At 48.9% G+C, this 288,358-nt stretch overlaps 2 protein-coding genes across 10 annotated transcripts; one reads left to right on the forward strand and one right to left on the reverse strand.

Moving 5' to 3' along the window:
- Positions 1 to 9,335: 9,335 nt before the first annotated feature.
- On the forward strand, positions 9,336 to 68,589 carry ZRANB1 (zinc finger RANBP2-type containing 1). Of its 4 annotated transcripts, XM_055345855.1 has the most exons (11): positions 9,381 to 9,454; positions 28,585 to 28,761; positions 30,067 to 30,917; positions 49,278 to 49,465; positions 54,471 to 54,624; positions 57,397 to 57,468; positions 58,020 to 58,218; positions 62,349 to 62,469; positions 63,677 to 63,806; positions 63,910 to 64,139; positions 65,328 to 68,589. In XM_055345855.1, exons 2-11 carry the CDS (start codon positions 28,721 to 28,723, stop codon positions 65,544 to 65,546), a joined length of 2,205 nt encoding a protein of 734 aa, XP_055201830.1. In that variant the 5' UTR covers positions 9,381 to 9,454; positions 28,585 to 28,720; the 3' UTR covers positions 65,547 to 68,589. The 4 variants fall into 4 exon arrangements, with proteins under 4 accessions (XP_055201833.1, XP_055201831.1, XP_055201830.1 ...); XM_055345856.1 differs by lacking the exon at positions 28,585 to 28,761 and having other exon boundaries at positions 9,363 to 9,454; XM_055345857.1 differs by lacking the exons at positions 9,381 to 9,454; positions 28,585 to 28,761 and adding an exon at positions 45,089 to 45,210 and having other exon boundaries at positions 30,800 to 30,917.
- A 273-nt stretch (positions 68,590 to 68,862) lies between these two features.
- On the reverse strand, positions 68,863 to 225,294 carry CTBP2 (C-terminal binding protein 2). 6 transcript variants are annotated; one of them, XM_055345859.1, is made up of 12 exons: positions 225,093 to 225,293; positions 224,482 to 224,737; positions 176,571 to 176,672; positions 116,525 to 116,684; positions 80,967 to 81,121; positions 80,560 to 80,704; positions 76,613 to 76,819; positions 73,847 to 74,061; positions 73,399 to 73,529; positions 72,831 to 72,958; positions 72,034 to 72,151; positions 68,863 to 70,286 (listed from the first exon to the last, which is right to left on the reverse strand). In XM_055345859.1, the coding sequence occupies exons 4-12, from the start codon at positions 116,580 to 116,582 to the stop codon at positions 70,106 to 70,108; spliced, it is 1,338 nt and encodes a 445-aa protein (XP_055201834.1). In that variant the 5' UTR covers positions 116,583 to 116,684; positions 176,571 to 176,672; positions 224,482 to 224,737; positions 225,093 to 225,293; the 3' UTR covers positions 68,863 to 70,105. The 6 variants fall into 6 exon arrangements, with proteins under 6 accessions (XP_055201834.1, XP_055201839.1, XP_055201837.1 ...); XM_055345864.1 differs by lacking the exon at positions 116,525 to 116,684 and having other exon boundaries at positions 225,093 to 225,294; XM_055345862.1 differs by lacking the exon at positions 224,482 to 224,737.
- Between the last annotated feature and the right edge of the window lie 63,064 nt (positions 225,295 to 288,358).

Below are 288,358 nucleotides of genomic sequence, written 5' to 3' on the forward strand. Positions count from 1 at the left end.
TGCCCCTGGGGCAGACTGGCCTGTGAGGGCTGTGTCAGTGGCTCTCTGGCCTTATGGTCACTGGTTTGGTTGGGCCAGTAGGAGGCCCTGTCCAGAGACTGGAGGGAGGAGAGAGACACCAAAATGTTTACTCTGGCTTGTTCTCACTGGGCCCCCAGGTGACAAAGACTGTGTTACTCCAGGAAGGCTCTTGCCAGGTGGCCCTCCCTACAATTGCTCCCTCCCTAGGATTTGGTAGTGGTTCCCTCTTACTGCCAGCTCAGGGCTGTTTCATCGTCTTTGTTAGTTTTCTTCAACCTCACCCATGCATTTGTAAAGAATTTCAATTTTCCCATTGGAGCATGCTGTTTCTGCCTGGGACGTTGATATGTGAATCTTCTAACGACAACCACTAAGAATGGGGACAATGGTTATTTTGCCTACGACTTGTTTTGAGAAAATGTTTTCAACGTGAGTAGGATTTAAAGCCAGGCCCCGGACAACTTAAGTTTTTCCTGCTGTTTGTTTTTTACTATGAGAGTGGCGAATTGTTTGCATTTTCACAAGAATGTAAAGAGGAAGGATGTAGTTCTGCAAGGTGGTTGTACAATTTCAATGAGTTCTCAAGGCAGGTTGCTGACATCTTGCTTGAGCTCCCAGATGCTTGGAAGTGGTGGTCGTACCGCTGCGGTCCGGGGCAGACGCATGTAGTCTTCTTTCCCAGACCCACTGACCCTGCAAGGCACGTGGACTCCAGCTAACTTGCTTTCTTATCCGGTTACTGGCCTGCCTGCTGGCTCCTGAAACAAAGTGCTCTGAAGCTGATGCTAATTACCCGTCCAAAAACATTGGGTGAGATATTCACCCAGTTGGAGCACATTCCTTTTTTTCAAGTTCATCACCGAATGAGTTGGGTTTCAGGTTGAGTGCTTCTGCTATTTCTCATTTTCCCCGCAATTGAGAAGTCTCTTATTTCACAAATGCAATGAGGCCAGTAATCTGCGATCCTTCTGGTAAATTCTATTTGCAAGGACTGCTTCTTGAAAACAGTAATCTCAAAATTAGAGAAGGCACTGATATTTAGTTTTAATCCACACATTTTATGAAAACCTTGGTAAGCTATGTGTTTTCTGGGGCCCACCTAGGTCGATGAAAAAGTGTGGGCCCGGGTCACTGGGTTATAACTTCTGGGGCCCGTATTCTAATTCTAAAACGAGAGTCTCCTAACCTCTCTGTCCCTTGACTTTCCATTCAATCACTGGAGTTAACACCTACCTGACAAAACTGATGAGGATAGTATGGGGTAATGGATGGTAAAGTGCTTTGAAAAAAAAATTTAAATATCCTAGGGGTCCTTGGGTGGCTCAGTTGGTTGAGCATCTCATTCTTGATTTCGGCTCAGGTCATGATCTCAGGGTTGTGAGATGGAGTCCAGTGTCAGGCTCTGCGCTCAGTGGGGAGTCTGCTGGAGACTCTTTTTCTCTCTCCCTCTGCCCCTCCTCTTGCTTGCATGTGCTCTCTCTCTCTCTCTCTCTAAAATAAATAAATATTTAAAATAAAGAAAATTTAAATATCCTAAAGATACAAATTATTGTTGTTGTCTAAAAAATGATAAAATATAGCCTAAATCAATGATTTTTAGCCTTTTTTGGGTCATGAATGCCTTTGGAGAATTGACAAAAGCTATAGACCCTCCCTCCAGAACTGCATAAACCATCCAGCAGATTTTCTTATACAATTTTAAGGCATCCATGGATCTTCTGAAGCTCACTACACCCTTGACAAATTTCATAAAATACATCTTGGTTTTTTTTTTAAGATTGCTAAATGTAAAAGTGAATGTGTTAGATATAATTTTCATCTGCATTCACTTATAAGGCTTGACATTTAAATTTTTGCACAAGATACTGCATAAGATATATAAATTACAAACCAAAAAAAAAAAATCAAAAGGAAATACCAAACTATTCTGAGTTCTTGAACAAATTTTCAATGCATTGGGTTTTGGAACTAGAATAATGATTGTTGAAAATATCCTGAAGTATAAAAGCAAGAAAGCCAATTTAATTCATTCAGTAAATATTTCTTGAGCACCTATATGTGCTAAGCATCATTCTCAGTACTCAGGATTTAACAGTGAATCAGTCAAAATACCTCTACATATTTATTAAGTAAGCTCTATACCCAATGTGGGGCTCAAACTCACGACCCTGAGATCAAGGGTCTCATGCTCCAGCCAGGTGCCTCCCACAGTCAAAATATCTAGTGTACAGAGATGATACTTTCTATTCATCATGAAAGCCATTAAAGCTCCAGGTAGTGTACTAACACTAGCCTGTGATTCTCTTAGAGATTCATGTTTTACAACTTATGTGAACAACTGAGTAATTTCTGTATTAGTCCAAGAAACTTCATTTCTGTCTGACTGACCCCTTTTTAGCTTGTAATTTGTATATTGTAAATGTATAGCTACTATGAATCTTCTACATTGAAGATAACCAAATATTATGAACTCCATGGTTTCTTCCTAGCCATGAAGCTGCAATACAAATTTTTCTCTTTGGTCCACAGTTTGAATTTACATATTGTTTTTGAAGCCAACAAGACCATTTGCTTGAATCATTCCTATTCATTTAAGAAATACTTGAATGACATCATGAATGCTTTCAAATGTTTTGAAATATTTTTAGACTGTGGTCTCTGAGATGATTGGAAGGAGAGGAATGAAAAATATTGTGCCATTCCTAACTTTTTAGATAATTTATCACTTTAGTGTTTGGCAAAGTGGCAAAATATTTTCAATTCCATGAGCATTATATAATAAGATATGTAAGAAAGTATTAGATCCTAGATCAGTATGTTTATTTCCACTGTGCGTGTGTGTGTCAGGGGTGGTGGTGGAGGTGTCAACTTGTCAGCACTGGAATGGGAAGAAGTTTGCTTATAAAAACTACAAACTGGATAAAAATACTTCAGGAGGGATGAGAATTAAAGCACATTTGAGATTGACCAGATATCAGTTCTTCTTTTCACTTTTTCTTTTTTTAATTTTTAAATATTTTTTAGAGATTTTATTTATTTATTCATGAGAGACACATACACGCACAGAGAGGCAGAGACACAGGCAGAGAGAGAAGCAGGCTCCATGCAGGGAGCCCGATGTGGGACTGGATCCCGGATCCCCAGATCACGCCCTGAGCCAAAGGCAGACGCTTAACCGCTGAGCCACCCAAGTATCCCTTCACTTTTTCTTAGTTTCCTTAATGGGACCCATTACGTTACTCATCTTCCCCACTGTGTCCTGCCTCCTCTTCCCTCCTTGCCGAGCTAATCATATTTAAGCGCAAAACACAGCCTTTCCTATGCATTTGTACTTTCCAATTAAATGCAGGTCTCAACCTTTTTCTTTTTTTTTTTTACTGTCATGTCCATTTCAGAATAATTTCTTAAATGCATAAATGAGGAACTCTATTGCAATTTAATAGGTTTTCTTGTTATCAAGTGTCAAAAAAAATCCCTGTAATATTAAGCGCTTTTAAAATAACACTTTAAATAAGAAGCTAGTGGCGGGCCTAATGGTTACCACGGTTTCACAGTTGTGATAGAAATAAACCATATTTTGAAATATCTGCAACTGTAATGTGTCCTAAGAAATCCGTGACTTCTGCTGGTGCCAATGCCACAGGTTTGTTAATATTACTGTGGTTTATTGATTTATATTGATGATTTGTTTAGCTTCTTCATTTCCGTTAAACATTAGTGGAAATGAAGATGTCTTTTCTTCCCACCTGCAGTCACAGACCCCTATAGGGTATGGGGATCCCAGGTGAAGAACTACTCCCCACCACCCCTGACTGTTAGTCCCTTGGTCCAGAGACCAGCACACAGCACAGTGCCTGATATGGCATGATTCCTTGATAAATGTTATGTGAATTAAGTGAAACACCAAGCGGGGAAATCGACATTTGTCCAATACTTATGATTATTGCTAGGACTTTTTGCCTCTAATCTCATTGACTCTCTGATTAACTTCCGGAGCAGCCCTGGATTCCTCAGATGAGGAAATGGGGACTCAGGGTTGCTATGCAGCCAAGCAGAATTTAACTCTGGTCTGTTTGACTCCAAAGTTCACATTCTTTCCACCCTCACATTGTTGCCTCTTACAAAACTTTTCTAGGTCCAGAAAATAACACAAGGGAAGTCCTTTCAGATACTTGATGCCTCCAGACTTCTTAAGAAGACTCAGTAAAACATCAATTCTCTCGTAACTCAGTAAGTCCAACTTACAAGGATGCCTAGTTGAAGGTTTTTGAAAATTTCTTTATGTAGATGTAGGGTGAAGTTGTTTCTATGAGCATAAATTCTTACCCATGGAGATGAGACTACTTCCAGCAGGGTCAGGATTTGCTTAAATCAAATGAGCAGTAATCTGTTCGATGCCTTACACACATACTTAGCCCTTTCATGAGAGATTTCTCAGGCAGGTTTGTGGCTGGTGTCCAAGACGGTCACAGGATAATCCTATAATCCTGTATTCCACAAAACAGTGTCATTTATTGCATAAGAATGTATCAGGCAGCACTATTATATTGCATTTTCTACTGTAAAGAGATTTTTTTTTTCTTTAACTGAGGAATCATGTTGATCCTATACAGTAAGGGGAAGATACTTTGCAGTTTATGCAACTGTCATTTTCTGCAGCGTGGCTGAGAACTCATTCTGGTAACAATCAAACTCTCTAGCATTTCTTTTGAGGGAAGCTCACCAATTTTATAAATCTTGGTTCATAGAAGCATACATCCCCAACGGACACTAAGCGGGCTGCACCTGTTTTCCTTTCCTTCAGCAAAGCGCCTTTCATTTTCCCTATTTGGAAATGTCATCTCTCCTAAGTAGCCTCGGTAGTCTGACCTCCCTGTTCTGGGCCTGACTCTGGGCTTCTCAACCTTGCTGGAGTAACTGGTTCCTTGTCTCTCTCCTTTCTCCATTCTTGTCGGTCCACTTCCTCCCAACTTTTGTCCCGACATCCCCTGTTCTCTTCCAGCTTCCCAGCCCAGTCCTGAGCAGGTGACCGCATGCCTGCTGCCCACGAGGGGACAAAGTGTGTGGAGTCTGCTCTATCACCGCTCTCCGATCAGAATCCCCCAGCACCTCTATTTTTCCACATCTTCCTTTCCTTTTGTTTCTGAGAAAGAAGAGGCCCTTCTGTCTTCCAAGACAAAGCGCTGTGATCTGGGTTACCTCCCTGTGAGATGTGAATCACTTTTTTCCTTCTTCACCTTCTCTCCTGTTTGGAAAAGTGCACAGAGGCGCTCATTTTTTTTTTTTTTTTTTAGAGGCGCTCGTTCTTGAAAAAAATATGCAAAAGAAAACAAAATCTTTCCCTTATTCCCGTTACTCCCTGTGTATTATTATACCACCTGCCTTCTTTTCATTGGCAAACATTTTGGACTGGTTGGTAGTCTACTATAATCGCCGCTTCAATGCCCACATATGCCTTCAGCTTTTGAAATCTGGCTTCTTTCTCCATCATCCCACTGCGAATGGTTCTCTAGAAGGTCACTAAGCCTCTTGTTTGCCAAGCCCAGTGACTTTTCCTCTGTTCTAATTCTGAAGTCTCTAGAACCAGACATTGTTTATTACCATGTTCTCAAGCCTTACTGCTGCTCTGGCTTTCAGAGCACTTCTTTTATTTATTTATTTTTTTATGTCTTTCCAACCAGTCTTTTCTTTTCCTTCAGAGTTCTTGTTTCCTACTCCCCTGACTTTAGTGGTAACTTCTACATAGATAAGTCCCCGATGCTTATCTCCAGCTCCAGCCTATCACATTTCAGACCAGCATTTCCCCTGCTTGCTGCATATTTCCTCCTGAGCCCAGGATCTGGACAAACCTGATCACCTCTTACCTAGTTCCTCTCCCGTGTTTCACACTGTTAATCACCTCACTATCAGAGTTCTCAGACTTTTGATTCTTCTACTTCAGATTCAGACACTGGCAAACCCTGACCCCTGACCCTTCTCCTGCCACCTTACTTCATATCTGTCCCTCCTTTCCATTCCAACAGCTACTCTGGTTTGGGGTTCTCGTCTCTTAATTGGTTTCTCTGTCCCTGTTTCTACCCTTGTTTGTCCCACAGACATTCCAGGTTATATAGCTCCAGTACCGGCACTTTTCTGCTCAAAACCTTTCCATGGCTTTGAACTAGTAAAGGAATTAAGCTCAGATGCGTAATTTGGCGTTCAAGACCTTCACAAGAAGTAAAATGGAAATTTTATTTTCTATGGGTTATTTGGGAAACACCCAAGATAAAAGCCAAAACAACAAAATTACACTGTCCCTACACTTTAATACAAGAGTTCTAAGAAAAAGAACTTAATTTTTTAAACAGTGCATACTTCCCCCCCCCCAGCTTTAACATAGAATCATTTTTGGATTTGCTCTTCCTCTCAATTACAAGGTAATTTTCATTTGAATGTACTTAGCACATTCCACCTCCTATTATAATTATGGTTATTTTTATCTCACTCCCTTTCCTATGCTGTAGTCCCTCAAACACAGAATATGTCTCACTCATCTTTGTGTACTTCTCGTTCCTTGGCACAGGATGCTTGCTTTACGTTTGCTAACTCGAGTGAAGACTTCATAAGCCTTAGCCCGACAATACCCCCTTCTCTTAACAAAATCAACTACAACTCAAACTAAACAAAAACACCGAGTTCTGCGTTCTTGTTGACTCGTAGGTGAGGTGGTTTGCCAACTGAGGTGCAGGAAGGGGAAGCTGGAGGAACTCAGAAGCTCTTAAAACATTTTCAAAGTGAAATATTGGTTGGACCATTTGTTCTTATTTACTAATATGGTGTTTAAGCTACAGCCGTGTTAATTACATGTTAAGTTTTGTAGGCAAATGACTGTTGCCGATTAAACTCAATTTATTGACAAGTCTTTGACCAAGTAATATTCTGGGAAGATGGGGATTGTTGAAAATCTCTGTCACTGTGAGGACAAAATGTCCCAACATCATGAAAGGTCTTTGGTGAGAGGTAGCTCTACAAGGTTCTTCTTCTTAAGTGGCCATAGTAAGGCTACACACACATACCCTTAGCTTTTTTTTTTTTTTTTTTTACGATTTTATTTATTTATTCATGATAGACAGAGAGACAGAGGCAGAGACACAGGCAGAGGGAGAAGCAGGCTCCATGCCGGGAGCCAGACACGGGACTCGATTCCGGGACTCCAGGATCGCGCCCTGGGCCAAAGGCAGGCACCAAACTGCTGAGCCACCCAGGGATCCCCTACCCTTAGCTTTTTATGAGAATAATATCATGGACAGTTTTACTAAAAGAAGTCTCCCAGTTTCAAAAATCCAATTAAACCCTCAGTAATTCTTCCTATTGACGCTGAGGTGTCCAATACAACTGCTGACGCCCTTTGACAGTGATATATGGTTCTTCAACAGGTAACAAAGAGGTCTACACCTTTTAACGAGTTGCTGCTGCACTTTAAGGTCTTTCAAATTCTTGAAATGCAGTCTCGAAGTAGGAAGAACTCGAAGCGAAGTTCCACTAAGAAAAACAAAGCTCCCCAGCTGGAAAAATGTGAAAATTCGTGGGCTTTTTAGCAAAAGGCTAAAACGGCTTAGCTCTTTGGCTGTATGTATGTGTTTTTGAAAGATATTATTTATTTATTCATGAGAGACACACAGAGAGAGGCAGAGACACAGGCCGAGGGAGCAGCAGGCCCCATGCAGGGAGCCCGATGCGGGACTCGATCCTGGGTCTCTAGGATCAGGCCCCGGGCTGAAGGCAGGTGCTCAACCGCTGAGCCACTCCGGGATCCCTCTTTGGCTTTCTTTTCTTTTTTCTTCTTTCTTTCTTTCTTTCTTTCTTTCTTTCTTTCTTTCTTTCTTTCTTTCTTTCTTTCTTTCTTTTCTTTCTTTCTTTCTTTCTTTCTTTTCTTTCTTTCTTTTTCTTCTTTCTTTCTTTCTTTCTTTCTTTCTTTCTTTCTTTCTTTCTTTCTTTCTTTCTTTCTTTCTTTCTTTCTTTCTTTCTTTCTTTCTTCTGAAACTGGGAGACTTCTTTTAGTAAAACCCATGATATCATTCTCATTTTTCCCTCTTTGGCTTTATCTATCTATCTATCTATCTATCTATCTACCTATGTATTCATTCATTCATTCATTCCTCTTTGGATTCATTCATTCATTCCTCTTTGGATTCATTCATTCATTCATTCCTCTTTGGATTCATTCATTCATTCATTCATTCATTCATTCATTCATTCATTCCTCTTTGGCTATATTTAAAGTCAAATAAGAAACATCCAAAACGCATCGCCCCATCACGTATCCCGTGTAAGCCTTGGGCTCTGGGGATTCTCCCGGCAGGGCTTCTCCCAAGGGCTGTGGCGTATCCTCTGCCGTTACATTTCCGATTTACAGAGCAGGTGATCCTCTCCGTGCTGCGGAGCAGGCGGCCCTGGGGGAGCCAGCAGGGGGTAGGGGGGAGCGGGGAGCAGTCTCCCGGGCTGAGGCTTCTTGTGAGATGGCAGAGGCTCCGCGGCTTCACCTCGCCGATGTGCGCGCGAGCACTGTACGCACCAACACCCGCGTCCACACGTAGCTAGGGGCAGGCGCCTCGCGGGCAGCGCTTATGCAAACAACAGACGTTGTAAAAAAAAAAAAAAAAAAAGAGTCCAATAAAAACTCTTAATATTGGGTCTTGGAGCGAGAGTCGGGAGACCCGGCCCCCAGGGGTGGCTCGGGAGTCGGGCGAACAGGTGGCACCGTCGGGGCATCGCGACTGGGTCAGCGGAGGGGCCGCCCCGGGCACGTCGCCTGCGTCCCCGCCCCCCCACCCCCCCGCGCCGCGCGTTACGTCACGCCGCCCCGCCGCCTCCCAGCGTGCCCCGCACGCCGCCCAGGGCCCGCCGCAGCCTCACAATCGGGGCCGGGCGCCGGCATGACGTCACCCCCCCGCGGCCCGCCTCCTGCGCCCGGAAAGAGGCGGCCGCCCATTGGCTGCGCCGCTGGCGGCCTCCGGGCCAATGACGGGGCGGCGAGCGGCGGGGTCCGGCCTTGACGTTGTGCTGCTCGCCGCGGGGTTTATTTGGCTCCGGGGCCCCTCGCCGACGCCATTAGGAGCCGCAGCGCCCGAGGCCGCCCCCCGCCGCTCGCCCGCCGCGTCCCCCCGGAGCGCCCCGCGCCTCCGCGCCTGCTCTCCACCCTCCTGCCCCCGGGAGCCGGGAGCCGGGAGCCGCGCGCGGGCCCGCGGAGACCATGTCCTGACTGAGGGGAGAGGGCGGAGGCGGCGCGGAGGGAGGCGGAGAGGGGCCGGGCTCGGGGAGTCGCCGCGGGCTGCTCGGGGAGTCGCCGCCGCCGCCGCCGCCGCCGCCGCCGCCGCCGCCGCCGCCGCCGCCGGGCGCTGAGCACCGGACGGGGAGCAGGAGCCGGAGCCGGAGCCGGAGCCGCGGCCGCCAGGTAACCGGGCCCCGGGAGGCGCCCCCCTGCAGGCCCCTCGCGGCCCCCTTGCTCCCCCGGGCGGCGTCGCGGGCGGGGGGAGGGAGGCCGCTCGGCCGCCGCCGCGCTCCCATCTTGGGCTTCCCGGGTGCGGGGACGGCCCGGGCAGGGGCAGGGGCAGAGGCAGGGGGAGGGGGAGGGGGGAGGCGGCCGCCGCCGCCGCGCTTGTTTACCGGCCATCGATCCGCCGCGGCTACCTCTCTTCCGCCAGATTCCCCCTCCCCGCCCTCCGCGCCCTCCCCGCCGCCCCCCTCCGCCCCCCGACTTGGTTCCCTGCCACCCACGGGCAGGGGAGCGGGGAGCGGGGAGCGGGGCTTCCCCCCTTCGCTCCTGCTCTGCAGTAGGCCCCAATACTTGTTCCATCCCCGCGAGTTGCTGCTGGCCTCCAAACTTGTATTGCGGCCCTTCGGCCGCTTCCCGCCCCCCCCCCCCCCCCGAGGTGCCGAGTCTCCGAAAACAGAGGTGCGGGGCGACGGGGCCGGGCCGCGGAGGAGGAGCTGCAGCCCGGCCGAGGGACGTCGGCCCGCGGGGCTCGCGGTAACCGGGGCCCAGGGCGAGGATCTCGGCCGCCGCCGCCGCCGCCGCTTGCCGAGGCTCGTTTGAACAGACAAAAGGACTGTAAGGAACCCTGCGTCAGGCTCTAGGGACCGGCAGCCTGGGTGTTCAGCCTGGGAACTTCGAAGCGGCCCATTATCTCAGCCACAAAACTGGTGTTTTGAGACTCTCTGGCTGCAGATTTTTTGAGTTTCCGCGGATCGAGGCTCTTCCCCCCCCCCCCCCGCCAATTCCCCCAGACCAGGCAGGTGAAGCGCCGTCCTCTGGGCCCGGTGTTGGTGCGATCCGTGGTGCTGTCAGGAAACCGAACCTGCAGGAGCAGCGCTTTGGGGATACGCTTGAGAAACCCTAAAGTCTCGGAGAGCTTCCGTAAGGAGCCGCGCTGCTCTCTCCGTGGTCTCTCTCTTTTTTTTTTTTTTTTAAGTTGGACTTTATTATCACTTGTGCTGCCTCAAGGGTACTCCCCCCCCCCCCCCGTCTTGATCAAACGTGGATGACTCAGTGTACAAACCCTACGCCAGGGGAAACCGTGAAGAATTTTGATCTTGGTTTGTGCCAAGGGCCTTGGAAAAGCCACAGAAACTACATCCGTGCAAAACAAAGCTGAATCCATTCTGGGGGTTATTATTAATTGAATGAGGGAATGCTAAAGAAATTTAGAACCCTGCTGTCTCTTGATTTTTTTTTTTTTTTTTTTAAGATGATGCATTCACTTATGCGGAGATTTCATAGCATTGGTCTTACTGGGCTATCAGGGAAACTGAGAGGACAGTACCGACTCATTTTAATCTCTGGGGAGGATAGTTGAATGTCACGAGGGATTTTTATTTCTGTTGATGTTTCAGCACCTTTTATTAATGCTTGAGAGCATTAAGACGCTCTTTTGTTTACTTTTGAAACGTGCTTGGGTTAGTGTGATGAACTCGGTAGTGTGTTTTCAACTTATGGCCTCAACCTGCCTTTACGCAGATAAGGGTTATGGCTTATCACATTTTTAAGGGCTGAGGGCTAACACAGTTCTGGAGCCCACCATCCAGTTGTACAATATTTGAGGCAAATGGCCTTCTGTGTGTCACTGATATAGTGAGGGTTGTTCGATGTGCTTTCCACTTATATTGCTTTTATAATAAGTGGGAACTTTAAATAAATGGGAGTTGGAAAAGTACAGCACTTAAGTTTTTATTTAACTTGGTTTAAATTTTATTATTTGAGCATCGCTGCTGCCTCCCTCCTCTTCTAGTAATAAACTTATGCCCGGGCTTTGAACATACTTTCTCTGTGATGACCTGTTTCATTTGGAATATTTATGCTTGCTGATACTGTGGGTAAATAATATCTTGAACATTTTAACACTCTGCTCTCGTCACATCACAACCTAAAAACTTCCAGAGCACTTACATGCAAAGTAAGGTTTAAGCTTCTTGGTGTGGTGTTCAGGTTTCTTTGTAACCTGGACCTGATCCACTTCACGCTTAACTCTTATTTCTCCTCTTTTGTGGATTCTTCCCTCTAGCCAAACTAACTTGTTTGTTGCTGCTGTGAAGTCCCTCCTTTGGCCTTTCTTTCTGTTTGAAACCCTCTTCCGCTGTATTCATGGATACTCTCTTTGCGGCCAGGTTGAGTCCTGTCTCTTGAAAAGCCTTTCTGGCTATTTCAACCTCAAGGGATCTATTCACTCCTTTTTGTGTGTGTGCATGTGGAACTCTCCTTTTTTTTTTTTTTCTTAGCATATGCTATCCTGGATTTCAATATATCTTTTTATGTTTTTATTCTGGTTCCGAATTAGATTTTAAGACCTCTGAGAAATAGGTATGAATTCTTTTTCCGTGAAGACTGTATATTCAGCACTGAAATCTGAATGGATGCATACTCTGACAAAGTATTTTTGGTCATAGAAGTGTTCTAGGATATGCTCTTTGTAGTCTTTTAAGTAGTGGGGTTTCTGGAATTTTGAGGACATATGAGATAAAATACGTGAAGTTATGTCTGTCCCTTAAAAAAATTTTTTTTTTCTTGGTTGGTATGTTTATTTCTATTATTAGTGTGGTTTTCTTCCTGTAGAGTGTGCTCAACAATTTGGTAATGATCATGTATTCAAATAAACAGAAGTACTGTAGTTGTGTGGTTTACTTCAGATTTGAGTCTCGTGCAGTTCGGTTTGAGTTTGGCACCAGTGACACTAACGGAGGTCATTCCATATTTGTATACAGGTAACATTTAGCATCATGAGAAGGAGAAAATAATCTGTAGTCTCAGTTTGCATCCTTAACCTCAGATGTTGGCAGCATGTGTCATTGATCATGAGGCAGATGAGACACAGGACAATGTGTGATTCACTGCTACCTGTCAACGCTGTTGGAAGAAAACACAAGCCAGTCCATAGTATTTTTGTATACCAAAGATAATATGTGTAATTATATAGTACATAGGTGGGTGCTGATGTAGCAGGAAAATAGGTGTATATGTTTCTGTTGTGTGTGTGAGTAGGAGGCTTGGTATTTTATGGATACATAGTCTCTTAGCAGTAAACAATCTTGATTTATCCATTGCACATATGTGGAAACTTGACCTCTTTTCAGTTCATCAGAATATTTTTCCTTGTAATTGACTTTTTTTAGAAAGTAGTTTACATAAAAACTCTTTTAAGCAGCAGAAACCTTTTTAGCATAATCAAAGACAAAATTAGTTTATTACTGAACTTTCTAAATATTATTAGGCATTTTTACTTAGGCTGTTGGCATCCGTAAAAGGCACTTCCATGGAGTTGATACCGGGATTATTACTATTTAAGAAATCTGGATTAGTAAGCATTCTTTGCTTTCTGGAAGGGTGTTATTTTGGTTAAGATGACATTTTTGACAAGAACCATCAATTTGAGTTTTTAAATGGATGTTAGTCAGGTAAATTGAATATAAAGTTGATAATTTTTCAGCTGCCTAGTGAATTTAACTTTTCAGTAGTGAAAAAACGAATTTCCTTATTTTTATAATTCCTATATTTAGAGCAGGCTGTCCCACTCTCTCCCTAACCAACACAGTGTAATTTTGGTTTTTCACCATTTGGTAAGTCAGAATTTTATGTGGCTTGAATTCACATAAATAAGAAAATATTTGAATGCATAAAGCTTGTTGTGTATCTTTTCATTTTTTTTTAAATTTTAAAGTAATGGCTTCATTGAAGTTTATTTCATATACTATGAAGTTCACCCCCCCCCCTTTAAAAAGATTTTATTATTTGAAAGAGGGTGCAGGAGCAGGGGGGTGGGCAGAGGGAGAAGAAGAAGCAGGTTCTCAGCTGAGCAGGGAGCCCCACGTGGGGGGCAGACGCTTAACTGACAGCCACCCAGGTGCTCCAAAATTCACCCTTTTGAAGAAGTATATAATTCATTGGTTCTTAGTGTATTCACAAAGTTGTGTAGCCATCACCACTATGCAGAACATGTCATCACCCCAAAAACTGTACCGCTTAGCCCCAGTTCCTGGGAACCACTAATCTGTCTCTATGGTTTTGCTTATTCTGTACCTTTTTTTAAAAAAATATTTTATTTATCTATTTGAAAAAGATTTTATTTATTTCTTCAAGAGACACACACAGAGAGGCAGAGACACAGGCAGAAGGAGAAGCAGGCTCCATACAGGGAGCCTGATGTGGGACTCGATCCCGGGACCCCAGGATCACATCCTGGGCTGAAGGCAGGCGCTAAACCGCTGAGCCACCCAGGGATCCCCTAAAGATTTTATCCACGAGAGATACAGAGAGTGAGAGGCAGAGACATAGGCAGAGCGAGAAACAGGCTCCCTGCAAGGAGCCCAATGCGGGACCTGATCCCGGACCCTGGGATCATGCCCCGAGCAGAAGGCAGATGCTCAACTGCTGAGCCACCCAGGTGTCCCTATTCTGTACATTTCTTATAAGTGGAATCCTATAATATGACACCTTTTGTGTCTGACTCCGTTCACTTAGCATAATGTTTTGAAGGCTTATTCATGTTGTAACATGTATCAGTGCTTTTTTTTTAAATGGCTGAATAATTAATAGTGTATGGATATAGCCCATTTTGTTTATGTTTATCCATTCATTGATTGATGGACATTTAGGTTTCTACTTTTGGGCTGTTATGAAGTATGCTGCTATGAATACCTGTACAAGTATTCGGGTGGACAAAGGTTTTCATTTCTCTTGAGTATATACCTGGCAGTGGAAGTGCTGGGTTATATGGTAACTCTGTTATCACTTTGATTGGAATTCTGAAGGGAGGACATCATTTCTGTGATTTTTATTTATTTATTTATTTTATTTTTTATTTTTGTGATTTTTAACAAAAAGTTTTAAATCCCTAGCTTTTTTTAGTTGGGGTAATAAGTTATTACAAATTTTTATTATAAAAATTCATTTTTTGGTATTTAGTGAAGCTAAAGTTTGTTTTCAAACGGGAGCTATATTAATTTGCAGAACTAATTTTGACTAATATTTTTTTTGAAATTCTACCCTTTGAATACCAGTGGAATATTTCATTGCTTTTTATTGCCTAAATGATGAGTAAGTGACTGTTGGAGAGCAGACATTGTTTATAGACACATAAAGGTGAATTTTTCACAGGCAATCATTGGAAACCATAATTCACAAAACTATGAAACGTTAGCATAAGGTTAGGTTTGTGTCAGGAAGGGCTTTAGAGAGATGGGGACATTTAAGCTGGTCCTCACAGAAGTAAGTAGGTTTCTGAAAGCGGGTAAAAATGGAGGGTGGAAATGGGCAAGCATCCTGTGCAGAAGCAAACCTGTGTGTGAAGGCATGGAGATGTGAAAATGACATGTCCTGTTTCGGTACCAGCAGCTTTAGGATAACTAAAGCATGTGGATGAGATTGGAAAGGCACTCCTATAGAGTCCCCCCTGCCTCACTTATCCCAGAGCTAGTATTGTGGCTGGGAATTAGAAAGGTAGAGTGGTCCTCTTTAGAATGGACCATCTTCACAGATAGGAAGACAGAAGAATTTTGTCTTCTTACTCTGTCTCTGTGTGTGTGTGTGCTGGAATATGTGTGTGTGTGTGGGATATTTATTAAGTTGAGAATTTGAAGGCATTTTTTTTTATAGAAATTCATCTAGCAGGTTAATTATTGGGCACCTACTGTGTGCTCTGAAGTTTAGGATTTTCAAAAAGTAGATAATATAAAACACTGTTACAGAGGCTACTGAAATTAAAACATTTAGTGACAACCTGAAAATCACTCTTCCAAAAGCAATTCTACTGGATATTGTGGTATCCAGGTGGACAAGGCAAATTACTTGTATTTGCATTCCTTTTTTTTTTTAATTTATTTATTTATTTATTTATTTATTTATTTATTTATTTATTTATTTATTTATTTATTTATTTATTTATTTATTTATGATAGTCACAGAGAGAGAGAGAGAGGCGGAGACACAGGCAGAGAGAGAAGCAGGCTCCATGCACCGGGAGCCCGACGTGGGATTCGATCCCGGGTCTCCAGGATCGCGCCCCGGGCCAAAGGCAGGCGCCAAACCGCTGCGCCACCCAGGGATCCCTGTATTTGCATTCCTATATGGAGAGGCAATCTAGGAGCAAACAAACAAACAAAAAACCAGATAGTGGTAAGAGCCATGCAGATAAAGCAAGCAGGGTGATGTGGTGGATGTGACTGAGTGGTCAGGGAAAATCTTTCTGTGGAGGTGGTATTTAAACCTAGATCTATCTCAGTGATGAGAGCTGGCCATATGAAAATCTGGGGATAGAGGATTCTAGGCAGAAGAGATTTCAAATCCAAAGCTAATGTGAGAGCTTGCTGGTAAAAGGGAACAGAATGAACTCCATTTTCTATGTTGAGATTTTCAAGAAAGGCTGGCAAATTTTAATTTTATTCTGAATGGATTGGGAAGCCATTAGAGGGTTTTAAATCTTTGTGTTGTGATTTGGTTTACGTTTCTAAAGGATCCATCTGGCTTCTGTGTGAGGATGGTGGGTAGAGTAGAAAGCTGTAAGCCTAGTGGGGAGGCTTTGTCCTAATCCGCAAGAGAGTTGATGGTGGCTGGACCTGGGGGTGTGGTAGGGGATTCTGGAGGAAAATAAAGATTTTGGGGCTTGTTTTGGAGTAATGTCAGTGCCTTGTGGTAGCTAGAGACAGTGACTATAACTAGTCAGCCTGTCTTGTCACTTAATATTCGTGTTTTATTCTAAGGAAATGCTTTTGTGATCCTGGAAGGCTGTGGTACACGAATGCGAAAAAAACAGGAGTCAGAATCTGGGGTTTACTTCGTAAGGCTTTGTGACACTAGGCAAATCATTTTACCTTTCCTGGAGCCCTGGATTCCGTGTCATTAAAATGAATGTATTTGTACCTCAGGGAGATTCAAGGTACCTTAGGGGGAGAGTACCTGAGGGTTCTTAGGATTAAGTGAAGTAATATAAGTGTTCCGTGACCTAAAGCTCCATACGTAATTTAAGGTGGTATTGTTTGAAGTTGGCAATTGTTTTGGTAATATTAATTATTGGATATGGATCTTGAAGTTACTGGCTTTAGTACCTACTTAAAGACAGATGTGGCATTGTTATTGTAATTTCTTTTCAATGAAGACCCTTGAGTCTTAAGCATTTGGCCAATACCCTGTGAGTCAGTAATGGATGGCGAGGGACTTGAACTTGTGTCTATGAAGTGCAATACATCTTCCTGTATATGAGAGAAACGAATATAAATATCAAGAGATGGAACTCATCTTCCCGTAGTAGATTAAAGTAGATTTCAAATTAGTACTTTGGTGAGAGGCCCTAGTAAAATCACTAAAGGATAATATTGTAGTATATTCTTGAAGTGTGTGTATCTTTGTGTTTGGAAGAGTTTGGAGATACTTCAAGATCTGTCATGGGGCACCTGGGTGGCTCAGTTGGTTAAACATCTGTCTTTTGCTCAGGTCATGATCCTAGGGTCCTGGGATGGAGCCCCACATCGCGTTCCCTGCTCAGTGGGGAGCCTGCTTCTCTCTTTCCCCCTGCTCCTGATCTCTCGCTCTCTCTCTTAAATAAATGGGTCTTTATTCTCCTCCTCTTCCGTCCTCTTTTTGAAAGATTTTATCAGGAATGATCTTTGATGCCCTGTTTAGGATTTTAACTTCAGTAGGATGCTCTTGAAAATTTCAGAGCAGCAGAATAGCAACATCAGATTTTTTTTTTCTTTCTTTTTTGACCACCCTGGTAGAGATGTGGAGTACGAGGGTAGGAAGACCAGTTAGAAAAGTAGTTGAGGAAAGAAATGATGAACTAGGGCTTAATGATAGGGATGGAAAGAAGGGCTAATTCTTGAGAAAGGTTTAGGGTATAGGAGGCATATTTATTCTCTGATAAAAAGGACTTTTCTATACCTAATCCATGATTTTTGTCAGGATAAAAATAATATATGTGAAAGTATTTTGTAAGTGGTAAGATTTACTGTGTGATGTGTGTATATATATAAATAACAAATATATATTTTCCCCAGAACTGTTTGAAAATGAGTTGCAGACTTGATATTCCATTATCCTTAAATATTTCAGTATATATTTCCTAAAAAGCAAGGACTTTATGCTACATAACCACAATATAATGATCAAAATCAGGAAATTAACATTGTATGATTATTATTATGTAATTTTTAGTAAGATTCTACAAATCTTTTTTTTTAAGATGGAGGTTTCGCTATTTATTTAGATCTTTTTAAGTAATATCTACATCCAGTATGGGGCTGGAACTTCCATCTCCAAGATTGAGTCACATGCTCTACGAACTGAGCCAGCCAGGTGCCCCAAGATTCTACAAATCTTGCTCAACTTTTGTTACTCCATCAATGTTTTTTATGAAGGCAAAAGAAAATCTCAGATTATGTGTTGCAGTCTTTTGCCAGTTTTATATAAGGTCCTTTAATTGGAACAGTAAAGCCTTTATATCTCATGATATTGATGCTTTTGAAGAACATAGGATTACTTATTTTGTAGAAGGTTTCTTAATATGCTATGTCTGATATTTGGAGTCAGATTATGCACTTTTTGACAAGAATTCCACAGAAGTGATGCTATGTTCTTCATATAGCATGTCGGGAAGCAAATGATGTCATTAACTGTATGGTTAACTTCTGATTATTTGGTCATGGTGATGTCTATCAGAATTTGAAATATACCAGTTATTATTGTGGGGACATACTGGAAACTATTTAAATATCTGGTTAGGGACGCCTGGGTGGCTCAGCAGTTGTGCCTCTGCCTTCGGCTCGGGGCGGGGTCCTGGAATCGAGTCCCTCTGCATGGAGCCTGCTTCTCCCTATGCCTGAGCCTGTGCCTCTCTCTCTGTGCCTCTCATGAATAAATACATAAAATCTTAATAAATAAATGAATGAATGAATAAATACCTGGTTAATCTCAGATTTTCACCCGCTAGTTTTAACATCCACTGATGATTTTCTTTTTCCCACTGATGATTTTTTTAACATCATAACTAGCTATTGTTAACTAGTTTAACATCCTTTGGTGATTGCCAAATGGTGATTTTTTTCTAATCCAGTTACTCTTTTTGCATTTATTAGTTGGATTTTTACTGTAAGGAAGACCTTTCTCTTCTTATTTGCTTTTTTGTGTGTTTGTCAATGTCTATGAAGACTTACAGATTTTTATTTTAGTCAGTGTTTTAAAAGCTTTATTGTTGGGGCGCTGAGTGGCTCAGTCTGTTGAGCGCCTGACTCTTGGTTTCAGCTCAGGTACATGATCTGAAGGTCCTGGATCAAGCCCTGCATCTGGCTCTGCCCAGCATAGACTGTGTTTGAGGTTCTTTCCTCCTCCATCCCCCTGTGCTCTCCCCGTCCCCTTGTTCTCTTTCTCTCCTCTAAAATAAATAAGTAAAAAATATATATATATTTTTAATTTTTATTTACTTAGGATAGTCACAGAGAGAGAGATAGAGAGAGAGGCAGAGACACAGGCAGAGGGAGAAGCAGGCTCCATGCACCGGGAGCCCGATGTGGGATTCGAATCCGGGTCTCCAGGATCGCGCCCTGGGCCAAAGGCAGGCGCCAAACCGCTGCGCCACCCAGGGATCCCCTAAAATATATTTTTTTAAATAAAATCTTTATTGTCATTGTTTATGTTGATGCTCAGGTTAATCCAAATTTGGCCAGTGGGAGCTCTTCCTACTAATATTTGTGTCCTTTTTTTTTTTTTTTTTTAATTTTTTTTTTTAACTTTTTTATTTATTTATGATAGTCACAGAGAGAGAGAGAGAGAGGCAGAGACACAGGCAGAGGGAGAAGCAGGCTCCATGCACCGGGGGCCCGACGTGGGACTCGATCCCGGGCCTCCAGGATCGCGCCCTGGGCCAAAGGCAGGCGCCAAACCGCTGCGCCACCCAGGGATCCCTCTTTTTTTTTTTTTTAATGTAACATTTTAGGTGTTGCTATATTTCAGATTTGGTTTTATTTTTTAGAGCAGCTTTAGGTTCAAACCAAAATTCCTGTGGCCTTTTAAAAACTCATCATTCTTTGAGAGCTGATTGTTTTTTTAAAAGAAGAAAATGTTTCCTGTGTATTAGTGACTAGAAAAGTTAAGCAAATTTTTAAAAATAAACTATTTTTAGAGTGATTTAGGTTTATAGTAAAATTGATCAGAAAGTATAGAGTTCTATATCCCTTTGCCCCAACACATGCATAGCTTTCCCCAAAATCAACCATAACAGAGTGGTACATATGTTATAATTGATGAATCTACCCTGAGAAATCATTATCAGCCACACTCCATAATAGGTGATAGCACTATCATTCTGTATGTGTCAAGATCTATAGAATGTACAAGTATCCACCATTATAGTGTTGTACAGCGTTATTTTCACAACCCTAAAAATCCTCTCTGCCCTGCCTGTACATCCTTCCCTCCCCAGAACCCCTGGCAACCACTAGTCTTTTTACTGTCTCCTTAGTGTTGCTTTTTCTGGAATATCGTGTAGTTGGAGTCACTAAGTATATAGCCATTTCCCATATTGGCCTCCTTCACTTAGCAATAGGCATTTAAGTTTCCTCTGTCTTTTTATGGCTTGATCCCTCACTTTTTAGTACTGAATAGTATTTCATTATACCACAGTTTATCCATTCACCTCAGATCATGTGTCACACCTACTGAAGGACATCTTGGTTGCTTGCAAGTTTTGGAATTACGAATAAAGCTGTTACAAACATCTGTATGTAGACTTTTGTGTGGATGTAAGCTTTCAACTACTTTGGGTAAATACCAAGGCACACACTTCCTGGATTGTATGGTAAGAGCATGTGTAGTTTTGTTTTTGTTTTAATATTTTATTTATTTATTCATGAGAGACACAGAGAGGCGAGACACAGGCAGAGGGAGAAGCAGGCTCCATGCAGGGAGCCTGACGCGGGACTCGATCCCGGGACTCCAGGATCATGCCCTAGGCGGAAGGCGGTGCTAAACTGCTGAGCCACCTGGGCTGCCCGCATGTGTAGTTTTGTAAGAAACTGTCAAACACTCTTCCTAAGTGGCTATACTATTTTGCATTTGCATCAGTAATGAACGAGAAGTATTATTGCTCTGTGTCCTCCCTAGCGTTTGGTGTTGTCAGTGTTCTGGATTTTTGCCATTCTAATAGGTGTGTAGTGGTATCTCATTGTTTTAATTTGCGATTTCCTGTTGACACAAGATGTTGAGCATTTTTTCATGTGCTTATTGGCCATCTGTGGATCTTCCTTGGTGTGAGGTATGTCTATTTAGGTCTTTTGCCCATGTTTTAATTGGATTGTTATTGTTAAGTTTCAAGAGTTCTTTGTAAATTTTGGATAACAGTCCTGTAGCAGATACGTCTTACAAGTATTTTCTGGCTTGTCATTCCCTTGACAGTGTGTTTTGCGAGTGGAAGTTTTTAATTTCAATAAGAAATACTAAGGTATTTCTTTTATGGTATTTTATCCAAAGTTATCCATAGTTAAGGTCATCTAGATTTCCTTTTATTTTGTCTTCTAGGAATTTTATAGTTCTTCATTTTACGTTTTAGGTCTGTGATCCATTTTGTGTTTTTGTGAAGAATGTGAGGTTTGTATTTAGAGTAAATTCTTTGCATGTGGATGTCTAGTTCTAGTGCCATTTTTTTTGGAAAGATATCTATTCTTCATTGTGTTGCTTTTACTCCTTTGTCAAAGATCAATTATCTATATATTTGTAGTTCTATTTCTGGGCTCAGTTCTATCCCATTGACTTATTTGTCTCTTCTTTTGCCAATAACACACTGTCTTGATTACGGTAGTTTTATATAAGTTTTGAAGTTAGGGTAGTCAATTCTCAGACTCTTAAGTACTTTTTGGCTTTTCTGGAAATTATGCTTCTCTGTATAAACCTGGAATTGCGTTTCTATTGATACCCACAGAATAACTTGCTGGCATTTTGGTTGGGATTATTATGAATCTCTTGATGATGTCCTTCAGTAGGTGTGACACATGATATGAGGTGAATGGACAAGTTCCATGTGTACATTGCTGGTATATAGGAAAGCAATTGACTTTTGTGTATTAACCTTGTATCCTGCAGCCTTGTTATAATCATTTATTAGCTCTAGGTTGATTTGTTTTGTTTTGTTTTGTTTTCTACATAGACCGTCATATCATCTGCCAATAAAGACCATCTTACTTCTTTCTTCCCAATATGTTGGGAATATGTACTTTTAATTTTCTCTTACAACATTAGCTAGAATTTCTAATTTGATGTTGGAAGGAATGGTTAGAGGGAACATCTTGCCTTATTACTGATCTTGGTAGGGAAGTTTCTAGTTTTTCATTGTTAAATATGTTGGCTGTCGGTTTTTTGTACGTGTTCTTTATCATGTTGAGGAAGGTGCCCTGTATTTCTAGTTTGCTGAGAATTCCTGCCCCACACCTTCATGAATGAGTGTTGGATATTGTCAAATGCCTTTTCTGCATATATTCATGTGATCTTGTGTTTGTTTTTTTTTTTTAAGTCTCTTGAAATGAAGGATTGCATTACTTGATTTTTTGAACATTGAACTAGCCTTGCAATCTGGGATAAACCCCACTTGCTTGTAGTGTATAATTCTTTTTATACATTGTTGGATTTGATTTGCTAATGTTTTATTACTTTTTTAAATGATTTTATTCATTTCATGAAAAACAGAGAGAGAGGCAGAGAGAGAAGCAGAGACATAGACAGAGGGAGAAGCAGGGTCTTCTGGGATCAAGCACGGCATCGGCTCCCTGCTCTGTGGGGAGTCTGCTTCTCCTTCTGCCTGCCGCTCTCCTGCTTCTATTCTCTATTTCTCTCTCTGTCAAATAAAATCCTAAAAAAAAACCACAAAAGTTTGCTCATTTAACCATAGTATGTCATAGTCATCTAGGAAGGGACTGCTTAGTGAGAAATTCAGTGCAGTTTATGAATAGTTCAGATTCTAGATAATGGGAATAAGTGACTGGGCCGCAGTATAAAGTATTGTGTATAATACTAACTTTGGAGCCAGAATCTCTGGTTGTGCCACTCTGTAGCTTTGTGACTTTGGGCAAGTTATTCAGCCTCTCTGTTACTGTTTCCAATCTTAAAACTGGAGACAGTAATAATAGGTACCTGTTTCATAAGGTTCTGAGGATTAAGTAGTTATGTACAGTGCTTAGAACATGTGTGGCATGCAGTAAATGCTTACGTTTTAGCTATTTTCTTAGTTGGACAAGGCTGATCCTGGCAAAATTGTAAAGTAGACAGAGTTGGCCTAGACATTCATCCATCTCTAATGCTTGGATGAGTAGTGCTGTCAGCCTGATGCTATCTTTGGCATTCCATCCCACGTTTCCTTTTGCTAAGCCTTTGCCTACTTGTTCTCCTTATCCCTGCAACGTAAACCCACATTACAAAATGCCCATCCTGTTTTCCTCTTATTCATTGTATCTGGAACCATGAGGAAAATAATCCAACTGAATGGCTTTACATTATTAATAACATTTGTAAATAACCTGAATTTATAAAATGTTTTTTTTTTTTTTTTTAAGATGTCATTTTTAAGTAATCTCTACACCCACTGTAGGGCTTGAACTTACAACCCTGAAGTTGAGAGTCACATGCTCTCCCGATTGAGTCAGCCAGGAACCCCATATAAAATAAGTGTTTTAATGAAAATAACTTTAGTGGATTGGAAGAAACAAATTTGAGCAGAGTTGTTGAAGTATTGGGAAAAAGATATTTTTGGACAAGACGGTAGCTCTGAGTTGGTTTTTGCCTTGGAATATTTCATCCATTTGGTTCCCTCTGCTTCCTTCCTCCATCTATCCCTCCTTCCCTTCCTTGCTTTTTATATATCTCTCTATCTCTCTATCTATCTATCTATCTATCTATCTATCTATCTATCTATCTATCTATCATCTATTTATATCTATGGGAAAGGGAGAAGCATACTCCCTGCTAAGCAGGGAGCTAGATGTGGGGCTCTATCCCAGGACCCGAGCCGAAGGCAGACGTCCAGGTGTCCTTATCTTTTTCTTTGTTTTACATCAGAACTCACTGATTATTTAAAAGTTCCAAGTTTGTACCTCTCCTTCCTGTGTCACACAAGTAATGTTAATACAGTTTGGCAAAAAAATAGCCTTTAGTTTGGCCTAGGTATACTGGATACTTTATTAATTGGGATTCATCTGTTTAGTATGAACACAGAAATAGGACAGTGAAAAAAAACAGATTCTGAATGTGAAGTAGCGTCTTTGTAATTCTTGCATATGTTATATATATATTTTTTAAATGCTGGGTTGATAATGCACTCTTGGAGCTAATCCACTGCCATACATATTTGAGAAAATCGTAGTCATGTTTCATCTAATTAGATTGCAGATGTCCTGTGTACTGTAGACCTTTGGTAACTTTTGTAGGTTGTTAGGTTACATTTGTTTTGTTTGGGATTATAATAGGGGGTACATGATAGACTTGTGAAGTCTCTGAAACTGTACACATGAACCATACTGAAATGGGTTCTATGGTAGTTGAATGTGTGTGTGTGTGTATAGATGTATGTATGTGTGTATATATATATATATATATATAGTGTGTGTGTGTATGTATATATAGATATGTGTTACTCTTGTTACTGTCTAGGAACTGAAGAGTATAGAGGAAGTTGGCAAGATCTCAGATAAAGTTCTAGTACATACTTAAAGAAGTAGAATTCCTCTTGAAAAGAATGCATTGCCTGGCTGCCTCAGTTGGATAAGCAGTAGCCTTCAGCTTTGTTCATGATCTGATGGTCCTCGGTTGGAGCCCAGCTCAGGCTCCCTGCTCATTGGAGAGTCTGCTTCTCCCTCTGCTCCTCCCCCTGTTTGCTCTCTCTCTCAAGTAAATAAATAAAACCTTAAAAAAGAAAAAAAGAATAGAGAGTAGATTAAAAGAGGATTACTATTTTGTGCAAGATTTTTGACATAGTATATATTAATTTAGTATTTATAGATCTTCCATTCTAATCAATAGATTGCCAAGTGGTTTGAAAGAAAAACTATTAGAATTGTAGTTTTTATTATAGTTTTTTGTGATTCTGCAATGTTCACATATTAAAATGTAAGCTTTATAATTCTTGTTATATTTCAGGGACTTACGTTTAGTTGGAATAAAGTTAGATGTATTAGTTGTATGGGTAATTGGCTCAGCTAATCAGGCACAGTGCTAGTAAGACCAAGGACACCATGGCATGTTATTTAACTTTGTTATTTTAACTGAATTTACTTTGTCCAGCTTGTTCACAGAGTTTTGGAAAGGGACCTTAGCAAGTATGTTTAATTTAAATCTTAGATACAGATGACACAGGGAACCATGATCTCTGTAGAGAAGGAAGGGCAACACATTTTTGAGATCTGATTCTGGACTATTTTTTTTACAAAATTTTACATAGATTTAGTACTCTCAGAAGGTATTTAATGATTGCCAAAGGTTTTGTGACCTTTAGAGGACATAAAGGACACAAAATCCTTTGTGTCCTTTACATTAAAGAACTTGAATAGTTAAAAAGCTCAGGAGTGCCTATGGTTTTGTACCTAGTTGTTAGTGGCTACTGAGGTCTTGCCACAGAAGTGGATCCCATCCTCTGAAATGTCTCCTTTTTGCCTGAAATTGCTCTGTGCTCCACTCTTGTTTTTTTTTTTTTTTTTTTTTTTTTTTTTTTTTAATAGGACACTCATTGTGGTCTGTTCTGTGGATTTTTATTAAACATAGGACTGGTCCACATTCCATGCCATTTGATGCCCTGAGCCACAGTTCTTTTTTTTAAAGATTTATTTGTTTATTTGAGAGAGAGTTTGCGAGTGTGAGCAAGTGCAGGGGTGGGGCGGGGGGGGTAGGGTGTGGATGGGGGAAGGGCAGAGGGAGGGGGAGAGAGAGAGAGTCAGGCAGGCTCCATGCTGTTCACCGAGCTGACTTGGGGCTTGATTCCACGACTTTCAGATCACAACCTAAGCCGAAACTTTTGAAAAACCTCCTGAGAGAGATGAGACTTGAACTGAGCTTTAAAGAAGGGATGGGGTTTGCCGCAAGTTGAGCGTGGGTATCTGCTGTGCTTGTGTTTGTAAGGTAGTGCCTTCGTGTATCTTGGACAGGGCAGGGGTTGGTCTGCGCATGTGGCTGGTGGGTGGTATGTGTGATGTTTGGGAGGGAGTCTGTGAGGTGGGTTGTGTGTGCAAAGGGAAGGACTTTGGAGTTTATACTACTGCAGAATTGCTTCAGAAAAAGGGCCTTGCTATTAGGAGGATTTTTCTGGTAATAGTAAGCTGGGTGGATTTAGAAGGGGAAGGTGCTTAGGAGGCTATTATAGTAGTTCTGACCTGAACTGAGAAGAGTGGATGGCAGTGGGGGTGGGAAGGAACTGATTGGACAGAAACCACTACAGACAGAGACTCTGGGGGTGGGGGAGCAGGATTCAAGAGGATTCTGCTTTTCTGTGCTGGGTGCAGAGGTCCTCATGGTGTGGGAGAAGTCAGGGTTAGGAGTTTGCTGTGGGTGGAAGAGAAGAGGTTTAATGGAGGATGCGGTAAGGTGATTGGAGCCCTGAAATGAGGTCAGATTTATGGAGAGAGGGTCCTCTGTATCATCAGTCTTCAGGATCTTGCTCCAGGCCAGTTGTTTTTTCTGTTAACTGTTGTGAGGATGGACAATTATGTAGAAAGATGTGGGAGAAAAGAGGGGAATGACTGTGGGATTTTTGGCTTAAGAGTTGAGTAGTACTTTTTATGTATCAATATTACAGTTCAGGAGTGCCAGGTGATATTTTAATAGAACCTGAAAATTCAGCATGCTTGGAATAACCTGCTAGTTATAACTTTCATTTTTAGTCCCCTAAGATGCTTTCTGAGCATTTGTAAATTTCTACAGATTTATGCTAATTAATATTTATATCAATAATTTATGTTAATGAGTTTATATTACTGAATACAGACTCATACCTAATAAAGCTAATACAGACCTTAAAGACTGCTATTAGTCCTTTGGATGATTTACCATTTGAAACTAACTGGCAATTGAGCTGCTCTGTTTCTTAAGAAGTTTGTACTTGATGAGGATTATTTCACTTCTCTAGTTTCCTTTGATAGGGTTTTAGTAGGTGGTTGGGAGAAGTTGTAGGGTAGCTACAATTTTGAGGAATATCTGTAATATAGATCTATTTCTTCTGCAGTGTTTAGTAACACTTCACACATACGGTTTAACTAATTCATTATTAAGCATGACAGTATTAAAAATGAGTTAGTAGCCTTTTTCCCTGATCCTTAATCTGTATGCCCATAATACTTGTGCTTTTATTAGTATTTGAAGTGGGAAGTATAAAATCAAAACTGATTGATATACTTGGGGACATTATTCAATCTGTCTACAGGGAGAGCGGGATACAGAAATGGATTCATGGACTCTTTGGTCCACAGAATGGAAACTGCTGGTATTGCATTCGAATCAAGGAATATTTGTTTGAAAAGTAGAAGTTGTATCTGTTTCTCCTTAAAGAGAGTCCAGATTTTGCAGATTTTATTTTTGCTTCTTATTGTACCAATTAATTGAAGTATGATTCATTGGATAGAATTTGGAAATCTGTGTTACATGTAAAATTAGACTTGTAAATTAGATTTACTTGGGTATATGATTATACGTTAAAAGATATTTAGCAACAGTTTTATTTCACTGTACAATATTAACTCTCAGAGCTGATTGCTATTAAAAATAATTTTATTTTGGGGGGGATTTTTGACATCTGGAAGAAAAAGTAAGTGTACTTAGTGTTCATTTCATCTCAGTAATGCAAAATCATGTAGTTGAGGCCAAAGTAATCTTTACTCTTCCATTTCATTTACTGATTACAACATGTACAAATGACTCTCTCAGGTAATCCTCTCCAAAGAGTTTGTTTTCATTTACTAAAAAGTGGTATTTCTACAAAGTCTCAATTTCCTGTAGAGTTGATACTGTATATACATCATTATTTAATATCATGTACTTACTTAAAACTCTTGGAGGATGGTTTTGGTATTGTTTAGTTACCTGGATTTTTGAAGAGAGAGGCTATTTACCAGGCATATATGACAATGACTATTTTATGGCAGTTTTTTGTTTTATTTATTTTTTTTGTCAGATGCGGACATTTAAATATGTTGTGCTGGCACATTAGTTCCATGAAGATTAGCTAATGTAATGTAAGGTTACAAGCTGTTTAGTTGAGCCTATGAGCATATCAAAGTAAGACTTACTAAAGCAAGCCTGAAATTTTGAATGTGAATATTTTAAATGAAATATGGAAATTACTTCTGGTAGCCTTGGATATATATTCATTATGTCATTTGTTCTTGTCATGATAAGTTTCTACTTGATCATGTTATTTTCCAGTAGCATGAACAACTTATTTATATTTCATTCTTGAGAAGCTAAAGGAAGAAACTGCCTGGTGAATATGAAAATTGCCTTTAAATTCGATTGTCCCATTTTATGGATGCTTATGATTATAGTTCCTTGCTCTTCACACTTTTGGATGGTGTTAGAGTGTGTGTATAACTGTGTACAAGCTAAATTTCAAAATCTAAGCAATATGAATATAAATAACCTGGGATAAGGAAAAAATAGAGTTGCTGAAGGAGAAAAAGAATTCAGGCTAAATAAAAGCAATATTTATTTTTTGCTTTTTCTGCTTACTTGGTTTACATCATCTTTCTTCAATAGTAAGTAATACGGGCAGGAACTGACTTAGCACTACTAAGTTAATATTAACCATGCCATTAGTGCACATACATGCACGTTTAAGGCTTTAGAGAAAAATGTCTTTCCCATGTCTAATTTGACTAGCTCAATGAGTTAGCTGATTTTTTTGCTAAATTAATTTGATTTATTAAAGTGCTTAATACATAAAAAAATAAAATGCTTAATACAATAATCCATTATTAAAAGAAATAAGTAAAATAAAATAAAGGCTTTTTTTTTTTAATAATAAATACTTCTGGATAAAGTAGCAGGCTTCAAGTGAAACTCAGTTTTGGTTTCCTTTACAGGACTAGCTATTCACAGTCAGACAGAACCACTTAGCACGCTTTGCCAGTGTCTCCTGAGGAAGTCAGAATCTGAGCCAGCATGAAGACTGAATCTTGTCTTTGGTCTGATTTATAAAACCTTACTTTTATTCTAACCATGTGCAAGGTGGAGGTTATAGCATGGAAACTAAAACCTTAGTAAGTGTGATTTTTATTTTAGCTATTAAATTATAGCCTTTCTTTTAGTGAATTTGTCCTCTTAATGGAGTTCACACTGTAAATGGGTGAGGACTTGGCAAACAGAGACACAATAATGCACTTAACAAAATGAAAGCTTGAGCTTTTCAGGTCAGGAAAAATCCCTGAGAAAGAGAGGCAAAAGCTTCTGTTACTCTGCCTAGGATTTTTCACTTTTCTGGCTAAAAATAGGTGGCAGGATGATATTTAGTTGAGGGATTTAAGAAAATGAAGGGTCTGGCTTTAGTGTCAGCCATTAAAAGAAAAATCATTATTAAGTTTGCTGTGGAAGTTACTTCATAGATTAAGTTGGTATTAAATCATGAAGTCTTCATTTTAGTGTAGTGTTAGTAGTAAGCCCAGTCTAGGAAGCTTTTAAATAGTTGAATATATTTTCAGTATGAAAATTTTCATAAAATTTCATAAAAATTCAGTTGAATTTTTAGTATATTTTAAATATTGAATATTTTGAGTATGAATATTCAAAATTCTACTGGACTGAGTATATGCTAGTAATTATCTTAGGGACGTTCCGTCGATTTTATTGTCCTAATAGGTGATACACAGTTTTTATCTTTTTGTGCTCCAGACAGAACTAGATTTTGAGGGTGCAGTATTTCATAGTGTTACTTTTATGATTGTAAGGATTACTCTTCAACATTTTTCTTTTCTGCCTGTGCTTTTAAGAGCAGTGGATAAGTAGCATTTTTAAGCTGCTTTTTTTCTTTCTTAGCAAAATGTTAGAATTGACTTTGTTTGATCTTCTGAATTTTTCAGTGAATCAAACATAATGATACTGTACCTAGATAGCATAAGAATCTGTGCTATCATAGATAGTGTTATGTTCATAATTTGAGAATTGTTATGTGTTTATTTGGTTTTTGTGTTCTTTCCCTTCTCTTTGAATCTTAACTATTGATTACTTTTCTAAATTGATGATGATGACCTGGCTTAAATTAAGCATTTCTATTAGTAGCTTCTTTTTTAACTTGCTTCCCTTTTAGAACAAATCTTTTATCTTCTGCTTATCTCTTTTGCATTCTAAAGTACAATATCATTAAATCCCAAGGTCTAAGATTTTTCCTTGGGACTTATCTCTGGTGTCTCTAATGGAAATTGGAAAAACAAGGATACTTCATTGTTAAATTTTTCAGGCTTCTTTTGAGAGATTTCTATTTTATAAGTTGAAGGGTAGTTTTGGGGCACATTTTCAGAGATGAAATTATGTAGTTATTGTTTTAATAACCATGTCCTAATTATTTATAGCTCCCTGCCTGACATAACTCACTTCAAGAAGAGCACAATGTCAGAACGTGGAATTAAGTGGGCTTGTGAATATTGTACGTATGAAAACTGGCCATCTGCGATCAAGTGTACTATGTGTCGTGCCCAAAGACCAAGTGGAACAATTATCACAGAAGATCCATTTAAAAGCGGTTCAAGTGATGTTGGTAGAGATTGGGATCCTTCTAGCACCGAAGGAGGAAGTAGTCCTTTGATATGTCCAGACTCTAGTGCAAGACCCAGGGTTAAGTCTTCTTACAGCATGGAAAATGCAAATAAATGGTCATGCCACATGTGCACCTATTTGAACTGGCCAAGAGCAATCAGATGTACCCAGTGCTTATCCCAGCGTAGGACCAGGAGTCCCACAGAATCTCCTCAATCCTCAGGATCTGGTTCCAGACCAGTTGCTTTTTCTGTTGATCCTTGCGAGGAATACAATGATAGAAATAAACCGAACACAAGGACCCAGCATTGGACTTGTTCTATTTGCACGTATGAAAACTGGGCCAAGGCTAAAAAATGTGTTGTTTGTGATCATCCCAGACCTAATAATATTGAAGCAATAGAGTTGGCAGAGACTGAAGAGGCTTCTTCAATAATAAATGAGCAAGACCGAGCTCGGTGGAGGGGAAGCTGCAGCAGTGGGAATAGCCAAAGAAGATCACCTCCTACTACGAAACGGGACTCTGAAATGAAAATGGATTTTCAGAGGATTGAATTGGCTGGTGCTGTTGGCAGCAAGGAGGAACTTGAAGTGGACTTTAAAAAGCTAAAGCAAATTAAAAACAGGATGAAAAAGACTGATTGGCTATTCCTCAATGCTTGTGTGGGTAAGTTTCTGCATTTTTTTTTGAATGGGATGGGAAAAGATATTAAAAATGATATGAAAGATACTATTAGGATTTATATTACTTAGCATTTAGGTCATTCAGCATGATAGCTGTACTCCCACTATGCGTGCATAAGAATCTCTGTATTTGTGATCTTGTTATAATAACTTTGTCCTAAATTGCCTCTGTTTCATTGTGTGTCTTCCCATCATTAGGGAGAAAAGCTTTTTAAGTTAAAGCAAAGTTTTTTACACATCAGTGGAAGAAATACATACCTGGAGTTTAAAACTGCTACTCTATTTATTGTAACAAGATGTGACTGAGGAACACCAGCTGCTGCTTCAAAGTGTTTGTAAACAGTGTGAGCATCTTGTGATGATAGAAGCTTTAGTCAGATGTTAAAAATATCACAAAAATGTGACTCCAAGAAGTTGAACAACCATAATATTGACCTTGAAAATACTGATGTTAATTCAACATGAATGTCATTTAGTAAATATTTGCAAATTTTATGAAACTAATTTCACGTACCCCGCTGAATTCCACAGTTCAAATTATGATTTGTGTATTTTGTGATTTTAGCGCTTCCTAAGGAAATTCTGAATATTGGTCCCAGTTACTGCCTCAGACCTGTCGAAGGACCAGGACTTGTGCGAGCAGGGTTTTCTCTAGTTACTGACCTTGTGAGTTAAATATTGGTGATGTAATTCACAAAAGCAGTTATTGGATGCTCTGTGCTTTTTCTTTTCTTTTTGAGTAGATTAGCTTTTTGAATTTTATGATTTAAATTTGGGTGGGGTGCGTACTTTGATAGTCTGTTTTGTAAAGAAAATTTTTGTAGAGGATTATTTGGAATGACTATTCAAGTTAAATATTGTGTGGAACAATAGCTAAGCTTTAGATAGAGCTTAGCTTTATGTGATTTTTTTCCCATTTAAAATTTCTTTTGTTTAACCTCCTGAATATAGCTCCAAGAACATAGAAGACAAAACTGTTTGAGCCTGTAGGTCCTAAGTGTAGATTTCAAGAAATCTGACTTTTTAATTTCAGTTTTGTCCCAGAAGGTAAATCCTTCTGAACACCAAAACACAGTAGGCACTTAGTAACTCCGAGCTCCAATTTTCTTCTATCCTGAGGACTAGGGATGAGAGTGCACTGAGCCATTTTAGGCTGTCCTAAGTGTTGTCCAGTGTTGTCCCATTTCATCCCATTGATTTTTTTTTTTCTTCTTCAAATTGGGGTACCCTTTATAATATAATTTTCCTTTTTTTTTTTTTTTAAGGAGATACAAAAGGTCATACTGTCTCTGACCATCACGGCTGCTTTCTGACTTAGCTATTCTGGATAGTCCATATAAATGGATTCATACGTGACCCTTTGTATCTAGGTGTGATTGTCTTTTAGTTACCTGGATGCCTTTTGGAAACTCTTAAAGAATCACTTTTGCAGGTGGTAATGCATTATGCATACATTTAGTACAAGGTCATATTATATAGTACAGGTAAGTTTATAGATGAAATACATTGAGACAACTATTAACCTCTGTTGGGATCATAGAATCCTTTAGAAATCGGAGGTTCATAGTTTCTTCAAGATTGTGGATCTCAGGATAAGAACTTCTGCTTTGAAATAGTTTTTCTTGAAACACACAAATTAGAAGATCAATAGAACTCTGTCTTTGTGGCTATTATTTCTTGCTTTCCCGACTACTCATTTTGTTGCTGCTTTTTCTTTCCACATGACCTTACTTCTTTTGGGATAACCATCCTTGTACCTCTTTGCATTTTGCTGGCTGTGAGTTCATTTTAAGGGTGAAACAAAACTCCTGCCAGCAGAACCACTGTTGTATTTGATCTTGTTTCATTTAACAGTTTCTTTGTTATTAAGTCCCTATTCCCACCCATTCCAGGGTTTTTAGGTTCTTAGGGCCACGTATTAATTGTATTTAGTTCTTGGTAATGTGCATTCTGTTTTTCCTATCAACAAATATTTTTTACTTCACCATACAGTATGGTTCTGAACTGTTGTACCAAAAATTATGGCCATGTTTTTATTGGGTAGTCCTATCCTAACTTGTAAACATCACTGAAATATGTGTGAAACTTTTTTTTTTTTTGTTTACCTTGTATTGGGTTAATAAACAGAAGCCCACATGTACTGAAAATTAATCTTTACTTCCCTATTTCTGCTTGCTTTATGTTCTCCAAATTTCATCAGATATGACATTATGGTTTGTCCATGTTAGGCATTTAAGAAAATCATCTCTGTGGTCCCTTTGGTAGCATATATACTAAAAAAAAAAAATCATCCCTCCCTTTGAAATTGGAAAAAGTCTCAAAGTCTAGCCAGTTTTGTAGCTTGTTAAAATAGGAATGAGGAAGATTCAGTTGTTAAGGCAAAAGTAAATTGAAGGGCCAAGAGTATTGAGCAAGTTTCTTTTTTACATGACCGTTGGGTATAAGTTTCACCTAAGTCATTATTATTATCTTATGTGGTGAGTGGACATTGGGGGCAGCAGTGCCGAAGCCTGACATCAGTGAAAGTGGAATTTGGGGGTGGGAACTGGGATGGTAAAGGCAGAGGTGTGAATTTAAATGTGCAGTTGTCTCTGGAATGTCTGCAGTTTGGTGCCGGGTATTTTCTGGGAGGTCATGTTGGTGCTAATCATAGACTGCCTTTCCTGCTGGATAGATAATGTCCCTAGAGAATAGGCACCTACCTAACATACCATTTTAGTTCTGCTATTGTATTGAATTGGTTGCCCTTTAGAAAACGTTTAAATTTGTGACCCATGTTTATCCACTGAAAAAAAAAAATTCAGGGTCACATAAGAATCCCATATTAAATCTGTAGTGATAACTTTTTGTATTCCCGAACTCTGGACTTTGTATATCTAGTTGTGTACGCCACATCTTCCCTTGAATAGCTAATATTTACAACTTCTTTACAACTTAGTGATGCTGAAACTGTACTGATCTCTCTCTCAAACCTATTCTTTCACAGTCCCCCTCTCCCTTGATGGCAGGTTTATCCTTCCACTGGCCGTGCCCAAAGCCTTGGTCATCGTTGATTCTCCTTTTTTCTCTTACTCCTTTCCTACTTGTTGGCAAATCTTCCTGGCTTACCTTCGAAATATATGCAGAATCTGACCACTTCTCACTACACTGGTCCAAACCATGATCCTCTCTGTCCTTGTCGTCTTTTACAAACTGTTCTCCAAGTAGGAGGTACTCTTGTGAAACTGCTCAGAACTCTTCAGTGATTGCCTTTGTTGCTTAGAGTAAAAGCTAGAGTCCCTCAGAGACTCTCTAGGCCTCCCACAGTTGTGTCCTATACTTTTCTGTCTTCCTCCCCACCTTACAAATTCCCCCCTCCCCACCTATCTGTTGCTCTCAACTTCATTCATTCACTGTAGCTACTCTGGCCACCTTTCTTCTCTACACGTAAGCCTCAAACCTTTGAATGTGCCTGGATTACTCATTCTCTAGATTGCAGGATTAGCTCATTTAGTTGCTTAAATTCTTTTTCTCAATTGTTACCTTCTCTGTGAGGCCTCCCTGACTGTTATTATCTATAATTTCAGCCCTGTTCTTACTACGCCATCCCCCAGTTTTAATTTTCTTCACGACCGTTGTCACTTTCCACTTTGTCTCCTTTTTTCTTAAAATTTAAGCTTCATGAAAGTCAGGAGTTTTGTCTCCATCAGAGCTATATCCTAGTACCTAAAACAGTGCCTGATACATAGCAGGCATCCAGGCATTTGTTAAATTATTCAACAAATAAGCCCTTGTGGAAACTGGGATCTGGACAAATTGGTCTTTATGCTCCTTTTCTGAATTTCTGGATTTTTTACTTTCTTCCTAGCTTCCGTTTTTTTTTTTTTTTTTATTTTACAAACTACCCAGGGCTTGAGCTAATGGGAGCCAAGTTGATTTCTCCTTGTAAGGAAAAGATAGGAAGTTGGTACAATATAGTCTTGGAAGAGGCACACCTCAGTTTATCACTAGGCAGTCTATGGATATGAAAAGTCTGAAGTCAGATTTCTTTACCTTATATTTCTCTTCTTGCCTTCAATGATGAATATTTGACAGTTTGGTGAATGTATGATATAAAGAAAAAAATCCTGTGTTTGCTATTCCTGAAGTCCTAAAGCAAATAAAATTTTTACTTGAATATTTTATATTGTTATTGAATCTGTTGCAGTTTGGCATTTTGTCTCATGTCTTCAACAACAGCTGCATCTTTCTTATGTTTAGCTTGTCCAGTGACCCTGCTAATGAAGATGGGAAAGATTTGAGATCGGGGGTCCAGAGTAGTGTTGAAAGTATAGGGGAAGAAGAATGAAGCTTGTATAACGAGTACATGTTGAAACTAGATTTTTAGGCTGAAAGTATTCAGTTGCCTCATGGCGGTGGCATAGAGAAATGTGTGCATCAGTAATGTCTTCTGTTGCTCCCAGGCTTTGGGGTGACCTGAAGCATGTGCTGGTGTCCCTTATTGAGAATCACTGACTTATGGACTAAATCAGAATCTCCTCATCAGTGAGCATGCTGAAATGGCAGCATGAGGATTGTAGTCTGGGGTATTCCTGAGCAAAATTTTGATGTGTTAAAAATCTTACATGATTCTTAAAATACAGAAAACACGTTAGCATTGACTTTTTCTTTCAAGTTGTCTGCAAAGGTAGTTCTTCTGTTTGCTCGAATATTTCCCCTTTTCTCATAACATGTTGAAAATCAGTATTTGTGGCTGTTATTTTCTGCACTTATGCCAACTGCATTTTGGCTCCTTGCCTGTGTACTGTGTCCTGCATAGCTACTCTGGAGCACCAGACGCAGCTGCAAAATACCTATGACTTGTATGGAGGTAAACATGTCAATGTGTTTGTTTGCTTTCACTAATACTTTTTTCATTTTGACAAAAGTTAGTGAGGTATAGTCTTTTACCTTTTAAAATACTCCGTTTATTTTGGTATCATTATTAAGAATTATAGATATGGATGGTTCTTCTCAAGGAAGTTAACTATTAAGGTTGTGTTAGTGTTTTTCTTTTTCTGGAAAAATCAATGTGTTCCAAAATGTAATGTTCTATGGTGACTTTTTTTTTTAATGGTGATTTTTAAAATTATTTAGTTTTGAGATATAGTGTGTCTGGTCAAGTGAGTGTTGAACAATAATCCAAACGAAATTACATTAACTTCACCGGAAAAAAAGTCCTGTATTATTAGTTTTTGAGAGATGATAGTACTCTGAACTAGAATGATGATAAAGTGGTGTATACCAAGAAAAGTATCACATCAGAACAAAACAGAAAAGGAAATCCTTGACAGAAGACACAATGGCAATTTTACCCATTTATTATGATCTTTGTGGCTGACCTTTTAACTTTAGAGGAAACTTGGCATATAAATTATTTTGTAAGGAAAGAAATGGAAGAGGTTTCTCTTTTCTAGTTTGGTGTTCTTTAGCTTTAAAAATTAATTTGCTGCACGGAGATACCTTACTGATGACTTACCTGAAGACACAAAACATGAAATACCTTGCAAAACACACTGTTAGTGAGAGGAGCTAGTGTCTAAAGTTGTATTTTTTGGTTGCCTGTTAATGCTTGCTTTTGCTACAACCTCCACCAACCCAACCCTCACCCCCACCGCCCCAGGCTTTTCTGATTTACATGACTGATTGAAATAGTGTAGCCGGCAGAATAATACCTTCTGGCCCCCAAAGATGTTTAAATTCTAATCCCCAGAGTATATAAATATGCTACTTTCCATGGTAAAAAGGGTCTTGCAGATGCAGTTAAGGGACCTTCAGATGGAGAGATGCCCTCCTGTTATCCAGGTGGGTCTAACAATCATAAGGGTCCTTATAAACAAGAGAGAGACAGGAGAATGTGTGTCACAAATGGAGACATGACAGTGGAGCAGCAGAGGTCTTAGTGATGCGGGGCCATGAGCTGAAAATGCTGGCAGCCTCTATACGCTGGAAAAGGCAAGGCTCTCCCAGGCCCTCCCCAAGGAGCACACCTTGGTGAGTATAAAAAATTTGAATTATTTTAAGCCATGATGTTTGTAGTGAGTTGTTAGAGCAGCAATAGGAAATTAATACAAACAGCTTGTTTGTTTGTTACAGATAGCAAGTCCAGGTGTCACCTGTGCTTCTGATCAACTGGTTACATATGAGTTTCCATGACCCTGGCTTGGGTTCAGTTAATTTGGTACAATTGCTCACAGAACTCAGGAAAACCTTTTATTTACTAGATGGTTATTAAAAAAGGCTTCAAACCTTTTTGAAGCCTAGAGGAACTTTTTTGGAACTAGATGGAAGCGATGCAAAGGGTAAAGGAAGGGGCATTCCATGTCTTTCTGTCCTCTACCACTCTCCCAGCACCCTGATCTGTTCACCAGCCTGGAAGCTCTCCACCCCCTGTAGTTCAGGGATTTTTTTTTTTTTTTTTAACAGAGGCTTAATTCCACAGGTAAGATCGATCAAATCATTGGCCACAGGTGATTAACTCATCCTCCGGCTCCTCCTCTCTCCCAGGAGGTGGGAGTAGGATGGGGCTGAAAATGCCAACCCTCTAATCCCAAGGTTGGTTCCCTTGGCAACCAGCCCCCATCCTTAGGGGTTTTCCTGAAGTCACCTCATTAACATAAACTCAGAAGTGGAGAAAGGGACTTGTTTTATGAATAACAAAAGATTCGTTTTCCCCTTTATCTCTCTAGAGCTATTTCAGGAACTGGGAACAAAACTAAATATTATAACAAAAGATGCCCCTAGGGATCTTACTTAGGAAATTACAAGGGTTTTAGCAATTATGTGCCAGGAACAGTAGATGAAGATCAAATATAGATTTCTTATTCACAGCGGGGGTTTTTGGTTTTTGCTCTCTGAAAGGAGTGACTGTTACAGGAACTTTTGAATAATGTTTGATGCCTATGAATATTAATGTTTTTAGTCCTGCCTTTTTTCCAAATAAATATGCCTAGATGAAACTGATTGCTGAGCTGGGCATTCCATGGTTAGGTTAAATTGTTTGTACTCGTATGATTTTTATTTTTATTTTTTATTTTTTTTTAAATTTTTATTTTATTTATTTATGATGGTCACACACACAGAGAGAGAGAGAGAGGCAGAGACACAGGCAGAGGGGAGAAGCAGGCTCCATGCACCGGGAGCCCGACGTGGGATTCGATCCCGGGTCTCCAGGATCGCGCCCTGGGCCAAAGGCAGGTGCTAAACCGCTGCGCCACCCAGGGATCCCTCGTATGATTTTTAGTGTGACATTTCTGTAGTGTATTCTCTTTGCTTTTCATGTGTTTGCCTATTTTCGGTTTGAATACCACAGCTGTTTGGACAATCTATTTTCCATCTTTAGTAATTTTTTTTTTTTTTTTGCCCTGTGGAAAAAATGTGGCCATCTTCACTTCTGATTTGTTAGCCCAGTAGCAGATCTTTGTTTTAATATTTAATTTTTAGAGATCATCTTCTGGGAGTTAGGGAGCTAATGAAATTGTTCATTGTTCTGATTTAGGTTATTTTTAAGGGCTGGATTTATTCCTGGATGCTAATGAACCATTTTGTTTGAGTCTGAACTTAATTTTGTATTGGTATCAGACTGTTAAACTGAAAGATACTCTTCTGATTTAGTGTCCTTTTTCCCTTAATACTTTGCTCCCTCCCCCGCCCCCCCCATAATACAGGTAGAACTTGAGAAAAGGTCTTGGGTCTTAATAGTCTTTGACATATAAAACCATCACATTTTTAAAAAACAGAAAAAAATAAAAATGGTTTGTTAAAATATTCTATTAAAAGCTTTTAATAGAATCCAAAATACATGCAGACTCCTGCAGCACTGCATCCATAAAAGGAAAGTAAGCTGCTAGAGTGCAGACAATGCCTTGTATGTCCTTGGTTAACTCTCTGTGTTACTCTTATGTGGGCGTGTGTGTAGCTATCAAAACTGAGGTGTCTTTTCACTCCATACTCCTTCTGGCTTGTGGATCTCTTTCCTATCCAAGGTAGTTGATATTATAGGTAATAGAATTATTTTTAGCACTGCGAATGGAGTATTCTCTTTAGATAGCTTTTGTTTTGTTTTTCTTGTTTCTAAGGATTTTCTCTTGTGTTTGGCACTCTGGATATAAAATAAAATTTTGTTATGATTTTTAAGAAAATTGTGATAATTCTCAGCAGTGTCAAAGATTATAATCAGTAGGGAACGTGCACATACTTTTTTCCCCTTGGCCAGTTCATTCTGGCTTTTGAAAGTGCTTCCTGATACCCGGAATGAGAAAGAAGCCTCCAGGAATGAGTCTGTCCATTAAGGCAAGTGGGTGGGAACAGCAGAAATAGAGCCCCTGTGGCATACTTCTAGTTGCCTTTGGTCTGAGATGCAATTCCTGCCTTTTAGACATGATTGATTACACTGACCTGCCAACTAATAATGTGCCTCCTTATGCTAAGAAAGGGAGTACATCAGGTGATTTTTGATTCTATGGTACTGGCATTTGAATACGCATCACTGATTTAGTAAAGGCTTTCATTTTTAAAAAGACTTATATTAAATGTACCTATTGAGTTAGTAAATCCAAATGTATTGTTTAAATATTAAATATTTTATATTAAATATTAAATATAAAAAGTTTACACTCCAATGAACTTTACTGTTTATCATAAAACAACTTTAAAGCATTTATTAAACTGTGCACATGATAAAAAAAAAATCAGGCAGTAGAGAGGGAAGAGTTTGTAACGAAAAACAGTAGTTTTTCTTCTTTTCATTCCCAGTCCTGCTGTGCAGACACAGCTTTCCCCCCCATCAGCCTTTTATTCTGAGAAATTTCAAAACCTGCAGAAAAGTTACAAGTATATTATATGCCTTTAACCTAGATTTTCCAGTTGTTAATACTTGACCACATTTGCTCTCTCCCTATTTGTCTTTCTGTTTTTCCTGAACCATTTGAGAGGTAATTGCAGATGTCATGACATTTTGCTTCTAAGTAGTTCAGCATGTATGTTCTAAAAACAAGAAGACATTTTCCCTGTGTAACTACATAATATGCTTATCCAGAAAATTTAATATTCTATTCAAATTTAATATCCAGAAAATCCATATTCAGTTTCACTAATAGCAGTTGCTCCAACTCCATTCAATCACAGATTGTGCATTTTATTTATTACTGTTCTCTCTTTAGGCCCCTCTTATCTAAACAGTGCCTCAGATGGTTTTTGATTTTGGTTTTTTATTTATTCTTTCATGAGATAAACATTTTCAGAGTCCTGACAATTTTTTCACAGAATGATACTCAATTTGGAAATCATTAGATTAAATTAAAACATTTATCTGGGGGGAGGTAGAAATACTATGTAGGTGATATTGTTTGAAGCAGCACCTCTGATATATCTGAATGTGTCTTTGTATCATTGTTTTTTTTAAAGTTTAATTGTGGTAAAATACATGTGACAAAACCTGCCATCTGAGCCATTTAAAAAAAAAGATTTATTATTTATTTATTTAGAGAGTGCACAAGTGGGAGGGGTAGGGAGAAGGAGAGAGAATCTCAAGTTGACTCCCCACTAAGCATGGAGCCCTACATGGGGCTCAGTCTTGGGACCCTGAGATGACAACCTGAGCCAAAATCAAGAGTTGGACACTTAACTGACTTGACTGCACCATCCAGACGCCCGTAGCCATTTTAACAATTTTTTTTTTTTAAGATTTTATTTACTCATGAGACACATGAGAGAGGGAGGCAGAGACATAGGCAGAGGGAGAAGCAGAACTCGATCCCAGGACCCTGGGATCACGACCTGAATTAAAGGCTGATGCCCAACCATTGAGCCACCCAGGTACCCTCATCATAACAATTTTTAAGCATTTAGTTCAGTGGCATTAAGTACATTCGTATTGTTGTGGAGCCATCACGCAACTACCCGTCTCTACAGCTTTTTTTGTGTTACAGGACTGAACTCTGTATCCCTAAACAAGAGATCTCACCTCCTCCCCCCCAACCACCATTCTGGTTTCTGTCCCTGCATTTAACTCCTCGAGGTGCCTCACCGAAGTGGGATCATACAGTGTTTATCCTTTTGTGACTGGCTTGTTTAATTTACTGTAATGTCTTTAGAGTTCATTCATGTTGCAGCACATGTCAGAATTTGCTTCCCTTTTAAGACTGAATACTATTGTATGTATATCCCACATTTTGTTCAACTATGGATGAACACAGCATTCTTGTTTCATCATTAGATAATATGTACTGGCTTCTTGTAACTGTACGTGAGGGTTTGGTGTATTTTTAAATAATAAAAGCAGAGCATGCTCATTGTGGAGTATTTCAGAGAAAAAACTATGAAAATAATGTATAGCATCAGCAGCTAGAGGAAATCTGTCATGTTATTGTGTATTTTCAGTTTTTTTACATTTACTTATTTTTATGTAATTGAAATTGTACTTTTTTTGTTGAACTCTGTTTTGAAGTAATTAAAATGTTTTCATCTTTATTTTTAAAAGATTTTATGTATTCATGAGAGACAGAGAGAGAGAAGCAGATACACAGGCAGAGGAGAAGCAGGCTTCCTGTGGGAAGTCTGATGTGGGACTTGATCCAAGGACCCCAGGATCATGACCTGAGCCACCCAGGTGTCCCTGTTTTCATCTTTTAAAAAATGAATGTGTAATAGGACATTAATTTGCTGTATTTTAACATGCCCCTTAGCCTTTTGAGTTATTTGAATAGTTTTTATTCTGATAGCATTGACAGAAATTGTCAGCATTTCTATTTTCTTAGATTCCCTGACATGGGATCACATGGAAACAATATGAACATATTAAAGGTAAATAGTTTCTTGGAAGAACTTCCCAGATTGTATCCCATCAGCTAGGTGAGAGCACCAGGGCAGCTGGGCCTTTGCTGGGGTGTGTTAGTAAGGCAGGAGTACCGTCTTGTTTAGTTATTTGTAGTTTTCTCTGTGAATTGTTGATTTATATCTTCTATTTTCTATTTTATTCTTAGTTATATTTCTAAAAATATGTACCGGTCATATCTGCTGCAAATTTTCTCCCCCCTCTTTTTTGTATGAGGAGAGTTATACTAAAGACACTTTGTTTTCTTTACAGTGTTTTAGATTGTACTAAGGATTAAAATACTTTTCCAAATTCTATTAATATGATTTATTAAATTATTTCCCCATGGATTTGAGTGGTTCTATTATACAGAAAATGATTCTGCATGATTTGTTTTGAGGCTCTTTGTGTTGATGTTTGTTTTTACATCAGTATCACACTTCTGTTTAAGTAATTATGGCTTTATTATGTATTTAAAAATATGGTAAAGCGAATATTCATCCTGTTCCACCTTCCAGTTGCTTTCCAGAATTGACTTGGTTTTTGCCTTTTCTTTGTCGGTCCATTTATTTTCACACTTAGATATTCATGGAGTGTTTTCCCAAGCACTATGAAAGAAGTCATGGCTCTTAGTGAGCTTGTGCTCTGGTAGAGGAAGATTAAATTCAATAAATCAGTATAGGGTGATGAGTTTAGTAGAAGAAGGATAAGATGCTAGAAGAATATATATATATATATCTATCTCCTAATTTCATTTGAAGATCTGGAAAGGCCTTTCAGGAGGAAGTGACATCTAAGCCAAAACCTTAAAGAGAAGAGGGAAGAATGTTTTCATCAGAGGGAATTGCATGTGTGAAGACCTCAGAGTCAGGAGAGGAAACTGATGAAGTTAGCAGGGTTGATGTTTAGAGTGGGAGCTGTGGGGCTGTTGTTGAGGGGGTACTGCTTTGGGATAATGCTGAACCTTTCAAGGCCTCTTGACGTGGTTAGGGAGTTTAGGTTTTAACATAAGGGCAGTGGTAAACATGTGGAAGGAGAGTGTCTTAATCAGATTTGTGGTTTAGGAAGATAACTCTGGTCCTAGACTAGATTGGAAGACATGCTGACCACTTAAAAACATTACAGTAATCTAGGTGAGGGAGAGTGCAGTCCTGACTGAGGATAGAGGCACTGGAGATGGGGTTGGGCGGGGGTGGTATTTGAGAGAGACTTAAAAGTCAGGATTGACAAAACTTGGCAAAATCAGTATGGGGGTGAAGGGGAGAGTAGTTAAGAAATATATCCTGGGTTTTGGTTTGGACACTTGTATTGGATCAGTTTTCCTAAACATGGGAGACAGGAAGTTCAGTTTTATTTTTTATTTTTTTTAATTTTTATTTACTTAGGATAGTCACAGAGAGAGAGAGAGAGAGAGAGGCAGAGACACAGGCAGAGGGAGAAGCAGGCTCCATGCACCGGGAGCCCGATGTGGGATTCGATCCCAGGTCTCCAGGATCGCGCCCTGGGCCAAAGGCAGGTGCCAAACCGCTGGGCCACCCAGGGATCCCGGAAGTTCAGTTTTATTTATTTATTTATTTTTTATTTTTATTTATTTATGATAGTCACACACACACACAGAGAGAGAGAGAGAGGCAGAGACATAGGCAGAGGGAGAAGCAGGCTCCATGCACCGAGAGCCCGATGTGGGATTCGATCCCGGGTCTCCAGGATCGCGCCCTGGGCCAAAGGCAGGCGCTAAACCGCTGCGCCACCCAGGGATCCCGGAAGTTCAGTTTTAGACAGGATGTAGCGAATCTGTCTAATGAGTTGTTGGATATATGGGGCTGACGGTTTTGAGGAAAATCTGCCACTCCACTTAACATGGATACTTAAGTGACCATAGGCGTTTCCTGAAGCTGTAGAACTTTCTGCAGTGGCAAATCATGGGGACGTTCTTGTTTTGTGCTTCAACCTGGGGACCTTATCAAGATGGACTAAGCAACTTTAACATCTCTTCCATTTTGATGATTCTGTATTCTATCAGTATTTTTGGCTAGAAGAAGAGTTACATGGACATATTACGTACAGTGTGTAATGTTATATGTCATTAAGAGTTTTTTCCTTTTATAAACTCTACCATGACTTGTAAAAGAGAGTGCCTAGACGATTCAGTAGCCCCTCCAGGACTACCTAAAATAGTATAATTCTAAAAATCTTAAAATTTGGTTTCAGATTCAGCCAGGATAATGTGGCCTTGTGGCAGGTGAAATTTTTATTTGCAGTCAGAAAACTTTTGGGGACTTCAGTGGTGAATGTGGTTTTGATATATACTACTTTATATAACTGGAACCATAGGTTTTTAAGAAACAGTATCCCCTCAGTTAACTCTTTCGGCAATATTTTCAGTGACCTTTGTAATTGGAACTCGTTCATTTTCTTTAACTGTTAACACTGGCCCTCATCCCTAATTCCCTTCCCAAAGATAACTTTGTGACCTGTTCCTTTAAGTCCTTCTGTGGCGCTTTCAGCAATCATTCTTCCTGCATGGCGAAATCTTTCTTCTGAAGGTGTCTGTCGTTTCAGGTATTTTTTCATGATTTGGGGGATTTATATATTCATAGCAGTTGGGTTGTTCACAGTCTAATCAGAGATGTAAAGACATCGGAGCTCCAGAGTATAAATTATATTTGGCATAGTTTGTCATTAATAATAGAATATTTGAAGGCCTTAATTAGAGATTATTTTGACTTTTCTGTCATTGAGTCTTTTATTCTAAAGAGGATGTTTTCATAATGGAGTTTATTGACTGAATTGAACAGGAGCTTATCTTGATATAGTATAAAGAATTTATCTCCAATTTGTGATTTTCATCTCAGTTTTTGAAAAGGTTATTGTTCTGTAGCACTATTCTAGGAATAGAAGTGGTAAATTCACTTGCTGCCATTGGTTATCATGCGAATAATACCTCTAAGAGGTGGTCTGGACTGCTCACACTATTCCTGGGATTGCCACTGAGCTTGTGCCAACTTGAAGATGCACTTTAAAAATATTGGTCATTTTATTTAAAAAGCATCTCATATTTGAGTATTGAAGGAGTTAGCTGTGAATATGGATATCTAAGCCAAGTTCGTCATTGAACTATAGCCAAATGGTTAGGAATATAAAGAAAAAGTATTACTGGGTGGCATAATTTTTTTTTTAATATGCAAAACCACCTAAGTGAATTAAACTCTGGGTAGAAGACAGCTCTCCAGACATTGTAGACAGCACATCTGCATCTTTCTGCTGACCATGGTAAAGCACATTGTGAACATTACCACTTAAAACTAACTTTTCTCTTTAAGGGCTCCTGAAATTGTGCCAGCTGACTCCAAGTCCACCCTGACCCCACAGCATAAACCATGCTGTGATGTCACAGCTACCATAGAACTCCAGGGTAGTGTTGAGCTGGCCCATGTGGGCTCAGGTAAGTCCTGGCTTTTTTTTTACCATTTGGCATTCTTTTCAAAGTTAGTTACCATTATGATTTTATGTCATAAAAAAAATAAGGCAAAACTTTGAAAACTGTGCCATATATGGGGGAAAAAAATAAGTCTGTTTTCTAAACATCTATGAGCCAGCTCCATATTCTAACCATCGGAGTTCCATAGTAGCTGTGAAGTCCCATGAGTTGTGTCCTGTGGCTTCAAAATATGTTAAATTCCACTCCTGGCCCAGCTTATAGAACAATACAAACTTTTTTTTTTTTAACTTTATAGTTTGTAAGATGTAGTAACTTTTGTTTACTCTTAGGTCTTAATGTTTTAAAAGTATGTTAACTTTGCATTATCTGTAATTATGCACCATTGCTTAGTTGGTTATTCAGTCAGTTTTGAATGTGTGATGATACTGTAGGTTAGTTTTATAAAGTTAACCTTCTCAGAGTGCCTTCAGCTGTCCTTTTAATTTGCAGTCATAGCACAGAAGAAAAAGGGACAGAACATGTATGTAATAATACATTTGTTAAAATTTTCAAAAAACATGTTAAAGATGCTTTAGTTCACGCTTGGAAGCGTGAGAGGTCAGTAACTAGGAAGCATGTATACACCATCATCTCTCTTCCATTGGAATTGTTCTGGTTTTTCTTGGTTATTGTTACATGAAGTGAGATTATACCTCTTGCATTTATTTTGCTGTCTTTTTCTACCAACCAGCCTTCTCCCTTTTCCTCCTTTCCTTTATCCCCTGATATTAGAGGTGGTAAAAAATGTTACATGAAGAACTCAAAAGACATTTTAAGTTGTTTTGCATATGATCTGATACTTTGTCCACCTAAGTAGAAAACTTTGGTAGGTAAAACTTTACCTTATCTGAGTATGGGCCATATCCTTTTTAATACCCTGCTTGCAGTAAAAACCCATCTGTCAAGAAGCTGTCGAAACTTTAGTCAGTAGCTGTCATTGAACAATGTGTCATAAAGATAGACTAAAAAACATTTGGACTGTTTGGTGACAGTCTCATGACATTTGTAATAAATGTACTTGTCTTTGTAGCTGAAAACTCACTGGTAACTGAAACTAAGTTCTTAACTATAGTTAAAAGAATGGAATCCTATATTCCCAAAACATTAGATGATATTTTCTTTGGGATACTACCTTGTACCTGTACTTACATTGTGTTTTTCATGTTCTAGAAGATTTGGAGGATTTAGTGCTCTATTCTTCAATAGAGCACAAACTCTATTCTCTTCATCCTCATTTTCTGACCCCCTGGGTTTACTTCATGCTGGGGAGCAACAGCATACTGTGTCTGCAGTTCACTGCAGAGCTGGGGGATGAGGGAAGTAATTGTTTTGGTATTTTGGATTAGGACAAATAGAAATCCTGTTTTTGTGTGTATGTATCTTCTTTATTGAGATAGAATTCATATACTGTACAAGTTCATCTTTTGAAGTTCTGTTTATATTTTAAAAAAATGCTTAATTTGAAGCCAGGCTGGGTGACATCGTAAATCATAATTTCAAAGCACAGTGTGTCACCTTTCTTGTGCTCTCTGGTCTGTACCCCCTGTCTTTGATTATGTTAGTTTCTAATTACAGAAATCTCTCACAACCATGACTGAGGAAATGAATTTTTCTTTTTCTTTTCTTCTTCTTCTTCTTCTCTCTTTTTTTTTTTTTTAAGATTTTATTTATTCAGGAGAGAGAGAGAGAGAGGCAGAGACATAGGCAGAGGGAGAAGCAGGCTCCATGCAGGGAGCCCCATGTGGGGCTCTATCCTGGGACCCCAGGATCATGACCTGAGCCAAAGGCAGGCGCTCAACCACTGAGCCACCCAGGAGTCCCAGGAAATGAATTCTTAAGAATTTCTAAGAGAAGATTCTTCAGACATGAGCTATATGGTGAGCTAGCTAAAAATAGTGAAGACAGTGATTTAGAAGTTGGTTGGCAATCATCTTTGTCTTTGGGAAGCAAAAAAGGTATGTGCATGCAGGCACATGCACATGCCTGAATAGGTACACATACGTATACATGTTCTGTGCACGTCTTCCTCCTCTGTAGCTTTTCAGGTCAGTTGATCAGTCTTTTTGGTCCTTGAGTGGCTTTTCTCATGTCATAGAAGTTTTATAAATATATATTTTTAGGCTAAAGCTTATAAAAGGTGCAGTGATACTGCAGGCACCCAGAAATAATGACAGCTTTGATAAATCATACATGAAAAGTAGTTGCTTTCATACGGAAATACCCATAGAAGGAAACAGAGTAGTAGAGCATATTTAGTTCTAAAAAGATGAACCTCATTAAATCCTAAAGTTACGAGCTCTCTTTGATTACTTTCATCTGTTCATTAAAACAAGCAGAAATTTCAGAGTTCTTTGTGTACTTGACTATTTAACCATAGATTTCTTTCTTTCTTTCTTTTTTTTTTTAATTTGAAGTAGGACTTTCTATATCTATTTATAAGGCCTGCCCTTTGAGGAAGATTCCTGCCAGCCGTATCACATTTTAGCGTACCACGATTTAGCCCAGATGATTTTGCCAGGGCACTGGGCCTAAAGGCTCTTTCCGTTTTGGGGGCGGGGGTGACAGCTGTACTGAGGTGTTTATATTGAAGAATGTATTAACCTACGTGAACCATGAAAATAAAAGTTCCTGTAAGAAGGTGTTCTGGTTTCATATCATGGATTCTTCACCTGAAAAATGTGTCAGAGGCAGGGTGTTCTTTTTTTTGTGGAGTGGGTCTGGATTTGCAGAAAGGATCCTTGACCAACAGAGTCTGAAAACATTTGAAGCTGGCCTTTTGTGGCTTAAAACGTGGTGAGAAAGGACTGTTTTGAGTATAGGAATCATGTTTTTACTATCTGTGTTTTTCATATTGCCTAGTATAGTCCTTTGCATGTACGTCATGGGGATTCAATGAACATGGGAATTATCATTTTAAAGTTTTTCTATTTTAAGCAACTGGGAGAAATTATTGCATTGGATGAATCTGTTATGCTCACAGAAGTAGCTCTTATTTCTCTAATTCCTAATTCAGGATGGCCATTAAAAATGATTTTTAAAAAGATACACTAAGAATATTTTTAGCTAGTATTAGTGTTTTACCCAACAAACAGATTTTTCCTGATATAACTTAGAAAACACTAAAAACTCTTTGGTCCTACAGTCTTGAGAGTGTGTGTGTGTGTGTGTGTGTAACACTGTGAGTAGATTTGAAGCTTACCTTTATTTTTTGCCAAGGCTATTTATTCATAGATATGTACTGTACAGCTTTAGTAAGCAGGAATACTGTCTTCACCTAACATTAATTTGTGTTAAGATTAGTAACACGATTTAGTGGGAACAGAAAGTTCTTTATGGATTATAAAAAAGTGATACTTGTTTTATCTCTCTATCCCCAACTGGTTTGTAATGTTTTATTTTGGCCTATTTTTGTTCTAACTCATCTGGTTCAAGTTTTACTGTATTAATACTTAATGAATGTAAGGAACACATGGCTTTGAGAGGTTCTGAAATCAAAATGTTGCTAATTTTAACTATACTGAAAATGGTTTAATTGCTCTGAATTGTTTCTAGCTAAACAACAATATGGAAGGTCCAACATTTGTTTTGATTCAGCTTAAAGAATGCAGTGCAAAGGGCGAGAGAGCCCAAAGCCAATAGGAAGCAGCATATCCCCTTCTCCTTGGTTTCTGTAGAGTCAGGACCAGAATAGGTAGTTTAGTGTCTTCTGTAAAGTCTACTTCCTCACACTAGGATTACTGATCTTTGATCCAATCAGTATATTCTAATGATACCTCTAAACCTCAACTAGAGCATGGAGCCAGCACTGATGTGAAGGTAAGTACCTAAATAGGTAGTTCTAGTTCTGGCAAGAAATTAAAGGGAGAGGAGTACACTAACTTTTCTTAATATTCTTTAGGACATTTAAATGTTGTCTGAGGGTCCAGGAATCCTAGAGAGACACTTAAGAGGGTTTAGAGTGAATGCAACAGGTTTATGGTTTTTGAAGAAAAATAGAATTAAATTCTTTTCTATCTTGTTGCTTGTTCTAGGGGTTGTAGAAGGTGATTTAGCTGCTATAGAAGCATACAAGTCATCAGGAGGGGACATTGCACGTCAGCTCACTGCAGATGAAGTGCGCTTGCTGAACCGTCCTTCTGCTTTTGATGTTGGCTATACTCTCGTACATCTGGCTATACGTTTTCAGAGGCAGGATATGCTAGCAATACTGCTTACGGAAGTGAGTATGACATTTTGGTTAAATGTTGTTTTACATGAAGGAATGTGTTCATTAGTTTTTATTTTTGCTTTTCTAAACTGTAATGCTTTTTAAAACTGTTCTTAAATGTTTTAGATTCATCTACTCCCTTTATAAATTCACACTAAACCTGAGACTTCAACAGTCTATAATTCTTAAGGGTATATGCTCTTAAAACAGGACATTTTGCCACAAGATTTTAATCATCTGTTTGATTAGAAAAACACTAGGACATAGCTTTCATTCATTCACTCAGCTAATATTTATTGAGTACCCACTGTGTGTGCAAGATACTGTGCTAAAGAGGCATGTGATTGGTGTTGGCTCTTCCTTTAGTGAGTATTCAGAGGGGCAGAGAAATAGGTAATTCTGTACAGAGTGTGTTCTCATAGATGTAAATGCCAGGTGCTGTGGGAGTACTAGAGAAAGCGTTTTGGGGTATCTTACCTTCTCACTTAGAGCAGGTTACATTGTAGTGGAGGTCTGAAGGAGAAGTAGGAGTTTGTGTCATAGGTGGGTGGAAGAGAGAGGGAGTTGAGGAAACTTTATTCAGAGGCCCTGGTGGTAGTGTTTGTGGTGATTTCAGGAACTTGCAGGTGCTCAGCATGACTGTGATGGTGATTGGGATCTGGAGAAGGAAGCACTGTGGAGGGTCTTCTAGGCCAGGGGATTCGAAGATTGTTCCTAGGGCCATGAACAGGTCTGCAGAGTTAGGGAGAGGAGCAGGGGAGTGGCCAGATCACAGTGTATTTTGGCTGCTGTGGATTAGAGAGGGGGAAGCCTTGGTAGGGTGGGCATTACATGACGCTGACAAGGGCTCTGCTGGTACCAGAGTCACAGTGGCAGTGGAAGGAAGTTAGGCCGGTTTGACAGAACTGGTGGGGACAGAGTCAAGATTAAGTGGATCAACTGGATGTGGGGAGTAATGGAGAGGGGGGGATCAAGCCTTTGGGCTTAGATAACTACACAGATGTCACAAATGATTGCAGATGAACAAATGGTTCAGGATATGACCGTACTATCCAGTTAATTCTTTTAACAATAAGATAAATAGAGTGCAGGGGGTCAGGTCAGTTGAAGATTGAAATTTTCAGGCAGCCCCAGTGGCGCAGCAGTTTAGTGCCACCTGCGGCCCCGGGGTGTGATCCTGGAGACCTGGGATGGAGTCCCACGTCGGGTTCCCTCCCTGCATGGAGCCTGCTTCTCCCTCTGCCTGTCTCTCTCTCTCTCTCTCTCTCTCTCTCTGTCTCTCTGTGTCTCTCATGAATAAATAAATAAAAATTAAAAAAAAAACCTTCCAGAAAAATAGTTGAAAATGGCTCTTAAAAAAAAAAAGAAGATTGAAATTTTCTCAGTATGCGTCTTCTGTGGCATGCATATTTGCATATCCAAATTTGCCCATATTGAACAAAATTGGTTGTGGAATGTCCTCCCAGTGGAATGGATGCTCCAGAGGATGGAACTGAAGGGGCCAGTATGGAGATTACGTTAAGGGATGTGCCTGCAGAGAAAGCACAGAGCCAAGTACTTTTTGAGATCAGAACAGGAGAACATTATATTTTTGAGATACGTATCTGGGGTTAGGGTTTTTAAATTGGATTATAGGATCCCTGGGTGGCGCAGCAGTTTGGCGCCTGCCTTTGGCCCAGGGCACGATCCTGGAGACCCAGGATCGAATCCCACGTCGGGCTCCCGGTGCATGGAGCCTGCTTCTCCCTCTGCCTGTGTCTCTGCCTCTCTCTCTCTCTGTGACTATCATAAATAAATAAATTAATTAAAAAAAAAAGCTTAAAAAAATAAATTGGATTATAGGGTCTGCAGTATTCACGATACAGACCCAAGTGGTGTGAACCACTATGTACACAGCACTGGGAGGGTTTAAGGAATATGATTGAAATGGCTAGCTGTAGTTCAGCGTGGTAAGCACCCAGTGACACCAGAGGCACCTATAAGAGGAAGGGCAGGGCTTGAGTGAGAGCTGTAGTGAAAAACAAGGGGCAGGTGTGCTGTGGCTAGAGAAAGGGACTGCTGGAAAAGCAGTGTGATTAGAAGGACTAGAGTTCTGGAACAGTTAGAGGTAGTTCCTATCATATTTGAGGTCTGGCTACATTTGCGTTGTGTATTGGCAGGGCCAATGTGTGGAGCTATAGTTGCTGGTGGTGGCAGGAGACAGGATAGAGGGGGCAGCTGTGAATCAAGGCTCAAGTCGTTGGTGGGCTCCTAGGCTGCCCTCCGGCTGGTAGAGGGCTGTGAGAAGGTTGGAGTGACAGTCCTAAGTCACTGCCCTGAGAGCGTCTGGGGACTGACGGTGGGAAGGCAGTAGAACCTCAGGGTACTTTCTATTTACTGTCTAACAGATCACTTCCACTTAGCAGCAGTTGTTATCTCCATGCAGTTTCTGAGGGTAGGGAATCCAGGAGCAGCTTGATTGAATAGTTTTTGGCTCAAGGTCTTATGAGCTTATAGTCAAATTTTCAGAGCTGCAGTTGTCAGAAGGCTTGACTCGGGTGAGAGGATCTGGTTCCAAGCATACTCACATAACTGGTGGCGGGGGGCTTCAAATCCTGGTACGTGGGCTCCTTCAGAGGGCAGGTTTCACAAGAACAAGTGATCCGTGGGACAGCACAAGAGAGTGCATGGAAGCTGCAGGGTCTTCTAGATGGAACCTAATTTAGGAAGCAACTTATCAATTTTGCCATATTCTCTGGAACACATAGACTAACTGGTGCACTGTGGGAGAGGGGGAGCGGGGTGGATTTCCAGGGAAAGAACAAAATTGGTTGTGAAATGTCATCTCAGTGGAATGAATGCTCCAGAGGATGGAGTTGAAGGGGCCAGTAGGGAGATTATGCTAAGGGATGTGCCTGCAGTGAGAGCACAGAGCCAAGTACTTTTGGGATCAGAACAGGAGAACATTATATTTTGGAGATAGTATCTGGGGTCAGTGTTTTTTTTTTTTTTTTTTTTAGTTTTTATTTATTTATGATAGTCACACACACAGAGAGAGAGAGAGGCAGAGACACAGGCAGAGGGAGAAGCAGGCTCCATGCACCGGGAGCCCGACGTGGGATTCGATCCCGGGTCTCCAGGATCACGCCCTGGGCCAAAGGCAGGCGCTAAACCGCTGCGCCACCCAGGGATCCCTGGGGTCAGGGTTTTTAATTGGATTTTAGGTCATGGACTCTGTTGGTAGTTTGGTGGAGCCTATGGACTCCTTTTCAATATACTGTTTCTTTAAATGTGTAGAATAAAAATAAGATGGCAAGAGAAATCAGTTATATTCTGACAGTTTTTTCAGAATAGTAGATTTGTGATATATAAGAGAATGCATTTTAAATATAGACAGGAGGTTAGTGAAAATGAAGGATTTAAATTTAATGAAAATTCTCATTCAGGTTCACAGGCCCTTGCAAGTTCATGTGCCATAAGTTAAGAATTACTGGCCTAAGGAGATAGTTGAGAGTTGTAAGGTTGAAAGAGGCTAGAAGATGAAGGATAGGCTTTCAGGGACCTGAGCTGAAGGATGGCAGTGGGGGGTGAGGGGGCATGCTTGGAGACTCTTTACCAGCTGTAAGGTTTCTCTTGGAATGTTTGCAGTATTCATGATACAGACCCAAGTTTTTGAAGAAACAGTCTCAGGTTTCTGGAAGGAGGCAGAGGGTTAGCTGATGAGAATAAGCTTTGGGAACTTCGAACTTACTTTGGGATCCGTTTAACACCGTTTCTTGAGAAATAGTTATATTCTGAAAACATTGGCATCTCATTTTCCATAATTTGACTGTCACGTGATGATTGGGTTCATGGAGTTAAGAGGTAGTGAGAATTTCATTGTTACTGGTAATCCTGGCCAATAGAATTTATCAAAGCTGAGTTTTCATATAGGATTTTTCACGATATGATGTCTGATGCTTGTGTTGGTTATGCAGAGGTTTTGAAATGCTGTTTACTTACTTACCTTAATAAAAATTATAGTTAATTGTTCCCATATATCATATAGATGACATTAATAGTAAAGCTGACTCTTTGAGTGGCTTATTGGCACATATGCTCTAAACTCCACTTGTGACTGGAAACTTGCCTTTGGGAAGGTTGTCCAGGTTTGTGGCTGTTGTCTGTAGTGACAGAGACAGGTTCACACCAGACTTATTTCCTCTCTAGCAGATACTTACCTTTGATTTCAGAATTCTTTGTATGCATATTTCTTGAGCTCCATAAAAGGAATACACCTTAAAAGTCAAATAATATCTTTGCATCATTCATTGCAAATCCATCATTAAAAAGAAAAGAAAAGAAAAGTTCTAGCCATGCCCTTTCTAGAAGTTCTCCATCATAGCGCTCACTATATCACTGCTCACGTTTCATTCCTGTCAGGCTGGCTGTACTTCAAAGGTTTGTTGTCTGTTCTACAATTGGAGAAGCCCAACTGCTTTTTTAAATATTCAGAGTTATAACAAATGGGGAGGGATTTGAGGTCAGTGGAAACTAACCCTTTAAAAATATCATGCTTTCTTTATTCCACATTGGGGTACTTGAAGTATTCTTAACCCAGCAGGAGAAGAGTGTGTGTACTTTCTCCTCTTTCTCCATGAGCTGGAATTTCCTGTTTTTTAAGAATACTTTTATGGCAGGCATGATGCTAAGTCTTACTTAGGTGGTTTTCTGTCCTCCCTCCCTCTCTTAGGATGAACCTTTGTGAACAACACCATTTTATGTAAATTTTTACATAAATCTTTATATATGTCCTTGGGATAAATTCCTAAAGAAGTGAATTTCCTGAGTTAGAAGGTAAAGTGTTTTTCTGGCTATTTTCCTGGAAAGGTGTACTGAAACATACTTCCACTGGTGAGGAAATAATCCCTAATCTGTTTAAAAATTAAACAACATCCTGGGTTACTGGGAAGGTTTGGTAATTTCTCTTAAATACTGTTATTTTCTGCTTTCTTTAATGATAAATGAGATGCAGAGGAAAGTTTCTTTTGTATTTAAGGTGTCTCAACAAGCAGCAAAGTGTATTCCAGCAATGGTGTGTCCTGAACTGACAGAGCAGATCCGGCGAGAGATAGCTGCCTCTCTTCATCAGAGAAAGGGGGATTTTGCTTGCTATTTTCTAACTGACCTTGTAACATTTACGTTGCCAGCAGGTAACTCCAAATTTCAATGTGAAAAGAAATTTTCACTTTATTGGAATTCTTTTTTTTTTTTTTAAATGTGTGAGTGAAATTGTCTCTCTTAGAAAGCAGATAACTTAGCCTATTATGTACATTTTAAATTACTTAATTACCCTATTTATCATGCAGGTGACCAGTACAAGGGTTCCTCGGGAACTTATCCTTCAGATCTGGTAGGAAGGTGACAGCTGATAATAACTGACTTTCATGTGGGCCTTAGATGTTTTTAAAAATCTGTTTTACCCATTTATTTTTCTCTTCAGTTTTAGTTTAGGACATTATCAGTGTACTTTTTTTCCTTTTTCATGCTTGTTTTAAAATTACGGAGTTATTGGTTATTAGTATTAGTAGATAGGATTAGAACCCCAGCTTTTGATGGGTGGAGATTATTTGAATCAGATACTGGCATTCTTTTGAAGTGTCATTATGTTCTTCACTCATTATATTAATTTCTACTATGTCTGTGAGGCAGCTTTTCATTTTTCAGTTCAGACTATCGGAAGTGTCTTCCAGGATGCTTTTTGTCTTTGGACACTGAATAAATGCACCAAACACCAGAAGTTTCTAAAACAAAGCTTTCCTCTTGCTTCTGAGTGTCTTGAGCTTTTATATTGACACGAACAGGGGCATTTACAAATGGTAGGAAGATAATAACTTAGCCTTAAAAAAAAAAAAGACTATTTATTTGAGAGATAAAGAGAAGCATGAGCACAAGCGGGGTGGGGGTGGGGGACCAGAGGGAGAGGGACAAGCAGACTCCATGCTAAGCCCAACATGGGCCTTGATCTCACGACCCTGAGATTATGACCTGAGCTGAAATCAAGAGATGGACCTTTAACCGACCGAGCCACCCAGGCACCCCGATAACTAAGCCTTTTAAAATCAGACAAAGTTCAGGCACCTAGGTGGCTCTGCCTTTGGCTCGGGTTGTGATCCTGGAGTCCTGGGATTGAGTACTGCACCGGACTCCCCACAGGAAGCCTGCTTCTCCCTCTGCCTAGGTCTGCCTTTCTTGAGTAAAAATAAAATCAGACAAAATTCATTTGAAATGCCATCTCTGTACACTTAAACTTATTCTGGTGATGTTTGGATTTTTATTTTGACTTGAAAATAGCCTAAATTTAAAAAAAAAATTGTTTTTTAGGGTAATGCTTTTTTACTCTAGATACTCCATTAGTAACAGAACACAGCATGGAGAATTTGAGGAAGATGACAAAAACAGAGATCTGTGTGTACCAATAATTAATGGTTCGTTAACTTTTATAAGAAGATTCTAAAGTCTGAAAACAGTAGGCCTAAGTAGAAGTTGAGAGTGCAGCGAGTCAAGGGCAGATAAATATTTGTATGTTGTTACTGTTTCATCAATCTGAATATCAGATAGCCCTGTTCTTTTTTTTTCTTTTATTTCTGTTTTACCGAGGGATAATTATCCTATAAGATTGTCAAATATTTCAAGTTATTCATTGTGATTTCGTATATGCATACATTGTGAAAGAGTTTCCCCCATCTAGTTAATTAACACACCTATCGTCTCACATGTTTGACTCATTTATCTGTTTTGGTGAGAACATGTAAGTTCTACTCTCCTGGCAAATTTCAGTTATATAACATCTTGTTATAAAATTCAGTTACCATGGTTTTGACATTAGGTGTTCAGCCTTACTCATTTTATAGCTTGAAAGTTTCTGTACCCCTTTACCAATCTCTCTTTTTCCTCACTTCCCCCAACCCCTGGCAATCTTTCTTCCCTGTTTCTAGGAGTCTAACTTTTTTTTTTTTAAAGAGTTCACATGGATATGGTACCGTGCAGTATTTGATTTGTCTTTCTCTGGCTAATTCCACTTAGCCTAATGCCATCAGGGTCCATCCATATTGTTGCAAATGGCAGGATTTCTTTCTTTTACCTGCCTGAATAACATTCCATTTTTATACTTCCCCTCTCCCTCAATCTTTATTTATTCATCCATTGATGGACACTTAGATTGTTTCTATATCTTGGCTATTGTGAGTCATGCTGCAGCACACATGGGAGTTCAGAACCTCTTCATTATCCAATTTTCATTTCCTTTGGATATATACCCAGATGTGGGATTGCTGGATCATGATTCTTCTAACATTTTGAGGAATCTCCCCACTTTTCTATGGTGGCTATACCAATTTACATTTCACTAACTGTTCACAAGAGTTCCCTTCTCCATATCCTCACCAACATTATTATCTCTTCTTTGTATGACAATAGTTGTATGCAATTATTGGTCTAAATATTATTCTTTTTATTATTTTTTAGATAACAGCTTTGATAATGACATACAGAAAGGAAGTCTTTTACATTATATTTACACACACATACATGCATGTTTTTTTACAGGAAGGCACTTGACTGTCTTCACTGGCTAGGGCTTTTTTTTTTTTTTTTTTTTTTTTAAGATTTTATTTATTTTAGAGAGTGAGAGTGAGTGAGCAAGCCTGAGTAGAGGGAGGAGGAGGGGGAGAGAATCTCAAGCTGACTCTGGGCTGAGCCCCTGATTGATATGGGGCTTGATCTCACAACCCTGAGATCAAGCCAGGAGCTGAAGCCAAGAGTTGGATACTTAACTGACTGAGCCACCCAGGCACCCTGGCAAGGGAATTCTTTTAGAGGAAGTCACTGTTAGATGCTCGTATCAAATTTATTAAGTTATGAGACGTAAGAAGATCTTTTTTTTTTTGTAAGAAGATCTTTTAAGTCTCTTTTTTGCTTTGTAGATATTGAAGACTTGCCTCCAACAGTCCAAGAAAAACTATTTGATGAGGTGCTTGATAGAGATGTTCAGAAAGGTAAGTGTGGAATTAATGAGTGTGATTTAGTTCAATTTCTATTAATTCTTTGCTTTGTAAGGCTTGGAACAGTTCAGTGTATGGTTGACTTGTTTTATTTTTACTTTAATTGAAAATGTAAAGTCCTTAAGATCATTGTCACATTGTGCTGTTAAACGTGTTCATTCTGTTAATTATCTTTTGATAAAACTGGGGAAAAAAAAGTTAAGAATGCTCATTCATGGCTCTTTAATGGTGATGGAGTAAATAAAGGTATAAAAGTTTTTAAGCCTTGGTTTTCTCCTTCTATTCTAGAATGAGTATATTTCCCTGTTAAACATTCTTAGCAAATAAGTTGTAAAGAATATAGAAGTTGAGGAAAAAAACTTAATCTAGAGCCATAGATGTTTCAGCTACTCAGAAGGTTTGTATTTGAATTGATCAGATTTATTTATGTGTTTAATGGTAAATGATACATAAGCATATCAACATCCAGAGAATGGATTCTTTGCTCCAATGAGTAGTTCTAAATTGCATGAACATCAACATGTTACTTCCAATTCCTTGTGTAGAGTTAGAAGAAGAATCTCCAATTATAAACTGGTCTTTGGAATTGGCTACGCGTTTGGACAGTCGACTGTATGCACTTTGGAACCGAACTGCAGGAGACTGCTTACTTGATTCAGTGCTACAAGCTACCTGGGGCATTTATGACAAGGACTCGGTGCTTCGGAAAGCCCTGCATGACAGCCTGCATGACTGTTCACATTGGTGAGCTGGTGTTCTTCCCTGTGTAAAGCCAGGCATGCTCTTGCTGAATCATTTCCTTATACTGTTGGGATACTTTTCACCTGTTACCTTTACTTTGGAAGCTATGGGGAAAACTTTGGTTTTGCACATTGAGACACATGAAACATTTTGTTGGCTTTTATACCTTTATGCTGAGCTTTTAAATAGATACTTTTGAAGTTAAATATTGATAAGATCTTTGCTCATGTTTTTTTTTTTTTAATTTTTATTTATTTATTTATTTATGATAGTCACACAGAGAGAGAGAGAGAGAAGCAGAGACATAGCCAGAGGGATAAGCAGGCTCCATGCACCAGGAGCCTGACGTGGGATTCGATCCCGGGTCTCCAGGATCGCGCCCTGGGCCAAAGGCAGGCGCCAAACCACTGCGCCACCCAGGGATCCCTTTGCTCATGTTTTTAAGTGTTATTTCATATTTTTGTTTAAATTTAAAAGATTATGTTGGCATTGTATTACAAGATTTTTTTTCTTCCCGAGGCACATAGTCTTCAGACTACATTTTATTTTGCAAATTTTGAAATCCACAGAAAATTAAAAATATATATATATCAATGCAACAAATCTCAGGGTTTCCTTCATTGGCTTGACCACTTAACACTTACCCAGGGACGCCTGGGTGGCCCAGCAGTTGAGCATCTGCCTTTGGCTCGGAGCGTGATCCTGGGGTCCCAGGATTGAGTTCCATATCGGGCTCACTGCATGGAGCCTGCTTCTCCTCTGCCTATGTCTCTGCCTCTTTTTCCCTGTCTCTCATGAGTACATAAATAAAATCTTAAAAACAAACAAAACAAAACAAAACAAAAAAACAAAAAACAACAACAACACTTAACCTATATGGGCTTTGCTTCTACATATGTAAGCAACTCTCTTTGCCAGTTAAAGTCACCATGATGCTTTTTTCCCCATCAGTAACTCAGTGTGCATCTTTGAAGAACCAAGATAGTCTCTTACCCAGCTGAGTCCACAGGACCACATCTAAGAAAATCAGCAAGGACTCTGTTATCCATTTTATAGTCCATATCATATCTTCTAGTTATCTCAGAAATGTCCTTTATGTAGACAGGTTTCCTGCTATCTGAAAGTAGAGCATTCCTGGGAAACCTTTTGTCAGCTGAAATGGCATAAAGCAAAGATGTAATTACCATCTCGTGGAAGTGAAAATCCTCTTCAGGTTTCTTTTCAGCTAGCAAGAACAGGTACTAATGTAGGTCTTTCATAAAAGCAAAGGGGCATGAAGCAAACTTTCAGATAGTAGGGGAAACCTGTGTCTTATTTTTTACCCAGCATCCAACCAGGTATATGACTGGTCTTGACTTAATGGTATTTTCTTGGTTCTGTATATACATTGTCTCAGTTTTCATAAGTGAGAAAAATTGAGGGTGAAAGAAGCTAAATTAATTAAAATATGCTCCCCCCCCATACCTAACTGAACACGGTAATGATAATGGCTTTAATCCAAAAGATGTTACTACCCTAGTGCCTCTTATGTAATTTCTGAGCATTTACTAGGTAAATTTTGTTGTGAGTACTTAGGGATTATGTGAAGTCCATTAGAACATAAACTCCATGAGAACAGAGGTTTTGTTGGGTTTCGTTGTGGAAGATCTAGTGCCTCCAGTAGCCTGACCTAGTAAGTACACCGTAAACAGTACTGAATGAAAGTACTCTCTAGAATTTGAAAATGAGAGCAATTTGATCACTTTTTTGATAGCTAAATTATAAATCAAAGCATAATACAAAAGAGGAAAAATTTGGGGTCACCTGAAAAAAATTAAAACGCTTCCTAGCTGGCAAGCCTAGATGGTAACCTGATTGGATGTATAATATATACAGGCATACCTTGGAGATAGGTGGATTTAGTTCTAGACTGCTGCAATAAAGTGAATATTGTAATCAAGTAAAGGAATATTTTGGTTTCCCAGTGCATATAAAAGTTAATGTTTCCAGTATATTATAGTCTGTAGTCAAGTGTGCAGTAGCCATTAGGTCTTAAAAAAACTATACGTACCTTAATTTTAAGGTCTCTGTTGAGAGACCCCAGCCATCATCTGAGCTTTCATTGAGTCCCGATCTTTTTGCTGGCGAAGGGTCTTGCTTCAAGGTTGATGGCTCCTGGCCAATCCGGATGCTGGTGGCTGAAGGTAGAGGTGGCTGTGGCAGTTTCTTAAAGTGAGATTACAGCGAAGATTGCTCCATTGATAGACTCCTCATGAATGATTTCCCTGTAGTGCGTGATGCTGTTTGATGGCATTTTATCCACAGTATTCCTTTCAGCATTGGAGTTGGTCCTTTCAAACCCTGCTGCTGCTTTATCAGCTCAGTTATGTGATATTCTCAATCCTTTGTTGTGATTTCAACAGTCTTCATAGCATTTTTGCCAGGATTAGATTCCTTTGCAAAATAAATAAATACATAAATAAATAAATAACAAACCACTGTCGTTGCTCATCCATCACAAGCAAGTTCTCATCTGTTCAAGTTGTCTTTGGAGATTGCAGCAGTTCAGTCCCATCTCTAGGTTCTACTTCTCATTCTAGTTCTCTTGTTATTCCCACCACATCTGCAGTTACTTCCTCCTTTCAGGTCTTGAACCCCTCAAAGTCATCCAGAGGGTTGTAAACTGCTTCTTCCAAATGCCTGTAAATGTTAATATTTTGACCTCTTTCCTTAGACCAGGAACATTCTTAGTTACATCCAGAATGGTGAATCCTTTCCAGAAGTTTTTCAGTTTCTTTTGTCCAGATCCATCTGAGGAATGGCAGCTAGAGGCTTACTTGGAATAATGAAAGTCGAAATTACTCCTTGATCATGGGCTGCAGAATGGATGTTGTTTTAGCAGCAGGCATGAAAACAATCTGATTGTCCATCTCCATCAAAGCTCTTGGGTGACCAGGTGCATTGTCGGTGAGCAGTAATAATTTGAAAGGAGTTTTTTTTTTTTTTAATCTGGGGGGGGTAGGTGTCAACAGTGGGTTTAAAATATTCAGTAAATTATACTGTAAATGTATGTACTGTCATTCAGGCTTTTTTTAAAATAGAGTATATTTAGCATAATTCTTAAGGGCCCAGGGATGGCCAGGAGCATTGGCTTCAACTTAAAGTCACTAGCTGCATGAGCCCCTTAACAAGAGAGCGTGTCCTTTGTTGTTGTTGTTGTTTTTTAATTTTTATTTATTTATGATAGTCACACAGAATGAGAGAGAGAGGCAGAGACATAGGCAGAGGGAGAAGCAGGCTCCATGCACCGGGAGCCTGACGTGGGATTCGATCCCGGGTCTCCAGGATCGCGCCCTGGGCCAAAGGCAGGCGCTAAACCGCTGCGCCACCCAGGGATCCCGAGAGCGTGTCCTTTGAAAGCAGGTACTGACTTCTCTCTAGCTATGTCAGTCCTAGAAGGCATCTTCTTCCTGTAGAAGGCTGTTTCATCTACATTGAAAATTTGTTTAGTGTAGCTACCTACATTCATTATTTTAGATAGATCTTCTGGAGAATTTTGCTGTAGCTTCTACATCACTTGTCAGTTCATCTTACACTTTGATGTCTGGAGATGGCTTCTTCCTTTAAACCTCATGAACCAACTCTGCTACCTTCAGATTTCTCTTTGATGGTTTCCTCATATTTCTGAGCCTTCATAGAGTCAGAAAGATTTAGGGCCTTGCCCTGGAAGTGATTTTGATACTGTTGTGAATACATGGGCTATTTCTAGTTTATTATTTACACAGTGATCAAGTAGTGAATACTAAATAGTAATGTAGAAATGTAGCATCTCTATATCCAGCATCTCAGATGATTCTGAGTGTTTGCTTTTTGCTTTTTAACCTTTAAACCAGTAGTAGACAGTTGAAATTGACTGTTCTTATCACTAATATTTAAAGTTTTGGTGAAAACATGTTGGGTGGTGAATTAAATTGTGTGTGAGAATGTGTTAAATGATGTCTGCTAGGCATTTTTAGTTTGAAAGTATATTGCAAACTGGGTAAGATTAATAAAATTGCTGTTCTCTTTACAGGAATTGCTTAAAGACAGACTCCATTAAATACATGATTAGAACATTTATAGAAGGCTTATCTTTTGCAATCTTGCTTTTTTAGGTTTTATACACGTTGGAAAGATTGGGAATCATGGTATTCTCAGAGCTTTGGTTTACATTTTTCCTTGAGAGAAGAACAGTGGCAAGAAGACTGGGCATTTATACTCTCTCTCGCTAGTCAGGTAAGAATGCTTCAAGGCATGTTGCTTCTGTGAAAAGAGTAGGCTACATGTATGTGTAAACTGTTGGAAACATTGTGGTAGACATGAAACTGTGCTTGATTTGGCTTGATTTGGGTTCTGGCCGTGACTGCTGTCAACACTATGACCATAGGCAAGTCCTCATATGAAGTGATTAGAAACTTTGAAAATGAAAGTCATTATGATGATTTAAGCATTCACCTACCTTTTCAGATTGCTCTTCATTCATATTGTCCTCTTAGGAATGTGGCTTTATGCCTGTTTTATCTACCTCCTGGTTAGCTCCTGTTCTGTCTGAGGGGCACTTAACCAAGACCATTGAGCTGATGGTAGGTAGGCACTCTTGTGTTGGTGCTCTGTCTGCCGTCAGGCCTGGAGGGTGAAGCTCGGGATCTTCATGAGGCTTCCAGTGTGGTGAGGCTCTCCTTCCATGTGACATATGCCAAGAAGGAGGTGCCATGGCTGACAGAAAGAGGGATTTCTTTAAAATTAACCTGGGAATAGACTTTTTATAAAAACGAATTATGTAGGGTTGTTCCTCTTAGACTCTAGCTTTCATACTAGTTTTATTCTGTGAAGCACATTCAGTATGCTGAATTGTAATGTTCAGATATACACACAGATATACACACAACAACATGCTATCTTTGCAGAAAGCACCATGATTAATTTGAACCCTGGCACAGTGGCTGTTTTACATCAGCAACATGTACTTCCTGAAAATGTGTTGTCAGAATTGTTATAGAGGGATGGTAGTAGACCTGTTTAGTATTCTTGCCATTTATGTTTGTGTGAAATAACAACAGCTCATCTTTTTACTTGGAGAGGACCTTGTCGTAGGTGCGGTACTCTGACAGGTGACAGCAAGGATGGAATGACGCCACCACTGCCTTACTATCTGAATCTCTTGTTCCTGGGATCAGTATTTAACCAAATCCATTGGGTTTTGGGTTTGGATTGTGAAAGATAGTTGTATACGTAGACTTCACAGATTTCTTTTATTATTTCATTGGATTTTGCTATTTGAAGAAGTTAATGCCTCTTTAGCTTGACAGTATTATCAATTAAAAAAAAAAAGCATTGATCTCGTGTACTGAAGGGGAGCAGCATTGTGTTTTGCACATTAGTTTTCCAGGGCAGCAATAAATGTTTTAAAGAGAAATTGCTTTCTTTATTTTATTCTGTACAGCCTGGAGCAAGTTTGGAACAGACACACATTTTTGTACTTGCACATATTCTTAGACGACCAATTATAGTTTATGGAGTAAAATATTATAAAAGTTTCCGGGGAGAAACTTTAGGATATACTCGGTTTCAAGGTAAGCCATTATTCAAGAGTATTTTAGAAGTCTCCTGTTACTTACCATGCAGCTTGCAGCTGTAAGTTGATAATCCCATGGCAACTTTCTTTCCTCCCTCCAGGTGTTTATTTGCCTTTGTTGTGGGAACAGAGTTTTTGTTGGAAAAGTCCGATTGCTCTGGGCTATACAAGGGGCCACTTCTCTGCTTTGGTTGCCATGGAGAACGACGGCTACGGCAACCGAGGTGCTGGTGCTAACCTGAACACAGATGATGACGTCACCATCACGTTCCTGCCTCTGGTTGACAGCGAGAGGAAGTTACTTCACGTGCACTTTCTCTCCGCTCAGGAGGTAAGAGGCACGACTTCCCCATGAACCTACTTGAAGCCCTGACGCTGCCCCGGAACCCAACTGGGAACATCTTTCAGGAGTGGCGTTCTCTGCACCGCCGGCTACACCACTGAATCTGGGCCTGGCTGTCGTCGTTTTCTGGAAGTATTGGTCAGCCAGGCCATGACTTTTACCTTCCCTGAGCTGCTTTGTAGGTTGTTGGGTGGAGATGCAGCAGTGACGTGAAGACAAGAGCCCCAGCCCTGATGCAGTGACGGGTGCTGAGTAGAAAACTAGAAAGATGGGATGGGGGGCGGGGCTCCTGGGGCTTATGATTGATAACCTGGCGGTAACAGGAGGCATCTGAGGAGGTGGTGCTGCTGAAATAAGACCCGCAAGAGAAGACAGTCTTACAGTGTGGAGGGAGAGAGGCATAGGGAGAGGGTGTTGCAGCGCCCTGGTGTGATTTGTGGGGAAAGGGGGTTTAGGGGCTAGGGATGGCAAGGGGCTTGCCAGTAGCCTTTTAAAACCTTGGCTTTGGGAAGCTGGGAAGCCTGAGACCATCTGTCTGGTAGAGGAACACTGGCTGCTTGGTGTGGAGACTAGGTACTTGGACCAGTGGCAGAAGCAGGCACACCGCCTCAGAGATGGGTGCAGCTGCAGGGGAGAGGGAGGTGGGCAGGCAGGGCTGGCGGCAAGGATGCGCAGAAAGAACACTCTCAGGAAACCCATATTCTTACAAAACTATTGTTTTTTTATTTGATATACTAATAATGTAAAACTTTTATAATCATGACATTAAGAAAAGTAGACCGTAATTTTTATACTTTCATTCTGTAGATACTTTACTGAATAAACTTACCTTGTCACTTGTTTGAAGCGGAGACTTTGTTTTTCTAGCCTTTTCTTTGCCAAGATCAGTTTATTAGGTAACATTGGGTTTTTCCTCTTCTAGCAAACAAATGAACTCATTATTAATAGGTGGTCCCCCCCATGAGGTTTTTCTGTACATTTTCCCATTGATGATTTTCTGTTTAACCATAGGAAACTGAGTTTTAATCATAAAATTGAGAGGTTGAAACCACGTGAGAAATTTGTTGCTTTGACCTTTTCGTTAGTGATCCTACCAGCTATGTTCTCATTAAATTTTTCCTAACAGGTCTCTGATCTGTGATCTTATTTTCTCTTTTCTTCACATTCCTCTAAAAGCTAGGTAATGAGGAACAGCAAGAGAAACTGCTCAGGGAGTGGCTGGACTGCTGTGTGACCGAAGGGGGGGTGCTGGTGGCCATGCAGAAGAGTTCCCGGCGGCGGAACCACCCCCTGGTCACGCAGATGGTAGAGAAGTGGCTTGACCGCTACCGACAGATCCGGCCTTGTACATCCCTGTCAGATGGAGAGGAAGATGAAGATGAAGAAGATGAATGAAAAAAAAATGAAAGAGCAGAAGACTAGGGTATGGGCTCTGCGGTGACCCCAAAGCTAGTGTGCTGCATGCTCCAAGCAGAGCGCAAGGCATGGAAGGAACCAGATCTGGCAGGAACTGCCCAGAAGGCTTTTCTCATCCACACCCAATGGAGAGGACGTATCTGCTCTGTGAGGAGATGGAGAACTTTGTTTGGACTACAGTTTGTAAAAAAAAACAAAAAGAAAAAGAAAAAAAAACTAATTTTATTAAGACAGAACTTTTTTCCTTTCAAATTGTAAATCTGTCTATAAATGTAACGCATGTGGTTGTGTAAGAAGTTGTGTAATAGGACAAGTTGTACCAGCATCTTCATATTATTGAGAAGTTTTTTCCAGCACGGGCACCTCCAAAAGCACATGGCAGATGACTCTTTGTTCCTTTGAGATACTCTTTTAAAGTAGAACCTGGCATTCTACTTTCCTTTTAAAAGATCCACTTTACGTTGAGTCTCACTAGAGCTCATTAGCTATTTGGAAACTTTTTGTACAAATTATCCACAGCAAAACATAAAAATAAAAACAAGCTTTTATTTTATTTAGTCCCCGTCGTGCCCAATAAAACGAAATCAAATCTTTAAGGAACAAACTGCAAGGAAGTAAGAATTGTGTGAGCGAACTTCATACAGACGTCATTCCCTTGTTTTGGAAAGGGTTTTGGTTTCTATTTCGTCTTTTTTAAGCTTCTGATATGCTCCCTTTCAGTATTTAGGTATTTATTTGTTTGGAAGAGTGCCCTTAAAATGAGGGTTCTTCTACCAGAGTCCGGGTGGGTGTCTCTTTGTGAGTCGTCATTCCCTGGATGGAAGTTAGGGAAGTGCCTGGAGAGCAGGCCCACTTGTAACTAAATGAATTGTGTGAAATTTGCGCACTTGGTTCAATTGACAATATCACACTCCCAAATTGCCATGCAGAGGGTCTTTGGATTCTTCCTTCTATCATCAACTCTGCTTTAAGCAAATCATGTTAGAAAGGCATGCCTTTGCTTGGGCTAATTGGGAATCAGTTGAGTATAGAATAAAGATTTAAAAATGCAGTAAGGTGGAAATGCATTGCATAATGAATTTCTCAGAGTAGTCTGAGAATTTTTGCATGTTGGTTAATTGTGGCCATTCTTATTTAAAAGTTAAAACTATAATCTTAGATAGAAATCTTTTTATAAAAAGTATTATTTGACCACTTCAGGTATATGTTCAATACTGGGTAAAAATTTCAGACCTATCTCAGGAACACGAAAAAGACTTAGTGTCCTGATAAGCACTTTGTAGACTATTAATGTGGCAAGGAATTTGGAAAGCAGCCCCAGAGACATCGACAGGCACATGCACGCACGCAGGCATCCATACACACACACACACAACACGCACACACACTTTTCTTTCCCTTTGATGAAAAGGCTGTGAAAAAACCTTTATATATTTGTTTTCTAAGTTCTGTTTAGATGGTGTTTGAAATGTATACACAAGCTCTAATTTGATGCTGGAATTACTAAAAATAGAAAAACACCCATGAGATGTCATGTCTCCCCTCTTGGAGCAGCACATGGAGATATTCTCAGGATGAGAGGGTCAGTTCTACTGTATGCGAAAACTTGCAGGAAACTTGTTGCAATTTCGACTCCATATAAACGAGTTTTGGTGTAACAATGGTAAATGTTACTGTTCTATGTGGCTAGGTTTCCCTACAAATTGACTCTCTGGTCGACTCTCATTTTGGTCAGTAATGAAGTTTTTAGAAGGCTGTTATTCTGACTACTTAGCATAGCATCGCTATAAACTTTTCTCCATACATAGGAAGAATTCTTTAGTGGGCACAGATCCTATTCTAGTTGCTGTTAAGCAAAACTACCCTCCTGGTTGAAGAAGCCAAAGAGAAATGTTTGAGAGAAGCATCTAGTCAGTCACTCTGGTCTACACTGCAGTCGATGCTGTCCAGGAATCTCATAGGCTCAGTAGTTAGCCTGGGTGTGGTGGTCTGCTGAGTGTTGTTTCCCCCAAGGTGCCTCTTTATTTATTTATTTATCATCAGTGATCCTGACCACACCTAGTTGAACAGGTACAGCATTCTTCCCTGTGGGAAAGGTAGGACATTGCATTTCCTAGGCTCCAGACAGGGATGGGGCTTTAAATGGTTTTTATAGCAGACTGGCTGGTAAGGCCAAAATGTTGGTGAATCAATGCTATGTTAAGCTCTTGAACTATTAAACAGCCATAATTGTCCCGAGATAGAGTACGCAGTCCTTTCTCAAAGATGAGGTCTTGGTTGACTCTGGACAGTAATACCTTAACTGTATGGACTTTGAACCTTATGGGTTTTTTTTTCCTTTTTTAGAGACAATACAGTATGGTGTTTTCTGTTCTAATTAAACAAAACCTAGGTGCAGCACGGATTTGAACTGGCCTTTTTGTTGTTTGACTCCTCATGCCCCAGACTTCCATCTGTGTTAAGGGGACACTGCTTTCTTTAGGCAGTTGGGGATCTCCTTTATGTGCATGTGTCATGCCCTCCTTGACAATATCCTGGCTCTGAAGAGGATGTTAGGCTCCCATTCCGTTTCCTGGAGTAACCATGTGCTCCAATCTCTATCCATAGGTGGTTGTATTTATGTAATTTTTTTTCTGGGGGGTAAGGGGGGGTTGGGATAGGACCATCACCTTCAAATGAGTGAGGAGGTTGATGTTCAGAAACCCCATCCTACCCCTCCCGCACCTTTTCTTCCTAGGAAGGGGAGGGGAAAGGAGTGACGGGGAGTTGGGTACCTGGAATTGGACTTGACGGATACTTGCGGATACCACTAGTACAAAGGGGTTTAATGCTATTTAAGAAGGAAAATCCTTTAAATCAACAGAGTTCTTAACATATGGAAATGGCTGATGTTAAGTATTTTGCAACATTTCTTTGTAAATATCATCTAAAAGAATTTTGAGATTCACTTCCCTTCCTGCATTAATGCTTGAGCCAGGTAATTTTGCTTTTGGGTAAATTAAAATCAAAACTCTTAACTTGACCAATTTGTTTCTTGAATCGCTTAGTTCCATTCCAACCCACTATATTTCATCTTAAGGATGGCATGATTTGATAACGATGGACTTAACGGGCAGTTTTCTGGTGTCACAGGTAATCACCCGCATTCCTGAGTCTGGTTATGGAAGGGGCAGATGGAGGAGTGTGCATCTTTCAACACGAGTTGAAAACTGGCTGAGAATGTAGTTGCCTTTAAAACATCTCAAGTAGAGAACTTTTACCTTGGGTGAGATGTACTTGAATTTCAGAACTTAACAAATTTTTATTACTTTTTATTGAAAACTGCACTGAACGCTAAATGTCCACCTTTACAATAAACAGACACAGTAGCGGTAACTCACACTAAAACAAAACACTTCCGATAGCCATTATTTTTCTGTTTGGGACAGTTTTAAAGGTTTTTTTTTTTTGCTGTTTTTTTTTTGCTTTTTTTTTGTCACAAAAACAGGAATGTACCTATACAAAGGCTCAAAATAGGCCATCTTTTAAACAAAAAGGCGATGATTCACAAAAGACTATGAATATAACATGTAACTAGTTGATACAAATCTAATAGGATTTGTTAAAATCAGTCACATCTAATAACACACCTGAAGTGTTCTTGTATAAAATATCACGTGAAGAAAAGAAGATTTATCAATGTCTAAAAAAGTGGGTTTGTTCATAGACAATCTGACAAGTTACCATAAAAAGTGTTTCCTGAGACATAAGGAAATGCAACATTATTTTTCTTGAACTCTTTTAGCTCAAGACTTTCCACTCAATAAAATAGCTGAGGATCTGAAACTGAGAAAATATATTTGAGTACAAACAGCTTGTGAAACTTAATACTTTTTTTCTTTCTTTTTTTTCTTTTTTTCTTTTTTTCCTTTTTTTGCATCATCAAGAGGGTTTTACTGAATTCAGAACCAACTCGCCCGCTCAGTATGCAGTTCAGATGGGAGAGACTTCTGTACAGGAGCCTGTACGGTCTTCGATCCTACGCAGTTGTCTAACACGGGCAAACAGTTTTCTCCCCATTTGGTAGTAATTTAAATCTTCCTATCAGCAAAAGAGGTCACCAGCCCCCATGGACCAAAGGGACTAGAGTCATAGGAGGGGGATATCCTCTTAGTATTTTTTTTTTTATTTGACGTTTGGAATTCCTGATGCAACATTCTAGAGCAAGGTGTTCAGGACCTGCTGTGCCCAAGGGGCTGATAAAGGAAAAGGATCTATTTATTCTTTGTGATTTGATGCACAGATGAAGAACGTAACACACAAGAACAGAAGTTGGTCGTTAATAAATCACGTCCTAGTCTTTCCGCACTTCCGTGACCAGACGACAGCTTCAGCCTCCCCACGCCTCGGCTTCGAGCTCTCTCAGCACTGCAACGTCAATGATGCATATGTCCGGAATCGGTTCAAAAGACGGTCCAAGTCCTTTTCTCAGTTCATCTATTTTTTCACTGTCTCTTGGTCCCAGGTTTATCTGAATGATGACCGTTCGTCATTCTCTGCTATTGCTCATTGGGGTGCTCTCTATTGTCCCCGTGTTTTGTAGGCTGGTTGGGAGAGGGAGCTTGGGAAGGGTGTGCCACTGTGGGGAGGTTGTGAGTCACGGGGATGCCTCCGGGGATGATCCCTTCCATGGCTGCAGGAAGTCCTCCCGGAGCCACACCCACGATGCCTGGCGGGTATCTGAGGAGCAGAGAGAGAGGGCCGGTGAGTCCAGGGCCAGGCAGGGCCAAGCTCTCAGCTCTGCCTACTAAAGGTCATTTTTTTAGTGGGTTAGTTTGTCACTTTACCCCCAAAGCAAGAAGAAATCTACTTGGAAAATCTAATAAAACGTGGATATTTTAATCCATAAAGAACAAAAAAAATCTAGCACAAACTTTGTAGCTTTCAGACAATAGGAAGAGCCCCGGTTATATCCATGGACACTACTGCATTTGGGAAACCTTTTGTACAAAAAGAGACACACTCCCAAGTTTTCCAGTTGCCCTAAAAGTACTCATTAGTTCTATCGATGCTTTTAATGATTTCCCAACAGAGAGTATGAAGTCCCGATACTAAATGTGGCTCCCTAGGTGAGCTAAGTCATGTGCTCTCGTGGCCTGAGATGTGAAACGGGACACAGCAGCAGGGGGAGAGGTGAGCCGGCGATGGGCTCGTCTTACGATGTAGGGACACGAGCTGCTGTGTGTGCAAGGACACGTGGCATTAAACCGCCCACAGAACACGTGGCTCCTATGCAAATGTGAGTCCGTGTGTTTAAACATTCTAGGATAAAACAGACTTCATTCTAAAGCACCTGCCTTAGAAAAGACTCCTCCTCCTCCATTCAAGTTGGACCCTTCACCCCTGGCTCCCCAACCTGCAGCCTGTCACAACTATTCACTGGTTGGTCAGAAATCAAGGACTCTCCAGGACGCGGGTGAACCGGGATCCTGTGAGCTACAGTCCCAAGACCAAGGGCCACAGAGTCTTTGTCAATGGAAAGACTTAAGAGGTGGCCTTTAAAGGACAGGCTGCCAACGATAAGGAACTGGGAACCTGGGGCGGAGGCAGGTTCAAGTTAATGACACGGAAGTACTATTCGAAGGGTCAAAATGGGTGGGACTTTACTAGAACCCGCCAAACCGCAATGTAAGCAAAGCCAGCAGACCCAGGAAGAAAACCCCATGACTTCCTCAGAGTCCGAGCTTTCACCGATGGGTCCTGTCACGCTAACTCCATTTACACCTCCCCGGCCCCGGGCTGGTCCGAGCCGTGATTCCCAACAGGGCAGGTTAGGCAGCAGCTGGAGCCCTTTCTGGTTATTACAGCTGGGAGTGCGAGGTGTTGGTGGAGGTCGCACGTCCCACTGTGCAAAGGCTGGGCCCCCAGGGGAGAACCATCTGGCCCGGGACGTGCACCCTGCCAGCAATGGGGCAACCGTGGGCCACAGCAGGACAAAAATGTCCTTCTGGAATTCAAGGCTGCAGCTCCTCTAGAAAGCGGGAACACTGACCTCCCCGTAAGCCCAGCAGTGGTGGGGGGAGAGAAACGATCACCCCTGAAACCCTGCTCCCTTCTAGGGGCTCTGCGGGCTCCGGGCCAGGAGAGTCAGACTAGAGAACACATTCGCCAACAGGCCCCTTCCCCCGGAAATCTTGGGAACTTCTCACCCAGAAGCCCTCTGGTTTGGGGGTGGCTTGGCATGCCGGGGGATTCCTCGCAGTGTTCGCACCCTTTGGGGAATGCACTCCCATTCCCACCTTTATAAATAGGAACCCCGATTCCAGGCTGTACCCCAAGAGCTGTGTTTGCTCCACAGAAATCGGGCATCAGAAGAGGGGAGGACTGCACTGCCGGGGCCCGGAGCACGCCCGCGGGCTGCGCCTCTCTGGGCTCCCCTCCCCGGGGCAGAGGCTCGGGCCCAGGCCGCTGCCGTCCCGCTCCTCACCTGTACGTGGCGCCGTTGAGCTCCGGATGGATGGCTTGCTGGTCTATTACTGACCAGGGAGCTGTTGTGACAAAGAATTCCTTGTTCACGCAGTTTCTTAAGCTTTCGGGGATGCGACCTGGAATAGGGCGATTAAAATTAATCATGTATGTTTTTAAGGTCACAGTGTGTGATGTATTACACTCAGCAGCTGCTGCTGGGGAGCCCCCGTCAGTGTCTGAGCCGAGAGTCCCGGCTCTTCCCCCGCAGTGAGCGGCCTGGCCCTTTCATTTGCAGGGAAGGGGCAACGTGGCGGGGCCCACGCACTGCGCTCTGCACTGCGCTCTTCACACCGGCCCCCAGGGGGAGCAGAAAGGAGCCTCGCTCCGGCTCCCACAGTGGGGGCGCTTGCGCTTGGCTGCCTGAAAAGGGAATCCGGGGGCGCCTGGGGGGCTCAGCGGTTGAGCCTCTGCCTTTGGCTCAGGGCGTGATCCCGGATTTCTGGGATCCAGTCCCGCATCAGGCTCCCCGCACAGGGCCTGCTTCTCCCTCTGCTTATGTCTCTGCCTCTCTCTGTGTCTCTCTTGAATACAGAAGTAAAGTCTTTAAAAAACAAAAACAAAAAAAGGGGGAATCCGTCTCCTCCGAAATCAAGGTCAGGGCTTGGATTAACAGTCCAGCTCCTTCAAAATGTCATCAGCAGGATCCCTAAAAACTCCACCTGCCCGCAGTGGGCAGCAAGCCTCTGTCGCCCCCGGGGGGTGTGTGTGACCGGCCCCAGGGCCGCCCTTCACCCCCGGCGCGGCTGGAGGGCTCACCTGTGATTGCCCGGCGGATCTCGGTGGCGGCTGCCTCCCTCATCTCTAGCGAGGCTTGCTCACTGTACCACGCTGTGTGCGGCGTACAAATGAGATTCGGCGCATCTTTCAAGGGACCCTGAGCAAAGCTAGAGAAGTGCAGAAAAACAAGCGAATGAGAAGAGTGGAGGAGGCCTCCCCACCCTGCTCATCAAAAGGGAGCTCGTGGCCATGCAGACAGCGGCCAGGGTCTTGGCGTAGAGGGACGGCGGGCAGCAGGACACTTCCGCGGGCTGGGAGCTGAAGAGCCTACCTACCCGTCAGAACGTTTATAGTCCGTGTCAGGAGGGATCGGGGGCTCGGACGGGAGGCCCCCTCCGCTCCAGACCCCCCCACGGCTGCCCTTCCTTTCAGACGCTTCCTGACGCCCCTGGTGGCCCCCTGGCGGCCCCCTGGCCCCTCCCCGTGGGCTCCAGGCACAGCACGGAGGCCACCACACGGGGTCCCTAGCTTTCTCTGCAGGAGCCGCGCTCAGGGGTGGCCGCCGCGAGCTCGGGTCGCACGCCCGGCGACAGCCCAGCACACCCACCTGAAAGGCTCCGATTCGTGCACGTCGAGGGCGGCCCCTCGTATCCTGCCTTCCTTGAGGGCCTGGGCCAAGGCTTTCTCATCCACCAGCCCGCCGCGGGCCGCGTTCACCAGGAAGGCTCCTTGCCTCATCTGTGGGAGCAAGGGAAGGCCGTCAGAGGCCGCCACGGAGGGAGGCCTGCGGTCTGGCTCCTTCGTGGGCGGCCGGGCCTGGCCGTTCCCGCAGCTCGTCCCCGAGGGCCTGGAGGCCCTACGGCGGGCGGCAGGCTGGAGCGGTGACCGGTCACCGGCCCGTTGCTTCTTGGAGGCCAGACCCCATCGAGACGGGTCCCCGCTGGCTCCTCACCGACGTCCTTCCCTTCTCACCAGAGCGTTTGCAGGCCACCTCCCATCCCCCCCTTTTGTTTTGATGAAGTTTCCAGGGGCTGAGGGCGTCTCTGTCCAGTTACCTGCTTTATAGTAAAGTCATTGATGAGGTGGTGGTTATGTTCGTTGAGATTACAGTGCAAGGAGACGCAGTCGCTCTGATACAGTAAGTCCTGCAGGGTGTAGACCCTCTGCACGCCCAGGGACCGCTCTATCCCATCCTGCAAGTAGGGGTCATAAAATATGACGCTGAATCCAAAGGCCTTGGCTCGAACAGCAACCGCCTGCCCCGTGCGACCTGTGCAGAGAGAGAGCGTCCAGGTGAGCGAGTCCGCAGTCCCGCCCGCCACGGCCTGCAGCTTCCGGGCCCGGGGCCTGCACCTGCCGGAGGAAGCCGTGCCCGGGGCGCGGAGGTGCAGGCGGCCGCGCGTCTCCTTAGCTTCCTGGGCGAGGAGGCCGGGCTTGTTGTTTGCACTGGGCGTGTGAGCGCGCGGACGTTCCTATGACGTACGTGTGCCAACGTCAACACAGCTAGACGCTGTTCCAGTGAAGCCACGTGCCCTTCCTGCCCCAGTCCCGGCCATCAGCATGCCGTCCCCATCCTGTTCCTCTCCGCGGCTTCCCCACCTGAGCTTCCTTTCCTGAGACGCCGAGGGCAGTAGCAGAGAACGTTCTCTTGCCAATCAGCACTGGGTTTGCTCACGGAAGGGGCGAAGTGCTCACAACTGACCGCAACTGAGCACCGCAGAGCGGCGTGAGCACCCACCGGCACAGGGGCGGGGCGGGGTGGGGGGTGACGGCGGGCCCGGGGTGGCGCTCTGCGGGGAGGGAGAGCCAGGCGACCCTCAGGCCTGCAGGCTGGCCCCGACCTGCCAGGGGAGGAGCCCCGTGCCCCCTCCGTAGGTCAGCAGCCCACGCCACCCGACAGGACACCAAGCCCCCGGGCTCCCAAGTGGCTGTCACCTGCACAAACCCACTGAACCCCATGGCCAGCGCCCCCTACTTCCCAGCGCTGTTTTCGGCTTGAAAACCAAGCAGTCTGCGTGATGCTGGGACGGCCCGTCTGGGAAGTGTGTGGAATCCACCTTTATCTGAAACCAGTGCTCAATGGTGCGGGGGAGGGAGAGGGAAACAGGAGGTGTCCCTTCCCAAACCAGCAGCCCACACGAGGGCACCAAGGTGGTGGATTGTCTCCCGCTCCTGCTGCGCTTCAATCTAGGAGGGCAGCACGGAGGCAACGGCCTGGGCGGGAGGCCGAGGTTTAACGAGCTCGTTGTGCTGGAGGGGGCCAGCTGCAGGGCAATCCGCGGGTGCTTCTGCCCCCTGCCCGCCCCCTTCAGGGTCACCCTTGGATGCAGGGAACCAGGGACCGTAGCCACACAAGCCACACACCCCGGTGGGGAGGGAGGCCTGACAACGGTGACAGGTGGGGGGAAGAGCGCCATCGGCTGCATCAGCCCCGTGACGGACCTCGAGGATGGGACTCACGACCCCATCACGGGGCCGCAGGGAGCTCTCGGCCAGCGCACGCGCACCCCTGCCCCATTTCACGGGCCCTCAGCCGCCCTCTCCACCTCCACGCCCGGACGCACGTGGCTTCCAGATGGGGCCTCCCAGCTGCGGCTCCAGGGGCCTGAGGGCAGGATGGCTGCCTTGGCCTGGCTTTTCCACGGTCTTTGCCCTTCGTAGAGCCCCCACCCCTCATCCTTTCACTGGCGTCTACGTCGGCCACAAGGTTCTCCTACGTTTCTACGGGACCTAGCGCCTCCCTGAATGGTTACTGACGTCGCGGACACCGGGCCTCGCGGAAGCCGACCCTCCTGGCCTGAAAACACGAAGTACCGAGGCCACTGGCTGGCTTTCCCTTCCAGTTCTAGTACGTTCCCAACTTGGTGGCTGCCCTCGGGCACCAGCCCGGCCTGGGCCACGGCGGGGGCGCCTCCTCCTGTCCGTCTACACTTCTGGAAGGCTGCAGGCCGACCTCACACCCGAGGGCACACCTGCCCAGTCCGAGTGCACGGGGCCGGGCGTGCGGCAGCGCTGGCTCACAGGCTCGGCCGACGGGGCGCAAACCCTGGGACTGGCCTCAGGACACCGGAGGGGCTGCCCAGGGCTCGGGGCGCACGGGAGCTACAGGAGGCCCCGCGGCGCCAGCAGAGGGCGCTGCGTCCACTCGAGAGCGAGTAGGAGGGCGGGAGCCTTTGTACGTCCTTCTAGAAGGGATGCCCCTAACGCCTGGGTTCTTACACTCATCCGGGGAGGAAGAGGAGGTCCTCCTGGAACAAACCCCGCTCCTCTGCCTCGACCAAGCCGGTCCTGACCCTTGGTTTTCTGGAAACGAGCTCTGAGCTGAGGGCCGAGGGACCGCTGGGGGAGCCCTGGGGAAGCCAGGCCCAGCACCCACTTCCCGCCTGTTCTCCGGCCTTCCTTGGGTCCTAGGAGGCATCACTCCCCTCCCGGTGCACAGAGGGCACAGAGGTCAGGAGTCCTCGAGGTCACAGAAGGGTGAGGGGCGGGGCTGGGACGCAGCAGGAGGGCAAGGTCCTGCGTGCACCAGGCTGCTTCCCGCGCGCCTCCCACGCCTCCCGCCCGCGGCTCTGGGGCCAACCGCCCACTCCAGGGGACCCTTCCTGCCTGCCCCCCCAGGGCAACCTTCTAGGCCAAGGCCCCGACCTGCCACCTTCTGGCTCAAAATCTCCCAGTGGCGCCCTGCTGTCCCCTGGCCTGGCCACTGCCCGGGGCAGCGAGCGGGCACAGCCGTCCTGCAGCCCAGCCGTGCGGGCTGCCCCCCCCGCAGCCCCCTCGAGAAGGGGGACCCCCGCACCCCGGGGCCCGGCCGCTGCACCTACCGAAGCCAATGAGGCCCAGCGTCTCCCCACGGATGCGGGCGGCTCCCGAGGCGACCTCCCGGATCTGCTCGACGCTCTGCACCCGCGTGCCCTCCCGCAGCGCCTGGTACAGCCACGTGTTCCGCCGGTACAGGTTGAGGATGTGGCAGATGGTGGAGTCGGCCGTCTCCTCCACCGCGGCCGACGGGATGTTGCACACGGCGATCCCTGGAGGGGACGGGCGGCCCGCGAGGTCAGGCTCCCTGGGGGCGGCCTCTCACCCGGACACCCCGGCCCCGCTGACCCCCCCCCCGCCTTCCCCCGTCCCGCGGCGGGCAGGAGGCTGGAAACCCGCCCCGGGGCCCGCACAGGAACAGCAGGAACCCGGTGTGCAGCCCCCCCCCCCCCCCCCCCGCTCGGTCGTGGGCTCCAGAAGACCAGACTCCTGACGGCAGGGCACCCTCCTCCCGGGGCCAGCTTTTCCTCGGTGTTTTCTTGTTTACAGATTTTATTTTTTCATGATAGAGAGAGAGAGAGAGAGAGGGAGAGGGAGAGAGAGAGGCAGAGACACAGGCAGAGGGAGAAGCAGGCTCCATGCAGGGAGCCTGACGTGGGACTCGATCCCGGGTCTCTAGGATCGCGCCCTGGGCCAAAGGCGGCGCTAAACCGCTGCGCCACCTGAGCTGCCCTCGTCTACGGTATTTGAAGTCTACTGCGATGACCACATTAATACTCGTTTTGAGAAAGAGCAAAGATGGAAGAATCAGGAACTAGCACCTCCCCCACCCCCCCAGCACAGGCCCCATGTGGGGCCAGAGGAAGGGGACACCTGAAGTCAGCCCCTGCCCGGTCAGAGGCCCCCGCCCACAATCCCACTGGGGCAAAGAAGAGGGGTGGGGTGGGGTGTTCCCTGCTCCTTGGAAGAGCTTTGAGGGCTGGGGTCACTGGTGAGGGGCCCTCAGGTTCTGTGGCCAGAGAAGCTGCTAGAACTACCCCAAGTCTCAGGCAGGAAGAGTCAGGAGAGGCTTTCCTTGGGGGGAGGAAGGCAAATGTTTCCCAGGCATGGGAGGGGCAGGGAGCAGAGAGGGCCAGGCTGGGAGGTGGGGAGAGCGCCGGCCTCGGTAGGGATGAGGCCTGCGGAGGAGGCCGGGAAGCGGGGTGAGCAGCTCTGAGGGACACAGGGATCCAGGCAGCCTGTCAGGGCAGCTCAGCCACCTTTTAATCCCAGGCTTGGGACCCAAGGAACACAGGGGCAGGGCCACCAAGAAGGCAGCCCTGCCTTCCCCTAGCTTCCTCAAGCCTGGCAGCAAGGACAAGTGCTCGTCCCCTTTGGGGCTCTGTGGGATGGGACGCGGGACCACAGGCCTGCCCCCTTTCTAGCAGCTGCGTCAGCACCCCACGAGGGCTGCCCCGAGGTCCAGGAGACCCGAGGGGTCGCGCTGGGGGAGAGAGGCCCACCCGTGGTCCAGGTGATGCAAAGCACCGCGTCACCCACCCACCAGGGGGCGCAGGGGATGCTGCTCAGCCTGCACCCCTGGACCTGAAATGGAGGCTCCTTGGCTCCAGAGCCTGGGGGTGCGGAGACCGGACCCTGGAGGGGGTGCTGCTGGCACCACAACCACTGGGGACCGTCCTGCCCCGAGGGCAAGGGCACCGCCCTGCAGAGACCCCAAAGCCCCGACTACGCTCGAGGGGCTCGTTCTTGCCGTCAGTGGGCGCGGGTCTGCAGCAGGGCGACCCTCCACAGGCTTCCAGCAGCCGCCTCGCCCCAAGGCCTGAGCGCGGTCGCTGAGCTGCTGGTCCTGCCAATGGTCTCCCTCTGCGGTCACCCCTCCTGAACTGGAAACCAGTCAGGAGCTTGCTAGACAGGGACACGGGGAGAGGCCACCAGCAACCCCCACCCACTGTCCCCCGGCTGCCCCCTGGTTCCCGGGGACACGCTGTAGACAGGCCAGGTCCCTCTGACAGCTCCAGGCAGGTGACACAGGTGACAGTGTTCCTGACCTCGGCTCAGAGCATCCACTCGGGCCCGCCTGCGTGGAGCCCTGGGTCCCTGGCGGCTCCCACCGACGCCCGCCGTGGGCCCCGACCCCAGCAGGACCCACAGCCGCTGTCTGGTCTGTCCGACTCGCCCAAGGCCGGGGGACAGAGGGATCTGCGTGCGGAGAGCAATTTGGGGAGAGGAGAGGCCAGTGTCCCAGGCGGCTCCCGCTCGGGTTGCACCAGGATCAATGAGAACGCCACGGGCGGACATCCGTTTCCTTGTTCAAAACTGCAGGTGCCCGGGAACGCCACCCCCAACCCCTCCTGGACCCAGGCCCCCGGCCGAGGGCAGACGTGCGGTGGGGTGAGCGGGGCACCGGTGGTCTTAGGGACATGAGGTCCCCCGGGCCCAGGCCGGCTGTGTGGGGAGCACCTGCAGGTGGAGGGATGGCCAAGTCTCGCTCGGGAGAACTTCCCATCTCCCTGGAAAGCAGTGGCCGGTCACGAGCCCCCTCCCCCTGAAGCCGGGCTGCGGGGCTGCGTGGGGCGGACACCCAGGGGGACAGGGAGCACCTCGGAGGACACCCCTGCCTCCCCCACCCCCCTGTGTGTGTTAAACTACATTCCCCGTCAGTATTTGAACTTGGGGTCTCAGCTCTACTACGCACACAAAGAACACTTGTTTTCAAACAAAAATATTCTTGCTGGTGCCGGAGAGAGATGGAAAGTCTGAGGTAATGCTAGACGCGGTTCCCGAGACTCCCAACCAGCCGAGTTTCTCTGCTGCGACCAAGGCAGGCTCCGAGGGACCCCACGGCCCCACTCGGGGCGGACACAGGAAGCCATCACTTCCCCCAGGCCCTGGTCGGGTCTGGAATCTGATGCCTCCCCCTCCTTTTCCTCCTCAGCCACAGCCAAATGACCCTCCACCCAAGGGAGGTGTGAGATGACGGGGACCCAGAAAAATCAGGGTCAACCCTCCAGGCCACCTGCCACTTCTAGGATGGGGGGATGGGTGGGGTGGGGAGAAGGTGACTGTTGGGGAATGACCACCGCCTGCCTCTTCCTTTGGGGCCCACCTGTGGGGCACCCCCCGAGGAAGCACGCAGACTGGGCGCCAGACAGGCCCCACGTGGCCGGGCTCCCTCTACCCTGCGGCTCAGTACCTGGGTGCCGCCCCAAGTTCAAGTGAGGGAACTAACCCACTCGGAGGAACCTGGACCTTCCTGTAAAACTCCAGGCTAGGAACCTGGAGGAGGACGCTGGAGCCCACCGGGGTCCCCCTGGCTGAAAAGGCAGCAGGTGGGTGCCTGAGAGCTAACGCCCCAACTGCCCGATGCCGGCGCTGCTCGCGTAGACGGCAGCTCACGGTGCGAGGCTCAGCACAGGGTCCTCCGAGGGGGCGAGAGGCTGACTTGGGGTGTGGGGGTGGGGAGGGAGATGGCCCACCAGGGCCTCAGCTCAGCCCAGGGGTGGGGGTCCAGAGAGGCCTGCGTTCCTCGACACCCGCCAGCAGCCCGGTGGCTTCGGGGCACGGGCCCTCGCACCCGGACCTGGCATGCTGCAGACACAGGCCAAGGCCGGCGAGCAGGCCAGCCCGGGACGCTGCCGTCGAGGCTCTGCACACGCTCCTCACGAGGGCGTCCGTGCGGGGGCCAGGACAGGGACCCGACCTCAGGGAAGCCGCCTGCTGCCCTGCTTTCCGTGGAAACCCTTCCCGCCCTGACGGGGGCTGTGCAGGAGGGGCCGGGCTTTGGTCCACCCACGTCAGTGCTGCCCTGCGCAGGTTTCTGGGTGGACAGAGCCCCGGGGAGGACGGCTCCACGCCAGGACCGTCCGGTGGCCGCCCGGCCGCCCACAGGGTCCCCTCTGCAGGGACGGGCCCCCACTCGCCAGGCTCCAGCAGGCACTCCCGCCTGTGTACCTGGACGTGAGCCCGCGAGGCTCCCCCCGAACGGCCGCCCCCTCCAGCGCCCTGCACTCACCGAGCTCGCCGGCAGCCTTGATGTCGACGTTGTCGTAGCCACTGCCTATTCGCACGATCACCCTCAAGGCCTTGAACTTCTCCAGGTCCTCCCTGGTGAGGGTGATGGTGTGGTACATCATGGCACCCACGGCTTCGTTCAGAACCTGCGATGGGGCGAGCAGAGCCAGGCTGGAGACCCCCATCACCCCTGCACCTGCCGCGGAGGACGCGATGTGGGCATGACCGTGACCCCAGGTGACTACGGAGGGGGAGGGCGGACAGGGAGGTGGCGTCTGGGGGTTGGGAGGGGGGGTGAGAGGGCCCAGCCCGGGGAGACCCGAGGGTGAAAGCGGGAGGGACCCCTCGCTGAACGGCAGTGGCCGCCACCTGACCTGGGCAACCCGGGCCTGGGGGTGGGGGGCCCACCTTCTCGTGGATCTCCTGAGTGGACTGAGCGTCACAGAAGGCCACAGTGGCCAGGTCCTTCAGGATCGGCATCTCCACGGTGCAGTCTCTGCCATCGAGCAGCGCCACCAGGGGGCGGGGGTGCAGGGGGCCGTTCATGATCTGGGGGCGGATACCTGTGAGGAGTGAGGACGGGAGGAGGATCTGTAGGTGGGCACAGCGGCTGTCCCACATGGGGCGGGGGATAGTGCAGCGAGGGGCTCGCCCCCCACATATGCATCGGATCTGCAGGACCCCAGAGCTCCCTCCCTACTCCCCGAGGGGACCATGAACCCACAGAGCCACCCGGGCTCCCCTGGGCTCAAACACCACAGGCTCCTTTGAGTCGCCGAGGCCCATTCTGGGACAAGCCAAGGAGACCCAGAGGGCATGTGTCTGCTGGGTCTATCGGGTGGAGGTCTGAGGGGGGCCCGGGTCTCGGTGAGCAATCTCAAGTGCGGCCAACAGGAACCACAGTGGTGCTAACTCCATCGCCAAGTGGAACCGAGGCCAGGAATCTGCTCACCACGCACCTGCCGCCGGCGCCAGCTGGGCCTACAAGCCGCGCCCCTGCCCCTGCCCCCAGCCCCTTCCCAACAAACACGAGGGGCTGCAAAATGAAACCAGAGGGACATGTCATGGCTCCCACACCCCGTGGGAGCTTCCTGGAGAAAACCCTGCTGGCAATGGGCCTCCTGGGCTCAGCCCGTGCCCAGGTGAAGACCTGGGCCAGGTGGTGGGGAGGTGAGCGCGACGGCGAGCCGCTGGCCGGGGACTTGGGAGAGCAACGGAATTTCTCAGAGGGCCGCAGAGCGAGCAGCACCCCTCGGGTACCAGGGCCAGTCAGCGCGGCCATGTGTCCTGGGGCTGCCGGCAGAGACAAAGGACACTTGTCCCCAGAGCTTGGGAGGGGGGTGGAGGGAGCCCAGGGCCAGGCCAGTCCTCCCTACTCGTGCCCGAGTGCAGATCCCCCAGCTGCTCCGCGAGGCCAGCGCAGCTGCTTGCAGGACGCTCAACGGGGCGGCAGGACCATCTCCAGCCCCAATGGGGAAGCAGCAGCGTGTGACCCAGGCCACGTGGCCACGGGAGGTACGCGGGCCAGGCTGCCTGCACTTTCTCCAACAGAACCCTTCCCTTCCAATCCATATGCTGGCAAGTCTGGGACTTTGTAGCCCCTGCAGGGGCACCGTGGCACCCAGGTGGCCAGGGTGGGACAGTGTCCATTTTCCGGACAAATCACATGTGTGGAGTCCTTGGCTACGAGTAAAAACGAGAGCTTTCTGGGCATCGTGTGCTTTCAGAGGTGGGAAGGGATTCAGAGAGCGGCCGCCACACCAAGGCCAGGCTCGGTTTTGTTTCCTTCCTCCTGCACAGAATCTACTTGTCCTTGCGTCTGGCGGCCCCCCTGGCCCCCCTGGCGTGACTGGGCTCGGGGAGCCCCTGCCAGGAGCCTGTGACGTTCCGGCCCAGGTGGCCTCTGTGTGATCGCACGGCATCGGGTACAGGCTCCGGCAGACAAGAGCAGGACCCACCTGCCTGGGCCGCACTCAGCTGTGTGGTCTCCCGAAGGGCTCGTCCCCCGGCAGCCCTGAAATGGCCAGCGAGGAGCCCAGGCTGGGGCCCCGGACACTGAAGCCCCTATCTGGCCCCTGGCTCATCGCTCAGCGACACGTTGGGTGTCGGAAGCTGAAAGCGAAATCCCCACCTGGACCTGTGGCCGTGGAGGCGGGGAGGTTGTCCCTTGTCCCTGTGGTGCCCACACGGCCACTGCAGCGGCCTTGCCCCGGGACAGCACCCGCGCCACAGCTGCAGCAGCTCGGGACAATCCTCTCTTTGAACAAGAAGCAGAGAGAAGCCTTTTGTCGCGACCTCAGAACGGGCCAGGGAGCAGGTTTCCTCCGGGCGCCTCTCTCTCCAGGCCGGGCTGGACTCACAAGGGATCACGGTCCCTCCCGGCCTGTGAGTGGCGGTAAAACCACTGCCCAACCCAGAACCTGGATCCCCAAAGCAGGGCATCCAAGCGAAGCCGAGGCCCCAACGTTCTCTTTGGCTTAACTGGCAGGTGGGCCCCATAAGAGGTCAGGGTGGTTGTGGGCAAATGGAAGAAATTTCCCCAAAGACCAAGGGTGCCATCTTGCATCAGGACCCCCGGGCAGCACCTTCACCCCCGACTCTGCAGAGGGAGGTGAGGCCCGGTAATTGAGAGAGAGGCCTTTAGCCTCTCATTTCCACCCCTTCCCCCTTAACAGATGGGGGCACTGAGGCACAGCGTGGGGAGTGCCCCGGGGAGTAAGCAGCTGGAGCGGATGGGCACAGCCAGTGCCAACTTGATGTGCCAATGCTAAAGCTCCTACCTCTGTCCTTCCTTTTCGCCAAGAAAACGGTGAGACTTTGACCAAATCCCGAAAGCCTCATTTCTTCCACCGGATTCTTCTGGCCCCACCCTGCAGCTGCTACCAAGCCCAGATCGGACTCCCATGGGACCCGTGGTCTTGGACTATGTGGGCAGATTTACCCGCCTGCCCCAGGGTGTCCCTCCTACAGGGTGCAGAGCACCCTGACTGGACTCCAAAGGTGCTGGCCAAAAGTGTTCATCAGACACCGTTCACAGGGTTCATGATCATGGTAAGAAATCCAAGTTTTTAATTTAAAAAGCAGCCACAGAGGAAAACGATGGGCAGGCACAAGGCAGGCATCTAGAGCCATCCAAGACATCTGGAGAGGCTGAGGGGCCTCGTCACAAGATGTCCATCCACAGCATCAGTGCATGGATCCCGTTACCTGGGCAACAAGCTCCAGGTTGCCTAGCGATCACCCCCCTCCCTGGCTTGGGTGGCCTCCTCTCTGGCGAAACCCACTCTTTGCCCTCGTTCAGGTCGGCCATGCAGAAGGCAGCTGAGACCCAGGGGCTCCCAGCTGAGGCCCTGGGCTCAGGCAGGGGCCGCAAGCCCTGTATGGGAAAGGGGTTTGCTGGGGACGGATGCTGTGGGGACAGCTGCGTGGGTGGTGGAGTGGGTGAGATTCACGTGCGTCCTGCATGAGCCCCAAGGAGCCGCACAAAACCCCAGTACTGAGGACGACAGCAAGCCCAGCCAGGAGGTTGTCAGGGGTCGCCTCTATTGACAAAGGGACCATGCCACACATGCTCCCTCAGTCCCAGAGGGGTCTCGTGTACCCACACACCAGGGAATGCAGCTAAATTCAAGCCACACCCTGCCCAGCACCTGCTGTCTCTGCAGCCTTGCAGAAGCTGGGGTGGAGGTTCCCAGAAAACCCCAGGAAACGCCAGCAAGGTGAGGTTGTAAACAGACTCTCCATCTTGCCTCACATCCACTGAGCATCTCTCAGCGCTTCTGACAATTTGAGGGATTTCTGGTATATGAGGATACAACTGACATGTTACCGTAAATGACCTTTCAAGGGGCCGTGGGAAATGGGGTACCCAGGCAGGGCTGGCCCAGGAGGGAGTCCCCCATGACCTCTCCAGCCAGAGGAATTTAGGCGGAGAAAGCCAAGGCACAGTGAATGCTTAACGAGAATGGACTAAAACCTGAGGTCTGCAACCAAAAGCTAGGGTAGCAATCGCTCGACGCTGCCGAAACCCCAGGCCTGACATTCGGAAGCCGGCTATGTTCCTCTTAGCCCCACTTTACCGCCGGGGAGACCACAGAGCACACCAAAGACCCAGGGCCCCAACAGAGCCCAAGGAAAACACCTGCTGACGAGGCACCGAGGGTCCTGGCGGCCCCCTAGGCAAAACGACCGCTCCCTCTCTGCAACCTTGCCTTCTATTCGAGAACGATTCCAGCTGCAGGTGGACACGTCACACGCACACACAAGTCTATCGGCACATTCCCTTCAACGTGTCCAGCATGAACTCCGCAGGGCAGAGCTGGTGCCCCTGGTGGCATCACTTGCTGGTCCCAGGCTCACCTCTGCACAATCAGGGACGTGGCACCCCGGCTCGAGGCCAGCTCCCCGGGCCCGGCCTCCCTACAGCCGGAGCTGCACACGAGGACACTGCGAAATTAGATATTCGGTGGAAAAGCAAAGACGACACCTGGCCACGCTGCTGGAGTCGTGCTGGGAGTGGCTGACGGTCCAGGGAAAGACAAGCCCACACAGGCCCTCGGGATTCGGAGGGGGGAAGAGGGAGGGAGGAGGACACCGGCGGCTCTCTGGTCATCCACGTCGATGCGACCTTGCCCGAATCGCATCAGACTGCTCAGGAGCCGCCTCTTCCCGGGGCCCCACAGGCGACCTGTGCCTGTCCTAACGGGACAGGCTTCCCCGAGCAGAGGGACTGAGGGGGAGACGGGTTGATCTTGCCGCACGAAGCAGCTCTGTGGTGTTCAGACCCGTTTCCTGGCCTTCCCGGACACACGGCGTCAGGTTCAGCGCACGTGCTTCCTCTAGAACCAACTCTGCCTTGTTTCTGAAGATCTGAGCTGGTTTCTGCCACTTGCCAACTCAAGGACCGAACTGCCGGAGGCTTTTCTGATTTTGCTCTTTCAAGATTTCAGAAACTAAGCAGTCTTACCCCAAAGCAAAGTGGCTGCAATAAACGTGTTTGAGGAGCAGACAGAACCTCTTCTGACACCTGAGCAGATTTTGCTGAAGCATCGCTACGCTGCAGCAGCCAGAACACACCCGAGGTGGGCTGGCCAGGATCTGGGATGACAGTCCACCTGGTCAGGGTCACCCCCTGGCTCGCCTGGCAGGGACCAGCCAAGCACGTGGGGACCGAGCAGGGAAAGGGCCTGCCAAGCAGCACGGATTCGCACCAAGATCTTCACTGCTGCTCAGGGGCCGAAGAGCCCTTGCGGGTGGAAACCAGCTGGGAGCTCTGGGGCCCGAAGGCAGTTGCTGGGATGCTCTGGGCCAGCACCAGCTGTACTGGCAGCTGCCACCAGGATAAGTACCTGGAAAGAACCGAGAGATCCATGCAGGCCTTAGAAAGATCCGCAACAAAACGCACTGTCCTGCACGGTTAGCCAAAGGCCTCGGGGCCAATCAAATGTGTCACCAGCTCCCAGACTTGTAAGGTGGTCTGGAAGGTAGAAGGCAGCTCCTGCGGCTCCCATGTTTGTGGGCAGGTGGTTTGAGGTGGGGAGAGGAGACGCAGCCACTCCCGGAGTCCCGAGTGAGTGGGAAAGGACCCCAGGTCTGCCCTGACAGCCTCTCCAGCCGCGACCACTTTGCAAGGGTCTGAGCGCGTCGCTCACCGCCCCAGGAACAGCTTCCCCTTAAATCCAGGTGGCTCCCCAATTGAAAAGTCACTTCCTGCAACCTTGCACAAACCAACCCTCATCGGCTGGGCTCAGCAGTCCCGATTTCTAGAAGGCCAGACACAGGATCAGATCTAGGGTCTGATAAGGGGCATATTTCACAGGCTTGCATTTCCACAATCTAGAGCTGAAACTCCTGACTGGGGCCAAACTGGGGACCAGATGCTGACCTTGGGTGATCAATGAACCTGTATCCGAGACGCAGCATTCAACTGGCAGACATGGCCGTGCTGGGAGGGGTGGGCATCTACCCCAGGGCATGGGGCTTCCAGAACCCCTTCAGGAAGGCTGTTGTGGGGCCTTGTGACCAGGTGACAGGTCCCCCCTTGCCTGTAAACATGTTTATCCACGTAGCAAAAACTATTCTAAGCTGCCAGCCACAGGGTCTCGACCACAACTGTCGTGCAGTTGGCTGGAGCTTGTTCAGAAAGTGGGTCTGGAAAGTCAGCAAAGGCACGTGGCCTCCGGTCTCCAGAGGCACCACCCACGCCCACGGCAGCTACTCTTGTCTTTCATGAGAAAGAACACAGGAGCCGACGAGAATGAACGGTTTCGAGGCGGCGACTGTGATAAACGTGGCACTGTTTTGAGGCTTAAAAAACACGCAGCTGCCGTTAGAAACCTCATCTCTGCGTCCACATCACCGCCTGCCTTCCACCGGGGGAGGATCCCGAGAACCTGGCGATGTGCAGGTATGGTCCCCCCCCCCCCCCCCCATACGGAGAACGGAGAACCCGATCGGTTTTTTCTCGGCTCATCTCTCTTGCAGTTTCCGGCTTCGGGTGGAGCACACGCAGCGCGCATCCCACTGAGGCCTCGGTCAGGTCGGTTCCAGGAAACCGAGGCCAGAGGCGCCTCTCCGAAGTGGCCCCCGGAGCCGGGGCTAGCCTCGCTCCTTCCCACCCGCGTACCTTCCAGAGGCTCGGGCAGGGGGGCCTGGCTCCCCTCGGAGCTCCCGAGGCTCAGGGAACCAGCTCTCCCCTCGGGCTGCTTCACCACCAGGAACACAGAGTGAGTTTTAACTGGGGCCAACGGTGGAAGGTGGAAGGCACCTCTTGCGGCACAGAAATTAAATCCGAGCATCTCGAGATTCAGCTCCGCCCTCAAGCAAACATCAGCGGAGTCAGGACTGAAGAGGAGAATGCAGACCTGCCCCAGGCACGCACGCGCACTCACACGCTCCTCTGCCTGCACTCACAGCAGCCGGCACTAAGGGAAGGATCTCGGGACTTTCAGCCTCAGGGTCCGTGGTCACCACGGTGCCCCAGCGAGCCACCCCGCAAGGCTGGGTGACATCTGCCTGCCACACTTGAGTGAGCCCAGTCCCCTCTAAAAACTGGGGAAGGAAGGTGACAGTCACGAGGGAGTAGAGCTCGGTGTGCAGCTGGACCTCCGATGCCACTCCCCCCTCCAGGCCTGTGACCAGGGGTCCCATGATCTCCTCCGTGGCTCTTGGATTGCCCTGTGCTCTGCTGGGCTCCCTGGGGAGGCTCCCTCGTTTGCATCAGCCTCCTTCACACTGGAGAGCCTCAAGCTGCACCTGGCGCTGCTCGATGACTGCCTGGGACACCTGCCTTCTGTGAACGCAGCCCCCTCCCGACATGGCCTTGTTGCCCCCAAGAGGCAGACCGCACTTCCCCACCCCCGGAAACAGGCTGGCCTGGGACTTTGCTCTGAACAAAGTCAAGTGGCAGAAATAATGATGCAGCATCACTTCCAAGGCAAGGCCCCCCGGGGTGGGCATCCGGCCTTCCATACTCACACTAGAGCCTGTGCGTGGCACCTGGGAGCCAGGACCACAGAGCACAGGCCCTGCCGGCCCAGATGAGGGGGTACAGTGAGGGGCCCTGCAGGCTGTCCTGCCACAGCCGAGCGCAGAGCTGTCTGCGGGCCAGGCGGCCCCGGACAGTCAGCGTAGCAGACTGGTGTGCTCAGGGAGGCAAGGGTGGGTGTGCATGTGTGTCAGCTTATGTGTGTGTGTGCACATACATGTGCATGTGTGCCGGAGCCCATGCACCAGACAATGACACCAGCATGGACGTGACCCATGCTGATGCTGCAGAAATCCCTGGAAGCTTGTCCCCAGGCCTTGCTAGGAGAGATCAAATCCATTTTTTAAAACCCAGAAGAGTTCCCCCAGGGCCGAGCTCATTCATGGGACTCCTGATCACAGGCAGCCCTGGGTGAGGGTCAGGGGGTGCCTTTCTCCTGGGGAAGGGCCAGGCTGCTCCGCCCCACCGCAGACCCAGGGGGGCACCACCCCGAGGCCCGGCCACTGCAGGTGAGACCTTAACAATGGCTTTTTGAAACAGCATTCCCGTCTTCTCACTTTCTGGATGAGCCCCCAGCTCTTGGACTTCTAGCCCGGAACAACCCAGAACCTCTCCCTGATGCTAAGCTCCGGTTGGGGCCCTGGGAGCCTTGTGTCAAGAAGGGAGCTGTTCGACCTTTCACTCCATGGGCACCGAGACCCAGGGAGGGGACGGCCCAGCTGACCTGAGCTCTGCAGCCGGGCCATCGAGGACCTTCCCAGCAGAAGGCTATTCAATTCACCACCACCACCACCCCCTACCACCAAGGGCTCCCCCAGGCCAGGTGAACAAAACAGGACCACCTGGCTTGAAAATGGCCCTCGGGGATAAGGAGGAGGGAAGTACTTTCGAGGATAAGATTGTGGCCGGGGCTGTGCCGTCAGGCCCCAGCGCTCCAGGCAGGAGGGAAGCCCAGCAGAGGCACGGGCCACCCGGGTGCACGCGGGTCCGCGAGGCCGTGTTCCTCCGGGGCTGGGACCACACTGGTGACCACCGCATCGCACACGTTACCAGTCGACGGGCACAGGCCTGAGTTCTCGCTCAGGAAAGCTACCGGGAAACACCACGAGTGTGGGAAGACCGGGCCTGCCCAGCCCCCCCCGCCCCGCCCCCAGCACCCACGGGCCGGGCTGCTGAGGGCGACCCCACGGAGGGGCCCGGCTGAAGCCACTCCTCGGCCCTGATTTTAGCGTCCTCTGAAGTCGCCCGAGGTTCAGCTGAGAGATGGCCACAGGGTAAGCAGATTAGCTTCTTAAATAAAAGATGGATCTTAAAGGGTCGTGGCCTCACAGGGAGGTGGCTTCAGGCCACCTCCTTTGTGGCTCAGGTAACAGCTGGACAGAAAGCGGCCAAGCAGGAGACGCAGAGGCTCCGGGAGCCTGGACCGTGCCCCCCACCCCCGAGGCTTGCCGGGTAACCACTGCCCGCCCAAGGTGTGTGTGCACACGTGTGTGGAGACTTCTGGAGTAGAAGAAGCAGGGGTCTACACTGGTGGGAACCACAGCATCCAGTTCAAAAAAAGAACAAGAACTTCTGTACCTCCAGAAAGACCAGCATTTGTTGTTGCTTTAACTGGTTCCTTAGAGCAACCCAGAGCAACTGTCCCAGCAGCCTGAACTGTTCAGTGTCCACGCCACACGAGGGACCTTGAACAGAAAAGTGACAGGCTTTTCTTTTCTACCAGGGCTTAAACACAAAACCCAGAACCAAACCACGTATCGCTTGCTGGAAATCACTCCCTGGGACGCTCACACGCTGGCCCCGTGGGCCGTTCGGTAGCCCTCATACCACTGCCTGGCCGCGAGCACCTGTGCCCTGCCGCCCCCCAGCCCCCAGGAGGCCCCTGTGTCTGGTGATCCCTCTGCTTCCCACTGGGGGGACGCTGACCACCACCCACGTAGAGCCTCCTGGCTGACCGGCCTCGGGGAAGGGATGGGCTCCGGGGACCGAGGTCCACCCAGCTCAGGGCCACAGGGACAAGACGGAGAACTGAGCAGGCCGCTGCGGGACACATTTCCACAGCAAAGCAGCCTAGGATGCCAGCAGCTGCTTCTGTTTGTGGTAGAATGTGATTCATGTTCTGGATTTCCCCAGAGGCCAGCCTCGTGCGGGTGGTCCTGGAGTGCGGAGGGAGGGGGGGAGGTGGTCTGGGCAGCCGCTGGGCTTGGGAACAGCTGAGCCCCTGGTTCAAGGAGCCACTGGCTTCCTTCCCATCTGGGTGAGGTCACATTTCACCTCCCAACTTTCCCAGCAAGCCCTGCGCACTGGACGGAGCCACAAATCCCTGGCCTGGGCCCCATCTAGCCTGATGACAGACGGGTGATCCCAGCTTAGGGTATGATAAGGCAAGGCCATCAAGTTCCCCTCTCCACGGCAACAGTGGCCGCTTGTCAATTATATATGGTCACAAAAAGCAAGCATCCTCCCCTGGGGTTTCTCACAGCAGGAATGGACTCTTCCCTTTGGGGTCACTGTGGATTTTGTGGCCCAAGAGATGAACCTCAGGCTGGTGGTATCACTCAACCCGATCTTGTGGCACCAAAAGAAGAAAAACCCCTCTTTCCTTGGTACCCTCCAAGCTGGGACCTAGCCCGGGGCCCACCCGAGTCCCTCTCTTTCCTGCTGATTGCCCGTAGAGCCCTCAGAACCGAAAGGGCTGGAGAGCGAAAGGATGTGTCCAGACAAGTCAGAGAATGGTGAGCAACCTGCGGGTGCATGGTCCCCATTCCCCAAGCCACTCTCAAGGACACAAGGTCACTCTCCAAAGTGCCCTAAGACCCAACATACACCATGGGCCTGGCTGATAGGAAACCTGGTCCAGGAAATGCCGGCTTGGCTCTTGACCTCTCCCCCTAAATGCATCAACCCCTGGACTTCACCGACACGTGCTTTCCAAGATCACCCCGACAGGAAGCAACCCACTGGTGGCCTCCAGCACGTGTCCCCGCTGCTCCGCACCTTGAGTCCGTGGCCCTCTGGTGTCAGAGACATGCGGGCTCAGGAAGAGAAGTGCTTCCCCCAAGGCCTTGGATGAGCCCAGAGGAGTGAGCTCTGACCGGCTCGGGGCTACAGGGACAAGACCAAGAGCCAGGCCTGGCCGACGAGTCTGTTCGGTATGCTGCGTCTCTCACAGCCAGTCTCCACCAGCCTGGACAGATTTGGGGGGGTAAGGGGGACGGGACGGGGGACGGGACACAGTTCTGTGCCTTCTAAATAGTAACTAGGGAGATGGTCAGGCCATCAGGCCTCGTCGACAGCACGGAGGTAAGAGCGAGAATTCGCCGCCCAGAGCTCCCCACACCAAGTATTTTTCCTAGAAAATACTCTGAGTGTGTAGGGTGTTTACCAGTTACCATATGTCTGTTTCCTTGGGCTTTCAATTAGCCTGGGGGGGGGGGCGTGTTCCACATCCTTTGGCAGAAGCTCTGGGCAACCCAGCTGAGCCCGGAATAGCTTCAGAGGGCGGCCCCTGAGAAAGCTGCCTTGCTCACCTCCTTCGGGTCCCGGCCGGTTTAGCTCATTCACGGTGCTGGACATCACGTCAGCACCGTGCAAAACCAACCTCACACGTGGTGTGACCAGCACAGAACGGTCAACAGCCCACGTGGCACGGGCGATGTCGCTGCCTCTCTAGGACATGCGCTTTGCCACCGCGAGAGCCACGTCCCAGATGGGAGAGCAACTGCTGCTGGTCATGGGGGTGCAAACCCCGAGCAGTCACCCCAAAGGCTGCAAGCCAGCCACGCAGAGCCTGTTCTGCACAACAGAGCCCTTTCTCATGGAAGGACGTGGGAGCTGTGCACCCCGTGTGCCTGGAGCACCCAGACGTGGGGCGTGGGGCACGGGGCCGCAGGCCTGGCTCCTGGGCCTTCTCCATGCATCCAGTGCCAGCCCCGACCCCGCCGGTCTCCCTGCGGCCCGAGGCCGAGGAGGGCTGCACCCTCCCTCCCTCCCACCCTCCTTTGACTCCCCGCGAAGGCCCCACCTGCCCGCGGCGTGGGGACCACCGGCAGAAGCCACTGGGGTTTCATCTGAGTGCTTCTCAAGTTCTAAAAATGTGCCCATGGCAACAACAGAAGGGGATGTTTGAGAAAAATGAAATAAAGATGAGAAAAGAAGGGACGGTTGCCAGAAGAGTCTGGCAGAGGCAAGCTCTGCACGCCCACATGCCGGCCTGTGTGCCGTCAGCGTGTGTCACCGGCTCACGCAGGGCTGACAGGACCCTGCAGGAAGCCCAGGGGGCCACAGTCACCCACCAGCGGCAGGGACTTTCCGACCCTAACCTCCCCCCGCGGGAGCACGCACAGGGGCATCACACGCTGCAGTGGCTATGGCACAGTCTAGGGGGACAACTGTCTGGGACCCACGGGGCCAAGGAAGCCCTTGGACCGGTGGGTCCCTGACCGGGCTGAGGACACCCTGCACTCTTCCCGGTGCCTGGAAGGGCCTTTCCTTCCAAAGGACAGGAGGCAGCAGCCAGCAGCAGGGCAGGTGCTCAGGGGACCCGTGAACCCAGAAGCCCTGAGAGGATGCTGTCCCTGCAGCTCGGGCACCCGGGGCTCACCGCATCGGTCACTGGATCCTCCCCCGGAATCAGATGGGACTCCTTCGACGACACGCTGTCCTCCTGAAAGGCCCCTGGCGGACTTGTTCCTCTGACCACACTGCCCGGGCCCCGTGCCCATAAAAACAAAATAGTGCCCTGTTTCTTAGCTACGACAGCCACCAAGGCCAGGCCGGGATGGGACATGGAGGAAGCCCAAGGCTTTCGGCTAACTCGAGTTTTTTCATGTGACCCTAAAGCCAACAAGGAAAGTGATTCTAAAGGCCCCCTAACAGGCTGGCTATCCGGCGTGCCAGCAGCCCAGCGTGCCGCCCTCAGGGCCCCGGAGTGGCCGCGAAGCTGATTTTCCCAAGCACGACAGCTGCTGGGCTGTCCCCTCCCTGCTCGTCTCCTCTGTTAACTTTTTTTTTCTGGAAACCTAATGACTTCTAAAGTGTTCCAGGCTCAAAGCCCAGTTCACAGGGAAACACTGGAACCCATCGCAAAGTCATATTTATTCCATCAAATAAAAAGCATCTAATAGAGAAATCCCCAGTGGGGAAGCTGGTGAGGCGGAGAGGTCAGCTTTGAGCACCGTACACGGCCGGCGACCCTGCCCACCTCTCCAGCCACTTCCCCTTGGACTTGGCAGTGCCCGCCGCGGGGCTGGCCCGGGGAGGACGCAGACGGCCTGGAGAGGAAGCCAGAGGTCAGCTGTAGGAACAGCTCCCCCCACCCGCACCCCCTGGCCCCCAACCCGCACGTGTGACCTCAGCAACTGCGGCCTGGTGAGGCCTGCTGAAAATTTTCACTCATGTTTTCTAAAAACTAGAAGACGACACGCAGGAAGTGGTCACGAGTCACGGAGCCCCTGAGAGGAGAGGGGCAGGCTGGGCCACGGTGGGGAGGAAACACGAGAACGCACACTGTGCATCTAGTGCTGATGTGGATTCTTTGGCCACAAGGACAGAAGCAGCAGCCTGAGGGCGCTGGGCTCCCCGCTCCCACCTCCCACCCTCCCACCCGGGGCACAGGGTGAGAAGTGATCTCATTTCCCTCCTTACTTGGGCTGCTAGGAAGCCCGGGTGCAGAGCGCAGGGAAAGCGCTGCGTTCTGGCCTCCCACCCAGCTCCGTCTTTCCTTACAGGCTTACTTCTCCCTTCCTCAATTTCATCCTTGTGTGTTAGAGCTTTTCCCCACAACGAGGCTTAATCCTCTCGGGACAAAAGAACATTTATGCTCCATTTTAAGCACAGGGAAGAATTCATTTCCTCGGCTCTCCTAAGAGGCAGGGGGCAGGGCACCAAGTCTGGCTATGAGCAAAGCCTGGGCCAGGACCTGTGTGACATGGTTCCTTGGGTGTCTGGGGACGAGGAGAGCCCATCACCCCAACGTCCTACTTGGAGAAATGAGCCTCAGAGCACCACGAGGACTCCTCTGGCATCACCCACTTTGTCGCCGACACAGACCCCAGCTTGGGCTGGTGTCCCCTTTCCCAGCTTGACACCACTGATTTTTTTCCCAGGCGGCCCTGAAGCACTGTGCTTGGTGGTTCACCATGGCACAACGACCAATCGCTGGTTTGGAGCCAGACAGGGAGGCTTCGAGTCCCAGCCCTGCTGTGTGACCTGGGGAGGAGTACTAACCTCTCTGAGCCTCAAGATGGTTCATCTTATTAGGGAATTACTCTGAGTCTTCTCAGGACTTCAGATGGGATAATCCTGGTCATCTGCTCCAGAATGGTGACAATCACTCTATTTACTGGACTGATTCAGGCCTGGATTCTCTCAACACTGGTGAGCCATCTCCATCCACCACCTCCCCCATCCTGCAGAAGCCGAGCTTTTCGTATCATCGGTACTGGGAACACTCAGTACCCCCTGGCCCCACCAGCACTTCAGTTACCTGCATTTAGGACCCAAAAGTCAGTGTTCCTGTCCTGAGCCTTCATTTCTTCATACGAACTCGGCCTACCAGGATTCCTCCTCCCATGGCAATCTTGTTTAAACAACAAGTTGTCCCACTCACATTGGCAAACCCTTCCCGGGATCAATTCTCAACTGCTCTCAGGAGAACATGTCCCCAGAGCCACCCACCTTCTCAGTGGGGACGGGCGTGTACAGGTTTGATTTTATGCTCTCCTAACGATTTGGCAAAAAGTTGTTTTATTCATACACTGCGTACCGCTATCTGGCTAAATTTAACTGCACTGTACCTTCCTGTTCCTTGAGCGGTGGAGGGAGCAAGTAAAAGTGAACAGACTGTTTTTTTCCTTCAAATGAAAAACAACTAGAAAGTTCTTTGTGTAAGTCAGTCTCAGAACGGGGGGGGGGGGGACACACTCAACAGCAGCATGTTTAATGACATTTAGGCTCTAGACTGATAACATGGGCTAATCAATTCTGGAATACAAGCATTATTTTTCTTTCATAAATTTAAGAAGCAACTCCCCCGCCCCCCCGCCCCCAACTCCTATGTACCAGCAAGGCTTCAGTGAAACAGCTTTAGAATTCTTGCTTCGTATGATCCTGGGGACAAGAATTAGCTCCAAACGCCTGAAAATCTTCTCTTTTAATATATGCTGGTTTTCTTTTAAAAAAAGGTTTATCTTCTCTGGATGATGGGTTGGTTGCCAAATGCAATACACAGTGTGTAGCTTTACCATTGTCCTGGCCTAGGCCCCCTCATCTAGCTCAGCTCCCCCTGAAAGCAAAAGCAAAGCAAATGGTGGTGGACCAACTGGATCTCCACATGCAGCAGACTTTAGCTGGATCCCTACCTCACACCCACATACAAATTTGAACTCAAAATGGTTCAAGCACCTGAACCTAAGGGCTAACGTGGTCAAACTCTTAGAAAACACATGCATAAATCTTCATGATCTTGGATTATGATACCAAAGCACAAATCAAGAAAAGGAAATAAAAATAAATCAAACTTCAAGCAGCCCAGGTGGCTCAGCGGTTTAGTGCCGCCTTCAAGCCCAGGGCCTGATCCTGGAGACGTAGGATTGAGTCCCACATCAGGCTCCTGCATGGAGCCTGCTTCTCCCTCTACCTGTGTCTCTGCATCTCTCTCTCTCTCTCTCTCTCTCTCTCTCTCTCTCTCTCTCTGTGTCTCTCATGAATAAATAAAATCTTTAAAAAAAATAAATAAATCAAACTTCATCAAAATTAAAACTTGTGATTCAAGGACAAATACCAAGAATGTGAGAAACACAGCCACGAAATGGAAGAAAATATCTGCAAAGCACATTATCTGATACCAAAAGCCAGTGAGGACTTCTTGTCTGCTTCCCGGGCCCCATGGTCCATGCACGATCCAAGCATGAAGGTCAATGAAGCCAAATGGAAGTTGGGAGAACCACAGTGTAGAGCAAATATCATGCAGGAGATCGGAATGGCTAACAGATACGAAAATATGTTTGGCCTCAGTACTCATCAGGGAAATGCAAATCAAAATCACAACAAGGTATCAACTCACACCTGTCAGAATGGCCTTCATCAAGAAGAGAAGAGACAACAGGTGTTGGTGAGGAAGTGGTGAAAAGGAAACCATATTCACTGTCAGTGGGGATGTAAATTGGTCCGACCACCATGGAAAACAGTATGGAGGTTCTTCAAAAAACTAAAAACACACCCGTCATAGGATCCGGCCATTCCACTTCCAGCTATATACCCAAAGGAAATGAAAAAACAGGAGCTCAGTGGATATATGCACCCTCCTGTTTATCAAAGCAGTATTCCCAACAGCCAAGATACATGGAAACGACCCAAACACCCATCAACAAACGAATGGATAAAAACGACAGCAAATATACACACACAATAGAATATTGTTCAGCCACAGGAAAGGAGGATATTCTCCCATTTGCAACAACATGAGTGGATGCTGAGCACATCATGCTATGCTGGAGAGGTCAGACGGAGCAAGAGAAAGACGGACGGACGTACAAGATCACTTATGTGTGGAATCTAAAAAGGGTAATAAACCTGTAAAAACCAGAGAGTCAACTGGTGGTTCCCAAGGACTGGCCGGAGTGGGGAACAAGAGCAACAGTGCTTCAGGATGCAAACCTGCAAGTAAACCACAGAGACCTGATGCACGGTACAACGAATACAGACAACGACATCACATCATATTATAACTACGTAACGTGACAAATGTCGCTACATCCGCTATCACGTTCCCATCAATAAATCTATCAAAGTAAGATCCTGTATACTTTAAAAGTACGAAATATTATAGATCAAAAATACCAGTTAGAATAAAGAACAAAGATCAGGTGAGAAAGTAGGTCGGTGAAGGGCTGAATCGGCTCCCTGTTCCCTTGGGCAGATAATCCTACCGATACTCACACTGATTCAGGTCAGCCCCCCACCCGCAAACCTCCCAGGAAAATTTGGCCCATGCTGTGTGGTCGGGACTGCTGCCTCTTTTAAAGATTTTGGAGAGGCAGCCATCCCTGGAGGAGTCCAGGGAGGGAAGAGATACTAAAACGCAAAGCTATTCTTTGGAAGCCAAAGCCCAGCCTGCCAGGTCCCTCCTCGGAGGCAGGGCCCGCGACGGCAGGCGAGGCCTCATTCTTTCTACAACGGGAAGACAGAAGAAAGCCCATCTAGAGGGAAGGCACGGCCAACCTGCGCCAGGCCACACGAGAAAGGGCCTGATGACAGGAGCTCGGGCAGGCGGCCAGTGTCCCAGCATGGACTGGGCTTCGTCTCCTCCCATGAGAACACGAGTCAATTCCTTTAAACTGGCTCCGCAGAAAAGCACGAGGACTAACCTCGTTAACCACCTTCTCTGTGTCCCGCCTGCTGGGCAGAAACCATGTTGGTGACCCTGGAGTGCTCTGAGCGGGCCAAGCGCCCATTTGACCCAAAAGGGTGGGGGTGCCTGGCCCGTTAGGCAGAGGACTGGAGTTCAAACGCAAGTGCCCAGACCACACTCCTGCAGAGGGTGTCTGAGCCATCCACGTGGGGGTGGACGGTACAGTGTATGAGAAGTTGATAGAAATTCCCAGCCACCCAGTTTGTGAAAGGCCCATTAAGCTTTAGAGCATGCACCCCAACAAAGACAGCAGCAGGGTCTTCTCCAGGCTACCCGACCACAGTCCACTCTGAGAAGTGCCAAGCCCACGCCCAATAGGTCGGAGGTGGCTGCTCTGAGACACAGAGCTGTGGGACAGGCCTGGCCTCGGGTCCCCCAGTGTCCCTCGGCCCAGAGTACTGTGTCTGGCCCCAGAAGATAAGGGCGATGAGTAAAGCACCATTTCCAAAGCAGGCCCAGCCTCTGGCCAAGGCCATGCAGGTTTAATGACCTCAACACTCAAGTTCCTTCTTCCTATGCTCACTGCATCCCCACATGCCCGTGAGGCGTGTTCAATTCCTACCCTCCTCTGACAGGCGTGGGAGTAGAAACCGGGAACTCAATATACTCGCCAAAAGACACTCAGCAGGCCGCACGCTTCAAGGACACACATTCAACTACCTATATTCCTGGGCTGAGGTCCTAATCTAATCCCCAGGGTGCATGGGATTTCTAGGAGCCCAGGACAAACGGAGACATTCGGACTCTGTCCAGTAAAACCAGCCACAAGGACAAAGGGTATGGATACTGAGTTCAGGCTCGGAGTTTCGTCCAGCAAGGAAAAAATGACCACGGTCCAAATGCCTCTGGGTGCTGACAGGTAGGAGATGATCAGTCCCATTCTGGGAAAACAGCAGCCAACTGTGATGGCCAGGAGTGACAGGTGAGTCCAATGACCTCAGAACAAGGGTAAGAATCGTGGGAGCCCTGACAGGGTGGGGAATGGCTATGTCTGGAGTCTTGAATGCAGAGGCCACGAAGAGGTGACTGCCAAGGGGTCAGCTGGAATTTGGAGGAGAATGAACCCAAGAGCCACATCTGACTCCAAATACGTGCACAGGGGCCAGCCTGAAAGACAGACCACCAAGTGCAAAAGCAAACCAAAAGCTTGCCAATTTTATGGGCACGGAACACGCTGTAGTTGTTTTACTTGCTGGGAAAGGCTGAGCTTTCAGCACCTCTGAAACGCCCGGCTTCTCCCCGACCTTGATCTGTAAGGGAGGTGAGTAGAGAAGAGGATTCTGGTCAGAGAGAGTGTTCTGGCTGAGTGGCCTCAGATAAGTCCCTTGCCTGCTCCATGGGACTGGGAATTTCTCAGCCACGGAGGTACAGATCACTTTTGGGGGGGGGGGAGCCTGGGCGATACCCCAGGGAATCCCAAAGGAGCAGCCAGGACTTTAAGAGCCCTGGTGCTGGTGGGGCAGTGTCCTCTCCCTTGGCCTGCGCACGAGGGCTGCGGCTTGATGGCTGCAGAGTCTGTGCTCTGCCCTCAGCCCTTCCCTCTAGGATGCACATTGGCCTTAGGTGATCCCCACCGCATGGGGTTCCCAGAAGGCCCCGGTGTGTGCCCCCTGTATCACAGGGCAGCATGCCCCACCCCCAACCTTACCCCAGGCTGCAGAGCACCCAAAGACCAGGCTCAGGTCCCACAAACTTGTGAGCATCAAACACCCGAGCTGGGCCCACCACACAGCTGCTCAAGAGCCAATGACCAAGTGCCAAGCTCACAGCCTGCCTCACAGTCTGTGTTCAGGAGCGTAAGGGTTGCCCCTTACACGTCTCTTCAGTCAAATGGTAAGGTCTTGCCAAAGTAACGCTCTTCAGCAGAAGGGCTGGTGTCATCACCCTGCCATCCTGTAGAGCCAGCTCAGGGTCATGGTCAGCAGATCCCCCATCCCATCCCCCCAAGCTGGCTCTACTTTCGGGCAGGGGGTGGGTGTGATCGGCTGGCTCTGGGTGCCTTTGGGCCCTCGTGGTGGCCTCCCTCCAGCCTGACAGTTTGAGTCCTCACCCACAAAGCCCGTGGAGCGCCCCTCCATCCACCTACCAGCACAGACCCTCCTGTGCAAGGGTCCCTCCAAGAAAGCCAAGGACAGGGAAGGAATTACCAGGTGTGCATGCGCCCAATCCTCTGTTCTGATCTGAGGAGTCTAGAGTTTTCTCCTGGTGGTGGTGGTGGGGGGGGGGGAGAGCTTCCTACCCAGGAGGCCAGGTGCACACATCACGTGTTGACACCACATCAAACACTGCCACACGCATGACCAGCTCTGATGACCGAGAACACAGTGACAACCACCCATCTCCCCACAGCCCCAGTATAAATGGACCTTGGATGTGCCCCGAAAGGCCCTTGGGCAGTGCCCCCCCCCCCAGCTACTAGATGGGGGTCACAACCCTTAATGAATCCAACTGCATCCGGAAAAATGCCTGGAAGGAAACAGACCCCGTGGAAAGAGCAGGCCGCGCTGCGTTTCTCATTTGAAACTGTGAGCACTGGGCGTGCTCTCAGCGGGCCCTCTGCAGGCTGTGCGCTCTGCAGACAAAAATATGACAGTGGCTGCCGTGCTGCTTGTTTACAGGATGCGCCCCGCTGCTCGGTCACAGAGAGGGCTCGACTGACACCATGTGATCGGGGGGGAGGGGGCAGTGCTGGCCCGCAGCCACTGCCGGAAGGTTCTGCAGCTTGGGCCACAGTCAACCAGGTCATCGTGTGTAAGCGACAGCAGATCCACCAGATGCCGACGCTCACCCAGGTCTGACATGCAGCCCCACTGATCCCCTGTCACGTGGGTCCCTCCTCACCTGGTCACCCAGGACTGCCTGGCCCACGGACTAGCAAACAGCCTGTTATTTACACCAACAAAGTCAACCAAGGCGAAGCAGGTAGTTTGTGGAATAAGAAGCACAAGTGGGTGTTTAGACACCAAAGGATGTAGCAATAAACCCAGGCACTTAAAACCAACCAACCAACCAACCAACCAACCCACTAGAAACCTACAGATGGCCTCTCCAAAGAGAGAGAAGAGAGTCCCCCCTTCCTGAGGATCCCCTTCCCCTCGAGATCAGAGGGAAACCTTCGGAGCTAGGTGAAGACCAAAGTGAGGATGTACTTGTGCTGGCTGTGCCGGAAGTGACGGCAGAAGCCACAGCTAGATCCGACGATGGCCATCACCCAGCCCGGGCTGGCTGGGGCTGCCCCAGGGAAGCTTCGGGTTTCCAGACTCTAAGATCTGTGGGGTTTCCCTTAAACAACGTAAATGCTATCCTCTGCGGGGCAAAAACGGCTGCCCAGAACTTCCCTGTAGGGACCACAGAGCCAGGTCTGGCTGTTGATGCAGTGAAGGCTGCCACACAAAATGCCATTTCTACAGGTGGAAGGCTCCGAGAGAAGCCAAGTTCCTACCCACCCTCCCGGCCGGGTCCCCAACACCCTCCTTTCAGGGGAAGGGACGGTCATAATGACACACCGAATGCTCGAGAAGGATTGAGGAGGAGAACCACTGCCACGGGACAGATCATCTGACAGAGAAATTTATTTGCTGGCAGACTTCCGACTGCAGGCTTCCTTGGCACTGGCTGGCTGCCACGCAAAGGAAACAAAAATCAATATCCTTTGGTCTGCAACACAGTGTGTTAACAATCATACTCCAAACAACTTAAATAATATCCCTCACCCCGTACCCAAATAACGGGGAATGTTTCCGTTAGAAGGCAGTGCAAAACAAACATAAAAGAGAAGAAAATAAGGCAATTTTACAGGTCCCCCTTCAGCAAAACCTTTCTAGGACTTCAATGAGGAGATAATCTTTCTGTGATTATGACCAAACCCTCCCGTTGCTTAGCAACACATAATTAAGGAATATGTTTTCAGATCCGCTTTGCAAGCCCGGCCATTATCAGATGAAATTACTAGAGCAACAAATGTCATCGCCATGCAAATTAGTTGGTTGCAAAGAAGGAATGTTTGTGAGGGAGAAGGTGCATCCGCTTTCCGTATGCCCATCTGACTTTTCTCCTGTCACACACTGATTAGAGAGGAAAAAAGAAAAAAGTCCAATACACTGTATGATCAAACTTAAAAAAAAAAAAAATCCATACATGAGACAAAACCAGAATCTATAGTGGGAGACAACAGAAAAATCCAACCACTCAGTCTCCCTTCGGGAAGAAGAAAGCCAAGTGCCTGTGGGTCAATCTGCAAAGCCACACTCACCATTTCAGCTTCCTGGTAGCCCCTAGGTCACCAGCTCCACAAACTAAAAGGTACATCTTATTTTCACACCAGTCCCTCCACCTGACAATTCTACTTATGCACCAAAAAAAAAAAAAAAAAAAAATCACTTGAAAGGAATTCAAATTTTCTAAATTGGGGAGGCAGGAAGGAAGAAAGGGGAAAAAACCCCTGATGTATAGCTTCAATTGTCAGTAAGATCCTACAGTTAAAACACGAAGTGTTGTTCAGGGACGTCCACCTGGAATCTTACCCACAATTACCCAAACAAACACATGTAACAAATTATACTTGTCTCACGTTTTGAGAAGAGCCACCTAGGATGCTTCTCTCTTTCTTCAACTTGAAAATACATCGTTTCCTACAACTAAACAGAATTCCCAACTGTATTTCCCAACAGGAGACTTAAGTCTGTCTTTGAAACAGGGAGTTCTAAGGGATTTTGTCATCTTGCTTTGTTTAACCCACGAGCCTGGAAGCGTACCCTGGAAGCGTACCCGACTCAGCCCTACGGTGCTTCCGCCCTCTGATCCAGGCGCGGACCCTTCGGAGGTGCGTTTCTACGCTACCAGGCGCTTCTAATGGCAAATGAATGAAGCACGATTTGTGGGAAGCACTGGATAAATACCCCCGCCTTCTCCAGAGCCACCGAGGGTGACCTGGAGAACACGCTACCCCCCCCCCACCCCGGGGAGCGGGCGGTTTCATTCTGCTCTGAATGGTTTCTGGGTTTCTCCTCCCAGAGACACAGCTGTGCTGCGTCACCAGAAAGGGAACGTCACACATCACCTGGAGCTGAACCAGAGAAAGGGAAGGCCGAGCCGTCCCAGGGGGTCAGGCCCCGCCCGAATGGCCAATCTGACCCAAGGGACCCCGTATCAGTTGGCTAGCTGGCTGCGTGCGAGTGTGTGCGTGCATCGGGGCGTAGGGCCGGCCTCTCCAGGCCTGGCAGGAGAGCGCCAAACGCGTGAGGACCCCCGTCCTGTGCTCAGACCTCTGCCCGCACCGTCCCCTCCACGTCCCGAGCGAGGAAGGGCAGGGAGGGTTCATTACTTGGTTCCGGAGCGAGCATGGTGGACACGATGATGGGGGCCCCCGTGCGCCGGGCCACCTTCTGGTAGGGCGGCTGGGGCGTGTGGAGGCTCTGGCTGGCTGGCGGCAGCGCGGGCGGCTCCGCGGGGACCCCGGGCTTCCGCAAGAGCTGGGGGCTGCCGTGGGGGCTGGGCAGGGGAGACGCGGCCACGCTGCGCTCCCGCTTCAGCAGCTCCATGGGCACCGTGTATGCTGTGGAGTAGGCTGTTCTGGGGCCCGGGGGGAGCGGGCCGGCGGGGCCCGGGTGAGTCAAGGCCACCCCGGCCGGGGCGGGGTACGCGGGGCCCATCCGCGCCGTCAGGGCGCAGGGGGTGGGAGAGCTGTACCCGGAGTTGGAGGGGAAGCCGGGGGCCTGGGCGCCCACCCCAGGGGCCGAGTAGGTGGCCACTGTCTCTAGGAGGTGCTGGGACGGTGCGCTGGAGGGGCGGCGGGCCAGGTCTCCCGCTCGGGGGGACGCCGCCTGCAGGGGCCCCACGGGCTGGGGCGGCAAGGCCGCGGCGCCCAGAGAAGACGCGTCGCCGTGGAGCTCGCCGCGGTGGCTGAAGCTGCTGGAGCGCGCCCGGGGCGGGGGGCCCAGCCGGCTCTGCCTGCGCAGCTGCATCTCACTCCGGCAGGTGCCGGCCAGGCGGCTCAGCACGCGGGCCTGGCCCAGGTTGGGCGCCACGCACTTGATGTCCGCGTCCTCCATGGTGGCCAGGACGGCTGCAGAGTCGAAGCCCTGCTGCAGCAGGGCCACCAGCGTGGCCTCGGCCACACCCTCCGCGCGCAGGAAGGCCAGGAACTCCGGCAGCGCGCTCCTCCTGCCACCGAGCGGGTCCGCCTCGTAGTTCTCAGCCATCCGAGCGGACACGCTTCCGCGGGCCGGCCCGTAGCCCCGGCTCAGGGCTCCCGGGGCCACCCCCGCGCCACCATCCGAGGTGCCGGCCGCGCCAGAGTCCATGACCAGGCAGGTGGGGGCGGCCTGCCTGGCAGGGCCGGACTCCCCCGGCCGCTCGCCGACGTCATTGTAGAGCTGGCCGGCGGGGTAGGCGGGGGCCTCGGCGGCGAACCTGCCATCAGCCAGCTCCCCGGCACACCGCGTGGGCGACGGGGCCCTGCTCTGCGTCCGCGGCCCCGGAGCCACCGCTTTGCCCGCGGGATCCCGGTACAGGGGGCCGGCGTCCTGCAGGGCGGAGCCCCGGCCTTGCACCTGATCCCATGGCATCCTGCCGCCCGTCCCGCCGTAACCAGGCAGCGCCCGGCCGAGTCCCGGGTCGCGGGGGTGCCGAGCCTCCTTGGGCGCCCGAGCGGCTCCGGCCGCGTCGCCGTAGTAATCCCGCGGCAGCAGGCCACCCCGGCCAGTCATCACGGCCTGCCTGCTGTCGTAGAAGGGGAAGTCCGCCCCCGGGCTCTTCCTTCCAGCCACGGAGTTGAAGAAGGCCTCCCGGTAGAGGTAGGGCTCGGCGGCGCCGGGCGGCTCGTCCCACGGTCCCGCCGCGCCGCCGTCCGCCACGGAGCTGCTCCTCGCCGGGGCCTCGGCCACCTCCCAGGGGCCCTCGTACCACCCGGCTGCATCCCAGCTCTGGGAGCGGCCGATGAGCACCTGGCGGCTGGGGACCGGCATCGGGGAGGAGGGCCGAGGGCTGGCGGCCGAGGCAGGGGGAGGAAGCCGGGGTCTAGAAATCTTCAGTTCCGCCCATCACAACAGACCCGCTGCGTTCCAGCCCTTGCCGCCCGACGGCAGGGAAGACCAACTGAGGGTTTCCTATTTCAAAGTCCGGCCTGAATTATTAATCCTCCGAAACATTAGTAGACAAAACACAACACTCACGGTAACTTCGCCTCACTCCCCAACGGCAGCGCCAGTCCCAGTCCCGGAGAGGAGGCTGCGCCAGGCTCGGGTGGGGGGGGGCCCTCCCTCCCGGGGGGTGAGCTCATATGGACCTCGGCTCTCGCAGCCTGGGGATTAGGAGCTAAATAAAACCCCTAAAGCTCTTGTTCCATGTGACATCTCGTTAGACAGAGGAACGCGGCCGAGGGCTCCAGCCAGGCCTCCCAACCCGCAACTGGCAATTATTTTCACACCGAAGCTCTGGCTTATCTCTGTGGTCCTCACCAGGGTACTTCTGGGATGAGCACTGTCTCCCCCTCCTGCCGGTGCCTCCCCCCACCCCTGCCTGCGATTGCCTAAAAGTGACAGAAGGAAAATAGGAAAAGACCGCTTTAATGTCAATTCAATCTTAATCCACCCTGATGAAATGTTAATCCATTGCACACGGCTAAGAACAAATTAAACGTGAACAGGAAGGCAGGATGGGGGGGGGGTGCGGAGAAAAACCACAATTCTAGAACACGAATTGCCCTGAGAAAATGGGCCAGGTCCGCAGCCCGATGCTCCGCCAATATCGAAATCTGGCTCCGAGGACTCTGGTTACCAATCAAATGAGTTACATCGCTCAAGTCCAAATGGATTTTTTACTTTGTTATCATAAAACACAGACCCCTTCCTGCTGCCTGGGATAAACACACACACACACACCCCTCTACGTGTAATCTAGAATTTACCATTTTAAGATGGCCGCAGAGGTCAACAACTAAACCCCAACATTTTGAAGCAAAACCAGAAAGCGGCTGCAACCGAGGCGCGCCTTCCTCTAAATCTGTTCACAGAGAAAGCATCATTCCAGCAGGTTCCGGCCGGCTTAGGTTCTGTGGACGCTTTTCCAATATTCCCACGGATTAAGACTTTTCCGCCCCTCGCTAGGGACTTTGGGCACAGCAACGCAAAGAACAGCATCTATTTAATTCAGATAAAGGAATGCCCCAACTAGGAGCATTAAAACATTTTCTAAATCAACACAGAAGGGTCCAAGAGAAACAACACTCCAAGGCTGCAGGTTCTGCTCCTCTGGCCGCAGCACCGTATTCACGGCTGAACAGGAGCTCCGACCACGGTGTCCAGTCAGAACGTCTGGAGCGGAGATAATGCGCCCGTCCGCAGCCGTCAAGCCTAGGCGTGGTGTGTTCACCTACATCTCTCAGTGTCAGAGTCAAGGAGAAACTTTAACTTAAGAAAAGTACCAGTTGTTCAAAAAAAATTTTTTTTTTTAAAATGAGAAACACTGAAAATTTACTGTGAGAGAGGAAAGCAGGTACAAATCCATTTCCAGGAGCTGGATGTATATGGTATAAAGCAAGACCGTTTCGGGGGAGGGCAGCGCGCCACCCTGTGTCTCCGTGTCCCGATGAGCACACATCCTAAGCTTTGGGACAAGCTCTGTTTAAACCAACACTACTCCCCAAAGCTGTGGCCACCCCTTGACTGTTAGGAGCTGGCCTGAGAATGGCTCGGGGACGCGGCCCAGGACCCCAGGCTGCTTGCTACCCGAACACCACGGACCCATTTCCGACCCCAAAATACCAACAAAGCCTTGAGTTATCTGGAAAAATTCCCTGGCAGCCAGAGAAGAAACCCAAATCCTCCCCCAAACCCTTCCACCTCCTAGAATGCATGGAAGGAAAGAGGGGAAAAAAAAAAAGAAAAAAGAAAAAAAAAAAAAAAACAACGAGCAAGCCACACTGCCAAACGTTGTTTCCATGTATCAAAGCAGCCTGCTGGCGCCAGTTTCTATAATTCCTCTGCTGGCACAATCGCCACCACGGGCTGCGAGGCCTGGCTGGGCAGGGGACGAAACAGGCCTGGCCACACCAGGACAGCATTTACCCGTCACGCCGGCAGCCCGAGGATGTGTTCACTTAGGAGATACATCAAAACGGACAGGAGGAACCAGATGGAAACAGAGCTATCTGGTTTCAGCAGATCGTTTCCCGGCTCGGCTGAGCTGGAGGTGGCCCACCTTGCGTAGGGTTTCCCCTTCTCTGGGCGCCGCTCAGAGCCTCCTCCCCTCTGGAAAGGGGCAGGTTGGGCAGGACGGGCGTCTCACGGGGGACCCTTTTCAGAAGGAGCACAGGGACAGGGTGGCACGGACACAAGCCTGTACATTGGGCGAGACACATCTCAGGTGGAGAAAAGACGCCAACCAGATACTCTCGAGAAGCCCTTGCCCACATCTACCTCTACCTCTCTTCCCCTTCTTCCACTCTTGAGTTTTTGGGCAAAAGGGATGACCTCTCAGTGAAGTTCCGCCCTACTGTCACCTCTTCTGCCACCACTGGCCAGAGAACGTGGCTGGCTGGGCAGGATGGACAACAGCAGTCCTTATCTCCTCCAGAGGTGACCAGGAACCAGGCGTCTTTGGTACCACGTGCCATCACAGGATGTTTACACCTGCTAACGTCTAAACCAGGCAGGCCCCGTTCCGGGTGCTCTGTCCGTAAGCGACTCTCAGCAGGTATGACTATGCTGCATCCCAGATGCTGGGGATAGAACTTGGGTGCCAGGGCCACAGGGTGTGGGACGCAGGTCAAACTCTAAAGCCAACGCTCCACTTTCCAGAATTTCCTGTGCTGACCCCGGACAGCTCTGCCCTGGTCCTGGAAAAGGAAACCCCCTCAACACAATAATTCTGTTATTTGCTTAAGATTTTCCCACACTCCCAACTATGGCATAGATCACCTATAAAATTAACCACGTGAGCATCAGAAAGTAATTCCTGAACCTGGACTGTGCCAGCCCTCCAAGTGGGGCTCACTGGGCTGCTCCTGCAGCTAGGGCTTCCCCCTACCCCCCGCTGCTGACGGACGTTGCCTGAGGCCTCAGGTTAGCCTGTTGGGCCATTTCCTTTTCTTCGTCTTCTAATAAAGTATAACCCCATGTGGCTCGAGTGCTAGGAGGCCCTGCTCATGGTACAGACACACCCCTTCTGAGGTGAGCGCATGAATTGCACCTGCCAAGAACCTCTTAGAAGCAGGGTAGCTCTCGGGACTCACCCGGCTCCCACACGTCTCGTTCATGGCTCAAGTTCTCCAATGGAGGCAGGACTGTCTAGAAGAAGGTGTGCCCAAAAGCTCCTAAGAAACCAGGAGCAGGTTTGTGAGAAGGAGCGGAAGGTGTAATGCCAGAGGTGGGGCAGCAGTGGGGGAGAGGCTGCAGGGTGGGTGCCACCCCCTGCGCCAGAATGAGGCGGCCCATTTCCATCACCCAACCCATTCTGCTTGGAAACCACCCAAACTCACGCAACCCTGGCTCTGCAAGCTGCCAAATATTATGACAGATGTTTTCCTGTGTTAGGTAAAAACACCTGTAACTGGACTCACACTTTCCTAAACGCTCTGGTGGAATTTATTTATTTATTTTTTAAGCACAGTGCAGTCTTTTAGAGAGCGCCGCTTTTCTGAAAATCTTGTGTTGACTAAATAAAGCAAGATGGGACCAATTTCTGAAAGAGCAATGAGTCTCACAGACTTAACTCTTTAATCCTGCAAAGAGCGTCGCTACGGAAAATTGCATCGAGTAAAAAAGCCACCTCCTGAAAATTGAGAGACTACTCAAATTCTCTTGCAGACATAATGAACCCAAGCGAAAGCTGACCGTGTTGAATAACCCTGAGGCCATACGCAGCACCCTCCCAGAGCCAATTCTTCGTTCCCCGTGTGATGTAATGCGGATCAGAAAAACGCCAAGAGAGGATCTAGGAGGTTCCAGAAGAACAGGGAAGAAAATCAAGGAGGAGACAACCAGCCAGCCCTTCCACGGAGCAGTCGTTGGGTGGATCACCAACAAGCATTTCATGTTCCAATCACATTGGTGACCTAGGAAACTGCTAGAAAAGAATGGGAAACAGAAGACTAGACCCTGCTCTGGGGGTCTACGCCTCACAGTAGTTCATAAATGAATTCCAGATATATCAAGCGCGAGGTGGAGTCGGACAATCTAAAATCTGGACTCACATGAAGGGAGCTGGGTCTGCCTGCCTGGCCCTTGACAGCTGTGCTGTTTCCAGCCCGCCTGGTAGTCATAAATGCTTGCTCCTTCTTGGGGGGCGGCCAGGCCCAGCTCTGGAGCATTTCCGGCCGGCCTTCCATTTCTTGGTCCTCCTCTAGCCCATGGGGCCAGAAAATCACGGCAGCTCTGAAAGTGAAGGTGGCAAGGGGAGCCTTCGAGATGCTTCCCTGCGCCTGCTGGGTCCCAGGATGGAGCTGCAGCAGCACCCACACCTCTGCCTCCCACAGGCGACGCCTACAGGGGGACACCACGGACGTTAGTGGTTTACGTGTTGTTTTTCTGGCAGAAGCAGGGCCAGAAATAGGCCTAGAACATCCTGCTTCCTACTTTTCAATGTGTACAGGCAGTGTTGGTTGTTTGTTTCTGTCAAGTGTTTTACAATTTATGTTGAACAACAGCTTCCTGCCTTTAAAAAATGTTTTCTGTCCTGTTCCCCCAGTGCCCCGATCAAAGCCACTTACTTGGCAAGTCTAAATCAGAGAGGGTGGGGGGCCCAGCGCACTGGTAAAATAGCAAACAGGACATTGTAGCGACGTTTTAAGGCAGCCTGTATCTACATTTTCACAAATGCAAAGAGAAAATTAGAATGTCTGGGCATCACTTCAGTCATTAAAGGAATGACACCGCACCGAATGTCCTGGGATGCATGTTCCCCATTTCTTAGTAGAAAGACGGAGGCTTCGGATTATCAGCGCACCATCAGAAGAAGACCCCAGACCCGAAACACAGCCTTGTAAACGAAACCAACCCTCCCAAGATAAGTGGTCCTCTAAACAGTCCCAGCCAGCCTGTAACATAAGACTTGGCCATTTAAAAAAGTGAAAAGAGGGCAACTCTGGTGGTTCAGCGGTTTAGCGCTGCCTTGAACCCAGGATATGATCCCAGAGTCCCGGGATCGAGTCCCACATCGGGCTCCCTGTGAGGAGCCTGCTTCTCTCTCTGCCTGTGTCTCTACCTCTCTCATGAATAAATAAAATCTTTTAAAAAATAAAACATAAAATAAAAATAAAAAACAAAGAAGTGAAAACAAAGGCTTGCATGTTGCTCCTGACTTGATTTCCTCGATTATAAAACTTAATGACAGCTGAGGTATGGAAATTGGCTTTGATCCCCACTTATAATGGGGCAGAGAAAGTCCAGTCCTCTTTTAGGGCATGTTTTGAAAAGGGGGGGGCGGAGCATGAGCTGGAATCCCAGGCTCAGATGTAGGCCTGGGCAAGCCACAGGACAAAAATCTACCAGGAAAAGCTGACAATCCCTGGCACAAGGTCAGCCTCAGGCAAGGTGGTGAACGAAAACCACTTCATTCCTTCCTCTTTGTAAAAAAAAAAAAGTCCAATAACAGCAAAAATCCTACCAAATCCCAGCATCTTGGATTATAATCCCAACCATCCCAACCCACCTTGACCTTGCCACCCCCCTCACTCCAACACACTCTATGTTTTATGTCCCTTCCCCTATTTTGGGTTCAGAATATTCTAGAAATTTCTTCCTCTCACCTTTGAGATGCCCGAACCATTTCCATCCACTAGGGTCCAGCTCAAATAACCCACTTCCAGGAAGCTTCCTTAATTCACTCTTTGTCACTCTATCCGTAAGTTGAAAGAAATCGACCCCTATTACGGTGACACCACCCCCAAAATAAGCCAGGGAATGCATCAGTTGGCAGAGACAGCTCATGGTTTCCTCATCTAAGGTGACAGAGCCCTGTCTCTTGCAACATGTCCTCTTCTCCATCACGTGCTTGTCTGTTCAACACATGATCATAACGTGACCAGGCTGGTGTGACCATACAGGGCACAGGACTCGGTGGGGACAGCCACAGTCCTTGCCCTCAAGGTACATCACTCTCCAACCAGCACTTGGGAAACAAGCCCAGTGGAGGGCCCAGCCCGTCCAATGAGCAAGTGACATGGCAAGAGGGACAGGGCATAGTGGAGACCACTATGAGCAGGTGCACACAGATACCCAGAACACACCCCCCCACTCCCCGCAACCTCCCAGCCCAGCTGGTGGTGCTGAGCCCGATTCTTGCCTGGACCTGGACAGGCACCCGAGGCTTCCCTGGAGATAGAGAGCTTGCCAAAGACCTCAAGCTCTGTTGCAGCAAGAGTCCCATTAATAGGAGGATGTTCATGAAATCATGGTTTGGGGTCCTGAGTATAAACCGATCAGAAACAGGAGCCTCATTTCGCTGTATCACTTATAGGTTCTGAAAGAGGAGTCACAGTCCAAAAAGAGCTGGCAGCAAAGTGTATCCTGGGGTTCTGGTTTCATAGTCCCCCCCCCCCCCCAAATACCTCTAATTGGGTTGAGCTGTGTTGAGGAGCTACTCAAGCCCAAGACATCCTCCAAATCTGGGGGGCGGGGGAGGAGAGACTGTGTACAGGTGTCTGGCTCTTCAAAAGCCAGGATTGTTCTGCTGCCCTGGGACAGTTTCCTCTGATGAAGGAGACCAGGCCTGGGTCCACTGGAACCCAAGCTCCCATGAAGTGTTTACTGAGCCCAAAAGCAGATAGCCTTTCCTCAAAGGTGCCATGACCAAATGAAATGCATCCAACGCAAAGCAGGCTGGGAAGACAAGTCAGGTGGCTCCGGGGCACTCGGGAGGGGAAAAAAAAATGCATCGTGGTGGGGAACACAGCAGACACAGCAGCGCTGGCTGAGCACGCCAACACCCCACCCCCTGGAGCCCCAGGTGGAGACGGGCAGCCCTGACACGCTGCTCTTAGAAACACGGGGAGTTAACAGAAATTGCCAGCTGCAGTTGGAGGCCATTCAGTGAAACGACAAGTGCAAAGAGAAGCTGAAGTCTGCATTTTACAGATGAGTAGCAATAGAGAATAAAACATTTAACCTGATTCTCCTCTGCAGAGAGCAAGGGCCTGACTGCATATGGGCGATTCTGTGAACCCAATCCCTAGCTGACAAGACAGTGGGCACCCCAGGGGAGGAGCCACGACCAGAGGAGGGGAAATGTCGATTTTCAGCCCTTGCAAATAACTTCCATTAAGCGTCAACATGACCATGCTCCCTACCTTTACTGGTCCTTTACACAAGCACATTGTTGCCGAATGTTCGTTTATGCCTGGAGTTTAAAGTTGTGTCTAGCTGACTATTGTATATTTACATAGCTAATGTAATTATCGCTAATCACATAATTACTGGAAATATGCATAATTGCCTGATCCAAACATATAATTATAATGTATAGCAACATGAGTCCCCCTTTTAAAAATCCACATTTTGGGGCTATTTAAGGATATTTATTAGAAAGGATTGTGGGCCACCTAGAGATGGCCAACTTCAACGTGTTTCCTGTATAAAGTGCCGTAAGCGCTTTTGAGACAGAAACAGGTAAAACAGCACACAAATAAACGACAAAGTGATTCTGGCCCGAGTCCGCCGACTACTCTCTACCCTGCTCCATGGGCTCCAGTGGGTGTGAGCCGGGCAATGAAGGCTGCTGTGAGGGAAGAGCTCCCAGTTGCCCCAATGAATCCACCACCTCAGCCATCCGGAAAACCTGAAGGCTCGGAGACATCTTTGCTTCTGGAACATTCCAGGACCATGAATGATCTTTCTCAGGGGAATGATGTACTGGAATAAATGTCCTCTCACCGTGTCCCGCTCAACCCACTGAGAAGTGCAGAATGCAACTAGAGGAAGGTCTTTTACCTCGTCCCTGCAGCATTTTCTGACTCGTCCTTGGTGACAAAGTGGACACAGAAAGATTCCCAGAATTTATAACTACTCGGGTTCAAGATCAACTAACTACTCATCAGTTGGTCTCTACTTTCCCCGAGTCCATTCATCCAGCCGACCTTCTCACCTCCTCCTACCCTCTGTGCTCATGAGAACATCCTCGAGGCAAGAAACATCGAATAGGATTGTTTATTTAAAAGGTTTACATCATTTATTTTTCTCCTGCAGAGGAAAGGGAAAGTCCTCTCCCAACTTATGTTATAAAGGGGTACTAATCACAGCTCAACTGATGCAATCGCCAGGACCATTTTTCCACGTGTATAAGACGTTCCAACAAAATAAAGTAAAATGAAATATCTACTTTTTCCAAATTACATTCTCCACAGCCACAGAAAAGGACGGTGTTTACTGATTTATTCCACCATAACCCACAATAAGATGTTCTCACAAAAGTCATCAGCAAAGCCATTCTGGCATATTACCCTTCTACAAACCCAGAAAATGCTTTCCGGAGAATGCTTTTCCGGGTTACTATTGGCAATGCTGAGCGACAGTAAGCCCTCTTCTCTGACCAACAGATGTCTGGGGCAAATCACACCAGCTTGGCCGTGCTGCAGGAACACAGTGAGGCTCTGACGGTGCAACTCGCAGATGCAATAGATCAATTATGCCAGCAAACTTTAACAGAGTGGGAAACCAAGACCTAAATTACACACCAAAAAGAGGAGATGGCAGCCTGGCCCTGACCAGTCCCTGCTCCATGAGAATTCTTACCCAACAGCACTCTAGGACTGTTGGATAACAGGCATCAGAAAGAACAGAGAGCAAATTATAAATATCAAAATAGAGCTTTAGGAAGAAAAATTAAAATCTGGCTTTTAAGTCAGCTTGAGAGACCATTATTCCAACTGATTTGGATGAAGTCCCAAAGACTGGCTGGTGAGAAGCAAAGCTATGCTCTGCACTGTGCTTCAATCACGGCAGAAACATCCCTTGGAGGGGGTGGGGGAGAGGATTGCGAAGATGCACCGGAGTCAGATTCCTTCCTCCACCGGGGCTTCAACTAGGAGCCACAAAGGGGAGAGTGGCTAGGAGTGGCCACAGGGAACTGGGGCTCAGGAGGAGACCTTGATGTTTCCAGGGGGAAGAGGCTGGGCCTTGGAGGGCAGGCAGGAATTCTGGAAGCATCAGTATCTGGGCAAGGATGGTGCTCAGATCCCACCAGACTGGCTAGGCTGGAGCAAAAGTGTTCATTAAGGAGGTGGGGGTGGGGGTGGGGGTGTGCACAGCCCGGGTGGCTCATCGGTTTAGCACCGCTTTCAGCTCGGGGTGTGATCCTGGAGACCTGGGATTGAGTCCCACATCGGGCTCCTTGCATGGAGCCTGCTTATGTCTCTGCCCCTCTCTCTTTGTCTCTCATGAATGGGTAAATAAAATCTTAAAGAGAGAGAGAGAGAGAGAGAGAGAGAGAGTGAGGGAGGGAGGGAGGGGGAAGGAGTAGGGGCCCAGGAGGGCCTACCGGGCATGAGATCCCACCGCCAGGGGCTGTGCTGGGGTTGTGAGGTAGGCGGGAGGACAGCAGTCTGGAGGAGGTTTGTTCCCAGAGAACAAGAGCCAAGATGACAAAGCTCCTCTGATCCCAGAGCGGCTACAACAGAACAAGGCAGCGTTCATGCTTTTAATCATAAAAATCAAAAACAATGGGCTATAGGAAGTCCTGGGGGAGGGCGGGGGGAAGCACTGGCAGTGGGAAGAAGACAACAGTCTGCTGGACTCGCTGGAGTTTCAGGAAGAACATTAAAGAGCAATTAGTTCAAGTTTACAGAAAAGATACTGGGGACAGTCCGAAGCCAGGGATGCAGATGCAGGAGGACTTCAAGACAGAGAAAGAACGGAATCCATGGAGCTCACTGGAGGGAAAGACCAAGTAAGGAACAGGAGACAGCCCGGGTCCGTGGACACACATACTGCCCGCCCTGTGCCTTGCTGGTAAGCAGCTGCAAAATGGGCACCACCTGTCCTGGCCCATGAACGATGCTAACTCGGTATATAAACTCGAGGGCCACCAATGAAGCACCTTGGAACAGCTGTTAGACTGGACGGGACAGCAAGCGAATATTTGGGATCGTGGATTTTGCAAGTTAACACCCGAGCCACCGAATTTCCCACGTCTATCTTGATGGCGCCTATTGAGAAATTTAAAAAACTGTACCTGCGACCATCTCAGGAATGCCGTTCACGGATGAAGCAGATACGGAAATTCCCGTCATAAAGAGTGGGTGGGAGGTTGGTGAGCCATGCGCGGGAGAGGGCCTGAAAGAGCCATCAATGGTTTTGCCCCTGTGACAGCTCTAAAACACAGAGGGGAAAGGCCATCGGCTTTCCAGTCCTGATCACGTCTCCGATGTGGGACGTCCAGATACACATGGGGATCTTGGATTCCGGGGGGGGGGGGGGGGGGGGTGTGTGCGCAGAATCAGCACCACAGGCATTCTGGACACCAACCCCAGAAAGTTGCTGCACTAGTTTTTCAAGCAGGGGCCCCTGAAACCTTAAACGAAACACCTTGCCACCAGAGGTCAGAAGTAAATTCCACAAATCCCCACCTGATCGGGTGAACCCAGATTGTGGGATACTTCTAACCAGGTGGCCTGGGCTCTTTCAAGGACCACCAATGCTTTTGAAAGTCAAAAGGACCGTGACAAAAATTTTAGATGAAGGAGAGACCAAGGAGACAGGACAACTAAATGTGTCCCTTGATTCATTTCTGCACAAACCAAGCAGCTGGAAACAGATGAGCGGAGGCAAGGAGACCATGCAATGCAGTCTGTATTAGAGGACACGCGGGGAGGGTCAGCTCCCTGCGTCGGGGGGGTGGTTATGGCGCCGTGTTTACATCAGGAAAGGTCCTCACAGGGGACACATGCCATAGGTACTTAGGAGGAACTGTTGCATCTACAACCTTTAGATGGTTCTGGAAAGTTCACCCATCCATTCACACATACATGTGCACACACACGTATCTCTATTGGAACATCTATAAAAAAGAAAGCAAGTGACAGCCAATGTTACCAGCTGGTAAATGAAGTTGCATATCAGTGTCCATTCTAGTCCATCGAGCTTTCTGTAGGTTTGAGAACTTTGTCATGTTTATCAAAACCAAACCCCCTACACAGCTGCAGAACCCCAGGGATGTAGGGGGACAGTGAGTACTGCTACACTCTCAGATCACAGAGCGCTTGCCGGGCCTACGGTCACACGGTACAACACGTCTGTGATGCCTCCACCCCATGTGGCTTGAGCCACATCTGCCTTCAGGACAATCCAGTCCACGTGGGCAGCAGGTAGGCCCAGGAGGGTGTGAGCACATGCGGGGTGGGGGGGGGGAGCTGTGACCACCCTGCCTGTGAGGCTCCCCTCCGTGATCCCCAGTGACAGACCCCACTGGCCAGGTCACCAGGAACCAGGCAGTGCGGACGTGGCTGGCAAGAGCACTCAACCCCAGGCCCAGAGCCGCGCTCTGGATTTCTCGCCGTTCCCTAATTAGGAGGGGATGGTGTTTAATCAACATCTCAGAGGTTCGTCCCCAGGTTTCCATTAGATTTTAATTATGTTTATTTTTCCTTTCATGAATAAAACACTTCCAGACATTTTCAAAGATACCAGGGATGTGAACACATAATGAGGGGGCAATGCTGGGCTCTTCAGGAATATCTTGGAATTCATCACTGTAAATATCTTAATCAGAAACAGATAAAAGTCCGGAAACCTCAGAGAAGTGAAAAAACATGGCCCTGTTATCCAGTGTCCTCCGTATGCAGGGGTGACCCTAGGGTGTGCGCAAGAAACAGACCGAGGGCCACCCCCTCCCCAGCTGTCCTAGCCCCACCCCTACACCCTGGGAGCCGGGCAGCCCTGCACGCGGGTCAGGTCGACCGACCACACGGCCCAGGACACGCGCAGGGGGTGCTCGGGCCGGGGGGCTTCTGGCCGGAGTGGGCTTCGGTCTGAACAGGGAACCAGATCCCCCGCGGGGGTCAGCGGTGAGCGGGGCGAGGGTTCCAGGGCGGGACTACGCGCCTTTGGTCACAAACCCGCCAATGACGCTGGCTCTTACCTTCACAAATTCTGTCCAATCGCTGTCGCTTGACTTTGTGCTTATCCACAAGGGCCATTCTTTATCGAACTTTGCAACTCTCTGATTCAAAAGGCAAAGCGGTCCTCTAAGAACTTAGGGGAACGCGCAGGAGTCTGCGGGCATTACGCCACTATGAACCCTGAAACAAGGAGAAAAGAATCCTTACTCTCTGGACACCCTGCGGGCACAGGACAACAGGTCATACAGGACTTTACTGCCACTTCCTACAAGGGGACCTGCCACCAGCGCGGGCTCTCTCCTCCCTCCAGCACGGGACGCGGAGGTTGCTGGAGTCCACTAGGCCAGGCTCCCGCCCTGTCTCAAGGGAACGTACGCACAAGACAGTTGTTATTTGTTTCTGAAAACAGTAAACAGCAGCATCTAGAGCTCTTGGCTTTTTGTAAACACCAATTGCCAACAACCTGAATTGTTAGTGATTTGTACTCCAAGACCAGCGACCACGCTATGGGGCCAGCTGGGCCTGCCCGCTTCTGCCAACACAGGGGGGCGGACTCCAGACGGCCCGGACCATCAGGGGTAGGGCCCAGGCCCGTGGGCGAGGAGATACAGACACCCAGCGTGGCCACAGGACAGGTTCTCTGGAGGCCTTTCACCGGGCAGGCAGTTCACAAAACTCCCCAGGGCCCCTTTGGGGGGAACGAGCCAGAGCCGCTGCTCAGCACCACATATGCCCCGGACCCCACCACAGGAGAACAGGGCAGGAAGCCACGCACTGCCTAGCCACTGAAGCCGAGGGTGTCCACTGCCATCCTCCGGGGCCCCCTTGGCATCTGGAGGGAACCACAGATGGCACCGGTGACGGCAGGGTCCAGGCTGCTGGCCTAGACACCGGGGAGCGGCGACCGTGCCCGTCCCAGTGCGCCCACAGCGTTTCAGGCAGAAACGAGGCAGAAGAGCAGTGGCTCCCACTTGGGTTGGGGGCTGCGGGACTCTCGGGAGGGAGAGCCACGTGCCACCTGAGGAGCGGGGGGGCTGCTGCCCAGCTCGTTTGTGGAGGGCGGCTTCGGGGGGGTGTGTTTGGGAGCTCTGACCCCCACCCTCCTGCTCATCCAATGTACCCGCTGAAGCCACAAGTCGCTCTCTGCACCCCACAACGTCCGAGCTCTGACTCATTGCTGCCGTCTTATTGTAACAACACGTGCACACACGGGAAAAGTTGCCCTTAGTTACCCAGCAAATGAGGGGGGATAGGAGGCGAAAGTGAGGCTCCAGGGTTAATCGTGAGGATTATTACGTATGGTCATCAATTATGCAAAAACGCTGGGAGTTACTTTATCAAAGGTCAGAATGCAAGTCTGACTAGGAGAAGCCAGACTTCCTGGTAGTTAATGGCTAATTTCCCAGCAATGAGGCGCACCCCAAAGATTTATGGCAATAATTACATGATTTTTTTTTTTAAAGAGCTGGGGGAAAAAAAAAAAAGCACAATTTCCAATCACATAAATAATTAACACAACATCCCAGAGATACTAAGCCCTTTCCCAACCTGGGAAGTTCCCCAAACCTGAGATCTGATGACACCAGACTAGGGAGGAGGTGAAGGCCATCCTAAACCATGCGGGTCAACATGTGGGAGGTCCCCGGCGCAGACGTGACCGATGCATCATAAAACACCCTGCTTTTGCTGGGCTTTAGGAAAGGCAGCAACAGCAAGGAGAGAAGGGGGTTCTTAGCGGAGACCAGAGTCCCAGACAGAGGCGCAGCCAGGTGGACGCCAGGGCTGGTGCCCGTGAGACCCCCACGGGGCAGCCTCGGACCCCAGAGCTCGGCCGGCAAATTTCCATCTGCTTAGGTCCTGAGGTCTGATCGTCAAGCGGCAGCGTGGTCTTTCTCCACGCTGGCGTGAAGTCAGAACCTCATGGTAGCCGAGGGGTGAGAGAATTAATTAGTTAATATTTGTAAAGTGCCTTAGAGATGAAAAATGACAGCATTATCATCCGAGGCAAGCCGGCTTTCACACCCTCCTCCTCCAATCCCCCAAGTGAGGCCTAATCATTCTTTTTGCTTCCCTTTGAATTTTAATTTGTATAATTAGATGGCGTCCTGAAAAATTGATAAGCAGAATCTCGATTATGCAATCAAGGGAAAGATCAGGCATTGGCTTACACAAATAGTCTGCGTCCTATTATTTAAAAGAAGACGACGAAGAAGAAGAAAACGGGCAACGGACTCCTGTGTCTGGGTATTTTTCAGGCTGGGGGGTGCAGGGAGCAGACCCCTATGCTGGCCCTTCTGGCTGCGGCACCTCCCTCGTCACCAGTGAATTCAGGCTCACCATGCCACCACCAGGCAGAGGCTGGCCGGGACCAGTGGCAGTGACCACCGACTCTCCAAGCTCCATCCCCTTCCCCCCAATATCTCCTTTGAAGCAAAAAGGTAGGAAATGTCACAGTTTCCTCCCTGGCTCTCCCGGGGAGCAAGCTATTTATGAAGACTTAATTAGCATAACCCTCTTCCCGATGACAGGGACAGGCCCTCCTCCGAGCGGAGCTGTGAGCTCCGGTCTCTGGCTGGTGTCCACGCCAGCACCCCGTGCCCTCTGCGCCGGCCCTGGGCTCCCTGGGCAGCACCTGCTCAGAAAGCCACCCACCCCCCTTTGCCTTATACCAGCCTCCACTCACAATCAGGCCCTTCTCCACCACCAAATTTATCACCACTATCATCGCTTGACACTATCCAGTCAAATGTTTAACAAAGAATCAAGGTACACAGAGGGAAGGAAAAGGGCGGGGCGGGGGGGGCGGGGACTTTGTCCCACTGTCCCTCTTTGGCGCAAAGCATACAACTTCAAACCATGGTTGTAGTGTCACACGAGAGAGGAGAATTCTAGAACCTACTTGCAAATGACCAAGGGTAAGCAGGCTCCATGTTTATAATTATTAAAAAAAAAAAAAAAAAAAAAAAGGATGTTTTTATGTGGCTACTTTTCCCTCTGGCTCAGAGGCCAGGAGGATGACCTCAGTGGAACTCAAGAAAGGTCAGAGGGCAAATCAGGTCTTTTCAGAAGTAGGGTCACCAGTGCCAAACAAGAAAACTACCACCATCTTCTCCTCCAAAGGGGAGACCCTAAAATCGCGGGGCAAACCACAGAAAGACCTACCTGACCTTTAGTTAGCTTGAGGTGAGGGGTGATCCAGGGTTGAAAGGTTTGGGGTCAAGGAATCTAGCTCATTGCAGAAGGGGAAAGATGTCTGCATGAGATCCGTAGATTCTTGTCAGCACCAGAAAGCAGCCGTGAGGGTGGGAGGTCTCAACGTGGGTTTCCAAGAGAAAACTGAGATTTAAAAGGGCAGCACACAGGACGACCGCTGCATTTTATGACCACTCACTTGTATATCAAACACAAAACACACACCCAAAAGGAAGTACGAGAGAAATGGGTCCTTCTTCTCCAGTGAGGTCTGAAATCTGGGTGGACTAACTTTGCTAAATAGGACCATTAGCAGCCCACCTGCCAGGACCAAGACTCCACAACGCACAGAAACCCTGAGTCCTTGCTCATTTACATTTGTAAAAATCACAAGTTTAAAAAAGAAATGCCCTCACAGTTTATTCTAATTCCTAGTCTTCATAAACATTAGGCAGACGAAAGAACTCACCCCAAGTAATTGATGTCTTTCCACATGAAAAGTCTCCTTAAGGAAATCTACTTAAACACTGTGTTGATAAAGAGACACCAAGTTTTAGGATGTGCTGACGAATTCATAGGACCATAAGCCAGTGCTGCCAAATTCTGAACGAACCCTTGGAGTCCTCCATATATTGCACTGGTTGTGCCCACAAGGGAGCTAGACACTCAGTATGTGAGGTCAAGATGATCCAGTACAAGGAGAAAAGGCCCCCATAGACCTGGCAGCGTGGGTACGACAAAGGCTCCCACCTTTCCGAGCCTGGGATCCTAAGGGAATGGCACCACTCCTCAGGTCTCCTTCGCCCCATCCTGCAAGTCTCTAATGATGTGTCCATAGTCTTGTTCAACCAACCTGTGAGTGACCCAACAGAGCAGCAGGGGAGGCCAAGGCAACGGGGAGGTGCACCTGCTGGCGCATGCGAAGACTCTGCAGGCGGGTGTGGCATCCAGCATATGGGCAAGGTCAGCGTATTTAACTAGGGCCTTGACAATGCTGGCCCACCAAGAACAACTGCCCGGAAATCTCTCTCTCATTCTTCATTGAGACCCAAGAGTCACTGATCTTGAGGCTATCACAAAATGACCTGTTCGAGCATTTTCAGAAGCCAAACAGGAACAATAGGTTCCTTTCCTGGGAAGAAAGCTGGAGAGAATGCCCTTCATAGGGGATCTGGGGTTTGTTTGATCAAGTCTATCAGAAGAAATGTTCTACAGGGGTCAGGAATCAATGGGTTAAAAAAAAAAAAAACAACTGGCTTAGCCTTTGGTAAATGGTTGACATGATCCCACAGTTAACTACAAAATTATTAAAACTTTTTTGAGGGAAGAAAATGATGCTTTGGGGGAAGATTGATTGTGGGGGGAAAAAGGCTTACTGAAGTCAATTTTGTAATGGTCTCAAAGCTACAGTTGCTCCTTATTTTTCCTCAGTAGCTTTGGGGCATATTTAGGTGTTTTTTTTGTTTTTTTGTTTTTGTTTTTTTTTTTAAAGGGGAAACCCATGGTTCAGACCTCAAGTGGCATATAATATGGTGTACAGGTGATTCCCAGCCCCACAACACCCACCCCATGCCCCAGAGGTAACCAGCAGGACCCTACACTATTTGGCAAGGCTGCTCATCTTTCTCCAGGGAACTCCCAGCAGCCCAGCCCGTGGATGACAAGGCCACACCCTGGTCATGTGCCCTCCATCAGTTCCATGGGTGCCACCCTGTGATCACCGGACAGACGTGCATGGATAGCTTCAGGTGCCATTAGCACAGGTCCACTACACTTCTTTTCCAGCACCCAGGGGCCACGCAAGCTTCAGAAGTCAGACGCATCTGGGTTTTAAAGAAGCAATACAGGACTTACATCATATTCTGGTGGACCCCCAGGTCAATCACTCAGATTTCTGCACCAGGACACAGTAACACACCCAAACTGGATGAACATACAAGATGCAAAAATTACCCTTAACCATTCGGGCCAGGTCAACACCTGCTGCCAAATGGGTTACCAAAGAATTAAAAGTTTTCAGAGCTTTCTACCATTCGGAGGGGAGGCTAAGAAACTATGGGCCTGGAGTTTTATGCAAAATATTCTCTGTGGCTCTGAGGGAGGGAGAGATATGAAGAATAAAGAGACTGGAAGGTCACAAACCGAGAAAGCAAGTCTTGTAGCATGAGGTAGCTCAGTGCCAGGGAGGGAGTCCTGCATGGGTGGAAGATGCTACCAGGAGGGAGCAAATGTCAAAGCCACACTTGTGCTAAGACCAACTCCTTGGCCAACGGTGCCGCGTGAGCCCTTCTGCCTGGTGTAGGGTTGTTAGCACGTGAAAATACATTTCCGGGTGTTAAATACAAGACTCAAGAATTCTCAATGTTTTCACTTGCTAACAACTATCACCAAGAACAGAGTTTGAACAGCATCGATTCATGATTTTCCTAATTGGTTGTTTTGTGTCATAATGAAAATTAAGCGTTGGTTTCCCCAGGCTGAAGAAAAGGAGACTTCCCATGTTCAGAATTTTCCACACATTTTTAGAGCACTAGACTTACAAGTATGCTTCAAAAATTAATACCTTCACTTTTATAATACAGTGGTCTTTAGAAACAAAAGCAAACAGAACAAAACAGATAAAGGCAAATAAACAAATTTTCCCTTAAATTAGGAAATGTAAAAAAATCACCTTTTATCCCCATGGTGTCGACACCGAGAACTGTAGGAACACTAATTTTGTTTTTTCCTTTCTCAGTTTTCTGACCCTTCCCTCCTTCAGCATGACAATTTGGATCTGGAGCTGACAAGTCTGCCTGGACAGGATGAAGGGAGGAGCAGCCTCACGTTCTCTGCGGACAGAGGAAGTTCAATGGGACCAGGTAACTCCTCTTCTGTTACATACTGAATGCAAGGAATTACTGTAGAAGGTGTGCATCCGAGCGAGCAAAAGTGAACACCATACAGAGGAAGCATCCAGAACGGTCGAGCAAAAGTGAACACCATACAGAGGAAGCATCCAGAACGGTCAGGATTCTCAAGAAAGGCCTGCAGAGAGGCTGTGGCCATGGTGAGGCTTTTGGGGTGGCCACTGCAGCGCCCCAAAGGTCACCTGAGGGTGCAGTCTGCAGCCTGTGATAAGACTGCGCATCCGTGTGCACCTGTCGTGGTTGAGTGCAGGGTAAAAGCATCCATAACTAACGGCCACCAAGGCTTGGACCTGGAGGTCAGCCAAGGCAGGAGCCACCAGGGGATCGCTGAGACCGTAAGCAAACGCTGTGCTAAACTTAAAAAGAGCCTACAGAGGGGCGCCAAGCTGGCTCACCCAAAGGAGCATGTGACTCTTGATCATGGGGTTCTGAGTTCGAGCCCCACGATGGGTGTAGAGCTTACTTAAAAATAGACTTTAAAATGGCCTATGGAATGTAGGGTGGGGTGGGGGAGGAACAGGATGGAGATGGAGTAAAGATTTAACACTTTAAAGGCAGTTTGGGTTTCTCTGCTTATTCTATCCTTTTATGAATTGCATTAGTATTTGCATGTCTAATAAGGACAATTTTTTTTAGCAATCAGTTGGCAAATGACAAGATCTTGAATTCTGAAAAAAATCAATGTGAGATTTTGAAGGCCTCTGCCTCTTGATTTCTTGCCACCAGGAGACCCTGAAACCTCAGCTGCCCTCTTGGGAGCGTCGGCCTTCCTTATGGGACACAAGTTTTGCTGCTCACCTGAATATTCCAGCCTGCTTGTCTCTCGACACTGTACAGTCTGGAATCCGTGGGTGAGGAGGACCGGCTCTCTGCAGTCTTGGCTCGTTTGCACAGCTGGTAGGAAACCACTGGTGTGGGGCCGACCTTGTGGGTCTAAGCCTTTCCAGCAGGCCTGGCGCCCAGTGATGGGGCCCTTTGGCCAGCAGAGGGCACTGCATGCCCGGCGTGGCCTTCCCAGGCCACAGAGCCCTCAGCCACTGCGCACTCGCCTAGTTCATTTCAATCCCGAGGACTCTACAAGAACCCTCCAGAAGGAAAGGCCTGAATGGATTTCAGGATGGCATACCGCACCTTCCATCAGTCCCCACCGACATCTCCAATCACCCTTAAAACCTCAGATGGTTTCAGATTTAGGACCATGACCAGCAGGGGTGAAAGGGCACCCAGGCAGGCACCCCGTCACCTGAGGTTTGCCCCTCTCAGAGCTGGGTAAGTCAAGGAGGTGGGTCAGAGAGCAGAAGGCTCCCTGATTCAGGAAGGGAATGGCCACCCTGAAGGATGATTTTCCATTACGCCCATGCTTCTTGTTTAAAGACACATCAGTGAGGAATGAGCCATAGTGATGAAAAATGAAAACAACTTGGCAGGGATATAGTTTCTAAGGAGAGGAAAGAAGAGACGGATACAGAGCGAAGGCGCGTCAGGGTTTCCACCACGGGGTGCAGCACCATCTCCACCTGGCTAATTGGTAATTGTGCAACTCTCCTTGACCCCCAGCAGTGTGTTGTGAAACAGATGACCTCAGGATACACCATCTTTTCAGGAGACACTAACAGAGAGGGAGGTGAAAAAAGTGACTTTTTCCAACCATATTTGGGAATAAATTCTGACCAGCAAGCAGTGGCCTGGAGCCAGGGCACTTCTCCCTGGACCCCTTAAATGACCCAGCAGAGGGAGAGCTGACCTCAGTCTTTCCTGATCACTGCGTTCTAAGCTCCCTTCTCCACACCTGTGGGCACCCAGATGGTTCAGGTTGAGAGGGGGGGGCTGGTCTGTCCATCGACGCTGGAGTAGGGGTGACGCACATGCCTCATCCCATCTCCACAGCTCCTTAAGACCAGCATCCTCTCCCAGCCCCATTTCAGAGCCCGGGTTGCCATAGCAACAGGATGCCGCTGGGCAGCACAGCTGACTCTTGGCCTGACTTGGCAGGGCAGGTCTTTGAAGATCACCACACCAAGATGCCGGAGTACCCCACCTCACCCCCAACTCCGTCTTCCCCAGGAAGCATCCTAAGAGTCTCTCCTCTTTTCTCTCTGCATCTGATGGAAGTCCCTGGCCACCACATTCCAAAACACAGAGATTTGGAGCAGGATCCTCTGTATTGCCCAGGTTGGGGGTAGACGACCACCCAATGGCCCACCAGGTCCAAGGCTGGCAGGGGAGGGGATTCAAGTTGATCTGTTGGAGATAAGGTTATCCCAATGTGAACGATGGATGGCTGAGTCCCTTTGTTTGGTTTTCAAAAGCTAGTGTCTAGAAAGACGATCTCTAAGAAATAGCTGGAAGAGTTCACTCTGAACCTGCCCATCTGCCTAAAGGAGCAGGGAAACCTAGCCTCTCAAGTTTGGGGCCGGATGGGGTACAGTAGCCAGTTGAGGACCAAACCAGATACACTCCCAAGCAACGTGCAGCGCAGCCCAGCCCAGCCCAGCCGGGAGGGACCACGCCCGGGCAAGGCCCCATCACACAACTCAGCCCACAGCTGCCCACGTCGGAGGAGCCACCACGTCAGGGCATCACCAGCAGGCACATCGTGGGACAGGAGCGTTCCGAGTGGCCACGGGGGGTGGCCTGTCCTTTATTTCATATGAGGTGTTGCTTACACAAAAGCAGACATCAGCAAAGTCAACTCAGACCTCGGGAACAGAGTAATAAGTTTGTTTTATGACGACAGATATTCCACATCTGGAGCTTTACAAATACCCAAATCCCATCGTGACATTTCTCTACAAGAACAGCCACCGCGGTGGAGCTGTGGAGGCATCTGTAATCTCAGGCGACAGAGTTAAGTGTTGAGCAGGAACCAGACGTCCCCCAACTCCAGAAAGTCTTGACTGCAAAGCTGTTCTTCCCAGACCTTATCTTTCCAACCCGAGTCACAGAAAGGAAAATCTTCATCTTAGATGTAGCTATTTAACAACATGAAATAAAACAGCTTGTGCCGCTATTCGTTTTGTTTGACCTGGTTTATTTTTTTTTAAGATTTTATTTATTCATGAGAGACACAGAGAAAGAGGTAGAAACGCAGGCAGAGGAGAAGCAGGCTCCATGCAGGGAGCCCAATGCGGGACTCGATCCCGGGACTCCAGGATCACACCTTGGGCCGAAGGCAGGTGCTAAACCGCTGAGCCACCCAGAGATCCCGACTCAAGTTTTAATACAGAGGATGGGGGTGGGTACCAGAAATGGGGGTGGGCAGGGACGCAGGCTTAGTATCCATGACTTCAACCAAAGGAGGGAGGCCAGGATAGCAGTCAGATGGAGGAAAAGCGGATGACACTTCTACTTTACACAGATTCATCTCTGCTGATCAAATTCCAGAAGGGAGCCATGAGAGCACTCCTTTTTTCTGTTTTAGGGTATTCCTAGAGTTAGATGGTCTTCCTGAATTATTTCCCCGGTGTTACAGGGGCCCCCAGTTCTGTTCTCTAAGTCTTTGGTGGGTAAACAACAGCATTTTTACATTTATCGTAGCCCAGAGTGTTGGAAACTATGGATAAAATATACCTTACTGTGGAGAGGTTGCTGGAATAGAGGAGGCGGCTGCAACATGCCCCGTGAGAATGTTCGAGGTGTGAATCCTTGTCATAATGACCTGGATGCTTCACAAACAGGGCAAACATGGGATGGTTCCCATGAATACAATCACCTGTTTAGATTATTACAGCTCACCATGTGCTAATGCCCCAAGATCCTAATTTTACATGAAATCCTATTAAGAACTCTTGACAAGGTGATCGCCGTTTAAAGATCCGCTTGGAGCTAATGTATGGGGATGCTGTACACTTTGGAGCCCCTGCCAGACAAAGAGCGGACAGGGGAAGGGAGGCCCGGAGAAGGTAGGATTATTTGGACAAGAGTATTTATGTCCCCAGACGGACAACATGCACAAATGGCACAAGATGTCATTCTAGGGGAAGGCAGTTTCTTGGACGCCCACCTTTGTGGCCCAAACTGCCTTATGGTCCCTGTTGTCCGAATCAGAACACCCCAGAGCTCAGCTCAACACACATTCTCAGCTAACTGCTCACAGTCACACCAGGTGTGAGTGCTTTGTTATCGCATTGAGCTCTGGATCCTCCCCACCAACAAAAAACGACATTCAAGTCAGAAGCCCCAGTGCCTCTGAATGTGGTGAGGTACAGTCCTCAGAGAGGTAATCAAGTTAAACTAGGGTCATTAGGGTGGCCCCTAGTCCAATAGGACTGGGGTCCTTCTAAGAAGGAGAAATTTGGACACAGGGGCCACGTGTGAGGACACGAGGAGGAGATGACCATGTATAAGTCAAACGAGAGGCCTGAAGAGGCCCTTCCTTCCAGTCCACAGAAGAAACCAACCCCGCTGACATCCCGCTCTCAGACTTCTGGCCTCCAGAGCCACAAGACCACACACTTCTGTTGTTCAAGCACCGGGTCGGTGGTATTAGCACACTGATGATGTTGGGGATAGCCGCCCCAAGAAATCCTCTAGGATCTTGCACCAGTGATGCTCGGGGAAGCTCAGGACTACCTTGGCGGGGGTCCCGGCCATGGTGAAGGGGTGGTGGCCCCTACGGGTGCGATTTGTCAACAATCCTGGCTTTATTACACAACACCAATGCCAAGTCAACAGGAATCCAGCCATGTGTCCATAAACTCAACAAATAACAAACCTGCCCAGGTGCTGGGCCGCAGTGGCTGCTACGCTGGCCAATCAGAACGGGCCGGTCCATCCCCTCCCCAAAATCCCACCATTGCCTCCTGAAAGACAGAGACATGTGTTTTCAGGGAGAGACACAGAGAAAAATGCTATCTAGCCTTCCCTTTAAACGTGCCCTGCTCCCCAAATCTGAGAAAGCACTGCTTTGAACACGTTACAGTCACTGATACAAGAGTTCAACAGAAGAGATTAAAAACAAACAAAAAAACAAACAAAACAAACAAACAAGGATACCCTTGTGCTGCACTGGCACCAAGTTTCCATTACCTCCAAGACAGGGAACACTACAGAAAGCCACCAAAATGCTGCAAATCCTCAGTCGCCCACGCTGACCTGAGGTCGGTGATATTCCTGCTGCCGTGAACCCCGGGGTAGACGACACTCTGCGCATCAGCAAGGCCCATGGGCCCGGAGAGCAGAAAGCCAGCTGCGATTTTCCCTTACCCCGGACACTTCAAGTACGTTCCCAGGCTGCGATCCACACCCACGAGGACGCGGAGTTAACTGAGGCACCCCAGGGTCTCCACTCTGACCCACACATACCCATAAATCTGGGGACATTAAGAAGATCTCTCAGGGGCCATGCCCCACGTTAAGAATGCAGCCTCCAGCCACCCTCCCCACGGCACTTCACTGGATAAACAGGCCCTCTTGCTTCCTATCTTAGAAGTGGTCCTTGAACTGCAGCTCCTATGAAAGTTGAGCTCTTCTAATCAGAGAAAAACAGAATACAGGTAACATGAAAGCAGCCTGCACAGAGTTTCGGAGCAAACACACGGCCCATTCCTGTGACGTGAGCAGATGCGAGCTCTGAGAGATCAGCAAGCCTACCCAGAGCCCAAAGGGCAGAAAAGGTGTGGAGTGGAGCCGTGGGGCATGAACACACACGCCTGTGTGGGCCTTGACGTCTTCTTGGAACCACAGCATTTCTGGAACATTCTGGGACTTGAGAAGTTACCGAATCCAAACTGGTGGCTTCGCAGATGAAGAACGTGAGACTCAATGACTCTGGGTCACTCCCAGTCCGTGTTTCTGCTCATCCCTGAGGGTCCCTGTGGCACTCCCCATCCGGGGGCTGTGCAGAGGCATTACTGGGGCAAGAATCTGGAAGCCCAAGAGTCAGCTTGAGCCCCACACGCCAGGTTGAAAATGTGACAGCTCCATCTCATTTAGCTATGCCCACGGTCCCTGAACCACAACTAATGCGCCCTGCCAGGCCCCAGAGGCAATACCCACGTGTAAGTAAGCAAGTAAGCGCAACAAAGAGACTGGTTTGTAAACTCATTAGGAAAACAGAGTCCAGGGACACACACAACCAACCTGTGGAGTGTAGTATAGTCTCGGATAGGCTGGGACGTTCGTTACTTTAGCACCAGCAAACACTCGCTTCACGTGTGACAGGCACCGTTCTAGGGGCTTTCGGGTGTGAAGTCACCGAACACATACAGAAGGAGCTCATCCCCAGGCTCCACTCTGCTGAATTCGATAAACCAATTTTTCAGTCTACACTGCAAAGAACACACCCAGCACCACCTCAGTTGCCAAATGTGTTCTTTGGCTGGTTGACTTTGGGCAAGACCCCAACATCCCAGGTGATCACAGAACAGGGGAGGCACTCCTGGCCCAGACGTTTCAGAAGAGTGAGCCCAGAGGAAACCCAGATCAGGGCCCAAGGGGTCGGAGACTATGGCTCAAGTGTCCTAGCCACATTTGCTGTGTCACAGTTTCAGGGAAAGGCTAAAATACCAACACCATCTTCCAGCCTCCAGAACAGATACCGTGTCGGCTCCAATGGTGGTCTGCTCTCTTGGACTAGGGGTGTCAGCTACAGACACTTTCACGGGCTTAGGACCTCCCACATGATCACTCCCAGCCCCTGCCATGGGCAGTGACTTGTCCAGGTCACACAGGCTGCCATGATGTCACATACTGGGGACCCACCTCCCAGTCACACCATGGCCCACAGTATTTGATGAGCTACGGTCATGGCACACATCCACAGGTTCTGGAAGGTTCTCTCACACTGACATGTTGGGTCGTTTGGTGCGTTCCTGGCTCATGAGCCTCCATTACTTTTTCTTCAAGCCACACGGCTTCCCTCGGTTCATGGGGCACAGGGTGCCTCCAGCTGTGTGGGTCAGCCCAGCCCTGCAGGACCTGGGGTGGGCTCAGCTCCCCATGCCAGGTCCAAGAGGCAGGAGAGAAGGTGGCAGAAAGAGCAGGCTGGGTGATCCTAATCTCAGAGGGGAACTCAGGATGGGGTAAAGGGAATTTGAGGAACAAAACTGTAGGAAAGTGGCTTCACTAAAACGCGATGAGGTCAGCGAATGGAGAGAGCCCTAACGACACTTGTAAGAAAAAACATCTGTCGGGTCGAAAGGTCGGCAGGAAGCGAGTGGGATCTACACGGGCCCGATTGGCCAGACCCGCGCTCCTAGAAAGACAGACACACATGGCTCGACTTAGCCCAGAGAAACAACAAAAAGCCCCTTTCAATTGTCCTCCGACCAGCCCCCACCGCCCTCGCAACAAGAGGCCGAACTCTGAGCTACGAGATCCGTCTAGGACCCTGCCTGGCAATTAGCTCTTTGTTCGCTCACTGCCCGGCCACCGAGGCCACCGAGGCCACCGGGCCCTGAATGAGCAGCCTTTGGGGCAGCAACGTTGTCACTGCGCAGCCGCGTCACCTCTCCGGCCGCAAAATCTCCAGTTTTGACTTTTTGGTTGGAAAACAACGTGGGTCCCCTGAATAGCAAAGCGTTTCAATAAATCCATCATTACGAAAACCAAAACAAGAGGTTTCTTTGGAAAAACAGGAAGTCCTGGTACATAACATGGCTTAAAATAGAGCCAAGTTCATTTGTTGACAAAGCCTCAGCCTCCGAAGCCTGTTGGCCTGATTTGTCCGCGATCCAACTTACCTTTTAATCCCGCCTCGAGAAGCCCATCCTGTTGCCTCGGGCGACAGGCCGGCCTGGTCTTTGTTATTGCTGTGACATAGGTCGGGCGCTGGAGCCCGGCCTTCCTGTCCGCGGGCCCCGGGGACACGCTCAGGAGAAGCCGCGGCCACTGCACGAGTCAGGCCTGGTGCTTTCCGTACACTGGGGGCCCGTTTCAGGCCGCTCCTGGCAACCTCGCACAACGGGAGGGCCTTCTGGAATTCACGCTCTGCTTGCTCCTTAAGGACCGATACAGAGTCTACAGACCTTTACAGGCGGCCCGACTGTTGACCCCAAAGCCCGTGCTAGCACCTGATCGGAACCCCCGGCAGCGGGCAGAGCGGGGCACCCGGCTCCACGCACGTCTGAAAGAATGAGCCTCTTTCTTAAGAACAGGCGGGAAGGAAGCCAGGAATGGACTGTTGTTTCCATTCTTCCCAGAGGTATCCAACTTTCAGGAATACAGGCGCAAGGAAACTCCCAGAGACACGATACAGAAACTTCTTCCACTGGCAGGGAAAGCGATCCCCGTGCTTGAACCTGCATTTATTTGCACACGTGGCACCGTGTCTACGAGACACCTGCTGTGCGCCGAATGTCCTTCCCTGCTAGGACCAGCCCCACCCTCTCCCCTGCCAATTTTTCCCTCTCCTTACTAACCTACAAGCAGGAGGATGGACGTGTTAGCACAGCACAGCGCGAGCGTGTATCACAATTATCCCCTTGTTAAAAGGTGAAACCACACAATGCACACAAAGATCAATGAAGTCATCCAAATTCTTACACACACCGTGAACAACCAAACTCTCATTTCCCCGGGTCTGTTGGGTGTTCTGTGATCCTTCAACAGCTTCTGCATTACCAGGGAGGGCAGGAGGTTTATACAGTCCAGCCTAAAAACCGTACACCATAGGGGCGCCTGGCCGGCTTGGTCGGTGGAGCGTGAGACTCTTGATCTCAGGGTTGTGAGTTCGAGCCCCATTGTTGGGTGTAGAGATTACTTACACACAGACAACTGTATACATTAAGTGACTTTTCTATGCAGTTGCTGACCCAAAGGGGAATTTAAAAAAAAAAAAAAAAAAAAGGTCCAGGTAGAAGTATTAGAAATGCTAAGTTGCTTCAGGATTCTGCAGGGTTTGGGTTTATTATTGAGAAAATCTGCTGCCGTTACACAAAGAGTAAGGGTGTGTATTCTCATTTAGGAAGTGAGAATTTCAACTTCAGTTTCAGCTACGTGGACGACTGTAGTAGAATATGGGAAGAAACAAAATACTTAACTTCAGAAAACAACAGGATTTGGGGGCGCCTGGGTGGCTCAGTCAGGTAAGCGTTTGACTCTTGATTTCGGCTCAGGTCGTGATCTCAGGGTCGTGGGATCAGGCTCTGCACAGTCTGCTTGGGGTTCTCTCTCCCTCTCCCCATCCCTCCACTCATCCATTCTCTCTCTCACAAAATAAACATCTTTAAAAAAAAAAAAAACACCAACCAAACAAGCAAAAAACCCCAACAGGACTTAGATGGAATTTAGTTCGCATCCAGTACTCGCCACCCGACTCACCCCAATTACACAGTCATTCCCAACCTCGAAAGCACCACTGCCTGAGGCCAGCATGGCCCTCCAGGTGACCATCCACGAGAGTATTTTGCATCATTTCTACCAATGCCCTTAAGAACACCATTCTGAGGGCACCTACGATGGTGTGAGCCCTGCCCACCATCCAGAGGGACTACCAGGGGTCAGAGAGGAAGATGCAACCTCTGTCCGGGCTCATCAGGAGCCAGAGGGCTGATGAGCCAGGACAGGGTGCATCGGGAAGCCTGTGTGGCTCTGCTGCGGGTGAAATGGGGTTCAGGACAGAAGGGGGGGCTTACCCAGGCCCTTGTAGGTGAGCCACAGGGCCGGCCCCCTGTGATCGTGCTCCGCTGCCCCGGCCCTGGGTCCTTGGTTATAGGGCAAAAGGCACAGGGGTCTCGTCCACATAATCCCAGAGCTGTGGCGTGCTGGCCGCCGTAAGCCACTTATCCGAGTCATCCTTCTGAAGAGGGAGCGATGTGCAGGATCTGAACATATGTGGCAGCACGCCGCCGATGCGCACAAGCATTTCACGCAGCCACTTATTTTTAAGGCGTCGTGTGCTATGTTTATACTCCACCGAAACACTGCCAAGGCGGTCCACAAAAAACAGGTCCGCTGCGGCCGCTCTGGCGACTCGGGCCTCCTGCTTTTGCAGAACGGACCATCACGGCACACTGCTTGCTATCTCGACTCAGAAGCAAGGGTCGTAAAAGAAGTCATTTGAAATTATTTGAGTACTTTGTTTCAAAGAAGAAAAGGTCACAAGTGGCTTTTAACTGGAAACGCCAGTATGGGCTGTGATGCTCCCCACCCTGCCGTGTGTGTGTGTGTGTGTGTGTGTGTGTGTGTGTGTGTGTGTGTGTGTGAGAGAGAGAGAGAGAGAGAGAGAGAGAGAGAGAGAGAGAACGCTCACCTACAACCCTGGTTCTCAGCAAGCAACCAAACCGAAACTCTGCTGGGGAAGAACTGCCCATGCTCGTGCCCTGGAAGAGAAAGTTCTGGAGCCGATCCTGGCCTGTGATTCTATGCGGGGCAGTCATGCAGAAGGAGGACTGAGTGTATCCTGTGTGGGCAGAACCATGACCGAGGAGGGGGGAGGAAGCCCAAAGGGGATTTCGGGCAGATAAAGAAGTTTCTCACAGTCCAGTAAAGGCTGACCCTGGGGGTGTGAACCAGGCCCCCTGCAGAGGGGGCCCTCCCCCGCTGCCCCCGCCCCACAACCTAGGACTTGGGAGCATACTCTCTCGGGCTGCATGCAGCCCCATCAAGAGACTCCCTCAGGGGCAGAGGTGCCAAAGGAAGCACACGCTGTGTCCCATCTGTAGGTGTTTTTTTTTTTTTTTGTTCTAGAATCTTCTGGCCTCTCCAGGAGGCATGCCCAAGGGGACCCGCGGCCCTTAAAATCCTGAACTCTCATGGGATTCCTGCGGAGGCGAACAGCCGCGGTATGTATCATTTTATTTTCACTCAAAACATCCTTCCTGGGACCATCCCAACAAGCTGAGCATACTATTTTCAACTAAGGCCCTGGCATTGTCTAGGAATGTTTTCAGGACTAAGCAAATTGCTAAAGCAAACATCTTATTTTTGTCTGCAAGGACAGCCAAGCACTGTAACATTTCCAGATAGGAATTCCAGTGGAACTGCCCCCTCTGCTGGACCCGCCTGCACCAGACACTCTGTCCAGGGAAAAGGCTCTGGCTCCAGACCCCGGGGTGCGGGGCGCCCACACGTTGCTGGGGGTGGTTTCCACTTCAGGAAGAAGTGAAAGTGGGCGGTGCAGGGTTCCCTCCTCCCCGCTGCCAGCTCCAAGGCACAGCCGCGGTTTGAAACCACCACCGATTCTCAGCGGTGCTGCAGAGGACACACCCACGCCTTACCGGAGGGACAGGACTCGGACACCAGGTGACACAGTGCCCGGGAAGCACAGGTCCTTTAGGAGCAAAGCAGTGAGGCCCCAAGCCCCGCCAAGCCAGGGACAGCGGGGAGGTGGCAGTGGCAGTGCTCACCTGGGTTCCGGCACCCATCACTGCCAGGCCAGCGGCCCCAGGTGGCCACTACCACGACGAGTGGTGTCATTCCTGGGAGCAGCTGCAGCGGTGACCCTTGGGGGGGGGGGGGAAGCCCCGGGGACAGTCTTCAAGCCTCGGACTCAGCAGGGACCTCCTCATCCTCCCCAGCAGTTTGGAAAACCAGTTATCAGCATCATTTGAAATGAGAAAGCTGAGGCGGGCTCAGGGGGGCACAGCAGGTGTGCTGTCTGGACGTGAACTCAAGCAGCGGAGGCATCTGGTCCCGGCCACACTAGTGGCGTCTGGACAGCAGCTCCACGGACGCGTTTTTCAGTTTCGTTTAGCGTTTTCAGTTTGTGGTTTTGCAGGGCCAGAGCTAAGTGAACTTGCAACTGTCTGCAAAGGAAAAACGGGGCCTGGAGTCTACACCCTTCACCTCTAGGTAATCAGGAAGGTCACCCCGAACAAGAAAAAGGGGGTCGGTGGGCACAGGGGTGGCTCATAAAGGTCACGAAATTGTTGAATCTTCTTTAGGCACGATGATGCTATTGCTGCTGTATTTCTAAATGGAGTCTTTATCCTTCGGGAATCTACAGGGAAGGATTTACCCAGGCACCGAGATGACGGCCAGGGTGTGCCCTAGAAGAGCCTGGTGGGATGTGTGGGGGGTGCACACGCCACGAGAGGGGCCATCAGCTGCCGAGTGCCCGAGCTGGCTGACGGGGATGTGGGTGTTGAGCACGCAATTTTCTCTGCTTCTGTAGATTTGAAAATGTGTGTGTGTGTGTGTGTGTGTGTTTTAAAGCTCCCCTTCTGTAGAATGGGGACGGTGTCATCTACTTCGCAGGCTGCTGTGGGCATTGCCAGCCCCGCTCCGGTGGATGCTGTTAGGGACGCGCTGCGCACCTTGCAACCTCCTGGCGGCCCCGAGGGGGGCGGCGTGGACGCAGCTGTGCTCCACGGAGGGTTCTGGGGTCCCACACGGCAGCCGGGGACCCAAAGGGGGCCTCCCACAGCAGCACCGGGCATACACCACGCTGGCAGCAGGTCCCACCTGGACTGGCACCGCACAGACCCACGGCGGTGGAAGCGAGAAGAACAGTGAGCAAATGATCACATCACCCTTCTCCTTCCGAAGAGATCTGGAAAGCTAATTATGCATTTCTCCCAGCACATCTTTATTTCTGATGTGGAACCAGCGAGGAGGATAGCTCTAGTGGGAGAAACATCATGCTTAGAGAACTCCGGTAATTTGTTCATCCGTAAGCCACGGCGTGCAAGCATGCGGTGTGCACGCGTCACGAGGCCCTTCGTGTGCCGATGGCGGTGACCGTCTGCTCCGAGCCTGGCTTCGGCCACGTGAGGAACCAGCAAGAGGGGACAGGGCACTGCATGCCAGCAACGCCCGAACCCACCAATCCCCTCGCAGGCCTCACCGATCCTTCCTCGCTGCCGCAAAGCTACCACGCTCCTCTCACCCCACACGAAAAGCAGGGTAAAATTCTAGGCCTCTGGCTCCCCGCCAGGAGTTAACAATTAATTGCCACATAAAATTGCTGATTCCTACCAAATGAAGCTCTACGATTTATCAACTCACGGATGGCGCAAACTCAATAGTGCTTCAACTTCATCACCCGAGTTATTGCTGTGCTCGGGATCAGGGACAGCTTTATTGGGAATGAAAGTTTTGCCAATTCAGCCAGGTGGGACAAACTTCCAGAGGAAACAAAGGCATTAAGCAGACACACAGAGCTCCCCGCAGCTCTCATCCAAGATCTCAAGGCCAAGAGAGTGTCTGGAAGACAAAGGTTCCCTAAAACCAGGCCTGGGGTGGGGGCCCCAGGATGTTCACCTGCGGCAGAGTCCCACACCCCACTCTCAGGCCACGGCACCACGGTGTGTACAGTTAGGGCACTGCTCTCCGACACCCCAAACTTTAGAGCCCATTGTAATTTAATTAACCAACCCTGCCATTCCTGTAGGAGCCCAGTTATTTAAAATGCATTAAAAAAAAAATCACTGCCGATTGCTTATTTTCATCCAGGGCAATGAATTTATAAATAGCTTGTATGGTGCCGCAATTATGGAATACAACTCTGTGAAGGCCACATGTTATCGACAAGGGGCAGGCAGTGCCAGGCTTTCCAGGGCAGAAGACACCTTTGTGCTAGCAGGAGCCTTTCTGCCTGTGAGCCTGGGGATCCCACCACTTCACCCTAATCCTGCGCTGCTGGACAGTGGTAGGTTGGTGTGTTTTAATCGAGCAGAGCACAAACAGGTAGGTTTCCTTCCTTCCGGTCTACACTCATCAGAGGGACCGGCAAGCACTTCTTCCAAATTCCCCAAACTCAGCCTTTTGGAGGAAAATCAACTTTGGGCGCATCCTGGGAGAAGAGTTCTCTCAACCCTAGAAGTGAGCACTAGAGAGGCACTGATCCTTCAAAGCGTGGGAGCTCAGGGGCACCTGGGTGGTGGCGCAGTCAGTTCAGTGTCTGACTCTTGGTTTTGGCTCAGGTCATGATCTCAGGGTCATGGGATTGAGCCCCGCATTGTGCTCAGTGAGGAGTGTGCTTGAGATTCTCTCTCTCTCTCACTCTGCCCATCCCCCTTCTACATGCGTGTGCTCACTCTCTCCAATGAATAAAATCTTAAAAAACAAGGTGGGAGCTCCAACCCTCACGGGAGGAGCACCCCAACTTAAACAGAGAACTTGAAACAAAAATCAGAAACTAGCTTCTTAAAAACCAGAAAAGGTATTAGTAGATCCAGCTGGCTGATTTTCCCCATTTCCGGCCACTCCAATTTGTCTGCTGTCTCCCTGGACCCCTCCCTGCCCCAGGAGTGAGGAAGTGGGGATGCAGCCTGAGGTCTGTGGTCAAGGTCACAGGAAGACAGAAAAAGAATGAAACCTTTCTGGTTTGGTGACTTAGCTCAAAGCCAGTTTTGTTCTTTTCTTCTTTCTTGGACCAGTTCTGCATATTTAGGGCTTGGGTTTCAGGAATGTCCCTACCTCACTGGTTTTACTACTTAATGAGCAGAGCCTATTCTCCAATGATTCTCTGAAATACTGCCCCCAGGTAACCACTACAGCTTCGTGGAGAACATGAAAGCAGCCTGAGCTGGCGAGGAAATGTCCGGCACCAGCATACAGACAGCAGTCCCCGCGGGCCGGACAGGAACCCGCCCCCCATGTAAGCTGTGGGTCACTCAGGAGGCTGCTGCTTCACGGAACACCCAGAGCTCTCACCAGCTCAGCTGCTGGGGGGGGGGGGGGAGAGGAGGGGGAGAACAGGCTCCTGTTAACACAGAATTCCCATAGAAAGCCATTCTCCCTGCCGTGAGCTATGATCTGGAATGTTCTTTGACTTGGGGATCTGACCCTTCCAGAAAGGCCAAGCCCGCATCAGAACCACAAATGGAAGGCCTGCAACTGTGGCACTGGGCTTGAGCGCAAAACCCAACAAGGCCCCATTGGCATGACAACTCACTGGGCTGTACATTTACATTCAGAGTTTATATGCTTCTCCGCGGGTAGAAGAACACCTTTTTTTTTTTTTTTTTTAAGTTTTTTTAACAACCCAGGGGAGGGTCAACAGTTTAATTCAACTTCTGTCTGGCTATTAAGTAACTCCAGTAAAATACTGTAGAGGAACTATGGCCATGAGGCCATTGGTCTCACCAGCTGTTCTCCCTAAAGCCCTAAGGGACTGGGGGGTTTGGGGCAGGGCAGCTGGGGAGAGCAGTGGCGTGGATCCGGTTAAAGGATGCTACACCAGTGATATGGCGGATCCACAACCCCTGTGCAAGGAGCCCCCGCTCACCCTGGGTTTTCCTTCTGTGGGTCTCTTAGCTGGGAACTAAGTGGGGGGCCCAGAGAAAGTGGAAAGTCCCATTAGAGGAGGAGCCCACAGCACCCACACCCGCTGGATCTGGCCAGCCCCAGCAGAAATGGAATCCTACCGAGCCCTAAGACTAGATAATCTTCATTCAACCTCCATTTGAAGACAGTGATGCTCATTTCCCTCTTCTAGGTATTTGGGTCATGTTTTGTAAGGTTGTTTTGTAGGCTTGTTTTGTAAGGTGGAAAAAAAAAAAAAAGAGGGGGGTCATCATCCACCAGGCTCTGAACACCTGGCTGTCCAACAGCTGCACATTTAGCTACTCCTCTAGTGTACAATGGGCCAAAACCCCAACCCTAGCAGGTGAGTCATGCTCTGGAGGCAAGCAGAGCCACTGACAGGACAGTCTAAAAGCCTTCAGGTCAGAATGCTCCGTCCTCTCAATTGTTAGGTGCACGCATGGTGCTGGGTGGTGTCAGGAGATGAAAAGGGTAGGGAGCGGGGCTCCCTGCCTTTGGGGTACAGAGGCCATGGAAAGGCACTGGAAGTAACCAAGAAATGCAGACAACCTCATGTGACACCTCTTCTGTCCCACGACTCCAGGTCTGAGTGCCGTGGAGAGCAGCGGATGTCTGCCACTTAGCTGGAGAGCCATGTGACCTGTCACCTCAGCCCTCCACACCTTGGTCCCTTATCCATAAAAGCAACTACTGGGATTTTTAAGATGCAAGAGAGGAAGTGTCTAGCTCAGGGTGCCCTGTGTATGGCTCACGCACACCTCAGGATGACCGAGAGAGATCACACCACTCCTACACTCTGGGTGTGTGGCTGCGGACGGCAGCTGCGGTGGAGAAGCAGTGCCCTGCCCCTACAGCCTCTCCAGCTCCCACGGAAAAGTCTTTGGTGAACTGAACACAAGACAAAGACGCGGATTCCTAGAAGTCTGCAGACCCAGGGCAGTGGGGAGTCTACAGCAAGGTCTGAGGGCCAGCACCTCACACCCTACGTTCACCAACGACAGGACAACTCATTATGGGCTGCCAAGAGTCCTGCCATTCTTCACTTACAAAGCCCACGCCACCCATAACCTGGTTTAATCCCGAGAGGACAACCAGACCCACAACAGAGGGATCACTCTGCAAAATACACGTATGTAGGCCTTGAAATTGTCAAAGCCAAGAAGGGCCGAAGGAGACAGGACGACCACATGTAATGTGGTATCTGGAGGGAATCGGGAACGGAAAAAAAGACCCGAAAGGTGGACTTCAGTTAAGAATCCACACGGGTTCGTTAACTGCAACAAATGTAGTATGCTAACGTAAAATGTTAGTCACGGGACCTGGATGCGGAGTGAATGGGAGGGAACTCTATGCCACTTTCTCAACCTACCTGGAAATCGAAGTGTTCTAAAAAAACCTAACGGCCATAACAAGAATTGCTTCTCTAAGTGCCATTTCCCAAACTTCTGGTCACCTCAACACTCAGCCCATTTAAGCTACCAAAACACGGTGCCATCTTCAAAAGTGATGTGCTTCAGCCAAGGGCATAAGCTTGCCTTCCTCAACCTGGGTTACCAGGGGCCCCACCTCTGTAGCCGCCAAGGGCAGTGTCAGCCCCTGGGAGCTGGTGAGCTACAGGCCCCATAAATGTCTGACTGGACCCAGTCGGGCCCTCCAAACTCCTTGGTGGGCATCACTGCCCACTTAGGATGCATCACTCCAGCAACATTAGAGGACACCTGCTACTGAAAATAACCAGAAATGGCTCACCTCGGCTGATGGGACCAACAAGAAACCAGAAAAGAAAGTGAGGAGAATGAGTCTCAAAGTCAATCCCATCACACGGCAGCAGCTCCCACCAACCGGGGATCTGGGGTGCTTTATGGCAGAGGCAGGATCCTGCCCCAGTGACCTTCCTGGGGTGTGAAGGACCTATCTGTCCTCTCCACAAATGTCCATGGAGCCCCTGCTCGATACCAACAAGCACCACAGAAGGGCTGTCCCCAAATTCAGGAATCTGAAATTTCGCCTGCATTGCGAGCACACAAGTTATGTGCAGAGTGAATAACAGAAACGAAAGGAAAAGTTATTCTTGTACTTTTAGAAACCTGCATCCCATTTCCCTCAAAACAGTTAAGTTGTAAAAATCTGAGATGCAAAGAAAATGTTATTTACATTTTGGGTAACTAAGGTTTAGTGACTGATGAAAAGCAGAGTATTTCCTCCTAAAAGACAAGCTCCAAGTTTCAATGGAACATGAAACACAGTTAAGCAGCAACTATTGGAAGGGTCAGGAATTCATCTGCAGACAGCACTGAAGATGTCCAGCATCCGGGGAGGGGGAGAGGGAAGAGGAGGAGGAAAGGCCCCTGAGACCTTCAGTGCCCAGGCAGGGACAACTGTCCACGTTCCTCAGATTGGTTGTTCGCACACAGAGGCTGAGCTGGATTACCAGCGGCTGCCACACAGACGGGTTTGGGAGCCACCGCTGTCGGGCCCCGAGTGCCTGGCCCCTGGAGAGGAGGAAGTGTAGGACTAGGAGGGTTTGGGAGGTGTTTACTGCACCACCAACTCCCTTGTTACTTGGGGCCAGGCTCACTTGGCCCAGCAAGGGAGGACCAGGCCCTGGGCTTCTCCAATGGGGCTGCTTTGTTGTCTCTGCGATCCCAGGCCAGTCTCCCTCTGCATGATGCTTTTATATTCTCCTCTGGACTCCACTGCTTGACCTCAGATGATTCACTTCGTCTCTCTGATCCCCCAGAATGGAATGCAGGGACAGCCACAAAGGGCCCAGGCGGAGCAGGTGCCCACCATCCTCCCAACAACAGCCCCAGGGCCGGGCACTCCCAGCCTGACTGTGCTGTGACCCCCTACAGGCTCCCAACAATCAAGGTCCTTCTGCCAACGACACCCGCACCGCACGGCACCCACATCATGGTTCTGGGAGGTTTTAAATTCCAAAATCAGAATCGGGTAAAGTCTAAACTATAAAACATCCTGAACAATGAGTTTCACCCAGCATGCACTTGCTCAAAGTTTCCATGTAGACCATTCTATTTTCCAGGACGAAATTCCTAAGCTGGGACATGGTCACTTCTGTTTGTTTTGCTATTTAATCAGGAAATGGGAGACTCCGCGGACCAAACCCCCTTTCCGATGGAGGCTCCCAGAGGAGAATCTTTTGTCATTTGCCTGCTCCTGACACCACCCTGAAACTGAATATAAACCAGCGGTGGACGATCTCCTTTATTACAGTTTGTGCAGGCACACACCTGAAGGAATTGAGTAATAAAGACGAAAAGTTACCCTCTCTATAGAAAACTATGGGCTTTAGTTGATAATAATGTATCAATTTTGGTTCGTTAATTACAACGATTAATGGGAGGAACAAATGTAGGGAAAACCATGTGCAGGGATGCGGGACACTTTCTACCATCCTCTCGATTTTTCTGTAAATCTAAACCTGTCCTAAAACGTAAATGTAAAATATATTGAAAAAAAAAAAAAAAAAAAAAAACTAATCCTAGGGGAAAAGTGACCTGCTGTCCCAGATGCTACATTCCTATAAGAAGGGATGCCCTGTTGGTGGCGAGTACCTGCCCCCACCCCTTGCTCTGTGTGTTCAAGTGATGTTCTGTCCGCATCCAGAGGCTTCTGTGGGCCTGTGGTTGCAACGGCCCACCCCCTGGAAGGCACCCACCTCCGCTGAGGGGTGGACAGGGCAGGCTCTGAGCCCAGGTGAGGGGGCCTGGGTGCGGGGTGGGAGCTCCACAAACCCATGGGCCTGCTGAGGGCAGCCAGTCCTTGGCACCAGACTCGAGAGGGCCAACCATGGCTTCGGGGGGATGAATGGAAAAACGAGGATATAAATGTGGAACGCCAGTGACGGAGGAAGTGGTAAAGGCCGCTAACAAATCGGCCGTTTGTGTAGTGAGCTCGAGCTGATGTGGAACAGGAAATTAATCCAACATGCTGAAGCCTCGCAATCCGATTCTTGGAACCAGGCAAGGGGGGCGGGGGGAGCCCACTCCCCAAAGTGAAGTAAGACCAGAAACACAGCAGTAAAAACTCACGAGACTCAAATTAAAACAGACCTAACGGCCAGGACTGCCGGCCGGGGAGCCCGAGGACGGGACCAGGCGGCCCGCTTTTAAAGGGCTCTTTGGAGAAGCAGGGCTCGGCAGAGCCAGGAGGGAAATGATGGCAAAATAAAATCCGTTGCAGATTAGACGATAAATCTCCGAAACCAGAGCTAACAGTCCAATATTTTTCCAATAACTTTTCCCTCAATAAGAAAACGATCAGCAGAAAATCTCCTTCGTGGATACCCAGAAACGGTTACCACGCTGCCAAATGCTTCCAAAACAGACAGACACCACACCTTTGCAGAGATGTCTACCAAATGCTGTGCCTTCGGAAACAGAGCGAGCAGGAAGCCGAGTCTGGCAATATTTACTGAGGACGATGAGCCAAAACAGTCGGCCGCATACAGATGCAGAAGTCAGCGCATTTGGTGGAGACGGGCGGTCAGGACAGGCACCTTCCCTCCCCGCTCGGAGGGTGGTCGGCTGCAGGCCTGGACGTCCACACCCTGCACAACCCCCTTGGGGCCTGGGTGCGAGTGTCCGTGGCCAGACCTCCAACCCCCGACCAGAACCCAGATGCAGCCCTATCTGTCAAGCAGGCGGGGTGGGCAGAAGCAAAGATGCCAATCTCTGCGTCCACCGCACACCAGCCTTCCACTTGCAATCCTCGTGGGGTGTAGGGAGAGCAGCCCCCCCCTTTCCCAGCCCCCTCCGGCTGCCAAATGGGGCTGCTGGGAACCCCAAGTGACTGTCTGGACATCTCTGGAGGGACTCACGGAGCAGACACGGGCGACAGGTGTCTCCCCCCGACCTGGCCTTGTGGGGCCTGATAACCCAAGGCCATACAGAAGCCAGTCACAGGTTCAGTAGATCCCCCTGGATATGGGCTTCGGGGCTATTTATCTTACAAGCAGGGCCCCAAATCATTAACAAAAACATTGATCACAGTTTTGGCAATCGTTACTTAAGCCACTACTTAAACCGTTGGATGCAATAAATAGAGCTAGGACAGAATGGTAAGCAGCTGAGATTCCACCTCCAGAGTCCAAGAACACTGTGTCAGAAAAAGAACACAGCCCCGGCAGTTCCAGAAGGGCTGGCCCAGCCCTCACATTCAAACCCTGCCTGATAAATCATCCTGAGGACTCCTTCCTGCTCTTCCCATCACAGGGACCACCGTGTCAAGCTTCTGCGAAGTCTGGTCCTTCCTAAATCTCTGTGTTGGAGGCACCCACAAGGAAGCTCAAAACAAAGCATCTCATTTCTTCAACGGCTCCCACAGCTCTTTCAAATCGGCTCTTTACATAAAACGAAGCCATTAATGGCATCAGAAACCGTATTTTACGTGACATGTCAACTGCCTCGTTTCATACACTGGATACGCAATATGGTGACCCAGATGTATTTTCCTAGAATAATAATAAAATCAAGCTGCTTTTAGAATATAGGTTCACTAGGGTTTGACGTACCCAAGGGCTAAGCACCTGAGCTTGCCACCGGGTCCACGCACGGTGAGGACAGGTAGGTGACTGGAGACAACTCAGTGTATGTAGCCAGGGCTGGGTGCTGGGCTGGAGACTGTGCTCACAGCCCCCACCCCACCCCCCACCCCCCCAGTTTACAAGTGCAAACAGCCTCAAGGAGCTTTCAGGGGCCTGCCTGAGGGATCAGGATTCCCACAGGAGTCTCTCTCCTCTTCCTCAAACCTGTCCAACACCCCAGGATGCTGAGGGCCACACGAGCCACTTCCGGCTTTCTCAGCGTTAGTACTGCTGACATCTGGCCGGAGAATTCTTTATTGTGGGGAGCTGTTCTGTGCCTCGTATGTTTAATAGCATCCCTGACCTCTACCCACTAGACGCCAGCAGCTTCCCTCACCTGAACAGAACAGAAAATATCTGTAGGCATTGCACGGGTCCCCTGGGTGGGGGTGCCAAGTCCTGGGTGGAGAGCTGCTGGGTGACCCTGGCCCCGGTCCTTCTCAGCAGGACATAGCACAGTAGTCAGTGAGCAATGCTGAGACCGAAGCCTGACACATGGTTCACGTGTGACTTCTCTGTGTGGCCAGAAGGACAAAACTTTCCCACCAAGCAGAAGTCCGGTCTAGTCCTTCCAGCCGGGACCTCTCAGGAGAGGGTGGGATGAGTCCCCTGGGTCGGAGAACCCTTTAGCACGGGTATGCAAGGCTGTAACAACCACAGGCCCTTGGCACAGCATGGGGGTGGGGGTGGGGATGCTGGGCCAGGATGGCACCTGCGTAGAAATAAGGGAACTTCTCCTAATTATCACTGTTTTTAGACAAAAGGAAATTTTGGCCCCATGATCACTTGTCCTTAAAAAGCATTACATAAAAATCCACACGTGTATTTTTAATGTCAATCGTCTAGTGACATCTACTACTCTGCCAAACTCTTTGGCAAGGTGACGTTCTCTTTCCAACATAATCACTCTTGAAAACAAGTTCAGCACTGTTCACAGGACTAAGGATACAGTCTATGAAACCCTCCCTTGCCCCAGACTCAGGAAAAGGACATCCTCTGCTGATGATTCTGGAGCCTGGAAGCCTTTCATGGGGTCAGCTTGTGTCACGCGTTACCGTGGGACAGTGGGCAAGGAGCTAGAGCTGGTCTCTGGGGGTTATGGTCTTGAGGCCGTGTCCACCATCTGGGAGAATGAGCTCTGATTCACACTGGCCAGCTGGTCTCAACTCCCCCTGCTTCTGCTCTTCACCCTCTCCCTAAAAGCTAAGAAGGTAACCTCTCCCCTAAACATTTCCCTTCCAATGACTCACTACGAATCTTAAGGGAAAAGGCCATCTAGTCAATAATTCAAACCCACATTCCTCACGGTTAAGACACTTTTTCTATCTCTGGAAATAAGGAACACCTCCAGCCTCCATTGCTTCATCTAGAAAACCACCAGGGGCTTCCAGAAGCTTCCTTCCAACCTCACATACTGGGACCTTCTAAGCCTGAGCGCCACTTCATGATTCTGAATTAGAGACAGAACATCAGTAGCTAGAAGACAAGCTTAAGGCACCATGCTTTTTATTTTCCAGTTTCTTACGATAATATACCATAGAACTCAGATCCTAGCAAAAAGTTGTTTTTCTTGCAGAGGTGGGTGCAATTTCAGACTATCAAAGTCACAAGCCAAAGTGCCTGATGGCACAAACACACGAATTACACACCAGTGGTGCTGGGTGGTGGGCTCCACGGCAAATATGGTGCTCGCCATGCAGAATGTGATAGAACCACCCAAGGAGACAAGGGGTTCCATATAAACAATCAGCCACAGAGACCATCCGGGGTCTTGCCAGCCATGACCCATCAAGAGGCCACAAAGCCCACGGTGAGCGCCACCCTCTGGATACCCACGAATCAGGACCAAGTGGACACCATGAAACATGCTGCAGGGTGTTCCCTTCCGTCCTCCCATGATTCTGCTCCTCAAAGCATCCCCACGCAGCACGGCCCACCACCCTGGCCCTTCCTAAGTCTAAACTAGTTCGTGCCTCCATCACCTGGGCAGCTCGGCCTCCTCAACTGCAGGGCGGCCACCGCAGAGGTCTAACTGGATGGTCAGCGCTGGCCAAGGTGGGGAGGTCTCTCACCTGGGGATGGCCCGAGGCTACCAAGTCCCAAGTGCTCATCAACAGTAGGACGGGTACGTAAACCCGAGTACATTCATACAACGGAGTATTCCACAGCAGCTGGCAAAACTGAACTGCCTTTCACACAACACAGACGAATGGCGCGCACACAATGCAAGAAGGTACAAGCCATATGGTTCCGTTTTAAGTAAAAACAGGCAAAGGTAATCCAAGGTAAGTCCAAAGAGTACCTCTGAGGAGAGGGACACAGGGCGGGAGGCTCCCCCCAGAAGCCTTCTGAGCTTGCCCTACTGGGGGCTTCAACCGTGTATTTGCTGTGTAAACTCATCGAGCTGCAAACTTCAGGTCTGTGCACTGCTCCGTTTGCATATTCTATTTTCATTAAAATTTTAAAAGATGGATAAAGCTGCCCAAAGTCTCACTACTCATTCCAGAGGCTCCCTTCTTCCCTGGGGCAACTTCCTTCTGGCTTCCTCTCCAAGCTCCAGATCCCCATCCCCCAGCACCAGACTTCCCACCACGGGGCCACTTCCCACCTCCCCAGCCCAGATGAAGGATGAACGCAGGCACATGTGTTCTAGACTGGACAGGACAGGACATACCCAGGTGTTGTATCGCCTCGGGGGAACATGGCACAGGGCTCTTGGGTTCCAGCCCGACCTCCAAGGCCCCCTCGCCATAAGTCCTTAGCAAAGCCATCCCACCTTGGTCAGCTCACGAACCACGAGCGAGCGGCTTAACCCAGAGACCCAGCCTCTCTTTCATGTCTGGAAGGTTCCATGCGTCCTGAGGATGGCCACCCCCCTGCTCCTTCCGTGGGAGCTGGCCAGGCTGGGCCCTTCCTCGCTCCCTCACCCCCCAGTCCTTCCAGCTCCCTCTACCCCTCAGCAAAAGACACACATGGGTCTGAGAGCCTCAGCCTGTCCACAAAGCACAAGCTCACTTTTACGAGCCCTCCCACCCACTGGACGTAAGACACGCTGGGCACAAAGGAACCTCCTGACACCCAGTGCCAGCCAGGTCGGCCCTGCCTTGCTTGAGCTGCTGGTGAGAGAAACCCTGCCCGGGAGTTGTAGCAAGGGTTAGGAGTTTCAGATCCACGCAGGCCAGAGGCAGCTCATTTCTCAGGAACTGCCTACGGATTTCCAGATTTCTTCCCAGGAGAGTTAGAACATCCAGAAAGGTTTCTTCCTTCCCAGACCCCCTCTTCATCCTTTCCCCTTTAAATTGCCACTTCTGCCAAGAATCATCTGTCTTGCTGCTTCCTGCTGCTCCATTAATTACAATAACAAGAAATAACCCTGCGGTGATGTCATCCAAACTTTTACTTCCTGTAGTGAAGGAACAGGTCAGCCCAACTGCTCGGAGGCCAGCTGCGTCACGCCTCCATTTTGGAAAGGAAGGGAAAGAAAAAAAAAAAAAAAACAAAATCCATGGCTGTTGCACTCCATGAAAGCTTTTATGTTTACAGAGGCACTCACCCCAAAGGTTTTATAAGTTAAATAAAAATAAAGTGTGTGTCAGGCACGGCTACCACCAAAATGTAGCTATTGTGAGGGGGAAACAGGCCACCGATTGTGTAAAGCCGTGAAGGTAGGTTCATACGCATAAAGAAAAGCCACATTTTCAAGACACACGTAATGATGTAGGGTACAAAGGACACCCAGTGTTTCTATAGCATGTGTGAGCTGACACGAGGTGGAATTTGTTGTTTCTGACCTCTGCGGGGATACTGAGGCACCTGTGGGTGCCACGGACACATGTGGGAAAGGACAGCTCCCCCCCATCTTCTGTGTGTTCAGAGTGACGGAGGTGGAGGTGGGGCAGGAAGTCCCCCCCGCCCCCCAACCCAGGTCCACGGGCTCGCAGGACAGGTACTCGTGTCCTTCACGAGACCTGGAGGCCAACACTGGTAGGCACTTTTCATTCTCTGAAGGGATCAAAGAATGAAGCTGTGTTGGGATTTCCAACAAAAAGGCTCTCTGGGGGACAAATGGGAGGAGCCTCCTGGGAAGGAAGGGGATGCGGGTCAGCTGCAGGGTCAGCTGCAGACGTCACCTATCAAATAGCCAAACCTGACCCAAGCGTATTCCGGGTCTTCCATCCCCCTGCACCTTGCTCCCCCCACAGCACTCAGTCGCCACTCCACCTGGAGCCTCGTCTGTGTCCTCGACACCTGGGATCGATGTTTTCTTGGGCTGCTGATTCAAGGGCCAGGTCTGAATCTGGACACAGGTGTCATCTCTGTACGGATGTGCCGTTTCAAGAAGGATGGTCACCCCGATGCTATATATTCCCCAGCCCACAGGGGAGAACGTGCTCTGACCCCAGCACAAGTCCTGCAAGAAGAAAACTAGATGCTTCCTCGTGGAAGGCCTCATGTATTAAGATCAGTCGAGGGAGCTTCTAGGAACTCCTTACTGCAGTGATGACGGGGCCCAGAGATTGCCCAAGATTCTGCTGTTGTCATTGTCCCCAGTCTGCCAGAGGCCAGGTCTTATTATCAGTTATATCAATTACTTGCGGCTGAACCCTGGTGTGTTCCCAAGGACACTCCGGCACCCAGAGCTAGATGTTCCACAGCCACCCGAAGATTTTTCCACTTTTAACCCTGTCCTGACCAGGTCCCGACAAGCTCTACTAGGGTCGATTCCAAGTACCCCCACAAAGTGTTGAGGAGACTTGAAGGCACAGGTGGGGGGCAGAGGCAGCACGTTTTTCTTGGGGGTGCTTCTGGAGTCAGCCAGTGAGGGAGAACCCAAGAGCACTGCGTTAGATACCTTGGGGCACCAGGTGTCTCCCCCACAACTTAATTTGACCCTCCAACAACCGTGTTTTTTCTTTCTCGAATTACGTTTTCCTACATGGATCGTGGCCAGAATATTCCTTCTAGGCCAATCAACAAGCTGGGGTAAAAGCATACCAAGCTCCAGCCGTTGGGGAGTTTGGGTGTCCCCGCCCTCCACGGGGAGTCTGAAAGCTAGGAGTGGGGTTTGCTGGGTCACCTGGTCCCTGGAAATCAGCAGAGGACCTGGGCATAGAGCCCGTCCCACAGTGGCTGCCGAGAACGTCAGCAGTCATTCTCCAGCAGCGCACATTGCATGGCGGGAGTGCTACAGAATATTCTTAACTGATCAACTCATCCACCTGCTGGGCCTCCTTCCAAACTTGGGGTGCAACCAGTCTCGTGGACATGGTGCCCTTCAGACCCTCCTTCTATAGATGGAGACAAACAAACGCAGTGGACTGGTTTCAGTAAGATCTGAAGAAACAATGGGGAAAGACCATTTTGAAACAGCCCATTATATTTAGAAAATTGAATCAAGTCCTAGGCTCCAAATAGAAGGGTGGACCTCAGACAAGCACGCCATTAATTATTAATTCTCCCGTAATGTCCCAACCAGAACCAAATGGCCTGTTCCCAGAGGAAAACTTACTCTCATGACAAAAGATGACCAAAATATTTATAATGGGTTGCTAATTTGAATAGAATCCGTTCCAAAATTAGGGCAACGGTTTCAATGGTGAGTTTATTGACAAGGCGTTTTCTCAGATGGAAAGCAGGAGACGGATTTAGAAACCACAGGCCTTTCTCCTGTGATGAAAACCACTTCAGTAGTAAGCAGTCTGTGGAGAAATACTCACTCACATTCCTTCCCTTTGATTCTGAATGTTTTGGGCAGAATTTAAAAATTCCTATCACCGCGCTAAATGCTTCTGATACCGTACCTGAGCGTTTGAGTGATCATGTCAAATAAAACGTTCTTCCAAGTTAACTCTGCTGTATATTTATGCATTTAATATCACAGCTTACTGCAAAGCGCACAAATCATTTTAACAGAGTGTAAATTTAACTACCATGAAGGCATTTTATACTCTGCTTAACTTCTCTAAGGGGCCCGTATTTTTGGAGCAGATAAATCAGGCTTCTATATAACTCTGCTTAAGGGAACAGCAGTCAAACTTCTAAAGAGAAATGCCACCCCCGCCCCAAGGCTCCTTGGCATCAGAGATACACAACACTCCCAACCATTTGGTCCACCTCTGTCGCCTACCTCCCCCGTTTCTAACCAAGGATGTATGAGCCAACAGCACATCTGGGCCAGGGCAGGTGTGAGTAAGTGATGAGCCTCCTCCCTGCCCCGGTCACTGCTCCCCTGACCTCTCTGGAAGGACAGGGATTGACCACTGTTGACTTGAGAATACTCCTACCACCACAGGGGCTGACATCTGTGCCATCTTGACTGTCATTAGAAACATGATCTCCTATGGATCTTTTCTAAAATGAACTCCAAGCTCCAATGCCAAAAAGGTCTCCAGATGCACACAAGAAATGAAAAAAAAAAAAAAAAAAAAAGTGGGAAGAAGAAGAAACCTATGCCCACAGCAGCTGAAGCCATAAATTATTTACTGAATTGAGGGAACCCTAGCCATAGGCCATCTGGAGGGCCAGACTTAGGTCTCATGCTGTGCCCCAGAGGTCGACACGGAGGCGGCTCTGCCGGCCAGAGAGAAGCCAAAGGCAGTGGCCTCCGGATGCATGGACAGGGGAGCACACTTCTACTTTCAGACTATGCAATCACAAACGTATCCCACCCACAAATACATACTCAACACTGCCTATGCCCAAGTCCATACCCGGACATGGTACAGAAGGGAAAGACAGACAAAAATGACATTACGGGAGGACGTAGGGAAGAGAAAAAAAGAGATTGGGTTGGAAAGGAAGGAAACGCTCAATCACAGAGACTATGTCGAAGAGGCACGAGATGGAGCAGCCAACCCAAAGAGGCACCTGCTGGCCAGATACGAAGCACTGTGGGCATCAACGTGCGTAATGACAGTCACAGGGTGGAACCCAGGGAAGCACTGAGGGCCCTGGAGTCTTCATCAAGACTCATGCGTAATCTGCAAAGGGAAAGGGGGAGCGTCCTGCGGACGGTGGAAAGCATAGACAGACGTATGCGGAGGAAATGACGGAGTCAGGGAATCACCAACTGGCAACCGTCATAATAACGGATTTGGACGAGAGTTAGCAGTGGACGTCAGGACCAGTGGTAGAAAAGTCTGAAGATCAACAGCACATTCGCGTGGTTTCCAGCACCTCCCCACGGCACTCTTGTCAATCACAGCGGGGACATCGGACGCCGGCGGGACCAATGAGCAGAGTTCACGTCACCGGCAACGGGATACGCTGGCATCACCCTGGGCCTCCCGACAGGAAGCGCGGGGCACATGCCCACTTCTGAGGCGCTCCTGCCAAGAACGCATAACTCGAATCTAATCAGGAGAAAACCTGAAAGGAGCCCAAGCGGAGGGGCAGTCTACAAAATAACTCGTCTGTTCTCTTGAAACCATCGCTGCCGTGAAACAAAGGCAGATGAGGAGCGGCTCGGCTCGCTCCAGATTCAAACAAGCTAAGGAAGCGTGACAGGAAGAGGTTCCTTTTGCAATAAGAGGTGATTGGAACTGGGAAAACCTGCACGAGGTGTAATGATCAGACAATACGATCACCAACGTGAGTTTCTCGATTTTGACACCTGCGCCGTGCGTTGAGACTACGCTGATACCTGGGGAAAGCTTCTTCATCTCTAAATACCTCTATATTGCCTGTTTGCAGGTCATTCTCAGAGGGTTCAGGAAAAAAAAAAAAAATTCAGTGCCTGTGTGTCTGTGTGAGAGAACAGAGATGCGGTAAAGTATCATCCAGGGGTGTCCGGGGGAGGGAGGATTAGAAATTCTTTGACAGCCATTCTTACCACTTTTCTGTAAGCCTGAAATTACATCGAATCAAAAGTTTAGATCAATGTTTCCCCCACAGGACCTAAATTACTGCGATGTGGTTTTATTTCTCTCAAAGACAAACTACCAAAAATAAGGATTCCCAGCATGTCTGGGGCTTGAGGTAGAAAGACAGGTGGGGTCAGAGAGAATAAGGACCCCTGCACCCCCAGTTTTTGTGATGAGCTAAGACAAAGCCAGGAGAGGCCTCCCCGCCCTGCCATCTGCAGACTGGGGGTCCAGTGGCCCCAAAAGAACTGCAGTGCTCTGAGAAAGGCCTCAAGAGATCAACCAGGAAGGGGTATCCGCCTCCTGAGCAGCTTCCCTCTGTCTGAGCCAGGGGTTGGCCCATCCCCCTCCTCGGACTGGGAAACAGTGGAACCCTTGGTCCCATCGCTGGCATTCGCTGAAGGTGGCCCGTGAAGCCTTGGCCTTCGGGCTGCTGGAGTGCGGCTGGACAGAGCACGCCCGGGGAGGCCGGAGTGCTCGGGAATTCACAACCCTCCGCTCAAACACCACTTCACACGGGTTCTCCGGGGCCACAGCCAGTGCCAGAATCAGCCCAGGTCCCAAAGCTGATCAGGCCCTCTGCCCCCACCCCCCCCCCCAGCACTCCCTCCCTCCCTGGGGCAATCACACCTTTTAAAAATCCCAAGCCCCTCAGAGGCAACTGACATTCTCTCCCACCCCCCATTTAAATGCAGCCCACTAATTAGAGAGGGAGACAAACCATGAGAGACCCCTAACTCTGGGAAACAGGGTTGTGGAAGGGGAGGTGTGGGGGAATGAGGTGACTGGGTGACTGAGGAGGGCACTTGATGGGAAGAGCACTGGTGTTATACTGTATGTTGGCAAATTGAATTTAAATTAAAAAATAATGCATTAAAAAAAAATAAATGCAGCCTGATGTCTCTCTGGTGAAGACAGAAAACTATCTGTAGGTTCCCCCAAAAAAACTTTTTCTGTAACTAACCTCAACTTTCTCCATTATTCACTTGACCTTATAAAAATCTAACATACTTCTTGCCTCAGGTAACATGGTCAGCTAATTCGACCTCCCCCTCGTGACCAGATTACGGTGGGGAGGCAAGGCAATTCTGGGGCATTCTATCAGAATTCTTCACCCGTTTTCAGAAGGGCAAGGCCAGTGGCTTCAGCAGCACCTTCTACTCTTCAGATTCTGGCTGCTAGAAAGTCTGACTCAGAAGCCACTTCTCCAGGACAGGGCCTCCAGCAAGTCAGATCTGAGGGCCCCTTCCTCTGCATCAGACAGGGTGGTGTCTGCTGGGACACCGGGGAGAGAACAGTTCTCTGGACAGCCACCAGCCGTCCCCGTCCCCACCAGCCTCTAAGACCTAGCAGAGGGCAGGGGAGCCTCCGTCATCTCCACATCCGCCAGCTGAATGAAGCTGAACACTGTTAGGTGGAGGTCAGCTAATGGGAACCCTAAAAAGAACTCTTACCCTACCCTCAAATTGAAGGTTTCCATCTGACACCAAATCCATAGATGTAAGACCACGGGAGTTAGCACACGTTCCCAACATACTTTCCCAGACTGAAGACAGCTGAGCCAATCACTCAGGAAAAGCTCTCGAAGGATGCCTGGGTGGCTCAGCAGTTGAGCATCTGCCTTCGGCTCAGGGCGTGATCCGGTTCTGGGATCAAGTCCCGCATCGGGCTCCCCGCATGGAGCCTGCTTGTCCCTCTGCCTGTGTCTCTGCTTCTGTGTATCTCTCATGAATAAATAAATCGAAAGAGAGAAGAGAGAAAGAGCTCCTGATGTAGCTTCGGGGCAAACTGAGTCTCCCCAATGTGCCGGTAGGAACAACATCAGGCTGCATCTCAAAGCCTCGGACCCTGTACCAGGGAGGTCACCAGGGTGGACACAAGGCCAGGCAGCTGGCCTCAGGCTCTGACCCTTGAGCAAGGACCCAACTCTCTTCGCTCAGTTTCCCCGTGTGCAGAAGACGACGAAAGGACAGCACTTTAGCAGGACAGCCCTGACAAAACCACCGCTTAGGTGGAGGGAAGAGGACAGGGCGTTCAAAGTCCTCTGCCCCACATCCTGCACTGAACAAGGCGCCCGGCCACACCAGGGGCTGCTCAGGAGCGCATCCATGCTCAGCGCGTCCCCTAGCTCAGGGCACCGAGGCCAGAGGCACAGGGCACTGCAGGGGAGGCCAGTCCAGCCATCCTTCTATTTGGAGCCCACAGCCAACGAGGAAAGGTGACTAATGATTAAGAGCTGGCGGAGAAGAAGGTGGTTGGGAGGCCACTGCCCATCCCAGGAGGGCCACCCTCCTTGGAGCAACTGGTGTCCTGTTGACACCTACCACTAAGCCTCTCCTCTCCAGGAGGGGAGGCTGCTGGGAGTGGTTCCCAAAGCCACCTCCCCAGCCCCAAGGCCCAAGCACAAGTTCAGACTCCAGGTTCCAAATAACAACCCCAGCCCTACAGCATGTCCCAGCCAGTCAAGGTCTCAAAAGCAACCCCCTCCCTGCCACCCTTCGTCCTCTGGCAGAGGTGGGTCCAGCAAACACAGGGCAGGTCCCAGCCCCGCCCAAGAAGCAGCCCCAGCTCGCCACCCTCCCACCTGTCACCCCCTCCCTTCCTTGCCTTGTGGCAGGACCAGTGCTCCTTCCCGCCAATGCGCCTCGTGAGCCCGAGAAACATCTCCTGGCAGCTACCAGTGCGCCCCTACAGGTGCGGACTTAGCCACCTGCTACCATCGGGGCTGGACGCACAAGCCTGGAGGGTTCCGTCTTGGCCACGTCAGCAAATCTTTGCAGAAGCGCACTTCCCTTGAACATGCCCCCAGCTCCATGCAAACAAAGCCCTCTCCTTAGCAACAGCTCACTGGGCAAAATCCAAAGACGACCCAGCCTGGAACTGCTCCAGCAGCCGGGGTCTCTGCCCGGGACCCGCCCCGGCCCCCACTGGACCACGGCGGCAATGCCCTGCTAGCCCCCATCCCCACCACCCTGCCTGCGATGCCACTTCATCAGGAGCACACACGAGGCAGGCTGCAAACAGCTGCCGAGCTCCAAGATAAAGTTTTATTTTAGTGGCTAAGGGGGGGAAGTGGAGAAAAGGCGCCAACGTTTTCACTAAGAGCATAATTATGTCAGGGAAAGCTCCCTCTCCTAAGATTCCCACGCTGCCCCGACGGCAATTTCTGCTGCTGGAAAGACGGTAGACAAAGTCATCACAGCCGGGGCCCGGCTCCTCCCTGTATGTGCCTGCCTCTTTAGTGACAGCGACAGAGGCCGTGGGGACAGATGGCGAGGGGGGCTACCCCCGTGTGCACCAGCAGCGACAGGAAAGTGCTCGGTGGAGGATTTAGTCATTTCTGAGATCCCATTAACCGGAGACCGTTTCCATCGCAGTCCAGGCAGGGCTGGTAGCTTTCCCTCGGACACCAGCCAAGGGCCCCCGAAGTACCCCGGGGGTGCGCACCGCTGAGCGGGAAGCCTCGGGGAGGTCCGCTCCTGGCCGCTGCACACCGGCCGCCTCCTGGACAGCACGGGCCTTCTCGGCTAAGGGCGCAGGGCTAAGGTACAAGGTAGGAAGCTCTGCGCAGGGGCCCACCTTGCGGCTGCTCCTGGCTTCCACTCTTGCCCCTTTCTAAGCCGTCGTCCAGAGACGCCCAGGGCTTGGCTCTTTTTCCGGAATTTAAATCTGATCCTATCACATTATCTTTGAATCTCTCCAAATGGCTCCCATTGCCGTTAGGGTTAAAAATCAGGACATGGTAGGATGGTCAAAGGCTCCTAGCTCACTGCTTCCCCCTCTTCCTGTGGCCGCAGCCTCATGGGTTGTTGCCCTGGGGGCTCTGCAGTAGCTGCTCCCTCGGCCTAGGCCTAGACCTCACCTCACGGCTGGTCACCTCCCCTGGGTCCCTGAAACCTGCTCAACACTCCCAGCCACGTGGTGACTCAACATATTCCCAACTTGACACACACCTCCCAAGAAAACAATCCGAGGGGGCGGGAGGGGGGGGGGTCTCCTCTTCAGGAATAAAAGGCCAGTGACAGCTTCTCCACTGTACCCGCTGAGTCCAGAACAGTCCTGGTATGTACATGTACACGTGGGTGCGCACACACACACTTTTTGAATGAGAAAACAACTGAGTCTGTTAAGAGCAAGAGTGGGCCAGCCCCAATCTCAACTGTGAGAAGACTGGCCTGGGCAGTCCCTTGTTAAGGGCAGAAGCATCTGCCCTTGAGGGTTGGTGGGCCCTTCCAACACAGGTAAAAAGGAAGAAGAAACCCCTAGCCATGGAATGTCCATGCACGACAGGGGATGTCCTACCAGCCCGTAAAGGGTGAGTCTGTCTGCTAGAGGATCCCCCAGCCAACTAGTTTTATAATTCCCCATTAGCCCATAGGACACCTGGGTGGCTCTGGCTCAGCAGTTGAGCGTCTGCCTTTGGCTCAGGGCATGATCCCGGGGTTCTGGGATGGAGGCCACACCGGGCTCCCTGCAGGGAGCCTGCTTCTCCCTCTGTCTCTCATGAATAAATAAAATCTTTTAAAAAATAATAGTTTCATTAGCCCATCACCAGAGAACTCGCATCCCCTCTTTTATTTATATTTTCCTCTGGAGTCTTTTTGTTTGACTAACCAGGGAGATCCCGTGTCTAGGAGTGTGCTGGACCACTCAGATGTGTCTGAGCACAGATCCTAGGAGGCTGCAGAACAGACTCTCACATCGTGCAGCCACCCCTTACACTGGCACAGGGCCCTGTCCTCTAGGACACAAGTGGTCCGACTCCTGGTTGGGCAACTTGCGCTATTTTTAAAATTCTTTATTGCAAAAACTCTATGCTTCCTGTCTTCTCTCTAGAACAAGCTGCCTCCCTCCTTTGACTGACAGAGGTCTGAGGGCAGCTGATTTTCCCCTTCCCTCAAAAGCCCCAGGTCCCCACAAGGCCCTTCCTGCCCCCCCTCACCGGCCCCATCTCAACTTGGCTTCCCATGAGCTCTTCAGAGCCCACTGAGAACTTGTCTCGTGGTCTCCTGCCCTTCTTCCTAATGAGGACTACAAGCCACACTAATTTCTATCCAAACGTGATCAGTACCTACTGTGTGTCAGCTGCAGCCAAGTCTCTCGAGAAGCTCACAGAACAGTACATCTGTCAGCGAGCAGGAGTAACAAAAGAACCAAGATAAACTGAATAGAAAGTTGATGGGAGGGACACCTGGATGGCTCAGCAGTTGAGCTGCCTTTGGCCCAGGGTGTGATCCCAGGGTCTGGTGATCAAGTCTGACATTGGGCTCTCTATGTCTCTGCCTCTTGGTGCCTCTCATAAATAAATAAAGTTGGTGAGACATGGGGGTCGGTGTTACTGGTTACGGAAAAAAGGGGTAAGGGGAGGGGAAGGCAAGACTTGCACAGGTGAGCAGTGGCAGATGAAAACCTACGACCCAAAAAAGGAAGAGTTAAAATACGGCAATGGTGTATCTTTAACCACTCAACAGGTGACCAGCAGCACTGATGCGGCCACTTCTGGTAACGGGTGTGCCATTTAAGGACATGCTTTGCTAGCGCCTGCTCCTCAATCACGGCAGAATAAGCCAACCAGGGTTGGAGCACTGTTCATCAATCAACACGGTAAAGAGCCTAAATCACCCGGATAACCGCAGGACTTATTCTCTGCTGCCCGTTACCTTCACAACTTCATGCAATGAGGTAAAAGCATCTGAAAATGTCTCTCTCCTAGAAATTACGATTTCTGAATGCTAGAAATCAAGAGTCCTTTATAAGGCCAACTATGGTGAATTTCTTTAAAATATAAAATTAGGGAGCAACTGGCATCCCTCATAATTCCCACCTCTCACTGCTGTGTCAGCCCATCCACCTTCAGGAAATGCCCCCAATGAGAAGCCCCAGGCTCCGCTCTCACACCTGATCCTAGAGGTCAGCGGTCAACTCCAAACTCCACGAAGCAAAATTATCCATGGGATAAAGTAACAAATAAACCATTTTAGTCTCACAGCCTGGCTGCGGATATATAAAATCGGTAGCGGAGCCTAGAAAGTGGTGTTTCTAATACCTTCCCCCAAACGTTCAATGGGATATGAATGAGAGCTCCCACAAAGCGTATTTATCACGTAAGCCTCAAAGAAGCAGAGACCCACACAGGATTATTTCTGAGCCTGATACTAGGCTGCAAAACGTTTTTTTTAAACTTTAAAAAACATTTGCTCTTGACAAAAACTTTAGAACCAGAATAAAAATGACTTTTGTCTTTACCAGAGTATTAAAAGGCAAACAAACAGTACTAAAGGGATTTTTTGTTTTTAAACATTGGGGGTTTCTGACAAATCAGAGGTCGAAGCAGAAAAAAAAAAAAAAACCACATTAAATCAGGATAACAAAAATGCCAAGAGAATTGGTGAAATTACTCTGTGCGGGCTGACCACATCTGGGGAAGGGTGAACTGGAGCCATAGAGGCCTGATCCGGGGAGGGCCCTGGTCTAGCAGGGAGTTATCACAAGACAGTTCGGTCAATCCAGAGCCCGTCATCCACCAACAGACACCCTGGAACTATTCTGGCCACTGCTTCATCTGCTTCCCTCTTCTGAATCGATGCAAAGCGAAGGCACCAGGCACCGCAGAGAAATGGGCCCACCACGCCCTGAGGGAGCCGATGGAAACTCGAAGAACCTCCGGACAGAGGAGCAGGGAAGCAAAGGTCTCAAAGCGGGATGGAGCCTGGCAGCCTCCCAGACTGACCTGCACAGAGTCCTAGGTCCACCCCTGACATACAGCAGGCGCTTAATAAATGGCTTGTCAAGAAAAGAAACCACTACTTGCCGTCTGGTTGTTCAGGGGAACGCCTTGCTGTGTGAGATGGAATCAGAGGAAAATTCTCTTGGCCTGTGGGTCCGCTTTTCATGAACCTCCCTGCCCCCCGCCCCCCAGTCAGCCCTGTAAACACTTCTGGCTGGGGCCCCACCTCTGCATTTGCTCTGCTGGTGGGACACCTGGGGGGAGGCTCAGCAGCCTCGTTAATGAACTCGTGGGGGGGGGGGGGGCAGCTCCAATGCAACAGTTCTTGAAGATCCAACCAAAACCCTGCCTGCTACAGACAGACAGCATCTGCTTGTGGGGGCGGGGGGGGGGCGGGCACAAACAGAACACAATTTTCCCTTCACAACAGAAATTTATCAGAGGCGTGTACTGGAGGGAAAGGATATGGAGGGATCATGTATTTGGGCAGCTAAATGCAAAGAATATGTAACGTGAACTGAATAATATGCTTAAAGTATCACATGCGTTTATGTGATTACAAACACAGAGCGGACGGTGACAAAGACCAACAACACATGAAACCAGCACACATAGGAAGGTGGGTCTCCAGGTGCTGGCTCGCTCAGTTTTCAAGCATTAACTCACCGCGTCCTTAAGAAGCCTACAGAATTGGACTGCTGTCTGTGTTTAAGGAGAGAACAGGCACAGAGAGGGCCAGCCATTCCCCAAGGCCACACAGCTCCCTAATGGCAGCAGGAAGCCAGCATACACTGCTCTGCCACGAAAGACAGTTTAAAAAGGAGTGGGTGTGGGGGCAACCTACAAAAACCTAAAACCTAGCAGGTACACAGACCCCACGGACAAACCCCTGTATCTGCACACATGCCCTAAAGATGATCAGAGGGCGATACCGGACAGGGCTGCTGAAGGGTAGAGAGCGCTAGGCACGGTGTGTCGTAGCAAATGGGGCTGCAAGCGGGGTAGGATTCTTTTTTGGTAAGCCAACACAAAACCTCTGTATGTTCACACATGCTTGCATCTTCTAAGAAATATAAGGAGAAAGAACACAGACAGCATCTTGAGAGTCAGCTCTGCCTCCATAAATCTTGCATTGCACTGCCCCCTCCTCCCCAAGCAGAGGATCCTTCTGGAAACAGATGACCAGCACTTTTTCCCCCTATTAAAAAACAACAACATTTATTCATTACAGAACCCTGGGATGGGGCATGGGGAAAAGGGTGGGGGGGAGCAATCACCCAAACTCTACCAATTAAAGATAACCGGTATGAAATATTCATCAGATTTCCCATGAGTATTTTCTATGGTTTTAATTTGCAAATGTACATTCAATATTAAATCTTCCCACTCTGAGACAAGCCTTCTATTTATGTTATTTCAAACTGTGAAGGCATCATTTTTAAAAGAATTAGCTATTTTCCCACTGTTGGATGCTTGAGGCATCTTTTATGCCATTAAATAACACCACGATGAAACATCTTGAAGGAATAAGGCTTTTTTTTGGCACCAGGTGGGGAAGGGAGATTACTAGGTCAAAGGGCACGTGTGCTATTTTAGAAGACCGACACTGGTTTCCATGTCTGAAGATTCTGACAACCTCTGACACTATCTTATTAACCTTCCTCTCATGGACACATCAATGCGCATGTACACGCAGCAGTCTCCCCATCTACTGGGTTTGGTTCTAGAGTCAGGTCCCTGGAGTAGAGCAGACGTGGTGACCCCTTGAGTGGCAGGCGCCCAGCCTCTGGATAAGCACATGTCGGAAGAGACTACCGCTTTTCCTATAAGTGCCAGATGCAGGTGGTGGCCTCTGTTTGTGAGTCAGGGCACTGAAAATACATCCACCTTTACATGAGAGCGCCCTTTCAGTGCGATGCTCACACCAGGGGCACTGGCGGAGGCCCAAGGATCACAGTCCACCTTCAGGACAGACGGGTGGCAGTTTAAAGGCAGTGTGCAGCCCAGCTCGGCCAGGCTCGGCCTGACCTCACCACAACGATGCAGTATGGGTGGGCACCCAGATATGGTGGCGCTGCACACGCCAGTCACCCAGGCACTCCCAGGCCCCAGAAGCTAGCTCAGTGTCCCTGTTCCCGTCTCTCTCCGCCCCACCTGCCGCTGGACAGACTGTATGGGCCAGGGCCTTCACCTTGCCTGCCTTCTCAGCAAGCACTGTGTACTCCCCCCCCCCCAAAGATTTTATTTATCTATTATTGAGAGAAAGAGAGAGAGAGAGAGAGAGAGAGAGAGAGAGAGAGGCAGAGACACAGGCAGAGGGAGGAGCAGGCTCCCTGCAGGGAGCCTGACATGGGACTCGATCCCAGGTCTCCAGGATCAGGCCCTGGGCAGAAGGCAGGCGCTAAACCACTGAACCACCCAGGCTGCCCACACTGTATACTTCTAATTGGGTTCAAAACACCCTAGATGTGTTGGAAAAGGGAGTCTTCGCTGCATGTACCCTGTGACCTGGGGAGGACACACCCACGGAAACCTGGGGCCCACAGGGACAACAGAATGCAGGCTCAGTATCCCAGTTCCCACCTGAAAGGCTCATGCCCGAATCGTCCCTCCTCATCCCACACACCACCACCCTCGAGGGCATGCCCTCCACCCCTCCCGTATATGGGACAAACCACTTCAGTGGGTCCTATTTTCGGCAGATTTTCCACATTAGAAAGCAAATTGGTTAAAATCATTGTAAGATACACCTCCCACTCATGACACGTTGTTTAATTCAAAGTCGAATAGCAAAGCAGGAGAGTGGGCTGTTTAGCACATTTATAGATTTATAAATGGCCTTCCTGACCGGCACCCAGGCCGCCCTGCTCCCCCGCCACCCTCCCTTCTTTCAGACACAGCTGGGTAGGAATTCACTGACCTAATAGCACCGGACAGATAATTCCTTGCCTGGGGGAAAGACTGGCAAAGCCCATGGCATCTGCCATTTCCAATCTATGTTTTGAGATGGTGAACAGGGGCTTGTGCCAGGAGGCTGGGGGGGGGGGGGGGGGACACAGGACGCACCCCTCACTCTATGTGAAAACTTTACAATCCACCCACAGCCGGCGTCGAGGCACGGCTTGGCATCGGAAAACCCGGGCCTCTGATTCAGCTAAATCATCTCGAAGCCTGCACTGGAGAAAATAATTGAATTAAAGAGTTGCTGTAACTCATTCAAGCGAGAGAGCAGCCATCCAGTGGGAAGCAGAGACAGTTGCTGTTACAATCCGCCGTCTTCTTGAGATAGCGAGAAAAAGGCAATATAACGTGGTTCAAAGGACAGATGGGACTCTCCTAATTGTCCCCAGATTCCTAGCAGCAGGGGTGGTAACTAAATGGTTTCAATTAAAAGTTACAGAAACAGGGAAAAGCAGGCAGTAAGTTATGCCTAGTGCTGATAAGACTTCAATGGGTGGGGACCAAGGGATGCTCTGTCCCAACTTCAGACGGCCCAGCATCAGTTGCACACGAGCAGTGAAGCCATCCCAACAGGTCACCACGACAAGGCAACAAATAAATCTGCCTGTCAGATGCACAGTCACGAGCACCCTGTGTGAGTCTAATGGAGCAGAGTGTGAGGCAGGAGCCCACCTGTCTGTGCCAGGCCCCTTCCGTCTGCTGAAGCAGCCGCCTGCACACTGGGCCCTGACTCTCTGGATGGGACCGAAGGGGGCAAGCACATGAGGGCACAGGCGTGGAGTACGCGCCCTGGGCAGGGTGGGGAGTTCAAGGCCTCCCCGGGCTCAGTCCTCGAGGCTCAAGCATAATGCAACAACATACTGGAGTAAACATCCACCCTTTAAGGAAGTGATCTCAAACAGGGGACACACACACACACACCCTCCCCCGGCCCAAGGTACAATTCATAATGTCTGGACACATTTTTGGTTGTCACATGGGGGCAGGGAGGGCGGGTGCACAGAAGCCAGGGCTACGGAGAAAGATCCTCCGATGCACAGGACAGCCTCACAACATGGAATGATCTGCTCTAAAAGATCAACGGTGCCAGGCTGAGGAACTCCCTTTTAGGGAATCCTAAACCAAAGCCACAGAGATTCAAAGGACTAAGGAGGCTAAGAAATAAGCTGGGGTCGAGTACACACAAGTTCATCTGTCACCAACATGGGACAGAAGAGACTTCAGTGAGGTGGAAGGGACTGTTGGAGGCAAGACAATGGAGTCAACTAAGTGCATCAAGAGAGCAGAGATGATGGAGAGTGAGCCCTGCCACCCCACAGACGAGACCTCGGTATGCCCAGCATTTGGGGCCAGGAGACCATCTGACCCAGTGCCCAGCTCACAGCCCAGTGCTGCTGCCACAGAAACGGAGACTCCCAGAGATCATCTGGCGACCTGAGGAGGGGAGCGGCCTGGGTGGGCGTTTAGAAGAGGCAGGGGTCCTCACATTTCCCAGCCATGCCACCCACGGCTCTGTACCAGCTGCACACCTACCAACAAGATCTCAGAGTAAGTACCAAATCGCTCCGTGTAAGAAGGTCCCTAAGTGACACAGGCAAAGAGAGGGATGGATGGTCCCGGAAAGCCAAGTTCCATGGACAAGACCCTAAAACCAATGTCCCAACTCTCAAGACGTAGTGTTGGCTGAGCCTAATGGTCACTAACCAGGTGAGGGGAGCAGGGATCTCTGCACCCCCAGGAAGTTAAAGGTCAGTCTGGTTAGGTCCCTCAGGTCTTCATGGAGTCTTTTCCTGGAAGCCCTTGGAACAGCCACCCAGAGGTGAACCAGGGAAACAAACAAAGGAGGTGGGTCACTTCTTTCCTTCCCCTGTAAATACTTGTGACTTTGTTCTTGGTCCCCAATGTAAAAACAAACAAAAACACCAAACCAAGGTTATCATAACAACAAACTCAGGAATAAATAAGAACATCTGAACATTCCTTAATTACACAGCACCACTATTAGTTAACTTTTCATTACTACAGTTGATCTTTCCTGCCCTTTCTTTTTTTTCTTCTGAGAGTAGATTAGAGAGAAAGACACTGAACCCAGATTTGTATCTGCACTATGGGTTTAAAAAAAAAAAAAAAAAAAAGCCCAGAGTTAGAAAAGTGGAAAAGCAAACAAAAATGAAAAGTTATATATTATATATATATATATATATATATAAAATATAATAATGATAAAATTTCCTGTATGATTGGAGACCAAAGACTTAGGAAGCCAATAGTGACTGATCAATACCGCTGACTTCCCAGCTCAAAAGCAGGAACAGATCCACACACCCAAACTCATAAGTCAAATAAAGAGCAAAGGGAAAAAAAATTATTAGCTACTAGATTAGGCCATTAGATTACGGCACGTGGTTGTTTACAGAGCTCACTGTAGAGAGACCCCTCTGCTAGTTCAAGTTACCACAGCTCTGCCTGACAAATCCTCTCATCTGAGACAATCATATACATTAAGGTTTAAAAAAAAGAAAGGAAGCTAACCCAGGTAAGAAATACAAAAGTCTATGTAGCATGAAATATCTCCAAGAGACTTGTTTAGTGAAATTAACTAGTGGTTTAATAGGGGGGAAAGCCTGATATACAAGAGTGCCCCAATTTCTTCAGAGAAATTAACATTTCAATCCTGTTTTTATCTAGAAGTCATTAAACTGTGCAACATGAATTATAGGAACCACAGCAGCGAATTAACTCTATTCATCAACTAAGTCCAAACACTTTAGAGTGCATCTGTAATGAAAAAATAGCTCTACATTTCTGCCTCTTCTCATTAAAGTAAACCAGTTTTCTCTCTCTCAGTATATAAAACTGTCTTCTCTTCATATAATTTATATTACCATAAGCCGGCTCACATTCTAAACTATTACACGCCTCCAATTAATTTTTGCAGCTTTTGCCTGAAAATTTAATGAGATAGTAGTGTGTGAACCTGCTGACTCTAGATTATGTGTGTGCTCCCAATATTAATGTTGGCATAATAAAATAATCTGATCCATTCTTGATGAGAGCGTCCCCCATTGCCACCATGGTAAAAGGTAACGCGTAAACCGGGGCCACTCGTTTTCCTCTTTTAAATCCAATTACAAAATTTACTAGTCTCAAATTAAACTGCCCCCGCTCATTAACCTGGGGGAAATGAGAAGGCGGCAGTGCTGTACAATTATTCCCCTCCGCTCCATTTCTATAAACGTTTCAGCCAACAGTGAGGACGGACGGCTGTTTGTCTAAGGCCTCAACTCTCGGCCATGGAGGCTAAGAAGAGGCTGCATGTGTCAAAGCCCATCCCGAGAGGCAGCAAGGGTGAGCAGCCAGGTGAGGACAGGGGTCCAAGGAATCCCTCGCCTGATGGTCCAGCTGCAGGTGTCCCTCGGGGGCACACATGCCACAAGTGGGGTCCACATCCCTATGTGTGTATGCATGTAGACATACGTGCAGGTGAGTATTCACGTTCAGCCAGACGGAATAGGTCAGACATGCGGACAACTCTCGGAAGGATTCAAGAGTTGGTCCTTTATAGGGATTATCTTTTGTCCAAGGGTCCGGGTGCAAACAAAAGGGAAGAGAGGCCAAAAATGACAACGCAGTGGCAACAGTCAAGGATCACCATCCGAAGGACCCACCATGCAGGTGCCTTCAACTGCAGTGAGATGGTCTCAGCCATCATCACTGGACCGGTGGGAAGCAGGCGGTGTTGTTCAGCCACGGAAGCTTGGGCAAAGCCTGAGCCTTACCCATGCAGGTAAGGGAGCTTCCACATGCCACCACTAGGGGCGGAGACAGGAGAATACACGGACGGAGCAGAGCACCTGGAAAGGCTTGGCTCGCAACACATCACTTAGTTGGCATCTTTGTGTTTAACAGCTCGTAGTAGTTAAGCTGGGGAGTGAGTGGAGCAGGAGGAAGCGCTACAAGAGTCTCCGGTCCAGCCTCTCCCCTGCCTCGGCCCACATCCCAGCAGCACCTCCACAGCTCTGGTGAGCCAGCTCGTGGTCTGCTTCTGTTGAAGAGAGACACAGACAGACAGACATGCTGGGGTCTGAGCCGCCCCGCCACACTGGTCCAGCCTGGGGTCCCAGCTACTGCCAAGTCCAAGGGGCTTGTCCTTGTCTGGGGCCAATCCCCTCGGTGGGCTTAGTCTGTCGGGGATCAGAGCACCAAATCCTACACACAAAACTCAACGTGCTCACCTGCCTGTGAGAGTTTAGCCCAATGGTAGGCCCCTTTTTAGAGATGGTTTGTCTGTAAACCTGGGGGTGTACAGAGATTGTAGAACGGCTATCAAATCAACAGCAAATCAGGAACATCCAAAGTCAAACCTTTTTATACCCAATGTCTGAACAGTCTGGGGAGACACTGATGGTACACAACAGGCTAGGTGTGCAGAGCAGTCCTGGACTCGGGGTTCAAATCCCACATCTGCTCCTGCCAAGTCCCAAGAGAAGTCAATTAGCCTCCGTTATCCATTAAAATCCTGAGAATAAATAAGGATATCTCGGCCCCTGCAGCCCTCGTAGGACCAGCCACATACTTGGGGACCATGTGCTTGAGAGTGATGGGCATGCTCAGGATGCCACTCACAGGGCTTCCTTTTCAGTTGTCACCAGTGCTGGGCCATTCTGGCCCCCAAATAAAGTCACTTTCAGCTCTGCCTTCCAAGGCAAGGGAAAGCCGACAACTTATAAGCCTGAAGTCCCAGGACCTGGGCTCACTGGAGAAACCATCTCCTCCTCCTACAGGCAGCGTGGAAAGGCACAGCTTCTCACTCTCCAACAGGGAAAGACAGCACTTCCTGGCTCTGCAAACTATCAACAGGTGTGTTTATATATATAAAGGCTCCTGAATTACCAAAACCACTGCCCAAAGAGAAGCAAAACTAAGGACAGGAATGGGTTCTGAGGACTCCTCGGGCCCAAAGTCACTTGCTCTGAATTGCTCCCTCTAGCCGGTCTGGTCTAGGACAGAGGTATGTGAGTGATGGGGGCCCCGAGATCAAGGCTAACCATTCTGGATTCTTCCCAGGACCAATACCAACACACTCCAGCCAGAGGCACCCTCAAAATAGGATTCTACAAAGGCTCAGGCCTAGTTCCAAAACACGGAGAAAAGCCCCCCAAATTCCACACCACCAAGCCCTGGAGAAGACACAGTAGGTCTCTCAGCAAGGTCACATACAGACCGTGAAAACCTTCTATGTTGAAGAACGGAAGCTATTAACTATGTTACTGGCAAGCACAGATGTTGTCTATATCTAAAAATTCCCAAATAGATCAATTAGCATATTATAAAGAATTTACTTTCATTTTCCCTTGGCAGATCATAAAAGCCCAAACACAACTCTCAGTTTGAAGCTGACAAGTGCATATAGCAGAAGATGCTCTATTAAATGCAGACAACAGGAAAAGTAAATGGTATTTATAATGATTAGCCACCTAATTAATTCTAAGAGTAGAATGTCAAAAGCTATAAATCCATTTCTTTGGTACCCGAAGCTCGACATCAAACAAGTCACTTCTGTGCTGAGAAGGGCAGCCCTAACATCTTCCCGACATTCACATCCAGCAATAGGCTGTCCCGCGGGTTTTCCAGGGAAGGTACTCGATTCTAGGGGAAAAAGCAACAGAAATAAATACACTTCCGTGCACGCACGCGCACACACACCCACAGAAGCAGCAGCAGTAGATTCTGAAATGAAAACCGCTTCAATGCTACCAACGCAGGTAAGTATTAACAGACCCCTAAGCATGTGTTCATCCCCTCCTGTGGCCACTCACTCAGTTCAGAAGGAGAAATTCCCAGGCTCCTGCCCCCTGTCAAGCAACCTGGGGGGGGGGGGGGGGCCTTTGTTGTTTCTTCCACTTGGCCAGGGAAGGTGTAAGCTGCAGAGTGTTCTCAGACAGACCAAAGTGTAATAACAGGATCATCCTCTGAAACTCTGTGCCTTTTCCTTACTTGTACGTTCAGAAACTACCTTCTGGGGGAGAAGAGGGTGTGAGAGAAAAGCACAGCAGAGTAAGAGCAAGAATAATACAGAACCAAAATTGATAATAGATGCAGAGTTGTCCTTCTTCCCATACTTTCTGAATTTTCTTCCTAGATTGCAAATCAAAATCTGCATTTAAATAGAGTATTTTTAATGTAGAAAAGAGGAAGCCCTAGGGTACAGAGGTATTGCATTCAATATCTATGGGCACAACATTGCATTTCAAATGAGATGCGGCATTTTGAAATTTACTGAATATATTACATATTCCAAATTGTCTTGTTATTACCACTATTTTTACTCAATTCTCCTATCCTAATAGGTGTGTTTCTTTTATGACCAGGACTGTTAATAAAAGTAATGTGATATTACATCATGCTATCAATTGAATCTTGAGAAAAGATTACAACGATCCAAGGATTTCATAAGCCCCTGGCTCTGATAATTCCAGCCATTATTCAGTGTGAAATTCAAACAGTCTGAATTCATTAACATTGGTTGCTACAAATCTGCATTTTCAGACTTTGCCATAAAACGCAGGAGTCCAAACCTGGTGACCTGAATCGAACAGCCTTTCGTGGGAAGAGGCCGTCGTGCTCATGGGCCATTCCCAGCAAGGCTCTGGATGCCGGCCCTCTCCACGACTGACCCACCGCCGCTGGCTTCACACTCCATGTTCGGTCACGCTTGACGTACAGGCAAATCGCAGAGACCTTGGGCCACTGACAGGAGAGTGATGACCCGTTCCCAGTGATAAACCACATTACTAAATGGGTCTCCAGGTTGCTGGTCACATCTGGGCACAGAACCTTGACTCCAACACCTCTGTCTCCCTGTGGCTCAGATTGGCTCACCCTTGCAAAAATAAGAACTCAAATCCAATGTGCCTATGTGGGAAAGATTTCAGGGAACCCTACACCCTTCAGCCCTTGAAGAAACATCACTGCGAGGCTGACTGGATGGGGAAGTATGCCTTACTTCCAAAGTCCCAGGAGGCAACGACAACAGAAAAGTCACATGCGAGAAGTCTAGTGTTCTAGCCACCTTTCATCTAAATGTCCAAGTAACCTAGACCACGAGTATGTGTTCTCTGGCCATGGGGAAGTCCCCAGAGCTACCCCTCAAGCCATAGCATGGCTAGCTCATTTCCTAAGCTGCAAATAATGAGGAGGATATAGGATCAGTCATCCCCATGAAGCCCTTACCGTGGACCAGGTACCTGGCTAAGCCCTCCTCAGTGAGAGTTTCCCTGAACACCCAAACTCTTGAGATTAAGCACCACTAATCACCCCCATTTGACAGAGGGGGAGCCTGGGGCACTCTGCACAGAAGGCTCCTGTCTGCCCAAAGTCAAGGCCATCAGGTGGCCCTGCAAGCATTTCCTGGCCCTGCCCACAGGATCCTCCCACCCCTGCCCCCACCATCCATCACCAGGGCCCTGGCCAAGTCTTTGCCTCTGTAACTGGACTCTTTCTTTACCTTCCCCGTACAAACATGCGGAAGAGGTGCCAAAGCCATCAGGCTGCTGGAGGGAGCGGCTGCTACGATGGAGCTCCGTGCTAAAGAGCTGGGTTGCTTCCTGGCCAAGTCGAACGCTGCATCAATCTGCTCTGTTTAAACACACAGGCAGAAGGCTTTCCGGCCTTAAACAGGCCTCTGCGGTGCTGCCACTTAAGCCCGTGGGAGATCAGAGTACAAATCAATATGAATCCTCCTTCCTAGAGGAAGTTGCAATCCTATGTCGCGGTTTAGAGGTCATCTTCTGCTGTAATTAGGAAGTAGCAGGGAGTTTTGACCGAATTATGAAAAGCCAGGACTCTCGAAGGTTTTCAACTGTGGGGCCAGGGGTGTCAGTTCCACATGCAGGAAAATACTGGCTTGCAAATCTCCAAAGGAGGCAAAGCAGGCGGCCACCACGCTGGGTCTGTGGAGGAATTTGATACCCAGGCCATCTGTCCTTCAGTCCCAAGGGACTCCGGGCCACCAAGCTCTGGGAGACAGTTGGGCCTTCTTGCTGTCCTGAGTCCCTTGCTCAGACGTGGTCATGGAAGCTGGACCTGCAAGCCCTCTTGTCAATGAGGCTACTGCAAGCACAGCAGGGTGCAGCTGGATCCACAAGCCACACTAAATTCAGACTCCCCACCCTACCTTCATGTAGAGGAGGGCAAGGCATGCCTTTGCCTTCCTGCCTCAGAGAGCTTGGGAACACGGCTCTGTTATCTCAGGAACACATATACCTCCCCCTGGACAGGTAGCGTACCATGCTGGTTGGCCTTCTGTATGCAGAAACCACTCCCAAGCTAACCCTGCCTTCCAGACAGATGCTGGGATGGGTTTTGCTGCGTAGGCCCAGACATTCCACACCTCCCTGACCCCATCGCAGTCTGGGATCCACTCGTTCAATAAACAGTCCTGCTGAATCTGTTACATGTGGACCGTGTATGGAGAAATAAAGGTGACAGGGGCAGGGCACAAGGCTTCTACCTCAGGAAGTTTGCGGTCATCAACTCTGGAAGGTTCCACGTAATTAGAGCACTGCTCCTTAACCTTTATGATCTCCTTTCACCTGATAAGAGTCTGAAGGCTTGGCATCATCAGAGATTAAAATCCCACAGAAAATCTGCACTCACAATGACTAAAGGGCTCACAGCAGATAACAGGTCACCTCCTGCACTCAGGGAACCCAGATAACAGGTCACCTCCTGCACTCAGGGAACCCAGATAACAGGTCACCTCCTGCACTCAGGGAACCCACGCGAGGACCCAGCAAAGCCAGTCCCAGCAGGCGATCCTAGTAAGAGGCGCACAGGAGGCCAAGGGGTGAAGGGCAGCGTGACTGGGTCTAGACCTCCCAGAACACAGAGCCTCCCAGTCCTGAGTTCCCAGACAGTGGGAAACAGACAGAAATGTTCAGTCCACAGAGGCTGCCAGCACTGGAGGGGCAGTCCCGTGACCCTCAACTGCCATGCCCGCGTCCCAAGCTGCCCCGGGAAGAGAGAGCCAAAGCAGCAGCCCTCTGAACGGCCTCACCCCCGCGCCCCATGGAAACCGATAGCCCGCGCTGCCCTGCTCCGGCTGAATTTTTCAAGGAGTTGCAGGTTACACCCTGTCCAGGCCAACAAAGGTTTCCTTTGAGTTAAACAATGTATAGCTGAACCGGAAGAGGGGAGGCGATCACAGAAAACGTGTTGGGTTACAAGGCACAGGAACCAGATAGCTTTACCACCAAGACTCCTTTTCTGCAAATCTCCCCCATGAAGAGGGAGCACGACACAGTCCGATAAATCCAGGCCCACTCCACACGGAGCAATTAGAAGCTCACGCGGGGACACCCGATCCTGTCCGCATGGAGAAAAGATCGGGATCCTTTGTGGGAGCCACTGTCATGAGTGCACATTTATGAAGAAGTGGAAATTAAACACGGCGATCAGATGCTCAGAGCTGCTCCTCATGCACGGTTTGGGTGCTTACCCCCGCACACTAACTTTTCCCCCCTAACGTTCTATCTTTTGGCCATATAGGATTAATTTTAACAGCCCTCTCCAACTCACCCCACAGGCTGGTGGCAGTTCTTTTAAATAGTATACTGCTGAGAAATTGATTTGTTTGCTCCCCATGCCTCAAGAACCCACATAATAAAATATGTATAAATGTCACTGCTCAGGCTGCTTCTGAGAAGTCTAGGAAAGTGCTCATTTCAGCCCCCCCTGCACAGGACCCCACTCATGGTACACATACATCCTCATGTATAACCATGGCCCCCATCCAAAAACCAACGAATTACATAGCATTTTCTTTCAAAATCTCCTATTTATCTTTAACTGGTACAACTCTAGGGAAATGATCTTAATTGCTATGCAGAAAAAATGAATTGCAAATGCACTCAGGTGAACCAAGACTTTATTTTTAATAGCACAAGACCAGGTAGTAGTGGCCAAGTTGCCAAAAGGAGATGAGGGGGCAGTGGGCGTGGCTTTGATAGATTGGATGGATGGATGGACCAATCAATCCAGCAAAGGTACTCTGCTGGGAGCTAGCAAGGAACCCCAGGCAATAGGCCCAAGGAGAACTGGATTCTCCAGCCATTACCCAAAACCTCACTTCAGAAAATGCTTAAATCAGGATCCAGAAACTAGATTATGACAGACTCTGAAAATACCAGGGCTCTTTCGGTGTCACACGGGCTGTATGTGGAGTGTTTCATTAGCATCTGTAGCAGGGGGAGCGGAGGCTAAATTTAAAGTCACACCAGATCACACTTGAACCTGGGGAGGCAGCATGTGTCCCTCCATAAAATCCTTGTTGGGGGCACGGCAGGAACTAGTTATAACTCATACCACGTTAAATAAAGGTACTGGTCTAATGCATTCTAGAAGTCGTAGTAACGGTGACAACACACAAGCCTACACAAAAATTCAAAAAAACAAAAAAAACACCTTTCCCTCTGCTGTTAATCACCCTTACAATGCCGGATGAGAGGTGCCAGTTTTTTTATAGGAGACAGTTCACTTTCCTGTCCACTCACACACCAAAATACACAATCCTTATGAAACTTAGCGTCAACATAAAGTATCTCCTCGGACCAGCAGGGCTCTAACCCTGCAGGCCATCACCTCCTTCAGCTCCTCCCTATAATCTCCAAACACTCCCCAAGCCTCTGGATCTGTCTGCTGCCAATCGCCTCTGGATGTCCCGGAACGTGGGCTACTGTTCCCGGCCGTCCACTGGGAGAGACCAGGGGTAGGAGAGCCTCTGTCTGGGGCTTGTCTGGGCATCCAGACGGCTGGTCGCGCAGGGGCGTGCTCTGCGCACACGAGCCCTGCACCGTGGCCACACTCAGCCCCCACTCCATGTGGACCATGTGCTGGGGAGGGACAGGCTGGTCACATGCTAGAGAAGAGGAACGTATCTGAGACCAGGGGCCCCAGGAGTTGTCACCAACGACAATGGGGTCCTGCGATGCTGCTGGCAAAGCACGTCACACTATTGCAGCGTTTCAGGGGGACACGGGGAAGCCAGAGCTTGGGCCACATGGTCAGGGTCTCCAGCCCTATCCTCTCACAGGTCCCATGTGCGGGCAAAGAGATAGGACCATCAAGTTCCTCACTTTAATACAACAGGGATCTTGGAAAGGCAGGTGGGCCACACATCCATGTTTCCCAGCACGACATGTAGATGGGGTTCCGCGGGGTCACAACTCCTGCCCCAGCAGGGGAGAGGGTCACAGGGAACCATCACTCCCCAGCCGGGCCCCCCCAGCGGGAGCACAATTCGGCAGAGGCCTACCCTGGCCGGGAACCCCGGGAATTACAGACAAGCTTGCTTACTCTGGACACACGATGACAGAGAGAAAATTAAGACCCTGTGTTTCGTTCCGCGCCTCCCTGGCTTGGCGAACTGGCCGTGATTGGAACCAGCAGTCCTGAGGAGTGGGAGGTGGGCAACAGTACCGACAGCTGGAAACAAACCCACCAGGACGAGCCGGGGGCTGGAGGTTTGACCCGTGTGGGGCAGACAAGGAGAAACTCTTGAGAACAGAAACAGATCTCGGGCTTCTACGCAGAAGCCACACTAGGATTTTGAGGTTCTCGGTAGGAAAGAACAGGCCCGGGTGGATCAACAGCTCCCAGAGAACGGCTCCTGAGTGAGCTTGGATCTGGGGCTCAGGAAATAAAATCCAAACAAGACCCAAGAACCCAGAGCCCAGCTGGGGCCCTCCTCCCTTCTCCACAGAGCTGGCTGGAGCTCCAGCAGCATCTTCCCACCCCCCAGCTCAGCCTCTTGGCTGTTTCTCATCTAGAGAGAGTTCCCCTGCAGATAGAAGGCCCTGCGAAGCCTTCTCTGATTTGTGGTTCCCGATGTTGGCAGTCTTGCCTCTGGCCGAAAAACTGGAGGAGGATCACACGTCCCCAGTGCAGGCTGAGAGCTCAGGAGGACCCCGGAGGCCACAGTGCCAGGACCAACACGGCCACCCCACAGTGTAGCTGCTGGTTTTATAGAGTAGGGCAATACTTACCCTTCTGTTTTTCAGGAAGGAAATCGGTCTTGGCAGAAACAGGGCAGAGGCCCCAAAGACCAGGCAAAGGGCTTCACTTCACGGAACCCTGCTGGCCCACTGAAGCCACACCGCAGATGGCCAGCACAGCCTGGTGCCCACGGCAGGCTTGGGTGAGGCTCTCCCCACCTGCCAGGCACATCCGTCACCAGTCCCCCAGAGGCCTCAGCTTGTCGCCTTCCAGGGGGTGGGGGGAGCTTATGAAAGGGGTTGAGCTTTCACATCATTATTATTATGATCTGTCAAAATAACACCGTGCACAAGCTTCTCTGGGTGCAAGCAGCTGGATACGTTGCCACGTCTTTGCCAAACCACAGCCACCGCTACCCAGCCATCATCTTACAGAATAAAGGCAACAAGCTTTGATTTGCATTTCCATTTATTTGTAGACATTCAACAAAAAGGACGCTTATTCTTCCCTAACCACCTTTGTTGCAATCGCGAGGTAACTGGGCGCTGCTGCAAATGTTAACGCTTAATAACAAAACGGCACCAGAGCAACAATGATCCATCTGAACCGACGGAGAACAAACGGTCGGGTTCTAGGAGAAATCGGCAAACCAGAGGGCACTCCACGTTGTCATTTTAACAAATAACACACAGGACGAAGAGCAAAACCACAACAAAAATGCAGGATATAAAAACTTCGCATGCCATTATTCACTCATAATGACAAAATGAGACTCTCTGCAGGAAGAAAACTGAAAGGTTTCATTTGAAATTTATTTTTAAAAGGTCATAAACCAAAATAATGAAGTCTAGAATTAAGAAGCACATAATGCTCTTAAGTGAGGACATACTCAAAAATATGAAGGTCAAAAAGGACGTACAAATGGTTCTAGAGCCTCAGAGGTTTGCCATTCTGAGGCTGTGGCTTTTCATGAGATTTTGTGCAAAACATCTAACTTCCTTCTCCTCTGCCCACATTAAACAAGATCTGTCTAGACCAGAGACCTCAGCAGGTGAGTTACCGGGTTGAAATCAACACGTGGTCTTTCCTCAGGCTGCAAGGCAAGCTGTCCCTCTTATGTTGCTATGTATAGACCACAGGTGGGGCTGACTGGGGAGGTGCCTCTCCCCCAAAAAAAAGAAAGAAGAAAAGGCGGCGGGGGGGGGGGGGTTTACAATCGACTGGGCATAGTGACAAGCCATAGAGAAGAGTTCCGAGAGTGAACACATGCCTTCTAGGGACATGTGGGACTCCACCCTGTACTTGTGAGGGTGGTTGGGGCAAAGGTAAACTACACTACCAGATACTCAGGGCTGGGGGCACCAGGCCAACAGGGCTTGGTTCTAGACACAGAGAGCATCCTCCCGGCACAACAGCCATGCTCCAACTATGGTCAACTTCAGTGTGCTACCAAACATCTCGAGCTCCTCCAAGATGTTATCAAAATGCATTTCCCCAAAATTATGCCCCAAACACAGAAGTGGGAACGAGCTGATAGATCAGGCTGTCTGAGCATGCTCAGTTCTCAGGAAAAATGTGTTATCAGGAACCGTGTTGCAATCGCATTCTGATACAGATGCAATGCTAACTGTTCTTCTCTTGGAGGTCAAGACCATCAATAAACAGGAGCCTGCCATGGTTCAACTATCAGGCGAAGTCAAATGAAATTGCTGTAACTCAACAACATTTTTTATATTTTTTAAAGTCCATTTCATCTTTTACAATGAATTCCCACATTCTTATCTTTAGAGGAAATAGTTTTCCAACCCTGTGGTGTCTACAAAACGTACTAGGTGTTATGCTCAAGTTTTGGCTATCTAATGGAGATGTTGCCCCCACCCACCCCCCACTCCACTCTGCTCCCCCAGCCAACAGGCACTGCCAATGGTTGGATATGGAACTGGACACCTGTGCAAGTCCAATGGATTTACATCACTGTTACCACGACCCCAAAACCATCTTTGGCCCCAGCACCCAATACTGAAACCAACACCCCAGGAACCCCAAGCCCACAAAGATTTTATAACAACATCACCTCTGCCTGAGAATCCAGCAGACAGGATCTTAAAAGTTTCTCTTAGAAGAATGGGTGAAAGAAAGGAATTAACATTGGCCCCAAAGGCAAAACTCAGTGTCTACAGTTCAGAGTGGCTATCATGACTTAATAATAAATACACTCATTTCCCCCAAAGAATGTTCGGTATTTCTAGTCTCTCGTCCTCCCCGATGCTGAGATTCTTGGAATTGTTCCAAGACTATGGAGTCTCCTCTGATAAGCAGTCCTCTGAACTATATACTCTACTATGGCCTTTGGTCGGGCAAGCCCTCTTGGGTCACTCTCGGGAGTGGCTTCCAGACGTCCACACCAAGTTTAGTCATAAAAGACAAGGATCTTGGGGATCATCGTAGTCCAACTACTGAATTCACACCTACGACCTCCAAACGCCTGTAAGAGGTAACTGCTGGCAAGCAGGCCCAGGTCCCAGGGTCATCTCACATCAGGATCTCCTCCTGACTCTATCCCATAGGCGGATGGGGAAACACACAGGGAGACCCTTCCCTGGGCCACAACCCTCCCTGCTAGTTAGGTTCAGGCTGTGGTTGTGTTCAACCTCCCACCCACTCGTGCTTATAGAGGAATACTGCCCTGGAGGTCTCTAACAGGGCCCAGCTCCGAGGAAGCTGGGCCAAGCCCACAGGGGTACACCTGCCCATTCCCCGAACCAGAGGCTTGATGCTATCCCTAACACTTCGGGCAACACGCCCAGGGGTTTGACAGAAAGGACACCGAGAAAATTTGCTCTCACACTCTTTTTCTTGCTTTTAAATGACGCTGTTAGCTCAAGGAGAAAACATTTTTTTCCAGCAAGAGAAACATCAATCACTTCTGAGAAGTTGCCATTTTGAGACTTTGAGTAAGATGCAGATTTTGTGAAAAATGGCAAGTGGCGTGTTGTGACTAGACCCTGGACCTCCAAACCTTGCTCTGGGTAAAGGATTGAACTACCATCGATCGAGATTTTCTCAGCCACACTCTGGAGCGAGCACAGGCAAAATTGAATGCTCTCTTCTGCACACACCCACACCCCCAGTCAACTGCACCAGAAAAAAATCATTTCATGTTCAAGACATTCTAGAGGTTGGTAACTCTAAAAATCTAAGCTCATTAGAACTATGCCTTCATCAGCAAACTGCTTTCTTTCTAAAGACATCCATCTACCTTTTTACTCACGCGTCTTTGGGGTGGCATGAGACTATTTCCCTAATTCATTTTTATTCTTTGTAATTAATACGTCGAGAAGTCCTAACACGACTTCCATTCTGCCTTGAGTTTCCTAGTAGTATAATTTCCGTTGACTTATCTCTGTAGCAGCAGCGACAGCAGAAACAATCACTTTACACTGAACTATATTGCTTCAGAGTTAATTACATGTATTTTGCTTTTGATAAATGAAAATACCAGATGCAATTAATTGAAAGACAATCAATAGGATCCTGCTATTAGACATCGCAATGAAACATCCAAAGCCTGCTGGCAATCCATAGTCATCAACTAATTGAAAACGCATTCCAGAGGGGTTTTAAAAAACCTGAGCTTTTACCTGGAGATATTTTATAATAACTCACCAATATAAATCTGTCCACAAACTATAGTTCACACGATGGGCTGTCCGTCTTCGTAAGGGAATCCAGCTTCATTGGTTCAAAACCATTTAAGGCGATGAAAGTCTGAAAGTACAATGAATTGGGTCAGTGGAGCTGAAGCAGTGATTTTTTTTTTCCTGTTGTTTACATCTAGCCATTCCTTAATTGCATTTTTCCAATGCCTTCGATTCTAAGCTACCAGAGGTTATTAAATGGTTTCATTAAAAATACTATTTGTCTTGCTTTAGTCACACACCAGATCAAATTAAACAGTAGAGCACCAGAACAAATGAACCCTTTCCATCTATTTTGACACAAAGCCAAGTGTGCAAGACCAGAAGGTGATATTGTGTCATCACCGTGAAAATGTCATTTACATCTCTTTACATCTCCAAGTAGCAAGCAAAGGACAACACAATCAATACCTGCAAGCAAAAAGTATTACCAACTGTTTGAGAAATATGGAAGTATAAAGTGCAATTCATACGCCCATGGTTTATAAGTGCTATTAGCATAAATGCTGACAACTGTTAATCCACTGTAACTCTGATTAACGGTTGCAGTTGTCCATTAATAGAAGGCATTTTAACTTACTACTGAAATTGATTACTCAGTTAAGAATTCAATCCTAATGTTCAATAAAATTGCACTTTCTTGGCAAATGCAATATGAAATGAGGTGATGCATTAAACAGCACTCACATTTATTTTACTATACAAGGGACGAAGAGGAAATCTATTGCGGTACCATCGCTTATCTGAACCACTTCCTATATGCACGGAGTCGTAAGAGGGGCAGGTGGGGAAGGTACTCCTGGGGCAGGCAGCACAGGCAAGCACCCGGACGAGTGTGTCCAAGTGCCTCTTCGGTGACTTTCCCATGAAGAACAGACAGGATTGCAACACTGCACTTGTCACGCAACCTGACTGTCCATGTTTCAAGGTAGTATTTCTCAAGACCCGTGAGAAAGGAGAGCTACACGTCCTGGAAATGAACTGTTGCAGCCAAACCCTGACCATTCCCAAGCCCATCTTATAATCAATCAGGATTCAGATGGTTGATTAATATTTCAAAAAGGGTATGATATCACAGAAACCAGCTTCCCGGCTACATTCTACTTCAAACCATTCGAGTCTTGGGAAGCTAGAGTTTGTGTGTGCTAAGAGTTTCTTAATATACTTTTTCCTCCTTTAATTTTTTTTTAAAGTAGGTTCCACAACTAGCATGGAATCCAACAAGGGGTCTGATTTCACGACCCTGAGATCAAGACCTGAGCCAAGGTCAAGAGTCAGATGTTCAACCAAGACACCCAGGTTCCTCACTTTCTCCTCCTTTAAAACAATAGGGTCATCTCTTAGCATAACCAATCCTGTGGCATAAGCTGCTCAATAACACAGCCAGTCAGAGAAAGGAACCACTGGGCCTCCTAAGTCCATCCACTACCCATTCAAAAGAACCTATTTGTGTTCTCTATTCAGCACAACATAGCAGAGGATCTGGGTGCTCCAACATCAACCAGATCCCACAATAAAACTAGAACTGAGTCAAGGGCAGGCACGGTTCTGTAGAACTAGCCGGAAAAAGGGGGACCTCTATAATCAGGGTATGATTTACCATACCTAGGAACTATCCTGAAATTTTCAGGAGGCCAGAGCTTGCCTAGCTAACTCCTGTGCACCCTTCAAAACCCATCTCCTAGATATCTTCTGTAACACCTTCCTGCTCCAGCTGCCAGGCTGTTTCATACCCTGACCATCTCCAAGTCTCTTCAGTGTTAAATGTCTTGATCCCATGTGATTCATATCTAAATTTCTCCAGGTGTGGACCATAGCTGAAAACAAAATCAAATATTTAACTAACTGTGTAACAGAATCTATATCCTCAGTCTAGTACTGCTTGTCCTAGTAGGTCACAGGCTCCCATTTCATTCCTGTTTCCAGCACTTACACAACAGACAACTGAATGTATATGGATACATATAAATGATGCGTTTCCAAAAACGTGGGGAGATTATACACACATCTGACTCTTGGATGACATGGGAGTGAGTAAAGTGTGCGGGTCCACTTATACATGGATTTTTTTTCAACAAGAGTACAGTCCTGTAAACGTTATTTTCTCTGATGATTTTCTTACTTATTTTTTCAAGCTTGCTTTATTATAAGAATACAGCCCATAATACAGGTAACATACGAAACGCATCTATCGACTGTTTATATCATTATTAAGGCTTCTAGTCAATCATAGGTTATTGGTAATTAAGTTTGGGAGAACTCAAAAGTTCTATGTGGATCTGACTGCCGGGGGGGGGGGGGTGTCCCCAAGTAGTTCAGGGATTGACTATGTAACAATAGAAGAGCTCCCCTTTGGAAAGGAAGGAGGGAAAGAAAAGATGTTGGGGAGGTGAAATTGAGCAGTGTAAAGAGACTTCTTGTTTTTAAAGGAAGGTCTAAAGAGAAATATACTAACAAGGTAACATTTTACGGGGGGGGGGGGGATTTTTACTTTGAGATACTTCATAGTGAAACTAAAAAGAGAACAGACAACTCTGCCCTTTTAGAAGGCTTCACAGAAGAGGTGACAAATTCAGGAGAGCCTGCGATGGCCCAAGCCGACAGGGACAGCTTAGTAGCAGCAGATGGAGAACATGAAAAAAGGCTTGGAAGACTGCCAGGATGTTGAAAGCCGGGGCCCTCTGTTACTTGGAGGTGGGAAGAAGTACTTTTAAAAGCCGGAGCCCCAGAGGGCACCTGGGTGGCGGCTCTGTTGGGTGTCTGCCTTCCACTCGGGTCATGATCCAGGGGTCCCGGGATCGAGTCCCCCATAGGGTTCCTGCTTAGCTGGGAGCCTGCTTCTCCCTCTTCCTCCCGCTGCTCCCCCTGCTTGCGCTGTCTCCATCAAATAAAACCTTCAAAAACAAAAACAACGACAAACACACAACCATGAGCCGCGGAAAGGCTACGAATCCACAGACCCCGGTTTCCGTGCATACTCGAGGGCAGCTCAACGCACCAGAGTGCCACGCAGACCCGTCACGATTTAGAAGTTTCAGGAGGATGCATGAAGGCACAGGAAGGACTTAGCGTAAAGTCACCACGGCTCCTACACAGGCAACCTCCAGCCCAAGCAGGGGTCCCACTGAGGGCCTTGGCCACGGTGGGTGAATGCCAGTCAGGTCCCCCATCAGGCCGGGGTGAAAGGCTCCTATTTTTTGCCTGTGCCATCACCTGGGCGAAGCTATTCCACATCCCGTGGCAAATGTGTTCCGCCCACCTTTGGGGAGTCATGGGGCAAGCCCTCGCGAGCACCCCGCCCACACCGGAGGGCACAGCAGCACCCAGAAATCTGGGGGAGCGTCAGCCAGGCCATGTCCTGGGGCTGCCTACAGATGGGAACAGACAGTTCAGGACACATGGCCTAGAAGGAACTTCTCCTCCTGGATTTCTAGTTCCTTCTACAGGAAGTCAGGCCTATGAAAGTTACTATTAGGTATACAGTTAAGTAAGATTACTTTTCTGAGCCGGAATGAGATGGAAACCTGGGAAATCTGTGAAGAGCCAGACCAAGCTCTACAAAGGCTGGTGCAGCAGTGGGCCCGCGAGGCTCTGTCCTGGCTCATTCCAGAAGGACCTGTCCTGCCTCAACTTCAGTGTCTTTCCCAAGGGCTCCTGTGTCCTGCCCTCCAGCATCCAAACTGCAGTGAGGGGAGCACACGGCGGCTCAGCCTGGGCTCTCCCACCCTCCCACCACCTGCCACATCCTCCACGGAAAAGGCCCACTGACTGCACTTGCTCTGTGTGTTATACTTCACACGCTACTTCGTACATCTCAACTTTGATGTGCCACGCCAGCTCGTGTTACCATTGGGGCCGACCTGAGCCCCATCTGGATTCTCTGCTCTGCCTCATATTCGGGTCATCGAGGCTTTAAAATGCCCATCCTGTCCTGCCATGGGTGGTGGGGGCTACAGGAGAGACTAACAGAAACAAAAGCCGTAAGCTTTCTCTTAAGGGCCTTGGGTAGGTCCCGGGGGAGCCCCTCATGACCTGAAGGTCCATGGGTCCACTCCTCATGCAAAACCTGTTTCAATCTACTCTCCCCTCCTGCTGCAGACTGAGGCCCCTATCACTGTTCAGTGTGAGACGGCAGTGACCCTTAGCGATGGGACCACTAATAGGGACGTGAAGGCACAGAAAGGGGGTGCCAGCCAGGGACTTTCCCTGATATACACAGCAGGTCCCCTCAACAGTCTCAAGTTCAAAGGCAACAGACAAGGAAAAGCCTCAGGCAGACGTGGAACCTAGAAGCTCATGGAGAACACAAACGCCTTGTAAAACAGACCTGCCTGGGTCACAAGTCGTTCTGGACCAGGTGGATGAACACATGCCAACAACCAGGAGAGCATCTCACAGGATGCCATGAGCGCCCTGGGCCCCTGTTCCACTGTCTCCACACCGGGTCCTATACTTACCAGCCCCTGGTTCACACCCTGGCCACCTCAGCTGTTCTCTCAGGGCAAGAACTCCCATCTCCAGTCGGCCCACTCTCTTCAGGGTCACTATGAGTTTGTGGGGGGCAAAGCAATCCGCCAAGACTAACGAGATGGCATCAGGGCTCCCCCAGCAGTCTGGGCAGAGCCAGGCGATCGATCTACATGCCTGGGGAGCTGCTGGGGAGCAACATGGGGGCAGGACGGGCCAGCAGTGGGGGTGCGGGGGGGCAGCCTTCTGCCTCTGAGCACGCTGGGCCACAGGTGGGATCTGCGCTCCAGTCAGGATGCCAGGCCAACTGCAATATACAGCCCAAGTGGCCCAGGATGGCACCCCCACCCCTCTGCCTGCCCAGACTTCAATTGTTTGTTTTTTTTTGTTTTTTTTTGTTTTTTTTGTTTTTTTAACTTATGATAGTCACAGAGAAAGAGAGAGAGAGAGGCAGAGACACAGGCAGAGGGAGAAGCAGGCTCCATGCACCGGGAGCCTGATGTGGGATTCGATCCCGGGTCTCCAGGATCGCGCCCCGGGCCAAAGACAGGCGCCAAACCGCTGCGCCACCCAGGGATCCCTAGACTTCAATTGTTAACTCATCCCAGAAAGGCCCAGCCCACCGACATGAAGCAGTACAGAATTCTGGTTTAGCTGTTACATGGGAAAAAGTAAGGAAAGGACAACGTTCACCGAAGAGCAAAATGTTCCCTGCACGTCGGTCACGACAGAATTAACACGGTGTGATCTGAGATGCCATCGCCTCGGCGCAGCCAGGTTATTCCTCCCCAGGATTCAATTCCACTCACTATTGCCTAATAATAAATAAACCATATTAATTAGCTTTGAAACAATTAGCCTTTATTCATGGGAAGAAAAAAAAAAAAACAAAAACCCACAACCCTGAAAGCTAATTCTTTCCAGGTCCCCATACAGCCCACGTTGGCATTGAGACACTTAAGGTCAAATCAACACTTCGTTATAATCCCACGATGTCCAAGAGTTTCAGCTTCAATAAGAAAAATGCCCTCCAGGCAGAAACTTTACATACACAGTCTTTGTGAAGAATGTTTATGGAAATTTTGTAATATTAAATATGTTCAAGCTGGTTTTAAGTTTTAAGAAAGTTAAAGGCCCAACAGCTAAGATTTTAAAACTCTTGTCTTCAAATATAAGGGCAGCCAGTGGAAAACTGTAAGGGAAGCCTTGGAACTCTGCCATTTTTTTAAGGAAAACAAAATAGGATATTTTCTCAGTGTTGTCTCAGATGTAGTCAATTAATTTGTCCCTTTCTCTGCTTTGTTTTCAGCTTTTTTTAACTTCTGTATCCTATAGAGCCTGAAGATTTGAGACGGGCTAGGTGAGCAGGAGAGCACAGCCCTGTAGCATTAGCTGGGTGCTGCACAATGCTCCATCTCCAAGGCTAGTGCGTTGGAGAAATAAACAAGAGGAGAAATAAACAAGAACACGAAGTAATTCCACTGGAGAAATAAGCAAGGACAGGAAGGTGCCAGGTGGGGGGTGAGGTGCGGGGGTGGTACTTGGAAACAATTGTAAAAGTGACCAGGGAAAGCAAATTAATACATGGGTGCTGATCAGGCCTGGCACAAGCCAAGGTTTTTTGGGGAAAAAAAGTAGATCCATAAGCATCAACCCCCACACACACACACAATGACGTCATTTTGTGAATTCAAGCTGTGGTCCCACACCCCAAACTGCCCAGCTGGCCAGGAGAGGGAAGGCAGCTGGCCTGAGCAGTCTGACCCTCTCAGCTCACAGAAGCCTGTAGGAAAAGTCAGACAAGCCGTGAAGCTGCTTTGTTAACTCTGAAAAGACCAGAGGAGCAGAAGGAATCCTTGCCAGGGGGCCAGGACCCCCTTCAGATCAGCCTGGCTCACAAGGAAGCCCGGCCACTGAGGCCTCTGCTGAAAAGTACCAGGACCCAGTTTCCAGCAAGGGAGGAAATGAGATGATGACCACCCGTGGCAAGTCAGAGACACCTGTAGGTGGCTTCCTGTGGTTCCAAATAGTTAACTGAACAGGAAACTATAGGCCGAGGCACATATTCCTCTGTATTCTAGGGCCTGGAACCTGCCAGGAGTGTAAGCAGACATGGGCTCCCTGAGGACAGAGCCCACCTGGTGGAACCACTAACCCATCAGGGCATCTGGTAGGGAGGCCCTTGGCCTGAGCTTTCTCCCTGGTAGGGTGGCAGGCTCCGGAAGAGGAAGAGGTTCTATCTAAATGCCTTTCCTCCAGGCACCCCATCTAAAAACCCCATGTGATGAAAGGGTAGGGGGAAGCAGAGGGGTCTCCTGATGCTCAGTACCACCACAACATCGAACTTACAGGCTGACAGTCTTTAAAATAAAATCCACTGATGAGAAAGCAGAATGTTGAAGCGTCAGAGAGCCAAACAACTCCACATGCTGCTGTGGGAATATGAGGGCTCCTTTTCTGAGAGGTTTAGATTTCATCCTTCACCCCATTTCCAGCATTTACATAAAAATAAACCATCTAAGATGCCCCCAACAGCTAGATAACTCTCTCTCATGAAACACAACAGATGCACACCTATATTTGCTGTGCCTGTATACCATACACTACACCACCTGTATCAAAGATTGGCTCAAAAAATATTTAAATATTTAACATAGGAAAAATACTTATAGGTTAAGTGGAAAAAGAAGTATGAAATACATAAAATAATCCAATCATAACTTTAAAATATTCTTTAAATAGCCATTTTCAGGACACCTGGGTGGCTCAGTGGTTGAGGGTCTGTCTTCGGCTCAGGGTATGATCCTGGGGTCCTGAGACCGAGTCTCTCATCGGGCTTCCTGCATGGAGCCTGCTTCTCCCTCTGCCTATGTCTCTGCCTCTGTGTCTCTTATGAATAAATAATCTTTTTAAAAATGGTTATTTTCATTTTTTGTATATACTTAATATAAAAGACAATTTATATTCAAAATATTATTTCTCTACACTAAGTTTAAAGGTTTTTTTTTTTTTTAAGATTTTATTTGTCAGAGAACACAAGCAGGCAGAGGCAGAGGGAGAAGAGTCTCGACCCCAGGACCCTGAAATCATGACCTGAGCTGAGCCAAAGGCAGAAGCTTAACCAACTGAGGTGATTTTTTAAATCTAAGTCTTTCGGATTATGAAAATCATTTCGTTTTCTTCATTCTTTGCTGTTTTCCATTTCCTGCAAAGAACAGAACATGTATAGTGAAGATGCTGTGGGTTCTCTGTCAAGACGGGGGGGGGGGGGGTGTCCTGATGCTGGGAGGTGAGCTGGGGGTATAGGACAGGAGGCCCCAAGTCACGGCAGCAACTATCTAGGTGGGTTTTGAAGCAAGTAAGGTAGCTCCCACATCCTGGTGCAAGTTCAACCTGCAACGGGGTGTCCCTCTTGGGGATTCCAAAACATAAGTTTGAATTCCAATGGCCAAGCAACCTAAGCCAGAGAATCCATGGAAGGAGGAGGGGGGAGACAACAGCATAGTGGGGGGTCCCTGGGCTCCAGGGGGGAGCTGGCCACCCACCCGGGCCTCTGGAGAACGATGCAGCACTGGCCGGGAGAGCAGGGCAGACTGCTCAGCAGGCTCTGCCAAGGTCTTGGCCACAGATCAGACCACGGAAGAATGAATGGAGAAGCACTGGAGAATTTAGAGTGGAGTCCTCAACCCCTAGAGAATTACTTACAAGAAGAGCGAGCGATCAGCTTTCAATAGCAACACTACTGATCAATGGGCTCCATGCGGAATATTGAGCAGGGCAGTGGAGTGGGTATAATTCATGCGGACAGTTAACAGCCCGTCAGGCCCCTGCTGTCCCTCCCCACCCCCGTCCTCACCCCCACCCCTTTATAGACCAGAGAAGCCAATCACTGCTGTGCTTGTTTTGTAACTGGTTTAGCTGGTCAGCTCCATGCCAACAAGAACACCGTGGATTTTAACGTTGTTGGAGACTAAGCAAGAGTTAAGAGCCGTAGAAGGAGGCTGTATGTGGTCCTGGAAGAGTTGCTCATCCTCAGAATGCCTTCCTCCCATTAGCCCAGGATGTGACCATTAGCACCTCGTTTGTTGGGGATTCCTGGGATACTGTGGGGCTGTGTACAGGGGGCTGGGAGCAGGGTGGAAGCACCTGAGCAGCCCTATCATTTAACAAATGCGGTCTTTAGTGACCTGACTGGGTAAATTCAAGAATCCAGAGTCAAAAGGAGGAGAGAAAGGAAGGAGAGAAGAGGAGAGACACGGAGGAGAGGAACGGAGGAAATAAAGGGTGAGCCTGCAGGAAATTAGGTTGTTTTATTTCAAAGCAAATTTATTCAAACCCAAACCTCAAGGTTCAGGGAGGATTTAAGTATAAGATGAAGTACATCACTGCCATCAAATGGAGCAGCTGTGGTACCTGCAACAGAGGAGAGGACCTTACATTTTAAAATCCACTTACAAGGCTGGGCATGTGACAGACTAGCACGTGGGGAAACCCTGCACAGATAAACACAAGTGAGGCAACCAAAGGTCTGAGAATTTATGGGTCCAGAATCTAGTTCCTCTAGTGTCAACAACCTTTATTTTTAAGACTAAATCAGAGTCAGATGAGATCCTCTCGAAGGTAAGCCAAGACCCAGGATCACCTGGCCAATCAGGGACAAAGGCAAAAATCTAGCTCGGCTTGGTCCTTTCCTTTCTCTTTTCTTTTCTTTTTTTTTTTTTTTTTTTTTTTAAGATTTTTAATATATTTATTCCTGAGAAAGAGAGAGAGGCAGAGAGACAGAGGGAGAAGCAGCCTCCCCGCGGGGAACCCGATGTAGGACTCAATCCCAGAACCCGGGATCACAATCTGGGCCAAAGGCAGACACTCAACCACTGAGCCACCCAGGCGTCCCTGGCGTGGTCCTTTCCACTCATACCCCAACACGCCATCAGAACACCTGGCAGTGGGGTATAAAGCCCCTTAACTGGTGGATAGCCTCTTCACCTGTGACCCCAGCTCAGACCAGATCCCTGATACAGACATCAGACCCTCTTCATCCAAAGAAATCCAGGACCAGGAGAGAAAAGCCAAATATCAGCCCAGCCCAGGGGCCCCCTCCCCACACTGTATGACCCCACCCCAAGAGCCAGGGGTTATCTCAGTGCAGGCGCCTCCCAGGTATCAAGCAGCATCACCCACAGTAAGGCCGGCCTGACAGTCTTATCTAGGAAAAGCCCCTAAATTACCTATCGATTCGTATACATCAGGTCAATAACCCTGGGAATCCTGAACTCACTTCCACACCCCTAATTCCTCAGTTGTGTTTCATTAATTCGCAAAGTACAGGCAACCTTTTAGCACGGATGGTCATGCGGGCAATAATTCTTGAGTGCTGCCCTGTCTTACAAGAGGAGTGTGTAAATACACGCTTATGTATGTGCACAGCACAGTGCACATGTGCTTCCTGAAGGGATGGCAGCAGCTCAAATGCCTCAACTCTGAAATTAGGTTCCCAGAACCTGTCAGTATATCGTCGTCACGAACACAGGCCAAAGCCCCAGGTGCCCACACGGACTCCTGAGGTCCTGCTGACGCTGCCTTACCCCACTTCACGCATCAGGCCTGCGCCCCACACGTCACTATTGTCACTGTGTAGCTGCTAATAAACAGAACCTCAAAATTTGATGACCCGTTATCCCAAGTTTTGTTTCTTCACATCCTGCAATCACCGAGCAATATGCAAAAGCACACCCCAGACAGACAAAACTCCCGAGCCAAGCCCACCTGGCACCAGCCACTCACGCATCACTCCATGGGTGTTCACAGAGACAGGAGGCCTGGATGCCCAGGTCCTCCTGACATTCAAGCAAGTGGGGGACCTGGCGGGGAGGAATGTTGGGAGCAGCTTTCAGCACGCAGGTCCCCCACTAGAGTTTCCTCTTACCCACTTCTGGTCTAAGACTGGGTCAGAAACCTTTGGGATGGAATATTCCCCACCAATAAAAGGGAACAAATCAGGTACACACAAAAGAACTTGAACGGAAATCCAAGGGAATTACGCTGTGAAAAAATTCAATCCCAAAAGGCCGCCTCTACTTTGACTCCACGTATGTTAACATCCTCATGTGACAAAATTACAGAGATGAAAAAACAGATTAGTGGTTCTCAGGGTTAGGGACTGGGAAGGGGGCAGGACACGCCAACCCTAGAACAGTGTAAGAGCAAGCTAGGCGCCGGCCACCTCAAGAGGGTGTGGCTGTCAGTGGGCAACAGGGGACGTCTTTGGGGCGGTGGAAGTGTTCCGTGTCTTGACCACAGTGGGGCATGCTGGCACCAACACGTGCACTATTGCACAGAAATAAACACACACTCAAACGAACACATGAACCCTGGGGGAAATCTGAAAGGGATCTGGGGATTACATCAGTATCAACTTCCCGGTTAACTGGTACTATTGTCCGGGAAGATGTTACCACTGCGGGAGCCTAGATAGGGTATTATTACAACTACATGTGATTTGAGGATTACTTCAAAATAAGTTTAATTACAAACTTAACAACTAGGTTTGCCCTGTTTTTTGGGGTTTAGTTGGGCTCGTGTGGACCACAGATAGGGTAATTCCTTTCTTTTGTGGATTGCTGTGTTTACAAGAAGAGGAGCCATGAGGAGCCAACCCTAGTAACAGGATTTACACACTGAACTGGAATCGGCTTCCTCTGGCTGCCTGGGCCCACGAGCCCAGCCTGCTTCTCAAAAGCCAGAGCTCCCAGCTCCTGAACCCTGACCTCCGCCGCAGTCGGCAAAGATGCTTGCTATGTAAGTTCTTTCCTGGGAATGGTCACACCTGACTGGTTTCTCCCTCTCCCAGCTGCTGCGGGACGCCCGGGGCTCCCCAGGTCACAAGTGACCAGGGCGCCTTCCCTGGCGGAGCAGCCCTGGAAAGGACTGGAGAGAAACCAGCCCCCCGAGCTGGCCTGTGCTGGGTGAGTGGGAACACTGGCGGGGAACTAAACCCAGGCCTCCCTGAACCCAGTCTGGCTAAATCGAAACTACAGGCAACAGGCTAGAACAGGCCAAGACCGTCCTTGGCACACGCGCGCGCGCACACACACACGCACACACACACACGGTTGTACGCTGGGCTGGCTACTTTCCTGCACCCACCTCGCTCAAAGAAAGTTCTGGAGCTGAAGAGTCTGGGCAGATCACCAGGGTCAGGCGAGCCACCTGCCTGCTCGGACCCACCGCTGCACTCCTGCTCTTCCAGCAGCCTTCTGGGACAAAACTTAATCACACTGTACCAACCGAAAGGTCTTTGGCTGTGTCCTGTCTATCCTCCCGTGATCCCCCGTGGCCTCCCTTTTAAGGAAAGCTGGCACACTCACTCCTCACACTCGCCGGTACCTCCCTGTTGATTCAAAGAACCCAAGGAAGAAAACTGCAAGAGCGTCTTTGCTGTTTCTGCCTTTATTGTCTTCAGGGCTACACTTTTTTTTTCCCCCCGATTCTTTCGACAATTTATCCTTCATATCTCCCGGAGACAGTAACAAAAACATCTCCCTCTCCCCCCAAAAATGTGCCATTAGATACAGTGTACAGCTGAGAAGTATTTCAGTAATAACGCCACTTTCTTCTGCTTCTAGAAACCCTTAAATAGCCACTTACTCAAAAAACCTGAATGTTTTCAAATCTCCAACACTGCCCAGCTTCAAAGCTGCTAAAGAAATAACCAGCAACCCTTCCACAGAAATAAAAATTACATTCTACATAAATTAAATATATAATTTGATTAAACGTGTTTATGTCTTTGTGATGACATTTAAAATAGAAGCAATCATTTTCGTTCTTAAAAGAAAAACTCTTTCAAATATAATTCGAAGCTGTCAAACCTACCTTCTGCTACAGATCTTCTAAATGTCACATACCTTCAAAAGGGGATGGCAGTTTCCTTTTAAATATGCAATTCCAAGCAGTGCGTTCCGAATCAAGTACGTTATTAAAACACACCGCTGGCATTTATCCTGATTAAGGATAGAGTCCGCACCCCTGCTCCTGATGGACTTGCTCAGGAGCCGGCACCTGTCCCTCCGTCCTTCCCCCCCATACTACCCTGGGGTGCATGCTCAGTGTCCGGCTGGCTGCAAACCACTGGGCCCACACCAAGTCACACCCCTAACGCCTTAAGGGGGCAAAGGTATCTTCCTGCCATTCTACGGTTTCCCTCCCAGATACCTCGCTGAACTCCAGGTAACCCAATTTTGGCAAAGCATCAAGGGCCCAATTGTAAGACCGTGTTAATCAGATACAAAGAAAACTCCAAACTCCTTCTCCTAAGTCAATGACCTACATATTCAATTGCTTATTATCCAACTCCGTAGCAAACACCGGGCTATATTTAAACATAGAGCACGGATATAGCTTTCTCCTGAAACGTTAGTGATGCAGATAAGCGTTCCACCCCAGCCCTCCTCCCCTCAACTGAAAGAGGGTAACCCCAGTCAGCATCACCCGTCTGTGGAACTCCAAAGAACACGCGTGGGTCTGTGTCTCCATTATTTTAGTAAGGGAGGCAAGTGTCATTTTTGTTAAAAGCAACTGTGAGTAGCATCTCCGCTGGAACATAAGCAAGAGGAAGCCTGGTTCACCTCTGCCTCCCCAGTACTCCCCGACAAATAGCAAGTGCTAAGAAAACGGCTAATGACTTCCAGTTAAGCGTGGGTGACAAGCATGTGGCCTACCAAGTGTCCAAAGGGGATGCAAGTGCTCCCTAACTGCCAAACCCTGGCACTAGGGACTGACACCCAATCTTGCAGCCAGCAAGGATGACAGCATATTAACACGGACACCCCAAGAATCTGGTGTGGACTCCTGACGGTCAAAACCAACAGCCCTTTCTCAGCTGCCATCTATCTTCCTGGCTGGTATACAACCCACACACACACCCAGGACAGCACACACATGTGTGTACATGTGTACACATACACACACACCCCTATGCGCTCATACTGCACCACCTGAGAAGCAGATACTATTAAAAGAGGCAGATTTAGGGGCACCTGGGTGGCTAGGTTGGTTAAGTATAGCTGACTTTGGCTCAGGTCATGACCTCAGGGTGGGTCCTGGGATCCAGTCCCACATCAGGCTCCCTGCTCAGCAGGGACTTTGCTTCTCCCTCTGCTCCTGCTGTTTCTCTCTCAAATAAATTAAGTCTTTAAAAAATAAAAAAAGATTTAAAGATAAGTGAAACCTACTCTTGTCTTCCAGGAGTTCCAACAAGGAACAAGAATAGAATGCCTCGTGCTGGAGAAGCAGGCATGGAAGAAGGAAAGAGTAGATTGTCCCTCTGCCTGAACTCCCATTCAGATGCTCCCAGGTCAGTCTCCCCCAGGACCTCCTGGCGCACCTCACACCTGCCTTCTAGACGCTTCCTCCCCATCGGCATGTCCCACCTGCCCCTCAAACTCAGCTTGCCCACATCATTGCCCTGACACTTGAGAGTTCCTGATTCTGAGTAAAACAAACACAGACCCTGCCCTGATTTCAAGTGCGTATTCCTGGAACCGACCAGGCCAGCCTCTAATGTGTGTTCACCTCGAGGTCTGACAGACTGGAGAGTAATCCCAATGTTACCAATTCTGGGGCAGGAAGTAAAACTCCTAAGCATCATCTCTACAACATCTGTCAGAAGCCCAGCAGAATTAAATTTTTTTTTTTTGGGAGAAAACGACAGTCCAATTCAACTGGTCGATATCAACTGGCCTTGTCCTTTCAGTATTTTAAATTCCATCCCAAATCAAATGACAACCTTAGAAGGTCTCCTCACAGAACAGCTTCCTCTAATTTGTCCCTCAACAGGCTTCTAACTTTTTCCACTGGACCCAGGCACAAGCAGCAGCCTGACAGGTGTGGGTGTTACCAGACCTTGGTTGATGGTAACTATTCCCTGTACACCACTCCCTGTATTGGAGCATTTCTCTTTGTGGTCAGCTCAAGGACGCACATGGTCTCCCTAAACTCAGCTGTTCACGGCCAACTGTCCTGAAATTTACGGTTGCTGTATTTGCATTTCTTACCAACTCTGGCTCTCATCCCCTCTTACAACAGCCTATTGGTTGGTTGGGTTTCTTTTTTTTGGAGTCCAAGTACTTTCTCAAAAGAGGTAAGATATAAATAAGTAAATGGAATCTGCCCAAGGACACATTAGTAGCCCTTTAAACCAGGTCTTCAAAAGCACTGTCCCCAGGGACACCTGGGGGGGGCTCAGTGGGTTAAGTGTCTCCCTTCAGCTTAGGTCGTGATTATGAGGTCCTGGGATTGAGTCCCACGTGGAAGGGGCTCCTATGCTCAGCATCTGCTTCTCCCTCTTCTTCTGCATCTCTCTCCTGCTTGCGTGCTCTCTAGCTCTCAAAATAAGTAGATAAAATCTTTAAAAAAAGCAAAGCACTGGCCTGAGAGAAACTTGGAGAAGCTTCGAAGGCCAATAAAGCCAGCACACCCAGATTGTTGGGTCTTTTAGGTCCTGCCCACAAGGCAGCAGATATGCCAGCAGATATGCAGGTACAGCTCCAGAATATCCTCTTAACCAGTATCTTCACACTGAAAAAACTAGAAATGCATGTGCTACCACGTAATTTATCAGTGGGCTCCAAAAATCAACTTCTGGCAGTCAGAAATGCAAACAAGTTGACATAGATGTTAAGACCCAAGAACTAAAGACCTTGACCCTCATGCTTCATTGAGTATCTGGCGGGGAGGGGAGACCACAGGGCACGGGAGAGGCAGGAGAGGGGCGATCAATGATCCTTCTACATATCCAGGGAAAGCCAAGCCAAGCCAAGCGGGCCCATGGCTCCTTTTTCCAGAGCCAGTAAACTCCACGGCCCACTGTCAGCAGAGCAAATGGTGTAGACTCTGCATCTGTCCTGTTAGTGGAGGGACCATGGGAGGGGAGGATGCCCCCCCCCCAGCCACCCACTCATCCTCCTTCCCACTGCACCACCACCAAGCAGAAAGCCTTCAGTTAAATGGTTTCAAAAACAGCTCCCTTTCCCTCCATGATGGGTAGCTCCATAACATTTTATAACTGCTTTAGAAAACTAAGCAATATACCTATTCTATAACCAGTAATTCCATTTTTAGGAATTTACCCAAGAGAAATGAAAATGTAGGCCCATAAAAAGACATGTGCAAGAATGATCCATAGCAGCTTAATTCAGAACAGCCAAAAGGTGGAAATAGCCCAAGCATCCATCAACAGGTAAATGGGTAAACAGTGTGACCGATTCTTACAGTGGAATCCTACACAGCCATTAAGAAGGAACAGGTGACTGATCCAGGCAGAAACATGCCAGGAGCTCAAAAAACATTATGCTGAATCAGAAAAAGCTTTTGCAAAAAGGTACATGGGGTATAATATACATGAATGCATAACCTCTAGGTATGTATATTATATAGTATGGTATTCACAAACAAGCAAAATTAATCATGGGGCGGGGGGAGGTTGGGGTTGCCTGAGGTGATCAGAGACAAGAATGGGGACTGTTTGGAAAGGGCCAGAAATTTCTGCAGCAACGGCATGTTCTAGATCCTGCGAGGGCACAGGTTTGTGCAATCTGCCAGCGAAGTGATCGGCACACTTAGGGATTTAAGCCTTTCGTTTTACCGCATGCCCCCCCACTCCTTCCCCTAATTTTTACCTCTAGAGGAAAACAAAACAAAGGGGTAACACAAGCAAGTCAATGTCAGATAGTGAGATGCACGCTGAGAGACTCAGGGGTAGAGGTGAGCAGGATCCGGAAAGGTAGCCAAGAAACGTTGCCAAGTAAAAGACAGGCTGATGGGCAGAGGGCAGGAGAGCGCTTCAGCAGTCAGGCGGGGGTGGGAGCGTGGGCTCGCTGCAGAATCACGTCCACATGGGGAGCCTCTCGCTCATGGCAATCCGTACAAGTCCTGTCTCTGGAATGAGGCCCACGGGAACCGTGAGAGGCAGGGGCCATTCACCCACCCAGAGCGGGAATCCCAGCAGCCCAGGTAGGAGATCCACTCCCAATCCAAGTGTGGGATCACCATGCACCCAAATAACGCCCACTCTTTCCGTGAACAGACATGAATCCAAGGAGCCAAGGCCAGGGCCGTGTTTAGGACCAGGTGCTAATGCAGACTGATAAATCAGGAAGCCCCTGCCCAGGGGACAAGCCACTGGAGCAGCCAGCAGGGTTTCAGACCCTCCCTCTCCAAGCCCCTTCAGGGCCAGTACAGCCTTTTCCCAACAAATAGCTCCCAAAGAGCAAAACAATTAGCTAGGGCCCATTTGGAAGCACACTGTAAATGCCATACGGCTGTAACACAACATTGTGAAGGATCATGTCCTATCAAAATAGTCTCAAGGTGTGCCCCCACATGGGCTGGACGTACCAGCCCCTCATATCACCAAAGAGACTTTTAAAGAATTAAATATAGGGATCCCTGGGTGGCGCAGCGGTTTGGCGCCTGCCTTTGGCCCAGGGTGCGATCCTGGAGACCCGGGATCGAGTCCCACGTCGGGCTCCCGGTGCATGGAGCCTGCTTCTCCCTCTGCCTGTGTCTCTGCCTCTCTCTCTCTCTCTCTCTCTCTCACTATCATAAATAAATTAAAAAAAAAAAAAGAAATATATAGAAAAGGCCCACAAGTTCCCAGGTGAAATAGAACGTGGACCCTCTGAAAGGCCACCCACTCCCCTTTCATTCCTGCTGCTCCCACCAGATGGTGGGCAAACTACAATAAAAGCACATGTGAGAGGCATGAGCAGCAGCAAGGCAAGGCTGAGGGAGTCAGGACCCCGATGGAACCCTGGTGCTCGGACTTGGGCCACTCCTGGCAATCACCAGGCACGCGCCCCGCACTTAAGAGTCAGACAAACCGCACTGGGAGAGGACATATGGCTTGCTGCCCAAACTGGAAGAAATTCCTGGGCAGTATCCCTCTGACCTACTTCATAAAGTTCAAAGTGTGTGAAGAGTCCTCCAAAAACAATGCCAGACAAGATGAGCTGTGCAAGAAACTTCTCAGGGAACACGAAAAGGCAGTCAGAGGGAGATATGGGTCAGACTCTGGCAAAGGAGACAGGGAAGGGGCGGAGACCTCCGCCTGTTGTGTACAGTTCAAGGCAGAGGAGAATGCTCAGGCATAATCAGCTGGCTGCTCAGAGGAGTCCCAGAAAAGGCCTTACAGAAAAGGCCTGGGGGTGCTTGGACAGTTCAGTGGCTTGAGTGTTCACAACTGGTAATTTTGGCTCAGGTCATGATCTCAGGGTCATTAGATTGAGCCCTGTTGTTGGGCTCCACGCTCAGCAGGGAGTCTGCTTGAAATTCTGCTCTTCCTCTCCCTCTGCACCTCTCCCCACCCATCTCAAGTAAATAAACCTTTAAAAAAAAAAAAAAAAAGAAAGCAAGCAAGGAAGCAAGCCAGCCAGGCCGGCCTGGCATCCCTGCCATGCTCAGGCCCCAGCTGGGGGCAGCCTGTGAGAACAGAGGCTCTATGAGTGCCAAGCTGGATTCCAGATGCAGAACACAGTAGTTAGGGCCACCAGTCGAATCCATTCCCAGGAGCGGAAGATACCAGAGAAGGACGTTTTCAAGGCTGCCACCCCATACCAGGTCACGTCTACAGTTTTACAACCCAAGATTTTATTGTGAACTTCTTTAAAGACTGACGATCCACTCTCAGGGCCACCCGGCTGCACCCAAAGCATTGGGGTGGATAGCATTTGGCAGCGTGAGGCAGGGAGCCTTGCAAAGACACCCACCCTCAAGGACTCACAGCCTAGTGGGAGCCTCCACCCGCTACCCCAACAGCAAACAAGAAGGGAGTGGGAGACAGTCTCCAGGAGGAAGCACCTAAATGGACATGAGGTGATGGGAGAAGGGCCACCTTCTCACTGAGGCAGAGTGTGTCGCAGGGTTGGCTTGGATTGACCATCAAGGTAATGAATTTCCCAAACTAGGGTGTTAGTTACATTAACGCTGCTTCAACAAACCCAGAACCGAGTTAACAGCTCAACACAACACAAGCTTATTTCTGTATCACACAAAAAGATCAGTGTTCCTGAGCATGGGCAACTCTTCACAGGGTGATCCAGGGACCCAGGATGCTAGGTTACCTTCTGCTGGACAATCGGGGGGTGGGAGGGGAAGGAGGGACAGACACTGGTTTCTTAACTACTTCTGCCAGGAAGGGACACCTATTCCAACCAGGACTCCATTGCCACGAACTGTCCTGGGACTTCTGGTAGATGCCCAGATGGTAGCAGTGCAGCCGCTCCAGTGTTAAGTCCCTACCAGTGAAGGGAAGCATGGGCCTTTAATGAACATCCGGTCACCTCCACTGCACACACCTGCCAACTCGGCCTTGGGACAGGCTTATTTTGGAAGCAATATAGGCTCTGGTTCTCTGAACACAAGAATCCAAGGCTATCTGACCATAGGACCTAACCTGAAAAGAGATGCCCACTCCAGAAATGCATCTATTAAATATTCCTGTTGCCACAGCAGTAAAGTAAAAGTCTGATCACAACTGAACTTTTACTCATCAACTGAAAGTTTTAAAAGACCCAACCCTAAAACTTTTAAAGTCTGCAAAATGTTCTCAAGTCCACCAAGTCTAAGATACTATCAAATCAGACACCGAGCATTATTTCATAAGTCACTAGGAAAGAAAAGAATGCTGTCCATTAAACTATGGCATGTATCGATTTCGTGACTGCTCAATCCCAGACATGTTCAATGGTGAACGCCAAGGAAGTAACAGGGTTTCTGTTAAAGTCTCTCAACAGCCTAGGAAGCAACACAGAAATCACCAGTTCACGGATGGGGAGCCCCAGCCTCTGTCCTGGGTTGGGTGACTTGCCAGAGGTTACGCAGCCGGTTGGGGAGAGGGAGTCAGTTTTCAACCAGTCTGGCTTAGCACCTACACCTGTGTCGAGCCCCAGCCCATTTGCAAAGTGTCACAGAACCAGCCATGCTCCAATATCCTCACATCCATTCAGACTCTCCTTCAAATGGCAAATCAAGCACCCTGGGTGGAATATTCTTATAAACTCATTTGAATTAAAAAAAAAAAAAACCCACTCCACTAAAATACGGATTTTCATCTGCATAACACTTTACCAACAAATTCCGCAACATTCGAGTGAGAACAGATGATGTACTGAAACATCAAAAACAAGAATCCGATTTGGTAAACAGTTGAGCGCTATTTTCACATCATCCTAATGAATTTAGTTTCAATAAACGCAAATCAGCAAACGCTCTGAAAATTCTAATGGTATGGCACAAAATGATTCTTTGAATGACAGCCCCAGAAAGCAAACTCTTCCCAGCAAGTGACAGATACCACAAGAGAAAAATCAAAACAGAGGACTCCGCGCAAAGGGTCCACTTATGGCTGGTGGGTCTGAAACGTGGCCCTGGGCATGCTGCCCATGTACAGTTCCCCGGACTGTGTGTAAAGCCAGTGGACGAACTCTAGACCCCTGAATCCTACTCAAACTGCTCAATCTGATACCAGGTGTCTGGCACATGCAAATATGGGTACAGCAGGTGGGTCAGCCGTCACAAAAGACACGGCACAGATCTCTGGTCATATTCTTGCCGAGAGCAGGCTCCTGTCTCTAGGTCAAATTCAGTAGGGCCCCCAGCATCAAATCAAGGGCAGGAAGTGTCTGAGGATAGGGAGAGGATACAGGCTCAGACTCCCCCACAGCCCTACTCAGCTCCCCACCATCCTCTATGGTGTGTCTGAATCCCGTGGGCCCTCTGAAAGGGGTTGGTGCCCAGGTTAAACCTCAGCAGTGACTTTACTAGCACTTGGTTAAACTCAAGAGTGCAGTGAGCGAGCAGGAGACAGGGAAACACAGATACTCTGGAGAGACGCAGGCAGAGCCATCTCTTCCAAGAGGCATCTGGGCCCCTGTCTTCTCCATCGGAAAACAGGGGCTGTTGGTAAGCTGTCCTTGGAACATGTCTAAACACAACTGTCAACCATAAACCACTATAAAAGGCTGGGCTGGTCTTTTGAAATGATGTTTTAGCTTGGACAATTAAATTCAGAATCGTTTAAAAAAAAAAATAGCTTCCTTTAAAAAACAAGTGTACTCGTCTCTCCAGACTGCGAGCTCTGTGAGGACAAGGAAGTGGCCCCCCTCTTACTCTATTCCTCCTGGAGCCTCACATGTGGGAATCAACACACGATTACCTGGATTCTGAGTGTCTGACAGATACTTCCTGGCCGTGGCCCCAAGATTATAGGAGTTTGTGTTTTGTTTTGTTTTTTTCTTTTGCATGGACAAAGAAGTTCGGTTCCAAAAAGAAAGGCACAGAAAAGCATTTAAGACTTCACTGGTATGATTTTAAGCAAGAAACGAGATCTGATTTTAAAAGCATGTCATCAGCAGGAACAAATAAAAACATGTGAAAGCCACAAACACATTATTTTTCATTTGCTGTGAGTCCAAGGATCAAGGCAGCCCCCAATGGCCAGACTCATGCAGCTGGAGCTCTTAAATCCATCACCTATTCCGGGCCTGCAGCCTTTCCATCAAGTAATTGTTATGACTCCCAACTCGTCAACAGGGAGGTGGAGGCTCTGAGCCTCATGCCACAGTCCACAGCGCAAAAGCAGATTCAAACCCAACCAGCGGAAGGCCACTCATGACCTGCCCAGCAAAGGGCCAACAGGACAGGAAGAATAAGGTGAAATGGGATCAGGCTTCAAGATGGACCCCCCCATGGAGAATTTAGGACTCTCTGCTTCTGGCCACCCCACGCCCTTCTGCCAGGTGGCCAGAGGGGGTAGCAGATAACACGGTTCCAGCTCTGAGCTCAGGGCCCATCCAGGAACCCCAGGCAGGGACTGGGGAATCCGCGAGACCCCATGACCCTAATGGGTCCATCACCTACTGGAGACTCCTCAATGAGAAGGGAGCTGGCCAGGTTCCCAAAGCAAACGAAAGATCACAAAACACTCGGCTAGAAAACTGTGCCACCTGCCACAGCAGTCCCAGATACCCAGTTCTGCACAGCAAGGAGTCCCCAGCTGATGAAGGCGAAGCCCTCCCCCCCCACCCCCCCCACCCCCCCACCCTCAGGTGCCAGCTCTTTACCCACGAGAGCTCAGGGAAGGGAATCAGCCGACAGGATCAGACCGGTAGGGCTTCATCCCATCTGAACCTCCGGGCTTTCCCTCATTCCCCTCCCCAGCCTGGAAGCCAAGTCAGGCACAGCCCTCCCCCCCACCCCGACCCAGCTGGGGCCTCTCAGCCCAGCCTGCTGGCCAGCGGCCCCTGCCCCACCCCTGAACCCCTAATGGCTTCATCCCAACGCCACTCAGTCACCCAGGACCTTGTGATGTTTAGAATCTCAAACCCTTTCCTTTTCATAATAAAGGGGAGGCAGCTGGATCCCATCCCACAGTGGGCTGTGGGGCGCTGCCACCCACTCAGGCCAGCTAGAAAGCCTCTCCCTGACTCAGGAATCAGTTACCATGAGTTCACTTCCTCCTCTGTGGGGACACCAGCACCCCTCATCCCCGCCCCCAGCCCGGTGGCCTGAAAGCAAGACAATTCCTGGCAGCTCCTCCAGGGCTTCCTTTGTTCCCCGTGCAGCACCCACCCTGCAACCCTTGCCGCCTCGACCTCCTGCCTCTCCCTCCTGTCCTGGAGGATCAGAACACATCTCCCCACCCCACATGACAAAGAACCCCAGGCAGGGGCTCTGAACAGTAGGAGTTCCCAGGCTGCTGCAAGAACTGCCAAGAATTGGATTCTTGTCCTACAAGAATCCCCTTGACTAGCGCCACCCCTGGGGCTCACAGCCACCCCGGAGCATGGAGCCCTGAGAGGTCCTGGGCCTGAGCCCTGCCACCAGCTTCTTTCCTTCCCACTGACCGAGGCAGGAAGACCGGGAGGCTCCTCGAAGTGACTTCTCAGGAGGCCGGAGTCGCAGCTTTCCTGACTTATAAGCAGGAGGGGCCCTGAGGCGGATGGGATCCCAGCAGCTAGGGCTCCCCCACCCCCACCCTCAGCCTCACGTGCTCACAGGCACCTGTCCTGCCAACCTGACCCCACTTTCACTCCCGGAGAAAACGGCACAGCCCCAAAGGCCCTCACCTGTTGATGGGAGACACTGGGCGTGAGCGGCTCTGGGTCACCTGCTGTTGTCTGGCCCTGCAGCACCGACGGACCTGGGACCTGTCGCGTCGGACGCACAGTCGAGGAGCTGGGCTCCCCGGAAGCCTCTCTCTGCCCGGGGCCCCCGTCTGTGGGGCAGGGAGGTCGGGACTCGCTTGATCCTCTGGCTCATGACTTCCCAGGGCGTCTGGCCCACGGGCAGAAAGGGCCAAGTGGCCTCAGCTGAGGGCGGCGAGGCAGGGCAGTGGCTCTCTCCAGCTGCCCGTTAGAATCATCGAGGAGCTTCGCCAATTACCCACGGCAGGTCCCACCCCAAGGCCGCCGACTCGGAACCTCTGAGGGTGGGGCTGGGCTTAGACCCTTTCCTCAAAGCCCCCAGGTGATGTAGGTCCAGACAGGGATGCGGAGGACGTGCTGGAGGGAACTCAGGCCGCCCCTCCCCAGCGCCACCCGCAGCCCACAGCCCACCTCCTTCCTGACGCCCTCCCTGACCTCAGTGTCCACGGACCGGAGCCCGGGTCCCCCTGCTGGGGCTGCCCTCTGGGTGGGAGGTCTGCTCCTTGCAGGCAGGACCTCGTCAGGCTCGTCCCCGCTGCTGTCCCCGAGAGGAGGAAAGGCCCCCCACCCTCCCTCGGTGTGGCCAGACAAGGAAGAGGCAAGAAGGAAAGCGAACCCCCTCTGCCAGGAATGAGGGTGCTCAGCACCTTCCCAGCCTCCCTAGCCAGGGGTGATTCACGCCTAAACCACCCCCTGCAGAGCTCCCTGAACCCCCACCGTGTCCCTACCACAGGCCGGGGCTGCGGAACTGGCACCCACAGTCGGTTAGAAGGCACCGTCCAGAACACAGGCTACGAATCCCTCCAAAATAGCTCCGCCAGGCCACGGACACCCAGGGACAGAGACACACGGCGCGTCCTCCCCCAAAGGCTAACAGGACGTCCCCGCGGAGGTGCTGCCCGTGGCCTTGAAAGAGGCCGGAGTGATTTCAAATGGGCTCCGGGCACAGGCGCGGGGGGAGGAGGGGGGTACTAGGAGGGGCCAGGTCACCAAACTCTCCCCACCCGCGTGACATCACCTCCAGGATATGAGATGTTTATTTTTAACAAGGTCTCATGTTCCTGCTTAGCTAAAAATCTAAATTCCCCCTCTGGGGGCACCTGGGTGGCTCAGTGGTTGAGTTTCTGCCTTCGGGGCGTGATCCCTGGGTCCTGGGATCGAGTCCCACGTGGAGCTCCCCACAGGGAGCCTCCTTCTCTCTCTACCTATGTCTCTGCCTGTGTCTCTCTTGAATCAATTAATTAAAATAATAAATTCCCCTTCTGGGTCTTCACATACCAGTGGTGCCCAAATCACAACTCACCAAAACCTCGAAAGCACCAACGATCTCAGAGGAAGGGTCTAAAAAGAAAAAGGGACGGGGAAATCGAGGTGCTAGAAGGACGGTCTAGGAGGAACAGGTCTGCTGGATCAGAACGGGTTCTGTGTTTTACAAGGGGCTACGATACGAGCCTATAGAGACGGGTGTCCCCCCTCTGGGTGCAGCTGCGGAGACCAAACCCAGAGCAGGGCCTCGGGAACCCCTGCCCCCCAACATCCAGCCCCCCGTCCCCACGGTCTCCAGCCCCCACCAGGCAGCCAGCGAGCAGCCGGTTCCCCTCAAGGATGGCGAACAGCACACACACAATATCAAGGGTCAGACTTTATCTTTTAAATGCACAGTGTGCCTGAGCCAAAAACAAAACAAAAAGCCTTTCCAAGATGCTTTCCAAATTCCAGAAACACACTGGGCTGGAAAAATGGAGCCCGGTTTCCTCTTATTTTTAATCTCACATTGGCTAGGTTTATAATAAAAGAGAATTACCTATTTATTTGCTTACCTTACTTGGAAAGACAATAAATTGGAAAGGCTTCATAAATCTCACAGGGAAGTCTTTAAACAAGGACTGTCAGCAAAAATCCGTAAATAACCTTCTGCCAGTCTCTAGCAATCACCTCCACCACACATTCTTTTTCCTTCCTGCTTTTGTACTAATCTTCTAGCAAACAAATCCAATCAAGCACCAAAAAAAAAAAAAAAAAAAAGACGTTTTTATTCTTATTGAGGTAAGGCTCAGAAAATACCCGGGAGTCACCGGGCCGCTGACTGGGGTCGCCTGTAAGAAGGATCCGCTGCAGGGGAGGCCCCAGGGGACAGGCCGAGGGCTACCTCTGCACCCCCCAAATGCAGCCACACAGCTCTCCCCGATTCACCAAACCCAGGTCAGGAGTCAGCTTCACAAACGGAGCCAGGGACTCAGCATTAATCTCCAGCACACCATAGGCCGAACCCCGAAACAGACGCCTAATAACACAAGATCATGCTCAGGCTGACAAGTTGTGGCCTGTCGGCCCACCTGGGGATAGGCTGGTGTCAACGCTGGCTGTTTGCGGCCAGCCCTGAGAACCCCAGCATCAGCCAGAGCTGCAGGATGCAGGCAGCTGCTGGTCAAGTTCACGCATCCCTGTCCTGCCGGTTAGGTTCACAGATTCCTGGCATCCCTAAACCCATCCACGAGGCCCCATTGCCACCACATTCGCAGGACTTGCAAGGCAACTGGTGGATGGGGTTGATTAAAATGACCTTCGGCAGCTCCGAGAGCGCGGAAGATGGACAGTCTCACACTGAGGTTTCAAGGACTGTGCTAAAAATAAGTTTAAATAAGAGGCAGGAGGAGGCTCGTGGATAATCAAATGTGCAAGACTTGAAAGAGCTGCTGTAATCAATTTACATATCAGGAAAGTAAAATTACCATAACCAGAGGGAAAATTTCTCCAAGCCAAAAGGTTAAAAAAAAAAAAAAATGACCAGCAAACCACTACCCAGATGGAAATGGAAATGTGTGTCTTCAGAAAGCACCACCCTCTTGAAATGCCTGTCTGCTTCCAGAGCCTTGAAGCTTCACTGCAAGACCTCGATTCTTGGGTGTGAGATGCATGACTCAGGAAACCCAAACCTACTTGTGCACATCCACAGGCTCACTCGGACGGTTAGCTCTGCGAAGGATGGGGCTTTGGTCTCAACTCCCCCTGAGGTTCCTGTGCAGCAGCTGTCACCAAGATCTGTGTCCCTGCAAGCCACCGAGCTGCCCCGAGCCTAACCCAACTCAAGAACTTCCAGCCCGTGAGAGGCACTTAGCTGTATTATTAGGGATGCGCCAGATCCATTTATTTTTATATTGTCCTCCTTGGCCCATTCCTGGCACTCAACAAAAAGCAGCTATATTCTTATTTATCTACCAAATGAATATATTTCTAGTATTCTTGAGCGCAGGCAAAGGCCCTTCTTAGCTGGCTCCCTTTGAAAGAGTCATTTGACGATGTGCACACCTCAAGAATGTTCTCTTTCTTTTCCAGCTGGGCCTGGGCATACAATAACAGCAAGCTGCTCACCCCTCAGGCAAAGCAGAGTGGCTCCCCATTCACTTCCTTCCAAGTCAGCTGGAATTTTAGGATCCACCCAAGGGAGCGGCTTCTCACCTAGAATTTGCCCTGTGGAGACAGAAGGCATCCGGAGAGCAGGACAGAAGCAGGAGCTGGGCTGCCTGGAACCGTGGTCCTACTGTGGTCACAGCAGGGCACCACAGCCACACGAAAAGCTTTGATTGCTGTGCATATAGCACAGCAGATGCTTACTGACACCCTTTGGACCATAAAACACTTTTCTCTCTTATCTCTGTGCTTTCAACTTTTGCCCTAAGAAACTCCAGCCTCTGAGCAAGTTTCTTCCCCCTGGCAAGGGTCAGGCAAGGGAACTGGTGTCACAAGGCTGTCTGGCGGTATGTGCCCGGGCACCTCACAGCAGCCAGGTCCCGCAGGCTCTCCAGGCTGGGGGAATCTGGGCCTTCCCCCTGCCTGTGGGTAGAAGCGACTCCTCCAAAATCACCATGGCCAGAGTGGACTGGTGGCCGCATACAGACAACTTCTGCTCAAGGTCCCGGACGCCAGTTCAAACAGCCCTTGTCCCACTGGCCTCTGAAGCCCTCCCGGGGACACGGAATGCCAACCTTTCTGCTACTGACCCTGGCTCCAGTCTCCTTGCACTGAGAAGCCCCCCAAAGTCCTAATATGCACGTGTCTGCGCCTCCATCTGCTCCCTCCCTGAATGGCAGCCCATACACGACCACCCTCCAAGAGGCCAAGGATGCTTAGACATGAATTTCAGGCCAGGACCGAGGTCAGGTTCAGTCTGAGCTCACAGGCTTCAGGGGGTTTCCTAACACACCCAGGAAGCATCGTGAGCCACTCTGGCTCGAGCAGCGCGTCCTCCCACCCTCAGAGCTGGGCCCTGGCGGGGAGGCACTGAAGACAGAACCAGCACTGAAGACATTTCCAGCAGCCATCAGAAAAGTCAATAAATGCAGCAATCCCCAGCTAGCACTTTTAAAAACTCCCAGATTCATTTCATAAAACTCCCCCCCAACTGAACGGAAACAGAATATTAAATACTATGAAGAAAGCGAGTCGATGTCGGCGCCCATGCAGTGACAGGGAATGCTCTGCAGCCCGTCCAGCCCCACCTCATTAAGCACCCCTCATCAGGGAGACCCTGACCCTGGGGTGCAGGTACTAGGGTGGGACGCTGAGAGGGTGGTCCACTGCTGGATCCGCCAGCTGCTGACCTTCCCACCGGAAAGCCCTCTGGTCCCTCCAGGCTTCCCCCACGCCGCCCTTCTTGACCACAGGAAGGTGGCTGGCCTGGTTGGCCTCTGCCTGCAGGAAGGCAAACGGGAACCTGAGGGCACCCCACTGCTGCCCCGTGCCCCCCAGAGTCACAGAACACCGAATGGCCACACTGCCTGCTTGCTGCAAAGCCACTTCCCCCAAGGAGGAGAAAGGAGGAAGCAGCCAGTGACGTGGTGGTCACTCGCGATCCGATCCCTCTGGACCTGGAGCCAGCAGCCTGGGTGGACAGAGAAGCACCTGTCTCCGGACACCTTCCAAGAAGGGCTGGCAGGACATTGTGTGGAGGAGGGTGCGCAGCCGTTGCGTGCGTGTCCCCAGGAAGCCCAGGGACAATGGCCTGAGAAAGCACCCAGGCCTGTATGTATGGCTTTGGAACCAGCCCCTCTGGGCAGAGAAAAGACAAGATTCCAACTACAGGGACTGGCCTTTGATCCAGCTAAATGCTTAAGTCTTGGGCTTCTTTGGGACAGCACGGGCAGTGCCACACCCAAGCAAGTCTACCTGCTGGGACTGGAGAAGTCCCCCTGAGCCAAGTGAGACTCCGGGATGTCCTGGGAAATCCCGGCGCCTCACAGGACACCTGTGCCTACCTCCCCAAACGTCCTAGGCTGGCCTTTCTGCCGACAAAAAGGGGTGATTTCATCAGTGGCCGGCAGGGGCGAGACATAACTACCAAGGGGCATGGGACAACTTTCCTTGGTGATGGAACTGGTTCTGCAGCCACTTGGTGTTTACATATCTTTTGTCAAAACTTGCAGGACTGCAGGTGGAAAGGGTGAATCGGAGCTGTATGGAAATTACACCTGTGTGAAAGTTTCTAAACATCGATCCCCACGAAGGACCAAAACAAGTAATAAAACAAGGTATCCTCCCCTGTAGTCCCAGGCGGTGACCTCAGCCTCCAGCTCTCCCCAGGAAGGCACCTCCGTCCCGGTCCCAAAATCCCAATCCCAACACCCAGCAAGTGTCGACGTCTTCGTAGAGCGTCTCTGAAACTCAGCTGCACGTCACACAATCTTGTCAGGGGAGACCCTTTCATTACCTCCAGCAGCTCGGTAGCCAGGAAAGGAGAAATGACACTCCCCTCAAGTACCCTTCCTTGGTTGCCCCTGCAGTCTCCTCCATCCCAGGCAGCCTCGTCTCGGTCCCTTTAATCTAACTGCAAACCCATCCGATCAAGCCAGGAATGGACAGGCTACCCGTGGCCCCACCCGTGGTAATCATCCTGGGGAAGCGTGGGACGTGCATGAACGGGCAAGGCCATGGCCCTCTGAGAGCCCCCAGAGGCCACACCCAGCCCAACAAGTCCTCATCAGTAGGTGATGGGACTGCAAGCATGCCTCAATCCAGAGAAGCCCGGGATCCCCCACTGAAGGAGAGAAGAGTAGCCCTGGAGGTCACTCAAGATCAGAGCCAGGACAAGACCGGAGCTTTCCCTTGCTGCTCCTTCGTTAAACAGGATCACCACCACCCCTGCCCCTGAAGATGACCGGTGTGGGGCAGAAGATAAAGAGACAGTGACAAAATAGCCTTCAGCCCTATCCTGGCACCTGGGCTTCTCTGTGGAGGGACACAGCAGGCTCATGTCCAGGAGCTCAGAGTGAAACAGACACTCAAGCTCTGGTGTCACATAAGCTGGGTGAAAAGGATGACTGACCCACCATGTAGCCCAAGGACTTGAGCAGACCCCCAACGAGTGACCTACCATATATGTAGCCCAAGTACCTGACCCACCGTTCCCCCCTCTCCATCCACACCACCCATCAGGCACCTGGGCCGCCTGTTAGTCCGAATACCACACACTCTTCTGACAGCTCCTCCACCTTCGACATTGCCCTAAAATGCCATGCCTGGCGATACTGATCTGAACTCAGGGCCACCCCACAACCCTCTGGGCCCGCTCTTTGCCTCTTCAGACCCAGAGTCCTTCCCACCCACTTCATTCTCTCTACTCCAACTCCAATAACTACTACTACTCCGACTAGGATAATAATAGTAATAATGCCCACATTGGAGATCTTCCTCAAGGTGCATGTCAAGGGCTTGCCATACATTAAGTCACTTAACCCTCACAGATTCCCTGAGCACCCATCGACCCACTGTGAAGACATTCAGGCACACATGTGGGGTCACTTCCCAAGGATTTCACCAGGGGGCTGGTGTCCTGGGACCGGAAGTCCACATATGTTTGTTTGTTTTAAATATTTATTTATCTATTTGAAAAAGAGAGCGAGAGAGAGAGAGAGAACACGCACAAGCAGGGGAAGCGGCAGGCAGAGGGAAAAGGAGAAGCAGGCTCCCTGGTGCCAATGTGGGGCTCGATCCCAGAACCCCAGGACCATGACCTGAGCCTAGGGCAGATGCTGAGCCACTTGAGGTGCCCCTGGAGGTTATGTTCTTAAGCTCTACACAGCACATCTACAGTGGTCAGAGAGCACTACAAATGTCTTTTAATTCCTCCAGCGGGCCAACCTCCCTGGGCCCTCAGCCCAGAAATACCTACCCTCCGCCCATGCACTGGTGCAGCATCCTGAGCCCATTCCAGCTCTTTCATGGTCACCACGGCTTTGCTGAACCTCAGGATAAACCCTCCTTGCTCCTGCTTGGAGGCTGGCACACAGTAGGAGCTCTATTTGCTGAAGAAGCAGATTTTTGTTCAACAGGCCATTTTCAGAAAGAGCAAATTCATTTCCGTGTCACTGCATAAATTTCCACAAATCAATCCAAACTGAGTTCCTTTATCATATAGCGTAAAAATTTTAAACCCTATGCATAAAATATGATACATCTATTTTTATTTGATCTACAAAATTATAAAGCTTTCCTAAATCTCTTAAAGGTGGTTTTTTTTTCCAGTAATGCATAACTGCTTAATTGGGAAGTGTACAAAACGTAATTACACTGCCTAACACTACAATATTGCTTATGGGAATATCTTTGTTCATGCATTCTGCTTTATTTTATATTTAATCTCTATTTGGATGTCTGTATGAAAACAGATAGGTACGCTAGTCTTCATAAACACCATAAATCATAAAGTCATTTCTTTGCTAACCCAAGTCCAAAAGCAGCCCCAAAAGGAACTGCTAGGACCCAAATCCACTTCTCATATTCAAGCAGAGTTGGAGGTCTCTTAACCTGTGGCCCCAGACATCTATCCCTGTGCCACTTGGCCAGGTAACGGTTAAGATAATGGCTAGAATTTCTCTCAAAGTAATGTCTCTGTATGCAATTCAAAGGGTATCCCAAACTTCCCCCAGAAAGCAGTTACCTAAACCAGAAAGGGTCCAGAAAGGGTCGATCTTTTCTGCTCAAGACCAGTTAACGACCTAACCTCAGCTCAAGGAGTTAAGGGGCCCCATAAATCACTCCTCTGAGGACACCATGCATGTCCCTCAAGTTCACCTTGAAACGAGCACCTAGAACTCATGCCAAAGGCTCCAGACTCTGCAAACTGGGTGGACTTCCCCACATCCCTACCCTGCCTTTAAATTTGTACACACAGGGATCCCTGGGTGGCGCAGCGGTTTGGCGCCTGCCTTTGGCCCAGGGCGCGATCCTGGAGATCCGGGATCGAATCCCACGTCGGGCTCCCGGTGCATGGAGCCTGCTTCTCCCTCTGCCTGTGTCTCTGTCTCTCTCTCTCTCTCTCTGTGACTATCATAAATAAAAAAAAAAAATTTAAATTTGTACACACATCCTCATCCTAAGAGTCGGGTTATCTGAGGGGCGCAGGGGTGGCTCAGTCAGTGAAGCACCTGACTTCGGCTCAAGTCATGATCTCAGGGTACTGGGATCAAGCCCCACATTGGGCTCTGCACTCAGTGAAGAGTCTGCTTCTCCCTCTCCCCCTCCTCCTCCCTCCCATTCATGCACCCCATGCACACGTGTGCATACTCTCTCTCAAATAAATAAAATCTTAAAAAAAAAAAAAAGAGTTGGGGTATTTGGATAGAAAGCCACTCTTCAGTCAGCTCAGTATTGGTAGAGAAGAGGCAGGTTAGACCCAGTTCTACCATTTATGAACTGTGAGCCCATCTGCTTGGCTTCCCGAGACCCCCTCTGGGGATTCCACAAGTGGAAAGTAACCACACCTCCTCACTATCTCCTATCAGGGTTGTTACTAAAAACAAGTAAGCTCGCGTATGATAAGGAGTTTCTACAAACAGAATAAAGGTGGGTTGTCATCTATATGGAAAACATAAGCTACCAGCCTCAAGTGAAGCCTACTAATTAATAAATTCACTGATCAAGATAAAAAGGATCTGCCACAAAAATGTGTTTACTTAGATTTCTAAAACAGAAAGTGCTGCTCCCAAATCTGGGTTTTGCAACACAGGGAAATGATGCCATCATCACTGGAGCTTGATTTGTTCACCCGCATAAGGACGTACATGCACCTGGTGGTACAGGTCCCCTCGTCACGCTCACACAGGCCACCCTGAAAGTCGCCGCGCCCGTCTTGGACTTGTGGACACAGAATTCCAGAATGTGCCTCCCTAAAAAGTGACTCAGACTGGATTGAAATTTAATTTGCAAAAAGTTTCTTCCCTGGCTAGCATGCTGTGACATTCAGCCCAACCCCCTCAGTGAACACTGTTGACTGGCCGAAAGCATACGTATTGGGGACGCCCGGGTGGCTCAGGCATTGAGCGTCATCTGCCTTCAGCTCAGGGCATGATCCCAGCGTCCTGGGATCGAGTCCCACATTGGCCTCCCCGCAGGGAGCCTGCTTCTGTCTCTGCCTGGGTCTCTGCCTCACTCTGTCTCTCATGAATAAATAAAATCTTAAAAAAAAAAAATAGGGGATCCCTGCGTGGCTCAGTGGTTTAGCACCTGCCTTCGGCTCAGGGCATGATCCTGGAGTTCCAGGATCGAGTCCCACGTCAGGCTCCCTGCATGGAGCCTGCTTCAACCTCTGCCTGTGTCTCGGCCTCTCTCGCTCTGTGCCTCTCATGAATAAATAAATAAAATCTTTAAAAAAATAAAAATAACCCCTACAGGTCAAGTGCATGCATCTGTGTATGGAACCAGCTCCCCTAGGAACAGGTACCTGCAGAATTTCCTGCCCATCCCTAGGAAAGCCTGGTGCTGTTCTAGGGGGTGGTGAATCCCTTTTAAACCAAAAAAAAAAAAAAAAAAAGACTGGGTTGGGCAGAAATCCATATTTCCATTTCCAAATCTATTCATTCAGATTCTGAGGGGGAGGGGGTTATTCAAGACATATAAAATCTTTCAATCATTTGTCGTGCCAAATGTTCAATAACTAGACACAAGTATATGGATGTGTGCTGGGGAGTGGTTTGTTTTTCAAGAAAAAGGGTCTGTGTGCAGTTGGCAGGTTCTGGGCTGGCTGTACTAGGAACCACAGGGACCAGTTTGCTAAAAATACAGATGTTCTGGCCCCACCTGGAGCTTCTCCCACGGTGTGTTGGGTGGAGCTCCAGGAGACAGACTCTTGGCCAGGTGTGCCCCAGAGAAGCCCTGCTCCAGAGGCCACCCTCTTAAACCACCTAGGCGCAGGCCCTCCCCGGGGAGGGCACGAATCACTCATGTGAAAACCACCAAGCCCACAGCCAGCTTCTTACCACTAAACGCATGCACTGGATCCCTGGCCTCCCCTCCAGGGGCAGAACGAAGCAGGGCCTGGGGTGGGGTGGGGTGGGGTGGGGTGTGGCGGGCAGAGGAGTGCGGGCACTTTGGTTAACAGGGCTGGGCACCAAGACCTCTCCGGGATCCCAGGAGAGCCCCTACTTCCAACTTTATGTTTTACAGGGATGGCATCTGAGCACTTCCCACGCGTATCAGCCTTTAGGGCACTGAACACCACTCCCCAGGAGCTGCAAACATGGACATATGACATTTCGGCCCCTGACCTCCAAGATGCCCTCTCATTCCAGCACTGGATGCCTCCTAAGGGCATTTTCAAGGATCATCTTGCTTTCCAAGTGAGGTTTTTTTTGTTTTTTTTTTTTTAATGGCACAAGTTGAGCCCAAAGTCCATAAAATGACCCACCCGCCCTGAAGGCAAAAAACTGTTTCTTCCAAGACCCCAGAAGGACATCTTCCTGAACATAGTCGTCCCCCCCGCCCCAGGGACCCCTCACCATTTCATATTCACAAGACCCTACTATTCGAAACCTGCAGCACAACACGAAGTGCAGAGTGAGAGCACGGGCCGGGTGGTCCGGGTGGTCGTGCGCACACCCGCACCGCACCTGGGCAGTGGGCACCGGGTCAGTCCCTGCGAGCGGATGACCGCCCTGGGAGCAGATGACCAAGTACCATCCTATTTTCAGGGCCACGGTCGGGAAACCCCAAGCAGCAAACTGGTCACTAAGTGGGACCTGGGCCGGTCACCAGAGCTGCTATTGACCGCCGTGTCCACGGCTGCCAGGAAGGCAACCCCGACAAAGCCATTCTCTGGGACCGGCATGACCCCCCTCCTGTCCACTCGGGACCTGGAGATCGGATGGGAGCACGTGAAGGCAAATGCTTGCAGGGAAGGGGGTTGACCGTCGTGCCTTCTCCTACACAGGTTCCCCTAGGAACGTGGCCAGCCGGGCCCACGGGCACTGTGCCCCATCAACTCTGTAGAGAAGGTGCGGAGCACTCAGTGGTGCTGACTTACACACGGGGCTGGCTCTCCAGCGGGCCCACCTGTCCAGGGCAGCTGGAGCAGGGGCCCCCGACCTCCCCTGCAGGCCGTCCTCAGGCAGAGGTAGGCAGCACCCAACGCGACTCTTTCTTCCTTCTCTGGTAAGGGCAAGTAGCTCTTAAATGGAAAGTAAATATTTTTCTGGGCCTTTCTCAGTGACCTAATACAGAGGAACATTCCAGTCTAAAAACAACTGGTTTTCAGAGCATCACTCTGGCCCCAGGAATCATGGAGACCATGGGTTGCTCCCTAACCTAACCAATCACGACCCCCATATCCCTGTTATTTTATTTTTATTTTTTTTTATTTTTATTTATTTATGATAGTCACAGAGAGAGGGAGAGAGGCAGAGACATAGGCAGAGGGAGAAGCAGGCTCCATGCACCGGGAGCCTGATGTGGGATTCGATCCCGGGTCTCCAGGATCGCGCCCTGGGCCAAAGGCAGGCACCAATCCGCTGCACCACCCAGGGATCCCCTCCCTGTATTTTTTTTTAACAGCGTAAGGATTTGGATCTCCAAGCCTCAACAGGATCCACTACATACCCATTCCACCCAACACTTCACCAGGCTCCGTAAAATTCACCCTTCCTTTTCGTGCAAAGGGTGTCCCATCCATTATGGGACTGCTCCCCTAGGTAATGGCCCCTAGGACATGGCCTGACATCTGTGACTAGCAAGCCCCATCTCAAAGCCCAGGAAGCCTTCTCTCCTGTCCCCCAACACCCAAGGGGAACCCCTCTTTCCACTGCCAAGGTCAGGACTCTCTGTGATCTCTACCCAGTCCGTGTGAGGGCCGCACGAGGAACCTGCTCCAGGGGGCATACAGCACCTCGGGGCAGAAGCAGTTATTTATTTTTAAAAAGTTGGGCAGCCCAGGTGGCGCAGCGGTTTGGTGCCGCCTGCAGCCTGGGGTGTGATCCTGGAGACTCGGGATTGAGTCCCGCATCAGGCTTCCTGCATGGGGCCTGCTTCTCCCTCTGCCTGTGTCTCTGCCTCTCTCTCACTCTCTCTGAATGAATAAATAAATAAATCTTAAAAATAAATAAATAAATAAATAAATAAATAAATAAATAAATAAATAAATAAAAAGTTAACAAATATCCATGATATGTCAGGCCTATTCTAAGCAGTTTACAATTCTGAACTTCATTCTAGACTCAGAGACAGAAGTCCTCTCCAAGGCCTCAGAAGATTCCTAATACAATCAGGCAACTTTCCCTCCCTCCTTTGCCACACACTTCCTCGAGCTGTCTGTCCAATCTGATGCCTCTTCGGGGGGTGAGTACGGATTTATCTTGTTGCCTATTCTAAGGTCTTGAGGTCAGGGGTGGCTCTCCTAGGGCCCAGCATCAGTCTGGGAAGGAAGACATTCACTTCCCGATCTTTCCATAGGGCCTCTCCTCTCCCTCACCAGAGGGAACGGGCGGAGAATACAGGTCACCCTGAGTGTGCTCTGAAGTGGGCTGCTGGGATGGCCCAGGGCAAAGCTTCTGGATCTGACCCTGGAGCCTGCCATGCCAGGTGATCATCACCAGGTTGTAAAACTCCCCGCTACAGGCAAGGCCTAAAAGTGGTCCCGGCACTGACCCCGCCGTCCCTCCCCCACTAACAGAGAACCCAGACCGGACTCCCACCAGTCTCTCTCTCTCTCCCTTCATGCCCCCAGCCTGCCTGCTGCTGCCCCAGATGATGAAAAGAATCACAAAAGGAAAACAAACAAACAAACAAACAAAAAACTTTTTAATCTCTGGTGGAGAAACATTTTAAAGAACTAGAGTTATACTGGCAAAGTGCGTTTCAAGTGGTTTGGCTGAGCTGGGGAGGGGGGCCAGCTTCGAAGCTCTCAGGCCCCGTGTGACACACACAGTAAGAACACAACCCAAACAACGACCAGTCCCAAGCCTCTCCCTTCGATCTTCTAGGACCCGGGAGACTCAAATAAGGCAAGCTCACAATTATCACCAAGAAAACTCAAATTGTGTGGAGCTGTTTCCTTTGCCCACTACTTGGAGCACATCTGGCCAGTTCAGGAAGGAGAAAAAAAAAATTACCCACGGTTCAAAGTCCTCCTTAAATACTCAGGAAGACATCATTACAGATAGAATTCCAACTTTAATTCTGAAATCTCCTGGCTTTTGTCAGTTGAAGTCACGTTCTTAATCCCAGGCTTAGTTGAGAAATGAGAAGAAAGGATGTGTATTTAAAAAAAAAAGAAAATCCTCAGCCCTGTTGGAAAAGCAACGAGCATCTTGGAGAATAGACATTATTCTGCACAGAGGCCAAGGCAGAGAAAAATCGGGTCTCGGGAAACCTGGTGTACTCACCACGGCATCAACACGGGCATGTGGGGCACTAATCAGATGGCCCTTGTGTCCTGCCAGAGGTACCTGGATGCCAAGCTTAGGGGCCTTTCTGCAGAGCCAGGGAACCCTGACACACAGGGACACACACGCCTTCTACAGCACAGATCCAAAGGTGGATTCTGAGGCCACCCATGACCCCCGGCTCCCATCAAGAACCTGCATGCAGGGGGGGGACCAGCCAGCAAAGGCTGACATAGCTACAAGGGACATCGATTGGAGTGTCATCTATGCGTGGATGCCTGATGCCCCAGCCTCGTCCACTCTCCAGGCAGTGTAGCCCGAAGCAGCCTTTCCCTTGCTCCTGTCCCATCCAGGTGTCTGACCAAGCCCCACCGCCCTCTGCCGTGGGGAGTGAAGCCCAATGGAGACCTGTCTGAAAACCACATGGAGGACTTAAAATAGAAATAATACAATCACTACCTAAGCTAGAGCTGAGCCAGCACTCTGTGGCTAATGGGACCAGCTGATCAAGAGACACCCCCTGCTTCCTGGCCTTGCCCTCAGCCCTCTAGACCAGGCCGAACCCAAGAGCTGAGGGAGACGGGGTGTTTGCGGGGTGCCCCCACCACCACCCTGACCACCCGCAGCCCCCACTGGGGGCCTTGGAGCACCAGCAAAGATGTCAGGGATTTCCCAAGCACACACGTGTTGGTGAAAGGAAGAGTAGGAAAGTAAAGGAAAGCCTGTTTTTCAGGAAAATCTCCACCTTGTGGGGACCTTACCCTGCAGGAAGCCAAGGTCAGCCAGCCCTCTCGCGTCACCTGCTCTGGGTGCCTTTCAGGTGAGTTAATCACCCAAGCGCAGGCTCCTCTCCAGATTTCAGGACACACCCAACTTTGTGTCATTCCCTTTCAGTTCTCTGATAGACTCTTTGAAAAGAAGGCAGCTCCTTTTGTTCCGGAGTATGATTTCAAATTCCTTTCTAAGGCCAACACAAACGCAGGGCAGCAACCCAAAGGAGGTTTACCCAGCAGAATCAAGTTTCTGGCCGGTTTTTACAGGAATGGTGCAAACAGACTATTCCAATTAGGTGAAATCCTCCCCATCTTTCCTGTCTCTCTTCCCAGATGCCCCTTGTGTCGAACACAGAAAGCAACTCCATGGCATAATGAATCCAGTTGGAAAGTGAGCAGCAGCCAGAGTACAGTGAGGGAAGGGAGCATCTACCCACCACCTCCAGCCCCTCCCCACCAAAGGGGCACACACCAGGAAGGGGGACTGGCTTTAAAAAAAACTCTGAGATCACTAACCTAGACCACGAACTTGGACATTTGAGTCTGATAAAGATATGTGGCCACCAAATCCAATTTTACCACAAAAAAATCCTAAGCACTGTGAAAGCTATCCACATAATCCCTGTGTGTGTGTGTGTGTGTGTGTGTGTGTGTGTGTGTTGGGAGGAGGTGGGGTGGTTCCATTAGACACCCAAAAGGAAGCAAGGGAGAAAATGAGATTTGAGAGCACAGAAGGGGTCTAATCTGGCTATCATGGCAAAGCCATCCCCAACTGTACCCAAGTCCCAACCAAAAGCCAAACATCTCAATCAATTACAGAGACACCAGCTCAAGATGCACCGGGAAACTAAACTTCCGGCTCCCTTGGTTACTTAGCCTTCCTGACCGGCGGGTTCTTCACTGGTAAACCACCACCCTCACTTCTACCCGGGAGAGAAGGAACGTGGCTGGAGCAACAGCATTGTGCCGGCTCCTGAGGTGCTTCCGGATGCCTGCTCTCCGCCTACACACAGAGCCTGTGATCCCGAGGGCAGAGCTCCCCCCACGCATCCAACGGGGGCCCCTGACTGCTAAGCCTGCCTGAGGCTTCTGATCAGGAGCCATGCTGTTCATTAACCCAAAAAGTGTAGGGAATTTGAAACAGGCCTAGTCCAGGAAACTATCTAGAAATTCCTCCCTGGCATTAGATTGTGAGATCCTAACAAAAGATCACTAATCAAAGACGGAAATTTAAAACAAGCCAGACTTCTCATAGCCCCATGTGATCTGGAAGTCACCCCGGGCCTGAGAAAGAGGTTTGTTTCTGAGAAGCTCATGTGAATCCTGGGGAGAACATGCCAGATTTGGGGTAAGCCTGAATTCTCACTTCCCCTCTGCTCTCAGGGTGACAAGACAGGCTCCCAACAACACAGGAGGAAGTTCTCGTCTGCCAAGGAATCCTGCCTGAACCCCACCGCCAACGGCCCAGCCTAGTTCGAGTCCTGGGCTCTGCCGCTTGGGGCAGGGGATGACAGGCACGTCCCCCAAGGGCCTTTTGTGGCTGCTATCGCCCCGCCTCACCGTCAAGATTGATGGCAACATACACCAAGTGAAGGAGTAAACAAAGATAGTAAATGCTCAATGAAACTGCAGCTGTAATGTCACCTTAACAAAAATAAGAGTACTATTTAAAAGGCCTGGGTGGACGGAGTTTCAAATTAAAGCCAGCCAGTAGAGGAAGGGTCAACACACAGATCTTCCTCCAGCAAGAAGAGAGGTGCAAAGTTTGTAAAAGCCCCAGGCCATCGCCGGCTACACTCACTGGAGGGGGGCTGCAGTGTGACAAGCCGGGCAAGGTCACTTGTCCTGGATGTAAATCGTGAGGAAGGCCTGCGTGGCCCTGGCGGCTCCTGGCAACAACGACCACGGCCCAATTGCTAGCAAGCACAAGGAAAACACCCAAACTGAAGGTTCCAAGAGGAGGGCCAGCCAGCACCTTCCAGGGGACCGGATGCTCGGCCAGCCAAGTGGCGAGGATGTGGCCACTGCCCTGAACCAGCCGACCTTCCTGGCCCCTTGGGGGCACCCCCGCATAGCGGGGGGGGGGGGGGGGGGGGGGGGGCAGACAGGACCAAGGAGACCCCAGGTTGGGATCCCTGGAGCCTACGATCGCTGGGGGGCTGGGGCTGGGGGTCTCGGGCTCGGTCCTGCCAGGTACCTGCTTTGGCTCCGAACCTGGGGGGGGGGGGCGTCCCAGCGGGTGTGGGCGGTGTCAGGCCGGACCCCGCCGCCGGGGATGGGACCCCACACAAGGCCTGTGGGAGGAAGGAGGAAGTGGGCCCGGGGGGCCGGGCCATTGCTCGCACCTCTCCAAGGCTTCCCCACCGCGGGAAACAGCTGCATTTACAAGTGAAAGGGCCAGCGCCAGGGAGGGGCGCTTCCGGGGGTGTCACGGGGGCGCGGGGGGGGGGGCGCAGGTGCGGGGCGGGGGCACAGGTGCGCGGGCCGGGAGGGGCGGGCCGGGCCCCGAGGTCAGGGCGCCAGGTCAGGGGGTCCCCGCATCCCGGAACCGCAGGCGCCGCCAGGCCGGGGGCGCGCGGGGCACGGCGGCCAGGCCCCGCCCCTCCAGGTAGAGCGCGGCCAGGTGCGGCGGGCGGCCAGGTGCGGCGGCCAGGCCTCGCGCCGGCCCAGCCGGGCCCTCCCCGCATCAGGAGGTCAGGCAGGAGACAGGAAGTCGCCCTGTGGTCAGTGTGGGCGGAACGCGGGGGTTCCCGGGCCCCCCCACGGAAACCAGAGGCGGACACCAGCCTCCTTGCAGTTGGGGGAGGTGACCCACTACTTCTGCGCCGGTAACACAGCGATTGCTCTGCTGCTCTGTTTACCTAGCCCGCAGGAGCCTCGTGAAGATTAATGACTGCGAAATGGTTTTAAGATCAAAAACATTCTGAGATTCTACTTGTAGGCACTTATATGTGCATACTGATATCCGTACAGCAAAACATATACTCTTTATTCATTGCCCTCCTGGAGGGACTTCTAGCCCAAAACCAGAAAGCGCAGAGAAAAAGGAATCAGGTACATCTGAGTGCTCCTGGGTAGAAACGTCATTCCCACTTGGCATCCACGCTGGGCCTCCTGCTCCATCCAGTCCCTGAAGAGCAGATGGAGCAATCGGCCAGCGTTGCACACCACAGTTCAACGTCTGGAGAAGGAATAGGAAAAAAACTTTAAAAATATTTGTCACCCCCACTGGGAAGAAAATGCAGCATTTTCTCCCAAACCCCACCCAGTTCATTAGGCAAGTGTCCCCAAGTGAGGGCTGTCCCGGCGGTCTCCAGTGTTTGGAAAGCTTTGTCCCACCTATTCACATCTCACGCAGCGGTCAGCCAAGCTCAGCCGGTGCTAGGAGCCCATGCAGCCAGGAGCCCATGCAGCCATCTGGCCTGGCAGCTTCTCCAGCAAATCTTCCCTGGTGTCACCAGGACTCGGTCCCTCCTGGCAAAGCAAGCCCATGTGACCAAGTGAGGCTGTTCCCCTCCAGGGGGAACATTCCCAGTCCCCTCAACAATTCCTGGACAGGGTGTCAAGAGCTCTAGAGAGCCCTCCCTTGCTCACTGCTGGCACCGCCTGGGAGCTGCAACATGCCACAGGCTCTCCACCATCCAAAAAAGCACTGTCCCCACCCCCTCCTGAGGCCCACCTGGGGCTGAATACGCAGAGAATAAACTATGCCTCTGTGCTTCTAGGCCTACCACACTAAAGACATCCATCAACAAAAGAATAAAGTCCCAGACAGAGCTCGTTCAACAGGAAAGGTGCACAAACCCTCTCCTGGCCTCACACACCCCCTACAGCAAAGGAACTTCACCTGTTGTTCCTCAGTCCCCCTCCCACACACCTGGGGCAGGCACACTAGGAGCACTTCCAGGTTGATTCCGGCCATTTACTCCTCTCTCTACGGGCTCTCTGAGAGGCCACACCATGAGGAAGGCTTTTCAAGTTGCCATACTGGAGGGAAACATCCCACTAGGCCAGAGAAGTTGACCTCTGTGGTCTTGGTCTACAGTTCCTTCCAAAGAAACTTCCTGGGACTCCTTGACACCATAATGAAGTTTTTGTTTGTCCTGGGCTTGGACAGATTGCTGCAGGCCAGATTTCAGGCCTGGCTGGAGCACAGCAGTGAGTTTACAACCCCTTGGCTAGCCGCGGCGCTGCAGAAGAACCCGCTCGCCACCTAAGTTAACACATCTTTTAAAAAAAGGCCCTTCCATTCTCTGCCACGAAGTAGGCTGGGATGAGAGGCAGAAATATTGCCACTATTTCCAATCAATCTTCAAGCCAGTAACAGTGTCTTTCAAGTCGTAATTAAGGACTTATTTTAATGCAAAAAGCACATTTCTGCTGATCAATAGATTGCTTTTGAAGGGAGTTAAAGCAACAACACAAAGGAAGGTGCATTCTTTTTTTTTTTTTTTTTGCATTTTACAAGTGGGAAAGATTTTAAGCACTGCCCTCCCCCACCTTCCAACCCCCCCTCCGACTTTTTTGGACTCCCCAAAAACAACAATCAAAGTCCGGCCCACCACGTTCAGACAACAACAGCTATTGGGGATTAACATCTTCTTAATACCACCGAGAAGAACCGAAGGCTCTGTTATTATCCAGGATAGAAGTCCCCATTCCTCATAAAATCAAAAGCATCAGTTGCCCCATGAATAAGAACCCAACAGTTTTATCAGAATTTTTGTGAACATTAAGCCAACTTTTGACAACCATCTGTTAAATTTAGTTATAGAAACAGTTAAAGCAGATCATCTCTGAAATACTCCAGGAGGGATACGAGAGGCTTGATACGGATGGAAAGGTCAACTGGCCCCTCAGGTTTAGCCAAGTGTACCTCGATAAAATCCAAACAGGTATCAGCCCCCCCAAAGGTAGTCAATGTCTATACGGATTCCACTTAGGGTAGGGGCAAAGGAGAAAGAGCACAGTAATGCCTGTCACTTGAACTACGGATTTGGCTCCTCTCTGGAACCTCAGCTGTCACATGGAGGCAGGAGGGCTTTGTGAATGGGGAGAAAGATGCATACAGAGGAGGGTTTTCAGAAAAGGCAGTGGCCGTACAACCAAACACGAAAACCCAACAAATACTCACTTTAGCTGCACTTTCCCTAACGCTACAAACGGATTAAAAACTACTTCAACATGAGGAGTAATAAAAATAAACACAACAGCTTCCTGCAACTCCAAATGCCTCAAATTCTGGTAAGGGTTGAATCGGATTCCCTAAAACTGCATGGGGGGGGGGGTGTGCTTTTTACACTTTTCTTTGAAGAACGCTTCTCTCTGCTTTTAGAATCTTGATTCAAAAAAGCAGATTACTGAGAAGAGCGCACAAGGGTCCCCACAGTCCGAAAAAAAGACCACCTTCTAAGAAAACTCTGGAAAGGGAGTAGACCAGTGGCCCAGACTGCCATGCCAGGCAAAGACAGATGAATGTGCCTCTGGTTTCCATCCTGTCTGCAGCTCCTGAAGTTTCTGTGTTCTCCAGCAGTTGGAAGAATGAAGGCCAAACTGCCCCTTGGCTCCCGTTGTCAACATTCCACACAAACAATAGCCTGGCTCTCTCCCTATTGTACATTCTGTATTCATTTGTGAATCCCCCCCCCCTTTTTTTTGCACAATGTGCAAAGTCCTTTTCACCGGGGAAGTCCTAAATGCCCAAGTACATAAATTTAGGCTTTAAACATCTATAATGATATCCAAAATCCAACTGCGGATGCTGGCCCAAACATTAATTTGTGAGTATCATTCGAGTCACATCGATTGCTTTTGGATGCCATCCATTCAATCACGATCAAAACAAACACTGACCACCTTGAAAATGGTTCTGAAGTTTTTAGCGATGATTAAGTATAATTTTCCAAATCCAGAGATAGGGTTTAAAACCAAACCAAACCTTTCATATGTCTTTGATACATATTGCATCAAACACAGACTTGAAGAATGAAATTAACTTCTGGAGACCCTCTGTGGGGAGAAGGCTTGCGTTTTCCCCCTTCCCCAGTGTGCTGTAACTCTAACTGCAGCAGTGTGAACTGGGAGATGCTCACCAGCTGTAAGGGAGAAAACTGATATATATCTACCCAGGCAGTGCAGCCTCAGACTGTATATCCATTCCAGCATTTTCATGAGCCTACTAAAAGTTTTCAGTAGTCCACACGAGCATTCCTTAGCTAGTAATTCATGGGAAGATCTTGGAAGAGAAAGCACCCAGATATTTCCCTAGACGGTGTCCCTTCTGCTAAGTACTTCTCTTCAAAGGGTCACGCAAACCGCACTCCCCCTTTTTTAATGACTACTAAACCGTGTTGCGGCCTATGTAATGGAACTATCAGCCAGCCAGTGGAAATATTACCTGAGTTGTGTGCCCTGCCCACCAGATAAATTTCCTCTCCTGATCATGTACTTTATGTGAATATATGGTCTGTGGCCTATATCAGGGACGCGGGACACTTAGCCTGCTGCTTGTCACTGATAGGAAGATTATTCACAGAGGGACCCAGGCTGCACTCACATACATTATGATGACAGCCCTCCTAGATTAAAGTGACAGTGGTAAAAAAAAAAAAAGAAAGAAAGAAAAAAAAAAAAACGACAACAGGGATGGCCATTCCACCGTTGCTACAACTCTTTAAATTTGTTCCATTTAGAGAAAGCGTTCAAAGCAAAGGGTGTAACTCTGCATTCAAAAAGTGATTCGCGAAGGAAAAGGACTTGGCAAATGGCATTCTGATGCTAGATCTCAAAGAGGGGGCCCGAGCCTGAGATGCAGGCACTTTTTGTTTTTAATCCGAGAATCTCAAGGATTTCAAGTGGTGTGAGCCATCCTGAGCTCCCTTTGCTATAGTATTTAAACAGTTCCAACAATATCCTTTTCAAACGCTGAGCACTGCTTGTTCAGTACCGATTTTATACACTCATCATTTACTGACCTTGTAAGCTAGCTACTCTGAACGCTGAAAGAGTCTGCAGGTTGATTTTGTAGTTTTATTTATTTGTTGTGGTGGTGGCTGTGTTTCCTCTCCCTTTAAAACACTTGCCAGACTTACAGATGCCATTTCTTTTGGGGGCTTTTAAAAGTCGAGAGTAGAGTTATCGATTATTCCCTGAAAGGATAACTGATTGGCTAGTTAATGATTATACAGATAGCCAAGTTTTCCTGTTTCATCTGTGTACACGACCAGATTAACAATGCCAAGGAAAGCAAACTCAACCCTGTAGGGACAGGAACAGGTGTGCCCTGAGTCTTAAAAGGCCAAAATATCTCACAAAGTATGTCACTGGTGTATTTTTACCAGGCTAGTCTTGTTTGTTTTTAAGTAGCCAACTTTTTTACTTTCTTGACCTTAAAAAGACACACTTGGCAGATATTTCTTCCTCGAGTGGATGACTAAGTCCCAGGAAAAGTTGCAACTTGTGCTTAGCAAAGAAATACATTTTAGGGACAAAGAGGGTTTTTAGAAAAATCACAGTTAAGAGAAGGTAATTCACTCTGCCCCTCCCCCCAAGAGAACACCCATTCAAGGGCCAGTTTCAAAAGATCCCAAGTGAAGTCATAAATAACACAGGGCTTGGAACTCAAACTGCAAAGCCACACCACTCACCACTCAGCCTTATTAAGGTACAATTAGAAATGAGGGAGACAACATGCCCCCCCCCAACCCCCACCCTTAGCCTTATCTTCCCAAACAGGAAAAAGGATTAAACCAAAAAGCACCCTGTCAGGTTCAAAACAAGCTCCAAAGCCAAGATTCTAAAATTCCCTCTAATAACTGCTTTCTACAAGGACAAACTGGGGTCCCCTACCCCTGGGGCACAGAAAAACCAATCAGTGCCATAAATCCCATTTTGCCTTCAACCCTCACTCCTCTGCACTGGGGGCAGAGTGGGGGGAGGGACTGACCCCACATCAACACTTACACTAAACCCCTCAACGCTCTACAGAAATATGCTGGCTTATTTCCTTTGTTTGGTCCTGTTATACTTGATCAAGTGTGAACGATTAAACTGGCTTCATTAAAGGCAAGTGCATTCACGGCTAACATACAACTTCAATGGCAACTGTAAGCATATTTTGCAAGAAGGAGGGCCTGCTTTCTTGCTTGAAACCTACCATCTCATTAACTTTTCTTTTGGGGGCAATAAAAAGGGCACCAGGGTTTTTTGTTGTTTTTTTTTTTTTTTTTTTTTTTTTTTTTTTACAAGAGAGTATCACAGCAGTTCAGAGATCTGATGGCAGACAAAAGGATTTTTTTAGTGTTTCAACTCTAGGATATAGTCCCTGATACTTAAAGAAAGGAAGGAAGGAAGGAAGGAGGGAGGGAGGGAGGGAGGAAGAAAGAAGAAAAGAAATTCTTTCACTATTAAAGCTGCTCTGACTTACAGTGTTTAATTAGCATTTTGAATATCACTTTATAATTGCTGTAAGAAGTACTCTTTGAAATCAAATGACTATAAAAACAAGATCCTTTAAAGTACCACTGCTTCAAAACGTAAAGGATTTATTTTAAAAAAATCCTCAACACCCTGGAATTCTCCAAAGTACACGAAAACTAACTAGTTCTACTATGAGAGCCCTGGAGGCAGAACAGCAGTCTTAGGTACTGAACACGAGATCATTTTAAAACCGTCTTTGAACCCAAGCACCCAGTAGACAGAGAGACTCTTCTTTGAAGGAGTAGTAGGAGAGTTTAATACACGTCGCCAAAGTCGGGAGGCAGAAATCACTTTGTAAACTAACCAAAATATACGTCCCCTCCAAATTATCCATGTCAGATAAAAATATACCAGTCTCTAGAATATCCAACAGAATTGCAAATAAGGCACTTAGCATTTTAAATTCCCAATGCATATTTATAGAATACAATTCTCTTGTCTACCCTTCAAGCCACTCACATCTGACTCTCTAAGAACTTAACCTGATCTCCAATCTTTAAAGGAAAAGAGGTGGGGGGGGGGGGAGGAGGAGAAAAAAAAAAAAAATCCAGAAAGATCCGTTTACCCTGGATGGGGCAAGGGAGCCCGGCATGACGACGGAGGCCACCGCCAGCAGCCTGCACCGCAAGGACGCGGAGCGAGCGGGGGGTTTCTACGAAGAACCTCTCCCTTCCCCTGCAAAACACTAACCGTGGGGACCCCTGGGGCCGGCTGCTGCTCCGGGCCGCCTCCGGGGCGAGCGCTCGGGGTCGCCAGGGGGCAGCCCCCGCGCCGGCGCGCGCTCGCACACCCGGGGCCGGGTCCATCCGCCGCGGCCGGGAGCGAGCCGCCGGGGCGCGTGTGTGCGCGCGGGTGTCTGGCCGCGGCCGCCGGTGACCGCGCCGAGCTCCCGGGCCCGCGGCCTCCGAGCGCCGGGACGCGGCGCGGGCTGCGGGCTGCGGGGCCTCGGGCCGGAGGAAGGCCCCGGCGCGCCCCGGCGCCCGCGCGCCTCTGCCCAAGTTGCCCCGGAGCGCCGCGCGGAGCGGGAGCCGGAGCGGGAGCGAGAGAAAGGAAGGCGCTTCCCCTCGGCCTCGCGGGTCAGTCCTGCGCCGCGGACGAGGAGGAGGAGGACGAGGAGGAGGAGGAGGAGGCGGCGGCCGCGGCGGCCCGGCTGTCGCTGCGCCGCGCACGGTCCCCGCCGCCCGGGGCGCGCCCTCGCCAGCCCCTCCTGCGAAACTTTTTCTTTTTGGTTCGCCCCACCCGAAAAGTGCGGCCCGGGAGGGGGAGGCGGGCAGCGCGCGGGTCCGCGGCGGCGGCGGCGGCGGGCGAGGAGGAAGTGGTGCCCGCGGGAGCGCGGACGGGCAGAGGAAATGCCCGGGCCGGGCCGCTCGGCCCCCGCCCGCGCCCGCCCGCCCGCCCGCCCGCCGGCCGGCCCCGCGCCCCGCGCCCCGCGCCCCCGCCCCGCGGCCACTTTGGCGGGCCGAGCCCGGCGCGGCGGCGGCGGCGGCGGCGGCGGCGGCGGCGGCAGATGTGGCCCGGCCGCCCGGAGGAGCCAACAATGCGGGGCCGGCAAAACAAAAGGGTTCCACTTCGCCTCCTCTCCCTTCTTTCACTTGCGCTCCCGGGGCGCCGCGCGGGAGCCCCGGCCGGCAGGGGCCGCTCCCCGGGGGCCCCGAGCCGCGCGCGCCCCGGCCTCCCCGCGGACCCCGCTCCGCCCCCGCCCCCGCCCCCGCCCCCGCCCCGCGCGCTCGGACTCCCGGTCCCGGGGGATCCGGCCGTATTGTCCCCGCGGCGCGCCGCGCGCTCGGCCTGGGTCGCCGGCGGCCCCCGCGCGCGCACCCACCGGCCTCGGGGAGCAGGAGCCGGGGGCGCCTAGGAAACCGTCGCCGAGACGCCGCCGCCGCCGCCGCCGCCGCTGCCCTCCGGACGCCGCCGCGCTCGGGATTTCTTTTTTCTTTTTTTTCTTTTTTTTTTTTTTTTTTTTTTTGCCAACCCTGATGGGAAGGAAGGTGACCGCCTACTTCGCATTCATCAACTCTCATCACAACAACAAAAATCCTGGCACGAACGGCCGCCGGCGGGCGCGATGGGCGGCGGGGGGCGGCGGGCGGGGACCTCCGGGCCGGCTCCCGCCCGCGGCCGCCGCGCGGGGACCCGGGGGCGCAGGCAAAGATGTCCTCGGAGGCCGGCCCCGTGTCCTTCGCGCTCCTCCCGCCCGCGAGTGGCGCAGTGAGGCGCGGGCGCGGCGGCCCCAGCCCGCGGGCGCAGGTGAGGCGGGGGCGGCCGCGGCCCCGGCCCCGGCCCCGGCCCTCCCCCGGGGCCCCTCTTACCTGGTCCCGGGCCGCCGGCGTCCGCGGTGAAGAGCGCCCACCCGGGAGGCGGCGGCGGCGGCGGCGGCGGCGGCGGCGGCGGCGGCGGCGGCGGCGGCTCCCGCCCCTCCCACCCCACCCGGCGGCGGTGGCGGTGGCGGTGGCGGTGGCGGTGGCGGCGGCGGCTGTGCGGCCCCCCCTCAGCGCGGCATGGCTCCCGGCTCGGTCCCTCGCTCCTCGGGCCGCCGCCGGCTTCCCTGGGCCGCTCCCGGGCCACCTTAAAATGACACACGCACACAGGGACACACACACAAAAACTTAATCTCTCCAGCTCCCCGCCCCTCCCCCTCCCCGCTCTCCCCTCCCCTCCCCTCCCCTCCCCACCCTACCCCTCCCCTTCCCTTCCTCCTCCTCCCCGAGCCGCCGAGCCTCTTCCTACTTCCCCACCCACCCCACCCCCTTCCTCCGCCCACCGGGCTCCCGAGCCTCGGCGCCGGGCCCCGGCCCCGGCCCCGCGCCCGGCCCCGCGCCCGCCCGCCCGCCCGCCCGCGGGGAGGGGGCTGCGCTGGGGGTCCCCGGCCCGCGCCCGCCCCGCGCCCGCCCCGCGCCGCGCCGCGCCGCGCCGCGCTCACCCCCGAGAGGATGCTGATTCCAACTTGGACCGGGGGAGGGAGCGTCCTGGATGCCTCGCGCCTCCTGGCTATTTGCTCTTCTTTATTTGTTTTCTCCTCCGGGGAAGGAGGCGGAAAACGGAGAGAAAGGGAAAGGAGCGGCGCCCGGTGCCCGCCGGCTGCGCAGGAGCGGGGCGGGAGGGAGGTGAGGGTCGCCGCTCGCTCACTCCTCGCTCCCTTTTTTTTTTTTTTTTTTTTTTGGGCAAAGGCGGGGTCTCTCTTTGCAAACCAATGACACAACCCCACATGGGCCGGCCTCGCCCCCTACAGATACTCCTCACTACAAATCGGCTCTCTCGGGGGATTAGTGGCTCCGCGAAAGTGCACACAGGCGCGGCGGGCGGGCGAGGGGGCCGGGCGCGGCGGGCACTCCCCGGCCGAGCCCCGCCCGGGAGGCCCTCGCGGAGCCCTGGGGCCGCGGCGGCGGCGGGGGCGGGGGCGGGGGCGGGGGTCCCGCGGCGGCGGCGGCGGCGGCGGCGGCGGCCGGGAGTCCGGCCCTCCCTCGACCCGCCTTCCTCCTCCACCTCCTCCACCTCCTCCACCTCCTCCACCTCCTCCACGTGGGGCCCCGGGCGGCCGGCCACGTGGGGGGACGCGAGCCCGGGCCGGCCTGGGCGCAGCGCCCCGGGGTGGCCCCGGCCCCCGTCGGGCCCCCGCCTGGCCCGCGGCGCCAACTTCCTCCCGGGCCCGGCGCCGGCTGCTCCAGCCTTCCCGGGCCCGCGGGGTCAGGCGCGGGCCGGCCACAGGGGGCACTTGCGCTCCCCGGATCCGGATCCGGGAGACGCGGCCCGCGCCGTGCCCGAGAGGCGGCGATGGCTGCGGGTGCGCGGGAGGGGCCCTGTGTGCTGGAACTTGCAGCGGTTGTGTTCCCTACAAGAAGCAAAACATTTCTTACACATAAAAAAAAAAAAAAAAAAAAAAAAGAAAAGAAAGAAAGAAAGAAATGTTCCTTCCTGTTGCCTGGATCTCGCCGGGGCTGTTTTTAAAGCCTTGCTTTGGGTGGGAGCTCGGGGCCTCGCGGGACAGAGACGCGCGGCGGCCCGGGGGGCCCAGGGGTAGGGGGTCCCGGGCTCGCGCGGCCCCCGACGCCGCCAGCCTGGGGTCCGGACGCCAGGGCTGGGGATCGGGCCGCGCGCCGGCCGCACCTAGATTACACTCAGCGCCCGCGACCCGGGGCGCTGGGGCCGGCCTGGGGTCGGGAGGGCTCTTCCCCCCTGCGCCCCAGAGCCCCTCCAACTCTTCTGGCTCCCCCCGAAGTCGCCGCGCGCCCTGCAAGAGCCCCGGCGGAGGCTGAACAGAGCCCCCAGTGTCGACGTTTTAGAACTATATTGAGATGTTACCAACTGGATTGAGATGTTGAGCAGGAAAGGCACGAGGAGGGGTGTGAGGAGGGGTGTGAGGTCGGGCCTTGGCGGGCAGGGGCAGGGAGGGCCCCGGGCACCACACCCCACCGAGCAGAGGAATCAAGTTGGCCCCCGGGGGCCAGAGGAGAGCCAGGATGCCCTCCTGCCCGCCCGAGAGACTAGCTGCGCCAGGCCTGCCCCTGTGCGTCTAGGAACAGGTTTAAACTCCTGCTCTGGGGCACCTGGGTGGCTCAGGGGTTGAGCATCTGCCTTCTGCTCAGGTCGTGATCCCGGGGTCCTGGGATCGAGTCCCACATCGGGTTCCCCGCAGGGAGCCTGCTTCTCCCCTCTGCCTGTGTCTCTGCCTCTCTCTCTCTCTCTGTCTCTCATAAATAAATAAATAAAATATTTAAAAATAATGGTAATAAAAAAAAATAAACTCCTGCTCCGGCCCGCAGCAGGGGAGAGGTGCCCGCGGCCGGTTTGCCAAAGCGCACCCCGATGCCCAAGAGCGGCTGGCCCTGTGGGGGCCTTGACTCCTGATGATTGTTTGATCATCAAACACTAAGGTTTTAAGACTCTATGGAAGACCTCCCACACGTGATGGCAGCACGCCCCGGGCATTTCACAGCCGCTGGCTCAGTAACTGAGATGCTAAGGTGTCCCAGGCCGATTTATCACCTGGCCTGAATGGTAGGCCCCGGCCAGGCCGGCTGCGTAGCTCTTGGGTCTGTGGTTCAGTCAAAAAGCTCCCAGATGTGCCCTCCCGGTTGTCTCCATCTTCTGGCGACCCCAAGGCGTCACGGACATCGTCAGGGGGCTCCTCAGCTGTCCTTTGGAAAGATCATGGGGCCTAGGATAGTTCTGGGTTCTGGGTTGTGGGACCCGCCCAAGGCCAGGCTACTGGGCGGCCAGCAGGTGATTTTGTTTCTTAGGCATAAACTATAAATAACCGTAACTAAAGATTTTCTGCTTCCTTATTTCCCAGATGATCATTGGTTCTGAGTGGCCCTCTATTCTTACCCAGAAACCACAAAAAGTCAGCTGGTTTTTTCCTATAACTTGTTCATTTTTGTCTAACAGGAATGCGATCTCATTTACGAATATGACCTGAATCTTCTTGTTTTGAGAGTGTTTAAAAAGAAAGCATCCTTGGAGCCAAAAAAGTATTTTTCACTTTAATTGGACACCTTGTATTTTAAGATATTAAACCCATTTACTAGGTGCCTGGGTGGCTCAGTCAGTTAAGCCTCTGCCTTCCCCCCAGGTCATGATCTCAAGGTCCTGGGATCCAGCTCCACTTTGGAGTCCCAGCTTAGCGGGAATCCTGCTTCTCCCTCTCCTCCCTGCTCATGCTTTCTCTTGCTATCTCTCTCACTCTCTCAAATAAAATCTTAAAAATAAATGAATAAAAACCCATATATCCCCAGCATATGAATTATTTCAAACTCAAATTGTTTTCTAATGTTCCAAAACCCGAGCCAAGGGGGATCCCTGGGTGGCTCAGCGGTTTAGCACCTGCCTTTGGCCCAGGGCATGATCCTGGAGTCCCGGGATTGAGTCCCACATCAGGCTCCCTGCATGGAGCCTGATTCTCCCTCTGCCTGTGTCTCTGCCTCTCTCTCTCTCTCTCTCTCTCTGTGTGTGTCTCTCATGAATAAATAAATAAAATATAAAAAATTAAAAAAAAGCCAAAAACCCAGCCCTACTCAAAAAGGGGCAAACCCATTTCTTAAAGATATACAAAAGACCAATGAGCAAATGAAAAGATGCTCAGCATCACTAATCATCAGGGAAATGCAAATCAAAACCACAGTATATACCACTTCATGTCCATAGGGATGACTGTTATAAACCATAATAACAACTGTGGGTTAACATGTGGAGAAATGAGCAAATGTGTACTCTGTTGGTGAGAATGTAAATTGGTGCACCCACTGTGGAAAACAGTGGGGTACTTTCTTAAAAAGTAACATAGCTTTGCCATATGATCCAGCAATTCCGATTTTAGGTGTTCCCGAAAGAATGAAAAACAAGGTCTCAAAAATATTTTTTTGAACACTAATGTTCATAGCCTTGTTCACAATAGCCAAAAGGCGGAAATAATTCAAATCTCCATCCAAGAATGAATGGATAAAATACGTTTATGTATGTGAAATGGAATATTATTCAGCCTTCAAAAGGAATGAAGTTCTGACACCTGTTCCTATGGGGATGAACCTTAAGGACATTATGCTAAGGAAAATAAACCAGACACAAAAGGATAAACATTATACCGCTTATATGAGCTATCTAGAATAGCCAAATTCACAATAAATTAGGGATTACCAAAGGGCTGGAGGGAGGGAGAAAGGGATGTTATTATATAATGACCACAGAGTGTTTGGAGGAAAACTTCTGGAAACAGGTGATGGCAGTGGGTTGTGAAACATTGTGAATATGCTTCATGCCACAGAACTATACACTTAAAATGGGTAAAATGGTAAATTTTATGTTATGTACATTTTGCCATAGTATTTTTTAAGTGTTGCAAACTAGCTTTTGCCTTACAAACCTCTTGATTTATTTTTATTACTAGATATAAGGGTATTTTTCAGTAAGAAAAAAAAACATTAAGATATAGAGGAAATATTTTTAAGTACCTTTCAGTTAATTTACAGAATAAATGCCTTTTACCAACTTTCATCTGTGTTCCCATTATAGAATATCATACTGAAACGTTAATTTTTCAGTGCTCTCCATGATCTCTTCCCATCTAATCCTATCTGTCAGGTTCAATTTCTGACGTTCCAACACGGGTTTTGACAGACACAAAAAAAGAGTCATAAAAATAACAATCACGGTAACAAATGTTTCTCCATGGCTCACTAGGGTACCTGGCACTGGACTAAGCCATCAACAGGTATCTTTAAACTTCATAGCAGACCCTTCAGAGAAATATTAGCATTATTCCCATTTTACAGATGAAGGAAACTGAGCTTCAAAAAACTTACCAACTTCCCCAAGGTCATGCGGCTGGGGAGCAAGGAGGGAGGCTTGGACACTTGCTGCCTTATTTTGACTACCCTTCTCCTCTATTTCAAGAAGGGCTTCCTCTTACATACGTACATATTCATTAACACAGACTCAGAAAAGGCGAAATTAGTTACTTTTGAAACATATCTTCAGTATCTTATTTAAAAGGTTTTTTTGGGGGGAGGGCAGCCCGGGTGGCTCAGCGGTTTAGCGCCGCCTTCAGCCCAGGGCGTGATCCTGGAGACCCAGGATCCAGTCCCATATCAGGCTCCCTGCATGGAGCCTGCTCCTCCCTCCTCTCTCTCTCCCTCTCTGTGTCTCTCATGAATAAATAAATAAATAAAATCTTTTTAAAAAGAAAGGGTTTTTTTGGTTTGTTTTTATTTTACTAGTGTGGTTGCAATCTAATCTTTAGCAAGGGGGTTAAAGAAAAAGAAAGCCCAAGAATTAAATGTGTTGTCAGACACTGCTTACAGAATAAAAGGACCAAGATGAGTGGATTTTAAGGCTCCTGAGAATCAGTTTAAGAACAACACCACGAAGCTGTGATCTAGAAAGTGGAAAATAAACTTTTGGTTACTGAAAATAAGGCTTCCACATAATACTGAGGAAAAAGAATTAATATAAACTGTTCAAAAAGGTTACACCTAACAGGGTTTGTTTTTCCTTGTAGAAGAGCCGGAATCACTTTTTCCTGGTGGTCTGAGTTAAAGAGAAAAATCCAATCTCTTGGAATGCTTCATTTGTTCAGATGATTTCATTAATCAAGCTTCCAAAGTGGGAGGAGTTTGAAATGTACACACTTCTCCAGGATGTAGGGAAATTTTTTCTTTATTCTAGAGAATTCAACTCACTTACGGAGAAGCCTCCGTCCCCACTTGATGTGGACAAAGGTAACTTCGTGTCCTCTGGTTTGATTGTTTCTTCTGGGTTAACCAGCTCTTTGGGTTCACCTGTCTCTTTTGATGCATCAGGTTCAAACTCCTCATCAAAGTGATTTCTCCCCTGTTGAAGGAGTCTCTCTTCCTTTCTGGGTACGAGTTTGGGATTTAGATGGGGCAGGGGGCAGGTTCCAACTCTAAGGCTCTGGGGGAGGGGTCCTAGTTCTCCAGTTGAGGGATCTGGCCCAGGGGAGCCCCAGTACTGCAGTGTAGGGGCAGGTATGAGTGACACAGGTATAGCTCTCAGCACCAACAGGGCAGGAACATTATTCCTGAGGCCACAAGCATTCCCCTCCTGAGGTAAGCCTGGCACTGCTATTCTCTGAGATGCTACCAGTATCCTCCAGGGCATACTCCCCGACCTCTCCCACAGGGCCACCTTCCCCCAGGGATACACAGGACTTCTTAACTTTCAAGTGCATTCTGTGCCCTCCAAGAAGCCATGGCTTCCATCCTTCTGTCAGTCCAGTCACTTCCTTTGGCCACCCCTCCCCACTTTGCAGACACACAAGGGGTGTAGGGGAGGCAGGCAGCAAGAGCTGGTCCAGATTCCCCCTTAATCCGTGTGAGTTTCTGGATCTCTGCTCTGCACTCCTTCAAAAGAAAATAAAGTTCATCTAAGAACTAACGGTGTGCTCTTAACAGATAATTAGAAGAGTGTGAATCATCACGATTCCTTATTGCCTTGGCTCACAGGAAGCTCAAAGTCAAAATGTACTGCTCAAGGGCAGCCCCAGTGGCTTAGCAGTTTAGCGCCGCCTTCGGCCCAGGGCATGATCCTCCTGGAGACCGGGGATCCAGTCCCACTTTGGGCTCCCTGCATGGGGCCTGCTTCTCCCTCTGCCTGTGTCTCTGCCTCTCTCTCTCTCTCTCTCTCTCTCTCTCTGTGTGTCTCAAATAAATAAATAAATAAATAAATAAATAAATAAATAAAATATTTTAAGATTTTGAAGAGGCATCTTAAATGTTTTCATCATAAAATTTTATACCTGGAAAACAATTGTTCTGATAATACAAATTATGGGAAATGAAACTGAATAAAATCTTGCTTGGTGATGATACACAGATAACATAAGGAGCACTTCTTTTTTTTTAATTTTTTTTAAATTTATTTATTTATGATAGTCACAGAGAGAGAGAGAGAGGCAGAGACATAGGCAGAGGGAGAAGCAGGCTCCATGCACCGGGAGCCCGATATGGGATTCGATCCCGGGTCTCCAGGATCGTGCCCTGAGCCAAAGGCAGGCGCCGAACCGCTGCGCCACCCAGGGATCCCAGGAGCACTTCTTATACTTGAAAAAACGGGACTGAGAAATGGTTAGAAGGAGTTTCTGATTTTTGTTTTGACTTGCTGATTAACTGGAGGGTTGTAGACATGCTTTTGTTTTTGTTTTTGTTTTGTTTTTTAAATATTTTATTTATTTATTTGACAGAGTGAGAGAGCACCAGAGCACAAGCAGGGGGAGTAGCAGAGGGAGAGGGAAAAGCAGGCTTCCTGCTGAGCAGGGAACCCAATCCCAGGACCCCAGGATCATGACCTGAGCCAAAGGCAGATGCTTAACAGGCATCCCTGTATACATGTTTTTACTATAACCACCTAAACTACCCTTTTTTGGAAGTTGGTGGGAAATTATTAATAAATATGACAAAAACCGCAATCATATTGACATCCCTGGCTTAGGGCAAAGGACTTTTTTTTTTTTTTTTAGGAGTGAAATGGCATGGCAAGGACAAGAATTGCCGTCAGTGACCATTATCACATTTTGTAACCATGAACTCATGTGATAATTTGATCTGTTGTATGGGGCCTGGACCATAGGAGGTACTTAGTTATTTCTTTGATTGATGGACAGATGGACAGATGGACAGATGGATGGATGGAAGGTGGATGACTCCGTGAATGTGTTTCAAGACATCTGAGCTTTACAAAAGTCATATATGCAAACTGACAAGAGAATCAAGTAATTTTAGGGACTCCTCAGTGGCTCAGTGGTTGAGCATCTGCTTCAGCTCAGGATACGATCCTGGAGTCCCGAGATTGAGTCCCACATCAGGCTCCCTGCATGGAGTCTGCTTCTCCTCTTCCTGTCTCTCTGCCTGTGTGTGTGTGTCTCTCATGAATAAATAAATAAAATCTTAAAAAAACAAAAACAAAAACCCGGGATCCCTGGGTGTCTCAGTGGTTTAGCACCTGCCTTTGACCCAGGGTGTGATCCGGGAGTCCCAGGATCAGGTCCGGCGTCAGGCTCCTGGCGTGGAGCCTGCTTCTCCCTCTGCCTGTGTCTCTGCCTTTCTCTCTCTCTCTGTCTCTCTCTCTCTCTCTCTATCATGAATAAATAAATAAAAATTTTAAAAAACAACCCTAAATAAAAGTTAGCACGTATAAATGGAAGTGCTTACATTTAAAAAAAAAAACAAGTGAAAAAAAATCAAATTTTAACTGGATATACTGGTATTAGAGAGGTAGGATTTGGTGTTATCTTTAAAGATTTTTATTGTGTGTATCTTTATTGTGTTATATTATTTTTTAAGATTTATTTATTTATTTATTTGAGAGCTATCGAGTGCCCTGCGGAGGGTGTGTGTGGAGAGGAAGCAGAGGAGGAGGGAGAGGGAGAGAGAAACCCAAGGACCCTCCATGCATGGAGCCCCATGTGGGGCTCAATTTCATGACCCTGAGATCACAACCCTGAGTTGGAGACCTGAGCCAAACCTAAGAGGTGGTCGCTCAACCAACTGCACCACCCAGATGCCCCTTGTTATGTTACTTTTCTAATTTAAAGAGCAAAGGGGCAAAGAGAAGGGACGTCTGCAACTAGAAAAAAATAATACGTACATAAAGCAAATATAGCAAATTTAAAAACTGGTGAATTGCAGTGATGGATACATGGGAGTTCTAACAACTTACCTGCAAAATTTTACTTTTATTTTTTTCAAGATTTTTATTTATTTATTCATGAGAGACACAGAGAGACAGGCAGAGACAGAGGCAGAGGGAGAAGCAGGCTCCCAGCGGGGGGGGGGGGGGGGAATGTGGGACTCGATCCCAGGTCCCCAGGATCACGCCCTGAGCCGAAGGTAGATGCTCAACCACTGAGCCACCCAGGCGTACCTTACCTGCAAATTTAGAAATTATTTCAAAACGCAAAGTTTTTGAGGAAGCAGTGAAATGACATCCACAGCCCCAGCGTGAAGTGCAGAGTTTGTAAGGCACTTACTTCTCCGTTTAGCGGCCTTTAAACAGGAAGGCATAATTCCTTCCCTGCTTTGTCCCTCCCTCGGAGCGGCTTTGATGTCTCTGGAACCGGGGGCCTGTAAAAGGCCCCTGGGACAGGCCCGCTGCTAGAGCTTTCCCTCTGCCATAATCACAGACCTCCAACTGACGTCCCTATTTCTCAGCTCCCTATCTCTCTCCTGTTTCATTTTCAGGAACCAACGGTTGCAGAAAAAAAAGATAGTGGCCCTAGATAATCGTGGGTCCTTTTATTGCAACTGTTTTGTGAAATAAAATGGACTAGTTGTGTGCACTTGAGTATTTCAAGGGTCTGTGCAGCGAGAGTGGCTGGGGATTGGACTCCGCTGCCCTGTCACCTCGCTGGGCTATTCAGGATCCAGCTCACTTTAGGAGCACAATTATCTGAAGCTCTCAGTTGCTGTCCCGAGTGGAGGTGGGAATTTCGCCACACTATTTTGTAACATAGCTATGCTCTTTGTGGCTATAATATAATCACTTTGTGATCCATAATTAATCTAATCAGCGACTATAGACTGCTTTACGGATGCTGTGGCCTTTTTCAACTGCGCATTCAAACTCTATGCTCGTGCCCTATGGGTGAGGGGTACGGATCAGAGTGGGTGAAGCTCTCCGTTTCAAGATTTAATTGGCATTTGGGTTTAAGCCCATCACCTTCCCCCCCCCATCACTTTTATTTTTTAATTAAACACACACACACATACACACACACTTTGCCTGAATTCTTTGAAAAAACAGTGTCTCTAGTCCTAGGAAAACAAAAACAAGCAAGCAGATCCACAGAAATGAGTGAATCTGTAGTGTAACATACGGAGGAAATAAACAAACATATTGAGCTCCTTCTACTCAACAAACATTGAAGGAGGGTCTGCTCCATGCCCGGCCTGGGATGGGCCCTTGGTACAAAGATTCACCTGAGCTGGTTGCCACCTCCAAGGATAGAGGATCACAGGGATGCTGTGTTGGCCCAAGTATCATCTCATTTAATCCTCACTATAATTCAAGACGGGGTTGAAACCCCACAGCCATATGACAAAGGTGAAGCTCCCAGAGGATTAGGTGCAGGGCCAAATCCACGGGCTGTGGCCCATGCAGTCACACAAACCTCCCATACAGAAGGGCCCACGCCCTGTTTAACGCTCTGCAGTTGCCTTCTTGAAATTCTATGTAATTTTGAACAAGGGGCCTTGCGTGTTCCTTTTGCACTGGGCCCCACAAATTATGCAGCTACTCCTGATTAAGTGTCTTGCCCGAGGTCCCTCAGCCAGCAAGGGGCAGCTCTGATGTGCAGGGTGGTTCTTTTTTTTTTTTTTTTTTTTAATGACTTCTTTATTTTAGAGGGAGAAGGAGCATGCCAGCAGCAGGGGCAGAGGGAGAGAGAATCCTCAAGCAGACGGGTGTGCTGAGTGCGGAGCCCAACTCAGCTCGATCTCACAACCCTGAGATCCCGAACTGAGCTGAACTGACTCTGCCACCCAGGCACCCCCGCAGGGTGATTCCTAAAACTTCAGAATTCACTGCATTTCAACCACCTGGGGAAACTCATTTAAATGCCAGATAAAATAGGCCCAGTTCTTGCACAGTAGAACACAGCGTGGGAAAGCCTAGAATTCTCTGTTAGTGGCCCATGGCATCAAACTGAAGCCAGCATGAGTCTAAAACGTCCCCTGGCCTCGTGATATCACATGTCCAGCATTGATCCTCCGCTGGGAATGTTCATTTTCCTGCAGCAGGGCAGGCCCAAGACACCCAGACCCTCAGATGTGTGAGCAGCCGTGACTAACACCAGAGTCATGCAGCCACTGATGTTGACTCAGCCTGTGTCGCTGGGCCCACGGTGGGGTCGTGGTGGTGCCACGGCAGGGGAACGGCCAAGGAGGGCTGGGAGTGGGGACAGTCAGCTTCCTGGAATTACTGTATGCAGGGGAAAGGAGTTCCATCATCAAAGGAAATTATTTAGCTCCAGCTAGAGTTGGTTTTAGGGTCTAAAGCTCTGGACTGTAGCTGCAGTTCAATCACCTGTAAAATGCTCTAATGATGGAGCTGACTTCCGTAAGAGCCTGTCCTCCCTGGGGAACTCTGTACTTAAAAAAAAAAAAAAATCATTCATCTGCTTTTTTCCCCCTGAAAATCTACAGATGAGGGCTATGTTCATCAGGTCAGCTAGTCAGGGGAGCCCGGCTTGCCCATAGCCACCATTCATGGTACTCGGGTCCCAGAAGAACATCGTTATTTACATAGCTGGGGAGGCCCTTGCATTTCAGATGACATTGCTCAGGCTCCAACTTTGGGTCACTGGCCAAGGCCTCTCAACAGACAAGCTGCCTGGGTTGACACTGCAGGGCTGGGGTCCTCCCAGGCTCTCCTGGCCTTGCTGCCTGGCCTGCCCGGCTCTCGCTGGGATGTGGGAAGGTAAGTGCGCTCAGGACTCCCACCGCCGCCTCTCTGCCACCACCCCAGGCCCATGTGTCTCTCTGGAGACTGGCCCTCACATTGAATTTGTGCCAGGAAGAAATGAAACTGGTGGTCTCCTAGTTTCTCTCCCCTGCTCCAACTTTTCATTTCAAGATTGTTCAAATCTATAGAACAGTTGTTTTAACAGTACAACGAATACCCATAGGCCCACCACCTATTGGAATCTGTTCGCATTTTGTCACATTTGCTTAGCTTTTCCTCTCTGTGGTCACAGATGCTATTTTCTTGAGCCATATGAGAGTAAGTTGTAGACATCCTGATGTCTCACCCCTAAAAACGTCAGCGTGGAAGTCCTAAAGAAGAAAGATCTTCTACTACAAAAATCCTAATATCTTATCACACCTGTGAAAATTAACAATACCTTTTAATACCAGGGCTCTCAATTCAGTGCCGTTCAATACGTGATCAGCACACCGGGGCCAACCCACAGAAGTTTTGTAGCAGGTCTGCAGCAAGCTAAATAACAAAAAGGAGAGCCAGCTTTTAGAAACATGCATAGCGATTTGACAGGGCAATTTCAGATCTGTTCAGTTTAATAAAAATCTGAGGGGGATCCCTGGGTGGCTCAATGGTTTAGCGCCTGCCTTCGGCCCAGGGCATGATCCTGGAGTCCCAGGATCGAGTCCCACATCGGGCTCCCTGCATGGAGCCTGCCTCTCCCTCTGTCTGTATCTCTTCCTCTCTCTCTCTCTCTCTCTCTCTCTCTCTCTGTCTCTCTGTCTCTCATGAATAAATAAATAAAATATTTTAAAAAAAAATAAAAAAAAAATAAAAATCTGAGCTTACATTTTGTATACTTTAATTTTATTTTTCAGAAATTCACTGTTACTAGGTCTCACAAAAGCACCAGTCTAGGTCACACCAACAAACAACAAACGAAAAAACTCATCCATCACCACAGATCGTTGGGGAAGCACTAGTTCTCAGACCGCTTTCAAATTTCCCCAATTGTCTTTTGTAGATTTTTGTTTGTTTGTTTGTTTGTTTGTTTGTGGATCTGGGATCCAGTTGAGGTTCACACACCCCATCAAGTCACCATGAGGTGTGCAGGCTTTCTAAGCAGACGTTGAGCCATCTTCCTTCTTGCTTCTCTTTGGAACTTGAGTGCCTGGATTAGAGCCAGTAACTTCAGTACTAGAGGCCCTGGATCAGGGAGGGTCTGCCCCTCTCTGGGGCCTGCAGAAATTTCGGTTCAAAAAGCTATAGACAGATAAGTACCCTAGCAGGCACTTAGAGTAGATGTCCCTGGGCTCCTGACCACAGGCCAGCTTCAAGCCTGCAATGTGAGCAGTTAGAAGGACTCTGTGCTGGTTTGATGCTCTGCAGTAGCCACCTTGAAATTTCTAATAATTTTTAAAACAAGGTACCACGCATTTTCATTTTGCACTGGGCCCTGCAAATTATGTAGCCAGACCTGCACCCCTTCTCTCAAATCTTTCTGACCCGCTTCTGATTTTAATAGCAGATGGGTGCATAGGGAGAGGCAAGCTCAGGCTTCCCCCATACTGACAGCACATGCCTCATGCATAGGCTACATTCTGCCCCAAGCCTTCTCCAATACCAAAGAATCACATTCACCTGCACTTAAATACAGCCCCGAAGTTCAGGGGAGATAAAGTGTGTGTGGGGGGAATTCCCACAAGCAGCTGCCATCAGGGGGACAAGAGCTGATGAGTAAATGCTCTGGGCTCCTGCTCTTTGGATATACCGTTCTGAAATGGGTTCTGTACTTTGCAGAGTTTCCAGGATAACCGAGTCCCTGATGCCCATTCCTCCTTCCTACACCCTCACTCCTGCTTCCTGGGATAACTTCCCTTCACCCAAGACATTGAAGTTCTGCTTCTGGGGAACGCATCATGCTAAGACAGTTTCAATGGTGAGCATTCCACGACTGTGTATTCGTGAACAAGTGAGCACTTGGCTCATAGGATTATTGACAGAATGCAAGGAGGTAAGTTATGGAAACATCTGGTTCAGAGCCTGGTGCATAACAGGAGCTCAGTGAGGGGTAGATGCTGTTGGTATAATCCCCATCTTACCTGTCCAGTTGCTCCATCGGCAGAAATCGACAGGAAATGTTAAGATCAACAGGGATGGACCACAAACTAGATGTCTTGAAACAACTGGAATGTGCTCTCTTGAGTTCTGGAGGCCAGAAATCCAAAAGCAAGGAAGGAGGATCCTTCCTCGCCTCTTCCAACTTCTGTTAATTGCCGGCCATCCTCCGCGTCCCTCATAGATACATCCCTCCCATCTCTGCCTCTGTCTCCCTCTGTATCTGCTTCTCTACTTTCTCTTTTTATAAGGACAGCACCAGTCATTGGATCAGGGCCCTAATCCAGGATGACTTTATCTTAACTTGGTTATACCTGCCAAGACCCTATTTCCATAAGATTGCATTCATAGGTGCCAGGGGTTAGGACTTGACATGTCAGTTGAGGGGACGGCCCTCTACCCATCACAGATGGAGAGTGGGATTGATTTAAAGTAGACGCATAACACTTGGGGCCAGGGCTTGATTTTTCCTTGGGCCACCGACAGAATAAGGCAGCTCAGACCAAAGGATACTCTGTTCCTCTAGGACCAGTTCATGAGTCACCTTATGTGGCATTTTCACATCTATGTCACTGTGAGGAAGCCAGACTCCCCGGGGAAGACTGCAGCCATATAGGTGGGCGGAGAACTTAAACCTCTGATACAGGCCATAATCCCAACTGGGCTTTTCCCATGTAACTATTTATTAATAGCCACAGATGTTAATGATTAATATGTGTGAAATACTCACGAAGCGCCTTATTTATGCCAGGGTCCCCTAACGGACTCTAGGGGACAGAGACCTGGGCACAGGCCTTGCCTCCAAGAGCTCCTGGTGTGCCCTCACCGGCGACAAAAACTGATGGGTTCATGGCATGAGTGCCTACTGCATGCACAGTAGGAAATTTGTACCGAGATTTTGCTTTTTCTACATCTGCAGCCCAAATGGCCTGCCCAGAGAATTGTTCCCAGGCACAAAACATAGACACTCGAGCCACAGCTAAGAATCGCCGTGGCTCAATAAGCCCAGAAGCCTGATTCTTTCCTTCTTTCTGCCTTTCTTCTAACCATGTGGTTTTGGGTAGATCGAGCCCCTCTCGGGGCCTCCTTCTCCTCCCTGGGAAAAATGAGCAAATGAAACGAGATGATTGTGCAAGGCTCGTCGACTCTTAGATCATTATAGTCAACAGAGTCAACCTAGACATTTATTAGGTGCTTACTGTGTGCCAGGAGCTGTGCCAAGTCCTTCTCACGCATCATTTCACTTAATCTTCACAACAACCCTATGAGGTGTGGATTTTCATTATCCCCTTTTTACAGATTGAGAAACTAAGGTGTGGAATGAGTAAGTCCATTTCCACAGGTCACAGAGAATTAACTGTTAGAGCTGGGGTTTCAATTCGAACAGTCTGACCGCAGGACCCAGCCCTTTGGCAGGTGCGCTGGACCACCTTCCTTCCGTGTTTGCCATCTCGGGAGGCCCCTTAAATGGAGCAGCCGTCCACCAGGTGAGTGTAGGGAGGGAAGTCTGTGTGTCTTGAGCTAGCAGAGGAGCAGCAAATTCTTTGCCTACTTTCCTTTTGCATCTTTCCCACATAATAACGACAGCGTGTTAAACTGAGAATATGCCACTGTATCCACCTTCAGTGGAATGTCTTTCTCTGGAGCTTCTTTTTACCCGATGGACACCACACACCTCCTTTCTGGTAGATTCCCCTGTCAGTGCTACTTTCTAGGAAGCTCATATCCCAAATCTGAACTAATCCTAACAAGAGCGGACCTCATAGGGTGCATTTTATATACTCTCACTACCCCTGGCTTCATCTCATTTATGTGTTCTTATTTTTCTTTTATTCCGGTGTGCCAGATGTCTTCCATTTGCCCTCTCGATCCACTCTGCACCTTTTCCTACCTTGCTCTCCACCGTGGCAGGCCGACCCATATACATTGTACCAATGTTCACCTGCCCACGGGCTTCCTGTCAGGTTTGGCCAATGGGGAGCCTCAGTCAACCAGAGGGAGAGAGGCAAGCAAGATCAGTGTATTTATTCCCTAGACTCCCCTCCTCCCTCCTACCACCACCCGAGGTGGCCTTGGGCTTACTGCCTTTCTACCAGAGGTCATAGTCCCTGCTCCTTTTTTAGATTTATTAAGATATAGTTCACACACCATAAACTGCAACATTTTAATGTACACTAATTTAGAGCTTTATAGTATATTGATAGAGTTGTGCAACGATCACTGCTATCTAGTTCCAGGACACGGTCATCACCCCAAAAAGAAACCCGGAACCCATCAGCAGTGACTCCTCAGATCCCCTCTCCCAGTCCCTGGCAGCCACAGATCTATCTTCTGTGCCCATGGATTTGCCTATTTGGGACATTTCCTATACGTGGACTCATACGCTGTGTGGCCCTTTGTCTGGCTTCTTTCACTTTGCATAACGGTTTCAAGGTTTCTCCATGTCACAGCAGGTGTCAATACTTCCTTTCTTTCAGGCTTCCTTGTGACATTCCACACATCTCCCTTTCTGGGTTCTAGTAACTTCCTCCTTTCCTTGACCTTTGGATCTAGGGACGGTGACGGCTCTGCTGTGATGAGTCCTCAGTGGCTGTGCCGCCTCATGGGGGGTTCCCTGTACCCATGTTCCTATAATTAAACCCTCCTCAAATGATCCTATTTGGAGTGTGCCTTTGTGGGCTGTCGGGACCCTGACTAGCACCCAGCTTCCTCATCCACTGTTTCTTTTTTGTACAAATTTCTATAATACTGTTCACATACTTTCTCACAATGAGTTGGGCTAGAAATGAATACATGATAGGTTTGCTGATAACATGAAACCTGGTGGGTGGCTCTTCCTTACCACTCTTGCCTGTTACCACATTGCTGAATGATTTCAGGAATTCTTGGGGGGCCCTTCACACCCTTCAACCCTGCTGTTTCTGGAAATAATCCCCAGAGAGAGCCTGGCACTTGGCTGCATTTTGGAAGTCTCTACTTTCGCTTGGCCCAAGTAAATATGGGTGGAAGTCGTAGTGCATGGCCAGACTGAAAAGTGGCCATAACTTGTAACTTCACATGAAGACACACTTGGGAAATGTGCAAAACCCTAATTTTAAAAAGAGGGCTCCTCGGGAGGATGTTAGTAGCCGACAGAGAGCCGTTTTCTTGCTTTCATCTTGTCACCCCTGGTGGCTGGGAACGCTGTCCAGCCTGTGCCTACTCATGAGGATTCTCAAAAGAGTTTTCAATAAATTTCATTTATTAACAAGGAACTGCTCTATTTAAAAAAAAAAAAAAGAATACCATTTGCAAATAACCTCCTATTACTTAAGGCTTTGATTTTTCCTGTATTATGGAGGAGCTGGCGGGAACAGCAGAGTGAGACAATGGGCCCGTGTGGAGGACCACAAATAACAAGGCAAGGTTTTCTTCAGCTTGTCACTCAAACCCGAGGGCTTCTTTCTGGAGCAATCTTTGATGTGAATGCTCAAAATGCCCCAAATCCAATTGCAATTTAAATCTTAATGATAAAACTCAGGAGCCGGGCAACTGTTTAGAACAGGAAAAGGATACTGAAAGCCCAACAAAACAAAGACCTGGATCCCATGTTATGGGCAGAAGAAGAAAATTGAGGTCAGCATTGCCCAGCTCACAGAAATTTTATCTTCAAGGATAGCATTTAGCTGCTGCCATTACAAGGCAAATGCAAATGTCTTGCTTAATATTTCATCTACATTGTTTACGGGAAAGTTTACACCTTCAGGAATATTCAATGTTGGCTAGAAGCAAGGAGAAATGCCCTCACTCTGCTAGTGAGTGTTTCAACTGGCACAACATTTCTGGAAGAAGTTTTAGCAATTTGTACTAAAAAGCTCAAAAAAAAAATTTCCAACAAGCATATGAAAAGATGCTCAACATCAGTAAACATTAGAGAAATACACATCAAACCACAATGAGTGGTCGCCTCACACCCAATAGGATGGCCACAATTGAAAGAACAGAAAATAACAAGTGTTGGCAAAGATGTGGAGAATTTGGAGCCCCTGTGAGCTGTCGGGAATGCAAAATGGTACATGCAGCCTCTGGGGAACACAGTATAGAGGATCCTTGAAAAATTAAATATATAGAACTACTATACAATCTAGTAATTCGGCTTCTGGATATTTACCCCCTAAGGATTGAAAGCAGAATCTTTTATTATTTTTTTATTTTTATTTTATTTTTTTTGAAAGCAGAATCTTGAAGAGATATTGCATACTCGTGTTTTTTGCAGCGTTATTCACGATAGCCAAGAGGTAGAAACACCCCAGCTGTCCACTGATGGATGAACAGATCGACAAAATGTGGTCCATCCACACAATGGACTATTATCCAGCTTTAAAAATAGGAAGTTCTGACACCTGTTACAACGTGGATGAGCCTTGAGGACATTATGCCAAGGGAAATAAGGCAGACACAAAAGGACTGTACGATTTCACTCACGCGAGATCTATAAAGTAGTCAAAATCAAAAAAACGCTAAGGAAAAGGGGTTGCCAACACTGGAAGGATGGGAAATTAGTGTCTAATGGGCGGTAGACAGTTTTGCACACTGAAGAAGTGCTAAGGATCTGTTGTACAACGACGTGAATATCCTTAACATTACTGAACTGTACACTTAAAAATGGCTGATTTAAGTTAAATCTAGGTGTTTGTGGGCACCATTAAAAGTAAAAGAAAAGTTTTTTAGGAAGGTCTCAAAAATGTTTTTACCCTTTGTCCATGAACTTCCATGTCCTCAGAGACATGTGTCTGAAATGTGTCCTCAGAGGCTTTCAGGGTCTTCTGCACACGTGGTATGTCACAGCATGACGTGCATCTGCAAAGAAATAGAATCAACCTAAATATCTGGTAACAGGGGCAGGACAAAGTATCATATATCATCCAATGGAGTTCAGTCATAAGAGACTATCCAGTGGCATTGGAAAATGATGACATATTAAGTCAAAAAGCACATCAGAACGTAGGATTATAGTATGATCCTAATTTTGCAATAATTTAAGTGCATAGAATAAAGGCTGGAAGACAGATATCAAAACAAGAGCAGGAGTCCTCGTTGGGCATCAGGATTTGTGTTGACTTTTGTGTATCCCTGTGTGCGGGGATCCCCGACAGGCACATGCACCAGTTTTGTAATCAGAAATAAACAGGTTTTGAGATCCCTGGGTGGCTCAGTGGTTGAGCGCCTGCCTTTGGCCCAGGGCGTGATCCTGGAGTCCCAGGATCAAGTCCCACATCAGGATCCTTGTATGGAGCCTGCTTCTCCCTCTGCCTGTGTCTCTGCCTCTCTCTCTCTCTCACTCTCTGTGTCTCTCATGAATAATAAATAAAATCCTAAAAAAACAGTTTTTAAAAAGTAGAAGAGGAATAGATTTCTAAAAGTATTATGCTGGGGAGGTGATATTGGGGCAGTTGAGAATCTACCCTCCCTGGCTACTTTATGCAATTTCTACACTTTTCTCTATAAAAACAGGTACACATTACTTTTGCGATTTAAAAAGAATGGGGGCACCTGGGTGGCTCAGCTGGTTGCACGTCCGACTCTTGCTCCTCCACCTTGCTCTGTCTCTGTCTCTCTCTCAAATGAATGAAGTCGGGCAGCCTGGGTGGCTCAGCGGTTTAGCGCCGCCTTCAGCCCAGGGCATGATCCTGGAGCCCCGGGATCAAGTCCCACATCGGGCTCCCTGCATGGACCCTGCTTCTCCCTCTGTCTGTGTCTCTGCCTCTCTCTCTCTCTCTCTCTGTCTCTCGTGAGTAAATAAATAAAATCTTAAGAAAAAAAATGAAGTCCAAGTGCAGGAGCTGCCATCTTTTCCATTCCAAACCCACCAGATGTCTTTTCAGGGTCATGGCTTCAAGGACAACAAGTACAAAAAGCGCCTGCTGACAGTGCAGGAAAGAAGCCCCCGTGATTGGCACTGACTGTTCCGTAAGTTCCAGGCCGTGGGTGGTATGTCCTCCACATACATAGCTGTGGTAGTGAGTTGATTGCCTGGGTGGGCAGGGTTGGGCAGAAGAAGCCCTTCCTCGGGGAAGGGTTAGGGGGGACTAGAGAGGGACCTGACCCCCCAAGCAGGGGAGCTGCACACCTCACGTGGAAGAGCACCGAGTGGGAGCTCTCCTGTACAATGGGTGCAGCTGTCCATTTTCAGAATCTAGACTTCACCGAGCAGCAAAGAGCGCAGGGAGACGTTTCTGTTTTGCCAAAGGAGGTGTTTGGGTTTTGGAGAGCTGCCCAAGTGTGCAGAAGAAGCATTTTATATTATTCACTAACAACTGTATTGTCAACATACTTGAAGGAGAAGCCTATTCACCGCACAAACAGAGTCACCACCGGCTTTACCTGCAAAGGAACAGTTAAGAGCCCAGAAGGACATCACAGGAGTTTCAGGCTTGGCACAATTTCAGCTCTGACAAAAGGTGCTGGGATCATCTTGAAGGAAATCAGAGACGGGGAGGGGTCTGTTTTAAACTTGTCCAGGTGTTTAATTTACTTCTTCAAGTTAATATTGTATTTTCTAAATGGCTCTCCATTCTTAGGGCAAATGCATCTTGCCTTTCATTTATTATCATGACATAAGAATATTTTTCATGTTAGTACACATTCCTCAAAAACCTCCAAAATGGTATATAAGATCCCATCATATGACTGTGCTGTAAATTATTCCTTTGGTTGCCATCAAAGTCGTTGGCAATTTTATTAATATTAGTATGGCCACAATTAATATTTTTATGCCATTAAGCTCTATTTGCATTCAGATGGTTTCCCTGCAACTGATTCTATACATGAAACCACTAGGTCAAAGGCGTGCACATTTTCCACTGTTTTTTTTTTTCTTCTTCTTGATCAATTTTTTTTTAAAGATTTTATTTATGTATTCATGAGAGACACAGAGAGAGAGGCAGAGACACAGGCAGAGGGAGAAGCAGGCTCCATGCAGGGAGCCCGATGTGGGACTCGATCCTGGATCCTGGGATCACACCCTGAGCCAAAGGCAGACGCTCAACCACTGAGCCACCCAGGCGTCCCTTCTTGATCAAATTTTATTTTATGTTGCTGGTATATTTTTTCTTTTTTTTTTCCTTTTTCTTTCAAGATGAAATGGCATTTCTTAATGGTAAAAGAAAAACCTACTGAATATAAATGATTCAGGTAAAAGAAGGATAGGAAGGAGTGAAACTTATCAGGCAAATCCATCATGGATAATTACTGTTGACAATCCTTGCAGCTCTTTCCTGATGTGCATATATAATCATATAATATATATAATAATTATACATGTTCCCCTCTAACTTATTAACATTTTCCTAATAATTTACTAGAGACCTATATAAATCTTTTGGGCTGCATAGTGCACCTTGGTAGGGAGGGAGTTATTCTTTATGAACCCAAGGTTGGACACTTTTAAGGCTTTGACTCCTATTATCCAAAGACTTTCCAAATGGCTTAGACCAATAATATCCACTCTATTGTCAGGATGTGACAATCCCTCTCACACCCAAGGAAAGCCATTTGCAATGTCCGACTTTTTTTTTTTTTTCTGAGACATTTCTAGCAGAGAGTGGTGTGCCAAGAATCTTGACTGGTGAGTTTAGAGGTTTAGCTGCTTCGTCTGAAAGAGTGGGCAAGAAGCATGGTGGCTTACCTTCCTTGGAAGTCGGCTTATTTCTGAATAGTAGGTTGAAAGAGGGTTGGAGAAGGGACCCTGGAGGACTGTGGCTTTCCATAAATACAATTATGTATTTATAAAACCTATGGTCACGTCTCTGAATTCAGATCGGGGTTTATTTACTGTGATGCAAAACATCTTGAGGGAATATGGCATACAGATACTCTAATTAACTCAATCTAAGAATCACGATTCTTGTAGTTAACAGAGTGCTACTCTTAACACTCTGATGACGAACTCTGCCCAGAAGGCCAGTCTCCCGGGAAGCAGGAAGCCTCCTAATTACATAGGACTTCCAACACACACTGAAAATTGAGATGTTGAGGGTCAGACAGGGAGACACACAGATCTGTGCTGTGCCCGCAGGCAGAGGGCGTGTCACGTACGAATGGCATGCACCCACGCCAGGGAAGCATTCTTTGCTCTGCCTGCAAGGAGGGTAGGATATCAGGGGCACCCCAGCTCACACCTCCATCGAGGCCAACTATGGGGCTGGAAGGGCCTCTGATCACCTGCTTTTGCGTGTGACCTGTCCTCCTAAGTGCAACCACGGTCTTTGTTGCTCCAGGGAACTGAGCCACTCCAGGAGGGGAGCTTGGGATGCAGTTAGAGGGATTTGGTGGGGTGGGAAGGGGGTCTTGGGGGTTCTGGGGAAGGCTTCCCACCATCTCACTTGAAAGCCTGGAAGGCTGGGCTTAATTTGTGAACTTTTCAATCCTACTCCTTTTCCAAGGCACACACACAGAAGAAAGCACTGTCTGGCAAACACAGCACGCTCTGTCCTTGGTCAGGTGTCGGTTACTCCTAGCTAAGGTCCTGGGAGGAGGGACACCGTGCCACGTGGCAACATCTAGGAGCGAGAAGCATCGGGAAATCATGGTTTTCTCCTATACATCAAGGGTTTCCTGCGGCCTTTCCTTTTTCTGTTCTGTTTTGTGGGAAAGCAGTCAGCAACTGTGAAAAGAAAGTTCTTCGGGCCAGTAGCCATTGCCCTGGGTGCCATGGTCGAGAAAGCTGGCAAAACCAACAGAGTCTTGTTTTGATTCACAAGCCTGAGCCTCTCGGTCTCAACACACACACAACACAGACACCCACACACACCCACTGTGTCTTGCCTGACGCAGTACGTGGGTGTCTACGAGAAGACCTCGTTCCGGAGCCAGCACTGGCCCTGGGCACTCTCCCTCTCTGAGCTGCAGCTTTGTCTGCTCTATGGAAATCACAGTGCACAACCGCAGGGTTGTCATGGGGATTGGATGAGCTGGCAACGGGAAAGAGTGTGGCAGGGAGCCACACACAGGTGTTCAGCTGAGGTGGCCGGTTCTGATCCTAGAGTCTGCAAGTGGAAGTGCAGTGCCCGGAATGCCCACTGAGGCTCTTGAGGCCGTGACCGAGCAAACGGCCCGTAGCGGGCCCATGGGCTCCAGGAGGGCTTCCCTGCGGGCAGGCCCGACAGATGTGCCCAGGAAATGCCTGTTGAATGAATGAAGGAAGACACGAACCCAAGAATGAATGATCCGGCTTTTAACCTGAGAAACAGCCGACATGAGTCCATGTGGCATGTAGACATGTGCCCACGTCCCACGCCTGCAATCTCAGCTCCTCCTCCTGGGGCTGTCACTGTTTAGCTGGAATTCGGTTTCCCTCTTGCTCCCTCTCTTCCCTGCCCTTAACTTCACCCCTTTTTCTCTCCTCCCCCTGTATCTCCAGTTTCCCCAGTTTTCCTCTGTTGAGCTCCTACTCATCTGATGGAGCCCATTTCAGAGAACACCTCCTCTGGCAGGTTCGCCTGCCCCGTTGGGCAGAGGTCGGTGTTCCCTGGCTGGGGCTTTCCAGTGTCACCATGGCACTGTTCCCATTGCTTTGGAATCCCCACCTCATGCCTGGGAGCTTCTGGGATTCGATTTTATCTTACCCATCTTTGTACCTAGAGCATCCTGTCCAGGATCTGTCATCTCAAAGGTGTGTCCTGTGTGTTTGGTGAACTGCAGAACGTCACAGAGTATCAGGCTTTTATAAACAGGCTGGCCCCATTAATGCACTTGAACCCATACCCAGGATTCATTAAAGTTCCCAGTGCCCTGCAACTGCAAACAAGAAGCATGGCAGATGGTTCTGCTCTGTGGTTAGTTTCCAGGGGCTTCTAGATGATTGGCAGCCTGTAGGACCCCACACTAGCACCAGAAGACAATAGAGCACCATACTGAGGGATCATCAAGAAGAAAATCTAATAAAGAAATGCAAATCTCTTTAAGCAGAGACCCAGGGCACACAATGTTTGTGCCCTCAAAGGGGGTTCGCCTTCTAGAAATAATAGGAAAATAACCAGGAAAAAGCTTTCGGCTTCGTAAAGCTGTTCTTCCTTGCAGCAAGGATGCAAACAGTGAGTGCAATGCCACCTCCTCTGGGTACTCTCTTCTCCACCTTTGGAATCAGAAATTTCTACCTTTGCCTCACCAGACATTGGCTGGCCCAGGGGATAGAACGCAAAGGTCAGGTTCCTCCCTCCCGAGGAGCCAGCGCCCGGAGGAGACACAGGAGGGCCACTTCAGTAACCCAAAGGCCTCTGAGGTAGCCCACCATCTTGGAAGATCTGTGGCACCCAAGTGGAATTTGGAAGGGTTGGCAATGTCTCCGTGGGCGACAAGGAGGAATAAGAGCAGGATAAGAGCACAGACAGAAGGTCGTGCATCTGCTGCTCCCTACTTATCAAGGTCAGTCCAAATCCCTCTGCGGGCGTTGAAGGCTCTCCACTCTGGAGTGGCTTCCCTGGTTCAGTGCTACCAAGCCGGGTACAAACTCCTCATTCAAGGCCATCCGCAGTGTAACTCCTCATGGTATCATCTGTCATCTCCTCCTTCCCCCAACCTCATATGTTTGCCCACAGTCTGGAACGCTCTCCTCCTCCATGTACCCCTTCTGGGGTTCTTCCTACCTTGTCTCCCCTCTGAGACTGTGAGCTCGGTGGTAGTCACCTTGGGAGCCCCTTTGGCACCCAGTTCAGGGGAAGCCCATGGAAGTTTGGAGGAATCTCTCCAGTTGGGGATGAATGCTCCCCAGGGGTGAAGGCACTGCCTTCCCCTTTGCTGGGGAACAATGAGCAGCCCCTGGGACCCCCTCACCAAATTGGGGGAATTACCTAGTGGCTCTCTGACTGGTCTTTCCTCCTACTCGCTGGGCCAACTTCAGGCAGTGCCTGCTGCCTCTTTGCCCTCCACTGGTGTGTTCCAAAGGGGATTCCAGAAAGACTCTCATACAAATGCAAGAACCCAAACTCATTCCTTGTTCATTCTGTTATTACTTCGTTCACGTGCCAGACACATATGGAACCTGTGTCGTGCGTCAGGCATTGTGATGAGCCTCAGGTACCATCAGCAGTCCTATCCTGAGGGCCTTCCAGGCCAGAGGGGAGTCAGAGCTGGTCACAGGAAGAGAAGGCCTGAGAGCTGTGGTCGTCCAGGGGAAGAGAGAGCTTGACTCAGGGAGGAAGAAGGCAATGCGGCCAACATGGCATTAGAAGAGAGTCTAATAGGAAACAAGCAAATGCTGTCGAGGAAGAATAAGTTGGTATAACTTTTTATAAGCTATTTTGGCAACACACATCAAGAGACATAGAAAACATTTCTGTCTAAATATTCCCAACTCTGGGGCAGCCCAGGTGGCTCAGCGGTTTAGCACCGCTTTCAGTCCAGGTTGTGATCCTGGAGACCCGGATCGAGTCCCACGTCGGGCTCCCTGCATGGAGGCTGCTTCTCCCTCTGCCTGTGTCTCTGCCTCTCTCTCTGTGTCTCTCATGAATAAATAAATACAATCTTAAAAAAAAGAGAGTCTAATAAAATGGTTAAAATTAGGATGCATGGCAGTATATGTGCACATGTGTGTGTATGAACATGCATGTGCATCTTTATGTGTGTGTGAACATAGGTGTATATGGATGAACAGGTGTGGATGCATATGTGTGTGAGCAGAGCATGTGTGTGTATACATCTGTGTATACAGGCACGTGTGCGTGTGTGTAAATGTGTGTATATATAGGTGAGTGTTCATTTGCAGGTACATATGTATATAAATGTGCATTTACATATACCTGTGTGTATGTGTGTCCATGTCTGTGTGTACAGGTATGTATATGTGTATGGGCGTAGCAGCATGCACGTGGGTATATGTCTTGTGTGTGTACAGACGTATGCATGCCTATGTGTAAATGAGAGGGCATAGGGGGCAGAGGGACAGCATAGGATGAGAAACCATAGAATGGAAACAGAAATCATTAGATGGCCATTTTGGGGTGGGGGCTTGGTTAGGTAATAGTGTGAGGTTTGGGAACACATGGTGGGAAGTCTTTGAGTTCATTTGTTCCTTGGCGAACAGCTGAGGAACCAGGACTCCATCTCTGGAGCATCACTGAAGCTCTGGGTAAGGGAGTGACATGGCCAGAGTGGGTCCGACACCCGACATCAACGCTTACAACCAAAGGCTGCTCTGCAGAGGCGGATGGAGAACCAGGTGTGGGCAGGTGCATTTCAGAAGGTGAGGGCAAGACCAGGGAGACTTGGCTGCCAGTCCTCCAATTTGGGTGGACTTTGCCCGGCTGGGAAGAGACAAAGAAGGAAGGCTGGCCCCTTAACTTTTGGTTTTTCCTTCCCGCTTCTCCATTTCCACGGCTTTGTATTAAATAGTTAACTACGCGAGTCACTGGCCAATGCTGTGCCCTGTTGTGTGGCTCCCTCGGGGCTCCCACAGCACCAGAGCCTCTGGCTCAGGTGACTCTCATGCTGGGGGAGGGATGACCTCCCACAGAGACCGTGGCACATCTGGATTCTGCTGGGGGAACCCACCACAGCCCTCTTTTTTAAAAAAAATTATAATAATAAGGTCTGGAGTTTGAACAAACTCTTTTTGTGGGAATGATTTTTATGTTGGGAACATAAATACTTGGGAAGTATTTGTGGGTTCAATTTTGCACGCAATTAATTGTACTTACAAATGCCTCCTTGAGGGCACAATTAGTCACTAGCAACTCATTCTAAAGGTGCCAGAGGCTAATTGTACCCCCAAGTGAGAAGTTTCAGGTGTAATTAATTATTCTTTAATTATTAAATTTATTATTCATTGGTTGGATGCACAAAGTTGTGCTCAGATGAACTTGCTGGCATAAGGAGGCCTGCAATGAAGGGGTCTGTGCCACCCTCTGTGCAAGCTGCTGCCAAGGAGACGTGTGAAAAGAAATAAAGTGTTCTCCGGCTGCTGGGCTCAGCGTGGGAAATTCCTCAAGTGACAGTGAGGAGCCTGCTGGATTGGGGAGGACGATGGGAGGGCCCCTGGGTCGGGCAGAGGGGAAGGCTGGGGTCCGAGGGCAGCCAGACCCCCCCAGTCAGCACCGGGAGCTGAGCAGCCTCGCCTGGGCCTCACCTGTGGAGCAAGCTAACAGCACTGACCCACCTCCCTTGCTGCGTAGCTGGAGGAGCGCGGGCCACACGGACTGAGTTTTCTGCAGACGTCAGCTTCCCTGAGAGGCGATGCTGTGGGTGATCACGGGAACATGCCTCAGAGTCAGACTTAGCAGTTTAGAAACCCAGAGACCCATCCGCCAGGTGACCTTGGACAGGCCAAGTCAGCTCTCAGGGCCTCAGTTTTCTTATCTGTAGAATGGGAATTCCTAATAGCAACCTCCTTTGGGGGTTGTGAGGATGGCCTGGGTCAGCGTATATAAAGAAGGCAAATCCACAGTCAAAGTGACAAGAATTTGCTCTCATATCTCTTGTGTCCTTCATGACCACAAACCTGTTTCCAAAGGAAAAAGGGCTGCACAAATGGTGGTCCACCGGCTTTGTGCAAAACGCTTTCTATTTACGCTGCTTCCTGACTCAGGGAGAATTATCTATCTTTTTATTTATTTATTTATTTATTTATTTATTTATTTATTTATTTATTTATTTATTTATTTTTAAGGGCACCTGGGTGGCTCAGTCAGTTAAGCATCTGCCTTCAGCTCAGGTCAGGATCCCGGGGTCCTGGGATCCAGTCCCGCATTGGGCTCCCTGCTCAGCGGGAAGTCTGCTTCTCCTCCTGCCTCTCCCCGTTTGTGCTCTCTCCCTCTCTTGCTCTTTCTCTCAAGTAAATAAATAAATAAAATCTTTTTAAAAAAATAAAATCTTTTTTTTTTTTTTAAAGCAGTCTCTACACCCAACACGGGACTCAAACCTACAACTCTGAGATCAAAAGTTGCATGCTCCACCGACTGAGCCGGCCAGGCGCCCCAGAATATTTATCTTGTGTAGCCAAGACAGGAGGAGCCTCATTAAAATGTTCAAAGTGGTTATTTATATCTGCATGATGAGATTATGGGTGGTCATTTTCCTCTTTGTCTTTTTCAGTCTTGTTCCTTTTTTATTAGTTTTCCTTCACTTTTATTTTTAAAACGTGCAAGGTTAAGACAAGACAGGAGAATAATGCGTGTGCTTCCAGGCGCTTTGGTGTATCATTCTGCAAACCGATCTGCGTGTCCAGACACGAGGTGTCCTTCAGACCACGACCCTTCTGTCCAGGGTCTTGTCCTAGCTCCTGCCCCTTGCTGTGCCCACCCTCCAGCGATACGTGGTCATCTTCCCCCCCGGCTCTTCCATGCTCTCTGTCCTTCTTGATGACATGCCCACACTCTCTGCCTCCTCGTTTGCCCTGTCCTGACCCCCCAGTCCTTCTTCTGTGAGCTGCTGGAGGCCGGGGTCTCTCTCCACATCCTACCGGGTCCCCCAGGGGCCCAGCCAGGATCTCAGCCAACTGCTCTCTGCGCCTGAGTACTCAGAGGGTTTTCTTTTCATTTTATGATTTATTAGAACAAAAATTCAGAGAAGCAACTTCTTAATATACTGCCCCCCCATCCAAGGTAACGTGACCCACACAAATTTGGTGTGCCTCTGTCCCATTCATCCTTAGTAATCTTACTCCATATACATGCATCTGTAAACAATTTATGGAGTTTTGTGTGTTTTTGATACACTACACTTGTCAATGATACCATTATGCAACATGAGTTTTTCACCCAGTTGGCTGTCTTTGGGCCGTGTCCACAGTGATGCATGCAGATCTTGGTCTGCAGATGGACCAGGTGATGGAGGCCCTGGGCACCTGCAGCCTGAGAGAAAAAGAGCCCTGGAGTCAGGGAACTGTCCCTACCACGCCCTCCGTGTTATATCAGGCACCTCAAGGGGCCAGCAGCCAAGCCAGTACCCAGCTAACTTAAAGTGGAAGCTGAATTTATCGACAGGCTATCAGGTAGTGTAAGTTATTGGAGGGGGGTTTAAGAGTAGACGCAGAGGGGCACCTGGTGGCTCAGTGATTGAGCACCTGCCTTCAGCCCAGGGTGTGATCCCGGGGTCCTGGGATCGAGTCCCACATGGGGCTCCCCACAGGGAGCCTGCTTCTCCCTCTGCCTGTGTCTCTCATGAATAAATAAATAAAATCTAAGGAAAAAAAAAAGCAGATACAGATAGTAACAGGGCAGGAGTCCAGGAGTCTAGGGGGCAGGAATTAATCCACCTTGTCAGAAGCCACTGGAATGAATGCCTTCTGGCTGACTTTTTGTTGCTGTTCTTTTGCCATTTCACTCAAGACCTAAGGTCCCTGAGAGAAAAGGTCACTGGGTCTGGCTTAAGCAAAGACAGACCACATGGCTCACAAAACTAAGCCCAACGGATGGAAGCAGAGCTAGCTGCAGGCCCAGGTGAGGTCACCTGGATTCGGCCTCTCCCTGGGCCCCGGTGGGAGCCCCCCACGTGCGGGGCTGGTGTCCCCGCGTGCTGGCACCGGGGCTCCTGCTTGCCAGCCTCCTGCACGCTCAGCTTTCACAGCAGAGAGGAAGAGGGGACAGACTGAGGCCTGGCATTGGCCTGATGCGGTCGAGGGGCCACTGAGCAAACCACGGCGGCCAGGAGATCGCAGGCTCCCTGGCTCACACCTGCTCGCAGGTGCTCCCCAAGAGTTCCCCCGAGCGTGAAGCCGCCAGCTTCTCAAAGCGAAATTGGCCATCGTACCCAAATGAGGGGCGATAGATGACCCGGTGGCAAAAAAAGACAATAAAAACTCGCTCTGACAAGCAAGCATAAGAAAACGAGAGAAGATTTATGAATAAAATAAAACAGGGCAGCAGGCTGGTCGCCATAGGACGCATCCCGGCCTGTGCTGGGACAGGAGGGGCCCAAGGAACCAAGTGTTGATCGACCATATGATGGTCTGAGTAAGCAGCTTTCTTCTTTTTTTTTCTTTTCAAGATTTTATTTATTCACTTAGAGAGAGAGAGAGAGAGCATGAGCAGCGGGGTGAGGCAGAGGGGGAGGGAGAAGCAGACTCCCTGCTGGATGCAGGGCTGGATCCCAGGACCCGGAGGTCATGACCCGAGCCCAAGGCCAACGCCCAACCATCTAAGCCACCGGGCACCCCCATAACCAGCTTTCTTGAACACCCTGGCGCCAGCTCCCCCGTGCCCCCAGCAGTGCAGGCGGCAGGGCCGTGCCATCCCACCACGTGCTTCTCTCCATCTTCCTTCCCTCCGATTACTGTCAAATGATGAACTTCAACCACATACTACATTTTCCTGGGATCATCCCCTCAAATGAATTATGTGAATAATAAAGTTTCAATATTTTTCATTCGGCAATTAATCTTGGTGAGCACGAAACTTCATTTAAAGTGCTGGTACGGTGGCTGGAATCCATTAATCAGAGCAGCGAAGGAGCCAGCCAGGCACCAGATCAGCCCGGCCAGTGAAATATGGGCACTTCTCAAAAACCTGCGGATCCTCTCTAGTTGTGAGAAGTGTCACATTTGAGGCACGGCTGTCCCCAGACAGTGGAATCTGCGGAGCTCCCGGGCCCTTTCATTCAGCTGCTATGTGGGAAAACCTCCTGGTTGGGCTTAATGGTCACCGGAGTATTCGTGGGAGGAAAGAGACGATGGGAAAACTAGTTCCTAAACCCAAACCAGTTGTTATTAGAGTGGCAAAAACACAGTGCTTATGTGCGGAATAGTTTACATTAAATTAAAAACCATAAGTTATCTCTGAGACACTCCATTTAGCACATCTGAGGTTAAATATGGTTCAAAGCAGCTCTTTCAATTAAATTGTTCTTCCCTGGCTCTAGTAAAGTATATTAAACATAATTTCCTGAAAAGTAACAGAGATCATTACTCCGTTTGCAAATTGATACCACGTTATTAAAAATAGGAAATATTTGCAGGGATAGTTCAGATCACTATTTTTTTAAAGGTATTATTTATTTATTCATGAGAGACACAGAGCGAGAGAGACAGAGGGAGAAGCGGGCTCCATGCAGGGAGCCCGACACGGGACTTGATCCCGGGTCCCCAGGATCACAACCTGGGCCGAAGGTGGCGCTAAACTGCTGAGCCACCCGGGCTGCCCAAAATCATTCTATTTTTGCAGAGAATCTAATATTGGCGGTGCAACTGAAGCCCAGATTTCTGGCCTCCTGGTCAAGGCGGGGGACGGGAGCGTGTCGAGGGAACGGGGCTGTGGAAACATCAGAGCAAGAGGGCTGGGCACGACAGGGAGTCCCCAGGCTAGTCCTGGGAGCCCAGGAAGGAACTTTCCCTGAGTCCCGTGTCTGTCCATTCTGCACCCCAATGTCCTCATAGCTGGAGACCTCCAGCCCTGCTAAGCTTCAAGCTGTTTATTCATGTTCGACTTTATGGGTTGTCATTCCACTCACATAAATGGACTTTATGGTCATAGCTGGCTTTTATCTTTACCCGTCCTATTGGAAAGGCCTGTAACATTTACAAATAGCAAGACTGGCTCTTACCTCTGCTCCCTGAGTCACTGTCACTGAATTATTTCAAGTTCATAAACCAGGCCCCTAAATGGCTTTCCCAAGGCTTGATGTGACTCAAGTGGTACAATATGGAGTTTGCAAGACTCGGTTGCATGGGCCCCGGGCCAGACTGCCATCCTCCAGTGATTTGGCCAGGGGAGGATCTGAAGGCCCGAGGAAAATGATTGAGTGGCAAAGCCAGCTGAAGGCTGTGCCCTTTGATCCCAAGTCCTTTGTAAGGGGCAGAGTCTCTGGGAGCCACGTGGGGCATTAGGCCAAAGCCACATCTGTACATGGTGGTAGCACGTGATGCCAGGCCTGCCACAGGGATGCATTTCATCCCAGGGAACTGCCCAGAGACATGAGAGGATTGCAGTTGTGTGGGAGTCATGGAGGCCTTGCTCAGACTGGGGAAACACACTGAGGGTGCCCTGGACCCGGTCCCATCATTTAGGCCAGATTGCAACGTTGCAAGGTAAATCTAGCACATGCCAGAATCATCACTCTGTGAGTGGTCTTCAGAACCACCTCATCCACCCCAGGAAATGCCTCTCCATCCTATAGTGTCATTGCCCCCTCTGGGCACCATGAGCATTTGCTCAAGGGCCCAGGGTCCAGCACAGGGTAGAAAATGCTGCTGGGCTTTTTGTGGCCAGCGATGGCGGAGGGGCCCTTGGGTCACGGTCACGCTGGCCTGTTCAACCACCTACGCAGCTCTGGGCAGCTCCCTTCCAGGCCCCTGTTGGCCTGCCTTTGACCTGGATAGCACACTTAGGTGTGACAAGGACAAACCAGCATAAAGAGACCAGCACTCCAGAAGTGATATTGCAGGGTGGGTGGGTAAGGGCATTAGAAGGCCCAAAAGATGCTTCCAAACTGCCCTCCAAAAGGGCAGGATCAGCTTGCACGCCGATGGTGACAGTTGCCATCTCCCCAAACTCCTGCCAATCACGGACCTCACTCAACTGAAAACATGTGCCACTCTGGTGAGTCAGAAAAGATACCTTAGGGTTGCTTTACTGTGCTATTTCCTGACTACTGGAGAGGTAGAGCAACTTTTCTTATGCATATTGAATTGCTCTTTGTATCCTTCACCCACTTTTCTATTGGGTTGTTGGTCTTTTCAGTCTAAAGTTGAGGCCCCTCTTCATGTAATTGGATTGCTAATACTTTGTCGTATACTTTGCAAATATGTGGTCCCAATTGGCTTCTCTTTTAACCTAGTTTATGGTTTATTTTTTTCCTCCAGCAATGCTCACTTTTTCTCCAGAGACACTCATTTATGTGCGAGAAACCAAGACAAGGATGCCCATTGCAGCACTGTTATTAATAGTGAGACTTTGGAAACACCCCTCTGTCCCTCAATAAGGGACTAGTTATTCCAACCACAACACATCCATACTAACTATTGGACTTACCAATCACAGAAAAAAGACAAATGAGGCCAATGAGTACATACTGATTTGGAACATTCTATAAAGCAAATTGCAGATGAATGTGTATGGGATGATACCACCACCATTTTAAATGATAAAATCCCAGCAGATTAAAAAACCTCAGCTGCCTATTTCTTTATATGCTATTTTCATCTGCACAGAACCATAAACGCATAGAAGTTGAGCTGCAAGGATCCATGGTACACAAATGCCAGTAGGGACTTTGGGGAGGGAACGGGAATCAGAGGTAAGTTTCTTAAGGACTTAGTTGTGTTATTTGTTTTATTATTAATTGTACTATTTTATCGGTGTCGTTTGAATATCTCATAATGAGATCATGTTAGGGGCTAAATGTTTGTGTTTCCCCAAATCCATATGTTGAAACTTTACCCTCAATGTGATAGTATTAGGAGGCAGAGCCTCTGGGAGGTGATTAGGTCATGAGAGTGGAGCCTTTATGAATGGGATTAGTGCCCTCCTAAGAACAGAGCTTGTTTTCACTCTATTTTTTCCACCTTGGGAGGATACAATAAGAGGTCAGCCGTCTGCACCCCTGGGGGCTTGCATCTGAACCTGACCATGTTGGCACCTTGATCTTAGACTTCCAGCCTCCAGAACTGAGTGGAGTAGTTTTCTCTTGTTCAGAAGCCGCCCAGTGTCTAGTACTTTGTTCTAGCAGCCTGAGCTAAGACAGACTGTACTTCTGTTTTGCATGAGTTCTTGAAAAAGGAAAGCTGGCATGTAACACAGGCTCCAGTAAATTCTGTGAGGCCTGCAAGAAGGCTGGGCCCCCTTTGGTCCACCTGTTCCATCTCCGTTGAACTCACGGAGGCAGCCCGGAGCCACGAGGAGAGAGGAAGAGAGGAGGAGGAAGTGGGGTGTACTGAGAATCTCCTGTGTGTCTGTCCTCATGTGAGCATTCGACTCAGAATCACCAGAGTTGAGTTTGATCGCTGACCTGGCCATTCACTACCCGTGGGACACTGGGGAGACATTGAACCACTTCACCTCTTTGGGCCTTAGGTTCTTCATCTGTAAAGGGGGTGTTAGCAGAACAGCCTCAGGGAGCCCACACACCTAGGTAAGAGAGAGAGTGTGAAAGGCTACAGATCCAAGGGGCTAGAACTGTTTTCTGATCATGCAGGTAACAGAGCAATAAGCTCCATAGCCGGTCCTTGAAGATACCTGTCGACAGTTCTCAGTGAAGGATGAAGCCTGGGCAAAAGCTGGGGGGTTTCTGAGGCTTTCCCCCATCTTCCCTGCCCGTGCCTTTGAACCTCTGACCCGTAAGAAGCCCTTGGTAACAGAGGTAAGGTGGGTGCTATCTGTGGCATGGCACTCACGGAGTTAAATCCGCAAAGGGTGCCAAGGAAGGTTCCAAGTGGAGAGGACCCTCCAGGGGAAAAATTAAGATGAGAAAAGCCATCTATTTGGGGCATGTCTTCCCTTTCTGAGACCATCTCCGAGGCGATTCGTCAGTGTCAAGGCTGGCGAGAAAGACCTGCAAAGATCAATTCCTCTGTGCAAGATAAATAGTTTTAAATAATTGTATATATGTAAGGGGCTTGCCTTTTCATAATTGAAGAGAACAGAGGGAGTCAAGAATGTCTCCGGGAGAATGTCTTCTGCTCCGTGGCACAGAGTCCGCAGCATCATGGGGATTGGTTAATAGTTGGCAAAAATCCAAGGAGCTTAATCAACCTCCAAAGTTTATTATGAATAACCCCCAGAGCTAATGGATCATCCTTAGCAAGCACATCATCCTGGTTATTTTCTCGTTTTTTATAAATTGATCTATAACTTTGAATCCTGGTCCTTGAGAGAGCCACAAGGGATATTAGAAATCAGTGAACCCAGTAGATTTTTTTTCTTATTTCTTTTTTTCATTTTTATGAAGCTCAAATGAAACTGTTTTTGTTGAAGTGGGGGCAGAGTCACACCTGCTCAGACCCCATTTCCCTGTCCCCTGCAGTGGCCCCGCTGTGGCCTCTAAGGCACATCGTTGGAAGACAAGGGCTCTAAAGAATATGGACACTATTAATCACCAAAGTCCCTCATTTTTCAGATGGGAAAACTGAGACCCAGAGGGAGGAAGTGACTTGGCCAGGTGAGTGTGATAGACATGGTTGGTCACTCACTCTGCAGCATTGCCCAGCTCCCTTTCTTGTGCTTGACAAGCCCGACTCACATTATAGGGGTTAAAAATGCTGGATTACTCACTTTTCCAACCTCTCTTCCAGCAGGGAATGGGTCCAGGAGCAAACAGCAGTGACCCTGTCACCACATTGAGGTTGGGAGGGCACAGGAAAAGGAGAGCCCCTGTGCCTTCTGAGCCATGCACCAGTCTGCACCTTACCTCCTACTGGATCTCTCGTCCTGGAGATTAGAAAGGTCTCAATTCTTAAAGCCACATGGCCTTGAGCAGATTCAATTCTTGCAGCTGAAGTAGCCTCTGTGTTGGAGCTAAATCTGAGCCAGAACCCCTGCCTTTCACCTTGGAGTCCCATTGGCCACTCTGCCGGCAGCAGACAGCTAAGGGTTCAAAAACCCAAATCTGTGGCTCACTTGCAGGGGAAGGTGTCCACATTTCGGCAGAATAGTGAAAGTGAGAACATGAACGAGTCACAGTGGAACTCTGGTCTTGAGTTGGCGAAGCCACACGCCCCAAATTCTTGAAAAGAAAACTTGCTCTGAGTAGCTCACAGCAGAGTGTGAAAGGCGAGGGAAGGGAGCGTAGCCACCCCCCCAGTGGAACCACTGATAGAGGGTTTATCCTGGGGTATCAGCTGGATGATACCTGGGCCAGTGTTTTTCACATTTTGTTGACTCAGAATCAAATAAAAGTTGGCTTGGGAACCCAAAGCGGTGTTGGGACCCCTCTCCATCCTTTACCAAGGCCGAGAATCTTCCCAGCACTCCGGGAGCATGATTTGAAGACAACTGATTTTGCTCATCCAAGTCTGCTCAGAGCCAAGGAAACTGAGACTAGTAGGTTCCCTCTTAGCTGGCTGCAGTGCAGACACCCTACTCAACCCCACTCAATCCCACTCAAAGTAGCCTGTGTGTTGGGGGAGGTGGGGCTGACTGGCTCATCTGGTAAAACTGGGACAGGTGGGGGCAGAGTTGGTCTCAGGGATGTCTGGATCCTTGGCATCAACAGTTTTCTCTTTCTCTCTCTCCCCATACCCATTGGCCCCTGAATGGCGGCTTTGTCAAAGCTTACTGCATTCTCTTTCGTGGTCAAGAATGAGGCTTCCTTTTTTTTTTAAAGAGTTATTTATTTATTTATTCATGAGAGACACAGAGAGAGGGAGAGAGAGAGAGAGAGAGAGAGAGAGAGAGAGAGAGAGAGCAGAGACAAAGGCAGAGGGAGAAGCAAGCTCCATGCAGGGAGCCCAAAGTGGAACTCGATCCCGGGACTCCAGGATCACCGCCCAGGCCGACGGCAGGCGCTAAACTGCTGAGCCACCCAGGGATCCCCAAGAATGAGGCTTCCATTGTCTTCAGGCTGGCCTCTCCAGGTTAGCCCAAGGACAGAATTCCAGATGCTCCTTTCTCCGTCCAGGATGAAGACTCCTGGGGATGTACTTGAATCCTACACCCGCAGCTGGGACCACTCTTGGCGTTATGGGACTGAGATGTCCGCTGGCCCAGCCTTCACCAAAAACTCCGTCTGGGACCGGGGAGTTGATACCAGAGAACTTGCAGGCACCACAGTCAGGACCCCTGGGGAATGGGGCATGTTCCTCAGGGGACAGGTCTGGACCTGTCCTAGGTTCCTTGATGCAGCAAGAGGAGTCAGCTTTGGAAGGTCCAGATGAGCCCTGGCTTGACCGTGGACTTCCATGTGATCTTGGCAGCCCTGGAATCTGGCTGGTTCTTGATGTCCCTGGGTATGAAACTGGGAGATCACTTCCCGTGGCACAGACTTTTGTGATCATCACATAAGATGAGGAGTTGAGAAATGCTTACTAGCTAAACCAAGGAGTTTCTCCAGCTACCGGTTAGATTTTGGAATGGAGTCTCCTGACACCCAATTTTCACGGTCTGGCCTCAATGCCAGGCCTCTGAATTCCTTTACTGGTTCCTTCCCTGAGGCCCTGAGGGACTGGGAGGGGGAGCACCCTGCTCAGACCTCTCCACTCCAGGTAAGCCCCTCAACTCAGGACCCTGACTGACAAGCCTTCTGGAAGCACTTCTTCCCTGGGACTTCAATGCTGATACCAAGCATCTTTATTTCTGGGGGCTGTGATTCTTATTTGGTTAAATAACACATTTAAAAAAAAATTGTTGTGATTCCATACTGAAGCTTCCCATATGGTTAATTGGAAGTGTTCTCACCAATATTGCAGGCTGTAAAAACTAATGAGATAAATGGAAAATTTATCAAGTGCCACAGTTAGAAATTAACTTATTGCTTGATGCCACGCTTATGACTAATGAAGTTAGAGGGGGCTCTTCCTACATAGAACAAAGCACTGGGCTCGGCCCGCCCTTGACACTGGCGGGGGGGGGGCAATCCTTCCACTTACCCTTCTCTTCTCTCTCCCCACCTCCCCTCTGTCAAATAGCAGATGAGTAGAGCAAATGACCAGCTAAGTCCTGATCCCCCAGACACAATATCTGCATTTAATTATGTATTATATCACCAATAATAATTATTGTTAGCATTTATCGATGCTCAGTGTCCGGTGCTTTGTATGCATCAGGTCGCCTGCTTCTCACACCAGAGCTCTAAGGGAGGTGGTATGATCACCCATAAATCACAGACGAGGAGACTGAGGCTCAGAGACGTGGGGTCACAACAGTTCGAAGTGGTGAAGCTCCATCCTGAGGTCTGATTCCTAAATCCATATGCACTCCACTTAGCAATTCATTCATTCATTCATTCATTCATTCATTCATTCAAATCAAATGGTCACTGAGACTCTAAGGAATCCCAGGCACTGCATTCTTCTAGAGTCACCAGGATGGGGCCAGGCAGTGAGGAAGGATACAGATGCCAATCCGGCTCCGACTACCACTTGCTGGCGGTGGGATTGGGCTGGACCTTCTAGCTGGTTCTCCTGATCCACTCTGCCCCACTATACTCTGCTCTGTGCCCTGGGGCGCTGGCCTGAATGGGCCACATTTGTAGGCTTTCTTGTGCTCTAGCTTCTGGTCAACCTGAGCCTATGGGAGGCACTGACCAGATGTGACATGGGACAAGAGTGGGAGAAGGTTCTTCGGGTTCTCCTTTCTGGCTGTGCTCCCCTCCTCCCACACACTGTAGACCAAAGCTGCTTTCCAGAGGCTTTCTGTCTACACCTACCCCGCTGTGGGTCCCAGAGGCTCTTACCCTTCTGTCCTTCAGGCCTATGGGTGGTCAGGTCTTCCTGCTGTCACCAGCCCGAGATACTGTACATCTCTTGTTGGTTCCCTTAAATCGTGCCCCCGTGTCTGTGAACTGCCCCTTCTAACTCTCCTGACATGGCCACTTTGGGTGGCATCTGCCCTGCTGGGGGATGGGACACAGTGATAGTGTGATTCAACTCAAGTGGTTGGCTCCGGTCAGTTTCCCCACCTGTAAACGGGGGATAATAAATTGCTATCGTGAGGATTCCAGAAACTAATTTACATAAAGTGCTCAGTACAACATTCAGCACATAGTAGATACTCAATGAATGCTAGCTCTTCTTATTAAAACAGGGTCTTGCCTTTTAGGGCAAAGGGCAGTGATTCTCAAACTTGAGTTTCCAACAGGATCACCTGAAGTGCTTGTTACACGTGCCAAGGCCAGGCCTACCCACAGGCCCAGGACACTCCTGCAGGTGACTGGGAGGCCCCCCGGGACAGGCTCCAACCACACCCACGGGGAGGACCACACAGGGGAAAGGAACAGGGAGTGGGTGTCTTCATCGTTGGGGTGGTGGCGAGTCTGGGAAGGCCTTCTGAGAAGTTGCCGTTGAACTGAGACCTACATGGACACACAGAATATGGATGCTCTGGGGCCAGGACAGGCTGGGATGTGATGGAGCAACTTGGTTTGGCCAGAAATTAGGGGCAGCAAGAAGTGGTGAGAGATGGGGCCCTTGTAGGCTGTGTCCTGTAGCTTCGACTTCACCTTTAGGGCACAGGAGTCCTTGCAGGGTTTTAACTGGAGAAGTGACCCAAAGTGGGGAGACCAGGGAAATATTTCTCCAAATTTGAGTCCCCCACCTTATTAAAAATGGTAGAATCCTGGAGGTGGGTAGGTGGTAGGGAGGGATCTGAACTTTTCTCAGAATCCGTGTGATTCTGGTACCCAGTAGAATTAGAAGCCCCCTGGCCTGGGAGCTTCCTGTAGTGATAAGAAAGGAAGATGCTTGGGCTCTTGCTGTGGAGGAGGCTTTGCTGGAGGGGAAGACCAGGGGAGCTGGCAAGTTCGGGTTTGGAGACAACAAGTTGATTCTATTGTATATTGATGATGTGTTCTTCACTTTCTGTCAGTTTTACTCCAAGGATTTAGCATGTCTTCCTTTCTCTCTTCAAAGGCTTCTTGCCACTACCACCACATCCCAGTCTGGTTCCTGGGAACAGGATCGCTCCTCTGACATCTTACAAGGTCCTCCTCTAGGGAAAATTGGAACCGAAGGTACTTTTTCCTTTGGATATCAGATCTTGGTTGGGTTCCAGTAGGTGGGGTGTTGCATGGATAGAGCATGGGATCTGGGGTCTGAGGGCCTGGGTTTGGATCTTGTCATACTCCTTGGGGGACTGTGGGCAAGTTGGTTCCACTCTGAGCCCTGGTCTCCTAATCTGAGAAATGAGGCCAGCTATGCTGGCCTCACTGAGATAATGCACACGCTCAACTTGTCAACTAGACAGACGGTGTCGACGGGAGACAATGATGTGATTTGAAAAGGGTCCAGGGGTGTAGACTCAGAAATGGGTCACTGAATTGGAGCTAGCCAGAGTAGAGGAGGAAGGAAGTCCTACCTCTCTGCTTTCATGTTGAGCTCCTAAGAACTTCTCCAAGAGGTTGGGCCCATACAGTGGGGTTTCTGCTCCAGAATGCATGACTCCTCTGTGGGCAGGGACCTACTGGCAACCAGGAGTGACAGGCTGGTGACTTCCTCAAGCAATTCAAGTAAGAGATCTGTTTTGGGTCCTCTTGAGCTCCCTCAGGTTGACCTTGCCACTGCCCTGTGCTGGCTCATGCGTTGTGTGCCCGCTATCCCCTCTCTAGTCCATCCTTCATATCTCCAGCACATTCTCCCCATGTCCACGCTGCACCTGACTCCACTGGACAACTGCTTGCTCTTCTTTCCTTTGTTTCTTTGTAACTCACCTTCTCCCACTCCCTTCTGTGGCAGCCATCCTCCATTCTGCTCTCTGCTATCACCCCCACAATTCAGGGCCCTTTGCATGTCGCCTGCATTCGGGACAGGTAGCAGCCCCCTTTGACCAACAAATACTGAACAACACTCCTCTCCTCCAAAACCTCCACGTGAGTCCCTGCTTCTCTCTGACCATGGCTTTCACCCAGAGAAAGAATGTATTGATTGCCAATGGCTGTGGTCACCATCACAAGGGGCCAGCCAGCCAAATCACTCCCCACCTCCCCACTCTTGCCTGTGCCTATGGAGCCCATGGTAGAGGTGCAGATGCAGATTTATAGGCCTCAAGATGCCATCCCCTTCTGGAGGCTCCTTGGGGGCAGAGCCTGTGACTGGGTCCTCAGAGGTCCAGGTACAGTGTCTGGCTCATCTGATGTTTCTTATGTGTTTCTTGAGTGAATGAAACCAGATGGAGCCATCATTCTCAATTTAGTGAGGATGTATTGAATGCATCCTGTGTGCCTATAAAAGAGAGTGAGACCCAATCCCTGACCCTGGGGAGCTAACAGCTTTGTGGCAGAGAGAAAACATGGAGATCAATCTACCAGTATGTCTGCATGCATGAACATGCTCCTGGTCCCCAATCCCTGACCCTGGGGAGCTAACGGCTTTGTGGCAGAGAGAAAACATGGAGATCAATCTACCAGTAATTCTGCATGCATGAACATGCTCCTGGTCTCTATCCGTCCCCAAAGACGTGGTTGTCATCACCTCCTTCCTGGACCACTGAAGCTGCTCAGGATTGATCTCCATGCCGTTAGCTCCCCTCCTCTCCGGTCTCTCCAGCACATCTGGCCAGACGAAGCTTCCAGATCGAAGTGCCATTCACTGCATGGCCCTGCCAAGCTTCCATGTCTCACCATTGTTTGTGAGGGAACTGCAAGCTGCCCACTTACGATGGCCCTTCCTTAAAGGCCCTTCCTGTCTGTCCAGCGTTTTTGTCCGGTCCACCTTCTACGCCTTCCTTAACAGCCACACTGGACACCCACCATTCTTGGATGTGAACGCCATTTCCACCCTTGGCCCTTTGCTTACAGGATCTTCCACCCAGAGCACCACCTCCGCATGTCTCCACCACGATACCCTCCCACTTTGAATCCCTCTTTCTCCAAGAAAACTCCTGATGATGCAAATGGGGAAGAACCTCTTCTACTTTAAAAATTTCATGGTCCAGGATTCTAAAACAACAATAGCCCCTAAACTTGGCCATCAGGCAGTGGGCAGACAGTCTCTTGTATTGCCTGTAGAGTCTAAATTGATATAATCATTCAGAAATCCAATTTGGCCTGTGATTCAGATTTTAGAATTCTCTCCATAAACCCAGTAAGTCCACTTGTAAGAGTCTATTTTATAGAAAGCACTGGAAATGCCATCAGAGACTCCTACATAAGAAGATGTGCTGCAGTGTTACTTGTATGTTCCCTAAATGGAAACGGTGCACATTCTCGACTCTCGATGTTCATCGAGAGTGTCGTGGCCCAATATATCACAGCGTGTCCCTGTGATGAAATATGCAATTGCATACAAATTGTGTTTCCAAAGAGTACCCAATGGCACGGGAACCTGCTTGTGGTATAATATCCGAACAGCGTAGGCAATTTATAAAACAAGTTATTTTATATAGGCACAAAGGCGGGAGGGAAATAGGTTAAAAGGTGGGCAGTGATTATCTCTAGTCGGTAGTTTACAGATTATTTAAGATTTCTCCTGCATGATCTCTATTTTTTCTAGCTTTCTATTCATATTGCCTTTCTGATTGAGATTAAACTGCTTTCTCTTCAAAAGAAAGCACAGAGCTCTGCATATCTCTTATGGAGAAATTCTCCTGCCATGATTTACAATTTGGGGGGATACAATTTGTCTCCATTTTATCAGGTAATAAACCCCTCAAGGACATAGACTGTCTTTTAGCTCACTTTTGGGGGCCCTAAAAGCTTAGTCCATCTTTGGAGATAGTGTAGGGCCTTTGTTAACTAGTTAAAGGAATTGGATTAGCTTTCTTTGAAATCAGCTCTAGGGCTGGGCGGTGGGATCCTTGTGCCTCAGAAGGACCCAGGCAGGGGATGCCCGACACAGGGGGCTGCCTCACAGAGCACAGGTGGTCAGTGAGGGGCAAGCAGCCCTTGGCAGGCACTCAATCCTGGTCATTCCTTTTGCTCATCTGGAAATGGTTCCATAAATTGAATGGTTGATTGCTCTACAAAATCTTTTTTTTCTTTAAGAACTTAACTCTTGCTTTTGCTTAACTATCGATTTTCATTTCTTGCTGATTTTTTGGGTCTATTTATAGATTCTGCTCTGGAGATTACACTTCTCCTTTTTTTTTTTTTTTTTTGTAAAACCCTCAAACCATCTCCCTTCTTCCCCATCTCTTTCATTTTTATATTTCTGCTAACCTGATGAGGACGGCTTTATCGTCTCAGAATCTGATGAAGTTTGAAATTGAACATGCATAGGCAATCCTCACTTTTATGATTAAGCCTTTTAAATAAATTTGCTATTAGGAAAATTAAGATCCCCACGGACTTGAATAGTTCTCTGCCCTTTGCTCTCTTCTTGGCTCTGTACTCATGAGACAAATTCTTCATTTCAATTCACGGTTCTGAATCCTGGGCACAGTCATTTCCTTTTGCTCATTCTTCTAAATTCTGATGGGAGTGAGCCACCTCTCTGCCCCACCTACTGCTGCCTCTCCCTGGCAAAGGACCTTACACCTTATTAATTCCAGAGGCAAAAAAAAAAAAAAAAATCCACTGATTTCTGGGTATGTGGTCCTCCTCCAGGGTGGAGAAAGAAGCCTACCCTGCCTCTGGGGAGGTGAAAACTTGTATTCTGAGTGTTAAGGTTGGGGACACATGGTAGATGGCTGTCCCTTCTGTGAGATGATAGGAGACTCTCTGTTCCCAACTGTAACCACACAGGGTTGTTGCTCCATTAGATCCTTCATGGATTCACGGATTCATTCATTCGGTCAATGTTTATGGAGCACTTAGTAGGTGCCAGGTGCTGCTATAGGCTCTTTGAAAAGTGATGAGCAAAGCGAAGCCGGCTCCTGCCCTCATGGAAAGCACAGTCCCATGAGGGGTGACAGGAATGGGGGCATTTATAAAAAAACACACAAGTGATATTTTAAACTGTGGTAAGTACTTCCACCAGGGCCTGGGCTCCGAATTTAGCTCTGGGAGTGAGTGGGTCCCTCATCATCGTGCCTCTGCAACCTCCTTCATAAAATGGGGACAACGCCAGCTGCTTTCTGAGGCACTCGGGGTGCCAAGGATGGGAAAGGAGGCACACACAAAACGGAGGCATTTTCATGAAGTCTTTGCCCTTTCCAGCCCCTCCCACCGCACTTGGAGACATCTGTGTTCCTGGCTGGGATCCTTCTGCGTGGGCTGCGAGCAGGCTGAGATGGCCCGGGCGTGGAGCCCCGGCTCGGCGGGACAGTGGCAGGGGACCTGTCTGGTTGAGGCAGAGCTGAGCCACCCTGCAACCAGGAGTCAGAGCCAGGAAGAACAGCCGGCCTGCGGGAGCCCACCCCTCCCAGCTGCCTCTGGAGCCCTCAGAGTCTCCAGGGTCACCTACCTGAGGCTCCCCCATCTCCCAGCCTCTTGGAGGGTCCTAAACCTCAGGCCAGAGACCGGAGTGAGGGAGGTGACAGAGCGTCTGCATCCCCGCTCAAGGCCACGCAGCCATCAGAGCTAGATCTAAGATTAGATTGGGTAGGTTTCTGGCCTCCAGATACACAGCGAAGCCCCAAACTCATGCTGTGTCTTGGCAAAGCTCCTTCACGTTCCTCTAACTCAGACCCGCCCTAGTTTGTCTCTGGAAATATTGTAGCTGTCATAATCATTGTTCTAATAAAACACTCATCTGACGATCTATTAGTAAGGCATATTGTTGACAGGAAATGTGCATTTGCCATATTTCCCATTATATTGTCTATTTCCTGCCTCATTTTTCTTGGGAGGGCAGGAGTCACTGGAGATAATAGCATATTGACAGAGAAAGCAAGGGAAAGAGATGGTTGAAAGTGGGAGAGCTTAGCTCTGTCCGCCTGCAGAGGTTTCCAGCAGGAAATCCACACTCATTTCCTGTCCTCTTGCTAAAATGGCATCTGCCCCTTCCTACTCCTTCTCCCATTAAACAAATTGTCTCCTGGCCCTGAGAGGCTGACTCCCTGGTCATAGGATGGAGGCCCGGCCGGGTGTTTCTGGGGGCTGCAGTGGCAGGGAGGGGGGAGAGCTTCTGTAAGAATCCAGAAGAGACTATGAAATGAGCTGTTTCCCTTGTACCACAATCAACGAGACCTAATGGAGGCTGGTGGAATGGGAAGGTAGAAAGAACCCTGTTTTCTAGAAGCTTCTTGCCCACAATCTGCTGTCTCGATATCAAATAGCGAATTGTGAATCACCAGGAAAAAAACAACACTCACTGGTTGTGCAAAGGGCAGTGGTGTGCGGGGAAAATATTGGTCAGTGGCCCCTTTCAGAGCGCCCACAGGGGTGGGTGGGAACGGTCCCGGGGGTGATTGATGGTCCCTCGGCAGCCCTGGCCTGCACTTGGGAAGCTCTGGTTTTGCAGATCCCCAGGCCCTGCGGGTTGTGGGTCCCCGGGAGGGTGACGGACCAGGGTGGCGGGCTGAGTGCCCTCAGCAGCAGGAGGAGGGACAGGAGGGCCCGGAGACCTCCCCAGGGTTCACTGCTTCTGCCCGGGAAGGCGAGCAGGTGCAGCCCTGGCTGGGAATAGGGGGTGAGGGCAGGTGGGAGTGATCCAGGGTGACTCCCAGTGATCACTCCCAGTGATCCAGAGTTGCCGGGGCTGGCCCGGCTTTAGCCTGGAAACCCCTCAGTCAGTCCCAGGAAGAGTGGGGGTGGTGGTGGTGGTGGGTGCGGGTGGGTGGGGGTGGGGGCAGGGTGACCCCACACATGTGAATATTAAGTCATTGTGATGCTTCCTAAGTCCAAGTTCTCCGAGCTGGTTCCCCAGGGTGAGAAACAGGATTGGGAAGTTATGGAAACTCCATCTGAATAGGCGCTGGGCAAACGGGGGAGCCCAAGGGCTTGGGGCAGGCGGGGCACAGGCTGCCTAAGGGTCTCCGCTGGCAGGTGCAGGTGCGGGTGCGGGTGCAGCTGGGGCGGCTCACATTCCTGCGAGGACAGTGTCCCCTGTGTGTCCCCGCATCCTTGCAGTCCAGGACACAGTCAGCTCCAGTACGGGGGGGGGGGGGGGGGGGGGGCCGCCAGCAGGTGTGTCCTCGGGCATCCCTGGGAAGTGAGGGTGTGGGGACAGGCACAGCCCCCGGGGACCCTGCCTTCTCTGCTCCCCCTTCCTCCCCGCCCCCCTTGGTCCCTCCTCCGAGTCCCTGTGAAGCATTTTCCTGCGGAATTTTAATCATTCCCCCGCCCTGGGAGCCCAGGAGGCCCCACCCTGGGAGCCCAGGAGGCCTGCCAGGAGGCAGGGACAGGCCTTCCAGTGGCGCACAGGCACTTCTCTCCCCTCCCAGGAAATTTTGAGTCCTGGATTAGGAAGGTTGTTTGATGGATGCTGTGTTACAATGTTTATCTGTATATTGATCTGGCTTCTCAAGGCTCAACTTGAAGGTAGAAATCTTGCTTTTAAGGAATGCCACAAACTTGAAGACTCTGAGGGCAACTGAGAAATAAACTGAGGTAGAGAAACACTTCAGAGAGCCTGCAGTGTCCTGGGTGCTGGGCCAGGGCTGGGGACCCTGGGTGAGAGGGATGCTTGGCCCCTCTGCCCCAGAACGTGTGACAGGTGCACATCTGAAGCCATCCTGGGGACTCTCGAGCAAGCTGCTTGCTGTTTCTGGAATGCTCCGAGGTACATGCGTGCTGAGGCCTCAGCAGGAAGCCTTCCCAGGCAGGAAGGCTGACCTGGGTCCCCTGCTGCGAGCTTCCAGCCCTTAACCAGTGTTTGCTTCTTTCAGACCAGGCAGCACAGCCTGTGCTCTGTCACTGACCTGGCCTTGCCCTCCCCCAGCTGTGAAGGTGGGGACCATCTCTGTCTCGATCACTGTTGTGTCTCCAGAATTTAGCACGGTGCGGGGCAGGTAGTAGGCACTTAATGCATACAATAATTACCGCTCTAAAGAGAGCTTTAATTGTGCTCCCACACTCTCTGGCAAGCGCTTTACGTATACTATTGAATTTATATTCACATTAACCCCAGAAGTTCAATACTTTATTTTAGTTTAAATTAATTTTAAAGTAAAAATAAAAATAAAAGATAAAAATTAAAAAAATAAGTTTAATTAAAAATTATTTATTTGAGAGAGAGAGAGTGTGCGTGCATGGGAGCTGGGGCAGAGGGGGAGGGAGAAGGAGGAAGCAGATTCTGCTGAGCAAGATGCTCAACTTGGGGTTGGGGAGCTGGATCCCAGGACCCTGAGATCATGACCTGAGCTGAAATCAAGAATCTGACACTCAACCGACCGACTGAGCCACCTAGGCGCCCCAAGAAGTCCAAGACTTTAAAAATGATTATGGTAAAATACACATAACATAAAATTTAGCATTTCAACCCTGAGTGCATAGTCCAATGGCATTAAACATGCTCACATCGTTGTGCAGCCATCACCACCATCCATGTCCAGAACTTTCTTCATCTTCCCAAACAAAAACTGTACTCACTAAATAGTAACTCTCCGTTTCACCAGAAACGGAGAGTTGAAGTGGACTCCTCCAGGGACCCTACATAAGTGGAATTGTACAATATTGTTTTTCTGTGTGTGGCTTATCTCACTTAGCATAAATGTCCTCAAGGTTTATCCACAATGTAGTATGCTTCAGAATTTCATTTTTATGGCTGCATAATATTCCACCATATGAAAATATATGTTTTGTTTATTCCTTTACTTGTTCTTTTTTTTTAAATTATTTTTAAAAGATTTATTTATTTATTCATGTTAGATATATATAGAGAAAGAGAGAGGCAGAGACACAGGAAGAGGGATAAGCAGGCTCCATGCCGGGAGCCCAATGCGGAACTCGATCCCGGGACTCCAGGATTGCGCCCTGGGCCAAAGGCAGGCGCCAAACCGCTGAGCTACCCCAGGGATCCCCTTGAAATTATTTTTAAGTAATCTACAGCCAACATGGCCTCAAACCTACAACCCTGAGATCAAGAGTTGCACACTCCACCAACTGAGCCATCTAGGCATCCCATATCCGTTTACCTGTTAATGGATACTAAAGGGTCAGGATTTTTTAAATCTTCCTTTTACAATAAAGGATATGGTGGCTGAGAGAAAGTAAGCAATTTCCCCTAGCTACTCCAAGTCACAAACTGGTCAGTGGCAGAAACAAGTCTTAACTCCCTGCCTATTGGAGGCTGCTATGCCATGGTTCCTCCCAGTTACCAAATGAATGAATAAGACCCCTTGAAAGGTCCTAAATTATATTAGTGAGGGTAACACTAGCTGCTGTCGCAAACAGACCTCTAAATTTCATTTGGCTTAGCAGTGAGGTGCCAGTTCACTTCTCATTTATGTAAAGGACAATGTGAGTGGCCTAAGGTTGTTTGCAGCCATTTCTTCATGGGGTGATCCAGGGGCTCAGGATGTTGTAATTCCACTATCCTCTAGAGCCTGGGAATTCTCTGTCTCCAGACATTGGAAGGAGAGAGAGAGACTGTGAAAGAGGCACACCTGCTTCTAAAACACTGTGGCCTGGAAGTGACCCCCCCGCCCTGATATTTCCACTCACATTTCATCAGTTGAAACCAGTCCTGTGGTTATGCCTGAGGTGAGGGAGTCAGGAAATGTGGTTCCCAACTGGACAGCTGTTCCCAGAAACCTCTCTGCTTTCGTTCTTTCTTTTTTTTTTTTAAGATTTTATTTGATTGGGATCCCTGGGTGGCGCAGCGGTTTGGCGCCTGCCTTTGGCCCGGGGCGCGATCCTGGAGACCCTGGATCGAATCCCACATCGGGCTCCCAGTGCATGGAGCCTGCTTCTCCCTCTGCCTGTGTCTCTGCCTCGCTCTCTCTCTCTGTGACTATCATAAATAAATAAAAAATTAAAAAAAAAGTTTAAACTGTTTAAAAAAAAGATTTTATTTGATTGATTGATAAATTATTTTATTGATTCATGAGAGACATGGAGAGAGAGGCAGAGACATAGGCAGAGAGAGAAGCAGGCTCCCTGTGGGGAGCCCGATGGGGGACTAGGTCCCAGGACCCTGGGATCACACCTGAGCCAAAGGCAGACGCTCAACCACTGAGCCACCCAGGTGTCCCCTTCTCTGCTTTCTGTAAGGGGGTGGGAGGAGCATGAACTTTTTGTTGTGAATCTGTCACCAACGAATGTTATAAAATTTCGAGAGAGTGATGCACAGAGAAAGCTAGAACCCTTGTGTTCCCGAGACCAAGGCACCAGGGTGAGCAGAAACATAATTTGGATGCAGCTGTGTCTCCGATGGTTAATCTCACTTTTCAGTTCCCCCAATGTCATGGGTTATCCCGAAGGTTATTTCGTGCACCCGCCTCAGCGTGGAAGCACATTTCCATAGACAGCAGATAAAGATCTCTTAACCTTGTATTTTCCCGTATATCGTCATAAATAGCTTATGCAATGCCATTTCAGTGAGTCTGACAGTTTCTACAATGAGATCTGGGTGCAGCAGCATATCCTCTTGTTATATATAAAAAAGAGTGACAGCATTCATCGTTTACGGTGACATCAATGAAGTCTGCTTGTAGAGGTTCCCAATCCATCCATTCATAATACCTTTTATGACTTCAGGCTTTTAAACACGGTGCTCTGGTCTATTTTTCAAATGCACTACCATTATCAGCTCAGGGAGCCATTCTTCAATATTTCATTTTCCTAAGAATATCTGGAATATCTTAATTTTTATGAGGTTTCTCCGTGGGGCAAGCTGTCAGGTATGACTTTAATGTGAAAACGGGGGCGGGGTGGGGGGATGTCTGCTGCTGGATCATCCTCTCTTGTGATGTCTGAGGACGTGTTTCCCATTTTTTCCTCCCTGGCGCACTCCCCAGATAAAGAGCCATGAGAGGTGTGGCTCCCGAGCCCAGCTGTCCACTCTTTGTGGGAAGTTAGGGTGAGAAAGGCAGCAGTGAGAACACAGATTGGGTCATATTGTGGGCCAGCCCTGACCCCGAGCGGAGCAGCTCTTTACAATTCCTTTCAGGGCAAAGCAGAAGAGTTCTGTGTCATCAAGGGTTCAAGGCGATGGAACCTCCTCTCTGCTCCCTGGGGGATCTGACTGTGATTAGAGGAGCCCTCTTGGTCCCCAAGGAAGTGACCACTTGCATACTTGAAGCATTACAAGTGGCATTGCTTCCCAGCGTTTTGTCACTGTCCCGGTGCCGCTGAGTCTGCTTTTGTCACCGGTTCCTGATTTCTTCCTGCCAGCAGAGCTTCTACTAGGGTTTGGCAAGATCAACGTCACAGCTAGCCCTGGCATATCGGGAACAATCTCCTTCCATCGGTGGATCCCTCCGACAGGCTGGGGGCCAGGGGGACAATTCTGGAAGTGACTTGGGTAGGAAAAGTGATGACGGATATTGATTTAGGGAAGGAAGGCGGTGGGCAGCGTGAGCCCGCCCACAGCCAGCGATCCAGGGCACATCACAAACATGCCAGACACTCCAAGGATGAGCACATTTGACCTAATTTAGTAACAACAAATCCTTTTCCTCACGTGCACTTCTCTAATTACAAACGAGGTGCTGGTAGGCTCAGCGAGGGAAAATAAAATTGATTCTCTCCACATAGTATTGGATGATAAATGTGTTCAAGAACGGGCTTCAAAGGCCTGCTTGCTGATTAGAAAAGGCAAAATAACTGTGATATAGTGAGCAATAGATGGGAGAGATCGAGGCAGGATCGGCCTCCTTGCAGAAATGTCACAGGTCTGATCTGTTCAAGATCATTACATTTAGATGTCTGTATGTTTTATGTCCACCCTTCGGTCCGTGGGGTTGTTGCTGGGATCCCCAAATCAACTCTGCTCCACTGCTTCTGGCTTTCTCTTTGTTTAAAGCCTGTTGGGGAGCCCCTCTGTTTTCTGAATGGCAATGACAGTGGCCCTTTCATTTGTCCCCTGGTGCCTACTGTGACCCTCGGCACAGAGGAGGCGGGCTGGGTCTGTCTGCCCGTGCTGTGGTTGGGAAGGTGGGTCTTGATGTCATGGGTTTGCGTTCGGGCTGCAGCCCATACAGACTGTAACTTTTGGGAAATCACTTAGCCTCTCAGAGTCCATTTTATTATTTTTGGAGTGAGTTTCAGTAGTAGGTTTGTAGCCTGCAGGATGTTCTATGCAATGAATAGGATACAGCATTGAGTTTGACCTATAGAAAATTGCTGGTATTTACCTATCTTTTAAACTTAATAAACAGCAATTTCACGTAGTTCCACCTAATATATATTAGGTATTTATTCCCGCATTGTAAATTACCCCCAAATTTAGCAACTGAGAGCAACAAACATTTATGAACTCACAGTTTCTGTGAGTCGGGGATCCAGGTGTGGCTGAGCTAAACTGATGTCAAGGCTGCGGTTTCATCTGAGGACTCGATTGAGGGGGGCCCAAGCTGTGCTGCAACATCGCTATGCACTCATCCATAGCTGTTGGCAGGAGCTGATGGAATGAAGGCCCAATTCCTTGCTGGCTGTTGGCTGGAGGCTGCCTCGGGTTCCCCACTGTGTAGACTTCTCTACAGGGCTGCCTCTGGACACAGGAGCTGTTGCTCTAGAGTGAGCAATCTGCAAGAAAGCCCAAGATGGAAGCCACAGTCTTTTGATGACCTAATATTGGAGGTGATGTTTCATCTCCCCTGCCGTGTCCTACTTGTTAGAAGCAAGCATTCAAGTCCAGCCTACACTCAAGGGGAGGGAATTACTACCTAAGGGTGTGAAAACCAGGAGGTGGGGGGACATCGGGGTCCATCTTAGGAGCTTCCCTCTATAACATGTTGCAGCCAGCACAGAGTCTAGCACACAGACCTCAAGAAATAGTTAAGAGAAGGGGTGTCTGGGTGCTTCAGTCAGTTGAGCATCTGGCTTTTAATAGGCTCAGGTCATGATCTCGGGGGCCTCAGATCGAGCCCCACATCGGACTCCCTGCTCAGCAGGGAGTCTGTTTGGGATTCTTTCCCTCTGTCCGTTCCTCAGCTCACATGCATGCTCTTTCTATCTCTCTAATGAATAAACAAATCTTAGAGAAAGAAAATGGTAAAGAGAATTAATGAAGGGGAAGAGAAATATCACTAGCTATGTTTCCATTTGCATCTTAGTTTAATTGGAATATAATTTTTTTTTTGTCTTGTGAAATGAGATGGATAGAAAAATCTGGAATTAAATGCCCAGCGGCAACAGCCCCAGAGAATCCTTTCTTGCAGAATCCCTTTGGCCTGCTCCACCTTGTAACCTGGGATCTTGTCGTCAGTAGATTCTGATGGTTTGGCTTTAGCACATTGAGCACATCCCATGTACCAGGCCCTTTTCTAGAACAAGATCTCTTGTAGGCTCACAACAGTGGTAGGAAGTGAGCTGTTTTCTTCCCTTTTACAGGTGAGGCTCAGAAAAATGAAGTAAATTGCCCAAGGTCACCCAGACTGAGGTTGCCAACCCAAGACTGTCCGAGATGTGCAGGGAGGGCAGACCTTCCTGCAGACTTTCAGCCGTGGTGACACTGAAGAAATCATTGGAGTGTTGTATTGGCACCTGGACTATGCCCTCCTGGAAGGATCCTTTTTTCCTGGCCACGTAAATTTGAGTTATCTTGTTGCTAAGATCTCAATCATGACCAACTTAATTTCTCTCTAAAAGTGCAGGCCAGCTGGAGCCCTGTACAGAGTGGAGGTGCGAGATGCTCATGGAAGCCATGGGACATCAGGGAAGAGAGGACAGGGCTGGCAGCTGGAGGATCCAGGCTGGAATCTCAACTTTTTCTTACCATCTGGGTTACCTGGACAGGCCTCTAGATAACCTGCGTTTTCTGACTTTGTCTTGCCTCGTTTCTCTAAAGGCAGCAATCATACCCATTCTAAGGGATACTGATGGGTGTCATTGCCTGTGTGGACCACTGCGGATGGCGGCAGCCTCCTGGAGACTAGAAGTTTGATTACACACCCAAGGAGGGGTCTGGCTCTGATTAGTCATGCCTGCTGCCGGTGAGGGAGGGCAGGGTGGAGTATGCACCCCTGTGCTTCTGTGAAGGCTTCCTGTGGAGGTTTAAATGTGATGATGCGTGTGAAGCTTCCTTATACCTAGTTCGTACTCGATAAACATCTCTTATTTTTCTCTCGGTTCATTCTGATACAGTTGATGGTCAAGCTACACCTCAGCTGGGAAGGCCTGACCAGCTCATAGTAGATGCTCAGTAAGGATCCCTGGAGTGCTGACAGCTGAAGCAGAGGTAGACGCAGCTCCTTCTGAGCCCACACTGATGCTCCTCACTGATCCCTGGACCCACAGAGCTGACAGGGGCAAGCCGTCCAGGACTCCAGGGCTGCCCAAGCAAAGAGCCGGGAAAGGCATCAAAACAGCAAAGGTATTAACTTGGTGTATTTACACCCCAAGTGCTTTGCTGTCATCAGGAGCAGCCCCTTCATGAGATATAAGTAATTTGTGCAGGCTGATCCCAGTTTTCTCATTAATATGCAAATGAGGCATGCCAGTTGTTAGGTTAGAAGAAAGCTGTCATGTTTATTGTGACAGATTTAATGGATGTGTTTGGATTGTGCATTCAATGTGTTTTCAAGAGCATGTCTTATCTTTGTTTAGGCAGTAAATCAAAAATGTAAACAACAATTCATTAGCATCTGTCAGAAGCTCAAAGCCACATTGTTTCATTTGACAATCTTCCCAGAGGTGGGGGAAAAAAAACCCTATATCTGACTTATTGAAGATTAGTTAGAAATTGCGCTGGCTTTATCCCTCTTTTTGCTCAGCAACATGTCCACAGTAATAGGAGAACAGCAGCTCTGCTCAGAGAGCAGGCGGGTCATGGGGACGCAGGCCGGGATCAGACAGCTTGTCCCCAGGGCACCTGGCGCGGGCGGGAAAGCTCGGGCCTCGGCTCACTCCGAGGCCACTGGGGTTTCTGGGGAAGGGTCCTGGTGAAAACAAGATCCCTTGCAGGTACGTTGCCCCGTTCCAACAACACGTCTGAAGTAGCCACAGTAGAAGAAAACAGGGAAACATAGACACAGATTAAAAAATAAAAGAAATGGAACTAGGGACCACAGAGACTACAAGCAGAAGCGTGTGTAAGGTGAAGAGGGGGGGAGACCTAACTGCAAGCCTCATTCTGCCGCCTACTGTTACTTTGTGCCACTGAGTTAGCACTGAGCTTCCTGGTGGCCAAAGCAAAAAGGGGGGCATTTGGAGTTTTAAAATTTACTGTCTCAAAAAAAAAGCAAAACAACCCCCCAAAAGGAGGGCATGCTACTCAGCTACCTAGGAGATCTTCTCGTGAGATTTCGTGCTTCAGCTTCCCATGGCCATGCTGGAGTGATGGAGCCTTGGGCATCCTCCAGTACAAGATAAGGGCCCAACATCCACGTGTGGCACATGGGGGCACTTGAGGGGGGCGCAGTCAGTTAAGTGTCTGACTCTTAGTTTTGGCTCAGGTCATGATCTCAGGGTCGTGGGATCGAGCCTCATGTCAGGCTCCATGCTCAGCTCAGAATCAGCTTGGAATTCTCTCTCCCTCTGCCCCTCCCCATCTCACTCTCAATAAATCAGTAAATAGATAGATAGATAGATAGATAGATAGATAGATAGATAAAATCTTAAAGAAAAAAAGAAAACAATGTGGCACACACTCCACGGCCTGTCTTCCTTCTCTCCTGGCTTACCCGCCCTTCCACACACCAGTATCTTACTTTACTCTCAGAGGCAAGCTTCTGGAAATTGTGGCTTGGCCCCCGTCGTGATTCTGAGTCCTCCCTCCCGCTGGAGGCAGCCCCCTCTTGCACAGCCTCCTGGGTGCTGGGCACCACGCTGCCTCCTGATTGTGGAGGCAGCCCTGCTGGCTGCTCCTTCCTCTGGCAAACTCCTGTTTCCCTCGCCTCCCTTTCTTTGTTTCTCCGGTGCCCTCCGAGGCCGCCTCGCCTCCCTTGGCCCTCTTGCCTCTTTCCTCCACGCCCTCTGCCTTTCCTGGGGGGATGGGGTCACTGGTCACCTCTCTGCTGAAGGGCCCTGCTGGGTGTCTCTTGTCCAGTTCTCTCCTCTGACTTTCAGCCCTGCATGGCCAGGTGTCCACTGGGACCGCCTGAGCTGGTGTCCCCGGTGCCCCAGGGTCTCCGCTGGAGATGGAGTCGGTTGCCCTCTCCTTGGGGTGCACACACTCCTCTGCAGCCCCAAGGCCCCTGCCATCATTGAGGCTCTAGCCGCTCACCCAGACTGGGGCACAGCCTTTCCTGCACCCTGGCCCCAGCCCCCTCGGTCCTTGACCATCCTGCAGCCCCAGAGATCTTTCCAAGTTGCCCATCTGAGTGGACCCCTTCTCTGCTTACAATAGGGAGGTAGGCTTTTCAGCCCTCGGGGGGACTCGGGGTCCCCATCCTGCTCTGGGAACTCTGCAGAGCCAGTCCCTTCTTCATGAGCCCCTGGCGCTCTGGCTGCAACCCCCAGCTCACTCTGCACCTGGATGCAGACTGTCCCTTCTCCCTGTCTCCACCTCCCACCTTTTTGGCCTTGCACTGTCCTCTGCTTGACCTTGAACCTCTGCTTGAATCTTGCCTCCTCTGAGAAGCCTTCTTGGACACCTCCTCAGGCTGACTCTGCCAGTCCCAGGATTGCAGCTTCGTGGCCCCTTCTCCCCTAGAGGGCCGAGCACTTTCTCCCATCTTTCACTGCCTGTGCTGTAACGCTGGGCCCACTGCCTGTTCCTGTGTGAGCTGAGAATGATTTTCACAGATGAAAATATGCAATCGATAAAATAGGGAACACTAGCTCTGAACCTCAATTAAGCAAAATGCTATCTTCCCCTAAAGAATTCCATTCTTCGCAGTTGTAGACTTGAGCTACAAAAGTATATCAAAACATTCATCAATAAAACATTTTGTGGAACGTGTTTCTTTTCATGTTTATATATCCTTACATAATAACCTTGATTTTGCCTCTTGGCCCATAAAGCCTAAAATATTTACTTGCTGGTCCTTCATAGGACAAGTTTGCTGACCCCTGGTCTATGTGACACTTAAAGAATGTGAATTTGACTATGTCACCTAACATCCTAAAGCCCTTAGCTGATTCCTTATGTTCTGAGGACAAAATCCAAACCTTAGCAGGTCCAGGTCCTCACTCCCCACTCCAGCCTCATCACAGCTACCCTCCTGTCCCACTCTGCTGTCAGAACTTCTCCCAGGACATCAAAACACCGCCGTTTCTCACACCTGACCCCTCCCCCAGCCAATGGGGCCAATTGCACTCTTCGCACCTTTGCTCATGCACTTGGCCTTCTGGGAGCTTCCTCCGAGTCCCTTGGGTTGGAGGCGGGTGCTCCCTGTTATTCCATGGCCTGCCTACCTGTCACTGCGCTGGGCTCTCTTTATGGTCCTGTTGACCTGGCTTTAGTTCCCAGCAGCAGCCCCTGTAGCCTGTGGGTTCTGGGCAGGCACAACTGTGTCTGTCCCCTTCCCAGCACATGGACAGAAATGACCAAATATCTGTTGAGTGAATGAATGAATGAAGGCAAGAAGGCAGAGTTCTGAGGCTGAGGGTGACCCAGGCCAGTCAGAGGACTGGAGCGGCAGCCAATCTTTTGGGTGAACCATAGGTCACGTTTCCTTTCAGAGGTAGTTCAATGATTGGTGACCAGGTGCTCCAACGGTCAGCTCCCCTCATGCTGGTGGGATGACCACCCTTCAATACAGCTTGAATTGCTTCTGTCTTCTCTCCAACACAACAACACAGCTTTTGCTCTCCTTGTTTTGGTCAAATAACTGGTCAAAGGTCACGATTGCCTCCTTTTTTAAAATTAACTATTACAAAATTGAAGTATAGGTGACATACAACATTATATTAGCTTCAGGTGTACAACATAGTGATTTGACATTTATGTACATTATTAAATGCTCCTCACGATAAGTGTAGTTACCATCTGTCATCATGGAAAGTTACTGCAATATTACTGACTATATTCCCTATGATGTGCTTTATATCCTTGTGACTTATTTATTTAATTGCTGGAAGTTTGTACTTCTTACTTCCCTTCAGCTATCTCACCTGTCTTCCTCTGGCAACCACCAGAGTTGTTGTGTGTACAGAAGTGTGTTCTCTGTACTTATGAGTTTGTTTCTGTTTGTTTGTTCCTTTGTTTTGTTTTTTTTTAGATTCCACGTGTAAGTGAAATTATGCAGTATTTGCACTTCTATGATGTATTTCACTTAGCATAATATTCTCTAGCTCCATCCATGTTAGCAAGATTTCATTTTTTTTTGTAGGCTGAGTAATATCCCATTGTATATATGTACACACCACATCTTTATCCATTCATTTATACCACACTTGGGTTGCTTATATATTTTGGCTATTATAAGGAACACTTCAATAAATAAATATAGCATATATTTTCTTGAATTAGTGTTTTCCTTTTCTTAGGGTAAATCCACAGAAGTAGAATTGCTGTTGGGGGAATCCCTGGGTGGCTCAGCGGTTTAGCGTCTGCCTTTGGCCTAGGGTGTGATCCTGGAGTCCCGGGATCGAGTCCCACATCAAGCCCCGCTGTGTGGAGCCTGCTTCTCCTTCTGCTTGTGTCTCTGCCTCTCTCTCTCCCTCTCTCTCTCTCTCTGTGTTTCTCATGAATAAATAAATAAAATCTTAAAAAAAAAAGAAGTAGAATTGCTGGATCTTATGGTAATTCTGTTTTTAATTTTTTGAGGAACATTCATACTGTTTTCCACAGTGGCTGCACCAATTTACATTCCCACCAACAGTGCACAAGGGTTCCCTTTTCTCCACATCCTCAACACATTTGATTTTTTTTTTTATGATAGTCACACACACACACACACAGAGAGAGAGAGGCAGAGACACAGGCAGAGGGAGAAGCAGGCTCCATCCAGGGAGCGCGACGTGGGATTTGATCCCGGGTCTCCAGGATCGCGCCCTGGGCCAAAGGCAGGCGCTAAACCGCTGCACCACCCAGGGATCCCTTGATTTTTTTTTTTAAAGATTTTATTTACATGATCATGAGAGACACTGAGAGAGAGGCAGAGACATAGGCAGAGAGAGAAGCAGGCTGCCTGCAGGCAGCCTGCTGTGGGACTTGATCCCAGGACTCCGGGATCATGACCTGAGCCAAAGGCAGACACTCAACCACTGAGCCACCCAGGTGCCCCCTACACTTGTTATTTTTTGTCTTTTTGATACTAGCTATTCTGATAGGTGTGAGGTGATATCTTACTGTGGTTTTGCTTTGCCTTTCCCTGATGATTAGTGACATTCAGCATCTTTTCATGTTTTGTGCTAGTACCACACTACTTTGGCTATTACAGCTTTGTAATCCATCTTGAATCTAGGATTGTGATTCCTGCAGTTTTGTTCTCCTTTCTCAGGATTGCTTTGTCTATTTGGAGTCTTTCCTGGTTCTATACAATTTTTTTTAAAAAGATTTATTTATTTATTTATTTTAGCGAGGGAGGGACAGAGGGAGAGGGAGAGAATCTGAAGCAGAGCCCTGCTGAGTATGGAGCTACACATGTGGTTCAATCCCATGACCCTGAGACTATGACCAAGAGTCAGATGCTGAACCAAGTGAGCCAGCCGGGTGCCCCTCCATATAAATTTTAGTATTATCTGTTCTAGTTGCGCCCCTCCATATAAATTTTAATATTATCTGTTCTAGTTCTGTGAAAACTGCTGTTGGTATGTTGGCCATCTGTATGTCTTCTTTGGAAAAATATCTAAACTGGTTCTCTGCTCATTTTTAATTGGATTTTTTTGCTTTTTTATTGTTGAGTTATATGAGTTCATTATATATTTTGGATATTAACATACCATGCTCATGGATTGGAAGAATTAATATTGTTAAAATGTCCACATTACTCAAAGCAATCTACACATTCTGTGCAATCCTTGTCAGCATACCAACAGCAGTTTTCACAGAACTAGAACAGATAATACTGAAATGTGTATAGAATAACAAGAGTCAAAATGGCCAAAGTAATCTTGGGAAAGAAAAACAAAACTGAAGGAATCACAATCCCAGATTTCAAGATACATTACAAAGCTGTAGTCATCAAAACAGCATGGTCCTTGCACAAAAATAGACACAGAACAATGGAACAGAATAAAGAGTCCGGAAATAAACCCACGATTATATGGTCAGTTAATCTACAACAAAGGAGGCAAAGATATAGAATAAGGAAAAGATAGTTTCTTCCACAAATGATGCTGGGAAAACTGGATGGTCATATGCAAAAGAATGAAACCAGACCACTTTCTTACAGCATGCACAAAAATAAACTCAAAATGGATTAAAGACCTAAATGTGAGACCTGAAACCGTAAAACTCCTGAAAGAAAACGTGGGCAGTAAGCTCTTAGACATCAGTCTTAGCAAAGTATTTATGGATCTGTCTCCTCGGGGAAGGGCAACAAAAGCAAAAATAAACAACCAGGACTAAATTAAACCAAAAAGCTTTTGCAGAGAGAAGGAAATCAGCAAAATGGACAACCTGCTGAACAGGAGAGACGTACGCTCTTGTCTCATGATTGCTGAACCTAAGGGGATTCTTCTGCTCTTGTGTCCCTTGACCCGTCTGTGCCATTTTAGGCCAGCAGCCTTCTACATTGTTCCTTCTCCTTGGCTCCTGTTCTCCCTTCCCCAGGCTGCCTGCCTCTGTGGCTGCCCCTTCCCAGGCTCCCCTCCCAGGCTGGCCCTTTAAAGTTGGGCCCATCCTGCCTCTGCCCTGAATCCTTCTCTTGGTTCCCTCTGCTTAATCTCTTGGGAGGACCTCCTCTATGCACATGAGCCCAAGTCCAGGGTCCAACCATCTCTTCTGAGATCCGGCTGGTCTACTGAGTCTCCCATTGCCCCAGCCCTGACTCCTCTGACTTGGCACCCTCCCGACTGAGTCATCATCCCGCTGGCAGTGCCTGAAAGGCCTTTGATGCAACCCTCTGCCATCCTGCTCTCCCTCAGTTCAGGGTCACCATCTCCAGGATCCTCCCTGAACCCCACATTGGAGCCCTGTATTTACCTCTACCTGAACACTGGTCTTAGTCAGGGGTGCCATGACCATCTCCCCCTCGAGGAGGGGACCATGCCTTTCAGCTCCACTCCAGCCTGGCATGTGGTAGGCGCTCAGTACCTATGCAATCTTCTCTCGCTCTCTGTCTATAATTTCTGGGTTTCAGTCCAGGGGATGGAGGTGCAGGTGGGGCAGAGAAGGTTGTCAGGTAGGCAGGCTCTGGAGAGCAGGGGAGGGCTAGCAACAGGGCAGGTGGTGTGCACCACTCAACGTAGATGGTGTGGGTAGAGCATCATCTGCACAGGCTGGAAGGCTGGGGACACTATTTGCAAGGCTGCCACATGTCCTGAGCCCCGGGGCAGGGTGGAAGCTGCACCAGATGCCCCGAAGGTAAAGAGGTTTCACAGGGCTGCCTTCTCCCTGACTTCTCCTCGTCCCTGAGGCTGGCCTGTCCTCCCTGAGGAATTAAGAAGCCCTGTCGGTTTGGGCCTTGGGGCCTGGCAATGGGCTAAAGCAGAGGAAGGGTGGAAACCTTTACTTCCAACCGCCATCAAGATTTAAAGCAAGCTAAAAGGGTGCATTAACCTTCAGGCACCACTGGAAACCCAGCTCCACATTTGCTGGGAATTAAAGTAATTGATGAACTTGTACTTGAGACACAGGTTCACATAAATAAAGAGCTAGGAGCTCTAAAAATAACACCCAGTTATTTATTTATTTTTTAAAATAAGGTGAAGATCAACATGCAACACCCCGTGAGGCTCCATGTCAAGCAATTAGGAAGCTGGAGAGAACGGGGAAATGAAAATGTTAACTCGAAAATCAATGTATTTACCCTAAAAGGGGTTAGAGAACCCTATGAGGAAAATCTGGTCTGGCTGCAGCCCCCAGAGTCACTGTACAGCAGGGTAGGATCCGGGCAGTGAGGGGTTAAGGTATGGATTTCAACTCAAAGTTGAAGGAAGACCCCTGGGTGAGCTTTTCATTGTGTCTACTAAAAATGTTTTAAAAATCAATATAACAGCGTATAAAAGGATCTTCTAAAGATTGAGTTAGCCCCATCCACAGCCAAGTGGGCAGCAGTAAGCAACAGAAGAGGAGAGTGTTTAATCCTCTCCGGCGTGCAGCTAATGAGGCGGGAGTATTTGGGTGATTCCTTGATGCACGTGCAAAAACTGTTTCTAAAGAGTTCTAATTGCCTCTGCAGGAACAGATGATAAAAAGCTGGATCTTCCCATCAGCCGAGACGGTAATTGCACACTCTCCCTGACCCCAAACAGGTTGAACCTGTAGATACGATAGAAACTACAGTAACGAAGATTCATTCAACAAACGTGTGGGATTGGTGCCTCGAGTGGGTCAGGGGCTGGGCTCGGTGATACCTGGCCGGACAGAAAGCTGACGAGGAAGGAGCACTGCCCTTGGGGAGCTCACACTCTGATGGGGTGGCTTTCACATTTTTTAACCAAGCCCCTCTGAAGACGCACGTTATGGCATGTGGCCCAGCGCACATCCGTACATGGTCTGGAAAAAAAATTCATGAAGCGATATTTATTTTCACTTCGTGTGATGCACCCTGTGTTCTATTGTAGCCTATTTTATTGAAAAAGAATAAGTGCTGGTTGCTACCCTCCAAATTGATTTCATGACCCGCTACTGATGCGCAGTGACCTGAAGTTTGAAAATTCTGATCTAATACGAGGGCAGAAGTGAAAAGTGATTTAAGAGCAAGAAAGTGCCATGGGTGAGAGTAGAGAGGAGGGCGGGGCTCTTCTGGCTGGGGAGGAAATCAGGGAGGGCCTCAGGGTGGAGGTGGCATTCAGGCTGGGCCCTGAATGATGGTTGGAGCTTGCAGTTTAGACAGGCTAAGCCGGAAAGAGTAACTATATTTGTAATAGTGTATACATGATATTATTAATGTGGTAAACGGCATTCTTCTTCTCAAGGGGCTTTTCCAAGCCTATAGTTTTATTGGATCGTCCTAGCAAACCCTTGATCAAGTTAGATATTAGCTGCTTTTTATCAAGGGGGAAACAGAGTCAGAGCAGTAAAGGATTTTGCCCAAGGACACACAGCTCCCAGACTTCAGCAGAACCCAGTCTGGGCTTGAGTCTGGCTGGATTGCAGCCCCGTTGGGCCCCCAAGGCAGGAAGCACCAGGCTGGGCTCCGTTTCACTTCTGGCTGATGGTGTGAGGCCAGGGATTGGGGGGCAAGCATCGACCTTACGGGGCTCTTCCCCTCTGCTTTCCCTCTCCAGCTGTCCCCACCCCAGTGTTCCTGCTGGCACCTCTCTGGCCGATGCTCTGGGCACTTTAGGGGCAAGTGAGGCTGTGGGCCCTTCCGAGAGACCTCAGCAGGCTCTCCTGCCATCACAGCCAGCTGACCCCTCTCCTGGGGGTCTCTGTCTGGAGAAATGAACTTGGTGACCTCCAACATTCCATCTAGACTCAGGGATATGAGGACCCCACCTCCCGCCGTCCCCCAAAACTTCCCTTGCTCTCTGTGAGCCTAGCCTCCCAGCCTGGAGGCCAGAGCGGCAGGTGTATCTTTCCTTTCTCCAAGTATGAGATCTGCTCTCACCCGGGCATCGGACTGAATTCCCAGCTTCATCTGTTTGACTTCCTTTCTCTCAAGGAACTTACAATTTAATCAGGAGTCCCTAATAGTACACGCATTCTAAATTGCAATCATTTATTGCATCTAGCCTGGGGCTTTTCTGTCTGTTAGAAATATCAGGGTTATTTCCTTCTTTTAAGAGTTTACGTTAAAAAAACCCCAAACTTTACAAATAATGTTTACTGTTTAATGTTCTCCCCTGAAATATCAATCTGCAAAAATAGAAATCCTTTTTTACAATTCATCTTAAGGATGGAGTTCCAGTTTCTTATAATGTAATGAATGTACTGCAGATAATGGTCCAATAGTGCAAATGAAAGGCGCATATAATCAAAATGATAATAGCGCGTATTGTACGGCTTGTATAATAAAATCCATACCAATATGGAAATCATATCTCAAGGCAACATTCCTCTCTTTGATTTTTGTAATAATTGTACATGTAAGAGCAGGGCAGCGAGAAGTGGGGGAACAAAGGCCTTTATTGCTTCATTAGGCAGCTGGCGTTCTGATGGTCCGGCCTGTCAACAGCCGTCCCTTAATTTCCAAGGGAAGCTTCTCCCCTTTCTGCAGAAAAGATTTACTGTTCACGTCAGCGCCCTCCTCAGCCCCCCCTTCTCTGCAAAGACTCACAATTAGACTAAATGAGCTGTGATAGCAATTTTGATCGGCACCTTCTGCCTTCTGGGCCACCGGGTCTCGGGGTTTGGGTCAGATCAGAGCCAGGCCCCTGGACGCATTGGTGGGAAGGGAGGAGAGGCCTGGGGGCAGGTTTGGGGAGGCTTATGGAACCTCCGGGTGGGACAACTTCTGTGGCCATTTGGGCCCCATTCTGTCCTATTTCTGAATTCTTGTGTTCGGGCATAGGCCATCATGCCTCTGTTTACCGAGACTTTGGCGGGTCGTCTGTGTACAAGGAACTGTGGGCACAGGGCTGTGTCTGAGGGAGTCTAAGAGGAGTGGGCACAAGCCCCCCAGTCCAAGCAGTGAGAGCACACGAGTGAGCTTGCATGGCCTGTTGTGCAGTCTGAAGGAAGATGTCCATTCTGGGGTCCACGCTGGGTGGATCTTGGTATATGCACTGACTTGAGTGTGACTTTGGCATTGGCCTTGACCTTTACAGCCTCAAAGATGGCTCAGGACAGAGCTGGCCTGCACACCCAGGTCCTCAAGGCCACATCTGCTGCTCTTTCCATTGTACTCTGTGTTGGCTTTGCCATGTGTGCAGTCTGGGTAGAAGGAGGTAGAGCTGAGGGTGGGGACTCTAGGTGGAAGGTCAGAGTGGCACTCTTCAGAGGTTGAGGACCAACAGGATTTCAGTGGCTGGTGGTCTCCCTCAGTGCCTACCCTGGCCTCACCTTTAGAACCTCCTCATTAGTCCCTCTTCTCTGGCCCCTGACCTCAGCTGATCATCTGGGCTTCCAGGTGGTTCCCTTGTCAATGCTTCTCCCCAGGCTTCAGCACAGATGTGACCCTTTAGCTGACAACTCTGCCCTATGGGACCTATATGGGTAAGTTAGCACTGGCTTCCCTCTTGGCCAGTGTGGGGTACAGTTGATAGCAGTACTTTTGGGACATGATTCTGCATTATCCCAGTGGATTCTTTAATAGCCCTTTCAAGTGAGTGTTTAATTATCACTATTTTATGAATAAAGCCACTATAAACATCCAAGTGCAGACTTTTGTGTAGACACAGTATTCACTTCCTTTGGGTAAATATCAAGGAGCTTGATTGCTGGATCAAGTATGCTTAGTTATATAAGAAACTGCCATACTGTCTCCAAAGTGCCTGCACCATTTTGCATCCCCACCAGCAATGAATCAGAGTGCCTCTCCATCCTCGCCAGCATTTGGTGTTGTCAGTGTTCTGGATTTTGTCCATTATGATAGGTGTGTAGTGGTATCCCATTGGTTTAATTCGTATATCCCTGGCAACACATGATAAGGAGCATCTTTTTGTACGCTTATTTGCCTCTGGATATCTTTTTTGGTGAAATGTTTGTTAAGGTTTTGATGCATCTTTTAA

The sequence above is a fragment of the Nyctereutes procyonoides genome, unplaced genomic scaffold (assembly GCF_905146905.1).
Source record: "Nyctereutes procyonoides isolate TBG_1078 unplaced genomic scaffold, NYPRO_anot_genome, whole genome shotgun sequence".
Classification (NCBI taxonomy): domain Eukaryota; kingdom Metazoa; phylum Chordata; class Mammalia; order Carnivora; family Canidae; genus Nyctereutes; species Nyctereutes procyonoides.

Excerpts from the sequence above, each read along its gene's own strand:
- ZRANB1 (XM_055345855.1), top strand. The coding sequence starts at position 28,721 with ATGTGCAAGGTGGAGGTTATAGCATGGAAACTAAAACCTTA. Across the intron at positions 54,625-57,396 it reads AACATTTACGTTGCCAGCAG|ATATTGAAGACTTGCCTCCA; the intron begins GTAACTCCAAAT and ends TTTGCTTTGTAG. Across the intron at positions 64,140-65,327 it reads ACTTTCTCTCCGCTCAGGAG|CTAGGTAATGAGGAACAGCA; the intron begins GTAAGAGGCACG and ends TTCCTCTAAAAG.
- CTBP2 (XM_055345862.1), bottom strand. The coding sequence starts at position 116,582 with ATGGCCCTTGTGGATAAGCACAAAGTCAAGCGACAGCGATTGGACAGA. Across the intron at positions 72,959-73,398 it reads CACGAATCGGAGCCTTTCAG|CTTTGCTCAGGGTCCCTTGA; the intron begins GTGGGTGTGCTG and ends GCACTTCTCTAG. Across the intron at positions 70,287-72,033 it reads CTCAACGGCGCCACGTACAG|ATACCCGCCAGGCATCGTGG; the intron begins GTGAGGAGCGGG and ends TCTGCTCCTCAG.